The sequence below is a fragment of the Anastrepha obliqua genome, chromosome 4 (assembly GCF_027943255.1).
Source record: "Anastrepha obliqua isolate idAnaObli1 chromosome 4, idAnaObli1_1.0, whole genome shotgun sequence".
Classification (NCBI taxonomy): domain Eukaryota; kingdom Metazoa; phylum Arthropoda; class Insecta; order Diptera; family Tephritidae; genus Anastrepha; species Anastrepha obliqua.
In genome coordinates, this window is record NC_072895.1 from 43292559 (window position 1) to 43580916 (window position 288358).

The 288358-nt window shown below is 36.1% G+C and overlaps 2 protein-coding genes across 2 annotated transcripts; one reads left to right on the plus strand and one right to left on the minus strand.

Annotated features, from left to right (window-relative positions):
* Window positions 1-18617: 18617 nt before the first annotated feature.
* LOC129245286 (protein prickle) lies at window positions 18618-142079 on the minus strand. The gene is made up of 6 exons (XM_054883368.1): window positions 140779-142079; window positions 59625-60345; window positions 42228-42341; window positions 31505-31633; window positions 24754-24957; window positions 18618-21433 (listed from the first exon to the last, which is right to left on the minus strand). The coding sequence occupies exons 1-6, from the start codon at window positions 142077-142079 to the stop codon at window positions 19457-19459; spliced, it is 4446 nt and encodes a 1481-aa protein (XP_054739343.1). The 3' UTR covers window positions 18618-19456.
* A 94039-nt stretch (window positions 142080-236118) lies between these two features.
* LOC129245287 (uncharacterized) lies at window positions 236119-242644 on the plus strand. Its single transcript, XM_054883369.1, has 3 exons — window positions 236119-236265; window positions 239876-240043; window positions 242464-242644. Exons 1-3 carry the CDS (start codon window positions 236200-236202, stop codon window positions 242623-242625), a joined length of 396 nt encoding a protein of 131 aa, XP_054739344.1. The 5' UTR covers window positions 236119-236199; the 3' UTR covers window positions 242626-242644.
* The last annotated feature ends 45714 nt before the right edge of the window (window positions 242645-288358 follow it).

Here is a 288358-nt window from a genome sequence, read left to right on the forward strand (position 1 = left end):
TCGTCTTATTGTGTGTGGATAAGGCACAGTGTTTCGTTTATGCGAAAAATGCAATAAAAATTATTTCAAGGTTAAAGTTTTACTGTTATTTAGTCGATATTTTGAGTAAAGACAATGGAAGCAACATTTCAAAATTGAATTCTAATAACTTCTAATTGACTACAACTAATAAAATACAACCCTTGAAAGCAAGTATACTACCACAACATTTTGCTTACCCCTCTTTTTCTTTTTTTAATTTGCATTCAACTTTTATAAAAATATAATTCATTCTGCAAAAATATTCATGTAAATAAAAGTTTAATACTTTGTGGAAGATTTATAAAAGTTCGAAAAATTTTTATCGAAATTTCAAACTTTTTTCCATACATAGGGTTGTTCAATAGGTGCGTTTCAACTTTTTTCCGATAGGGAGGGCGAACGACGCAATATTTGTTATTTTTCGCTTGTCATTTGACTACTTCATTAGTATACATTTCATCATGGAACGCTACACACTTGAGCAACGATTGCAAATCGTGCAAATTTTTTATGAAAATAATCGTTCTGTTGCTGCTACTTTAAGAGCATTACGGCCATTTTACGGTCCATTTAACAAGCCGTCCCGTTTTGGAGTTATGTGAAGTCATTGGTCTACAGTAACAAGCCGGCGACGATTTGTGAGCTCAGAGCCAATATTGAACGGGAAATTGCTGGAATTTCGGCCGATTTATGCAAAAGAGTGCTCGAAAATTGGATTCAACGATTGGACTTCGTAAAACGTGCACGCGGTGGTCATGCAAAAGAAATCGAATTTCATACTTAAATGTATATGTTCAAACTCGATAATAAAAAAAAAATTAGTTAAAAAAGTCAAACCGTTTGTGTTTTATTCAAAAAAAATCAAAAGTTGAAGCGCTCTTACTGAAAAACCCTTTATAAACGTCTACAGTCACTCATTGAAAATAAACGCCTGATTCCCATTCAACAATTTGGCTTCAGAAAACATCATTCAACGCTCGATCAAGCGCACAGGGTCGTAAGCACCATAGGAATTGCTATGGAAAAGGAAAAAATGCCTTTGGCTGTTTTCCTTGATGTATCGCAAGCTTTAGACAAAGTATAGCCCGAAGCTAAAGTCCATATGCTGCCAACACAATTCTGCGAGTTGATCTCGTCATATCTTAAGGATAGGTACTTTTGCGTAAAACACGAAAATGCATATTCGTCTCAAAAATATATAAACGCAGCCGTATCACAGGAAAACATTTGGGACTCTCGACTATATCTTCTGTATACCCACGACCTACCAACGATAAATCACCAAGTAAGGTCAATATTTGCGGATGACACTGTCATATAACACTATCAAAAACTATTAACCTTATTACCACAAAGGCTAAGAAATGGAGAATAAAACTAAACAGAAGAAAATCAGCACATAATGCGCTTTTCTCACGCCAATGAGAAGAGCTTAACTTGGAATTACATAAACTATATTAGCTCATTTGTAGGCGCTCAGGCTTATCAATCCGCAACAAATTACTTATTTACAAAGAAACACTAAGACCCTCTTTGGTCTTATGGTATACAATCTTGGCGGATACGCTAGTCAAAAGTACTTGCATACATCACCTCTATCCAAAGTCTGCAAAACAAAATCCTTCTTTTATCAGCTGTAAGCCCAGGCAGAAATCGATAGAATGCATGATTTTTAAATGTTTTGGTCCCTGTGTGTAGCTGTTTACTTTTTAAGTTCAATTTAACTTTAATTAATGGAGATCTGTGGTCGAAACACCACATCAGCGAATGTACCACTAGTCACTGAAAAGTGCCTATTTTGTACTACGATATTTGTGAACGAGTGCCGAACGTACTCGTTTGATCGAACTGTCATTCGAACACCGATACCCGCCTGTAAACAATTGAACTTAACCAAAGATGTAATAAATTTATTACAGGAAGAGTTTTGGTCCACTCAACCCCATCCAAAAAGATATCATGGTGGAGTATATATTGACTACATGTCAACAAAGACTGCGATTAGAAGCCCTTCACGACAATTTAGGGATATTAGTATCTGGAAGTTTGAATTTTAGTTTTAAGTATTCAATAAAGAATTCCTGATTTTATCAAGTGTTTTGGATTGGATTTTATTTATAATATTTTTGTATTCTTTAATATTTAAGTATTTATGATTGACGAATCATTTTTATGCGATAAAAAATGAAGAAAATATGAATGTGCAATAAGTATTGTCTTTTTATTTCACCTTGAGTATGTTACAAAGGCTTTCTAGTCTAGAAATTTGAAAAAAATGGAACATTTTTTTCCGAAATTCGATAGTTTAAGTATTCAAAAATATCTCCCTAAAAGTATTTTTGAAAATTCGAAGTTACAACTATTTTAGTGACGCGACAGCTAAACTGGTTTGAGCGGACGGCGAATTTCAAACGTGTTTTTCTCGAAACTACTTCTTTCGATACGGTCGGCACGATATCTCAAGTTCTAATCAACCGATTTGCTTGAAGTTTATCATGAATATTCTTTAAATATATCTCTATTGGACGACGCACGAAAAACTGGAAACTTCAATTTTTTAATATGTGTAAACAATTCGAGGTAATTTTAAAATTAGGGAAACATTTTTTTCTGCGTCATACGATAATGACATTCATATTAATTAAGAATTTGTCTTTTTTTTTCAAATGACCACAAGGGTAGATATCGTGACGACGAGGACACTGCCTTTTGTTTTCGCCTTCCACTTCAAAGACGCATAATTCCATGTAATTTTTTTTTTAATTCATTTTGAGTGTTCTTAATGTATAAATAAATAAATGATAAAAAAATGGATAGTAAAAATATCAATAGCTTTTTTTTATTCACCGTCAAAAAATGCTCGAAGTTCGGGCCTCTAGACTAGAATACCCCCTTAAAAAGTTTATGAATGAGCTGGAATAACTAACCATTTACATACCTACGCTGTGTTTGGGATTGCTTTTTTCTCTTAGCTACATTAGCACTATTTTCTCATCTCCATCACTTTTACTAGAACTCATTAAAAAAACAAAAGCGGATACATGGTTATAATTTATTTATTGCACAATAGTTTTGAAATGTCAAGTCATTGTGATCTAAACCTCCGAGCCAAAGCATTGAGGACCTTGAAAAATATTGTGAAATGAAAATAAGTTGAGATCCGTTTGCATTCGTTGGTTTCACTGCAATTCAGCTTATACGATTGACCCATGATGCCTTTCGTATGGTTGTTGATCGCTGCACGTATGATTCAACACCTGCTTTGCTGCTTACGTTTCCGTAGTTTCCGTTTGTCAATCGAGCTACTCACTGGTAGTGTTGTATAGTAGTTGTACCCTATGATCTAAAAGTTCCGAGAATGTTTAAATAAAACAAAACAGAGCTAAATTTCAGGCAAATTTATTTAATCTCCTTCAAAATATCATCCGTGTGAAGGAACACATATGTGCCAACATTTAACGCAGTCCCCCATGCACCGCTACTATGCCGACGAAGAATGGCCTTTAGCTCCTTCGTCGCATTCTCTTTGAACTCCTCTATCGATTGAAACCTCGACTTCAAGTCATTTAGTATACAAATAGTATGCCCACATGCGAGTTGTACTAAACTTTAAATTTCCTGTTTACTATCTAGTTATTCTTGCCTAAATGCTACACGATTTCTACAATTCTCTTAAATGAAACACTGTGCGCCTGCAAGTATGCTACGCTTTCTCAAAGCAGCACTAACGACCAGCAAGGCATTCGTTTTACGATTATTTGAGGTTATTATTGTGGCTGGTGAGGCTGATGCTACGCTTTTGTTCATAGAATATTGTATACAATGTAGCTGGTAGCGGGCAGGTCAAACTAAAGGGTCTAAGGCGATTCATGCTATTGTATGTACATATGTACTTATATATACATATGCATGTATCTATGTGTATAGTAAAAATAAATAGTAATAGTTCATCTAAGGTTTATATGCATAAGTACGCCCGTTGGTAGCAGAGATAGCAGATAGTTTTATTGTGTAAATGAATACGTGATAAAATCCCACACGCCCGGAAGCTTACCCAAAGGCATATTCACTAAAGTGTTTATGTGAAAATGCAGGAAAACTAACGAAAAGCATTCGCTCTAAGCAAATTTACTTTAATTGACTTACATATTTATGTTGAGGGCCTTATGAAGCATATAAATTTCTGTTGATTTTTATATATATTCCATTTATAAAAACTGAGGTCACTGAATTATATCAGCTACCCATTAAATGCGCCCCATGTTCGTCCATAAGGAAGATGATGAATATTCTTTGCTTTGCTGCTCTTCTAATAGTGTGCTAATACTTTTTATTACACTTTCCAAGCGCCAAAATGCTATGCCCTACACTTGGCCATTAATTTCCATAAGCAGCGTTCTTGCGGCCTTTTGCTAATTGAATTTTGCCACACTTGCAACCCATTAATCAATACAAAATAATTTCCCACATCTTACTTCCTAAGCTATAACGTTAATGTTGCTGCATGCCACACTGATGAGAGTACAAACCCCCCATACATACATATGTGGATGTACTAAATGCCAGTGAGGAGCAACAAAAACGTTCAATGTGCCCCATAGCAACCATCAATCGCTAACCACGAACTCTGCTTTTGTAACTCCTGTTGCTAGTCAGTAGAGCAGCGCTGCAGCTCATTATTAGTTTTGATGTAATATAATATATGTTCCAATGTTGTTGTTGTTGCTTTTAATATTATTGTTTCGTCTGCGGCATCGCCTAAAATAATATCTAATAATAATTTTTCACGCCTCGGCTTACTCGTTTCCAACACACGTGATTGCTGTAGATAACTAAGTGTTACCCTTAGACTGCTTTCTCTGTCATAATTACGCATTGGAGTTCAAATGCATGCTGCGTACACAACCTTTATAAATAATAGTATATATATAAATATATCTATATATATATATATATATATGTTTGTTTTAACTGTTCATGTGCGCTGACCAAAAATTAATTAAATGCTTTCGTTTTTCTTTTATTTTTATGTGTTTGTTGGCCATTTTCCTGTAATTTATGTCTGTTCGCTTTTGGCTGAACTTTCCATATGAGTGTTTGTTTGTTTAAGCGGAAGGCACAGTTGGATAAATTGGTGTGCCCATATATATGAGTACGTTAGTGCCTTCATATTTGTACTGCAGTATGTGTGACATTTACCTATTTTGTTAGTCACCTGCCGCAGCATAAATTGAGCTCATTTGTATGTACTTTTTTGAATTTATGATATTTAAAATTGTAATGATAAGCAAAATGAAATTATTGGAAATTTTCCGCAGTGCAACAAAATCTTGGAGGTAAAAAAATTAGTTATAAATTTACGATGCACGCATCTTTATGTCTGCTGTGGTATAAAAAGTGGTATTCGTGAAGTAAAAAGTTCTGAGCATTTTCCGCCAGTTGTTTTTAGGCAGCCTTATAAATGCGTTAAAAACTATGTCACTCGGACCTATTTGCAGGTCTTGATACTTTATTTATTCTTTATATTTAATTTTAATTTTTTTTTTTGCAAATATAGGTCAGTCTCCTATAAAAACCCTATAAATCCAAGTTTGAATCTTTGTCCAAATTTTATAAAAATTCCAAACATTTTCATGAAAATTGCACACTTTTTAAATTTTTAGCAAAATTTGGAACATGCGTATTTATACCTCATTTAAGCGTTAGTATAAAAAATATGTAAGTTTGAAGTAGTCGGATATTTCCTTCATAGATAGGTAGGTGAAATGATTGAAGTACCAGTCTGACACCCCCCCAAGTAACATTAAAGCCCCGTTTTGAAACCATTATGAGATCTCCAACAGGCTGATATCTGCAGCCAGCCAGATCTGTTGATGTAATGGGGAAGATTGGTGGGATACCAGTTACCTTAATCATCTAGCTGCCAAACTCGGATATTTACAGAGAAAATACTCAATAGTATCATTCTCTGAAAGGTCCCCACAACTTCTCCAATGGGTATTAAATGGTAAACCCAACTCACGCAGTAATGTGAGTGCCTATAGCACAATGACTGCCAATCGGCCAGTAAGCACAGGTACAAGTTTGGAAATTGAATGGCGTGGAGTCCACTGGAGTCCTCTGTCTGTTGTACTTCGGCCAAAGGGTTTCGAAATAGCACATGAACGAATGGAGCTCCATCTCGTCAGCGCTTTCCTGAGAAATAAGTTGTGCAATTCACCTTTAACAACAGTTAAGAGATCTCTGAGACCAATTCAGTCGACCCCTTTCTGTCAAACTCATCAGAAATTTTATTTCCCTCTATGTTCCTATGTTGTGGAGCTCAGATGAGAGAAATGTTACGAGTACCTGCGCACCCAAGCGATTTAATCTCATTCTTACTAGAGTTGGCCAGTTTGGATCTGCCTCATGGTGCCTTCAGAGCCTTGATCGCCGCTTGGCTTTCGGAAAAATCTTTACATCTCCATCGCTCCTACGTTCTCTAAGCATTTTGCGTGACTGCCGTACACCTGCCTGAAATACTCTAGCAGTTTTCGGCAGTTATAAGAAAATATATAAATTAGCTGATTCTGTTGAATATTTTTTTAAATTTTTACAAAGTTTAAAACTAGAATTTATATGGTTTTTGTTGGAGAACGAATAATACGTTTTCAAAAAATTTATTAAAATTAAATTAAAACAAACAAATTATAAAAACTTACCCATATGCTATTGTGTTTTAATGCACTGTTTACATTGGCGTATACAATGCGACGATTTAAAGTTGACATTATGATTTAAAAACTATTGTTTGACAGTTTTGTGTTTTAAAAAGCTAGTTTTTTAGCGGTATAAAATAAAGGTAAAAAAAATTCCGATAAAGCCTTCAGTAGAAAAAAGTCGGGGCAGGCTGTTTATGAACCCAATATGAAAGCTATCATAAAGGGTGTTTTTTTAGAGGTTAGGTTTTTAAGATGAAATAAAACTTATATAATTTAATGTTATGGCCAAGAATTTAGCTTTATTATAAAGATAAGGGTTTGCCATTATGTTTTAAAAATGATTTCGGGCAAGTGGCCGCCGCGGCTGGCTCGAATAAATTCCAGCCGAGAGGCCCAATTTTCGACCACTTTTTGCAGCAATTGGGGCCGTATGATCTTGGAGGCCACGCCACAGGTCCACGGCGCGAGATAATGCGCTCACCAAAAGTTTCCTTCAATAAATCGATTGTTGCGTTGGCTGTATGGCATGTAGCGCCGTCTTGTTGGAACCAAAGGTCGTCCACATCAACATCGTCCAATTCAGGCACGAAAAAGTCATTAATCATGGCTCTATAGCGCTCTCCATTGACTGTAACATTATGGCCGGCTTCATTTTTAAAGAAATATGGACCAATGATTCCCTCTGCCCATAGAGCACACCAAACAGTGACTTTTTGAGGATGTAACGGCGTCTCAGCAATGGCTTGTGGATTATGTTCACTCCAAATGCGACAATTTTGCTTATTGACATACCCATTTAACCAAAAGTGAGCTTCATCGCTGAACAAAATTTTCTTGTGAAAATCGGGATCGGTGGCCATCTCGTTTTGGGCCCATTCAGCGACGTGCGACGCGCTTGATGGTCGTTCGGCTTCAATTCTTGCACGAGTTGGATTTTGTAAGCCCGCAAACCAAGATCCTTCCGCAAAATCTTCCATAAAGTGGATGGGCACATCTCCAATTGCTGCGCGCGATGGCGGATGGACTCATTCGGGTCTTCTTCGATACTCTGCTCCACAGCAGCAATAGCGTCTTCGGTGCGCACTGTACGACATCTCTGAGGATGCGTATTATCCACTAGAGCAAACGTAGTGCGAAACCGATCCATGGTTAATCGAATTAGTGACTCTGATGGACGATTATGTCGACCGAATATTGCACGCAGCGCGCGATGCGTCGCGCGAACCGAACCATTATTTTCGTAATCAATTTGCACGATTTGCCAACGTTGTTCAGGTGTAAGCCTATTCATTATGAAATGGCAAACCAAACTGAGCATAAATCAAGTGACAGCTGTCAAAAAGACCATCTACGAAAAAAGTAGTGCCAACTTGAAAACCTAACCTCTAAAAAAACACCCTTTATATTTGCTTTCGTTAATATGGATGTTAGATGTCGCACGAAAATGTCGATACAACGAAAAGATCGCAATGCGTTAGTTGGAGATACTCGATACAGAAAAGAGCCCACCCAACGAGCTAACAAGCAGTTCCATTAAATTTAGATTCAAAAACTTACTCTTAGGCTTAACTTTACTTCTTGGTATTCCGTAATTCGAACCATGTGTATACAAAAAAACTAACAAGTTTCACAAAAACACTTTAAAGTCGAGCAAATATAGGAACTCCGCCTAGAGCAACGGACGCTAAAATATTCACAAATTCGTCGAATTAAATCCGATCGACATGACATTTTGAGACATTAATTTTTTGTATTTTTATCATTTGCTTCTACAAAATATTATACCTGATGTTAGACTAGACGTACTTTAATGTAGAAAGAGATGAAATGAGAGTGATATTGAAGAACCAATGCCCTCAAGATCATTTGGAAGAAATATACTTAGCATTTAAAACAATTGACTAACAAAAAATGATAATTACGATAAATACGATTAACTGAATATCATAGATTTTGCGAGATTTGTTGATGTTTGTTGATGTTTGACGGTTAAGCCGACTTTGGACAGATTTCTCTGCGCGTCAATAATCTGCTCATGCGACTTCTGCTAGCGCTTTGTATTGTCTCATAAATATTATCGATATCAGGTCCCGATGAATATCTGCGTTAGATATTTAAGCTACAGGAGTGTTTTATACCGGACTCGTTGTAGTATACCTAGAATAATTTGAAAAAAAGTGATAAAATGTAAAAACAAGTTTAAAAACCTTAACTCGCCTCCCTTTAAGTTTTAGCAACCAATTATACACTTAACTTCACCATTTCAAATAACCTCATTTTTATCCAAAGTAATTTCTAGCAAACTTTTGTTCTACAAAATCTATTGCGGGTCCAACATTTTTCTGCTTACATCATTCATTAACATAAACTCACTCAAACATATTAAATTCGACTAACACGGTAATTAATTTTCAAGCGTATAAAGCAGCTAGTCAAGCCCAAGCAACAACAACCTGTCAACCACTAGTAGCTAATTAATGCAAAAGCAGGTGCCTAAAACCACCAATGATGCCAATAGCCAGACGCACACACTCAAACACGTAAAAATAGCTGCAAATAAATGCAAGTTCACTACGCCGATGGCCTCCGAGGATGAATAATCACACAGAGTGACTAAATAATACAGACTTCAGAGTACTCGAACTTGTTATAGCTATTAAGCCACTCGATTCTGGCTCCTCCAAAGCAGAAGAGCTACTTTGAAGCGGTGCTTTGTTAATAACTACAACAGGTAAAAAGTTAGGCATGTGTATTTGTGGGCAGTTGTGTGCTGTATTTAATTCACCAGGGCAACAAAGTTGTACAGCACTTGGACAACCACAGCCGCACTTCACTGCACTTCACTTAGGGACATATTATCGATCTAATGGTTGTGTAATTATAGCTCCGGTAAATGGGCAACATTAAATCATATCATTGGAAAGTGGGAGATTAGCATGATTGCAACATGCACACGTAAATACATGCCTGCACTTATACATACACACGAATACAATGAGTTGGCAACGAAGAAGAAAAGTGGGTAGTAAATGAATTGTGGCTACTGATAAAGGCTGAGGCTCGGCTGACGATGGCAAAGATAGTGAAATGCCCCTCAACATGCTGCTGGCGATGTCAAAAGTAGGGGAAAATGAGAGGAATTCAAGACCGAACGAAAGTTAAGATGGATCGTAATGATAAAATCGAGACAGTGATGAAATTGCTTTCGGTTGGTTGAGGTTGAACAAGTTGCGGCTGATGATGTTGGTGCTGCTTGACTTTTGTTGCCCACAGCTGGTATTTTGCATATTTCAAACATTGAACAAACATTGAACAGGCTTGCGCTGCAAATAGATGAAAAATAACAATACGCACAATAATAAAAACAACAATGAAAGCATTGCAACTACACGACATAGAAAATATCTGCAAGCAACAGTGAGTAGTGAGGCATGTTGATGTTGTTTATTGCATTCCGGTGCCACAAACCAACATAAAACACATGACAGGGAAAGGTGAATGCTGCTGCTGCTGCGATAACATGTCTGGCACTGATAAGCTACAACAGCAATAACAATGGAATACAACAAAAGCGTTAGCAAAAACAGCAATCAGGTAGAGGGAGAACAACAATGACAACAATTGAACAAAACGTGGGTTATTTGTATGTTTGTATGTGTATTTATAAGGATATGTGTTAGGGGCTGGAGTGCGGGTACGTTTGTATTGCATCCTAGTGCAACGGCACTCACAAAAGCGAATAGATTACATTTTCCAGATTGCATTGGCATTTTGAATGGAATTAAAATTAAAATCGAAAATGAAATTGCAATTGCAATTGAAATGGAAATGGAAATTGAAAATAGTAATATAGTTGTAATTTCACGCAGACATTGTAGAATAATTTTTTTTCTGGTTCTTTTAATTCTTGCAATGCAAATATTAGAGCAGGATTCTTTTTTTGCTGTCTGATGAAAAAATAAAGATTTGCCTTATTTACAGGCGAGCTATGCAGCTAAATAAGCAGGACTTTTTAAGAAAACAAGCACTTGTTTAGAATCCAACGGGGTCCGGCACTCGAAGTGTAACCAACTTCAGACCGCTCGATCAGCTGATGCCCGTGCATGTATGTTACTAGGCTAAATGAGAGTCCAGAGTATTGTTTACAAGCACGCGGAAGCATTTTGCCGAGAGTATTCGCGAAAAAACGGCGGCCGCCGTAGCCGAATCGGTTGGTGCGTGATTACCATTCGCAATTTACAGAGACAACGTCGGTTCGAATCTCGGTGAAACACCAAAATTAAGAAAACGATTTTTCTAATAGCGGTTGCCCCTCGGCAGGCAATGGCAAGCCTCCGAGTGTATTTCTGCCATGAAAAAGCTCCTCGTAAAAAATATCTGCCTTTCGGAGTCGGCTTGAAACTGTAGGCATCAAGACGCGCATCACAAATAGGAGGAGGAGCTCGGCCAAACACCCAAAAAGGGTGTACGCGCCAATTATATATAAAGGGTGGTTAAATTTCAAGGACCGATGTTGAATGTGAACCACACCTAAGCGTCAACGACACCGTTGGACTTGTTTCTTTGGGGTTATTTGAAAGAAAAGGTGTACGGCGATAAGCCAGCAACAATTCAAGAGCTAAAGGATGCGATAATTCGGCACATTAACGGCATAGAACCTCAATTATGCCTCAGCGTCATCGAAAATTTGGACCATCGGATGGAGGTGTGCCGCCGAGACCACGGCATCCATTTGGTCGATACTTTGTTCTATACATAATTGAGCCATACCAATATTATCATAATAAAGAAAAATTACAATAATTTCCTAAAAAAACTTGTATTTTATTTAAAATCAACGCCGGCCCTTAAAACTTAACCCCCTTTATATGCAATAGCGAAAAAAGAAAATCAGTAATGGATTTCAAACGTAATTTTGTGATTGCAATGTATTTGGCTCGAAAATCACCACCAGCGATTGTTCGTGAGTTCGAGCACCTTAGAGTAAATAAAGTTTTTGTTTATCGCACCATGACTCATTACAATGATAGTCGTAGCATCGCGAAACGTCATGGAGGTGGTCATCAAAAGATTGCAACGTCACGTGAAATGGTTCAAAAGTGAAGAAGCGACTTGAGCGAAATCCCTCACGAAGTGTCAATCAAACGGCGAAAGAACTGAAAATATCTGATCGTAGCATCCGTCGCATACTAAAAAATTATCTCAGATTTGTAACGTGGCTATTTATAAAATATGTCTCGATACCACAACAGATCAAAGTTCAAATAAAGACCAACAGATCAAAATAAAGCTCCAGACATTATTGATTTCTTCTTTGCCAGAAAAATTGGTAAAATACGTATATGAAAGATCAGATCTGAATTCAGATCATTCCCCCGTTCATTTAAAGCTAAGAGAAGACAGTGTATAAAACAACAAGCGATTACCTTACCCATCAAGTTTACTGACTGTGAGTTCTTCAAATACATCCAATGACATTGATTCAGGAGTAGTTTTGCTTACCCAATAAATTCTAAATGCCGCATGGCATATCAAAACAGTTCAAAGAGCAAAATAAGTTGTACCTTCTGCTCAAATATGAACGAGACGTTATCAATAAAACGGTCCGCGGATGACATATGGCAAAAATAAATTTTTTGTTTTTTGGTAGGACTGTTATAAGCTTACATGGCAAATTTCAGCGTGATATGTCACATAGTTTGTTTTCTGTGCTACTGTAAACAAGTCAAGCTCGAGTGTGTTCTTCGAATTTAACGATGGAAATTCAAGTTGAACAAAGAATTTGTTTGAAATTTTGTTACTCCAACATATTTGAGTAGAAGGTACTTTGTTACCCGGACAAAACCTTTTCACTTAAAACCGAAACGAAAAGGAAGAATGGCATGAAAACCGGCAACCAGCACTGCAAACATTACATAATAAAATAACGTAACATTTACGCGAAGAAATTAGGAAACTAAAAATTAATCTTTCAATCACTTTAACACTTGCTTTAACACTTAACTAACAACGGAAAAAAGCATTGATTATTCTTTGTTGAAATCTACTAAATATTTAAATAGACCAACTATAAAACTAAAACCCTCCAAATAAAAAGAACAATGGATTGTGGACCAAAAGCGACACTGAAAAAGCGGAAGCTTTTGCTGAGTATTTGGAAAAAACCGTTAAGCCTTATGAAGAGGATCAGGTACCACTGCTCTCTAGCATACATCAAGTTGAAAATCAGTTCTGTTTAGCTTCGCTGGGAAAGATTAAGCATGAAATAAGTCTTCCAAATTCCAAAACTAACACCTGGCTTCCACAAACAACCTTAATTAAGCTAACACGGCTTATAAGCGCATGCCTCAAGTTAAAATATGTGTCAGTACAGTGGAAAGTTTCAGAAGTAGTAATAACAGCAAAATCTGGCTACCTAAAACACCTAAGTTACTCGAAAAAATAATTCTGCAGCAATTGCAGCCTTTTATTGAAAATAAACAGCTTGTGAGTGGTGAGTAGGAAACCACTTTAGATTTCGATCAAAGCACTCAACAATTGGGTAAGTGCGCAGAATCACAAGCGTAATAGAAGACGCAATCGAAGAGAAGAAAATATGCTCTTCCATATACATATCTAGATGTTGCTCAGGCTTTCGATAAGGTATGGCATGAAGTATTACAGGTACTCCATAAGCTAAAGATCTTGCTTGGAAAGGAATTTTTGGACTTTTAACTTCGTATCTAAACAATAGATACTTCAGGATCAAGCGCGATGGGACTTATTCAAGCCGTAAGCTAATAAATGACGTGTGATTTTCGCATTTGACCTTCCGGTCTGTAAAAATAGCATAACGGCTACTTTCGCTGACGATGAGTGAACCAAGAAAAAAAAACCACGTTTTCTGTCGAAAAAGGAAGCGATGCTTACGGTTTTTATGGATTATAACAGTATTGAGCACCACAAATTTTCCCAAGAATGTCAGCTAGCTAATAAGAACTCGTATTTGAGCGTTCTGAGATGTTTACGTGAAGGAATTCGATTTGATAGGAGAAAAACTCGAGGATTTTGCACCATGTCATCATTTTCTATGAATTGTGGACCAACAGCATAACGAAACCCATCCAGCAGCCACCGAATTAATTTTATGTGGCTCCTTGCAAATTTTTTTTCTGATTGCTCGAGTCAAAAAACTACTACGCCTTTTAACAGCCGAAAGGAAATGATGGAAAAATCGAAGATGGTCCTGATGACTATACCGAAAATAGAGCCCCAGAAATATTTCGAGAGCTGGATCAAACGCTGGCATAAGTGCGTTACAGTTGATGTGGAGTACTTTCAAGGCGATAATATCACTTTTGGGGAATAAGCATTTATTTAGAATTTTCTGAATATATTACGGGAATACGAATAAAATTACTTAAAAGAATGCGGTAAGAATGCGGTGCCCAGCAATTTTTCAGAATTTCGAAATTAGCCAGCTTACTGCACTGATAACATCTTTTATAGAGAATTAAAGAAAATTCGTAAAAAAATATGTAATATTTTCGAATTTTTAAAACTTAACGTTATAAACGGTGGGCGTTATTGGTGCTAGATTTTGCTCCCTTTCATTTGCAACTTACCGAAAGCCAAGGGTAACACATTTTTATATAGTCACTTCCAGATATCTAAATTTCTTGTCAAGTTATTGCGTGCATGGGCGAATGGACGGAGAGACAGTTATAGCTAACGCGATTCCTTATATCATTCTGAAAATTCGTTATTCATGCATTTATATGTACAGGATTGACCATAATCGACGGACCTACCTGGCAACCCTGTATCTTTTGACAGAGACGTCAGATCGCTTAATGACATACCGCGTTGGAAGCGTCAATCCAAACAGATTTTCACCATGGAACAGTACACGCCACGCGAACGCTCCCAAATTTTTGAAATTTACATTCAACAAAAGGAGTCAAAAGAAGAAGAACAAAATCAACATGTCCGATGAGGCTCATTTCTTATTGAATGGGACGGTAAACAATTGCCGTATTTACGTCACTGAAAATCCTCACGAAATTCGAGAGGTACCTCTTTACGACGAAAAAGTCACTGTTTGGTGCGGCGTTATTGCGAAAACGATTATTGGCCGTTTTTCTTCGAAAATGAAGATGGTCAAGCTGTCAATCAGGAGCATTATCGCGATATGATAACCACTTTTGTTATGCCAATTATTCGTCGAAAGCGTATGAGGCAATTCTGGTTTCAACAAGACGGCGCTCCACCACACACAGCTCGCACCACAATCGATTTTTTGAAGAAATTGTTTTCTCGTCGTTTGATGTCGAAAAATGGAGATTTTGACTGGCCACCTCGTTCGCCCGATTTAACGCCACCTGACTTCTTCTTGTAGGGATATTTAAAATCAAAGGTTTATATTATATTAATAAGCCGAAGACCATAGAAGAGCTCAAGAACAACATCCGTGAGGAATTAGCCGCTATTCCAGCCGAAATGTTAGTTAAAACTATGGAAAATGGTGCAAAACGGGCACAATACGCCATACAGGCTCAAGGCGGCCATTTGAGAGATATTATATTCAAAAAATGATGTCAACAAATCTACTTGAACCAAGTAAAATGATTATTATCGTCAACAAAAAAATTGTGTTTTTCTTTGATTTGAAAAAAAAAAACACATGGGTCCGTCGAATATGGGCAACCCAGTGTTTATATAGCATTGGTATAAATAGCACGCGCACTCAACCCCTTTATTATAATCGTAAAATTTATTTTCTCCTTCTTTTGCTGCTTGCGCTTTTATGTTTTATTACATGTCATTTCCGCTTCCTGTATCCGGTTTGGCAGCCTACAACAGCAGCAATACAATCGAACGGATACCCCTATTACATGCCAACTGTAAGCTGAAGTCTGGCGCTTATCGCCCACATGTACATCATGGCGTACTGCAAATAAAGCTTACCTACATAGTAGAAAAAGCCGATCAACCAACCAAGCATTTAACCAGAAATGCAACCAACAATTGCACCTAGCACAAGCCAACAACATTAAAGTCATAAAAACGATGTCGACGTGCGTGTGTGAGTGATGAGCCAACGCAGCTGCCAGCCCCAAATGACCAGCCACTACCCACTAGCAGCAGCATCGGCATCATCAGATAAAACACAATTTATATGCGTCCTTTCCGCTGTACTCCTACTACAGATTATAGTGATTTTAGTATGCCCACTTACGTACATACACACATGCGCTTGCGTCGGCCTATAAGTATATGTGTGCCTTATCATTTTCCGGCCAGCATAGTTCGCAATTGCGTGTGAATTTGTGCTTGTGCACCAGCTTGGATAGTCATTACAGTCAAATGCAGCTATGCTCATCCCATTTGTATGTATGCAAATGTGCATATGCATGTGAATTTGTGTTTGTGTTCATGGAAATTTTACCATTTGCCAACCACATTGACGGTGGTGTTATTGGCTCTTTTTAATTGTGTGCCAAATTACAACACGCATTTTGGGTAATTGAATGCCATTTCACTTGGTTGATGTTGTGGTGATTTTCGAATATCCATTTTGAATAATTCACATTTAAATATTCCAGGAAGAAAAACATATATTATATGTTTCTAGTATTCGAAATATGATCTAATAATTTTCGTCCATTTCTTAGATAATTGGCTCAGGACGCTGGCTTTTTAAATTTTTTTATATTTTTTCTTGTCTTTGAGACGTCGTTTTTAAATATAGTTTTAATAGACCTTTAATTTACTTACTGACTCTGGCGATTACAAAAAATACGTCTTTGCCACACTGCGTGTGAGGAGCTTGTAATTTGATATTTGTATCGATAAGTTTGGTATTTTTTAGAACAAACTTACATAAAGGGTTTTTCAATAGGTGCGCTTCAACTTTTTTCCGATAGGGAGGGCGAACGACGCAATATTTTTTATTTTTCGCTTGTCATTTGTAAACTTCATTAGTATACATTTCATCATGGAACGCTACACACTTGAGCAACGATTGCAAATCGTGCAATTTTTTTATGAAAATAATCGTTCTGTTGCTGCTACTTTAAGAGCATTACGGTCATTTTACGGTCCATTTAACAAGCCGTCCCGTTTTGGGGTTATGTGAAGTCATTGGTCTACAGTAACAAGCCGGCGACGATTTGTGAGCTCAGAGCCAATATTGAACGCGAAATTGCTGGAATTTCGGCCGATTTATGCAAAAGAGTGGTCGAAAATTGGGTTCAACGATTGGACTTCGTAAAACGTGCACGCGGTGGTCATGCAAAAGAAATCGAATTTCATACTTGAATGTATATGTTCAAACTCGATAACAAAAAAAAAAAAATAGTTAAAAAAGTCAAACCGTTTGTGTTTTATTCAAAAAAGTTCAAAAGTTGAAGCGCTCTTACTGAAAAACCCTATATTTCAGTAGGCAACTTCAAGTGCCGCACTTTCCTAGAATACCATTTTCCCTACAATCGATTTACATTGCACGAAGTTATAGCCATTTTTCGTCGTACACACACTTTTCATGTCGATTCATATCAGCAAGGAATTCACTATGAAGTTGGTTGTTTTTGAATGCAATGTGCAGAGAGAGTGAGCTGTTAGGAGACAATGTTAGCATTAGCATTAATATTTTCTGCTGTTAGCGACATGCAGTGCTGCAGCAAATACTGTAACATAACAGAGAAATGCACAATGGGAGCAATGTTGTTAACAGAGAATAAGTAAAATCGTTATTTGGTGGCAATAACTTAGCTCTTACCTCTTTTCATTTGTGAATAAGACGCTATTTAATTGATGTTTTACTTGGATTTAATTTTAGTTTATACTTCTTCATTACATATTTAGTATACTTATTACTAAGCCTTGAATAAAATCATTTACAAAATACAAGTTCAGTTGGTGTGCCTACGTTTTAATGTATAAATTTAGTCATATCATTTGAACATGAATAAATAGTAATTCACTTTTTTTTTAATTTTCTGTTTACATATGTATGTATGTATGTATGTACATATTTAAGTGTATAATGTTACTTAATATTACTTATATATGCATGTATGTAGTTCAAATATATTTGTTTATCAAAAATATGTCAGCTGCGTCGATGTTCCATTTTTATAGCAAAATATTTATCGATACATTTTTCAAATATTTTTCAAGTATATAAATAAAAATTCTTATACAAGTTCGTAAATAACTATAATTTTATGTTGTACTTACTATTTTAATTTAATGTGCAGTATTTTAAAACTTAATTGCTATAGGTGAGGTTTCCAAACAATGCCAGAACCGTCAAGTTGAACTTTAATGTATTGCTTTAAATCGTATTTTTTATTGTTTTTTACTTATGCACTTATTTTTTTAACTACCTGCATTTTTTATAAGTAACTCTTTCTATGCTGCAATGGGATATGACTAATTCGAAAACTTCTTACAATAATCTGTATTTTGTATGGAAGATTTAGAGATACACGTAAATATATACAAAGCTGTACTTGAACTTTTTAACGAGTTTGTATCATAGAATGTTATAAGTTAATTTTCTTTACCGACATTAATAAAAATGTTTTTTATGTACACTCATATTAATATATGTAGAAGAACAGGCAGGCAGGCGGGCGGGCAATAAGTTACATATTATAATTTATAAACATATATTATAATTTTCTATATTGGTATAACCGTTATTTGGCTGCATATACAGTCGCCGTAGCTAAATGGATTTGTGCGCATTTAACAATCGGTAGGGGCCTGGTTTGAGGTCAACTGTGGGCATGAAAGATCAAAATAATAGAAACGGTTTTTTAATAAATAGTGATTGCCCATCAGCATTTGATTCGATTTCTTTATTGCGCTCATTTGGGTTCCCGGTCATAGGGACATAGCCCATGCTGGGCTGATGAGCTGGCTAGACAGAGGACCCCGGAGACGGCTTTATCGCAACATGAGAGGATTTGAGTTCCCTTGAGAACCTGTAGTCTGCTACGGGAAAGATGGGCTTCGCGTCAACTCAGCGACGGCGACCAAACGTGCAAAGTCGCGAGATCCTTCTGGACATGGGTAGATCGAGGACGCTTGAGAGAACTTTTGAGAGTCCTTTCTGCAGAAGCTGTCCGGAGGACGTGATGGAATCATCTCAGCACCTTCTTCTCCGTTTACAACGAAAATGCAAGTCAGGCCGCTGAAATTGTGAATTGTGATTATGGTGCCGTTCAGGCATTTTTGATGTTAAAGAAAATGTCAATAAAATCACAGAAATAATCGAAGTTGACTTGCATGTTAATAGTCGTAGCATAGCCAAGAAGCTAAAGATTGACCATAAAACAGTTTTAGGCCATTTGCCCAAAAATTTCCCCAAAATTATATTATTCACATACAAATTTCTAATTTGAAAATTAAAATTTTTTAACTAATTTAAGTTCAAAAGGCTTTTTATAAATAAGCCATAACTCAATTGTATTTCATATTAGATTTACAAACGCTTTGTTACGCACCATCGCCGTGCTGCTGCTTGCCTGCCAGCTATAGTATTAAATTTTAATGTATGTTGCCTCTTTTTTTCAAATTCATTTTACTTTTGAATTTTGTTGTACTTCTTTGTTGAATGCCGTCTTGTAGCTTTAGCTGCCGCATTTTGCCAGCGGCTCTTACCGCCCATTTTCACTTTTCGTTCGACAGATGACATTTAATGACTTCTCAAACCGCTCAAGTTGATTCGATGACGCACTATCGCATCACGAAATGATGCAGTTCTTGTCCTTATCACTCATATCCGTCGGTTTACGCTTGCGATCGTAAGCGAGCGCATCGTTGGGAACATAACTCACACGCACACCGCCATAGTGACGCCGCTGCGGCAATTGGTACATCATCATGTAGTCCTCAGAGGAGGATGAAGATGATGAACAGGTGGAGCAAACGCTTGAAGCATCATCCGATTCATCATCGCCACAACGCGTGGCATGCGCTGTTGCGGACGCGCTGCTACCAACTTGGGAGACCGAAGCGCTTTGCAACACGGAGGGTGGTCCCTGATAAGAAGAAGAGAGCGGTTGCGCGGTCACGTAAGTATCAGCACGCGTTGTTGAATGTGTACGATAGCCGCTGTTGCGATGTCCTGATGATTTGCGCCGACGCCTCCGTCGCGATGAGTGTCCGCTGCTTCCGGAAGAGCGTTCGGCACTGGCGCTCTCTTTATGTCTACTTCCATCTCCGCCGCCACCGCCACCGCTGCTGCCGCTACCTGTGCCCGCACCATTTCCTGAGTAGCTGCGCGAGCGCGGCAGCGTTTCCGCTGGTATGCCTTCGAAGCGTACACCTTTTTTCTTCACCTCACCGCCGCCTGTTGCACCGCTCATTGGTGATGAGGAAGATGCGCCGCTGAGTATGGATACAGGATGAGCGGGCGCTTGTCCAGAGTTCATGGACTGCGGTGAGGTAATTGAACGTTCACCACCCGAAGCGGTGGGTGAACCCATCAATTCGGGCGGCAGCGCAGTAGAGGCCACTGACAAGTTAGGTGTGGGTAGCTCACCGATGTCAGAGGGCAGCGGTGAAGTGATCGCGTCACTGTAATCGTGTGCAAATTGCTGCGAGGAGGTATGCGCGCCCGCATGTGGTACCTGCATGGGTTGTCGCCCTGTGAGTTCAGGCATGCTCGAGGTCATGGAGCTCTCCATTTTAGAAACACGCTGGATATGGCGCGGCAGGTTGTAAGTGTGCGCACCAGTATGCGGCGGTTTGGCAGGCCAAGCGGCATCCAAGTTCAGCGACATCTCATTGAAGTTGTAAGCCGCTTCAGATTTGAGTTCCATTGGCTTGGGCATTAGATGCGTGTATTCAGAAGGTGAGATCAGCGGTGATAGATTTTGTGAAGACGTAGATGGCGCGCCGCCCGAAAAGTCTGTAAAGTCGCCAGTACCGTGACTACCGCTTGCACGCTCCATATCCTTGACCACACCACCATCCGAGTCTGAGGTTGGGTAGCTCTGTTTAGTTGCCTCCATAAGCGTCATATCGACTGTGCCACTCATCATTGTAGCTGCGCTCATGCCAGCTGGCATACACTCCAGACCACCCATCTCAATTCCCCTGCCAGCACCACTTCCATCACCACCATCCACCCCGGCAATGCCGGCATCGCCACCGCTACCACCACCACCAACTATACCTGCCGCTATCTGCTGACTCTGCAACTGATACATTGCCTGATTAAAACTTTGCTGGTGCTGTTGCTGCTGTATTGGCGACATTGGCGGCGAACTCGATGCGTGACTGCTGGGTATGCGTGTCTGCGGGCGCACGCGTTGCGTTGGCGGTGTCGGTGTGGTGTACATGCCAGTGCCTGAACTGTCCGATGGTGTAGGCGGTTCACCTTTGCTGCATGCAATCGAACAGTAAATGGAACCACGCCGCGGTAGGAAGGCGCGTCCCAAAAGCGAACAACGACAAGTATTGCAGGAGAAACACTCGTCCGTCGCGTGCCAGTGCTGGCCATCATGACTCATTTGACCCTGATCCACACCGATAGATTCGCCGCAATAGTCACAGTACTCGGCGAACATGGCATCGAAGCAAAGCAGGCAATAGGGCTTGCCTTCGCGCATTATATACCGCTGGCCACCGAGCTGCTTCTCACACTCCTGACAGGCGAAGTGGTTCATATGCCAGGCACGTCCTTCCGCCTCGGTGCATTCATCAGCAAGGATTATCTGCAAAGAAAGGAAAATGCAAAAAAAAGTAGTAAATAAGTTTAAAAGTTGAAAAGTGAGCGCTAAGTAGACGTAAAGACGACGTTAAGTCAGACGCTAAGGAAAAGTGAAAGCGATAGAAGGGAAGCAGGTTGTGTGCGGTTCGAAAACTTTAGCTGCAAGTTTTATTAGAAATGCTCGCTACATCGCGCGGTAGTAGCGAAGCCGCAAGCGAAATTCTGTAAAGGCGCTCGAAAGTATGCATTTAGAGTATAGCAGAGTGGTTAGTTAAAAATTAGCGAAGGTGTTGGCTGTTGATTGTTCTTGGTCATGTTTTCGGTTCACACGCTCTGGATAAGTTTCTGAAAGTTTTACATCTCATGGTTTTACATTTGAAATGGAAATGGAATTTTAAAAGAAGCTCTAAATGAAATTAGTTTAAATGGGAATATTGATGGAAAGTAAGAAAAGTCGTTTTTACTTACTTCGAATATATTTATTACTAAAAAGATAAAATAATTTGATTTAAGATGGATGTAAAGATAGTAGAAAATTGTGAAAATAAATTTTACTTATTTAATACGATTTCTTTTCCAAAGTGTGAGTTATAAGTACTCCCATTTGGCAAAAGATTACTAAAAACAAAGCAACAAAGAAATCTCGCTCCGTAATGCTGCAAAAAATAATATCCAAAAAATATTCCTCCGTAAATGCTGCAAAAAATATCATCGTTCTGGATTAATTTACACTACTAGTGATCATTTCATACCACCTTGGTATAAATAATTTTACTTGTTTCTGTTATCGGAACAAAGTATCGAGTACTGAATAAATATTTGCTCATAATAAATAGGGAGGCACACAAAGAGCCAGCCGAATGTGTATTCAAAGAGCGACAATTCTAAATTATGGTTTTATTTATAAGTACTAAACATTTTCTTGATTACATTCCATTTGTGGAACAACATCAAGACGCACACCACAAATAGGAGGAGGAGCTCGGCTAAAAACCCAAAAAGAAGTAGGAGCCAATTATATATATAATTGACTTGTAGGTATTGTACTGATCACTTTTGTACTCACACGCATATGAAATTTAATCTCAGAGGTACTGCATTTGAGTTTTGCAAGAAAGTAGGTTTGCATAGATCAGAACAGACCAAGTAAGAATTGGGTTCATATAAGTTAGGGCAGCTATGACTAAAGTCAATACTCGCACATGCAATTTTTGCGAATGTGTTAGGTACTCTTAATACCTTATACAAGGCGGTTCAAAATTAATCATCCAATTTCTATTTTGAATAACTTTTTTACTAAATAGACAAAAAAAATATTTTGAGGGATAAAAATTTCTATTTTGACTTTCTCCATATCTATTTTGACCCGCCTCATTGCTGGTCTGTTCGTATAAATCTTCCGATCGGGTAGTATTGGATATGGGAATAAGTTTCCGCCCTTAGGGGGTATCGCTACTGATATTGTTTTTGTGTTCGCTCTAGTAATATACTGGTGATTCGAAGGTGTATGTGTGTGTCACAGTAGTTGACATTTGTTTGAAGCGTAAATATCTTTTTTTATCTGATCGCAAACAAGTCTACATACGTCCCGAAAAAACAGCATTTACGGGAAGTTCTACTTCATTATTACCTTTTAAAGAAAAGTGCAGCTGAAACGTGTCGTATATTGATCAATATTTACGGTAGTCACGCTCCATCAAATACAACTTGTAAAGAGTGGTTTCGACGCTTCCGAAGTGCCAATTTCGACGTGAGTGATAAAGATTGCGAAGAGGCACTGAAAAATTCGAAGATACTCAACAGCAATAATTATTGGATGAAGACGATATCGAACCATTGATGATATGTCTAAAGAGTTGGATGTTGACAGATCAACCGTCGAGAGACATTTGCACGCGATGGGAATGGTCCACAAAGCAGATAACACACAACAATTGAAGGAGAGAGATATCGAGAGACGTTTGGTAACGTGTGAGATGTTTCTTGAACGGCAGAAAAGGAATGATTTTCTGCATCGCATCGTCACTGGCGATGAAAAATGGATCTATTATGATAATCTTAAGCGTCAAAAAAGTTGGAGCCTGCCAGGTGAGCGAGGTTCATCGACAGCGAAAAAAAAATTCATGCTTCAAAGGTTATGTTGTGCATCTGGTGGGATCAGAATAGTGCCATCTATTATGAACTCCTTAACCCATGTGAAACCATCACCGGCGATCGTTACCGACTGCACCTAATGCGTTTGAACCGAGTTTTTAAAGAAAAGTGGCCGAAATGGGACGGTAAACATGACAAACTGATTTTGCTGCATGACAACGCATGGCCACACGTTGCTAAATAGGTCCAGAAATGTTTAGAGGGACTGAATTGGGAAATCTTGGACCACCCGCCGTATTCCCCAGACATTGCACCTTCAGATTACTATCTGTTCCGATCAATGCAGTCAGCCCTTATTGGGGAACTATTCGCTTCTTACGACAGCATCGCAAACGTGACTTAATGAATGGATTAAGTCAAAAGAACTTGAATTATTCGTCAGAGGAATCCGTATGCTGCCTGAAAGATGAAGTAATGTTGTAGCTTCCAATGGGACATACTTCCCATAATATGATGTATTATTTATATAATTCGTAACATTGGCAAAGAAAGGACGGAAACTAATTCTCATACCCAGTACATTTATAACAAATTTTGCTTGCAAGCTTACGAGCTGCAGGTATGCGCAAGAGGATATTCAGGTAAATTTTTTTATACAAAAAATTGTTTTGCTGCATACGAGTATCTAGCACTAAATGAATAGGAATTAAACTGCAACTTTATATGATATAATGGGAAAATTTGGTTGAATCCTTCAGACCCAGGTTGGCATACGGTGTTAGAATATAAGCGATCAGCCTTAGAATTTAGCCGGAGAGTAGAAGAAATTACCCTACATATCTTTCTATTAATTTTGAAACTCAAAAAAAGTTAGCAATTATCATTGAACCGAGAATATTGCTTCAATTTTGTACAATATTGGTCTGGATGCTTTGTTAAAACGTCAGCCCTATTTGTTCATAGTCGCACCTCGTATGACATTGTTTTGGGTTACCTTGTCTTTGTCACATACAGACATACACAATGTCTTTTGCCACCAAACGTTTAAAAGTCTCATATTTAATTCAATTTTCGTTACTAATAGCGTCCATTCATTTATATAAAATAACGGTTTTTATATTAAATTTTTTTGAGTTAAAAATCATGATTAACACTTTCTCCATGCCCTATCTTTCGTAGTTGCAGTTTAGTCATAGTGAGCATTGAAATATACTCGTATCATCAACTCACCTCATCACAGGCGGAACAACGTGGCTTCAGTGTCTCTGCATGGTGACGTCCGCAGTACAGTCGGCCATCGCGATGAAAGTAAATGAGATCGACTAGCAGCTCATGGCAGATGCAGCAAATGAAGCAACCCGGATGCCACGAAGCGTTTGGACCCAGACGTGTAGCAAACACAGCTATATCCCCGGTGGAAATCAATTCGTCACACTGAAATTGAATTGGTGGGAGAAAGAAAATTAAATAAAAAATATTGAATTAAATCGTAAATACAATGCTTTAAAATCTATAGCAACATTTGACAAGTTGTGACAATTTATTTATTTTCTATTTAATTGAAATCATTTTAGTAATTCATTCTCTCACAAAAACCATATAAATTTAAGTTTGAATTTCATTAAAGTGTAAATTAAAAGCAAAAGCAATAAATTTCACAAATATTTCAGTTCAGTTTTATATCCAGAATTTTTAGAAAAATTTCTAGTATGCAGTTTTATAGCCCCTTGAAATTTGGTGTAACAAAAAGTAGGTATGAAGTGGCTTAAAAATCGCGCTGCTTTTTGACAATGTTTTTTTTTTTTGCTGACGCTTTGAGGTGTTTTCGTACATACAGGGTTTGATTGAAAAGTAATGAGCCTTGCCGCGCGGATCGGCTGGTGGGGGAAAATGATCGTTGGACCTTCCCCTTCCACTAGAAACCGGTCCCAATTCGCTGGCAATAGTGGTGCAGTGAATATCGCTCCGCGCGTGAAAGCTGTTTTAAAAGTGTATTAGGATTTTGCAGCGGCGAAAATGCAGCGATCGTTCGAGCAACGTTACTCGATCAAATTTTGCGTAAAGCTAAACAGTTTGTACCTCCAGGAAGCACTGTAAACGCGGCATTTTACAAAGAAGTGGTCCTTCGGCTGAAAAACCGCGTCGCCCGGGTTCGGCCCGACCTCGTCAACAATTGGACCCTTCATCACGACTATGCGCCGGCGCATACCGCTTTCCTCTGCACCTCTGCACTGGCCAAGATGGGGGTTCCGGTGCTTCCCCACCCTCCATACAGTCCAGACCTGTCCCCTCTGGACTTCTTCTTGTTCCCGCGCCTGAAAAGAAAGCTGAAGGGGAGCCGTTTCGACTCCATCGAGGCGATCCAAAAAACTGTGACAGCCGAATTGAACGCGATTCCGGCGGATGAGTTTAAAAAATGTTTCCTGCAGTGGAATCCCGCTTCAAGCGGTGTATTGACGCTCAAGGGTCCCATTTTGAAGAATATTAGTTTTATAAGCCAAAAGGTTTAATAAAACTGCTTAAAAAAAATAAGGCTGATTACTTTTCAATCAAACCCTGTATAAAAAAAGTTTGGAGCACTCATTCAATGCACAGACCGCCGTAAAAAAATATAAATCCAACATCAACCCGATTACTGAGGTAAAATTCAGCGGGATATAAAACTGCATACCCAAACAATTTTTAAAAATTCTAATAACAATATGTTAAATTTTGTTGAAAATTAGTTGAAAGCTTGAAACTTGGTTTTGGAAGAAAATTAACTATCCTTTCATAAAAAATACTAAAATTATTGTAATACAAATCAAATTAAGTAATTGAAAAACAAATAAATTTTGAAAACTTGTCAATAAATCCATATGTTTCAGTTATTTAATGCGATGTAGAATGCAATCAAATGGATGTAGAAAATATGCCTATGGATGTAGGAACGTAATCAATTTCAAAAGCTGTCCATTACTTTCACAGTATTCGAAACTATTATTAAAGAAAAATTATACATAGTAACAAAATATTTAATTTCTTCCAACCAGCATGGTTTTGTAACAGGTAGGTCCACTGTTTTCGACCGGGCTGTTTCCAGTGAATATTGTATTGAATCATTTTCGTATGCACTTCAAGTTGATTGCATCTACACTGATTTGGCGTTCACTCGATTTTCCATTTATATTTAAAATCTTATCTAAGTGAAAGGAGTTGTCTTGTTGCAATTGAGCATAAATCTTATACCTTTTTTATTGCCACTATTATTCGTCTTATTTATAAATGATATTAGCAGGTGTTTTTTATTTGCCAGGTACTTATTACATGCAGATTATTTAAAAATGTTTGCCTCAAAACGAAATTCAGGGGATATGCTTAAGCTCCAGGCTCAAGTTGCTTAGTCTCAATCTCTGGACATTCTACAAACGTCGTATTGTATCACTAATAATATCCTCCAAACTGTGGAGATCTTGGAGTAATTTTTGACTCTAATTTTCCATTCTCAAGTCATATCGGGGAAAATTGTAAAGCATATGCCCTACAGAGCAAATATTTTATCTTAGGAGCATTCTCAGCGCTGCTATAAAGCTCAACTTAACTTCCCAAAGACATCGAAAATTGCAGAAATCATTGTGATCCCAAAAACAAAGAAAGTCTGCTGCCGCCAATATCAAAAATATTTGAAAAGCTACTCTTTGTTCGCATAGAGTCTATCGCAACAAAAAAAATGTAATTCCTCAACATCAGTTCGGATTTAGACGAAAACATTCAACAATCCAACAGATGCAAAGAATCATTCACAAAATTAATAAAGACTTGAACAATAAACAAGCATTCGTGGCTGTATATCTCAACGTAGCTACAGCCTTTCACAAAGTATGGCAAGCTGGATTACTGTATAAACTCCAATCTTGGTTGCCAAGATAGAGATTTTATGCTAAATATAACGACGCATGTTCATAAATTGAACCTATGAACGCAGGAATTCCCCCAAGGCAGGACCCACTCTGTATCTCATCTACACCGCTGATTTACCGGAACCGTCTTCAGAAAACAGTACGATTGCGACGTTTGCAGATGACACTGTACTAATGGCATCACAAAGAGACCCGAATATAGCACAAATTTATAAAACGACCTAAACAAAACACTGTATTGGTTCAGAAAATGGAATATAGAAATTAATGGCGACAAAACAATTCAAGTCAATTGCACGAACAGAAAGATAACCATAGACTCATTAAAGATTCGAAACTCCAACGCGAATACTGATACGAAAGCTAAATACTTAGGCATTACAACTGACTCTAAACAAAACTGCAGGGACCATATAATAAAAAAAAATGAAATAAAAATCGTCTTCAGCAACTGTACTGGCTGATAGAACCTCAGTCAAGGTTCTCGCTGCAAAACAAAACTTTAATCTACAATACGACAACTGCATCAATTTGGAGGAAAAACACCAGCAGACCTCCTGTAATGTAATACTAAGAAATATACTTATGTACTATAGTTATCTAAATTAACATAGTAAATATTTTACAAATGAATTACATATTCCTAAATGATCCTGCTGAGCAAAGGCCTTGCAGTTTCACTTAACTATCCAATATCTATAAAACAAATTACTTATTGTTCATATTGACAGGTGTAATATTTTTTGGAAGCAACAAAAAGAGGAGTCATATCAATTATATTATCTCAAAATCATATCGATCTTGGGCTTTGTTGGATGTAATTGTTCAAACTTCTCGGATCCGTATACGATGAAACTACTATTTACCGCGTTTGTTCTATCTAGACTGGAATATGCTTCCTTTATTTGTGACCTTATCACCAATTTGCTATCAAAAGTATGGAAGAAGTGCAAAAAATGCACTAAGATCTCTAAAATGTTCGGTTCCATATCACTCTTATAGCTCCCGCATGTTATTAATTGGATTAGTCACTTGAGTGCAGAAGGCCGTATCTATTGCTTTCTTTTGTGTTTAATTTTATTCAAGCTGAGGTTGATTGTGCGTTTCTTTTGCAACGCATTAACTTTCTTATTCCGGTGAGAACTTTACGAAGATCTTACCCTTTTTATCTCAAGATATACAAAACGCACCTATGCTCGGACTCCGCGGGAATTCAATGAGATCCCGAATACCACATCGTTAGATTACACAAAAGATATAAATCAGTTATTTTCTTTGTTGCTCCATTTAATTCACTAGTATAGTCGTATTCTTTTTAATCAAGTTGCATTTTAGTTTTAGCTTGTTTTATTAGTTATTTTATTACTGTATTGTTTATATTAGCACTAAATCAATAGTCAGTAAGAACCTTTGAGCTTTTCAACAAAATGAAACAATAAATATATATAAAAAAAAAACCACAATTTCCTTAGCCTCTTGTTCGACACTCACTGTGGACATAAAGCATTAAATAAACAAAAGAGTTTTCAAGCAGTGGTCGCCTCTCGAAGGGCAATGCAAGCCTCCGCATGTATTTCCGCAAATGCCATCAACAAAATATCTTAGAATATTTTTCTTAACGATATATTTCACTTTCTTCATTAAATATGTCTGCAGAATTGCTTACTCGTAATTAGGCTTTAAGTTACACAACACTTATTTGACAAAACCTTAACTTGCACTTTTAGAACAGCAAAGGCAATACAAATCACTTTAAGCCATACTTATGTAATTGTGTTTATACAACACCAAAGAATTTTTACTTTACAATAACTACGAAACTTCGTATGCACATCGGTATTTATTTACCATACTTGTAAGTGCCATTGAGTTAAGTTTCTTGTTTACTTAGTGTGGCTTTAGCACATTTTGTCGCCTGCTAAGTGACAGTGACAAGGCATTGCATCGTTGTCCTGTGTCAATGCCAATGTCAGTGACAGTGACAGCCAAATTGACAGTTGTTGGAGATACTGCATACATACATTTACTATTTGTTACGTGCACTGATGCACAAACATTTGCGCTAATACGTAAATATGTATGCACGCAAACATCGCGTGCGTTGCCTAATTGAATTTGGCTAATTGAGTTTGAGACGAAGATGTTAATGGCAAATGCAATACCTACATATGAATGCACATATGTGAATACCTAAGTTTTCATTTGCATACGCACTTCAAAACTATTGAAGTTCATAAGAGGTCTTCTACAATATCTGAATAATGCTACCTTATCGCTCCATTAGTAAATGTTTCTAAATTTTTATTTCAGCGCTTGCGAGCTCATCTTCAGTCAGCCTCCACAGAATTCAATAATGTATATAGTCTGATAAGCTCTACAGTTTCTTAAATGGAATCAAACTCCAGTGAACGATACGAATTCATGGTGACTGATACTTGGCAGGCAAGCTACTAAGAGCTAGGCTACTGCAGAGTTATAAGCTGTAAAATGTTAACATAATTGAAATAATTTGGAATTTGAAATTCCGTTTAGATTGTACACACACTTTTGGCAAAAAAAAAAAAAAAATAGTTGTGCTTGTATATCCTCAGTTTTTGAAGAAGTACGACTTTACTGCAAGTTGCACGAAATGGTGCATTTTTCGAAGTAGTGCTGAGTAACCGTGGCTATCATCGAAAATTGGTTTTATCATCGGGTACTGTGATTGTGTAGTACAGTGTAGTATTGACGGTGTAGTACAATAATCTTCGTGCTCAATGCACAACTAATTCGATTACACTAGTTTACAGCAAAACAAAAGAACCCAAAGATGATCCAATTCCTATATAAAATCGGCCACTGAGTCCGAAAATTTTATTTATTTTTTCTGCCATTTAGCTTTCGAGACATCGGCAAATAACGATATTGGATTAAAAAAAAGGGGTTCCGTTAACTGATAGAAACAGATTACATATCAAATTAAAGGTAATTCAATTTTCTATCTTTCGTCCGCACCTAATTTGACAATAAAATTAAACATTTCCAAGATACGATAAATTTTCGATTTATATTGTAGGAAATAGGTATATACGAAAATCAATTTCTCATTTTTGTTTACTCATTCTACAACCAACATATCTGGAGAAAAAATTGAGATATTAATAAAAAAAGTTCAAATAAATTAAAAACATTATTCGTATTAGAATAGAAGTAGTCATTTTTGCTCATTCAGGGTAACACATACAATTTTCTACTGAAAATATATAGGGTAATACATTTTACATTCGGCCACCGTAGCGGAATGCAATCTATTGCGTGACTGCCACTCGTTAGTGTTTGGGTTCGAAGTCCGCAGATGAAACACCAAATGATACAAACGGTGTTTTCTAAAGCGGTCGCCCCACGGCAACCAATGGCAAATATTCGAGTGCATTTCTGCCGTGAAAATGCCCCTCATAGAAAACCATCTGCCATTCGCAGGTCCCTCTGTCTGTGGGTCCATTTGTGAAAAAACATAAAGACCCTCACCACAAATAGGAGGAGGAGCTCACCCAAACACCCAAAAAGGAGTAGGCGCAAATTATATATATATGTAGATATATATATATAACATTTTAATTACACAGTTCCACACTATTAACATTTAAAAACATTTCTTTTTTGAGCTCCTAGGAATTGGATGGTAAATCTGTGTTATCAATAGACGCCATTTACGGTTTAAGGCCTAGAACTTTTTGCTCATTCTTTGGTGAATGACAAAGAAAAACATTTCAAATCTACTCTAACTTCTCTCTTAAGAAACACTTAAGAAATACTTAATGTGTAATAAATGAAGTGAAGAATATGCCTCTCTTCCACATACATCCAAACCAAATTTTACATATATCCAACGAATTCAATTAACTTTGTTCCAGTTCTTATAGTCGTTTTCAAAGCAATTTCTACTCCGAACTCAACTTGACATAAGCAAAAGCAAATAGCCACTAAAAACACTTCAGCCGTATGTTGAGAGGCCATACTGCGTGGTAACTTAACTAAACTTAAGCAGAGTACGCTTGTATGTAAAATATTTTTAAGTGAATTTGATGAAAAGTAATACTTACACCGTCACACGGACGCGCACTCATCAACTGTCTGACATTGCCACGTCCGAGCGCGTCACGTTTGCGTTGTGTGGAGAATAGGCGAAGTTCCTTGCGTTCCTCATCCGTCAATGAGTGACAGTAACGAACCTGTGAATAAGAAAAATAAGAAGAAAAAAACAAAAATCAATGATATTGTGGTGATGGAGAGTAATGTATGTATGTATATATTTATTATATGTATATATATATGCATGTAACACATCCACATGTGTGTATATACGATTAGGTAAGTGGCGACTTAAATAATTTGTGGTCGGTAGTCAAGTATTTATTTGAAAATTTAAAATTCTTTGCCTGTACGTGTGTAAATTGAAAATTGTTTCTGAGAAACGGTCGCTACTGCACAGAGCAACGCCTCCTTTTGTTTTTTGTAGAACTCAAAAGCAGCTGTTGATGGTCAATCAAGAGATGCTCAACAGCGATATAGAAGTTTCCGTGCGTTTGCATGTATGAGTAGATATGTGTAACTGGTGTGATGTGAGCACACTTTGATTACACTGTGTAACAAAAACTGCGGTTTTTAATGTTTACTTATTAATTACTTTTTTTTGGGGTCAAAGTCAACGAAATCACAAGAATTTAGCATCTAAGATACAAACAAAAATTCAACAAAATATTCAAAATATTCAACAAATACCGAAATATTTTTATTTTTGGAACATGTTAACCATCTACCTCGTCTATATATGGGTTGGTTTGCCTTTTTAAGGAAAATATAAGAAATCAAGCACATACGACATGTATATAATGGCTTGCAATATATGTAGTTGAAAATATTATATTTGTGATACATTTTGCCAATACGACTCGTGACAAAATGATAGTATAGTAGCTCAATATTTTGACCAATTTTGCAAATTTCGCTGTTCCTTGAGATATGCGCAATTTCTTCGTATAAAAAAACAAGTTCGCGCATTACTTAACCCTTAGAGTACGGACATAAAGGACGGAGTGGAGTAACTTTTGTCCCCCAAACTAAAAGCTTAACTCATAATCATAAATAAATGAATAATAGAATGCCACTAATAAGATTTTATACAGGATTTTAAAAAATACTCGACCACCTAAAGGGGAAAAAAGAAAGAAATTATTTACGAAGTTATTAAAGAAAAACTAATCTTGGGGGACCTAAAGTCCCCTTCTCCGTACTCTCAGGGTTAAATGGAGAAAATACGCAACACCACCACACCCTCAAGAAAAAATATTACAAAAAATTAAGGAGACTTTTTAATAACTTCAAACTTGCACTTTATCGTGTTAAAATTCAATAAGCTATAAAATAAAACTAAAAAAAAAATTAGAAAAAATATAAAAAAAATATTTCTACTTAAAAACCATGTAATTGAGATGAAAAGCTTACAGATTTTTTTTCTAATTTGTATATAAAGTGTGAAAGTTGGATTTGTTTCGTTTTTTTAGGCAGTGAGGTGTACTTTAAAAAAAAAAACTATGAATATCCAGAGAACAAATAAAAATAGTTGATAAAATAATGAAAAAATAATGAAAAAATAATTGATGAAAATATTGATGGTATCTGCAAAGTCGAGCACTCGTTATGTGGAATAAGAGTAAAAAACCGCCAGCCAACAAAAAAAAATGACAAAAATCAACGCGATGTTTAAGCCGCTTGAAACTTGCACTTTTTATATTATTTTTCAGTGGGTTATAAAACTGCATAAAAACAAAAAAATTATCTGGATTTTGTAGAATAAAGCACTTTATTTTCATAAAAAATTGATAAACATTAATTGCAAACAAATCAGTGTTCCAAATTTTTCAATAAGACCTAGTGCTGTATTTACATCGAGTGTATACCTATAATAGGGGAAGGAGCTCTCCGAGCCGTTTGAAACCAAACAAGGTTTCAGACAGGGTAATTCGCTGTCGTGTGATTTCTTTAACCTGCTGTTGGAGAGGATCGTACGCGCCGCAGAACTTAACCGCTCAGGCACATGTTTTTATAAGAGCGTAGAATTTGTGGCGTCTGCCGATGATATTGTAGTACCGAAACGAAGTACCTCCTGTCATCAAACAAACATTCGGCGCACTCGCATATCGGCACCCACGTCACTGTTGACAGTTATAATTTCGAGGTTGTAAAAGACTTCGTTTATTTAGAAACCAGAATTAAAATCGTTAACAATGTCAGCCATAAAATTCAACGAAGAATGTCTCTTGCCAACAAGTGCTACTTTGGATTAAGTAGGCAACTGAGCAGTGAAGTCCTCTCTCGACGAACAAAACTAACACTCTACAAGACTCTCATCATGTCCGTCCTAACGTATGGCGCAGAAGCGTGGGCGATGACAACATCCGATGAAGCGATGCTTGGAGTGTTTGAGAGAAAGATTCTGCAGACGATTTTTAGACCTTTGCACGTTGACAACGATGTTGCTCTATGAGTTTTACGACGACATAGGCATAGCAGCGAATAAAGATACAGCGGTTACATTGGCTGGGCCATATCGTCGGAATTGATACAAAGGTACCAGCTGATGGTAGCAGAGGAAGAGGAAGACTTCCTCTGCGTTGGAAAGTTTAGGTGAAGAAGCACTTGGCTTCACTTTGTGTGCCCAAGTGGCGCTGGTTGGTACGGGAGAGAAACGACTGACGCGCTTTATTAAACTCGGACAAAATCACGTAAGCGGTTATCGCGCCAATTAAGCAGAAGAAGTATATCAATCATGATTTTAAGGGTCAAATTTACACTACTTTGGAGTTATTGCCAAAATGCTTCACAAAAGATGTTCCTAATTTCAAATGAATATCAGTTTTAGAAACCTACTTATATTTATTTACTTAAAATGGAATACTTTACTGAAATAAGTGTACGTAATCTGAACTTAACAATAAAGTTTCAAGTAATTAAGTTTATTTTACATACATCTTATCTGCTTACTTACTTCCTATACTCTTCTCCTAGTGAAGAATTGGGCCTGTTACACACCTCAAGTTCTACTCAATTTTATCATATATAGATATTATACTTGGATTCCTAAAAATGTTTATAGTTTTTGGGGTAATGAGAAATTCCTTTGCGATGGCGCCGGGGAACATACCTATGAAACCTGCCAAAAGGAGGATAGGTAAACTTTTTTTTTTTTAAATAATAGACAAATTAAATGCCTAAACAACTTTGAAAGATTTAGAAATAACATTTAAGTCATCAACATGAACTAAATACTTTTTGGACACGCAAAAATTCGAGATCAAATTTTTTGTATGTATAAAAAAGTTTAACAGAAAGCGCCAAAATTTAATAAATACCTAAAATCTTCTATAAAAAAATGAGCTGCGGGGCTAAAGCATGCTACAAACATGTTCTGTGGAAAATTTCAAATTTCATATTTATATATTTGTGTCTAATGTTGTGTCAAAAAATTATAAAATAAAATTAAAAGCATCAATCTGAGCTAAATGTAATGTTTTGGCACATAAAATATAATTTTAGCAGCAATCTTTTCGTAAAATATGTTACCACATTCTTGTCTCCCATAGAAATTCGTTCAGACCTTTTATTTGGCAAATATACGTAAAACTGCGTGTTAAAAAGGAACTTTGAGGACTGAAAAGTTCCACAAATATATGTATTCTCTGGAAAATTTCATTAGTGGCCTTATCTCAAAGAAACTACATTCTGTCAAGAAGTGCCGGGAATTGTTCAAACGCAATATAATTGTTTAATCATCAAAATTTCAAAATAGGCTCCATTCGAAACAATACATACATACATATATGCCAACGATTAGTCCAGTCATCAACGTTCCTTCTAGGCGCGTTTGAAGAGATCTTCTTCAGCTCGTTCAGCGAAGTCTCCTTAATGGCCTCTATTGACTCAAAGCGGCGTCCGCGGAGTGGCAATTTAAGTTTTGTGAAAAGAAAAAAGTCACAGGGGGCTAAGTCCGTGAATACGGTGGTTGTTCGATGAGTCGAATTTTTGGTCAAAAAAGTGTTCACAATATGACACTTGTGAGACGGTATGTTGTCATGGTGCAAGATCTATGAGTTTTCTTTCTCTCTCAACCGTCACATAACTTTCAAATAATATTCTTTATAATTATAGACAAATGCTTTGTTCGATATTTTTATCCATAGTGAAAATCGCAGAGCACATCTGTGGTTGACTGATACAATTAAATGCCAAAAACAAGCTAATTGAGAGATCATGCTCAAACTCCGCGACACTATAGAGGCCAGCTGTACCAACATTCCCGCGAAAAAAAAGTTTAGACATTTGTGTAACGCGCGCTTTTTAATTGAACAATTCCCGATATTTTTTCGACAGAATATACATGCGATTAAAAAAAAATCTGCAAAAAATTAAAACAAATTGGTATTTGTATTTGGTTTTTGAGGTATTATACGAAATTTTATATATTTCTATTGTATTCTTCGCCGTTGCAACCTAGTATTCGTATGCTTTGTTTTTTCCAAAATGGCCAAAACATTCCCATATATGAATCAGATGGCGGCTTAATATGCTCTAAAGTGATTATATTCGAAGTTTTTCTCACAAATTTATTGGGAAAATTTTATAACTCAGATATATGGTTATTGTGAATTCGAAAAATGTTCGCCTAAAAAATTCATTAAAATCAGAGTATGGCAGAGTCCCTTTGCACGTTCCCACGACAGACGGTTCTACGTTGCCGGAACGACCGAGATTAATATCCGGCCAGGTACTGTCACTCCAACAGAATGCTTATGCCCCAACAAGAACAAGATACCCTTTGGTATATTTTTTGGGTGGAGCTTTGTTATTTTGAAAAAGTTGGCTTTTGTTGTCCAATGTTATTACGCATAGCAGTGTGAAGCTCATACCACGGCTCGTCTGTGGCAAATCATTCGTGTGGCATGTGAAGCATGCAACTTAGCTGACGTGCTCTCGAATAATGACAACCATTTTCGCGTAACGCGGTGGTGTGGAGCAGCAGAAGCAGCAATACCAGTAGTCTGTTGTTCCATTGAGTAGTGGTCTGTCAGTTTGTACATCTAACTGACTAACTGCGGTTCGATCCACCTTCTGCTTGTTTACTGTATGCAAATTCCATGCAAACACGCATTTTGCTGGAAGGCTTCAGCCGGGGCGTGGGGAAAAGGCAGCTGCAGGCACATAAGGGAAACAGGCCGGTTTGTCAGATCATTGATGATGACCAAGTGTGGACACATGCCACGCTCCTAATGCACATAAATGCGTGCATATACATTTATGTTTATATGTATAAGTGTGTACACATATATGTACATATGTATATGTATATCTATTTTAGCTTCCAGTTGGCTACTCGATTCTTGTCAATTATAATATTTTCGCTCTATGTGGGTTCTTCTCGCATCACGCTGCTGTTGTTTTTGTTTTCTGATGTTTGCCCGCGCGAATGTCATGGTAGGTATGTAGCTTGTACTACATGCACTCATACAATCATATGTATGCAAATATTCAAACATTTTGTGCATTTCGCCAGTTATCCAAATTGTCAATTCGGCCGCAATGTCATTTCTATCTCAGCATCTCTGCCTTTCTCATGTAAATGCTGTTGGTTTCTTTGTTTCCTTATTGGTCTGGCTATGCGTTTCAATGCCCTACAGCTACAAAGGTGTAACTGCTTTTTTTATGTAATCCGGGCGGTGCGTTAATGCATATCGAATGGGCGTAAAGGCGTGGTGTAGGTGATTAATGGAAGTCGCCTTATGTGATAGTTGCACACTTTTTTTAGCAAATTTTGTGATGAACTATAAAAACGAGGTACACGAATACCTTTGAAAAGACATTTCCCGACTTTGACGAAGTAAGCAGTTTAAAAAGTTTTAATAGCGCGATTCAAAAAAAAAAAAAAATTGGAAATTTGTCAATCCTTTTTGCATAAGCAGAATTTTTAAAAATCAACCTAAGTTACTTAAAACATGCACTTTATGTTACCAAAATTCAATGGAATATATAACCCGAATGTGCGCATCCGAAAATTTTCTGAAAATTCTAATCAAAAAGTGTGAAACTTTGATAACCATTATTTTTCCAAAATTTGCTCAAACTTTTAAACTCGCTTTTCGTAGGAAAATGAGCCCTATTTTTATAAAAAATTATTAAAATTAAATACAAAAGAACCAAATTGTCAAAACTTGTTAATAAGGCCCGGTTCTATTGTTATGAAAAGCACTGTGCATAAAATTTAAAGGCACAGTTTTAGGATTATGAGGATTTTAAAAGCATTTTTGGCGCATATATTTAGAAATTAATGGCAGATTTGTTTCTTCAAAGCATTTTTTGAGTTGTTCTGTTATAGTTTACTTATTTTTGTTTCCGTCTTCAGATGTAGATTTTAGCTACCTCACATAAACGACGATAAGAATTAAAAATAACTAAAATTAAAAAACAGAATCTAACTTAACAAAAATGTTTGTCATTGAACTATTTTTACATTTATTTTCATTTTCTTCAACTTCTTTTCTCGCAAATTTATTGTAGCTCATTAAAATTTCGCTTCTAACCAACTCCCGCTGGTTTTCATGCATTCGTCGAGGCATTTGCATGCATATGTGAATGTGCGCACATACACATGCATACATATGTTACTCAGTTAACCAGCTATGTCACTACCAATCAGCATATCTATCAGATATTTTCATATGAATGGTTCAAAGAGTTTTCGGGATGAACTTGCTAGCAACTCGAACACAGTGGGAAGTGCGTGAAAACTCGTTAGTCGCAAATGGCGATACCCCAACTTCATAGTTGCATTCAACGGTACAAATATCTAGAATTCAGTTGAATTCAACAGTACACCACATGCTGATCCCGCAAGCTAGGGAGGACCAGTTCACCTAGACAGTAAAGAATTGGGGAAATTTTTAACGTTAACAACTTACTGAGACTTGAAGTTGTCTAATAACATAAAAATCGGGTTAGCATACTTAGCAAAAACAAAAAAAAAATAAATTGCGTGGAGCCGAACGCCAGAATTGCGTTGCGTGAGAGTTTCAAAAGGAATGCAAATTATGCAAAACTTGTAATTGATTGGCTATTTATGGCTGGAGTGAAGTAAAGTGCGTGGGTGAAGACTCTGTGCCAAATATGTTGTTCTTGTAAAAGATATGTATTCGTGAAGGCTACCAAAAAATTGGTAAACATTTCTTAACTCTTCAAAACCCATGTACCTTGGCAGTACACTACTTCTGCACAGCTTTCATCTATATTGCTCTTCGCTAAATTGAAGTCTTTTCGGATTCAATCTATTGGTTAAATCAGATGTAAAAGTTGTCATTTAAACAAACAACACTCACATAGTAAGTGTTTCTGTGTAAAATCTGCATATAAAGGGTCGTCAGATTGGAGGTACTTTTTCCAATAGGATTTTTTGACAGATCACGCGTGACTACTATTACTAAATACATTATTTTTTTAGGGTTTATTCACATTTTATCATGTTAAGACTTAAAACAACGCCTCAAAAAAGTTTACAAGTCGTACAATTGTATTACGAAAATGGACGCTCTCTGAAAAGTGTTCAGCGCGGGCTCAGGCCAACTTATAGTGTTCAGCGATAAGGCCCATTTTTGGCTTAACACTAAACCTACCGCGGCGGTCAAATGACCCATTTTAAACTTTTTGTCACAAGTTCTTATAAATAACATTATTAAATTGCCTTCACGACTTTTATTAAAAAATATATCAAATGTGTTTTTCAAGATTTACTTCTCTCTTGCTAATTGTTTTACCGAGAAATATAAGTAATCTTAGTAATATATATAAATATAACATTTTCTGTGGAAGGAATAGAAATACATGGGTAGGTTTATTCCAACAGTAAATATGTGATGAGCTCATACAATAAATCCTAATAATCCAATTGCTATTATTGCATAAATTATTCCTAAAGAACCAAATGTTTCCTTTTTACCTGATTCTTGACTAATAATATGAGAAATTATTCCAAATCCAGGTAAAATTAGAATATAAACTTCTGGGTGACCAGAAAATCAAAATAAATGTTGATATAAAATTGGGTCTCCTCCTCCAGCAGGGTCAAAAAAGGATGTATTTAAGTTTCGATCTGTTAACAATATTGTAATTGCACCAGCTAGTACTGGTAGGTTTAGTGTTAATGGCTATATCAATAAGCAAAATGCGGCATTTGGACTGAAAAGCAACCCGAGGCCATCGAAGAATAGTCATTACATCCATTGCAAACAACAGTTCGGTGCAGTCTATGAGCTGGAGGAATCATCGGCCTACATTTCTTCAAAGACGAGACTGGCGCCAATGTAACAATGAATGGCAAACGCTATCGCGCCATGATAAACGATTTTTTAAAGACGCAAATTGAAGCCCGTGACTCCACAATATTTAATTCCAACAAGATGGCGCTAACTGACATACAACCAGTGAAACAATGGATTTACTACGTCAGCGTTCCGGTGAGAAATTTATCTATAGTCACGGACCAGTGAATTGACCACCAAGATCTTGTGATTGGCTATTATACTCGTAGTACACCTTTGAACTTTATTTGTGGGGTTGTGCAAAGTTTAAATGCTATGTGGATAAATCAGCTTCGATTGAAGCATTGGAAGCCAACATTACTAAAGTTATTCACGAGATATCGACCTAAGTCCTCCAGCGAGTCTTTCAAAATTGGTGTTTATGGATGGCCGATGGCGCCATTGCGGCTAACATATGAAAGGGATTATGTTTAAAAATAATAAAATAAATTTCATGAATAGGTCTATACAAAAATGGTAAAGATTGCCTAATCAATTTGAATTTTCGTTGTTTTATTTCAATTTAAAGTGCGATAACCTTAAGCTGATCACCCTTTATATACACATTTATTTTCATATGTTTGTATGTATTCCGTCAGTTTCTGTTTTCAAGGTGTAGAAAAAACCAAAACTAGCGAAACCAGAATTAAAACGCTTTGGAATGTAGAGTGACGAAAAGTACACTCAAACAATGCCCCTAAGCGCGCTTCATGGACGTGGCATCGTGTAATGACTACAGCCACTGAAGGAGTACATTACTGCGTCTAATCGGACCGAGAGTCAATGGCGGTTGTTTGAGTTCAATAACTATAAAATTCAGTACCCAAATTTCTCTATAATTCAGATTAAGAAGTTTAAAATTTTTATGAAAATTTGTTGAATGTTTCTAATTTTTGTATTAAGTTTGAAACTGTGGGCAAAAAGTAAGGTGAATTTATTTGTCAAACTTCGCGGGATTAAAATTTCGCTCTAGTTAATTTTTTCATGAGTTGGCAGCACTGTTAATAACATCTGGGCCAACTTTCATGTGAATGTCATTATCAGTAATATATTTACGCTTGTGTTTACCAAACGACCAAGAGTGCATTTTTCGATTTTTACAATGTCTTATTTGATTGAGCAGAGAAGTGCCATCAAATTTTGTTTGCGGAATGAAATTTCGGCTGCGGAAACGTTTAGCATGTTGCAGAAGGCATTTGGTGATTCGACCATGTCGCAGAAAAATGTTTATAAGTGGTACAAAGACTTCAAAGAGGGTCGAGAACGTGTTGATGACTTGGAGCCCTCCGGACGACCATCGACGTCAACAGATGACCAACACGTCAATAAAGTGAAGGAGTTAGTGCTCAAAAATCGTCGGTTGACTGTTAAAGACCTTACTGATATGATCGGAATATCAGAAGGATCTGTGAAAAGCATTTTGAAAGACCATTTGGGCCTACGAAAAGTCAAATCTCGTTTGGTATCGAAAACTCTCAATTTCTTGGAAAAAAGTCGTCGCGTTGATGTGTGTGAAACAATGCTTTCAGACTATCAGGACAAGCTCAAATGCATCATTACGGGAGATGAGACTTGGATTTATGCTTACGACCCTGAAACAACCGACCAATCAAGCGAATATCGTGCTAAAGGCGAGGCCAGACCGAAAAGAGCACGTCAAAGTCGTTCAAAAATAAAGGTCATGATGACAGTTTTTTTCGATTTTCGTGGTGTGGTGCACTATGAATTCCTTCCACCTGGCCAAACTGTTAATAAGGAATATTATTTGAGCGTTATGCTTCGTTTCGTCGTTATGAAGCAATTCGTCTAAAAAGACCAGAATTATGGGCCAACAACTCTTGGTTTTTGCATCACGATAATGCACCGTCTCACACTGCACTCGTTCTTCGTGACCATTTCGCCGAAAATTCCACGCATATCGTTCCGCAACCACCGTATTCGCCTGATTTGGCTCCGTGTAACTTCTGGTTATTCCCAAAACTCAAGAGACCACTCCGGGGAACGCGTTTCGAGTCGATTGAGGAGATAAAAGCTGAATGGAAGAAGGTGCTGATGGCTATAGCGGAAATGGACTATTTGGCATGTTTCGGGGATTGGAAAAATCGTTGGCATAAGTGTACTTCATCGAAAGGCGATTATTTTGAAGGGGATGAAATTGATTTACAAGAATAAATAAAGATTTTTCATCTTACAACCAAATTCACCTTACTTTTTGCCCACAGAGTATATGGTATTAGTTAATCCAAGAGTTATATTTAAAAAAAATAAACAAGGAAAAATTGCTAGAACGATGTTATAGTTTATTTGCGCACTATAGCTCAAAATTCACCAAAAAAGCATTAAATCGTGCCTAGTTGATTGCCCTGCAGGGTATGATTAAATAAACGTATGTGTATGTGTGTATGTGTGCATTGTTTCTTACCTCATTATCGTGTGGCGGAAGTTGATGCAGCAATTGTCGCACTCGATACTGTTCACCCGGACTATTCACGTATGGCACTTTGTCATCGGGTATTTGTGAGAAATACAAGCGAACCTGCAAAAAAGAGAGGAAATAAATACGTTATAAACGTAATTATGATATCCAAAGGGAGGATAAGGTTACCAAACCGCACATACAGTAGGGAATTAATCGATTCTGTGAATGAGTATAGCTTTTGTTTGTATACATATAATATTAGGGGTTACTTGAAACAGTCTGAAGAATAAAAATAACTGCGAAGGGATTTTAAATATATCAGCTTCAAGATTTAATTTTTCATGTAAAAATCTTAACAGCTTAGCTGTTTGCATAGAATAGAGGTATACTAAATTGAGATATACTACTAACAGGTAAACCCAATGAAATATTTATCTACTAGCAGCTGCATCTTCTTATTTTTGGAATTAATACTTGCTAATAAAATTTAACTACCATGCGTAGGCAACAAAAAACTCTAGGCAACGCCAGTTGCCTTAGAACAACAAGACACACTAAAAATTGGAAGAGGAGCTCGGCTAAACACCCAACAAAGGATGTAGGCGCAAATCAATATAAATACTGACACACGAAAACTGCAAATAAGTCAATTTCGATTTCCTACGGTTCAAATTTTATTTGATATATTGTGTCGGGGAATAAGTTCATAGCGTTTTTATATTTTTCTTTATTTTACAGCGATTCGTTTGCTGTTTTGAGGCTTAGATATGGAATACCCAGGAGGCAAAAATCAACATTTTCGACACATCCTCTTGCTTGCCTTTCATCGAGGTCAAAAAGCTGCCGAAGTATCTCGGGACATTTGCGGGAGAAGGTGCCATAGGCGAGTCTACAGCACGGAAATGGTTTGCAAAGTTCAAAAATGGCGACTTTGACGTAAAACGATTATCAATCACCTTCATTCAATGGGTTTTACCAAAAAATTGCGAGCCTGAGTGCATCACGAGCTCAACGACAAAAACGAAGCAAGTCGCCTTCAAATTGCTTTTCAGCATCTCACCCGTCATCGAGCAACACTCCGTCATAAACGGCGCTTTGTGTACCGAAACGTCACGGAAAATGAGAAATAGTTCCTTAGCATCAATGTGAAACAAAGAAAGGAGTGGGTGGCTCCAGGAGATACGCTAAAGCCGAGAGTCAAGCCGGATCTTCATCCAATATGTATTTGGTGCGGCTGGAAGGGTATGATGCACTGGGAAATGTTCGAAAAGAATGCCACGGTCAACAAAGAGCTCTGCATTACCCAGCTACACCACATAAAGGAGGCTATTCGACTGAAAATACCTGATCGACATGGTCGAACCACACTCTTTTACGATAACGCCAGGACCCATGTTGCACAAGTCGTCAAAGCCGCACTCCAAGAGCTCGAATGGAAGGCCCTTTAGTATCCGCCGTGTACGCCCCTTGCACCGACCGATTACCATCTCTTCCGCTCCTTGTCAAACCAAATGAAAGGCGTTAGCATCGATAACAAAGAGGTCCTTAAAAATTGGCTCAACAACTTCTTTGACACCAGACCAGGCAATTTTTAGCGGAACGGCATCAAATAATTGGTCGAAAGGTGAGAAGAGATCGAAAACAGCAACAGCGAATATGTAATTGATGAACTTATTGATATAATTAAAGTTTTATGTTTAAATAAAAGTCTTCGGTAAAAACGATACGAGCTTATTCCCTACCTCATATTACAATTTATTGGCCGTAAACAATATCGAGAGGAGGGTTACCATTTTCAGGGAAGCACATTTAGGCTCTTTTTTCAACTGTTAAATATTTCGAAATGCTAGCACATTACTTTCAGCAAGTGTTTTTCTATTTTGAGGACCTCTCCTTTTGTATTTAATTTTTGCCTAACATCAACCAGTAAAATATTGACAATAGGAGTCATTTTTGATGTTAAGTCAACTTTTACTAGTCATATTAGTTATGCAATTTCGAAATCTGATGCTATATTATAATTTGTAAGGCGCAACAGTACAGAATTTACAAGTTCTTATACTCTTAAATTGCTCTATCCGTCATTTGTTTATTCTAAAGGGGAATATGCATCCTTTATCTGGATACCTTGGTTTTCATTGGCTACATTCGCCATAGCCTCATATTATTCCAGATTACCACTTTGAAATCTTTGCAGTCTCGGCGATTTATTTTGTCTTTATCTTTTGTGTTTAATATTCAGTCTGTTGTGGATTTCCCCTCCCTTCTGGAGCGAATCTCTTTTAATACCCCATCTAGAACGCTGTGTAGTTTAGATTTTTTCCATATTGGCTTCATAAGAACTCTGTTTGCTAGGAATGCACCCGTTGTGAAAGCTCTGATCGAATTCAATACTATCATATTTAAAAATCTATTACAATTGACTTTGCTTCTTCTAAATTCTCTTTCATCAAACTTTTTAATAATGCCTATAAATAATTTGATTTAGTATGTCTTTTTGCTATTTTTTTCTTATGCATTAAGATTTTTATTATGTTTTTTGTTTTTGCTGGCTAATGTTTGGTTCAATAAGAATAATAAGAATTCGCCATTTTTGGAGATGAGCCGCTGAGTCTTGAGTAAACTCAACGTCTGCTACGCCGTCGGGTTGGAATCAATAATCCTCCAATAATGGCTGAAAAAAAATCGGTGATGATGTACTGATATCGGTCACCGTTGGTGGTTACGGTACGGCCTTCGTCATTCTCACACTTGACAAACGACCACGGGCGTGAAACACCAAATGATAGAAAATGTTGTTTGTAATAGCGGAGACTCCTCGACACACAACAGGAGACTGTGATTAGTTACATATTGCTTGTTGGTAACTTATGTATCTTTAAAGTAGCATAGTAAGTACATACTCCCCCAACCAGTATTTGAAAGTCATCTGACTCAAATTATCAAAACGTCCATCTTTCACGTTCATTGCCCCAAAAATATGCTCTATAAGATCCTGCTTTAAGCTGTATGTCAGTACGTTTTCCATATCGTTTTGGTTATGGACATAACAAGCAAGTGCTTATAAACCCTTTTGAAAACGAAATGTTTTTCCTACAAACTTTACTGTTGCTAAATATTTATAGAGTTAGCAACCCAGTGTCTTGCTAAGGGAGCCGAATTGTCAAGAGGGAATGAGAAAGCTGCTTACTGAGCACCCCTTTTATTATTGAATCATGATTAACCTCCACATTTCTACACCTTGTACGGTTCCATAATTAAAATTGTACCGCACAGACGTTAGACGCTAAAAAGCTATAAAGGAAGCAAGTCGAGAAACAAAGTTCTCATTTGGAAAGTACAAATGGAATACTCTGTACACGTAAAGATGACTCCAAAAAGATAGACTGTATAAAATTCTAGTTCTAATTAAATTTAAAAAAAAATATTTATTAAAAAAATATTGACTATTTTCTCCAGGCTTCAAAGTTTTGACATTGATAAAAATATCGTTTCCTATTTAAAATAAAGGGTTGTTAAACTTCAAGAGCTGATGTTGAATGTGAACTACACCTAAACGTCAAGTTTTTTTCTGCATTTCATTTGCTATTTTTCAATTTCAGACTAACTCAATTTGAACCATGGAAAGACACAAAATTGAGCAATGCGTTAATGTTATACAGGCTTATTATGAAAATATTATGAATCGGAAAAATTGTGCAAAAGTTTGAGCAAACCGGGTCTGTAGGAGATGTTAAAACACCAGTGCATGCTCGTACAGCTCGTACTGCAGAAAATATTGCTGCTGTTCGCGATAGTGTGGTTGAAGAGCCGTCCACCTCAACTCATCGTCGAGCCCAACAATTGCACCTCTCACGCTCGTCGTTGATGAACATTATGCATAAAGACTAGCATTTACACGCTTACAAGGTGCAATTGACTCAAGAACTAAAGCCTCTTGACCATTTCAAGCATCGTCAATGGTCAGAATGGTGGCAGGAAATGGCAAGAGTGAATGACCAATTTTTGAAGAAAATCATCTTCAGTGATGACACACATTTTCACCTCAGTGGATTTGTCAATAAACAGAATTGCCGCATTTGGGCGAATGATAATCCAAGAGTGATTGCCGAAAAACCCATGCACCCACAAAAAGTGACTGTTTGGTGCGGTTTTTGGGCCGGCGGTATCATTGGGCCGTATTTTTTCAAAAATGAGGCCGGTCAGGCAGTTACTGTGAATAGTGTTCGCTATCGTGAAATGAACGAACTTTTTGTGGCCCGAATTGGAAGATATGGGACGATATATGGTTTCAACAGGACGGTGCCACTTGTCACACAACTATTGAAACAATGGCTCTTTTGCGCGAAAAATTTGATGGCCGAATAATCTGACGTCGCGGCGATGTCAATTGGCCGCCAAGATCATGTGATTCTTTCTATGGGGTTATTTGAAAGAAAAGGTGTACGTCGATAAGCCAGCAACAATTCAAGAGCTAAAGGATGAGATAATTCGGTATATTAACGGCATAGAACCTCAATATGCCTCAGCGTCATCGAAAATTTGGACTATCGGATGGAGGTGTGCTGCCGAGGCCGCGGCAGCCATTTGGCCAATATTTTGTCCCATTCGTAATTGCGCCATACCAGTATTAACATAATAAAGAGAAATGACAATAATTTCCTAAAAAAAATTGTATTTCATTCAAAATCAATACCGGCCCTTGGAACTTAAATACCCTTTACATTTGGAACTTAAGGTGATTTACAGCACCACTAAATATCAACCGGTTTCAAAAATATCTATCGCTTAAAACAGAATAAATATAAGTTATCTTACGTGACATAAAGTTTGTAAATGAAATCGAAGAGTTTTAGTGTACAATAATTACTCTAGACTTAAATACAACTTAACAATTTGGATTATTTGTTTAGTATTAAATTAAATATAAAAAATATTTTGAGTGATGACCTTCACGGAAATAGTGCAGCTGCCTAGTTCAACAGGTGTCAAATATGATTGACGTACCACGCCATGTGCCAAAATTTCCAATAGGGGATTAATTGTTATTTAAATGATTACTCCAGCCTTAAGAAACTTAGAGAGCTGTTGACTTTGGACTCTTAGAACTCTGTTAGCCTAAGTTAGTCTAAGACATAGTTTTACATAATTTAAGCCCATTTACCAGACCGACTCCACATATTCCTGGTTAGCCCAAGCTTCAGTTAGTGTAAAAAGATTAAGAGCTGTAGGTTTAAGATTCCTAAGCTATGTATTTTACGTAAGCTGAGAGCAGCGACAGAATCATGTTTCAAGATCATTTTTTTAAACATTTTGGAATAAAATTCAAAAGCAAAGAAATAAGTAAAACAAAACGTTGTAAATATGGGCGATGAAACATATCACTGATTCAATTGACTTGACGTGCTGACCCCCTCCTTAAGTTTTTCAGTGAGAAAATCGTGCTACTGTATGATTGAATTCTTTTTAATTCAATAATCCTGGCTTGACTGCTTAAAGTCATTTTGTAAAGTTACTTGCTTCAGGATAATTATGAACTATATATTAACCTTAAATGTGTAGTTTTTAAGGTTGTATACGTAATTCGATTTGACAGTTAAATCAAGCTCATCTTTAAGTTCTTACATAACTTAAGTTAAGTCTAGTTAGAAATTTTATACATTTTTCGCAATTGCATAGTAGTAAAAGTAGAAAAAAATAATTCTGCCATCTAAAAAAGTATCAAAGAGCGTATCAAATTAAAAAACAAAAATATTGTATTTTTTGAACTTATGCTCCCACACCGCTATTCATTGTCCATTAGGTGAGTGTGTCAACTTTTTGCTCATAAGTTCAGCACTTGCCGATTGTTACATTCACAGCACTGCAGGCGCAGCACGATTTCCAAAACAATCACCACTAACCAACTGAATTCGGCCTCTTTCACAGCAGTACACCATCGCATGCAAACGCGGCGATCACCATCATCAACCACAGCATCGGAGAACAGATGCACATCGAAAGCTCATCAAAACACACTCAATGGACAATAAATGAACGCCAGGAAAAGTGACCATAAATGCTTATCAAACTGTGAATACGCCACGATGAGTAAGTGCAAAAATCGCACCAATCGCATCGATCGGCTCAAAGCGCCGCGCATCTCAGCGGGTTGGCGCATGATTTGCTGCTTTCTTTGCCATCTTAACACATACGATGACGAAGACTTGCAGCTGGTCGTTGACATTGCTCAGCATAAATTTATATTTTATGCCATTTTAATAGCGCCACAGTTGAAATCGGCTGAAATGGTTTTTATGCCACTACAATTCCAAGTGTTCTGCTGGCCTAACAGGCAAGTGGCTGGTCACAAGCAAATGCTTGGCGGTCGATCCGATTGATATTGAAATCGATAAAATTAAAGCAGGATATTGTTGGCGTTTATTGGCAATTGCAGGGAATATTTAAGAACCGTAGGGAGGAGTGCACAATGCAATGGAAGGATGTGCTTTGCAGGGCAAACGGTTGGCGTGCATAATGCAGCTAAAGAAAATGCTAGGAGGTAAACTGTCATCAGCCACATTACCATCTCAACTCCATCAGCAACGCCAACGCCACTGCTACTATTACCAACACCATCACCGTTGCCGTTGCTGTCACACACAGTTCTTTACACTTAGGCCAAATGTGCTTTTATGTGGCACAAAACAATTGGAAATGAAGTGAGACTTTCAATAGGAATATAAAAGGTGCTATTTATGATGGTCGTTCGATTGCACGTGTTCGTCGATTTATGCAAGCATGGTAGTATTCTTATATAAATTGGTATACGTTTGTTTGCTTGGCTAATATGCATATATGTAGGCAAAGCAGTTCAAAGGCAATCAACACAGTTTAATAACTATAAAAAATAGCAGAATCGTTGATATCAGCGCTAAGTGAGTCAATGTGAGAGACAAGCTTGGTGGTCATTAAATTGGTATAGTTAAGAAATGGAATTGTAAGTTAAATGACAATCAAAGCGTTCCAATGAGTGTCCAATGAATCAGCAGTTTAATTTATGGTTTTCAATATAAAAAGCTGCAAATATTTTAAATCTTAAGCTTATTTCTAATTTATGTAATCTCGAGTGTAAATCAACACTTTAAGTCAAATGGACATTTATGGTATGAAGATGATAGCAATAAGGAGTAATTATTGCAATAATTTTAAATCTCTACATACATAGATTTTGCTCAATAATTTTTCTTTTCCAAGTTAGTAGTATAGATTCAAGCAATAAGGTGAAATTCGCAGGATCCTGTCGGCCAGGTATCTCTGCGAAAATTTATGCTTCATTGAGAGATGAGGATAGGAGTAAATGTAAATAAGTACAATGGTTGACCAGAGTTTTCTGTTTTTGTGTGGGGACTGACTCGGTCTAGTACTTAATAACATCAAAAGCACGATCATACGAGAGAGTTTAAGGAACAAGGCTACAGTCAAAAACTTGAAAAACAAAAATTAATGTCAATCCCTTAAAAAAAGGTGTCCATCTATACCTTAAAAATGGCGTGCTCCAAGTATTATGATGAGAGATGTGTACATGCTTTTATTTTGAATTTAGGTGTAGCTTTTTTCACACTGATGCTTACTGTAAAGAAAATTTTAAGCGCCATTTTGTCAGTGATTAAATTGCTTTTAGTTTGTCATTTAATTTACCTCGGCCATACTTTGACTGTGAAAATTGAAGCTGCCACTGTGGTAGCAAAGCAATACCACAAAAAAAACAAAGCTGCTGTTGCTTTGCTGCGATGATTGTTACAACACGAAAGCATAGCGACAGCGTTTTAGAAAAAGCCAAGGCTATTGCTTCCGTATTTACTACCATTTCCTTTTTGTCGTTATAACTGCTAATGTCTCGCCTTAGGAAGATGCCCCGAGGTGTTGCTGATGCTGTTGACCGTCGTACAGATAGTACACCTCGTAGCTTTTAAAAGGTTCCAAAGTTCCAAGTAATGTATGGAATTTTTTGTAGAATTTTGCTGTGCTGTCGGTTTTTCGCAACTAAAGCCACAGAGTTTTTATACGAGTAAAAATGTTAAGCTGTCCTGCATCTGATCTGTTTGTAATGGTGCAGTTAAAGTTACGGGAAAGCTAAACGAAGAACTTATTTCTGCTGTGCTGTAATTTCAACTACTGCAACAGCAAAGATTCCTTTCAAAGCACAGCCACAGCATATTATTTAGCGCTATTATTGTTAGATTTGCAGTTTTTCAAACTCTGTTTTTCCACGAAACTACTTTTTTTTCATAACTTCAACAATTATGTTGTGTGTAAAAGTGCAGATGGACGTTTCCGATATATTTCTTACAAGAATACTCCCCCAATAACCCTTCCGTCCAACTTCGAGCCATCCGTGAACATGTTTGCCATGCCTTGCTGCCAAATGTTGCACCCCGCCCACTCATCTCTTGAGGGAAGATGAGTAGAAGAAGGTATGCTCGGACTTAGCGTAGGTGTACAGTGATCCAGCACCATGGGAATGAACTCATAACTTTTAAGGATGCTAGAGTGTCCGTAACTCAAGTCTAACCTATGGCCCGAAGACCTTAGTCTGATTGCGACGCGTGCAGTGGTAGTTTTTCCTACAGTGTCCACGTGTGCCACATTCAGCATAGCGTTAAGCGCTAGAGTAGGAGTGGTGCGAAGCGCCCCACTGATTCCAATGAGGGCAGACCTTTGTACTCTCTCCAGCTTCTTAACTGATACCATCCTTTGTAGCGAGTTCCACCAGACAAGGACTCCGTATAGCAAGATTGGTTTTATAATCGTGTTATAAAGCCAAACAGTGACTTTAGGCGAGAGGCCCCATCTATCTGGGTAGTATAATTTCCGACAATCGAGGTACTGAAAGTGACGTATACAACCGTATAAACAAAGCGAAGGTTCACAAAGGAGAGGACGACCCAGAAGTCATGGATAAGAACGGCACCTGCTGAATGTCAACAAATTGGTAGCCGGCCTTATATCCGAAGAATTACACAAAATCGTGATAAATGGATTGCGTTAGTATCCGCCCTATGTTCCGACAATAAATTGTGACGTTACACTTTTTTGAATTCAATTTATTGCCAAGGAAATAAAACAAAAAACAAATCAATTTAAAGCTCCTTATGGGCTTTAGTTTTTTTAACTGGTTTCGAGATGAAAGTGATTTTTTTAATAAAATTTATTTTTTTCGAATACCAAACTAAAATTTATTGATAATACCAGATTATTTACTTTTAATTGTGAACTAGGGTAGTTATTTCGCCATTTTATTTCCCTAAATTATGATAAAATGTATTAAATTAAACAACGCAAGTCGAGGGATAAATGCTATTCAAAAATATATTGTCCACCGATGGGTTGGTGCGTGACTACCATTCGGAACTCAGGGAGAACGGAGAAGCCCTTCGGCAGGCAATGGCAAACCTCCGAGTGTATTTCTGCCATGAAAAAGCTCCTCATAAAAAATATCTGAAAATATCTGCCGTTTGGAGTCGGCTTGAAACTGTAGGTCCGTCCCTCCATTTATGGAACAACATCAATACCGCACACCACAAATAGGAAGAGGAGCTCGTCCAAACACCTAAAAAAAACGATGTACACGCCAATTATATATATATACTAATTTCGATATCTTGATGACTAAGAATCTAACCCTCAACGTAGGAACTATTCAATAATAGTCGTGTTCGATAACACAAAACTTTGTAATAGTTATTCCTAGTTTTTGCAAGTAGGCATTCGTTAACGCCAAAAAATTATACATCACTCAAAAATTCAGAGAGCAAAGTGACGGTGCGATGCAGGAGAATGAGCACTTGCTAGAGAAATTTTTTCCAGCAAAAATTATCCATCACGAAAACATATGATCTGTAAGCATGGTAAAAAGATTTTTTAAATCTATCATCCTTGATCTGTAAGTATGACATATGATTGAATGTTTTGTAAAAAAAAAAATTATATTTTGTGAAATTTAGTATTTTGCGCATTTGTGTTGTTGCGCCGATTTGAAATTTGCAGTTTATAGGCAAATAGGATAAAAAACCAAAACACTATACAATAAACAAACTCAGCTTATACGTTTTCGTCTACCAGTTTTTTAAAGAGATGGATAATTTTCCGTTCGTTATATTTTTATACTTCTCTTCTCTTTGTGAGAGAATTTTCGCTTATGCACTATATTTGGATTGATGTCTGGCCACGGCTAAGTTTGTTTTGGAACACAACTCATATGACATATCCACAAGCATAGAATACTAACAGTCGTTAAAGGTTTTGTGCACCAGTACCCGAAAAAACGTTTTAGAGTGCTAATGAAAAATTTCATACGTATAAATGAGTAATTGTTATGGCAAGCACTTTTTTTAGAGCAACGTAATGAATTCTATCACACATCTGTGTATGCGACAAACAATTAAAGCTGAGCACATTCAAAATTCGTACCCACATTGCAGGCGCACTGGCGAGTGCATAAATAAGAGGCCCACAGGATTTAAATGAAATCCCCGCAAGCTGAACGACGGCACAGGCGATGCTTTCAACTAATGAAAAGAGCGCAGCAGAGGGGTATAAAACACACACACAGTCGAAGTGATATATTTCCAAAAGCGAGCATTTGTGGTGCCAGAAACGACCAACAGAGTATTGCACGTAAGTTGAACTGAGCCACAGGAAGTGTTTTGGAGAAAATAGAAAAAATGAGAGCAGATGCGATGGCTTGCGCTGAATAACAGCAAAACAATAGTGAGAGCGAAAAAAAAGCAAAAAAAAAAGTAGTAGGTATTCCATAAATTTAAGCTTTATAAAATAAGAAGAGTAGAGCAATTGTTGTTTTCAAAGGAACGCATTATCCATGCGATGAATATTTGTTATATGTACGAGATGTGTTCAAAAAGTATCGCGAATTTTGAATTTTCGCAGGTTACGTATATTCGAATTTCGATTGTTTTGTGGCGATATGTAGGTACTCATGTCTCTCACTCATGTCGACGAGTCCGGCCATTTTGAATGTTCAGTTAATTGCTGCTTTGCTTGCTTGTGTTTCGGCTCGTCTTCGAATGTTTACCTATTCAAAAAGATGGATCAAAGAACCTGTATCAAATTTTGTGTGAAAAACGAAATTAAGTGCGCAGATGCATTCCGAATGTTGACTGTGTCATACGGAGAAGCTACTTTGGACCAAAGCAAGGTTTATCGGTGGTACAAAATATTCTCAGAAAGCCGAGAAGATGTGAACGACGAAAAGCGTGCCGGACGCTCGAGCACTTCAACAACAGACGAACAAATTGATGAAGTGAAGAAAAGGGTATTGGCCAATCGTCGAATCACCGGTAGAGAAGCTGCTGAGGACCACGAAATATCGATTGGCTCATGCCATTCGATTTTTCAACGATTTGAGCATGACACGAGTAGCCGCAAAATCCGTACCAAAACTGCTCAATTTCGACCAAAAGCAGCATCGCATGAACATTGCTAATGAGATGTTGGACTCTGTCCGCGACGATCCAAATTTACTCCAGAGGGTCATAACTGGTGACGAATGGTAGGTTTATGATTATAACGTGCAAACCAAAGCCCAATCATCTCAATGGAAGCTGACGCACGAACCAAGACCGAAAAGAGCGCACCAAGTTCGGTCGAATGTAAAAGTTTTGCTCACCGTTTTCCTCGATTGCACGGGAGTTGTGCATCATGAGTTCTTGCCACATGGTAAAACGGTCAATACGAACCGTGTACGTTATGCGCAATTTGCACAAAGCAATCCGCCAAAACGCCCGGATTTGTGGAAGAACAGTAATTGGCTCTTGCAACACGATAACGCCCCTGCTCACACATCGTTGCTTGTGCGCGATGGTTTGGCCAAAAACAACACACTAATACTGCCACAGCTACCGTATTCCCCCGATCTTTCCCCCTGTGACTGTTTCTTGTTCCCGAAACTGAAGAGGCCCATGAAAGGACGACGCTACGCTACGATTGACGGGGTAAAGACGGCATCGAATGAGGATCTGAACAAGATAAAAAAAAAAATGACTTCTTGAAGTGCTTCGAAGATTGAAAAAACGTTGGCACAAATGCATAATATCTCATGGGGATTACTTTGAATGGGACAAATTAGATATTAATGAATAAGTAAATAATTTTTGAAAAAACACAAAATTCGCGATACTTTTTGAACACACCTCGTATGCATGTGCCTATGTATGGGCGGCACCACTGATATGCTTTCATAGCGCTTTCAGTATTCAACTACCATCAGCTTCCGTATATCACTTTGATGGACAAGCTCAGCAAAATGAAGAGGAAAATCAAATGCGCTGTGCCACAAACAATACTTTATTTATTTAAAAGCCAAAAGCACACTGCTCTTTCTTGAGTTTTAACACGAGGCCACTGTATAAATTTGTATGCTCCCATTGTGATCGCAATGGCGCTGACCGTGCCTGGCTCGGTGACTGTTAGATGCTTCAAAGCAAAACAAAGCAAAGACAGCCGTGCAAAGCAAGTGAAAATAAAAGCGAAATAAATTGAGTGAAAAATGATAAGAAAAAGTATTGTAAAAAAATGTTTTTGAACCAAAAAACAGAAAAACAATAATGAAAACACGTCTGAGCCAGAGGAGAAGAGCGGTGATATTAACACATACATAAGCCTTAATAAAACACACATATCGACAGATATACGCACTCACATACATAAGTAGATATATATGTAGATATGCATGCATGCAGGCGCAAGATTGCAAAAAATTTATATACTTTGTAGCAGCAGCAGCAGCAGCAGCGCGGCAACGGATATCTTACGGTAATAATTTATGTGTTGGACACAGCAGCAGTCGGTAGCTTCTGTCACGTACGGATAAGGCGCAACTGCCGCAGCATGTGTGCATATGTATGTGTGATGATAGTGTAGCAGCAAAAGGTTTTTATTTATTTTCTTTGTTCATTACAAATTTTTGTTTTTATTTTTAAATTCCATATAGAAATTTTTTTCGTGGTGCCACCGCTTTGGCAATAAATGAATGGCCGACATAATTGATAAAGTCGAAAGGATTTCGTGTGGCGCGTTGGCCAATGGTGTGGCGTTTGGTCATTTTTTAACGCATTAAACACGTTGTAAAAAGTCAATTGGTGGCATTTGAATGTCGCACAGTTGGTGCAATCCGAAAGTCAGGAAGTTGGAAAGTCTATGAATTGGCCGGTGTAATAAAATAGCACTACATAGCCACTTTATTACACACAAACACACACTTAACTACACACACATATATGTTTACAAATGCATAGCTGTATTTCATAGCATACCATACATTTTTTAATTTCTATTTTTATTGCCACTTCAATCAATGCAACAAATTGAAGCAGTTTTTATTTCGCTTCTTTTATTGCTTCGGAGTTGGTTAGTTTGTTGTTTGCTTCTTTTTTATGTTTTGCTTTTTTGCTTTAGTCAAGCAATAACTCTTATTTATCAAAACTGCACTTGACATATTTATGACCCCAACCGCATCAACCACATAAACTACTTTGGTGCATAAAATGTATATTGTTGCTATGCCTACACTTGCAGAAAAGCCACTAGAATTATCACAAAAAATATCCGAATTCCCTTTTCATTTTCATCTGCTTGGTATAGGATCGCAAGGAATTACTATTTCTAAAATACACATTTTTTTATCTTAATTTAAAAAGTTTTTATTTTACATATTTTTTTACATTTGAGGGTTTCAACATGTGAGGTACTTATCTTAGAGGAAATCGTAAGATCACCGAATGAAATATGGCGTAATGAAACTACCTGCAGAATAGCTCGGTGATTGTGACCGACTCTCAATGCTAAACGCACAGAATCTCCAAAAGCCAAAATAAGCAATAAGCAGTCTTAGAACACCGATTCCAGTTAGAACGGGGCACTGTCTAAGAGAGAGGCGCGCTTCTGCAGAAGCTGTCTAGATGAGGAAGAAGAAGTGACCATATCGCACTTTCTGTGCCATTGTCCTGATCTATCCAATCGTAGATTTACTATTTTAGGTACACAAGTTTTGGATGCATTGGAAGATTTCAGTTCTACAGTCATCATGGCTTTCTAAAATTTTTTAAAAGCACACATTGGTTTTAGGAAAGATAAGGACAAATTCTCTAAGCGGCAAAACAATGGGCTATGAGCCTGAGTGTATCCCACAGGACAACCGCTTCAACCTAACCTAACTAACTTCATTCAGTACATAAAATATATTTACTTTTTTGCTAAAAATAGTAATAATAGAAGATGTAATTTTGTGTATAAAAATTATACAAAACATTGAATTACTTTTCCTAGTACTAAAACGTAACCACTTTTAATGATTTTTTTTTCATATACATCCCGCTGCAAAATTATAATTACACCACAATTTTTTTCTTATAAGAATATAGTTCATACTACAACAGAAACTAAGTAAAGTTTCAAACTTCGTAAAGAATTTAATCACTTTTTTCAAAATCTCATTAAATTCAAAATCTCTTTAACTTGAATTTTTTTAACTTTTCAGAGTATGCCGTTTTATAGGCCATTAAATTTTAGTATAACAAAGCGCATGTCTGAAATGCCTACAATACACCGTTGATTTTTGACAATTTTTTTTTTCGCAACCGCAGCTAGTATTTGTATTGAAAAAGTCCTAGGAAAGAATCCATATATACCCCGCGAGGAAATGATAGCACATCAGAATTTTGACCAGTCTTGATTATGCACCTTCGTTTTTTAGTTTTATTTTTGTAATATATAAAGGTGCCATTCTCCAGTAAAATCCATATAAATCCAGTTTTAAAATTTTATATAAAAATTAAAAAAAAAAAATCCACAAGCTTTTCTTTAAATTAGAACTTCTAGAAATAATTTTGGCATGAAGTGGTGCAGATTTTTAAATTCTAATAAAGCACCAGTTTGAAGTTGCTGTAAAATCCCGTTTACTTTTTATAATTTTTTTTCTTCAAAGGGTTGTGCATTTTCTCTATATATCGAGTTTTTTTAAGCTGCATGAGAACTATCGATATCGTTAGCTATGGTTTGATAGCTGAGTATGTCAAACTGTGTTGACATTTCTGTTCAGTAAGGTTTGTCAAGTAATCGACAGAACAAAGCTTCCATATTGTGGAAATTTACCTTGAAAAAAATAATTCTGTTCGCTAAGTTCATAGAGCACTGGCGGCATGGCCGGTGCCTATTTTTTTCGAAATGAATGGCGACCACTGTCCAGCCAAGCTTACTGAATTTTTGTTTCCCAAAAATTAATCAGCTAAACATTGACGACATTTGGTTTCAACAACACTTTGTTATTCTAAAATTTTATAAGCTAAGACTACATACCAAAAAGTATTCTTGCCATTCTGAATGACATTCAGGCAGTACTTGTGGCCCTATCGTCGTGTGAGCTCAAATCCTCACTGGTACTTGAGTGAATCAATTAGCTTAATCCAATAGGACCGCTTAATTGCATTCGGCTCATTTGGGTCCCAGGACACAGGGGTATAACTGGGAACGAAATAGCGGACACATTGGTGAGAGAGGCTGCCGCTTCACCTTGAATAGCACTAGAGCCCTTCTTTGTTTTGGGACAACACACCATCAAAGAGAAGCTCTGGAGTGAAAAGCTAGGGCTAAGGGAAGTTTGCTCGAATCTCGGTGAAACACCAAAATTAAGAAAAACATTTTTCTAATAGCGGTCGCCCCTCGGCAGGCAATGGCAAACCTCCGAGTGAATTTCTGCCATGAAAAAGTTCCTCATAAAAATATCTGCCGTTCGGAGTCGGCTTGAAACTGTAGGTCCCTCCATTTGTGGACGAACATTAAGACGCATAAATAGGAGGAGGAGCTCGGCCAAACACCTAAATATTATATATAATAAGTTTGCTGGAATCAAATTATGGGGCTGCACCATGCAAAATCCTTAATGGGTGGGTACAACCAAAAAGGTTTAAACAACTCATAACCCTCCCGAAGGATAATCTGAGAATGCTCACGGGCATTCTCACTGGCCACTGCAGACTGCGAAGTCATGTGCACATGATCCCAATCCCGGGAGACTCCAATGCACCTTCTCGTGGAATGCAGCGCTATAGCACGGAGAAGGTTGAAACATCTTGGCTAACTGCAATCAGAGGAAAGGCACATTCGCTCAATCCAACCCAGCTCTATCCTGAACTTAATAAGGGAACTGGGCTTGGCTGAAGTACTGTTATGATTAGAGGGCAAAAAATAACACGAGGTTGAAGTGCAAACCTCATAAAGAATCTAATCTAATCTAAAAACTTTTCTGAAAAGAAGTTTGAAACATAAATTTTAATGATTTTTGTTTTTTGTTACTTAAAAAAAATATCGAACATTAAATTGGTGAAAATATTGATGCGCTATCATTTGTAGCGGACTATATGTAAGAGCACAGTGCATTCGATTAAAGCAGCTACTCCACATTTTAGTTTGAAATTTCTCTCAGTGCCATGACAATCGGCTAGATATGGATTTCACCAGATTAAAGGTGACACAACTAGACATTCAATATAACAAAGTATCTCAACGGATTGTAGTCGAATGTCTGTACTAATGTATGCACGCATGTATCCGGCGCGATGCGTAAGAAATCTTTAGCAGTTGCCGTGCAGTAAAATGATAAACACCAAAGCGCTCTCAACTTACATGAGTACAAGTATATTTTTGAGTAACTGCTGTGCAGCTGGCAACGCATTGGATAGGCATACCACAAATCTTTATGATACCGAAGACACATAGCGACAGCAGTTAGGCATGTAAGGGAAGCCTACAAGGCTACTCCGATGAAGTCTTGCAGTTATCATCATGAAATGGATGCCGCGCAAAAAGATTTAGCGGGCTGTCGGTTGTTGGGTGTTGGTTGGTTATATTACACAATAGTACTGAGCGCTGCCGCACATTGTTGCTGTGAATGGTGTTGAAAGGTTGGCAAAGCGTGCGCGTTGGAACTTGATATGCCAGCGCAAGGCGTATATGAATCGCACTGGCAATGACGCTTTGTGTGTGGATATGAAGGCATAGTGAGTGACGCCCATATATTTATGCACTTACATATGTATGTGTGTATGCATGAATGCAGTTTATAGTTTATTGCCTTTCAATGCATTGCTATGTATGCGCTAGTAAATAACTCTCAACGTGTGTAATTGCATTCTTCCACTCATTGCTAATTCATACTGATTGCAATATCCTATCATATTCAAGTTTGCAATATCCGATCACATTAAGTTAATCAAAACAATCGTGGCATAATTTCACGCCTATCCACAGCACCTTTACTGCACTTTTGTACTTTCCAGCCACGCGCTTCTCGATTTCAACCTCAACAAATTCTAGAAAATGTAAACTTTTTTTTGTATTGCTCACCTGATCTGGCCTTAGACCGGGCGGCACCCAAGTATATTCTTCCAGCGCGCAACCGCTGTCATCGTCTGAATGGGAATGCCGCTGCATGTCGAGCTGCTGGTGGCCAACAAGCGCGAAAGGCGGGTGCGCAGACGAAGGATGATGTAGCAGCGAAGGCGGTGAGGGAGATGAAATCGCTGGCGACAGTTGGTGGGGCACATGTTGTTGTTGATGCTGCTGCTGCTGGTGCATTCCGTGCGGTGGATGTTGGTGTTTCAGCGATGAGGTCGAGTATTTGGACGATGAAGAGTGTGCCGAATGCGCTGGCGAATACTGTTGTGGTGCGTGATGCGCCAGCATGCCGACTGAAGGTGAGCCATGCGGCGGCGCTGGTGGCGGTAGTTGATGATGTGGTGGCAAATATTGTTGATGCAATTGATGGTGATGGGATGGTGGTAGTGGCGGTTGTTGTTGTTGTGATATCGGTGGCGGCGGGTGATGGAATTGACGTTGCAGTGGTAGCGGTGACGTTGGCAAACCTGTGGCATTGGGGCTGTATAAAGCGCTAGCAGACGAGCTGCTGGGCAAGCCGCTGGTTGCACCTGGCCCGCTAATACCTAAACTGCCACTACCACCAACCGACACTGCTGCTGCGGCTGCTGCGCTGGGCGAAAAATGACGCGGTAGTGTTGGTATTTTTTGCAAATACGAAACTTGTGTCAACGGCGTGCGGCTGATGGGCCTGCAAAAAGAAAAAAGGAAATGAGAAAACAATTATTAAAGGAATTTTAAAAATAGTTGAATTAAAAAATGGTTAAAAGAAAAAATTAATTGAACTTGTGACGGCATCAGTTGCTGCTGCAGCAGTGATTATTGGCGTGTCGTGGTAATCAATCTCTTTCCAATTTTATTTTCTACTAACTGTGCCTCTACCAGCCTTGTCTACATTTGTGTGTATGTGTGTCCTACTTTAGAGGAATTACAACCATTCCCGGTTGCCGCAATATGCAGCCAGCTGTGTGGCATGCAGCATAGCAAATTGAAAGTTAATTAAATTTTAAGTGGTTGAGCTCGCTCAAACCCGAAAGGTAAAGTTGAAAGTTTCAACGGCAATTAGGGCGCGCAACTACAGCCTACTGGGCCTGTTATTTGAGGAATTGCTGATAGACGAAATTGGCATTCGTTCGTAATTTATAATCAAAGAAATCGTATAGAATTGAGTGAAAATAGTTGCAATTGAATACATTTTTAAGCCATCAATATGATTCTGGGAGCTTCAAAAAAAAAACATAATAAAAATCAAAGGAAGAATGTATTTTGAATTCAGAGAGCGACACCTCCTATAGTTAATTAGGTTACTTTCCGTATGCATTCTGTGCAGCTGTTTGAGTTCTAATGTAATTTGCGGATTAAAATTCGATAGCATTTAGATAGATAATTTAGATCCGATAAAAATATTATTGCTTTCGTAAAACAATCACGCTAAATATGTTAAGACTAACTTTCCGTATATCCTTCTGATGTTATAAACTAAAACTCTTATTAAATATTAACACAGCCAGCCCGAAATAAATTTTACTAAAATGTGCACAAATATAAAAGTATAAAGTAACGTCCGGACCGAATGGAGCATTCGCTACTTGCTTCATCTTCAAAAATTTAGGATGCATCCACAATCGAATTATTAAGATTTTCCGATTGAGGCCGATTGCCAGGTGTCTTAAAATGTAAATAATTTTTTACAAAACATGAGGAATTTTTTGTTTAATCCATTTCTTTAATGCGATCTGTTTTTTAAACATTAAACAGTACTTTTACTTAAAGCTGTTTAATTCATTTAAAAAACATTTAAGGAATGTACCCAGTGGTGCAACCATTTACTAATCTTATGATAAATAATAGTATATGTTTCTGAGTATTATTCCTAGAGCCTTCCGTTTGATGCAAATATGGGTATTCCATATAAGTTTGGTGATGATTATATTTTTCAATTTAGTGTAAAAGTGTTTGCCTCTTTTGGCTTAACACGCCACTCTTTCAAGTTTCATTTTATTAAGGTGGCTTAGAATTTTGAAGAAATCGATTTTGTTTTTTTTGATATTTCGAAAGTATAGGCTTTTAAGAATACACTACCAAATTTTTGTAAAGATATTCCTAGTATTTTCGAACTACAGCCGTTTTAGCAGCAGATTCATCACGCGGGCACTCCCAAAACTTTAAACTCAATTATCTCAAAATTACTTTTTCCAGTCTGGTGTCTGTGTCTGTGTCAAAAAAAAACTATTCAACCGAATCGTCTGAGCTATTTATTGCTCATTGTAGGGGGGCCTTTTTTAAAATTATTAAAATAAAGCACATTTGTTTTTGTGTAGGTAAAAGAAGTTAAATAAAAAGCCTAAAAAAATTAAATATCGTTTTTCATTTTTTTCATTGTAAAAACAAAAATCCTGAAAATACCCTAAATTTTCGAGCTTTAGACCACCGGCCCACTTTAAGTCCTTTTCGGAGTCTTTGAGTGCGCAACGAATGGAATAAACTTCGGAGGCTGACCTTCCGCAATTTTCTTGCCTGCGGATATCAAAGCACTTTGTACCAATCTGAGGTGTGTCTGTCACACAGTTCAAACTTACCAAAAATGTGTTACTGAACTGAGCTACCCAATCACAAGAAGTGTGAACAGGCTATTACTAAAAATTCCGTATATCTGTAAACTCTGTGGTCGTACGATAATTTCATTTTTATCTTAAGTCGACGTAAGCTACTATGATATACGGCCACAGGCTATTAGCAGAGTTAGATGGAAAGGAGGCACAAAAGAATATGACTTGATTATTACCTTAGACGTTAAAATTGCCTTCAATTCGGCAAACTGCAAAACGAATTACTGGAGCTCTCCATGGTTTTTAAATTTCAACATACTTCAGAAAAATCATAAAGATAAAATGTTGATATTCAATACGAAGGAAGGCGTGAATGAATATAAAGTCATTGGAAGGGTGCTACAAGAAAATGTTCTAGGTCCCTGAATGTGCATAAATAAAATGAAATAAATAAATAATTGGCTACTATGTAGGCTGCTGCACTCACTTCTGTACAGTGAACCTATCAGGTCCGTGACACTGAATAAAACCTCATACCTACACGAAAAGGGATCCTTGCATCGGCTTTAAGTTATAAAATTATATAGCGCGTTCCGAATTTAATCAGAGGAAGCAGCATCAGGGAGGAAAACATCGTGACATTTTGGCGAGAGAAATGGCTAAATCATCAAAAAGTGTGGTAGTTGTAAAACAACGAAGTATATAGAATTTCTGCCACAGGTGGCAGAGTCGGTGGAGCAATTCACCTAGACTTATCACGTATCTTCTTTTGTACGAAGTTGGCTAAACCATCGACGTGGGGAAGTGGATTTTCGCCTTATCTAAATATTGACAGGGCATGAATGTTTTAAAGTTTACTTACATAAATTCGGACATTATTGAAGACGCAAAACATTGTTTTTTTAACCGTCCGCAGTTTAAACCCGAAATGGATTTGAGCACTAAGGGGGGAAAGGCACTTAATGTCTTGTGCCACCTTCCCTAGAACAAAAATCACACCAAAGCTTTATGCGCTCTTCAGCTAAAATTTACAGTTTTACAGAATATTTTTACTATTTTTATGCCGGTCATAAATAGTAAAATCTCGGCCACATATTTACAAAATTGAATTTTTTCCAAAATTTTTCAAAGGGTACTAAATCTCCGCAATGATATACTTATATGTATATACACAAATACTTGTAACAGAATTGCAACAATGTTTTTATAACAACACTTTTCTAGTCATTTTTGTCGATTTGCATTTTAACAGCCAGTTGGCAACACTGTTACAGTGTAAGTCGATTAACAGACGAAAAAATTGGCGATAACTATGAAGCGCTCCCAAAAGAGTGTGGAACAATATAAATTTCTATAAGCGTCAGTGACAAAAGCTAGCAAAAGGAAAATAAAGCAGAATGCGATGCAAAAATAAAATAACAGAAAAAACATGAATTTCGAAAAAAAACACTCGCAATAAAAAATGTAATAAATATCAAAAAACTTTGGCTTTGCTTCCTGCATTTTTATGAATTTTTTGTTGTCTTTGCAATACGCTTTTTTGCGTACTTTTGACAGCTGTCAATGCATGTTGGCGGATATTTTGGTGGGTTCATGACGCGTGTTCGCCGTTCGTCGACGCTGCATGCATCCAACGGCTCGTAAATGCGATATTTTTGTTTTGTTATCTACGGCTTGCAAATGCGCCACGGCAACATCCAGCCAAACGACAAAATTCACGTGAGTGCAAATTGCATATATTTATTTATACACACATAAGTATATGGTATTTTTGTTTTTACATTTTTTTTATTTTGGCGTAAACTATTTTCGTTGGTGCCAGTATTTTGTTCATTATTGCTATTGTTGTCATGTGTATGATACGTTTACCACAGGGGGTAGAGATGTTTTGCTACAACTGAAAGGCAAGCGGACAGCTGTGAGTGTGCAAACAATTCGAAATGATGTGAAAAAAATGCTCGTGCATACCCAGCAGGGAAATCTAAACTGGCGTTCTGGGGCAGAGGGAACTAAAACCTTTTTATTATTTTTTTTTCTTTATTTATTTATATAAAATCTCAATATAGTTTATCTTCTGTTTCTTCTGTTTGTCGTGGTGAGGGCCCGTTGCAAAGCTGGGTTATCAATTTCTTCATATATTTTCTCTGCTATTATTATTTTTGACTTTCACCAAAGGTATTGGGAATTAAAAAAATTATTTAAAATTAAACTGGCATTATTCACATATCTACAAGTAAAACGATTGGTTATATTTTTTTTAATCTGTGTTTAATTAATTGTTTGACTTATACGATGAATAGGAAAAAAGGACTCCGAGATTCTGGGTGAATCCTTTTTTGCCGAAAATGAAAGTGCACAGTCTGCAAAACTAAAACTATCAAAGATGCTGCCAATGTGAGTTTAAAAAGTCAAAAAATCCCAATTGCTACAGCCCAGTAGATACAAAATGGACGAGCTCTGCGAGAATAGACAAGTCACAATTTAATGGGTACCAGCGTACAAGGGAATAGAGGGAAATGAGAGAGTTAACGAGCTTGCTAAGACAGACACCGGCCTGCCTAAGATGAGTTGGTCCAATGTATATCCCTCTCTCTCAGTTTCGAAGAAGGAACTAGACGAGAAACGAACTCTGGAGCACAGTCTATATGGGAAGCCTCGACCTCTCACAGGATTGCTCAATAATGCTAAGAATTTGCAACACGAAAACAACAAACTTTATTTTATCACTCCCAAGGAAGGAAAGTAAAATATTGGTTGAAGTACTGACGGATCATTGTCTCACCTCATATCACGCAGCCAAAATGAGATTAGTTCAGAACGACGCGTGGAACTTACGCGAAGAAGAAAGGGGTACGTCCCTTGCTACTGTCCTGTTCTAAGCAGAACTCGGGATCTTCTCTGAAGGATATTGCTGACAAAAGTTTAAACCGTTTATTAAGGGGACAGATACCTGTAAAATTTCAATTTTTTTTTATTTTCATAAAATGTTAATATTATATAATCCTTTAAGAATACGTCAAAAAAATTTTGATCGTAAATTAAAGTATTTCTTATGTTATAGATCGTCAACCGTGACGACTCTATTCTTTGCGTTCGAGCGCTGGGAGAGGTATATAGTAGTTACGTTGTATTCAAACTTTAGACACGTTTTTCTCAGAACTATATTTTTCGAATTGTGGTACACGTTAACTCGAAAAGTTATTGACCGATCTCTCTGAAATTTTGCACACATCTTTTTTATGATATTACTTTCTATGTGAATTTACCAGTTCTCGAAAATTTCGAAGCAAAAATGGTAGGAAAATTCGCGCCAGAATTACTTTTTTTAAGCATTTTATTCCGCGATTTTTTTTTCATTTATTGTTAATTCATATAGAAATTACGACATTAATAACGAATTTTTGTATTCAGATCACTGACACCGATGCTACAATGCTCGCCGATTGAGAAGCCCCTGCTGCGACCTTCCTGAAAGAATTGAGTGTACATCCGTCATTTTAAATTATAAAATGTATATTATTTTAATGTGTAAATAAACTGTATGCCAATTTAAAAAAAATATATTGACTTTGATTTTAAATAGTTTTAATGAAAATCAGGGAAAATATGGGCGTTTACAGGTATCTGTCCCCTTAAAACTCGACAAGACATGTGTTACGAATCCCACAACACTGGTAACACTACGGTATCTTGTGGTCTGTGTGAGATCTATTCAGATTAGCCAAACATACCTAGCTTAACCTATAGCCCATTGCTACACAGGTCCTGCACATATTTCATTTCACTCAGCATATTTCATTACATGAATTGCCAACTTCATTCAATTTGCTGTCCCGATTGGCAATTTCATTGAAATTGACCTTTGAAATCATCAAAAATTTAGTGTAGAGACGTTAAGCTACGAAACTTGTGATATTGTTTGAGTGGTTTAAAAAAGGGAATATAGTATTTTGAATATTAATTTTAGTTATTTTCAAGAACTACAATAGTTCTTCGAACAACATTTATCTCAAAAGCTGTGAGGACATGTGTGCTGAACTGATCCAAGCACAAGCCAATTAAAATTGTGTATTGGACTATGGGAGTGCCTGGTCAGTAGTAAAAGACGATATCTGGCTCGAAGGACCAAAGCATCCAAAATACTTACATGCAAATATTTTTAAGGATTTTCTTATTATATTTTTTCTGATTGATTTATGTGCGTACGTAGGGACGATGGGTGCAGCGTAAAATTAATGGGAATGTAAAATAACAGTGATGCCCATCGATTCCTAAGATGCAAAGGTACCAAAAATCGATATATTATAACAATTATTCTGAGATTACACTATATTCAAACGAAATAGAATACCTAATTCATACAAAAAGATAAGGGTAAATACTAATTATAGCTTCACAGTATGACTCTAATAATTGAAGTTTTCAATTTACCGATAGCCATGTCAGCTAGTGTTTATCTATAGTGCGTTTAAATTTTAATTATAATAAAGTTAAAGAATAAAAATAAAGAACAGGCCTTTATTTTTAGGTTACGTTTAACCTATTTTTTTGAGAATGGTAACACAAATGACATGCCAAATGTGTTCATAATTTACTTAAAGGTTTGACATTTACGAAATTGGACGCTATACGCTTGAACAAAATTGGGAAATATTGAAAACCTATTTCCAAAGTGGTAAGTCTTCTTCTCATTTTCTGATTTTCACATCGGTGGCTACGTCAATAAGCAAAATTGTCGGATTTGGGGCTCAGAAAATCCACACGTTACTGTAGAGAAGCAAATGCATCCACAACGAGTCACTGTTTGGTGCGATTTTTGGTCTGGCGGTATTATCGGGCCATTTTTTTTCGGAAATAAGCGAGGAGCCGCGGTTACAGTAAATGGCGAGCATTACCGGGACATGCTCAACGAGTTGTTTCCAAAAATTGAAGAGGATGACATAGACGAAATTTTGTTTCGACAGGACGGTGCAACTTGTCACACTGCCAAAGTTACACCCGAACTTTTGGTTACCGTTTTTGAAAACCGAATAATTAGCCGAAATTCCGATATCAATTGGCCGCCTCGGAGCTGTGATTTAAGCCCGTTGGACTATTTTTTGTAGGGAGCCGTTAAGGACAAATGCTATGCGAACCATCCAGAGACGATTGATGTTTTAAAACACGAAATCGAAGTTGCCATTCATGAAATTGGAGCCCAAACAATCGAAAATGTGCTTAAAAATTGGGTTGATCGAATGGTCTACTGTAAAGCCAGTCGTGGCAGTCATTTGACCGATATTATTTTTCATTCATAAATGACAATGTTCAATCTTCAAAATAAAAAAAAAAAGTTTGGAAAAATATTGATTAGTTTTTTTTTATAGCCGATTCAAAAAACAAATTTTACCCTATATTTGTAACAGTTAGATAATTGGATAGATAATGAAATTCTTTTTGCAGGATAAGAGCGAGTGCTTCCATGTTCAACTTCGTGTGGTTAAAAAATCTAATCACTTAATTTTGAAATATGCTTTTAAACATAAATTGGCGCATTTTGAAAAAAATCGAAAATTACTTTGAGTAGAGGCTAAGGCACAACTGAAAATAATTGCCTACCATATAATCAAAAAATACTTATTTTTGTATTCGTACCTTAGAAAATTAACAAAAGGAGGATCACACTTCGGCCTTAAGGGGGTCCGATGGTCTAGAAATTTCAAAAAATCGATTTTTTGTTTTTTTGATATTCCGAAAGTATCTTAAGAATATACTGAGCAAATTTCATGCGGAAATTCCCATTATTATAGCTTCTACAGCCCATTAACTAGGCACAGAAAGGTTCGCGCGCTCCTGTACCTCAAACTTTAAACTTCATTTATGTCGAAACGACTTTTTTCGGCCTGGTGTTGTCAAAAAAAAACTTCAATTCAACCCAATCAAATTTAATTATGTTGCTCACAACACCAATGGCTATCGCTAGAATCAAATTATTATTTCAACTATCATATTTCGTATGAAAAACACCCGAATTTTAGAGTGTCAAATTCAAAACTGCGCCATTTTATGAAATTTTTTTTCACCCGGGATATAGCTACAGTCATACTGATTAATAATTTTGTTGGTTTTTGCCTTTCAGATAAATAGAAAAGCCAAATTGGACAACACCGTCCAGGTCCAATTTTTCGGGAGGTTCAACTTCTACGCCGTTTTTAAAATTACCAAAATTACAAAAAAAAAATCATTTTTGTATCTAAAATAAGTTAAATTAAGTTGTTAAGTTAAGTTAGTTAAGTTAAAGGCCTAAAAAATTTAAATATCGTTTTTCAGTTTTTTATTGTAAAAAAAACATTCCTGAAAGTACCCGAAATTTTCGAGCTCTAGATCACCGGGACCCCTTAACCTGTTAACCGGGGAATTAGCTATTGCTCAGCTCGTTTCAGAATTGGGACTTTTTCCTCGCAGCGATAAGTAATATCTAGGGGGAATATCGTTTTTAACTTATGGTTTCTATTTATTTTGATAAAATATTCTATAATTCAAATGTATTCAATATATATAACCACTTTAAGATTTAATAGATAAGAACAACGTAGAACGTAATGCGTTCAATATATAACGATTAATTTGCATGACGAAAAATTTCGTCATGCCCATTGCAGAAGGCTTTTATGTATGGCGAAATATTTCGTCATACCCAGTTAACAGGTTAAGATATGTTGTGCCCAAGCTTTAGTATCTTACGTGAGTGACAGTTTTGAGATTCAATGAAATTAATTTTATTTATTTGTTAGTGACCTTTACATTTTATACTCGGCTGTATTTGTTTCTAACTTTATTTTTGATCGACATCTCTGTGTATTTCTGTCAAGTCAGCACACATGTTTTGGATTTGAAGCAAAGTGTATTTAAAGGGAAATTTTGGTTTCTGTTTTATTATTTTCTGAATTTTTTTCACATTTTATATTCTCGTGCAAAAGTGCTTTTATTCCCCTCTAAAAAATTCAAACAAAAATTCTGTTTCAACTCTATTTGACAGTTTGATGTGTCAATATCCCAGGAGGCGTTTTGTTGACGTTGTCATTGCATTTGCGTTGTTATTGTTGTAGTTTCATTGGTTTTAGTGGCTTGTCGGCTGTTTTGTGTTCTGCGGTTGCCTGTCAATTAATTTTTTTCAACCAGTTGTTTGGAGTTGATAACATAGAATTTGCTCTTCAATATTTTTTTTGTCTTTTGCATTCGTTATTGTTATTGTTTTATGTAGTGGGTCAAAGGAATTAGAATTTAATTGGTTAGGCACAAGTGGTGCATGCTTTTTTAATGAATAAATTGGGCATTGTTTCTTTTTTATTTATGGTATTCTAATTGAATTCAAGAGCTCTAAAGGAATTTGTGATCAAAAGCGTTTGGTTTTAGTTTTTATTTGGTAAATGAGTTGTAGGGTTGCTGGTGGTTAAGCTGAAGTGGGGCAGGAAAATATATAATTTCTTTCCATTTTTTTGCAAACAGACAAGAGTAATAATAAAGATTCTCTTGATCCCATTTGTGATGTTGGCATTTGTTAGCGTCCTGTAATTAGTATGTACTTGCCCTAATAACTATTCATTCGAACTCCTCCGATTTATCTCTATATACCCTGTTGCAAACTTAGCCAATGCACAACTATTTTTAATAAAAATATAGTTCACACTACAACAAAAACCTTATAACACAAACCAAACTTTGTAAAAAGTTGTTCAAAATTGCTTAGAATCTCTTAAAAAAGTTCAACTTTTTAGCTAGAATTTTTAGAATAAATATTTCTGGGTATGCAGTTTTATAGACCATTGAATTTTAGTAAAACAGAATGCAAGCTTCAAGTGACTACAAAATACCGTTGATATGCCGACCTTTTTTGTTGACGGTGCCGTGCTTTTTTTTCATATGAAAAAAATTAGACTATGAATTGGCTTGAATTGCTATCCACAGAGCTATTTTTCTAAGTTTTTTTTTTCGTTCTTCTAAACAAGCAAAAGTTGCTTACTTCAATCTACAACGAGCACCATATTTTGGATTTCCTCAACGCTTATTGAATGACCCTCGTATCAAAACCAATTATAGTAGAAAAGAAATTCGTTACAATTTCACACAACAACACGATGCATTTGAGTACATATATACTTACAGGTACATATATACCAACACATTCATACATCACCATCCTCCTTACAGCTGACCAAAAGTGCACCAATTTTTAAGCTTAAATTCAGGTGGGCCCGAATTTGTGCACCATAATTTGTTACAGTAAGGAATTTTATTCGCATAACAATATTTCTATTATAAATTCACAATATCACAAGCGAATCTCTTTATATTATTTGTACGAGTAGGTAGACAAATTTGCGGTTCATTCCTGACCTCATTTTTTCCAGCTTTGGCTATCACACAGCATAACGTCTGGCACGCTAAAATATGCTAACAAAATTTCACACCATCAAACGAACACTAATACTTTGAAGGAGTTTAAAGGTAATTGAAAAAAATCGTATTTTCTCAAAAATTTTGCAACAAATATAATAAACGTGCATTTTGTGCAATCGCCAAATTTTTCACGCAAATGTGTCTCGCTGCAATTTGTTACTTCGCAGCTGAACTGGTCATTGAGATTTTTCCCAGCTTGCAGCTTTTTGTATGTATGTATGTATGTGTGACTGTTGGTCGTTTAATTTTCCTATGCTCGAGTTTGCAACTGACCATTACAATATTTGACTTGAGTGCACATGAATTTTACGGTAATTTCTTTTAAGCTGGAGTTTTTTCTACAATTTGCCCTGATTTTTTCTTTTCTTTTCGGCTGTGCTTTGTGTTTTATTTATGGTTTGGTTTTTGGTTAAAGTAAGAAAAAAATATACAGTTAACTGTTCTACAAATGCGCTGCGGCAAGATTAGTTTTTGTTTGACTAGATAATTTTTTTTTCTTTCTTGGGTGGCGTGCAGCAATTTGCTTTATGGTTCTTTTTTTGTAGTAATTGTTTGTTATATTGAGCTTTTGTATGCACTGTATTTCATATTTTCATAACTCTTCTAGTAGACAACTTTGCAATTTGCTTATTAAGCTGTAAAATTTCGAATTAGTCATGGAGATCATGAGGAAAAATTGAAATGCAATGTTAGAAGAAAATACATATACATACAGTGAAAACACATAGCACAAAGCACAATCATATTTTATCTTTTAACCAGCGGAAACTAAATGAATGATATGTCAATCATTAATGAGGCTAGGGAGCATTTTGTAAATACAAATTTGTAGTCATAACCTTTGTAACGGTTTTTACAAACAAAAGAAAGAGAAGTAGATATACAGTGAGTGCCATCAAAAAGTACATCTATTTTTGGCATTGCTGCAGTATTTATTTTTTACAACAAATCGGCTACATTAATAAAAAAAAAATTTATTGTAATTTTTTTAATTACAAAAAAATTTCATAAATGTTTATTAAAATATTTCAGAATTTTTAGGGAGTAAATTTTTAATTGCTCATTCAATTTTAGTATGGAATGAAATGGAATTGTGGATTACCAGAGTTCTCTCAAGCATTAGGCAATATCGCCTATTGCACTTAACTTCTATAGGGAGGATGTACGAGACAAGGAGAGACAGTTGCCAAAAAAGCAATACGTATATACTATGTATATAAGTATTGATATAATTGACTGATCCCCTTCTTATTTGTAGCTTGCGTCCATACACCGCGTGCGAAGTATGAGCTACTTGTGTCAAAATTATCCGTTATTCAAAACAAAACTTGTGCTTGGGCCACCCTGTAGGAAGATATCACAACATTTTAGAAATTTGAAAAATCTTGAATATAAATCGCTCGCACTCCAGTGCCCACATGTATGCACATATATAAAAAATTTCAGATGAATGAAGTCATAATTTTCTAATTTTTTTCGGATTCGATATCTGTAAATCGACTACAGGCAACCATTTGAGGTAATACATAGTAATTAAAAAACGTAAATATATGTATACTAGGCCGGGTCGATTTGTGGGGAGGCAAAAAAATCGCAATTGCTCTTTGAAAATCATATTCTAGGTATCAAAATAAGAAACTTTGCCGAAGGAACCATATCTCTAAAACGAATTCTGATGTCCCCCAATTTGGGTCGAACTTTTTAGTTTCTTTTCTATAACTCACTTAAATTAATTTTTTCATTTACATATGTTCTGACTAAATAAATTTCTTAAGAGAAAAAAATAGATATTATTATAAATAAATAAAAATAAAGAAAAAACATAGCCATTTAGTTGATTTTTTCATGTAAAGGCCAAAAATGGTGATATTTTTAAATTGGGGGATATCAGAATTCGTATTAGAGGCATGGTTCCTTCGGCAAAGTTACTTATTTTGATCCCTAGAATAGGATTTTCACAGAGCAATGAGCGATTTTTAAATCGACCCGCCCTAATGTATATATATCTTAACCGTTTTTTGTGACATAATGGAAATGCCAAAACTATAAAATAAAAGAAAACATATTTGACCCTAAATACTTAAGCAGCCATAAGCGGATATTCTGTTGTGATTTCTAAAAGATTAACAAAATGTTAGCGCTCCACTCATAGGTCATCTTTTGCATAACAAAAGAAGGGAGATACATTTTTGAAGAGACACACGAGCCCAGTGTTGACAATAAAGCAATAAAAATGTTGTAAAATGTGAAGAACCAACGAAAACCATGGCATGCACAGCTGAGTAAATCATAAAAGTTTAGAATTAAACTCGATGTTGATTTTATCGCTGCCAAGGAGATAGAAACTATAAAAATAAATGTAGTAAAGAGATAAATAGTTACAAATTCAGTTACAGACTAAAGAAATATGAATAAAAACATAAAAATAACAATAGCGGATAACTTTTTTGATATAACAGAAGCGATTTTTTTTTTTTTTCAAAATAGTTCACTTCCAATTCACACCAGTTGCGTTAAATAACTTTACCGCTAGGACTTATTGACTTTTTTTGGATAATTTATTTGCTTCTAGTTTTAATTTTACTAATTTTGTATGAAAATATAGTTTATTCTATTACAAAGGCCATATAAATGCCAAATAAATACCAAACAAAATTCTACCAAAATCTCATACTTTTTAATCAGACTTCTTGAAAAAATTTGGAGTATGCAATTCTATAGCTCAATGAATTTTTTAAATAAAAAGGTGAAAGTTTCGAGCAGCTAAAAAATTGCGTTGATTTTCGAAAAATTTTTGTTGCTGACGGTTTTGGGCTTTTTCTTCATACAGTGCACAGCATAAATCTTGATACCCTACTATTTCTAAGTATAATTTTAGGAAATTTCACATGCTATTTTAGATTTCGAAAAACTTCAGCGCAAAAGGTAATACAAAGATTCAAAAAGGAGAAAAAAAATCGAAAATAAGCAGAGTACGGCCTGCCCTAGAAAGCTAACTGAGAGAAAGGAACACCTTATCAAGAGAACAATAGAAAAAAATACTTTCGTAACTGCTCCGAATAAAGCTACGGTATTGCAAACATCTCTAAACACCATATTTAAAACTCCTTCAAGAGAACTTGTTACAATGCGCTGAAAAAATGGGATTGTCTGGTGGATTTTACTTTCACGATCCCAAACACACCGCGCACATAGTGAAGTTGTGACTAATACATAAAGTACCTCATTTGTTATCAACGCCTCCACAGAGCGCAGATATAAGCCCTATAGAGCATTTATGGGATCATTAGCAAAAACGATGAAGGAAAAGCCACACAACTTCTAAAAATCAACTTAAAAGCTTGCTCCAAGTCGATTGGCAAAATATAAATTCGGATTATAGAAACAATTTGATTCACTCAATGCCTGACAGACTAAGGGGTTATTCTATTACGATCCTACTTAATATTAAACGTAATTTTTTTGAAATTGTTACTAAACTTTTTCATACACACAATCTTTATTCCAAGAGTATCAACACTTTTGCTGTACGAATTTTCAGATTTTCTATGGTTTTTCCCCTCTTATTTGATAACGAGATTGTTTATATTTTATATTTTCTTATATTTCACAAGAGAACAATTGGATTTATTTAACTTTTAATAAAATATGAAAGTTCTCAAAAGCTTTCGTGATATTTTTTTTAAAACATCTTCGAATTGGTAGGGTATCAAGACTTCTGTTGCACGCTGTATATTGAGCACTCTGACGCTGGCAACCTAGCAAAAGAGAATATAGTTTAGATAAGGCTCTGCTAGATACACTTCTCAAGACAATAAAAGGGAGAGCAAAATATTTACAAAGTTTTACAGGAACTAATATCTGGCCTCCATACTTCATGCACAAAAGACTCAGAGGACTTTGGAGCTGTCTCAATACTTGCGCTGAGAACTCTGTGCTTCTTGGAAAAGTTGAGAAGGGCAGTAGCGAAAATATTGGCTAGATTGACTACTAAAAATATAAACAACAAATTTATATTTGTTTTTCGTTGAAACAAAGATAAAATTTTGAGTATTTTCTCTGCTTTCTGCTTGATTTCCGGGTTTTTGAGAATGAATTGAGGATTAAACACCTAATGTCCCTCGGATACATCAACAAATGAGGGATGTTTGCAGAGAGTTCATCGTATTATAACTCAAGCCATACTTATTTTCCTCCTGAATTTTGCCTAAGAGATTTGGTACTCATTAATGATCTCTCGGCCTACTCATTGTGAGGACTTCAAACCTGGTGGCTAAATAGCCGATGATTCACTGCCCATTCGTCTTTCTGTGAGAAGAGCTAGGCTTCTTTTTTCAAAACTTCAGCAAGTTCTTTGCACTTCGTTCATCAAGTGAACTCGATACTCGATACTCGCCTACTGTTAGCAGCTATTATAGTTTTTCTTTGAGTGAGGAAAAGAGAAATCTCAGGGAAACTTGAGTGTTTGTACCAGATCTATGGAATCATGCCTCAGATTTTTTTCGGCGCAGCATTACACCTTCAATATTCATTGTTAGGGCACATCGTTAGAACATTACTTTTTAAAAGTCCATTTACATTGGAAGGTATCTTGCAGAAAAAATATTCAGCTAAATATCAAAAAATATTTAAATGCTTTGGTTGAGCTTAGTTTTTTTCGCACTCTTCGAATTTTGCTAAGAACTTCTATTAATATTAAAGAGCTAAAATAACTTTTGCAATTGCATGAAAGATAAAGTACGGATCAAAGTTTCAAGATAGGTATATTTTTCTCTATAATATTCCAAACCATAACACATCTAGAGGCAATACTTCACTGAAATTGAGTAAATCTATGGTAGTTATTATAGTTTTTGGAGTGCTTAAAAATATATATGAAGATTATTATAACAAGCGCGCATTCACTCATCAAACGCAGCGGTGCTTTGAACTGACATTTCTGGCGATAATTTTTATTTACTTGTGGCTTTCTCAAGTTTTTTAATAGTTTTTTTTTTTTCCAGGAAAGTTGAAAAAGGCGACCAACAAATTTTTCAACTTTGCATAGTGAAATCTGCTCTAAATGGCAATTGTTTAATGTACCGTAACCTATTTTGATGATTTGGCTGCCCGTTCACTAAATTCATGAGGCTTGGTCTATGCTCTTACATTGTATTTTTAAGTAATACTTCAACCCAAACATTAGCGTACACTTTGAGTGGATTTTAACGAGCAATCACACATCCAAACAAAGACACTTTACTAGGCTGACATTTCTCACATTAGTCAAGTACAAAATGCCACATTTCCGTTTAAAGTTTTGACAATGACGTAGAAAATGTTTAAGCGCTAAGAAAAAGTGCAAATCATTTTGAGAAACCAAAAATTAAGCAACAAAATATTTAAGCTTTTATCTTTTAAAATGACAGACACTTCAAAAGAGCGGAAATATTGAGGCACTTTAAAAGAAAAAGTGGCATTAAGCGATAGATAGACAGATAATGGGATTATCAAATAGAGATTTTCGTATGTGTCGATGTTCACAATAATAGCAGCGCGGCTTAGACAAAGTTTTATTTTTTATAAAAGTATTATTATTTTTTTTACGAAAATTAGTTTGTACTACAACAAAAGCCAAATAATTCAGAATTTTAAACTCTTAAAAAATTCTAAAAATTTTCATCAATATATTAAATGTTTAACCCATTAAATTCTGATGTAACATCTATCGAGAAAATCATATATTTTTTTACTCCAAATTAATATTGTATCATGATACCATAATAAAATGATAATCAAAAAATGATAAGATAAACAAAATGTATGATATACCGAAGGGTCTAAGTCGAATAATGAAAAAAATTACGCAGCCGTATTTGTGCTTAGAAGCCAAAAAAATTTGAAAATGGACTAATATCCAACAAGGCTGCAAGTTTAACTATTAAAATAATTGCTCCTGAATGCATGAAAGAAAAATGGCCCTGAAACATTTCTGCAAAACTGCTGTTGTGCTTGCACAGAAGATATTCCCGATATGAGAAATTTCTTATTTTTTTTGTAAGTCGGGCAGTCATAACTGAATAGCATTCGGATGTGCACAAGTTTAAAACCTCGGTCACGAAACACCAAATTATAGAAGCGATCGCTCATCAGTAGACAATGATAGACAAACAGCAAGACGCACATAACAAATAGGGGGAGGAGCTCGCAAAATATCCAAACAGGATGTAAGTGCCTCTGCATATTGTACGCCTAAGCATAGCATTTTGTCATACTAAGGTAAGACAATTTTCAAGTGGGAGAGCGATTGAGTAAATATTATATTTTATACTATGCATATTTTCCAGAATATGCCTGTATGTTGAATTTTTTTATGATGAATTATAAAATCAAACAGCTTCACCAAGCCTCAGTGAATTTTCGTAGCTTATGGCTCGCTGAAAACATAGGTGAAAGTAGTTTATTCTCATATATACTGGTAAAAAAAATAATATGCTTTTCTTAGAGGTTAGGTTTTCAAGTTGGCACTACTTTTTTCGTAGATGGTCTTTTTGACAGCTGTCACTTGATTTATGCTCAGTTTGGTTTGCCATTTCATAATGAATAGACTTACACCTGAACAACGTTTGCAAATCGTGCAAATTTATTACGAAAATAATGGTTCGGTTCGCGCGACGCATCGAAGAAAATTTTGTTCAGCGATGAAGCTCACTTTTGGTTGAATGGGTATGTCAATAAGCAAAATTGTCGCATTTGGAGTGAACATAATCCACAAGCCATTGCTGAGACGCCGTTAGATCCTCAAAAAAGCACTGTTTGGTGTGCTCTATGGGCAGAGGGAATCATTGGTCGATATTTCTTTAAAAATGAAGCCGGCCATAATGTTACAGTCAATGGAGAGCGCTATAGAGCCATGATTAATGACTTTTCGTACCTGAATTGGACGATGTTGATGTGGACGACCTTTGGTTCCAACAAGACGGCGCTACATGCCATACAGCCAACGCAACAATCGGTTTATTGAAGGAAACTTTTGGTGAGCGCATTATCTCGCGACGTGGACCTGTGGCGTGGCCTCCAAGATCGTGCGATATAACACCGCTGGACTATTTCTTGTGAGGCTATGTGAAGTCGCTTGTCTACGCAGATAAGCCCGAGACGATTGACGTCTTGGAAGAGAATATTCGGCGCGTTATTGCTGACATACGGCCCCAATTGCTGCAAAAAGTGGTCGAAAATTGGGCCTCTCGGCTGGAATTTATTCGAGCCAGCCGCGGCGGCCACTTGCCCGAAATCATTTTTAAAACATAATGGCAAACCCTTATCTTTATAATAAAGCTAAATTCTTGGCCATAACATTAAATTATATACGTTTTATTTCATCTTAAAAACCTAACCTCTAAAAAAACACCCTTTACTAGTAATTTAAAACTCTTCTATTTCCACTAACACAATTTCCAAACTTGTAGCTGAGCTTACCGGTCACTGATAGTCTGTATTCACGCAAAAAATCAGGGTTTATCATTTAATTCCCATTGCAGAAGCCGTGCGGGCCTTTCAGAGATGGTGACTGTTGAGCACTTTCTCCAACTTAATTTCATCAATCTTCTCCATTACATTAACAGCTCTGGCTGGCTGTAGATATATGCTTGTTAGAGGTCTTATCGGAATGGCATACAAATATTTTTCACTTAATAAATTTATTGGGTAAGTATTTATATTATTCAACTTTTAAAAAATTGGGTTTTCGACCCTAAGTCTAACTTTTGTAGATCAATTCAAAATTAGGAGTATTAACTAAGCCCTTCGTTCGAACCTGAGAAAAAGTATTGTATATTCATAATGTTTTTTTTTTTTTTTGAACAGTGTAGTTGTAATTTGACTTATACCCGACGCGCTAGAGTAAAAAAGACGAACCGTCATGAGTTTGTATGACTGAATTGATATTCAATAAAAAAAATTGTTTGTTTGGTCTTGATGAAACTATAACACTATTATGTTTGGCCGCATATGCGGAGATTCAAAAAGGGTGTGCGCAAGAGATCAGTTGATTCCATTAGAAAAAAAATCTATCTTTCGGTCCTTATACATACATATTTTTCACCTTACAAAGAGTCTGGACATTTGTTTGTTTACCTATGGTCTACACATAGACAGGTGACCATCGAGTCAGCTCAATGACCGAAACATTCGCATTGAAAACATTCACTTACACGTTTACAAAATTCTTCTCGCTACCAAATGAGGAGGCCAACGAAGATGCATTTTGGCTAACAATGACGAAAATTTCATAATTAGAGGCCTTTCTAAGCGGCCACTATCCGATGGGAGTCTATGGAGTGAGACTTAACCTTCATACTATAGGTGCGATTATCCTTTACAGTGGCTGTATGGATCTTAATGAAGAGAAATTGTTTTAGCGTCTACTTCTCAGCGCGCTGCTTTAGCGAGGATAAGTTTCAGACTTATTATATCTTATTTTTTGCGAGCAACTGGGTAGCTGTCATTTGTGGTTAATAGCTGATTGACTTGATTCATCCATATTTCCTAATAACCATAGTTTGAATATGATCTTTCCGCCTTTTCCCTGTATTACGTATTTTCAATAGTTCCACAATGGACCACATTTTTACTTTATTTAAGGCATCTAACTTAGCTAGTTAACTAATATGCTAGATTATGGTTAGCTTATTTCTTATTTTTATTTAAAATAGCTCCGTTTTAGTCCTTATCCAGCTGGTAGTGTTCTTGTCACAACTGAAATATTCTCGTTACTTCCAAATTCCATTCTACGGTTGTACACAGTTGTACACAGTTGTTTGCTGCTGGAATGCCAAAATCTATATAAGTATATAAATGTATTTGTTAATGATTGGCAGTAGCGCCGCGAAGCACCTGTCCTCTCGTAGTGGTGCTAGTAGCTGTTGGTTAACTCGTTGGAGAAGCGAACAAACCGCAACATATCTGTAGTGCCAAAAATATATCTGCCTGTATCTAATTTGCCTTGCTACCGCCAGTCGCAGACATGCATGTGCATTTATTATTGTTGTTTTACGTTGGTTATAAAGTTTTTTGTTGCCCTTGCATAGTCATCGGCATCACTTTGTAGGCGACAGGTGGCTCATAAAATGATGTCTCGGAATTTCACCTCCGAGACTTGTTTTGTTTTGACGACACCATTGTTTGTTGTTTACCATATGCATATAGTTGTTGTTGCATTCATTACATAGTATTTTTTAAACCCTTCCTACTACAAGTAGCAAATATACTTAAGTTTATATGACAATACGAGTACGAGTATATGATCTCACATTTTCCTTTAGCACTATTCCTTAAGTACAGTATTGGCCAAAACTTGAGTACCGTTTTCGGATATAATTTTTTTATATATTGAATGGTTTCATGGAAACGCTGCTATAGAACTAAATTTTCGACCAGCCATACGCGGCCGTTAAAACTTTTTACTGTTGAATATTTCGAAATTGCTTTGAATTTAAATTGTTCACCGATTTTACTACTTTTCTTTTGATAGCTTTCACATTGTAAATGCAAAAATATTTATTTTATTATGAAAAAATACACAAATCAAGCATAAATACTATTGAGTCTGATTTAATGAGCTTGGAAGTTTAAAATATCTCATCCACATTATAGGACTGCAGCACCCTGTAGTATAAATAATTGGAAGACAGCAGAATTTACTTTGTAATCCAGACCCTACGATTTTACATTTGCATTATAGTCAGAATATTTAACGTGGTAGTGCAAGCGGTAACAGAGGAAGAGCTCCACTCCGTTGAAGGAACTTGACTACGTTTGTCTTCACTAGGCATTTCTAATTGGCGTCGGATAGCAGATGAAAGAAACGACTAGCGCCCTTTCGTGAACTCGGCCAAAATCATTTATGTGGTTACTGTGCCAATAAAGAAGAAGAATATTTATTAATGCAGCTTTTTTGTGTACACCTTTTTGTTTTGCTATTCATTAAACAAGGAGGGAACTACAATAAAACTGGAGAGAACTACATATAGTTGGCCTTGCGAAAAACATGGTTGGTTTTGTCTTTGTTTGGCTATGGCCAATTAACTGGTAAACGTCAAAATCATATCTTCTTCTTCGCTTATTTGGGAAAATTCCTGCTTAAAACTATATATTATATTTGGATAATTTTCGGATGTCCACCATTCGTGCCAACTCTTCGGTGGCCGCCCGGGTAATAGTGTGGGTTTTTGTGCCTTTCTTCGCCATAAGCGCTATGCGTTCGGTCGGTATTCTGCAAACATGGTTTCTGCATATTTTTTTTCTTTCCTCTTATCCTCCAGATATAACCCCTGTTACATAACAAATCTCTCTAATTTCGTCATTTGATTTTCTGTCGTTGGTTTTTCATCATTTGGTTTTGTTATTGAAGTGCTTGTTCTCTTTTATGGAAATGTCTGCTCTTGTTTCCTCCGCTTACATTAGAATCGGTCTCTTGCTTTCAATGTTTATGCATTCGTTTTTTTTTCCTATAATGTCGGTCTTAGGCAGCCAGATAGTGTTGATGATTTGTTTACCGCAGTCTTCATTTATTTCCTTAGATGCTTACTGCTGGTAATTTGTGAACCCAAGTATGAGAGCTCCATGACTTGTTCTATTGCCTTATTACCTTGGCCTTTGCCACCGACAGCTGCTGTTTATTCTCTGTTAGTTGTCCTTTAACTTTAATCGCTCTTTTATTGTTGCTTTTTAATTCGCATATTGCAACCAAGATATTATTTGGAGTTATTTTCTTATTCAGTTGCCGTAGCACATCATTTAATCGCAACCTGGTCAAATGCTTTTGTGAGATCGACAAAGCATAAGTAAGCGGGTTTACTTAACTCTAAGGAGTTTTCTGTAATTTGTCTCAACATAAAGATGGCATGCACCATCGTGCTGTTTTTCCTGCATGCTTCCTGTTCCTCTGCAATATCTTGCTACGAAATTTGATTTGCAATGATTTTTGTGATAGTTTTGAGTAGGCTCACGGAATCGTATGTAATGTGATTTAGCGGATTCGAAGAAAATGTTCTCGTTTCAGTTTGAATAAGAATGAGCCCCGCGGGCAATAAATACAATTTTTCGAAACACAATTTACAGTTTGCGAAAAGCTATAGCAACTCAATATTCTGAATAGTTAGACTACTTTTCTTTTTATTTTTTATTAATTTTTTGTACAAATATAGTTCAATTTACTATCACATAAGTCAAACACAAGTCACTAAGGCAACCTTTTTAACCACCAAAAAGAAAAAAAAACTTGTGTGCGCGGTTTTATAGTTCAGTAAATTTGTGTATTATAATGTTCCAGATTTAAGTGGCTCAAAATTGTGGTTTATTAAATTTTCCGCCTTACGGTATAGCGCATTTTCTGCATGTACTAAAAAAATTCGCGTATGAGAAACGCCGTTGGGGTAAAAATTAACTGAATTCTGTAGCAATTTGCGTTTTATTATACCAAAATTTAATAAGCTAAAAAAATGCATACAAACGATTTTTCTAGAAATTGTAATAAAAAAATGTAGAATTGTGACGAAAAGTTTGCGCGATTTTTTAAATTTTTGTATGAAGTTCGAAACTTGCATTTTTTCGTTTTGGTTAGGCAATGAGAAAAAATGGGCAAAAACTGATCAAAATTTTGGGTTATATATATATTATTGGCGCGCTCACCCTTTTTGGGTATTTTGGCCGAGCTCCTCCTCTATTTGTGGCGCGCGTCTTAATGTTGTTCCACCAATGGTTTCAAGCGGCAGATATTTTTTTTATGAGGAGCTTTTTCATGGCAGAATTACACTCGGTGGTTTGCGATTGTCTGCCGAGGGCCGACCGCTATTAGAAAAGACTTTTTCTTCATTTTGATCTTTCACCGAGACTCGAACCTTCGTTCTCTTTTGATTCCGAATGACAGTCACGCACGAACCCATTCGGCATTTCGCAAGCTGTATATCATAAAGCAAAAACAAGAAACCTAAGGAAGTTAATAACTTTTTGCATGTAACTTTAACTGTAAGTGCATGTTCCATCTTATTTTTGCTATTATCTGCATTATTGTTATTGTATGTATTTTAGTTACTCAATTTTTTCCGTTCATTATTCTTTGCACAATTATTACTTCAATTCTAAAGGGTCCTTCAAAAGACGCGTCTAGATGTTGTTTTAAAATAAAACATGTAAAAACTTAGATGCTTTCGGGTTTGAATATTTTTATTCAAAATACGAGTAAAATAAAATTATTAGAGAAAAATGAAATCACTTAAATTTTCACCATGAGCACGTCTACAGGTGAGTTCGGCCAAACGGTCGATTCCGGAATGTCTAATTATTGCAAGGGTCGAAATATCGATGTTGAAGGCTGTGCTACAACGGCAATATTTTCAACAGAACCTCCAGGTTTTGGTCAGCCAGTCATTTTTTTGTCCTCGACAGAACTATTTTTTTTTTTATTTTTTCACCCACCTTTAAGTTGCTTAAGTCGACCCATTCAAACGATTATTTACACCAAGCAATTTACGAGTTTTGCAATATATTGCTCTTAAAGATTGACTATTTTCGTAATAAGTTTCATCAATGTTAACGCGTTGTTCTATCGTGTAAAATTGTTGATCTGTCTTTTTGACACTTGTCAAATATGACTTAAAGCGCAGGTACCGTCTAGGAATTATTCACTTCTGACATGTAGGCGTCCCTTTGAAAGACCCTTTATAGCCTGAGGCGGTGGCATCTGCTACGGCAATTCACAATACAAGTTTCGTCACTTCGTTCTGTGTTTGTGCAAAAGAGTGTATACAGAGTACGCCCCAGGCCCTAAGCACACGCTATTCGCATAGACACGAGAGTCCACAGGTCGTATGTGCAACTTAATTTTTTATTGTTTTACGACTTGTATGTGCCGCATAAAGGGTAGAAATGTGTTACTTCTGTTGTACACTCTCACACTTCGCTGAATCAGTATAAACATAAATAGGTGTACATACAACTAAGTACATTGGGAGGACGCTGACTTTGACACGAACGTTGTAAACGATTTTTGACTGCACGATGGAAATGAATAAACACACTGCGTTGAGCTATTGGAATAACGAGAAATATACATGTAAGCAACAAAAAAAAAAAAAAATATATACGATAACGTAAAATTAAGAAAAAAAGTATTATAAAATTCCAGCACACGCCCACGTAACATTGTCTGGCTCCATTCACGCTTTTTTTTACTTCTTTTCTTTACCAAGTAACTGTCTTCACTTATTGTTCCTCGATTTATTCAGCCTGCCCGCATTGATGGCAGTTACAGTTGTTGATTGTATACTCAAATTTTTTTTTTTTTGTGTTATTTGCTGTCTGGTATGCCAATTTAATCAGTTATTAGTGGGTGTGCTTCACAATTTGGTTGACGCTTTTATATACATATGTATAAGTTTAATAATATATGAAATAATAGTGTAATGCAAAGGCTTCCAAATCGAAATATGAAAATATACACATCGGAAGGGTACTGCATTAAAAATATTGAAGGTTTAGCAGGAACAAAGTGTATGAAAAAAATGTCAAAATTGCCATTCGGCATACTTATTACCCCATTTTTTTATTTTTAAATTCTTTAACCCTCGCATGTCTATAACAAATATTTCATTTTCATCTTCAAACAAAAAGTGAAACAAAAATTTCGCAAAAATCGTATAACAGTGCTAAAACATCTTTGAACATCGAAATCGGGATGAATGCAGTTCCTAGTGGTGCTTTTTAAAGAAAAAGGTGGACCGAAGCTTGTAGTAAAACCTTCAAAAACTCTTCAAACCTTTGGCATTTTATTTTAAGAACAAAGATTTTATATACATTGATCAAATAGATTCACTCCATGGGTTCGAATATTTGGCAGGCTTCATCATTGCAAACCTCATTTAAAAGGCGTAATTTCAAATGAAGCTACAATAACTTGGGTCGATCAATTGGACAGAATTGTTTAAAAAACCAAATCAGAAGTACTATTTTTATCAGAAATTATATCTCTAGAATTATTAGATAAATAATGACTTACAAAAAGTCTTTGAAATTTAAGTGAAAATCTGTTTGCGAAAACCCAAAATATACCTTTAAGGGAGATAATAGAAAAAATAAAGTTTTCTAAATCTAGAACTAATTTTCGCAGTAAGTTTTTGAACAAAAGATTTAAATCCCAGCAGATATTGATGTTGTTCCACAAAAGGAGCGACCTACAGTTTCAAGTCGACTCCAAATGGCAGATATTTTTTTTATGAAAAGCTTTTTCATGGCAGAAATACACTCGGAGGCTTACCATGGCCTGCCGAGGGGCGACCGCTATTAGAAAAAACTTTTCTTTCTTTGGTCTTTCACCGAGATTCGAACCTACGTTCTCTCTGAATTCTGAATGGTAGTCACGCACCAACCCATTCGACTACGGCGGCCGCAGAAAATTAGTCCTGAATAAAAATAATTCATAATTCAAAAAAAAAGGTTATATGAATGAGTGGGTTTCATTTATGCGATGATCAAATATGGGTTGAGGTAATGTAAATAAGCATTTGACAAATCAGCTTTCACCTAATAAGTTTGCCGTCATTCAAAACCCACAACTTTCAATAAACCAAAGATGGAGCTGGGTTATACCTTTTTTCGACCGCATCCGACCAAGTTATCTTGTCCTTCTTCTCGCTTTAGCAGCACATTCGTGAAGACGATGTGTTGGGGATTGCGGTGATTAGTCGCAAAAGAATGGGGTCAGTAGAACACATACCAAGCCTATGCAGATGGCTCTGAAATATGCAGTGACTTACAAGTAACCCCGTAAGCATTCTCAGTTTGTCCTTAGTGGAAGTTTTGAGTGGCCTGAATCTGTTTTGATTATACCCCGCAGTAAAGACTTTGTCTGGCCTGGACTCATAGTTTGGCGCCAGCTTATGGATCGTTATCTGAGGTCGTCGCTTCTAAACACTTCCTTGATGGTATGGTGCCATCTTCAGCCAATGCATTCACTCCTTCGTTCCTAAGTAGAACCCTTTAACTAAAACCCATATAAGCCGAATGTGATTGTGCATTCTTCAAATTCTTAGTAGTTTCTCGATGCACTCAAAGACTTATGAGGACTTCACCTCAAAGAATGACAACGCCATGAAAGTCGCCTAGCTGGCATTTAGAATGGTAATTTGCTCGTTCCAGAGATTTCTATCTAAGTTAATCTCTACACATAGATAGATGGCATATACTTTCGCCTGAAAGATGCTAGGATGTTGGCCGCCTTATTTTAGGGTCATATAATCCAGCTTATATGCCTCCAAGTGTTTTCGGGACATCTCTATCCCATTTTTTTTCGAAAACAGCAGCTTACTTCATCGTCCAGCTTGATACTGAATTTCTTCTCAAATTTAATAACCTTAGTGACACCATCCATGGTTAACTGGCAAAATGGAAGCTGCAGGCTCAATGATTCCATGTTCTTGGATGAGATCACTTTTTCTTTACCAAAACTTTAAGTAGTCATGACTTACACGTCAACAACCTAATACGGTTCTTAAACCGCACAGACTGGATATAATCTTGCTGTAAATTACTGTTAAACAAATTGGTAACAAGGATGTGGCAACAAAATGGTGCGGAAGCGCTAGTTGGATTCTGGATGACCAACCAACCCACCATATTCAACAGAATGCTATTACCTGGTTGCCTGAATAACTATGTAAAGCAATGTCAACTCGCTGTAGAGAAGATGTGCTCCCGTGATGCGTACACATGCTAAGCGCTGGTGCTAAGTCAATGCTGCCTGTACTGTCAAAAAGGCGGTCTTCGATACCCACGCGACCGCTTCATATTTTCTCATTGCTCTAATTATCATGGTATACATGCATGTCAGGACTTTCCTGCTAAATGTTTGCATACCATGAGAGCTCCTATTACTTTGGACTTGGTTTCGTTAGCGTACCTTTCCCAGTTAAGCTCCACTTCTATGAAATGACTAAAGTTCTTATCTTCACTGACCATTCCAATAGAAACCACGCCCATATTGATTTCTTTCATTATTGCTAGGACTTTTCTTTTGGTGAAGGGAATGATTGCGGGTTTGGACGGGTTTATATACAGCTCACCCTAGTACACTATCTCTTCGTCAGGTTTAAAGCTTTTTGCATTGTTTGTATGAGTACTTTCTTACTTCCAGAGATACGCGACTGCTGTTTATTGTCAGTATGTGCGGCAAGTCATCAACGACTAGGTGCCTTAGCAGGGATGACACGAGCGAATGGATTACGGGAAGTGAACTTTGGATTTCACTTCAGTAACCAAAATATTTATGAAACCTCATTTAGCTTTTTTAGTTGCATAATTTTTTAAAACTTAAATTTTTCTCATCTAAGCTAGTGGCTAGTAGCTGGTAGTTGATTAACTAAATCTCTCCTTTCCCAGGCATAAATCGAACCCTACCAAATACCTTCACTTGTTATCATTTTACAAGAATGTTGCGCAATTAATGTTGGCGGATGTTTTCGCATACCAAGGAAAGGCTGTATTACACACACATAGATTATAGGAGCAGCTTGCATGATAGCAGAAAGAACAGAGAGAAATACTCCTCGTCTTCAGGCGTATATATGTACTTATGTGTATGTAGAATTCCGAATGTGGATAGCGACATTGTAACACAATTGTAACATTTGCTGCAATAATTAACTCAGTCAGCATGGCTCTTCATCTGCACATTCTAACACACACACTCATATATTTAAGTAAGAAAGCAGTAAACGCATATTTATGTACTCCTGCGCTAGTAACCTAACATTACTTTACCGTTGCGGCAGCGCGCTTAATAATGCCACAAAATTTCTGGGGTCTGCGCCATCTGTACTGGGTGTGTGGGTTAGTGAAACAATTTGTAACGGATGACGAGTTCACAAAGCACAAGTGCCCGGCCATTTATGTTGATGTGTGTTTCTATGTATAGAATAACTTAGTGAGGATCAGTAACTGCTCTTATTGCTATTCGTTGTTGTCTTGCTGCATGCAGCTCTCAGCTTTCAGCGTTCAGCAACATTTCATACAGATACACAACAAGCGCAGAATATTTGCATGTATTTTTCAAAAGTATGAATAAGTATGAATTCACATGTACACCTGTGTTTAAAATAGTACGAGCGCGACGAACTACCAAGCTTTAACAATTCTTGTTTTGTACTACAACAAAGCATATGCCACTAAAAGCTCTAAGCTATGTAAAAAATTCACACAAATTTCACAAATTTTAAAGAAATTGTCATGAAAAGTTTCTACTTTTTATTCAGAATGCAGTTTAATAGCCCATTGAATTATAGTAGAACAAAGTGTAAATATGACGTGGTCAAAAAATCGCGGTTATTAAAAAAAAAAAAAAATTCAGTTTGAAAAAGCGTTGAGAGTTTTCTTTTACATAAAACACATGTTCAGATGCCTTTTATATGGCAAAAAATTCGCAACACCTCATCGAAAAAAAAAATGAAAAATCAAAGAGTATTTTAAGCCACTGCAAACTTGTACTCTTTTACACATACTAATATAAATAGGCTAATATTTAAATGGGCTGCATATCGAGAACTTTTCTAAAATTTTCAATAAAAAATTTGAAATTTGTATGTAATTTTTTTGTTTTTTTTTTTTAATTTGTTAAATTTTTGCGAATTTTGTACTTCACTTGGAGCTTTCAGTAATATCTCTTTTTATTATACTCTACTTTTATAAAAACTCAAAAAAATATCAGGCGCGCAACTAAGTTCCCGCTGTTTGTAAATAGATGCCGCCAGCAGTGTGTGCTAGTCGATTCTAACATAACCTAAACGTCATAAACCAAGCCTAGACATAAGGCGAACAAACTGCTTCGACACATTAATGATTTTATTTTGGTATCATATACTAAAATGAGACGTATTGAGAGCTACAAAAAGTGTATGGAGATGCTGCTTTAAGTGAAACAACGTGCAGAGATTGGTTGCGTCGCTTCAAAGATGGTGATTTTAATGTTGACGACCGTTCGCGTGAAGGAAGGCCAAAAACGTTCGGAGACGCTGAATTGGAGGCATTGCTCAATGAGGATCCATGTCAAACACAAGAAGAGCTTGCTTCAGTATTAAGAGTTACCCGCCAATCCACTTCCAAGCGATTGCATGCTTCGGGAATGGTTCAGAAACAGGGGACTTGGGTTCCTGATGACCCCATCGCATCGTGACGGGTGATGAAAAATGGATTCATTACTGCAATCCAAAGAAAAGAAAGTAATGGGGACTGACTGATCATCCTTCTACGTCGTCGCCTCGGCCGAGTATTCACGCAGCGAAGGTTCTGCTATATATTTGGTGGAAGCAAGTAGGTTTTATTTATTATGAACTATTAAAACCAAGCAAAACCATCACTGGGGATCGGTAACGACTTCAATTGATGCGATTTAGCCGAGCACTACGCGAGAAGCGGCCGCAATACGCGGAGTGGCATGAAAAACTGATTCTACAGCATCACGTTGCCAAACCCGTTAAAGCCTACTTGGAAACACTGAAATGGGAAATCCTACCCCACCCGCCATATTCTCCAGATATTGCGCCGTCCGATTATCACAATCACGTCACGATCGATGGCACATGGTCTAGCTGACCAGCAGTTCCATTCATATGAAGATATAAAAAAATGGCTTGATCTGTGGATAGGCTTAAAAGATCAACAGTTTTACCACGACGGTATACGAGATCTAACAGAAAGATGGGAAGAAGTAGTAGCCAGTGATGGGCAACACTTTCAATGATTCACTTGTAACGATTTTTTCAGAAACAAGTTGTATTTTCAGCAAAACAACTGCGAGAACTTAGTTGCCTAATATATAAACACAAAAACAGGATTACTATTATAAAATTATTATTACTATAATATAAATACTATTATAAACGTATAACTATTATTTTGCACACAGATGTATGTTTGTATGTATTTATGCAAGAGTATCGTGAGAAGAATGCGAATTAAAAGCAATTTCAACAATTTGCCTAGAATTTACGTATTCACACCTGCGCCATCGATGCGCGCTCGCCACTTGTTGCTGCGCGTCATGGTCATGTGCGGCTTGACTCTTTCGTTTGTTTGTTGAACGCGCGGCGCGTGAGTGTTCCGGCAAGTGCACTTGTTCCAAAGCCCACACAAATATTTTCATAACATACACAAATACGTGTACACCTTTTAAAAAATACATATAGATGCATACATACAAATATACCTATGAGTATATGCAGACTGCTAGTGGATAAATTGCTGCTCACTTCATTTCGATGCTGGGGCGGTGTGTCTTTCTTAGCGTGTTTGGCTCTGAAGCTCTGACCAAGCATAATATTTACCTTTATTGCTTACTACTTCTTTCTACGTTATAAAACTAAAGCGGATTTGCTGGCCATATTTAGATTTTCGTTATTTATTTTATGATACACTTAACACTGAACACAAAAGTATATTTACATAACCCAGCCAGCCAAATAAGCTTGAAAATTTTGTGAAATTTTAATTTTCATAAATAAGCTGAAACCAGAACTATTTTGTTTTCTGCCTTTCTGCGTGGAGGTTCAATACAAAAAAACTGCTATTTTCTGTATCAATATAAAATGAGAAACAGCTGAATTTTCAAGCGTTTAAGATAGAATAAATTATTGAAAAAAAGTCGAATAAAATATTTGCTCTATAGCTTTACGTTTCTACCTACGGTTCTCTAAGGAGGAGTTAATAAATCGAAAAATCATTTTTAAAACCTTTATGTAGTCCACGCAATATATAGGGTTGTTCAATAGGTGCGCTTCAACTTATCTCCGATAAGGAGGGCGAACGACGCAATATTTTTTATTTTTCGCTTGTCATTTGTAAACTTCATTAGTATACATTTTATCATGGAACGCTACACACTTGAGCAACGATTACAAATCGTGCAAATTTTTTATGAAAATAATCGTTCTGTTGCTGTTACTTTAAGAGCACTACGGCCATTTTACGGTCCATTTAACAAGCCGTCCCGTTTTGGGGTTATGTGAAGTCATTGGCCTACAGTAACAAGCCGGCGACGATTTGTGAGCTCAGAGCCAATATTGAACGCGAAATTGCTGGAATTTCGGCCGATTTATGCAAAAGAGTGGTCGAAAATTGGGTTCAACGACTGGACTTCGTAAAACGTGCACGCGGTGGTCATGCAAAAGAAATCGAATTTCATACTTAGATGTATATGTTCAAACTCAGCTTTGTACAGCTCAGTGAAATGACTTTGAATCACTTTTCTGCTTCATATGCCTGTTTTAATGATCCTTCTTCCATACAAAACCATGTTTAATTTTATACAAATATTATTATATCTTTCATACAAAAATAAATATAATTTTCAGCGTTATCTACAAATTAATTTTTGGCTCTAGAAGGAATCTACTTTCCTAAGCATAAGACTTCTACAACAAAAGATATAGGCCTTCTAGACACATCTTCGTAGTTAGGCAGGATGAAATTAAATAGATAAATAGATATATGAATGAGGTTTGCACTTTGACCTTTTGGTCTTTTGTGCCTTCTACTCATAACAGTAGCCTTCTACTCCGTAGCCCCATAGTTTGGTGCCAGCAAACCTCCCTTCGTCTTAGCTATTCACTCCTGAGCTTCTCTTTGATGGTGTGTTATCCAACTCGGGTTTTAACTAAATACGGCTACTATTTCAAATGAGTTCAAGTTGTACCTTAACTTTCAGCTCACTTTTTTAATGAAATGACGTCTTCTATTCGCCATTACTCTACTCGTTATGTTTGAGTTCTACTCACTTTACAAAAAATTTGCCTGTGAAAGCAAGAACAGATTTATATAGCACGATTCACCGCTTGCGAGTATAGTTATACGTCATAAAACTGGTATATCTCACTATTTCCAATTCTTCTAACTCCCTTTCAGGAGAGTTAGAGGCATTGTTCCTTCGGCAAAGTTTCTTATTTTAATCCCTAGAATACGATTTTCACAGAACAATGAGCGATTTTTAAATCGACTCGCCCTAATATATATATATATGTATATATATAAATATATAGGGTCTATGAATAAGTTCGTGCGGTTTTTTTCGAAATTTGAATTTCGGATCATTCCCATGGCTTTTAAACGTTTGGAAATGATTGATTGATCAACTCCCAAAGTTTTTGCAACCTCTTCTTGCGTTTGAGCCGGATCTTGATCGAGCAATTCCTCCAATTCGGTATCCATGAACTTTGGCGGCGCGGCCAAAATCACCACTTTTAAAGCGTGCAAACCACTTCTGGCACGTTCGCTCAGCTAGAGCATGCTCACCATAAACTTCCACCAAGATACGATGACTTTCGGCTGCTTTTTTCTTCATATTAAAGAATTCCCCGCAAAAACACATTATTTGGCACGAAATTCGACATTTTCAAGTGTGGTAAAAATATTGTTGTTTACGCTTCAAATAAAAAACTTATACTGACGTTTGTGCCTTACGACAGTAGCTCTCCAATGAATGTTTGGAAATGTGGATCGATGGAATAATAATCAAGTTACGCCATCTGTTGTAAAACCGCACGAACTTATCCATAGACCATTATATATATATATTCCTATTTGTGTTATTCCTATTCATAATCATCCTCAAAATCATATTTATATTTATATTTGTACTCCTACGAGTATTCACATCTATATTCATATTCACACTCACATTTATACATACATATTTTATTCACATCTATATGCATATTCATATTCATATTCCCTTTCATATCCCTATTAATATTCTTATTCATAGTCATACTTCACATTCATAATCATATTCATATTCATATTCATATTCATATTCATATTCATATTCATATTCATATTCATATTCATATTCATATTCATATTCATATTCATATTCATATTCATATTCATATTCATATTCATATTCATATTCATATTCATATTCATATTCATATTCACATTCATATTCATATTCATATTCCTGTTCATATCCCCATTTATATTCTTATTCATACTCGTATTCATATTCATATTCATATTCACTTTTACATTCATACTCCTATTCCTATTTATATTTATATTCATATTCGTATTCCCATTGATTTTCATATTTGCATTTGCACTCGTCATCGTATCTGGCAGCAAAAAGCGTTTAAAAGTTTTATTTTTATTCGTTGGCCGATTTAAATTTGCTCAGTTTGGACAGATAAAATGCCTGATATTAAAAAAAATGAAGGAAGACTTGAAGAAAGTGTTGCAATCACCAAACGACAACTTAAACGAATAAAAAAAAATAATTTTGGAAAAAATAATTATTCATAAAAGTTGTTCTGAAAAATTTGATGCCCTAAATTAAAAAACAAATCCTTAATTGACTGCTCTGGGAACCGACATAAATAGCAGTTGGTTGTTTCTGCTATTATTTTCGTCCTCTTAACAACTCTTTAGCCGATTTAAGCTAAGTTGAAAGCACTAGTGTGAGAAAAACAGTCTGGTAACGAAACAAACAAAAAAACAGAAACAGAGCAGAATGTAGTCAAGCAATAATATTCTGCCTGTCCTTTCTGTAACTTAAGGTAAAAATAAAAAATAAAGCAAACAAAAAGAAAAAAAAAATTTTAATAGTATGGACATTAACTATGCCTCATTGATTTTATTTCTATTTTTACAAGTAGGAACTATTTCAAAAACTCAAAATATTGACAGTTTAAGTTTAAGTTTCCCCCAAATTCATCTACGGTGAATCCGTTTACCACTACCAGGTACAAATTTAGTTTTGCCTTGCATTGTATGTCACAAAACCAACACTTTTCTTTCGGGCCAAGGTTCGGATGCCGTTTACGTGCGAGCAAATAGTCACCGTGTGGTTGGGCAAATAATAAGCTGCTCATTTCATATAGGAAACAAATTACAACAACAATAACTAATCAATGCTCTCTAGTCCACAAGCAGTGCTTGTGTAAGTCATTTGCATGCGCACACTTTTTCTAATACCACATGCCACTTGCCACAACCAACAGCCAACATTTCCTGTTATTTCAAACAAATGCCAGCAATTTTCCACAGTTTTGTTTACATGTTTACGCGCTGTCATCAGTTGATAATTGACCTATGTGGACGTTGATAGGAACTCCTCACACATATACATATACAGTATAATACTTTAAACTGCAAACTAATGTTTGACAAGTAGAGAAGTTGAAGTATTAGCACTGAATGACCGACTCCATTTACATACACATATGCTTATACAAGGTGGCGCAAAATTAATCACACAATTTTGTTTTTGTGTAATTTTTTTTACTAAATAAAAACAAGAATGTTTTCGAGTGTTAGAAATCTTCATTTTGACCTTAACGCCCTCTATTGCTACACCGTCGCTGTTTAGTTCACAAGTGCTTGATTGTATGATGGACGCACCCCGCCATTTGCAAAAATTATACATTTTCTGATAGAATGATTAATTTTGTGCCACCTTGTATGCATAAACGCATTCAAGTTTGTTAGTGTTAGAAGTAACAAAGTGCTGCTTATCTTAACTTCAATGTTGCAGCAACAACAGCAAATGCTTGGCGATTATTGTTGTTATTAAATAATGTGCTAAACAAGATTTGTTGTTGTTAACTTTTTTTTTATTTTGATCGCGTTGCCTCTGAAGACATTAATTAACCTACACATAAGCGTTGGCATTCAATTCACTAATAATTGTTCTAATTAATTTAATTTTTTTTTTGCTTTCCTGTTCTTCTCAGTCTCCTTGTAAATCAATTAATGATTTCGTTATAATATTTATTATGGTGAAAAATTGTTAGTTCAGCGTGCTCGCTCTTGACGCGCATTTACTGTTCTCCAAAGTTTGAGCGTATAAAGGAGTGCGAGGCATATTCGAAGAAATCGAGCGATATTTCCGCGCCTCAAGCTACCGTAACGACAGAATGGAGGAGCGGTGTTGCGATGTTAATTGAAAAATCGCTAGGCCGACGGATTTGCATGCCAGCGTTTATGTATGTGTGCGTGTGTGTGTACACATGCTCCAAAATTAGATACTAGAATAATATGTTTTAAGCTGTTCGCTGCCTCTAACTGCCTACAAATTGCCTCCAGAAGTGGCGCAGCAGCACTCTGAATCATGAAACTTGTTTGTATTTTGGATGTCTAATTGATGTGCTAAGTGGCCGTTAGTCGAGACAGCACGTAAATAAAAGAACTAAGACTATGGGCTGACTTGCAGACAAGCGGCCTAGCGAAGTGATGAGACAAGTTAAAAACTCAGAATTAATTTTTATTTATTCTACGAAGTAGATGTTTTTCTAGATTTGGATATGTAATTTTGATTAATCTAATTGCGTATTTTCTGAACTGACGTTTAGATGCTCAGCAGGAAATCAATGTTGATTGATTATCGTTTTTTGATTGAGATAATTTTAACTTGTTTTTCGGCTTTTACTTCTTCGATTTGGGCTTCTTACTAAAAATATTAAAGCTTATTAATTACCATATTTATAAATTTTATGATAATAAGTTTAAGAATTGAATGTACAAGTAGTTAAGCTTGATGTGTATACCTTTTGAGTAGCGCTGATTAAAGTCACAAAATAGCGTTTTTACATCTGCAGCTTTATGAATAAGAATAGAAAATAATGAGTTTTTTTAGTGCAAATGGTAAAAGGTATCTTCTATTTTTTCGCTTAATTTTCTTGTTTTTGTAGCCTTATTATAGGACATAATAACATTAATAGTAGATTTTTTTACAAGATCAAAGCCACTGAATTAATATTTTCTAATTGCTAAAGCATTGAGTAACTAATATAAATAATACTAGATTTAATGAGGTCTAATGAGGAGATGTGGTGATCTCAAAAACAATAATATTTCCCGCTTTGACTATTGCTATTTTTTTAATTTCGTAAAATTAAAAGATGTGTCGGTTTCAAAAATATCATATCATTAATTTACTATTTAGTTTTGTTTAGAACATTTTTTCCTGGCTGCTTCTCACCTAAGCAGAGTATACTCGCTTAAAACAGAGTAAAAATTGTGTACTGAAAAATTAAACAGTTATCGCGTGTTTCTACTTTAGAAAATAATAATTGTTTTTAATAAAAAAAAAAATAAAATTACTTAAAAAAATGTCATAAAAAGATCAGTGATAAAGTTCTATAAAAAAGTATGTAAAATCTAAGAACCAATTTTTTTAACAAGTATCAGCATTTTTGGAAATATTCAACTGGTTCAATAAATAAATTTGTATGATCACAGTCTTTGGCAGATCATTTAACTCGATCATTAGTCAGCCCTTTCTAATTGGTAACTCTCATTGCGCTTAGATTATTTAAGACAGAATCCAGCCACCTTTTTCAGAGACCGCGAAATGCTTCTGCTTCTTTTTCCCATCGGTGTTCTGTGACACGCTATGCTAGTAGCTCAATTTTTTGGCATTCTGTTTATATGACCCAGCCATCTTATATATCTTATATAGGTATATCCTGCATTTTCTCTTTCCATAAGTATATCGAGCTCTTCGTTATACTCCATGCAGAGTGAATCATATATTTTTCCTGATATTTTCTTTTCGAAAGTTGATATTTGTGTTATATCTGATGCTTTAAGGGTCCATACCTCACAATTGCACGTAAGGATTGGCCACAATTTATGCATGCCAAGTTTCTGGACTCTTGTTAACAGTCGCTATTTAAAGAGTTTCAGATGTAGATGAAATGCTTTGTTCGCAGATGTATTGTTATTGCTGTTGATGATTATGCCTAGATATTTGATTTGATCCACCCACTGAACGCGTTCGTTCTCGATAAGTAAGGAATTTCTCGGCATCGGATTCTTTACATATACTTAAATAGTTTTCTCTATGTTTATGAGGACCCCGACATCTAGCCCTTGGTTTTTTATTTTTTTTTTTTGTATGCTTTCTTAAGTTCAGTTTTACTTTGTGCTATAAGGGCAAAGTCGTTAGCAAACGCTAATCCCAAAGCCAACCAAGTCCAGCATTGGTTTTCCGGTCCACAGTTTCCTTCGGACAAAAATTCACTAGCACATCTCCTGATATAACCAATTTATTTACAGAGTTCTTTATACTGTTGTGCACATTTTTCTTTCGTTCCGAACTTAAATACGCTATAGGTATTTATTTGAGCACCTCATCACAAATTTTCCATGGGAAGAATGGAGCGTATTCAGAAAATCTTCCAGAAATATGCCAGTAGTTTGCTTACATTTTCAGCCCCTTTTATATATATACAGTAGGTTCTGTTTTTATGCGGTAGATACGTTCCGCAAGAAACAGCATAAAAAAAACAGCATAAAAAAAGCTACTAGTTCTATAGTACAACTATAGATACGTTTCAAATGCTAAAACCGCATAAATCTGAAATAATGTAATAAAATCGCATAAAAAAGGGCACTAGTCCCATATTATAACTATAGATGCGTTCCATAGACCGCATGAATCTGAAATAATTAAATAAAATCGCATAAACAAAATATTTGATTTTTGAAAATTATATCTTTATTTAAGAAACGTCAGAATCGAAAAATAAATTTAAGTCAGAAATAGAATCAGACAATACCCACATGTTGCGCGTTCGTTTAGGATTTGGCGTAAAATCACTTTCGGCACTTTAAGAAATGTACACGTCTGATCTAGATAGTTATGCAGGCGGTTCCATACTTGTAGGGTTAGCATTTCTGATGTAATCTGTGATGAGTTTTTGCTTAGCTGGTTTAGAATCTTGTTTATATGTACAATTCCCGATAGGTCGACATGCATTTTGTAATTTAAAAAAAAAGCCGCACTATTTCAAAACCGCAAAAAAAAGCCGCATAAAAACAGAACCTACTGTATATATATAATTGGCGCGTATACCCGTTTTGGGTGTTTGACCGAGCTCCTCCTTAGTGGTGTGCATTTTGATGTTTTTCCACAAATGGAGGGACCTATAGCTCTCTGTGAATTCCGAATGGTAGTCACGCACCAACCCATTCGGCTAAGGCGGCCGCCAGACTCTTTTACTTCTACATATTTCATACAAACAGCAATAATTTTCAAAAAATACGAAGTAGGCAAACTTACATAAGGATATGCGGTACATCAGTAAATACCGAAAATACAAATCGTTAATATCACTTTTGTTGTATAAAATCAGATTGTGTGACATTTATTTACTCTTCGCTTCCCATTCTTAATCGCTCTGTTATTTGTGTAGAGGCCCATGAAGAAGGAGTAAGTTTACGCAGTTATCTTGCAATAGTAATATTTAAACGGTACGAAGCGCAAAAAACTCAGAATACAATTGGGTTTTCATCTAATAATAAAAAACTATCCCAAAACGATTGAACCCATTCTCAGATATTACAGTCTTGTTCGCTCATTTAAGGCATGATATTGAAATTTGTGGAATGGATTCAACTAAAATTTCGTCTCAACATAGATACTCTAGACCATTAAGCTATAGAAAAATATAGGCTATCGACTTTACTCTCTCTCTCTCTCTCTCTCTCTTAGTCTTTGCTGCACAGTCTTTGGTGGACCATAGCTTCATCAACAATCCTTCTTCTATTCAGTCTCTCTCTTGCTTCATTTCTCCAGTAACGAACGTTCATCGCTTTTAAGTCTGCTTCGACGTCATAAAGCCATCTCTTTCTTGGTCGGCCTCTATTTGTTCCTCCTATTGGACGCAAAGTAAACATCCGTTTTTGGGTGGACATTCTTATGATGTGGCCAATCCATCTAAGCCGCTGCCCTTTAATAAAACGTGTTACATTTTTACCACCAATAAGGTTTTCAATTTCGTTGTTGTAACGGATTTGATATGTGCCGTTTTCAAGCCGAATAGGACCCTACCTTTTTCTCGTTATGGTTCTTTCATAGACTTACTGCCTACTTGGGCAATAAACCTTGGCCGTTTTAATAGGGATAGATTAATATTATTTTGGCGATATTTTGACGATTATTATTTTGTAGTATTGTTAATCTGTATTAGCTTAAACTTTGCAACTATAAAACTGCATACTCAGAAAAATTTTTTAAATCCTGGTTGAAAAAGTGCATTGCTTTGATTGAATTTTAAAAAAAATTTTATAGTTTAGAGCTTTGCGTTATATGAACTAAATTTTTGTAAAAGAAAAAGTATAGTTAAACATTTTAACAACGAGTTTATATAAGAAGAAATCGCACGGGTGATTATTAATAGTGATTAGGGCAAGTCTAACTATGCGCTAAAATTGCCAAGCGGTGATTTTGGATAGGTTAGATTTTATTATTGTTTACATTTCCGATTAACTTCATATTTTTTAAATCTAAAATTTTATTGAATCGACATCAAAGTCTTTTCCACATGGCTACATAGTGTTGAAAATGCTGAAGAATCGAATTGAGTTTCAAAGCAATGAAAATAATAAAAGACTTAAGCAGCGAACCCGATATTGAAAGCAATACAAACTTGTTAATTTTCACAAAAACTTACTACAACGACTACTGTTAGGAAAGCACTATTAGTTTGCTGTAAATATACTTTGTATTTATGATTTAAAGTTCACAAACAACAATAACACCAGCAATAACCCAAACTATTATGCCTGAGAATATAATATACTAAAAAGAATGTAAGAAATAAACGCGAAGTATTTGAATTGATTAATTGCTTGCAAGCGCAACGAGGCTGCAAATTAAGGCCACTCGGGCACATTTTTCATTTCTTTCATTAAAAACAAAAAGGCGGTTAAAAACGAAATAAGACAACAAAAAACGAAATAGAGTGTGCAGTTGAGCTGAGGGAAAGAAAAAAAAATACTGAGTAACAAGAGTGAATAAAAATCTAAGTAATTTCTGGCAGCAACACGAGCGCAGAAAATAACAAATAAGATGTAAAAATAAAAACAAAGTAGTATAAAATATATCAAAAAGTACTCAGAGCCATCAAGAAGAAGAAAATAAACAAACAATGCGGAAAATTATAATGCAACACTGCGTTTGCTTTCGAAAAATCAATTAACAGCTGCAACATTTCAGTTTTACGGTGCCAGCAACCGATAACTGGTGTAACAAGTATATATTGTACTTTTGTATGCAACAAAGTAGAGCTGAGCTTGTTTGAGGCAAACATGTTGCGTTGCTTGTTGATCAGCAACCTAAGGCAACCCGCTGTGGAGGCGCAGAAACAGCGACCAAACCAGGTGACTGCTAAAGGTAGAGGCAGCACAAAGGAAAAGTATTGACAACCATATCAAATAAAGGCAAAATAAAACACTTTAAAAGACAAACAGGACAAAAAGGCACGCACCCCAACCATAGCATCATAAAATATATGAGAAAAAAAGTAACAAACAAGACTAACAAAAATCAATTAAAAAGGATATCAACAATAGAAGTTACTTCTCATAACCAGTTTTACATCCTGCAATAAGTATAATGTTGCTCTAAAAAAGGAATAAAATTGTACAACGAATTTGAATAGCAAAATTGTTGCTGTCGTCTACTCATTTGGGCTTCTTAAATGTTTATGCTTCATAAAGTGGCCAACAAACAAGTTCCCTTCATGATTAACAATTTGATTGCAAGCAATAAATTTTACATCATTACAAGTATTCATATCTTTTGTTGGTTTCCAAATGCCACAACGACTTGCTAATATTGACAGTAAAAGCTATTTGTAGAAGAACTGCACAATCATTGCCTCCACACATTGATGGTGAGGCAACATACGTAAACATTGTTTATTGCTATACCTGCTGTCAGTGGCAGCAATAGCAGCAACAACAACACATCACTTATACAAGTCAACCAATGTCAGTTGTATGGCTTTTGAAATGACATTAGGGGGCCTTCACATATTTTGTATATGTTTTTGGTTGGCTTTGACAATGATTTGTCTTTAACCTATGAGTTTGGTTGTTGCAAAAGATGTCAAACAAAACAATAAAAAAGCTAAGATTGCAGAAAATATTTGAAGTTTTATTAGAATGGTGATTTTATCAAGGGGAAAAAAAATATCATGGGAACATAATACAAATATGTCAATAGAGTTCGAAAAATATGCGACTGTTTACTAAAAAATCTTGTAGACAAAATTTTTTTTTAAATCTACGCAACAAAAATATGAAATACCATACTGTCGCATTCTCTAAGCTACAAAGCTAAAATGTATAAGCACACCCGTATTGCGACGAATGAAGCCTAGAACCGAAGCCGACTCCGAACGTCAGATATTTTTATGAGGAGCTTTTTCATGGCAGAAATACACTCGGAGGTTTGCCATTGCCTACCGAGGGGCGACCGCTATTAGAAAAATGTTTTTTTTTTATTAATTTTGCCTTCACCGAGATTCGAACCTACGTTCTCTCTGTGAATTCCGGTAATCACGCACCAATCCATTCGGCTACGGCGACCGCCGTACTGATGCAGTTTTATAGTGCATTCAATTATAACATAACAAAGGGTAAGTCCAAAGTGGCTCGAAATTTTTCCGGATTTTTTACATTTTTTTCGTATACATTCACGACACCATCAGGCGAGAAATTTTCAAAATTTGGAAACACTTTTAACTTGTACTTTACTAAAGGGTTTTTCAATAAGGGCGGGTAGATGTTGAAATGGAATAAAACAAGCTGTGTGTGAGTTATTGACAAAATTATTTTTTTATTTGAAAGGCGCATATATGCCATTAAGTGTGGAATATGATATCATTCAAATGCCCGCCTCGGCTTCTTACGGTGGAACGGATCCGAGTGGTCCAATTTTCAATGACTCTTCCGCATAGATCCGGCTGAATTTGAGCGATGGCCTGTGTTATGTTCACCTTTAGAGCGTCGGTCGATTGTGGTTTATTTGCATAGACCTGAGACTTCAAGAAACCCCACAGGAAAAAATCTAGCGGGGTCAAATCGCATGACCTTGGTGGCCAATTCACATCACCCCTGCGAGAGATACTCATAACCTTACCCTGAAATCGTTCATGCAGAATGTCAAACGTGGCGTTTGCTGTGTGGCACGTAGCGCCGTCCTGCTGGAACCACATGTCGTCTAGGTCCATATGGTTCAATATGGGCCATAAGAAATTGGTTGTCATCGTTGTGTAGCGCTCGCTGTTGACGGTGACCGCCTCACCAACGTCGCTTTCAAAAAAGTACGGACCAATGACGCCGCTGGCCCAAAATCCACACCAAACGGTAACTTTTTGAGGATGCATTATCACCTGGTGAACCTTGTGTGGATTGGTGTCGTCCCATATACGGCAATTTTGTTTGTTAACATAGCCATTCATCCAAAAATGTGCCTCGTCACTAAAGATGATTTTTCGCCCAAAACTGGGGTTCTCTTCCAAACGATTCGAAGCCCAGTCAGCGAACAAACGGCGATGTCTATGGTCATCAACTTTGAGCTCCTGGGTCAGTTGGATCTTGTACGGGTGTAGGCCCAAGTCCCGACGCAAAATTCGCCAAGTTGAAGTCTGCGAAAGGCCAGGTTCTTGTGCACGCCGAGAAATAGACTTCCTCGGGTTCTACTGTACACTTTCACGGACCGCGGCAATGTTCTCGGCTGATCTTGCGTTCCTTGAACGCACGGGTGTTTACTGATTGTTTCCTGACCCGGTCGTCTCAAATTTGGCCACCAAACGTTGAAGAGTCGACTTTGAAGGGCCACCACGTCTACCGAAAAATGGGCGCAATGCCCCCAACGTTTGCGTTAATGAACACTCATTTTGATAATAAAGTTTTATCATTTGAACGTGCTGTTCAATCGTGTAACTTGCCATGATGATTTGGCATAAACAACTGAATAATAAACAAATGATTTAACAGATGTCGCCAAAACAAAATGGCTGCCACAGGGCGCCAAAATCGACCAGCGCCAATTGAAAAACCCTTTAGTTAAAATTTAACTGGCTACTAAACTACGTACCCAGATCTTTCAATTCTGATTGAAAAAATTTAAATTTTCATAAAAATTCCTCGAGACTCTTATAAATTTATAAATTTTTGTAAATTTTGTACAAAGCGACGAAGCTGCAGAACCAGATTTTTCAATTCTTATTGAAAAAGTTGAAATTTTCATAAAAGTTTCTCGAATTTTTATACATTTTGTTCAAAGATACCAAAGTATGTACCCAAAATTTTCAATTCTAATTAAAAAGCGCTAAATTTTGATGAAAATTTGCCGTTGAAAATTTCTAAAAAAATAGTTCTTTATGATTTTCGTTGTATAATGACCGATATTTTATAAAAAAATAATTAGAAATAAAAAAAAAATAAGTACAGGCCAAGTTTGTAAATATGTAGTGGTTTTATAATTTTCATCGGTAAATACTCCAAACGCAATGTGTCTTTAATGGCCGACTCGTGGAATTTTCGGTGACACCTTGGCATAGTGCAAGCTCAATTTCAACAATAGTGCGCCGGATTTTTAGTTTAGGAACTACTTCTGGATTATTGCCAGACACCTCGTTTTTCAAAAACCCTCAAGAAAGAATCCATGCGGCGTCAAAACTTCTTCGACTTCTTCCTCTTCATTTAATATTAGATCTATTTATTTATATAGAAATTTCTCTTAAAATTAGAAATTCATATATAATATACAACTTTTCCAATTATACTAAAAATCTCACAATATAAAATTCGATACATATAAAATTCAGCTTTTTTGCGACTTACACGTCCAATACTTATATCATCGTTTAGCGTGGTCTTCCAGGTAGTCCACTGGCGATTAGTTTACTATCCATTGAGATTCTTACATAAGAAATGTTTCGAGCGTCTCTGCAAAATTCGTTCAATTCCAGGATTTTTAATTAAAGGATTTTTACAATTTCATTTGTGATTTAAATTTCCGAACTAATTAGTTAGTAAAAATTTTTCATGAATTTTTGAATATGGTACTAAATTCTTTCATTTCATTTAATTTTTTGAATAGCACAGACTTCTTATACCTTCTGAGGATTCTGAGTACATGCCTGTTACAGCAGTTAGAGAATTTATTTTAATAAACCTTGAGTCATACGGCTTGAACTAGTCACGATTCGATGCTCTCTACTTTCATTGCTAGTTTTTTTTTGCGAATAGGAAACTTAAGTAGTTAGTATAGAGAGAGACCTAAGTTTGGGGTAGGTCAATTTTGCCATTGTTTTACACTAAGAGAGACACATATGCGCCATTGACCGCTTCTAGCTTCTCCAAATGCAACGGAATGAGAGAAACTAAAAGGAATACGGGATAGCTGCCGTTGTATTTGAATGCAAATTCTCCAAGGCGAAAGTTAGCATGTACACAGTTCATGGGTTTTGCGGAATTCATGCTGCGATAACAGTGGCGCGCATGCGTGCCCAACAAAATCAATATGCAAAGCCACCCTTAAAGAGTCAAGTTCACAATGAGAAATAAATAAATGAAAGGAAAGCTACTAAAAGGGCATCACAAAGTTCAGAGTATTCAAAATTAGAAAGTAGTAATTTCGTTTAAGAAAAGTTTGAAAATAAAAACTTCAGGCAACAACAAGTTCTGCAATTACACGTTCATCGATCCTCAGTCTAATGTCTGCTTTCATTTATTGCATAAAAGAGTGCAAATGTGCAAGAGAAGCAGGGAAAAGTGAAACATGTGCAGAAAAAATGCACCATGGAAGAAAGGAGAATATCGAATCCAAGAAGCGTAGGGTGAATAATCACAAAAGTGCTACCAATAGCCTACAAAAACTTACCAAACATGCGTCTACGCAATACATTCCACGCTTCTTGCGTTGTTTTTTTACATTTATGTACACTTTTTTGTGTTCCTACTTATTGAGCAAGCCTTACTTCGCAAGTTGCTAACGCCTTAGGTGAGTACGGAAAAGAGCTTAAAAAAATAAAAATTAAAAGAGCAGTGCAGAAGAATTGACCACGAACCGCAAGCGCTTGATTTTTTTTTTTTTGTAGCAACATTCATATGCATGTTTTTTCTCTTTGACTTGTTGCACGCCATCATCAGCTTAATTTGTCGTCATTGGTTGCTTGCGGCATAGCCAACCTCTGTTGCTTCTGTGCAACTACTCATTAGCATATGAATTGCAGACTCGCATCAAGCCTAAGGAAATGCACACAAAAATGCATAAAGCAAAAATGATAAGCTTGTGCGGGTTATTGAAATATGCGCGTAACTTCAGCAAATGAAGAAACTGAGAAGCAAAGATGGCACCGTTCTAGTGACGAGTTTAGAGGAATAAGTGCATATAGAAGCGGTTGCGTAAAAAGGCCATAAAATGATTGCAAGTATTGTGTGTTAGTGGTAGCGCGTAGCAGAGCAAATACACAAGTGCTCCAGTCTTATGCAGTGCTAACGAATGATTTAAGGGGTTACGCCACTCTAGCTACTGTAAAAAAGCAGTGTTTTAAGGATTTTTTTTACATTGAAAGAAAGGTGCTAGGAAAAAACTTTTTAAGTATATTATTAAGCATGTATTTAAGTGTAATTATAAATATTTTTATTGAAAAATATTACAAAATGGCGCCTTTGGAGTGAATCTCTGAACGCGCCCTGCGAAAAAGGCACTTCACGGCAAGCAGTACAACTGACGTAAATGTCCACCTAAACCAAATTAAAAAAATTCTTCTCAATCGACGTGAGTATAGCTGTAGAAATACGTACGGGATTTTAGAAATATTGAAATTTGTGTATTTTGCAGATGTTTGAAGTCAAAAGTAGAATTTTTCGTCTAAAATGGAACCGTTAATTGTTTATAAAAATTTTTCTAATTAATTAATAAAAAAATCCGTACGTATTTCAGTGCGGAATAATGTTCTAAAGATCCTTGTACAATTACAAGTTAAAATATTAAAAATTGTTTGAGTTATGCTGCTTGCCGTTTTGAAAAATCACGTTTTGAGATAAACACGGTTTAAATTTGAATAGTCGGTTCAGAGACGTCAGAGGCGCTCGCGCAAAAGTGCGAAATATTAGAGATAAACATTTTTTTCACGCATAGGACTTTTTGTTTTATATTCTAAAGAGTTTAAAGCATCTTTTAAGCAAAAAAAAAAAATTTCGATATTTTGAAAATCCTAGAGTGGCCTAACCCCTTAAGGCATGAACTTGGGTGCCCAGATTCCGTACGACTTCCTAGGGTATGATTAAAGATCTGGCATTTAGTGTTGCTTGTCAATTTGTTTATTTCTAGCCACAGCATTTAATTCTTTCTTTACTTTTCACTGATTTTCAGTTGCATTTCGCGCATGATCAGTTAGCCCATGCAAAATTTTAATAACCACTTAAAAGAGTCCATTTAAAATTAAAAATAATACAAAACCAAAAAAAAAAAAAAAATATTATTATGCATGAGCAAAGCTAACAGAATCATAACAAGCAAGCACATTTATAATTGCTTTTGGCATAATGACGGCATTTAAGCACTTCCGCTTTGTTTCGCTCACTAATTTACTGCAGCGCAAACGCAGTTCACGTTTTACGTTGCAGCGAGTCTCTGCTTGCCTCAAGGGCCTTCGGCATGCCACATGCTGTGCGCTTCGCAATTGAGTTTTTAACTTGCATGCTAGTATATATGTATATCCAGTGTTCGATATTTCATGTGTTTTTTTTTTTGATGTCGTTTTATTCCTTTATATTTTGCCTTGTCGCTAATGACTATTGGCGGAAAAAATATCTAGTAGTTATTTAATAGCCGCGGGCATTTAGCATAGTATTTATAGCAAGTTCAATTAAAAGTGGAGGTCAGGTATGAATATCTCTATCCACAAATATACTTGAATATCGATATGGAAAAGATGTTCCAGCTGTATTAGAAAGATATTTCTATATGTTATTTATTATTTTAATAAGAACTAAATAATAGAAGTCGTTGCACGTGACACACCTACGTAATAACAAAACGTATGTTTTTGCCCTTTGTGCCCGTAATGAAGAAATTATTAAAGTATGTAAGAATATTGGTATGCACTGACATACTGTAGAGAGTGCTCTTCTAGTAATACCCTCTTTCCATGATGAAGAAGGAAACTGCCATGGAAGCATTGAAACTTAATAATATTTCTGAAAATGGAAATTCAGAAATCGAAATTGCATTGAAATTCATGAGCAATTCTGTTATACAAATGCGGGGTACAATATAATAATTTCTACAAGTCTATAGGCGCCCGACAACAAGATAACCCATACTCATTGAACCTGACTCGGAAATCTGGTACACAGATAGGTCATCGTTTGCAAATCGCAGGACCGGTGCGGCTGTTTTTGGGCTAAGACTTAAAGTATGGAAACCCATCCTGTAGGCTTTCAAACGGAGATCCATGACATAGAAACTTGTGGCAGAGAATAACTTCGAAGAGATACAACTTCGAAGTGAACTGCTAGGCAGACTCTCACATAATAACCTCTCTACTCGTTCAGAAATACTTAAATCTCCTTACTACCATTTTGTTGTGCTGGATATCAGGACATGAATGTAACGATGGCCAGGAACAGGTGGAATGCATAATGGAATTAGGCACTACTTCTAACTTCCGTACACAAGAACCCCTTTTGCAGACTTACCAAATCCCATATAAAGGAAATTGTTAACAATTGGGATAACAAGGAGTTCATTCGACATTGGATGGGAAGCATAGGGCTGAGACAGGCTTAAGAATTTATACTTCCTTCTAAAAACTCATCAAGTAGACTTCTCAACTTGGATGGAGAGTACTTACGAACTATCACTGAATACTACACGGTGCACTATAGTCTTTGTCATCACTTCAGCAAATTAGAATTAGTAGAAGTAAGTATCTACCAATTTTGTGAACTGTGAATATGCAGCTCTCGTAAGATGATGATTACCACTCCTAGGCGGTGCGATTCGAAATCCGCTGGAGCTATCGGTAGAACCCAGTTATAGGGTTGCAGTCAAATACAGGGTGGGCCAAATAAGACCTACTAATGACTAAAGACCACTGCCTAGCAGTATGCGCAGTTGCTCCATTTTGTTGAAACCTCAAATTAGGATACTGCTCCGCCATTGGCCGAAAAAAGTTTTCAATCAATGTTCTGTAAGAAGCTCCTGAAATCGATTCCGGCATTTCATCCTCATTTTCGAAGAAATATGGACCAATAACTCTAGTGGCCATAACACCACACCAAACAGTACATTTAGATGGGTGCAACTGATGTTGGTGTGTTGCCCTTGGATTTTCAGAGCCCCACAATCAGTTTTGTTTGTTGACATAACCATTTAAATGGAAATGCGCTTCATCCGACATCAAAACATTATTTAAAAAATCAATTTGTGTGGCTAATTGTGTAAAACGAATAGCGTATTGTAGTCATTGTTGGTGGTTCCATAATAAATTTCCAACAATTCAATTATAACCTACAAAAAGAGAAAAATAAATATGTCAAAAAATAAAAAAGTTATTTGTGCTTAATATTAGTAGGTCTTATTTGGCCCACCCTGTACAATAGGCTGCATTAGAGGTCGTAGTGATTATGGTTCAATAATAATGATATCGGATGTTTTTATAGCTGCATGGGAACTTTCGATTTTGATAACTGTGATTTGACAGCTGAGAATGGCAAAATGTGCTGACATATCTGTCCAGTTAGGTTTAGCAAGTCATTTAAGGGGACAAATACCTGTAAACAAAATTTTTTTTTTCATAAAATGTTAATATAATCCTTTAAGCATATGTAAAAAAATTTTTAGAACGTAAACTTAATTTATTTCTTATATTATAGATCGTCAACCGTGACGACCCTATTCTTTGCGTTCGAGCGCTGGGAGAGGTATAGCTACGTTGTATTCAAACTTTGGACGCGTTTTTCTCAAAACCATATTTTGCGAATTGGCGTACACGTTACACATCTTTTTTATGGTATTACTTTCTATGTGAATTTACAAGTTTTCGACAATTTTTCGAAAAAATAATTTTTTCGAATCAAAAATAATAGGAAAATTCGCCCCAAAATTCATTTTTTTAAGCATTTTATTCCGCGATTTTTTTCCATTTGTTTTTAATTCATATAAAAATTATTACATTAATAAACAAATAAAATTTAGGTTTTTGTATTCAGGTCACTGACGCCGATGCTGCAATGCCGCCGATTGAGACCCCGCTGCGACCTTCCTGGAAGAATTAAGTGTACATCCGCCATTTTAAATGATTAAAATAAAAAAAAAATTGTACATTATTTCAATGTATAAATAAACTGTATGGCAATTTTGAAAAAAAATATATTGACTTTTTTATTTTAAATAATTTTAATGAAAATCAGGGAAAATATGGCTGTTTACAGGTTGTGTCCCCTCAACGCCAGAACAACGCTTTGAAATTTACTTTGAAAATAAATCATTTAAAGTTCTCAAGCTCTTAAAAAACAATCGATATCAGTATCAGAATAAATTCAGACATTTGAAATAACAATTGAGGATATGAGTTTAGTCTGAAACTAAATGAAAATCAAGGCACGAATGGGCTGATTAATTGACAACCTGCAGAATTGTGAGTCACTCGATGGGATCTGAAAAAATTATGGTTTCAAGTTCAACCGCTAAATGGTAGGTGAATATTAAAAAGAAATCCACAAGTACAACTAGCACATTACAGGAGTCTTTGTAAGAGCATTCCTTATCGAACTGTTTGGAAATATTTCCCAAAAACGTGGGATAATTCGTGAGCGCAACATATTGAAAACATGTAGAAGACACATGATGCGGAATGCCAGTAGAGAATTTTCCTATTTGTCTTGCTTTTCTTTCTTGCAAGAGAATAGACAAGTTACATTTTCTATTCTTCGAAAATCTTTTAAGACTCGTTAAGAAATTTTTCGGATGCGAATTTTATTCTTCTTCCTTATTTGCATGTTATTATTATTATCCTACGATAAGTGTATTATTGCTCCCATTCCCACGTCTTCCTTCGGATTTCCCTTCCAGGATATGTAATAGCAATTTGTACCTTTCGTTCCCGTCTTTCTTCGTTTCACCGTCATAAGAAGCTGCCTATTTCGGTTTATTTGGCGAAAAAATTCACTGCTGGAAACGTGGTCAGTTCATGAAATTTCAAGCATACGTCTGTATATCCACATTTTAAAGGCTTCTGCCCCGTTCATATCTGCTATTTTAAGGGTACATACATACAAGAGTACTGATCATGCAGAGCATTGCATGTTCACTTCATGGCTGCAAAGTATTTTTACTTTGCGATTTCTACTTCTGTGTTAATTTCCGCGATGCAGTCCCTTATCTCATTAAACCGACATCCATGGTATCTAAATTAGGAAACTCTTTCTTCTACTTCACCTTGTATTGATAAAGTAAAATTAGTATGAATATTTTTTCTGCATGCAACCGTGAATTTGGTTTTGGTGACACTAATCTTAGGTTAGGTTAGGTTATAGTGATAGTCGGTCCGTACGACCAACTCACTTAGACCTTACAGGTAACACAACCACTGTGCGACACGGGAACCTTGTTTATTTATGTTCATGAAACCATTTTGAGGCTCTTATAAGGCGCAGGATTCACCTAATCCCCATGCCAGACAGTTCTGTAAGAGAATTGAAAAAATGTTTACCTAGACAACCTGCTCTGATTTTAGCTAAGGCTGGACAATTGCAAAGAAAGTGCTCAACTTTTTCTTCCTTTCCTCATCTCTATAACTTCTACAATTTTCATGGGGGAAAACTCCTAGTCTCAAGGAATGCCTGCTAAATAGCCAATGACCGGTGACACAAGCCACAATCTTCGAGATATTATCTCTTGAGAGGCTAAGCAATTCCTTTGAATTTTTCTCGTTTATCGACCATAGAAGCTTAGCTGTTACGCATGTATCTTCATCTCTCCATGACCTATTGGCGTCTTGGATATTGTTGTTTTTGATGGATTATTCACCTGTAGAACCTTCGGATATATCTCAATAGGAAAGTGGAGTTCAGCTTGCGCAGACTAATGACTCCGTACTTTAATTGGGAGGGAAGGTTTCGTACTACAATTAAAGAGGAGGGATGGCACAAAGGCATGAAGTCTGGCCATAGGACTTTTCACATCTATAAAGATGGGGATTTACTGTTCAAAACTAGGGATAAGGTAGGCTAGCAAGCTGCCAGACCACAGCAGCATTTTCCACGTGGAAGTTTTTGCTGTGGGGAAAGCCGCGGAGCTAACCTACACAAGAGCAAGAAAGAACTCAACAATGAATATATACGTGGACAGTCAAGCAGCAATAAAAGCAATAAGCTCATATTGTATTACGTCCAAAAATGTTCAACGGAGCAGGGAGGCCATAGAAAGGCTAGCCGCAAAAAGTAGGTTGCATATCTATTGGGTAGCTGATCACAAAGGCATTATGGGAAACGAAATATTTAGTAGATAGATGAGATAGCAAGCAGTGATGTTAGACTACCGTTTGAACAAGAGAACTACACACCAAAACCGCTAAATACTATATACAACGAAATGAACGACTACATGAAAAAACTAGTGGAAGCTAGGTGGACTAATTTGACCACATGCAAAACAGCAAAAGTTATGTGTAGAACTAACAACAAAAAACTGACTCAATTCGTACTTACGCTATCGCGAAAGGAATGCAGAACTATCATAGGTATGCTAACAGGTCATAATCTATTGGCTGGACATGCGTACTAGATAGGGAGTGCTAACACGGACAAATGAGGAAATGCAGAGAGGATGTTGAGGAAACTTTAGAACACCTTCTGTGCGTTTCTCCGGCATTATTAAAAACGCGTTTAAAAAGCCTGGGAGGCCCATTGTTTGAGGGTCTGGAGGACGTCTCAAAAGCGGATCTCACAGCTCTGCTTAAATTCGCCAAAAGCACTGACATCCTACATGATGTCTACTTTCGGTATTCATAGAGGTCGGTCTCCATCTTATATCGCTAGGGACCAAAAAGTTTATGCGTGGCTTATTGCCAACCAGGCTAACCTAACCTAACCTTACTCCTAGCCATAGGTATCCCAATGACACTTTTGTTACTGAGCAGTTGTAGCGCAGTACCTTTCCTACCTAGCTCATCGGCTTAACAGTTTCCCTCAATATCCCTGTGCCCCGAAACCCAAGTAAGGCTGACCTTGAATACGACGCTAATATCACTTAAGGCTGCCAGGCATATTTGTGTAACCTTTAATCTTAGTATTGCCTCATTCATTGATTTATTGGTAGGCCAGAGATATCATTGTTGCATGATGAATTGTGTAATGTTCTGTTGTCATGGAATAAGTTATATATTATATGGAATTAAAAGAGATGTATATGGTTTTTGTTGTATAATGAGATATGCTTTTTTAAAAAAAAATAATAGGCACTGAATAAATAAAAGTAAAATAGCCAGAACTGGTGAAAATATTGTAAACCTATTTCATTTTCCCTGAGTGTAAGTGTATAAAAGATCATTAGAATTATTAATTAATATAATATTTACGCCTGTTTTTTAAACAATTTACGGTTAAAAGAAGATTTCAAAATTTTCAAGTCCATAATTTTGGATTTTTTTCGGATTTCAATCATCGTAGTTCAAGTATCATGTCTAACCATTACTAGAACATTTTTTTTTGTTTCAGTTTATGCAAACCTTTCATAGCACGTCAACTGTTTTTGAATAGGGCTAACTCTAGGCAATCATACCAGCCAGATGTGTCATTAAAAAATTTTTGTTTTCAAATGGTGTTTTATGCCAATATTCAGGTGTAAAAAGACTAAATTAATAAAATAAAATTTTATATGATCAAATTAAAAAAATTAAAAAAGTGAACATTTTGATACTAACCACTTATGATTTGAACTTCACGCCTCTATACTTTCTTTCCCCATTGGAGAATATCTCATTCAAATTTTGGCATTCACTACTTGATGCTGCATATGTAAAACAAATGAAGGTACCCAGAGCAATGTGTCACTTCCGAACAGCAGAAGATTTTTTCAAAAGTTTTTTCATGACAGAAATACACTCAGTTCATTTATTTTCCCTGCCGAGGGCGTCGCTATTTGAAGCATTTATTTTTTCGTTTTTCCAAGTCAAACTCAATAAATTGAAAATGGAAGTAGGGACTTACATTCGCTGTTATCGGCATTTGTGATTAATAATTGGAGAAAGTGTTATTTGCTTTTTGTTAAAAAAAAGATTAATAAATAATTATACCTAATAAAAAAAATTCATCATGTTAGCAATGAAGTTACTTTGAACTATTACACTGTCTCTCTCTCGGATTTCCCGCCTCTGCTCATCACTCTCTATGCTTTATGAAATCTTTTGAAGTTTCACCAAATTACCAGTGGCTAACAACTGGAATTCATAACAAATCATTGCGCAGAAAATAATTGCCAAATGCGCACTCAGGTTTTAAGCAAAACATTGGAGATGATAAATTCATAGTCCAAGCAAAGTGAAAAACTCATGAAAAATAGCAGACATAAAATACAAAAATATGCACTTCAAAATTTTAACAGAAATCCACCAGCGTTGCAAACCGGCTGCTGTGCAACTGCAGCAATGCAGAAAAAATCTCGGTAGTTTCGACTGTTTATCGCAAATTGAAAATCTCTCATGATTGCCAATGCCAATGTGATCGGCGCCAACATCGCTTGGCATCATAGCTGCTGTTGTGGATATGGCGTCGACATGGCACGCTGATTTTCATCGCATTTACTTTGAGCAAATAATAGGCATTACAACGTTTTGTTAGCTAAGGCAGTGAGTCAGCGTTAAATTGCCTGGTTTCGCTTTTAAAAGGAACACAGATCGATTTGCGCACAAAATACTTCTGATCGTACAGAAAAAATGAAATCGCGAAAAAATTATTTATTTAGCGCTTCCAACCTTGCCAACCGAGGCGTATTAGTAACGTTTTGTTTTCATGATATCTGCAATTTAATGGCGCGCATAAAGCTCATGAAATATTTACTCATTAATTAACCAAGAAACTGCGTAAAAGTGCAATTCAAAGCAGTGAAATGTGTTGCAACTGTAAGTTATTATTAATTGCCCGACTCGGCGCTCTTGCATTTGATTTTTACTTCTGCTTGTTGGCTGATAGAAAGTGCGCATTCCTAGGCCATTAAAAATCTTAATGAATGAAATAAATTTAGCATTTTAAATGCATCGTTTTCTTCTTTTATTTTATAAAATATTACCATAAGATTTCTTTAATATTTAACACTTCACAACCTCATTGTTGCTATTATTTTTGAGCGCGTACTTAGACGAACCGCTTTAATGAGCTGCAATTGCCGCTGTTGCTCAAGAGCAAACATGCAAGAGCATAGATGAAATTAACGCGAAAAAGTTTTGTTATATTCCAGCTATTAAAATGGTAGTTAGCTAATTAAGTTGTTAGTCTTAATTATCTTAAGTTTCTTGCCTCATCGCTTTGCAAATTTATTGACAGTAATCAACTCATTTGCTTTTGCCTGTGCTTCTTAAAGCTTATTAAAAACATTTAAAAGTGTTCAGTATTAAGCATAAATTTTAGACCGCACACAGTATAGCTTTAATACAAGTACTGAATGAGAGTGTGTAGTGCTTAGCATGCACAAGATCGACTTCTGTGCCTTGAGTATTTTTAACTTAACTACCTTGGATCTGTATTGTGGGTCATACAGTAGCGACCAAGATGTTTCATTTTTTTAATATTTACAATATTTTTCGAATTCAATTTTTTTTTTCTTATAATGTTGATTCTTTAACCAAGATCATATAAATCAGACTTTCAAACTTTATATAAATTTTAATTTAAATTTTGATCTGAGTCCTTAGCAAATTCTTGAGTACACAGTAAAATGGCTCATGAAATTTGACTAAAATCAGTGCAAGTTTTAAGCGGCTTTTCAGCCACCCTGTAATTGTTTATAAAATGATTTGTAAATTATTCCAAGTAAAAACGAATGATAGTATTTTTGTCATCAGTTTGGAATTTCCTTTTTTTATAAGTAACTTCTACGTATTGTTCAAGCTTTAAGAGAAAATTGTGAGCAAACAACAAGTAAATGGACATTTGTCGCACAATGATATAGCAAAAACTTTAATTTGTCCGAAAAGTACGGTAACTTATGTGTTACAAAAAATTAATGAAACCCCGTCGGTGAAAGGAAGGCATGACAGAGGAAAAAAAATGATATGCGTCGTTATATAAATATAACTTTTAACGATTTCCGTCCGACCAATATTTTGCGTGGCCATTCTTTACACGTAAAACCGCTTGCAAAAAAAATTTAAAATAATCAACTCCAGTTTTTGAACCTCTTGAAACTTCCACTTTATTGGACTATAAAACTGTACACTCCAAATTTTTCAAAAAACTTTGACTAGAAAAACAAAATTTATATGCAAATTAAATTTTTTTTTTTTACGTGAGAATAATACACAATATTATATTTAAAAAAAGTGGCAAAAAGATTTAACTCGAAAAATATTGTAACTATTGAAAGAAAGTCGTCTTGCACTGAGTTATGCACGTCAATGTAGCTGGTCAGATAATTAGTAGTTCGTTACAGAGGTTGTCAGCACCGGATGGGAGATGAATTCTGCTGATAACACTGGATCTTTTCGGACCTATTTAAGAAAAGAGATTTTAAACTTTTTAAATTTATCAATAATTAATTAACTTTGTTTATATTAGATTCTTTCTTTTCTTTTAAATACTTTCTACTACTATTCACTACTATTCTACTATTCATAGAAACTTTAACTTCATCCCGACGGCGACTGATCAGTGGTGAGGGTGTCCGATTCGCACATTTTCCATGCATAGTCCTTCAAGGAAGGAGTGCGTGGTTTGCAAAGCTCGGAGACAGGGCCTGATAATGATAAACTTTTTCGCGGATGGCTCAAAGTTGGGCGGAAGGGTTCGAGGAGGAGTATTTTGCGAAAAGCTATTGCTGGTGAGCTCGAAATTAATCGGGAAATTCCAGACTTCTCTTTTGACCGCATCTCAATACGTCAATCCTAGCCTCATTTTGGATCACAGGGTCACATTTCGGAAAACTGTTAGGTAGATGAGCTAGTTAGAGAGCGGATCCTCGAGATATTTTTCTCGCAAAATTAAAATATTGGCTTTGAGCGACTGCGACTTACTATTGGAAACATGGGCTTTGCGTCAACTCAGCAAGTGCTGAGTTACTTCACAAACCTGCAAACAGGTTATTCTGGTCACCCAGAAATTGAAGGTCCTCGAGTCAAATTCTAAGACTAAGAAAACCGTAGCTCTGGAATCGCATGGGTATTCTTTACGAACATTATCTGTTAGGTATCCGTTGCGTTAACACTTGGTATTGCTTCTAGTTCTTTCTGCAGCAACGGTCTGCCTGACATGGAATTATTTCGGTATCTCTTCTTCAGCTGTCCTGTTCTTGCAGGGCTCGAATCGAGACATTTCGGTTTTCACTTTTTTGCCACACTGCGTATATAGCAGGATTAGATTCACACACTTGATGAACTTCATCTATACTTCGAAATGGTTGGAACAATTGTAAGTATTCATCACCACCTCTTCCTATGCTTTCTTTCCTGCCTTTAACGTCTTTAATTTTGTCTTTTCGTCCAAGTAGGCTCTCGCATGGAAAGCCATATAACCCATCTAATTTTTAAGTAATTAACAAATTTCGCTAGCATATTTATAAGTACACACAATTGAGTTGTCCAGCCGTGTCAGCAAATTGGCAAATTGATTTCCTTTAATTACAGCGGATACTGTAAATAAATTACAATACTTGTTACTACAATACATAAAACCATTTACGTTGACAACACTTTTTTCTTGTAAGTGCGCGTGCGCTAATTAAAACAACAAATAGAATTTGTAAGTGCAGCTGATATCTATTACAAGTACATGCGCACACATAGCTCGATGAATATTGAAGGAAAAGGGCTTGAAGCCAAATGCAAGCGTATGGCTATGTTGACTTCATTTTGTTCTTGTTTTTTGGTAATGGGTATGTCGTAACTGCAAGCCTACGCTGAAAAATCGCATAACTCAGCACGAACAAATGTTTTATGTTGAGTTGCCTTGAGCAGCAAGAAAGGGTGTGTCCGCGAGGCAATAAAGTCTGCATGCGAATTCATAGACGAACTGAAGCAAATGTGTGCATCATTCCTCTTTTACTTAAGCATGTGGGTATGCGTATACGATCCTTAATTGCGCTGGCTTTGCATTTAAAAACAGTAGAAAAAAAACCAAGTTTATTTGAAGTGGGTCTTTGCAACTTACAAAAACAATAAGTTGAACATTTGGGCAGCACGGCGATGTGACTAAATGTCTAAGGGCGCCACGTTTTTATTGAGGAGGCAAATTTTTATATTTTTTTCCTTATTATGTTGCTTCAGTTTATACTCTGCCTGCAAGGTTTTGTAAATTTATAGCAGATGTTTTTGTGGCTGCAGCGAGTTTTGTTAGAGTATTGAAGAAGAGAATGAAGTTACTTATGCAAAGCAATTTGCTCCTAATATCTAGATGCGTTAGCGTATTTCTGTACACATTAAAGTTAGTAAAGTAAGCAAAGCAGTAATTTTATGTTTTTCCTCAGTGGTTTTGCGCCTTCATATGCGAAGAAAAATAGTGAAACAAGTAAAAAAATAATAAAGACTTTACTCGGCCTCTACAAGCATTCCAATGTGATACGCCTGGGTAGATAGGGCGCACAGAGCTGACAAACTCGACCGGCTTTTGATATCTCTGAAAGACACATGCGCACATGCATGTAAGTTGCTACCCAGCAGGCAAATCCACTAGTATCAAACTAGCGCGCCAGTTAGTGAACTGAAACTAATTCGCATTTATTCTGTTTTTTACAAATAAGCAACTGGTGAATTTTACTAAGTCGATGCTCTAGGAAAGTCTAATTATCGGCCACTGCATGCTTTTTTTTGTAATTCTTAACTACAACTTTTCCAATAACACTCAAGCGAGCCTCAAATTTATATTTCAGAATAATTAAATACCAAGTGCGTTTAATAGCTAAGTATACCTTAGGGACTTATTGACAAATTTTGATTGATTACACAAAAAAACAAAATCGCACTTTTTGTCTGATGAATGCCTTTTGATACTTGATGTTTACTAATTTGACAACGCTGATTCTAAATATACCCTCATTTTTTTTGTAACAGCTCTTGTTTACGAGTTATAGCTATCACAAAAAAATCACTATATTTCAGTGTTAATTGACGAATATTTAAACAAATATTAAGTTTTCTTAATATTATTTGTTATGGCATCGTCAAGACGAGTTTGTATAAATGACCGGAATAGTTTTTTTTTTATTTGCGGAGAGTATATGTTTCAAGAAAACCGTTTGAATGTGACATCGTTCGTAAATGAGGCGTACAAAAATTACTTCGGTCACCCAATGGAAATGAAAAATAAGCCTTGGATTCCACAAAAGGTATGCAAAACGTTCGTTGAGTTTCTACGTTTGTGGACGAATAAGAAAAGGAATAAATTTAGATACGAAACTGCTATGATCTGTAATTTTTGTATGGTAAAAATAACTGGCATTAACCGAAAAAATCGAGGCAAATAGGAATATCCTTCCATACGATCGGCACATAGACGTGTTTTGAGCCCTACGATGTCATCTGAACCTCAACCTGGTGCTTCACAGAAAGAACCTTTACATTTTGAGGCAAAAACAGACAATAGCGATAGTGACTTTGATTGTGACCTGAGAACACCAAAACCATTTAATCAAGATGATTTAAACGATCTCATTAGAGATCTGGGACTGTCAAAGACTGGTTCAGAAATTTTGGCGTCTAGATTAAAAGAAAGAAACTTAGTCACAAAAGAAACTAAAATTTCTTACTATCGCAGAAGAGAACAAACTTTCCTTGAATATTTTGTTGAACAAGATGACTTTGTATTTTGTAAAAATGTACCTGGTTTAATGGCTACAATGGGATTACAAAATTACGTTTCTGGCGTTTATTTATAGATTCTTCAAAACGGAGTTTAAAATGTGTTCTCTTACACAATGGGAACAAATTGTGCTCATTGCCTATTGCACATTCTACTAAAGTGAAAGAAGAATATACAACTATTGCTCTGGTTTTAGACAAAATTAAATATGCGGAACACAATTGGGTCATATGTGTCGATTTAAAAATGGTAAACTTTCTTTTAGGCCAACAAGGTGGTTACACAAAGTTTCCCTGTTTTCTTTGCTTATGGGATAGTAGAGCTAAAAATCAACATTGGATTAAAAAAGATTGGCCTGCTCGGGAAGCGTTAGTACCAGGACAACAGAACGTGATAAACCCACCTTTAGTATCAAGGGATCGTATAACTTTACCTCCGTTACATATAAAACTGGGGCTTATAAAACAATTTGTTAAAGCTCTTGACAAAAATGGAAATTGTTTTCTTTTTCTGTCTAAAAAGTTTCCAAAATTGAGTGCAGAAAAGATAAAAGCGGGTATTTTTGACGGGCCACAGATAAGGTCGTTAATAAAAGACTCAAATTTCATAGACACTATGACAGTGATTGAGAAAATGGCATGGAATGAGTTTGTTTGGCTTGTTCAACATTTCTTAGGAAATAAGAAAAGTTCTGACTATTCTCAGCACGTCGAACAACTAATATGAGCATTAAGTTACACTTTCTTCACAACCATCTGGACTATTTTCCAGCCAATCTTGGGGATCTCAGCGAAGAACAGGGCGAGCGATTCCACCAGGACCTTCGTACGATGGAGGAACGCTATCAAGGTTACTGGAACACACATATGATGGCCGACTATTGTTGGAGCATTAACAACAGTTCTATGCCTTCAACTTCAGCAAGGAAATCATATAAAAGACAATTTTTTTAAACTTAAGAAGGCAATAAAATAAAATAATCTTTAAATCTAGTGTTTTATTACAAAAAGTCAAATGTGTCATATAGAGTCACATAGAGCTGATACAGGAATTTCAGTTACAGATTTGAAATTGTCATTAAAAATTGGACTAAAAACATGTATCATAACCCAATCATCAGAAATGCTGTTGTGCAGTGTTATTTATTCTTATTTAATTTAAAATTTTTTTTACGAAAATATTGTTCATCCTCACACAAAAACATTTAAGCCCAGTTTTGTAACTTTGTGTAAACTAAAACAAGAAATATAAAATAAATAATTAAAAAAAAAAAAGTTTTTAATCTTCATTAAAACTTCAAAATTTTGAATCAAAATGTTTCGATAAATTTTGAGTATGAAGTTCTTTAGCTCACTGAATTTTGGTATAATAAACTGTTAGCTTGAAGCAAACGGAAGCTTGAAGTCATAACGGGGCACTGAATAATAGTTAGACACGCCCAAAGGACGGGTGTGCAAACACATGACTTCTGTAGAAGTTGTCTAGATGAGGACGAGGAAGAGACAATCTCGCACGTACTGTGCCACTGCCCTGCTCTATCCAGACGCAGGTTTACTATTCTGGGTAGACAATTTTTTAATGAGTTAGAAGACCTCAGTTCCATAGAAATCAGAGATATTTTAAAATTTTTGAAAAACACAAGGTTTTAGGAGAGATAGGGACAAGCTCGCCACGCGGCATCACAATGGGCTATGAGCCTGAGTGTGTCCCACGGGACAACGGCTTCAACCTAACTTAACCTAACCTAACCTAGCTTGAAGCTGCTGAAAATTTGATGTGAGCCATTTTTTTACTGACAGTCTTGGGTGTCTTTTAATTAAAAAAGAAAATGAATTTACTTATTTTTTAATATTTTTGTTTTAGTTTGTACAAAATTTTCTTTAAAGATTTTGATTAAAAAGTTAGAAATTTGAATAAAACTTGTTCGACCTTTTATAAATACAAAATTTGTATCGACAAAGTTTGAAACTTTGATTTATATGATATTGGTTGCATTTCATAAAAAAATATACAAAAATTAAAAGAATACAAAAAAAGTAGTCGAAACTTGGTAAAATGTTCTGGTGTTATCGTTTTTTGGCAGGCTGCGCATTGTCTTCATACTTACAACCAAAGAGGGATATGTTTTTTTTACAAAGAGAAAATGAGCAACACCTCCATCGATAAAAATTATTAAAAATCAGCGAGAGTTTTGACCTACATGAAACTTGCACTTTATTGTACTAAAATCTAATGTGCTATAAAACTGCATATCAGAAATTTTTCGAAAAACTCTGATTAAAAATTTTGGTGAAAATTTCTAGAATTTTCATAATTTTTCTACAAAGTTCGAAAAGTGGATTTACATGGTACTACTTGCACAATGCGATAAACTTTTCTATAGAAAAATAATAAAGAATAAATGAACAATAGAAAAATAGCACAAACGGGCCAACAGATGCTGGCTTAATAAGTAGAGCCCAACATATGTTACCTGTAAATGTTAAATTTCACTTCGAAAGCCCTTAAATATACTTAGAAATGCATCCGAATGACTTCTTCTTCATCTTTATTGTAGGACTAGGTCCTGTTTTTTTTCAAGGGCAAAACTCCTATATGTTATTGTTTGTTGAAATAAAAATATAATTATGCCATTATTCGGATCGGGATCCAGACGTACAACACTCGTGCCAATGCCTTGCTCGTCTTCCTAGGCGTCGCGGTGTTTTAAATTGAGCTTTCATCACCATCTTTGTTAACAGATTCTCTCCCATTCTCTTTACATGATGGTCCAATATTTTTATTCTCTTGCGGCTCTATTTTACTTCGCCAGTTATTTTGCACATCTCTCGTCACTTCTCGTTTCGTTTAAGATCACGCCTTGTGCAGCGAGCTGTTGCTCGACGTTGGATTTCGACGGTGGATATTATTCGGTCTGTTTTAATTGTATCCGAGATTCAGTTCCGTATGTCATAAATGGTCTTACGGATGTCTTATACATAAATGCGAAGTTTGCCCTTGATGCTTATTTACTTGTTTTTCCATGTAATATCGTTAAAACTCCCGGACACTCGCACTTTAATGATATTTTTTGAAGATGTTATTTTTGCGCCCAGCTAATTAAATTCTATGACCTGCTCAATGCTTTTACCATATACGGCTGACGTGCATTTTAATGGGTTCTTTGAAAGTGCTAACGATTTCATCTTTGATGTGGATATTTCCATGTTGTATTTTTTGTTGTGCGGCCGCCGTAACCGAATGAGTTGGTGCGTGATTACCATTCGGAATTCACAGAGAGAACGTTGGTTCGAATCTAGGTGAAACACCAAAATTATGAAAACCATTTTTCTTAATAGCGGTCGTCCCTCGGCAGGCAATTGCAAACCACCGAGTGAATTTCCGCCACGAAAGCTCCTCATTAAAAACCGTTTGCCGTTCGGAGTCGGCTTAAATATTATATATTATATAATTAGCGCTTACACAATTTTTGGGTATTTAGTCAAGTTCTTCCTCTTATTTATGATGTGCATCTTGATGTTATTTCGTAAATGGAGGAAGCTGTCGTTTTAACCCGGCTTCGAAGGGCGAAGATTTTTCAAAAGAATATAAGAAACGTTGAAGATCATCCTCGGAATTCGCCATGAGTACTGCATCGTCCGCATAACATAAACATAGACGTATTACACGTCATTAACATCACTAATGATTTCATCCATTATGATACTGAATAGTATTGGGCTTAACACTAAACCTACCATGGACGGGTCAAATGACCCATTTTAAACTTTTTGTCAGAAGTTCTTAGAAATAACATTATTAAATCGTCGTTTGCCTTCACGACTTTTATTAAAAAATACATCGAATGTATTTTTCAAGATTTACTCTTCTCTTGCTAATTGTTTTACCGAGAAATATATGTGATCTTAATACAATAATATATATAATATTTTAAAGACGGGTCATTTGACCCACATTGGTAGGAATAGGAATACATAAAATATCGGTAGGTTTAGTGTTAAGCTTTGTCGTATGTCTGAATGTGTAAAGTGTATTTTAGGAAAGGTGGCAGTCGCCTTAAAAGAGTTCAAAAGGTACAAAAGATATTTAACTTTAAAATATTTGAACTCAATTTGTATTTCTTTTGTGTCAAAATGAAGTACCTTTAATATCTTGAATATATTGAAGTATATTTCACGCTTGCTGAAATACATTTATGGTTTTTTAAGAAACATTTTTCTTAAGCATATTCGATGTTTTGTAAAATACACGCCTTTTGAAGTACTATTAGAAAATGTTTGGTATTGGTCTAAAAATTACAACCCTTTAAAGACAAATTAGTTTGTTTAAAACGCATAATTTATTTGAAATTAAAATAAATATTAGCATTCAATTCGTTACATACAAAATACCTTAAATCTACAGTTGTAGATTAGCATGAAATCCCACAATAAAATTCGACAAATGCAATTTTATTTACTCTGCATTCCTTTTCCATGACGTACTAACTTAGTTTTATAGAATATTTTCAGCCTGACCAAAGCTAACAACTTACTGCATGCGAAAACTTCTAACCTAATTAGCGACGAAGTGGTTCACAATTGGCGAAATTGTACTAGTTCTGAGTGGGAAATTTGGTTCACTAGTCCAGATTTTGCCAGCAGTGCCTAACCAATTATGCATACGCACATACATACATAGATTTGTGCATGTGCGCACACTTCTTACGCTTCGCTCATGTCATTTCGAATTTATAGTGAAGTACATTTTTTCGGTCCTCAACTTTGCTCAGCTGAGCTCAACTCTAAGCGTCTCTTGCTGCTATCTGCCCTCTGTCTTCCATTTGTTGCCGTTTGTGCTCGCAAGAACAACATACGCGCTTGTAATGCTAATTATCAAAGCGGCCTTCCCTTTTGTGTGCTATTTTTTCTACTACGCCTGCTTAACATGGGCAATTTTACGAGCTAAATAGCAGCAGAAGAAAAGAAATGCGCCTGAAGTCAACAACGTTTTGCTAATACCTGTCGAAGGTTTCAGAAACACATATTGCCCATAGCTTTAGGAATTTTAATTATTTTCTCTATTTTTGTAGGCTTTCAATTCGATGCTCTTTTGTTCGTGTGGTCGAGTGCGTACATTTGTGTATGTGTTTGTAAATCCATTATCTTCATATCTTTCTTTTCTGTGTTTAACTACATAAGCTGCTGTCATTTTGACAGTTACCAAAAATTTTATGTTTTAACATTTCTATGCATTAATATAAATATAACGGGAAATTATATATGTATGCTTACTCACATACTCAAGTATGCATGCATAATCGGGTATTTGCCGCAAAAGAATTTGAAAAGAGGCAGAAAGCGTAAAGAAAAATATTATATTCAATTAAAATAAGAAAGCATAGTGACCACAAATTTAAGAAGTCAAACTACTTAGACTAAAAAACAAAAGAACTCAAACTAAAAAAAAAAATTTTTATTGAAAATGAATGAAGAAAATACATACACAAGCTTGTGTGGTAATTTTAGTAAAATCGTAGCAGGTCGTTTGAGCAGATAGACAAAATTGAGTGTCGTAAACCAAAGGGTTTTAAGAGGTTTTTTGCATAAAAATGTTAAAAACTTCTCTAACTCTGATTAGCCACGTGCATCGGCTTGTAGATCTTTTTAAGAACTAACTAACTAGTCCCTCTAGTGAGACATTTTGCAAATTTCCAAAGTCTTCGAAAAAATAATAGCCAAGATATTTGGCACCGCTTTCTTGAAGTGCAGCACATTCACAGAGGATGTACTGTACCGATTCAATTTTTTTTTCATCTTCAGAACTCCTGCAGTAGTCACGATGAGGTACACCAATTCTACTGACTAAGGTTCCAATAGTGAATTGAGCCGTTATAACACCTGTGAGGACGTTGGTAGTTGAACTGCTGAGTCCAGCAGACGTTTTGTCCTTTTAAGATTCAGTGTTGGACAGAACGTTTTGGAGACCCTGCAGTTAGTAGTCAGAGACCACCTGCTATTGATCACCGCGGTTGCGCTCAAGTCGCAATGTATAGTTGTATAGTTCGCTTAGAGCAATGCTTATGTCCTCTACAACTTGCTGAAGCTTAGAGCCCTTCCCTTGCACACTCATCCGCTCTTTCATTTTCCTTCACTCCAGAGTGACCGGGGACCCAACAAAGTGGTGGGGTGTGGTTGGACAAGCGAGAGCGGTCTTCATTCTTTACAACATCTTGAATGTATGTGACAGTGCCTTGATTGCTGCTTGCCTGTCATCAAAAATTGTAAGGAAATCTTAATTTCCGGTAATGTGTTGCATGATCGGTCTTCACTCGACTTGTTACCCATTGTGCTTAAAATGGAAGAAGTGCGCTGCTTTGCAGTTGTCTGTGCTTCATTATATAGCGAATGCTCGAAATATTTTTATAATAAAAATAATCATTACAATGAGAAACAAAAAAAAAACCAGTTGGCAAAAATCAGTGAGATTTTTTAAGCTATTTTAAATAAATAAATATTTGTTACTGTGACAACATAATTCAAACATGCACTAGACAGATTTTTCTTAACTAATATAGTAAACCAACTGGTCCTAATAAAGCCATAGGCACTCAAACAGCAATGTGTGATTCATATAATCATAACAAACCGCAAGTATTTAGAATCTGTCCAAGTGCACTCACCAACTCCAGCTAAGCTGCCTTGCTTCTACTTAATAGCAGTGAAATCGCTTTACGCTAAGCTATGCTTTTTATTTTATTTCAAATTTGTTTGCTGCTATCTTTTTAATATAACCACATACATTCCAATGCTTCGCTTTGTGCATTTGTCTACTAAGAAAGAAAAACGAAAAGAAAATTTGTATCTGCTTTGCATGCCAGGCTGTCAGTCTCCACCGCGCAGCTTAAGCGCTCAGCTTTTTGTCTGTGCGCAAGCATCAATTTAAGTTTCTTGTCAGCGTTTTTGTTACCCAGGTGACAAATAATTGATATTTGAGTGACATTTGCGCGAGTTTGTGATGATAGTCAATGGCTGCGGCATAATGCTTGTGACTTAAGACTTTTTTTGTTCACCTATTACCTAATTTAGTACGTGGCAATAGGAGTTCAAATGCAAATGAAAATTCGAATGTTATTAAGGAAAATTATACAGAGCCATACATAAGTAATAAATTCCATTTCAACATTTCATAGCGTTTTTAAATTTTGAGGGGAATTAAAAATGTGTTCATATACAAAGTGGCGCAAAATTAATCACCCTATGAGAAGTTGAATAATTTGAGTAAATCATATTTGACTCTTGTGAAGAGACAGTTGCGGTATACAAACAGACAAGCAATGGAACGCGTAAAGGTCAAAATAAAGGTTTCTATTACTGATTTTGTATTTAGTAAAATAGTTATTCAAAAACCAAATGGATGATTAATTTTGCGCCACATTTTGCTACTATTTATTTATTCTCATTAAATTTTTTTAATTTTCTTATAAAAAAAATAGTTTATGCTACAATAAAACTTATGTAACTAAAAGTTCCAAATTTTGTATAAAATATAAAAAAACTAAAAAAATTTCATAAAAATTTCATTTTTTAAAATAAAAAAAAAATTCTGGGTATACAGTTTTATTCCCCTTTAAATTTTGCCATAATAAAGCGCTAAAAACTCGCGTTGTTTTTTTATCATCTTTTTATTGGCGGTGTTATGCAGTCCATATAATGAATGCTCTAAGGTTTTCATATATGAGGAAAATGCAAAAGAGCGTCAGAAAAATAAGTTTAAAAATTAACGTGATTTGCTAGGCCTTAAAAACGTGCACAGTACTATATCAAAACTCAATGAGCTACAAAAACTGCAAAACAAAACCATTTATTCTAAAAATTCGGATTAAAAACTTTGAAATTTTGGTGAAAATTTATAAAATTTTCATTATTTTCATTACGTTTAATTTTTCTATAAAATTTTCAATTTTTGTTAGACAATAAGTTACTCTTTTTTAAAAAAATAATCAGTATTAAAGAATAAATAAGCAAATAGTAAAACCTGGTTAAAATGTATAAAAGGCACCCATTACACATTTTTTTTCTTTTGCGCAAAATAAATATCTTAGTTACAAACTTTCCGAATTTTCGTGAATGCATTTAATGCTAATTCATTACTTAATCGGCAAAATAAACTATAAAGCTATTCAACAAAGTATTCGACATAAAAACAGGTTGATGGCAGTTAAAGCGGGTGAAGTGGTGAAAAACAAATATAGTATTACTTTATTTTTACTCGTGGTTTTGCGTATTGAGAATTGCCTTCAAGACTCAAAGGTTCATTTCTTGCCTAACTTGAAATTTCGCAATCGAGCGAACTAAATTTAAAGAAATACTGAAAACGGTGCAAAAAAATGTGAGTAGCAAAAATAATCAGCATTAAAAAAGCACTGCAATTATTTGGTTTGATTTGAGATATGAAAGCATAATTATGAATAATAGCAGCTGTCGTTTTAAGGCAGACACAAAGCAAAAAACTTCAAATGAAAAGCGGACTGCCGAGACAAAACTTTAATGAACTGTTATAAGTTGCAAATTATGTGTGGGTTTTCTTGTTTCCAGAAATGCGTGCGTATCAAAGAGAAACTAATTCGTACGCAGAATATCGCATTGAATTTGTGTACTCATATATGAGACAAATTTTGTTATAGGTAGTTCATAGTAATTTGGCCGAAGTGGTACAGGAAATATAAATATCCTATGGAGCGAAAAAATTAACTAGGAAGTTTATAGAAAAATCCCACAAGTGATTCATTCCGATTCCTCGGTTTTAATTATAGGTTTTTAAATTTTTTGAGTATGAATTTGAGTATGAATACTGACGTTACGAAAAAATTCCGTTAATTTTTATAATTTTTGCCTTTGACACAGAGACGTTGCTTTAGAATTTCTAGTTCAAAACTATGGAATTGTGATGAAAAGTCCGCGAAGCTTTTCAAATTTTTGCACAAAGTTTGAAACGTGGACTTATAGTAGTTTTTTTAAACAATGCACTATATTAAAAAAAACAAACAATGGTAGACATTAATGAACAAAAACAGTAAATAGTTAAAACTGGTAAACATTTTCATGTTCTATCATTTGCCGCGGTTGTTAAACCTGAAAAATAGTTTTTTAAGAAAAATGTCCTTTACAAACCAAAAATCTCCTTCCATGCCAAAAAATAGTTATTATAGGGTATTTAAATGTTAAAAATCACTCATAACTTGCAAATTTCTATTTAATCCACAATTTCATTTTTCTTTTAAAAAAAACCGACTTTTCTGAACGAGTGTAGTTCATTCGGTTAAGCGAAAACAGGCGAGACCACAATTAAAAGAAATTACGATTTTTTATACTGAAAACAGCTACTCTGCACCGCATGGCGAATAGATCTATAAAAGGAGCATTCGTTGGATAATCATTTAATTAAAGCGAAAATAATACTCTAAAAGAATCCAGAAAAACCGTCGTATTGCCATAATAGCAAGGCATTGATTATGAATGAAAGAATCAGAACTGCATTGAGGTATTATAGTAGATCGTAATGATTATTTGTATCGAAATATATAGTTTCCAGTCTACTATGATACTTTTATTATTGATCGTACGTAGTACTGAGAATATACAATAAATTGAGACGAATAATTTAATTAATTATTAAACTTAATTAACTTTCTTCCATCCATTTTGTCGGAAAAGTGCCTGTCTAAATAAAAATATGTTTGCTAGCGAATAATTCATGATAGTTTGGGATTCAGAAAGAGAGCCATCATTAATGCCATGCCGAATTATTACTGGTGCATCTGCTGTTGCCGAATGGGTTCGTGACTATTTGGATGTGCATAGATTCGAATATCCGTGCATGAATACCAAATAATAAAAAGTTTGTTCTAATAGCCGTCGTCCCTTGGCAGGCAATGGCGAACCTGCAGGTCATGAGAAAGCCCCTCTTAACAAAACATTTGCCGTTCGAAGTCGACTTAAAATTGTAGGTCCCCATTTTTGGAACAACATCAAGACGCGCACCACTAATAGGAGGAGGAGCTCGGCCAAACACCTAACAGAATTATTATTTATTTTATTTGTATCACTTTCTTTCACACATTTATTTGTTTGGTGGGCGTGTCTGAAGCCTGATCTCTACCAAATTTCACATTTCTGCTTTTTGAGATAATCTAAAGCGATGTACGAAATTTCATTAAAAGCGCAGGACTTTTACTTTTTCTGCCCACTAGAGTAGAGGGTGTGACAGTTGCCTAATTTTTACCATATTTCAGATTTCTCCCTTCGACGTCAAATGAAGGACTTATAACAAATTATCGCAAAACCGGAACACGTTAACAATTTTTGGCCGCAACTTATTTGAGATCCCGCCGCTGTTAAGCCCTGTCATATATAAAAAATTTCAACGCCGATAAAATATTTATTTCAAAGTGAAGAATCTGTTAAAAAATTGCTTTCCTTTTTTCTGCATTGATTTTTTCTATTTATTTGGAAAACTTATTTATTTGTATGCGCTGCATAGATTTTATAATTTTCCGCATCAAAACTAGTTACGATTCTGCACGCATGAGAATGCCACCAGATTCGAATCAAAGCATTTTACTGCATACCAGTTACGATTTAAAAGCCAAGAACTTGTGAAAATTATTTTATTATTATTCGTCTGACCGCTTCAAGGCAGACATAATTGCCACAATCACGCGCTGAAGAATACTTGCCTATCGCCGGTTGAATATCTAGATGATCATACGTTAGCACTAAATTACTTATGACGATTGTCTGCAGGCTGACTGCGCTTATCATAAAACAATCATTAACAAGAACATGAAACTCATAAAAAATTACTGCTATGGATACATTCGTTAGGAAGCCATCAAATGGCATAAGTAGATAAAGTGAACTGCTGAATAATTGTACAATAAACATGTTGCAAGGCAAGCAATTGTACGGAGCTCTAGGCAGCATTAGAAAATTTAACATTCTTCTGCGGTGTTTGTACTTTTCTGCTTCTCTTGGTCTCTACTATTCTCAACATTTTTAATATAAGTATACTTTTCCATCTACATTTACTTGCTTATGCTCGTATTCTCTAAGTTGTTGGGGTAGTGTGCTCGCGGCGCTGAAGTGTGGGTGTGCGGTATTTGCATTTCTGAGAAATTGAAAGTAATAAAAAAGTCTATTGTATAATTTTAATTGTTGTCTGTAATTTTAATACGGCAGAAGTACAGTTATTTATACTAAACGAATTGTGCTTTTTGCAGAAGTCTTATTTAAAATTCCTAAGCAGTACATGTATATATGTGTATGTGCATATTTTTTTAATACTTTTATGAGCTGTTAAATGCACGTTCAAGTTGCTCGCTTAAGTCTTTTGTGTGCAGCGTATTTACTTACAGATGTAAGTACATTTTTAAAAGTCCACAATGTAGCTGCTTGTGAATTCTACTAGGAAGTGTAACTTGCGACATAAATTCATATTTACTTTCCTAACTTGTTCGCCTCAGCACACAAAAACAAATTTATTTCCTTTATGGCTTTATTTAAAGCTTCTGTTTTCATGCTTTTTTGTGTTTTTTTTTTGTTTTCATTTTGTAGGAAATCTGTTTGTAAACTTTTGCATATATAAACGTAAATGAAAAATGAAAGGTTGTCTGGAATAATTTCTAAGTAGGAGTGCAATCATAACTCAGCTTATGCCATACTCGTAAAGTGCCTATAACTTAATATGAATTCAGTTCAATAAGCTCTCCGTTGAGTCGCTGTGCTATTCTGGCATTATTTTGCCCTTATATGGTTGAAGCGCTATTGTTTAATACACAGCCTGGATGACTTTCAAATGCACGCATTTTGCATTAATTTAAATGACATTACTGCAGTGCAGTAGGAAATGCTGATTGTCATACAGCGGCGCTGATATAAATATGACACGAGCATGGCAATTGAGAATGAGTTCAAACGGAGTTGCTTCGAGCCTTCTTTTTGTTTGTTTATGGAGTAAGGGAATAACTTTAACAGTATGTGCGACTATTTCTTTGTTGCAGCATAAATGGCCAATGGAGAATGGAGTGCTTTGGAACTACATTTCGTAGCTATATCTACTACTCATAATAGTACAAAAATCCTGCTATGACGATGGGGTAAAAAAAATATGCTTAAATGGGAAAGTGTTGGTTAACTAGTCCCTAAACTAGCGTAGAATAACTATGACTTTTAGTGCCCTATTCGCACTACTGCCACTAAAGTGTCTTTTGACTAATTATTTTCGAATTTTCAACCACTTGCCAAAAGTACTTACTACCTATTCAATTGTTTTTAAGGTTAGTACTGCCTAGAAGTACTCGAAAATCGAGTTTTACAAATTTCCAAAAAAATGGAAAATAAAAAGAAAAATCCATTAATTTTGAAGAGAAAAAATCCATCTTAATTTATGTATAACCAGAAAATCTGGAATGAGGTACGCAGTTTCATAGTCCATTCGGTATAGTAGTAGTATAGTATAGTATAATAAAGTGCAAATATGAAATGGCTCAAAACTCTCGATGATTTTTAAAAAAATTCTCAACACCTTGAGTGGAAAAAATTATCAATAATCAACGAAAATTTTGAGCGACTTCCAACTTGCACTTCGTTTAAAAACTTGTACTAAAATTTAATACACTATAAAACTGCGTATGCAAATTTTTTCTTAAGAGTTTAAGTCAATTTTAATTTGTAAAATTTTACGAAATTTTTTTCGAACTTTCATAAATCTCTTACAAAATATGGAACAAACTATTATGGTATCTATTATACAATACAATAAAATATATTAAAAAAAAAAAATAATAATTTTAATTAAAAAATAAATAAATGCATAGTCAAAGCTTGAATGCGCGTGGTCAGAAAACTGGGGTAGTAATTTCTTGAACTCGGGATGAGGCTTTGAATTTCGTGTATTATAAATTTTGTCTCCATTTTCATACAAAAGTAAAAGAAGTTCCATCGATTTGCACTACATTTCCCGCCATTTTTTTTTACTCATACAACCATAAAATAATCAGAACATTCACCCCGCTCCAATGCTGTCAAACGCAAACGATTTGCGCTCAAAATTTACATTTTTGCACATTATGCAAAATCATGTGCGAACAGCGAATACCAAATGCAACTTAAGCTTGCGCAATATCAGAAACGATGGCCGGAAAGATGAGTCGATAGGCCATTTCAGCGCACATTTTTGTGAATTATGCTCGAGCACAAAGTAAAGGAAATGCCAGTATTAGAGTAAACACAAATAAAATGAGAAGCTTTGCATTTGCTGCAGAGGAAGAAGCAAATTTAAGGACTCTGCAGTGCAAGTGGGTATGCACTTAAAATTCAAATAATACGAGGACAACTACTGAAAGGGAAAAATAAAATAAAAAATCAAAACTTTACCAACAAATACCGATAAAATAAAGCAATGAGTTATCGCATTACTCGCCACAAAATGCGGAGGCTACCTTCTGATTGAGTTGAAAAAGCTGACATGCTGAGGTGTGCGCAAGAGCAACACCCGGTTGCGGTATATATTGGTTGCACAGTGTTGTGCAAAATGTAAGGAAATAATTTTTTTTTGCAGAACAGAAAAAGTCATTTAATATTTGAGAACTGTATTTATTCTTTTTTTCTGCTTTTCACAGTTTATTTTTGTTTTGTTTTTTTTTTTTAATTTTTATATTATTATTATTATTATATTTTTTATTTTTTAATCACTGTTGCGTGCTTATCACAATTTTTATACATTACTTGGAAAAATAGTTTGAGGTCTTACTTACGAAAATGCAGCTATTTTTGGGTAACTACTAAATGTCCCAGAAACTTACCTAGAAAGAAAGGAAACGCAAAAAGTTAATTAAATTTTTTATGAAAGGTGGAAAAATATTTTAAAGCACAAAGCAATTAAAAAATATAAACAAAGTCAAATATTTGGCGCAATAAGGTATAAAATTACATTTTTACATTTAAAATTTGAAGAAAAAATATGTTTGTATAATTGCTAAGCAAACAGATTTATTTAATTATTGTCGATTTTAAAAAATCGGAAGTCCCGAAGTATCTATAATATTTTAAAGGTAGAAAAAATTGTCACAAGTCATGCAATTTTTCAATCTTCCACTTTATTGCACTTAAACTGAACGGGGTATAAAATGCCATGCGAGAAGTGTTCGAAAAACTATGTTAATAAATTTATAATTTTCATTTTCGTTTCCATTTTTTTAATTTTCTAATTTTGTGAATTTCATAAAAAAGTTTGGAACTTTCCTTTGCAAGATTTTTTGTTAACAATACACAAGGTTTTTAAAAATTAATTAAAAATTTAGCCTGAAAAATATTGCAAATATTGTAAAAATGTAAAGTGACTTAATTATGTGAGCACAAGTGTGTACACATATTCTCATTTTGATACAGATAGTGCGTAATTAAAAATTATTTTTATATTTCTTTTCATAACACCCTAATTAAAATTTCAGATTCCGGACACTGTGCTGTTCAAGCCAACGAACGGCTGATGAATTGGCAAACTCTGGTTGAAGCGAGCGTTTAATTAGAGCGAAGCCCAATTGCAGCGGGAATAGCCGGGTACAGTAAATAAAGCGCACGAGAGCTGTTGGTGCGGCACCTACAAAACAAGCAATTGTGTCCTGGAAAAGCTTGGCAGGGTGGTAGCAAAATCTGTTCTGAAATGGAGAAGAAATGAGCTGAGGGTCGTCTTAAAACTACTCGTAATTACGGAACACTATTCAAGGGGATAACCTCTAGCCACCATAAACATCATCAACAATCCATTGTGCACCTCTTGTTCGGAAGTTTAGTTCAGAGGATTCTCTCAGTCGCTGTTCGGTTTTCGTCAGATTTCGTGGTACATTATTGGGCCGGATGTATTGGGGTACATTCTCTTTCCTTCGCAAACTGCAAAGATTCTTCAAAAAATTCTGGGACGTGTGCAGAGAAACGATTAATAGCCACCCTACCTGTGTTTCTATATCCCCTCTTTAGGCCTTAAGTATACAGTGCAACATTGAGTGAGTGCTTAGAAAACTTCCGACCATAAATAATTCCATGCCAACCTGCTATGGGAAAGAAGCTGCTAAAATCGGTTGCAACGCACTCACTGGGCTGTTTAGAAGCTTGCAAGCGATACTTCAATTACAGCCCCGCAGCAATTCACAACGGGTCGCTTTTGAATGCCTGATAGTCTCGAAAAGCTCGAGCTTAAACACGGTTTTAGCGTTAAATAAATAAAAAAATTAGCTGTGATTTAAACCGCCCTTCAATTGCCTTGGAAACTTATGATATATCTCTTTCTTGCATACATTAAAAAGTAACTAAAACTTTGTACAAGACTGCAAGTTTATATATATGCTTGTATGTCTGTGTGTTCGTACTCATATTTCTTCGCTTAGCGCTGCTGCCTGATGGCTGTCAATGAACAAAAGCCCAAAATGAAGAAATAGTTTTGCAAAATATCAAAAAAAAAAATTCTCAGTACTCGCACATTGAGGTGAAAAAATGCATCTAAATCACTTAGCCGTCTTGCAAAAAAATAGTGCTACAAGAATTGGCAAAGTGTGCGATCAGTTACGAAATCGGGTAACATGAGCTTCGCATGCGTAACAATACAATGGAACAACAAAAACAATAAAAATCAAAGCAAAGACCACGTTCGGCAGGATGTGGCCATTGCGGACCCATTATGCTTGGCTGCGCGCAAAAGCGCATACGCAACAATTGCCGACCAAGCGCGATCGGTTACTGTTTGTTTCTTCCTGCTTACCCGTCGTACTGCGTGTCTTTTGTGTGTAAACAAAAGAAAGTTTCAATTTCAACTCAACTGACAGTGGAGTGGCACATAAGCATACATATACACATACACATAAACACACGCACGCATTCACATACGCATGCGTATTTACAGAAGAATGCGTGCACTATGTGCTGCCTTTGGCGTTCGTGTGGGCCCTGTCCATTGGGCGACCTATGCCTCTGAACACAGCCGCTTGTCTTGTTCGCTGTCCATTCGCTTCGTTGCCTGCTTGACTGCTGCCCGTTTTTGTTTCATTCGCTTTTGTTTACTTTGTACACAGTTTGCAGTTTCAATTTTGCCACCGATACCCAACGCCGCTGTTGCCACTGCCACTGCCCCTGGTTCTTTCTCATCCAACTCATCCAATGTGTACATTGACTTTTGTTACCTTTCAACCTCTTACGTCTCCAGTGCCGTGTTGCATGGCGGTCGCTTTTGCCCTGAAGGGTAATCAATCATTATTTTTCCTTGTTTTCGTTTTTTGCAAGTTTTTTTTGCACTTTGCGGTTTCTGACTACTGTTGTTGTACTTCCCGAATACTCATCTTTCTCAAGCACTGAGTCAATTTGAAACTTGCGACTTTCATCACCTCACTTCTCATCTTCATTTGGCTAATTTAGTAAATGTGGTCGCCATTCAGCAGCGGCCGTTCATCATTCACTCCCATTCGTACGTTGGTTTATTGATTGTCTGATTCGTCGTTATTCGTTGGCTCGCATTATTGTTTTATTTGTTGTTTGGTTGCGCGCATTATGTTGGTTTGCGTTGTGTTGAGTAATTTAAATTGACAATGCGTCGCGTGAAATTACTTTTGACAAATAAGTGCGATTTTTGAAATTCATGAGATTGGCTATGGACATTGAGCAATTTTTTTGTGGTTCAGTTTAAGTGTTGCTCGTTCTTTTAGAATAAAAACAAGAACATATCGTACGATCGTAGGGCAAGAAGAAGTAAATTAAGTTGTTGGCACGTCAAGGAACGAAACTGCTCATGTTTATTCAGTTAAGCAGGGGTACCTTTTGTATAGAAACATTTCGAATACGTACAAAAAAGTACCAGGAACTGATCAAATGAACACAGAGTCATAGTCATATAAAACATAGACCAGCGTTAAAACACATTTTAGTTAAAACCAAATTAGGATTTGAACACAGATTTTAAAATTTTGTCACCCATAGATATGTATGTTAAAACGAGTTTCTTGCCGAAATGAAAACGAAAAGATCTAGTCATATAAAAGCAATACATTTACTCCGCAATATAAAGAAATAATAATAATTATTATTTGGCGCTTAAGCCCTTTGCTGGACGTTTGGCGAGTTCTTCTTCCTCCTATGCTCTATGCCACCTCCGAACAGAAGATCGTTTTTATGAGGAGATTTTTCATGCCCGTAAAGAACTCGGAGGTTTGCCTGCCGGGGGGCGACCGCTTTTAGAAAAAGCTTTTTCTCTCATTTTGTGTTTCATGCCCAGAGTTTCAAACCAGAGCACTACCGAATGATAGTCACGCAACAACCTTTTCATCCGCGACCGCTGTAAGTATTGTACTTTTATTAGTTCATCCTGTGTTCGCTGATTTTTATTTACGTTTAGAAATGAAGAAGCAAAAAGCAACAAAGAACAAACTTAGAACCTTAAATTAGCAAAAAAAAAATAGTGTTCTCATCATTTTAAAGTTAAAACTCTGTTTTTCTGATAAAATGCATTTTAAGTTCACGAAGGCAGAGCTAGTAGAGTTATGGCATTATGGGGTAGAGGGTACAGGTAACACCTTATCCCATAAGCAGTCGGACCTCATTTGCACACAGTCGCTGAAAGGACCTGGTTCTCACCCAAAGCCTAACTCTCCGCCGTTGGCTCCATGCCTCACTTTCTCTAAAACCATGTCAACTCATGTACTAAACCTGGCGGAGAGTATCTAATCTTAGCTACCAGAACTTATTTATGTTCTTGGATAAGACAAAGAAATTTCGCGATTGATGGATCAGGGTTGTGGAACACGGATGCACCAAGAGGCGAACAGTATAACCTTCATAAACCGCGACAACTCTCAATTCTGAAGACGTTTTGGCAAACTTAAAATGGAGCTTATTATAAGCACAGTTTTAATCGTTAAAACCGGTTTTTTAACTTCTCTATGACTGACCATAAATTTGTTACTGACTCAAATCTTCTCTATCGCCTTTAAAGAATGTAGATTATAATCATGGATAGTTTGAAAAAAATTAAATGAATAAATTTCTAAGGCGGGTTTTCCCAGTTACCGGAAAGGTCGTCTTTGCTACTTGAGAACAGTTTTTGAGTCATTTCTGATTAATTTGATTATATGTCATGGTGTTCAAAACAAAGCCGTTTGTGACATACTTTTGAACTAAAAACAGAAAAAAATCGGAGCCTTGAACTAACATTTAAAAACAAATGGATCCTCGGGACATTGGATTTAAAGGACTATTAAAAAATTGTATATCCATTTGTTTTTAAATGTTAGTTCAAGGCTCCGAGTTTTTTCTGTTTTTAGTTCAAAAGTATGTCACAAAGTAAAAATCGTCGATAAGATTTTAACCAAGTACAGAAAGTTACACATTAATGGCGGCTTGATACAGTCTTGAATTTACAATTTCTCACTAAGTGACTTTCCCTAATTCACGTAATTGAAAAATATTTTGTTTTTATGGTAACTATTCTACAAATTATTTTAAATTTATTTATTTCAAACTATTCTTTTTTAGTCTCCTTAAGTACCGGAGGTGCCTTTCCCGATAACACTGCACAACTAATATGGCTGTATAAGTAAAGTGGCCGCATGCAGTGCTAGAAAAAAGTAATAATAATTCGATCCACTAATGAAAGAAGTACTCGTTATGTGTCAGAGACGCTTAAATTTAATTAAATTAAATTAATATTAGGGGTATGCGGTTGAAAAATACCATTTTTAATAATTTATTTAGCCGAATCTGCATTTTCCTAATATGAGTTTTAGCCCAATTACTCCAGATAAGACTTCCATACGAAATTGTGGATTGAAATATAACTTTTGCAATTATAACTTTGTTCCTATTAATAAGTTCAATTTTCCTGTTTATTAACAGATTTAGGGCTATGTATATAGGGCCATATTGAACTTGATGATTATGCAATCTCAGGCCAGGCAATTTCCGAAAAGTAGTTTTGCGTCAAGTGCGATCTTCAGATATTGAACCCTTTGGGGTCGGAGTCGCTCGACGGGCGAGTGTCGCTGAGGACGAGAGGTATTGTAGTGCGCAGTAAAGAAAATAAATACGTTGAACGTTATAAAAACTAAGAGTTTATTTAGCACAAGAAAAATGTTTCATAAAATCAAAAAATAATTATAAACAAACTGCTATCACTGCTAATGTTGAAATGCCTGGGTGGCTTCCTTATTGCACGGATTTCACTTTCACTTGACGAGGTAATGTCGTCGTCTTCCGTCTTATCAGTATGAAAGTAATATTCGTTAGCACTGTCAGTATCTAACGTATCAGCTCTAGATCGCTTAGCCTTCGTGCGTAGGATAAAATATATAAAAAGCCTGCTGGTTCCTCTGGCATTGACACTGAGAGACTGAATCGAAGAACTTCGTTCTAACTCTACCATCGTCTCGCATCGTAAGGTTACATTATAAGGAAGATAGGATTTCATCGTTTATAGCCGCTAATGTCTTTGAATGAAAACGTTACTCTTTTACTATACCTATGCGTGTCTTATCGCTCAGAACGACAGACGTCGCGAGGCTTGCAGCTACGAACTAATTTGGGCGGATATATGCCGACACGCGTCCGAAACGGTAAAACGGCTTGGGCGGCTATATGCCGACACTCGTCCCCAAAGGGTTAATATTGGTGAATAGCTGCTCCCCATTATTGCTCCTTCTCCCTTCTTCTTCTGAATACTGTGGTCATGTAACACGTGTGTTTGCTTGTCGCTTGACCCTCATTTACTGATCATTTACTGATATATGACGCAAATTGAATATTCCTGATACAGACTTTTGAATTTTTCAGTTATTTTGAACTGAAACGTTTTTTGGATATACAGTAGTTGCTGATATAGGGAAATCATTCGTATTCCATATGACCTATATCGAAATCGATAGTAAAAGTATTGGTCGCTAAGAATACTAAAAAAGGGACAAAAATGGATAAAAATCGTGTTGTAATCGTAAAAAAATCCATTAATTGTAAAAAGAAATCCATAACTTTCTTGGTATATGGCTGTAGTGATCGATATTTCCTAAAGTATCACTCAAGCAATATAAAGTTTATGTTCGTTGTCAAGGTGACATTTCATACTAAACATTTGTTTTGCTGTTTTTTATCAGTCCATTCAATTGCGAGTTACAGGGTGTTAATAATGGACGTCAAAAAGGAGAAAATTACGTGCAATTTTGATTTCGTGGATTCCGTGCTGGCATTTTTGATATTAAAGAAAATGAGAATAATGTCGAAAATTTCTATAAAATCACAGAAATAATCTAAGTTGACTGGCATGCTAGTAGTCGTAGCATCGCCCAGAGCTACAAAATAGTTTTAAACTATTCGTGCAAAAATTTTACGCGAATATAATGGACTTCTTTTTTCTCAAACTAATATTTAATAAACTAACCAACAAACCACATATTTTCCGAGTCGCACTTTATAATATTTAAATTAGTTTAAAAAAATGCAACTTTATAATATTATATGGCTCTAAATTTCGTTATTCATAGATTACAGTACTTTGAGCAAGACAGACAGGAAGCACAGACATTTGATATTCAAATGATTTATTCTGCTTACAGATTATATTTCTCCAAAAGATATGAGAGCTTGGATGCAAATTAGGTATATAATAGATATCAAAATAGGAGCAGTCCGCTAATTGCGAACCTTTGACTGTTTATTTATTTTTTTATTTAATTTTTTGTTTGTTATTAATTTTTTTTATAAAAATATAGTCTATACTACAACAAAAATCATATAACTTAAAGTTTCATATCTTGTAAAAATTTGAAATTCAAAAAATTTTCATTAAAATTTGAAATTCACAAAATTTTCATTAAAATTTCAAATTTAAAATTTAAATTAAATTTAATCAGAATCTTTAGAAAAATTATGAGTAGCATTGTTATAAATCCAAGTTTCTAGCTTTTTGGAGAATTTTTCGGAAAATTTCGAGTATGCAGTTTTTTTAGCACATTAAATTTTGTTATTACAAAGAGTAAGCTTTAAGCACCTCTAAAACCGAGTTCACTTTTGAAATTATGCTTTTTTGGCAGCAGTTTTGCGCATTTTCTCGTTATAAAAAAAATTCGAGCATTCGGTGTACTCGTATACTTGGAGATTTGCCTTTGCCCAACGAGTGGCGACCGTTATTGGAAAAAACCTTTTCTATCACTAGCTGTTTCATGCCCATGGTTGGGTTTGAGCACGTGCGCTACCATGAAGTGGTCATGCACAAGCGCTTCCGGCTACGGTGACCACTCTTCTAATAGCTTGAAATTTTTTAAAAATTTATTAGTCAAATTGAAAACTAGAAATACTAGGGCTGGCAACCAAACCTCCGATTATACTTCCTGATTAAATCACTTATGTAAGTAAATCGACAGCTACTCTCTCGGTGAGATTTAAGGCGACCGACCTAGATAAGTGTATTTGTAGTGGCAAGTAGGGTGTCAGTCCTAAGCTTTGATATGGACAAATTGGATTCACACACAAAATTGAGAAACGATAAGTGCCTCCAATAGAGGTCAAATCGACCCTGTTAATGCCAAACCCTAGACGATATTGGATGCTTTCTTTCATATAAAAAAAATGTCAGGCATTCGTTACATGGAGAAAATTCACGACCGCTGACAAAAAAAACAAAATATTATCAAAAATCAATGCGACTTTATTAAAATATAACAAAATTCAATGTGCTAAAAAACTGCACACTCTAAATTTTTCGGAAAATGCTGATTAGAAAATATGAAATTTTGATGAAAATTTGTAGTTTTTATAAAATTCGCACAAAGCTGAACTCTTGGATTTATATGGTTTTTTTAGGAAAATGAACTATATTTACAAAAAAAAAAAGTTAAAATTAAATAAAAAACAAATAATTGTCAAAACGTGTTAATAAACCCTTATGCTTTAATTTATTAACACCCTGTATATTTCTAAAAGACATACTTCTCGCATATAAAAACAAAATTCATTTCAGAAAAGGTTTGGTACAACTTATCAAGTGGCATCACAGGCCAGTGAAGAAGTTCGTTTTAAGCTGATAAAGAATGTGTGGTGCGTCAAATCACTCTTATCATCAAGGGGAAAATTCTTAATATTTCAAATCTGCATTACAAAATATGTCGTATACTTCTAGAGCAGCATATTTTAAAGAATGGGCGCTCTTTGGTGATCGTTCTCAAAGCTTTTACTTACTTGCCAAATTAAATATTTGCATAAAACGAAAATATCTTAACCACTAAAACTTACTCTTCACTCCCTCTTTGCTGCAGATGAGCTGCCAAATTCATATCTCGCTCACAGGTGGCGCTCTTCTGTAACGGCGCTGGACGTGACGCTGACGTGGTGTCACCCTCCGCTTCCGTAAAGGTAAAGCTAATATCAGTCGGCACATCCTTAAACGGTTTCATGCTACGTGGCAAACTGCGATTGCGCATATTCAGTTTTAGAAATTGTAAGTCGTTCTCGTTTAGCTGGAGTTCATGTGACGCACCACTATTCTCCGTGCCATCATTTACTAAGCCATTAAAAGTTTCATAATTACTTTGCTTCTTCTTCTTAGGTGGTAACGCTGGCTTCGGCTCGTCCGCCTCGTATTGCATAGAGCCACACTGCTCTGGCGTTGAGGGCGCCGTCGGCAAATGTTGCCCAAAATCCACTTGTGCGCCATTCTGCACATCCATCTCCAACTTTTCTTGCTCCAAATAGGAACTATAATATTTGGATATATCTTCCATAGTATTGGTTGCATATTGCTTGTCGCGCACCACCAAATCACCCAAGTGATCGGCGTCGATGCCGAAAAGAAAGGGATCATCCAAAACAGTGACTCTGGCATTACCTTTGGTCGCTTCGCTGGCGTGTAGGTCGTTTGCTTGTTGTGCGTTTTTATGCCGCTCCTTCGACGATTTTCCGCCCGCTGCCGACTCACCCACTTTACTCACATGACCACGTAGAGAGCGTAACAACTTTTTGCCGCGATTTGTTGCAGACATCGACGAAGTGGTTGACGACCCGGCCGCTGAAGTGGTGTTCGTTTGATATTTGGAGGGAAAGAGTGGCACTGGAGGCGCTTGTTCGTCACCTTCTTTACTTTTTTGCTTCTTCTTTTTCTTCACCAACAGTTTGTCCACCTCGGGATTATGGTTTTTACTCATATCGGCGCCATTGATCGCATCTGCTAACGCGGCTCTTGTTGTTGTTGCGTTGGCATCTGCTTCGTCTAATTGCGTTTCGATAAAATCGCCTGCCACTATATCGTAGTCAGCGGTCTGCATGCTGCCACTACAACCGCTGTCCTTGCCACTGTTCGTCTCATTTTCGTTGTCGTTGTCGTTGTTGTGGTCGTTGTCCATTTGGAAGCCTGTGGTAACAGCGCCGCCAGTAGAGAGAGCCAGACGTTGCGCAGCCGCTTTGCTGTAAACTTGACGGTAGTATTTCTGTTGGTCACCGTATAAAAAGCAGACGCGCCACCATTGTTTGCAGGCCAGCAAATTGGCGGTGCGCGGCACCACCGGCACCGGTTCAATTGATGATGACATGTTCTCCATGTTGCTGTGACTGACTATTAGGGCGATGAGGGTATGTATGTATGTATGTGCAAAAGTATGTGTGTGAGTACTTGTTAAAGTTGTTGCTGCTACTATTATTTCTTGCTTGTTATTGTTATTGCTGATGTTATTTGTTGCAGTAGCAACTTCGGTGTGTTGCAAGTATATCGTATCAGCAATTACTGTTGCATACTTTTTTATATGCAATTTTTTGTTGCTCTTCTCGAAGTTCAACTTTTGGTTTAATGTTACTGTTGTTATTGTTGCATACAGTTTTTTATCAGCTACTTTACTTTATTTTAAGGTACACAAAATAATTGAACTCCACTTTGTTTTTATTGTACTTTTTTGTAGGTCGCCTTTCTGCTGTCTTGAATTCTGCAGAGTCTTGGTTTTTGGTGTAATTATTTCATTATATTTATGGGCCTTTGTCCTTGTGCTCCTGTTTATTAACACTGCATTGATTGTGTTTTCCGTTTTTTGTGGTTGTCACTATTTATTATAGAGCCTAAATAAATTATGGTGTGGTTAAAATTTTAGTATGGAAAAAAATGTAAGCTACCGCGCTTTGTTATCACATTTTCTCTTGCCACAAAAACATTTGCCTCACTTCACCAACGATGAAAATCAATTCGTTGCCGTCTGCTAGATAATTAATTTAGTTCATAAGTAAAGCGGATTACTTGTAAGTAATATAATAGAGCAGAGTCTAAATCAAAACGTTTTTTATAACTTTTTTCTAAATGAACGTCGAAATTTCTATCCCAGAAAGTAAAGTAATGGTTTTATATGAAAAAATAGGACTAAAGGAAATTTGTTTCCAAGTAAAGCCGTGTCGTTTGAGATGGAAAATATAAGATTAAGACCTTTAGTTGTAAATCGTTTGTATGTAAACTACAATTAAAGAAAGTTACAGTATGTACAATGAAACGCAAGATATGGTAAATTACGCCAGGGGTACACATTAACCTTTTTTTCCTTGTTCACTCCTCTCGGTGGCATAGGGCCTTGACAAGACTCAGTCTTGCGTTGTATTCGTTAATTTATTTTGATTTCTGACAGGGTAGATGATTAGCCTACCGCTACCAGTCCTAAATAGTGGGAATGCCCACCTGTCGTTGCTTAGAAACAACACCTTCGCCTTCTTACTGCTTGGAGCGCTATCTGTGTTTCACATTTTTCTGCCAGAAGGATCGCACAGATGGTTGAGGACTTCGCTAAATTTGGCATGTCTGCGCTATTACCGCGGTTGCCCGCTTCCTCTTGCTGGCGCCACTGATGCAATGTTTTGTTTTATTTTTTGTGTTTTTTTTTGTTTTTGTTTTTGCTTGTGCAGCTAGTGCACTCCTTTATTTGTGGAGTAAAACTATCACCGTAAGAAACAAACTCAATTATTTGTTCAAGTCTGTGCTTTCATACGGTATTGATATTTTGTGCACACACTCGTATTTAAGTGTTTTCTTAATCATTTTCTAGCTGTTCAGTTTCGTCAAAAAAAACATTTTAATTATCGGTTGGCTAGAAAATAATAGGGGTTTCTCGCGCTGATTGATTTGTTGTCAGAGAAAACCAATGGCAACGTTTCAGCGGAGCACACATAATTGGAAATTCGTAGCAAGTAAACATTTTTATCAAGGAAACTCAGTAGTAAAGTCCTCTCTCAACGAACAAAAATGACCCTGTATAATGCTCTTATCAAGCCCGTCCTCACGTATGGCGCAGATGCGTAGACAGTGGCAATATCTGATGAAGCGTCGTTTGGAGTATTTGAGAGAAAGATTTTGCGGAAGATTTTTGAACCTTTGCTCGTTGGCGAAGGCGAATATGGCAGACGATGGAATGATGAGCTGTATGAGCTTTACGACGACATAAACATAACGCAGCGAATAAAGATCCAGCGGCTACGTTGGCAGGGTCATGTCGTCCGAATGGATACAAACGCTCTGGCTCTGAAAGTATTCGATGCGGCACCAGCTGGTGGTAGCAGAGGAAGAGGAAGTCCTCCTCTGCGTTGGAAAGATCAGGTGGAGAAGGACTTGGCTTCACTTGGTGTGTCCAATTGGCGCCGGTTAGCACGAGAAAGAAACGATTGGCGCGCTTTGTTAAACTCGGCCAAAAATTGAGTAAGTAATTATAGCGCCAATTAAGAAGAAGAGAAATTTTTTTATCAGAAATGGAAAAAATATTGTAAAATAGGCATTTGGAGTAATTTAAAAGTTTACACTCCAATTACACTCACGTTTAAAAAGATAAGTTGGCACAGATTACTTCACTTCCCATTCCTTTTTTTATAAGTAATCTTATACTATGCAAAAAAAAATAAATAAAAAAAATAATTCGCGCGTACACTTCTGTTAGGTGTTTGGCCGAGCTCCTTCTCCTATTTGTGGTGTGCGTCTTGATGTTGTTCCACAAATGGAGGGACCTACAGTCTCAAGCCGACTCCGAACGGGAGACATTTTTATGAGGAGCTTTTTCATGGCAAGAATGAACTCGGAGGTTTGACATTGCCTGCCGAGGGGCAACCGCCCTTTATTAATTTGATTTCACCGAGATTCGAACCAACGTTCTCTCTGTGATTCCGAATGGTAAGCACGCACCAACCCATTCGGCTACGGCGACCTTTTTTCCTTTAGCTCCTTTATTTTATAAAAAAATTTTAAAAATATTTTTTATTTAAAATATTCAAAAAAATTAAAAAATAAAATATTTAAAAAATTTAACAAAATAATTTTTTTATTACTATTTTGAACAAAAAATTAAATTTTACGCAAAAAAATAATAAACAAATAACAAAACAAAAACGAACAAAATAACAACAAAAACAGTAAGCATAAATTACAAAACAAAAAATATAATAAATACAATATTGAAAAAACAATAAAATTGTTTCCTTTCTACGAAGTATATTTTATCCCAAACAATTACAAAAAACACAAATCAAAACAATTTATAAAAATACTAAAACGAACCCAACAATATTTTTAACGCTGAATAAACCAAACAAATTATTAAAATTATTTTTTATTTGTTTCCCTTGTGCGCCGAAATTGTTCTCTTATTCGTTATATCCATATTTTCACTGTAGTTATATTTATAGTCACATTCTGATGCCAAAAAGATGCATCTGAGTCAATGAAGTCATCCAAGTGTTTTGTTCATCGTCGGAATTATTTCTAAAAGTATGTTTGTTTTTTTACTCAAGTCTGCAAATAAACTTATTTTTAAAAACATTGCCGACAATGTACAAACCACTTGGATGACTTGATCTGAAATCGCTCCTCAAAAAAATTAGCTCTCAGAAACACTAACTGCCATTTGGTGGTACGTTTCCCTACATAATAGGGAAATATTAATAACCGCCACTTCTAATTGAATAAACAGGTCTCAACTTGTCATCCGATTTTTTATTACATTCATATGTTATCAATTTCGAGCTTCGACTTCAAATGGCTTTCAATTATGGAATAATGCTCGCTGCATCTTTTTAGCATCAGACTGTAACTATTTAAAAATATAACTACAGTGAAAATACGGATATAACGAATAAGAGAACAATTTAGGCGTGCAGTTATAGTAGTAAGTTAAAGTACACTTAGGCTGTTAATTTAATTTTAAGTTGAAAGCAAGTTTTATATTTTTTCCGGCATGCTAATGTAAGCAGCTTTTAACCAAAACTAGCAAATACCTGACTCTGTCACTACGTTAAAGTATGGTATATACGAGAAAGGAGAGGGCAACACAGTTCCTTTTATTGAAAAATGTTAAGAGTACTACTAAAAAATTGATAAATTTGATTAACGAAAAAAACAATGCTTCAATCGGTTGAGCCATTTTGGCATAACTGGTTTTGCCAAATAACTGTTTTGGTCTTATCTACCAAAAGTCACCTTGCGTTTATATTTGTAGAGCTGTGTGGATTTAGAATTTTAATATTTAAGATTGTTGGAGGTTGTATTCAAAAGTCCAATAAAATTGAATATTGGTGTGAAATAACACTAATTTCACTAAATAATAAGCATACCACATTCCACTACATTAACCTGAAAAATACATGAAATCAAAGTAAATTTTCTAGCACTTCAGCTAAATTCTTTCATATGCTTTTTTTTAATTTTATTGATGATTTTTCCTTCCGGACGGGGTTTTCACCTTGAATATTATTTTTAGATTGAATCGATAATGATAATCGAGTTAATGATAAGCCAATCGCAAATGTGCTGTTAATGGAAAATGGCTAATAGCCTCTAACTTTTAATTGATGGCCAATATTTGGCGATAGCTTGGTCGAATGGCATGGCAAGTAACAATCGATACTTGCACTTTGTTTTTACTTCATTTTTTATGCGCATTTTTTTTGAAATTTTTAAGCTCACTATCAAAACACAATTTCAATTCAAGGCAACACAAGGCACGCAACGCGAAGTATCAGTGCCTGATATGAGTATACACCGGCTGGCTGGCAAAAGGTAAAAACTCAACTCAAGCAGGCATCATTGTCGATCCAGCCGATCAATTGATAGTGTCAGTGGATGGTGTGGTCTCAGCCGCCTGTAGATTACAAGTGGGTAATCAAAATATACACTTGATGGAATGCACGTACATGGGCTGATGATTCGATCGCCTATCAATGGCATTGTAATGGGGAAGAAGCTAGCATAGAAGAACTTAATAACAAAAAAAAACGCATAAACTGAAAAAATAATAAAAGACGTGCTATCTGTAATTGAACTTGGTAAGAACCGATTCTATTACACAATGACGGTGTTACTGGTGACCGCAGTGAGGCAGCCGCTATCTTCGTGCATCAATCTGCAAATGCATTAAGTTGCGCATGCGCGTTCTATGTACAGTCCAGGCTGCGTGACGCATCTAAAACGTAAGTTGAGTGCAAAGAGTGAAGACAAATAAAGCATAAGAATAATAAAAACTATCAGCAACAGTAAATAGTGAAAATAGTAAGATTAACAAGGTTTCCCGTGGTTGGTAGCAGGCATGTATTGCATAGCAACTTGTGTGTTGCAGCTGCTATTTATGCCAAGCAAAAGAGGGTAGCCTAATAATAATGAAGCACAGACAACGAGTGGCTGACTGCCTGACAGCCAGACTGCTAGACTGACTGATGGCCTGAGAGTTTGACTGACATGCCGAGTAAATGGTTGCAGCGGCATACAGATATAGCCGATGCAACATTGCGTTAGCAAATACGGAAGCATTGGCTTACTAAAACTTCATTGAGTAGCAAATGCTGCACTTCATTGAACTGGCTCATTTGACTGGGGTATCTATTATTCTACTAAATTTTTGCACAAACAAAGATTTGTTTATATTATTTGCATATATATATGGATGTATTTATGTGTGTATAGCGGAACACGAAAAGTGCAACCGCATGCTTAGATATGCATTAGCTTTATTTATTTTGCGAATGGCAGTAATTATGGCTCAGCTTTGTATCTACCAGATTTTATTATTTTGGTATTGAGGTCTGCTTACATTTAGCATTTAAGTAAAGTAAAGAACTATGTTGCGCAAATTTACAGTGAGCGCATAATCTATTGTTATTTGAAAGAACTAATTCAGTACAAATACACTTCGGATATATTGAACGGTATTTCGCGAGGAGTGCTTTGGAAAAAAGTGTAGTTATGGGTTGTAGTTGTAATTTCTATCTGATAAAGTAAACTGAAAGATAAGGGTTTCTGCTTCTATAAATTTAAGTGTACTTTTTCATGCCGTTACAACAGTAACGAAGCAGTAGTGAGTAAAATTCAGTGACCAAAAAAAATTTGCAAAATTTTTAGTTATTTTTCAAACCGCTGTATCTTAGTTAAAAATAGTTATACGAAAATTGTAAAAATGAAATATGAAGCTCTAGGTTACTAGTTTTATGATCTTTCAATCTTTCATTCAAATCAATGGGTATGATAGAATCCTGAGAAGTCGCGTGAGAAAAACAAAGGGCGTGTAGCGTAGTACAAATAACGGAAGTGAAACTTTCAAGGCGGATAAAGAAAGAGGGAGTGCCCCGAGAGAGGATGAGAGAGAGAGAAAGAATATATATCTAAATAAATTCACAACATTTGCAGAGAATACAAATAGACAAAATTTACAAAAAACCAAGAAGGGTCGACCGGTGTAGGTAAACGCCGGACACAAACCGTGGCAACAACGCGCACTACTCCGAGCGTGTATCGCCCGAACAAACGCAGCGTTTCCAGGACCGCAGCAGCGGCACAAATTATCTCAAGGCAATACCAATAAATCCGACGCCGGAATCGATAGCAGTTTACAGTATGCACAAGCACTAGCCAGGAACGGAAATAAGCACCAAAAAGTAGGAACCAAAAAAAAAACCCCAAAAAATTGGGGCCAAGGAAATATAACGCCACCAAGGAAATATAACGTAGGCATCAAGGAAATATAATGCCAAAAAGTAGGCACCAAAAATATATTTCCTACAAGTTTACATCAACAAACAAGCGCCAAAAAGGAGGCAGTGTTATTTCTCACTAGAAATTAGCAACCACAAAGAAAAACTCAGGAAAAATAGTCTCAAGTGTATCTAAGATATATATATATATATAAGGTATAGCTCTCTCTCTCTCCTTTTCCTCTACGTTGTATCTTTTTTCTCTCTCGCGGAACGAAAATGCCCAAAACGTTGCATGGCTTGGAAATTTTACTCTCCATTCTCGCTCGTCCATCGACGCCAAAGAAGTTTCACTTCAAAAATTGACCAGTTTTTTTGGTTTCTTTGTTTCCAACTAAATCACTACATGAAGCGGATACTAAAAAGTGGTTTCAAGAATTTAAAATATTCTCTTTAAGCACTAGCCAGTTTTCGAAAAGAGATTTCATTTTTGACATAAATTTGGGGAAAACAGGAAGAAAGCGCTTTTGAAAGTTTTTTTCGGAAAAAAAAGCACTTAAATACAAATATTGAAAAGTAAATAATAAAAAAATTAATATTAAGTGTTGCTTTTGCAGCCCAATATACCCGGAAAAATCCTACGAAATTTTAACGAAATTTAATTTTTGTGTCGAATTTTTGAAAAAATTAAAGATTCTCGCTTTCTCTAAAACACTCACAAGGACTATCAAAATGAAAACAATATTTTTGAAGCCTTCTTTGCAATTTTATTGCTTTAACAGTGATCAAACTTATGGAAAAAGAAAAACGTTTTTCTTCCCAAATTAGAAACCAAAAATAACTGCACTGTCTGCGGCTTAAATCAATTTTAAGAAGACGATTCTTAAATAAAATTAAATTAAATTTTTCTAAATTTTAAAGTTGCACAGAGGAATATCATTCCCTTTAACAAAGTTTTTAAATGATTGGCTAAACCTCAACTAATTTCCATAATATATTTGAGCTTTATCTCTACATTTATAAAACAACAACTTTTGAGTAATTTTTTGTGCATCTGTGATGCAGCATAACCCCACGTTCCACGGCGTGAAATCCACTAATTTCCACATAAACCACAAAAATTTTACAAAACCAAATTATTATTTTCAACTTTGTAAGTTTGTGGATGTGGGAAAGTGAGGTTGCGTATGTGTGTGTGTATAAGCTGTATTTAATGCGAGAACGTTTCAGGCATTTTATACATAGCCAGCAAGGCTTGTTTCAGTGCGCGCCCACAATAAAAACAACAACATTAACTACAGTAAAAGTGCAGCGACAACAAAACATTTATGCTAAGTTAATAATTTTGCAAACACCACAGCATAACAAAGCGTACGCATTTACTACTAAGCCATTCCGCAAAATAATCGGTAAGTGTGGTGATGGTGGTGGCTTAACGTCCTGCTGCCACCAAACCATTTACGCTACCATTCCACCTTTCACAATACTGCGGGCGAAATGCATAAAAGCGCACACACATATGTATGTATGTTTATGGATTTGTAACACATACATATGTACACATGGTATACCTACACTCGCAAGCTAACACTTGAATGTATGGCTCGAACTAAAGTGTGAGCTGCTGCAATTGTTTGCTACTGTTAAATTACTGTTAATCTTTGTATGCATAGGTGTGTACATTGGGAATGTACATTTTTTTCATTTTAACAATCCCAGTTGTCTCGGGATCCCGTTAATGATTTTCATGATTTCGGGAATGAGTAATTCATTACTTTAAAAGAACTTAATTTGACAAAATTGCACCAATATTGGGTTTTAAAAATACTTTTTTATTTAAAATGTCATGCTCCAACCTCTTGATTTCGCTCCGGATTGGTTTTATTGGTCAATACGTCGTAAGGCAAGGTTGTCCCCTGTCGCCCCTTCTCTTTGCCATCGTCCTTAATAATGTCATGAGCCAACTGACCCTGTACAAAAAAGGCATCGTATGGAGTTTCACCAGACATCTTGAGGACCTGGACTTCGCCGATTACATCTGCCTCCTCTCTCACAAACTCTCTGACATGCAAGCGGAGGCAGACAAACTAGTCGCGCAGGCACGTACTGTCGGACTGGAGGTCAACATCGCCAAGACCAAGGGTATGAGAGTTAACCACAATAACGCAAGGCAGATATTGGTAGACGGATGCCTGGTGGAATTCGGTGAAAGCTTCTGCTACCTGAGCTGCATCATCACGGCAGAACAAAGCTAGGGCGGCATTCCGGCGAGTGCTTACAGTATGGGGGAGTTCGCAAATCTCCATACACGCTAAACTACGAATATTCGGCTCATGCGTAAAGTCAGTATTGTTTTACGGAAGCCAAACATAGCTGGTCTCTAAAACCATCACACAGAGGCTACAATCCTTCATTAACAAATGCCTCCGTATCATCTGCAGAATATTCTGGCGAAACACCATCAGTAACGACGCACTGTGGAGATTAACGAACAAGGAACCCATCCTTAGGCAAATCAAACGCAGAAAGTGGCTATGGTTAGGTCACACATTGATAAAACCACCAGATAGCATCACGAGATTGGTACTGGACTGGAACCCGCAAGGCAGCAGAGGTCGCGGTCGATGCTCGCGAACTAGCAGATGCTGAGACGTCAGCACGGTGCAAAAACAACAGCACAGAACCGTGTACGATGAAAGAGTCTTGTCGAGGCCTCCCCCGAAAGAAGTGAGCAAGGAAAAAAAAAAACGTCAGCTTCCAGATTCCTCCTCCAGTTCAGTGCTGGTATACTTCTACGACGGCTACCTTGAGGGTTCCAGTCGATTACGCTGCGGGTGATGGCGGTTTAATCTCTTCTTAACACGTGCGTGTTCAAAGTTGACCACCTTTGGCATGAAAAACAGGACTAGGTTTGGAACACGTAACGTGTCGCCGTAGCCGAATGGGTTGCTGAGTGACTACCATTCGGAATTCACAGAGAGAACGTAGGTTCGAATCTCGGTGAAACACTAAAATTAAGAAAAACATTTTTTAATAGCGGTCGCCCTTCGGCAGGCAATGTCAAACCTCCGATTGTATTTCTGCCATGAAAAAGCTCCTCTTAAAAATATCTGCCGTTCGGCATAAAAGTTAAAGTAATTTTTTTTTAACGCAAAAAAAAAAATTCTGCGATCATTTCCTATGCTTCCGAAGACATTATAAGCCCCGAAAATTCCGAAAAATCGGGACTTAAAAAATACAAAAATCCCGAGATTGGCTTTCCTAGTCAAGAATGCTGCCTACAATCATTACGAGAAGCTACCCTGCAAGAATTTCCGACTGCAAAGCAACTGTTGAGTTGATATACGGAAGTCTCGGGAAGTACATATTAATTTTGTACGATTCAGTCCTTTTACGATATACCTAATTCCGAACTACACAAATTTTTAACAGATCAATGACAGACGCAAGAAATGAAGTTAGAGTCTAGAGAGACGGCGGCGTGAATCGGGATTACTGGCGCAGTTAATTCTGATTAAAATTAAAGGGTGACAGATGATTGTTACGCAGATTATTGAGCAGCTAATTTGTGTATTGGATAGTTTTGTCAGTAAAAGATCGATCGCACACAACAAATACCGGTATTAATTGCCCCAATACTAAGAAATAATTATGTGTTAAAAAAAAATTGTAACTGTAATTTCCCGAACTGCTCCGAAATATCAAAACAATCAATGCAATCTCGAATGTGTTAGTGCTAGCATTTCATCCAGCCTTTCTTGTTCTTCTTTTTGAAGGTTTCATTATAGCTATTAACTCTAATATTTCGGAAATTTTGCCATCGAAAATTCCCTAATCCGCTTAAATTATGAGAATTAAGTCTAGTTGTTAATCCGCATTAGTTGCACTTAATTTCTGAGATATTTCTGTCTATCTTATAAGATGACAATAACATATTCTGCAAAACGATTTTTTTTTAATTTTTCTATAGAACTGGTTTCCGATATGTTGGTGTGCGCTGAAAATGACTCTTTCAAAAGTATCTATCTATAGCGTCATGATTATAAGAAAATTAGTTGGGGTGCTCTTCTTTTCTCAAAAATCTGAAATGCTATAAACCAGCACTTCTGTACTTAATCTAAAATGTAAATCTTATATTCTATTAACGACACCGACATATGTATATATGTACAAAAAAGAAATTGAATAAGATGAGCCCTTAAGATTCACAGCTTACAATCTTATTACAAACTATTGGAGCTAAGCTCATAAAAATAACTGTTCGGGAGTTTTTGTGGCCGCTGATTACAAATCCAATAACAGTTTTCCAAAATTCAAAAATTCCGATTATGTGGTTTGCATTTTGGCGAAATCGTTCCGAACCAGAAACGTGATTCACTAGCACAAGTTTTGTCTGCAAGCCATACCTGCATCCCCTCACTGCCAGTAATGTAACTCACCTTACCACCAAATTGCCGCAGCAATACCCTTGGCTCTGAACTATAATGTCTTCATCAAAACACTTACTAGAGTAGTAGCCTTAGCAAACACATACATATATGTAGATGCATTCCTACATATATAGTTATCGTATTAGCAAGCATGCCATTGTATTACATTTGCCTTATTCTCTTGCAGCACAATCAGTTTCAGTTGCAGTCTATGGCCAGCCAGCAGCAGATTGCTGCTACTAAATTGTATTTGGAGTTGAGGCGTTGCCACTGCAATTAGTTGCCTTTGTTGTTACACCACTTGAAGCAATCAGTAGTGGTGGTTGCTTGCGAATTCTTTGCTGTTTATTAGCGATAGCAGTAAAGTGATATATTTTCTTCACAACGCTACGTCAAAATAATGAATCAGCAATATTATGAGATCGTGGCGAAATGGGGAGTGGAAAGGGGTAGTAAAAAAAAGAATAGATTTGCATTGAGTATATTGACTACGAAGAGCGGAATGGAGTGCATACTCTAATATGAATTTTGACACGTTTTCTAGTATCGCCTATCAATAGTATACCAGCACTTGTGACAAGAGACCTTCTCACATCAATTATAGGTAAAAAATGTTGATGTTTTTATGCCTGTTAAGTTTCAGTACTTAGCATTCTACCAACGGAGGCTGATGTCTCCAAAGGGACATGTCACGGGTCTTGTTATTTTAGAAGTTTAGATGGCTGGCCGCCTCATCTCCACTGGCGCAAGAAAGTATTATGCCACCGCTACGGATTCATCACACTCAACTTTTCAAGAATTTTTCTCAAATAGATCCAATTTAGAGCAGAAATATAGGAACTGTGGAGTTGTCTATGGTATGCAAATAAAAGTGATTCTACAATATTTACCAGCTTTTCAGCATAAGACAAAAGAACGCTGAACCAAGCCTCAGAGAGTATGTACACAGATTTCCCGCTGACAATATTGACAGTAAGTCAGTAACATATTTCGAAACGAAATAAATCGACTTGCGGTTGAACAACTTTGAGACTGGAGTCAATGTTGTGTCGCCCAATGTTGCATTATGGAAAGAAGCTAAAAATCACATTTTCTGACGAGACGTATTTTTAAGCCGGTGGCTATGCTAAAAAGTATTTAAGGATCGGAAAACTGCGCACTATCGTCGAGAAGCTAATGCATACTCAGGAAGTTATAGTTTGGTGTGAATTTCGGAGTGGTAGCATCATTGGCCCATTTTTCTTTCAAAATTCTACTGAAAACGCCATTTCGGTCAACGGTGAGTGATCTTTCGTTTTGGCAGGGTGGCGCGCAATGCCACACAGCCTATGCCATTATCGACTTTTCCGCGTCAAATCTCGGCGAAATTCCATTGGCCACCTTCGACGCCGTTATGGCTATATTTTTGGAATGACGTAAAGTACCGGTGTTATGCGAATGATTAAGGCGCTTGACGCGAATATCGAGCGATACATTCATGAGATGAGCAAGAGACCCTCTCGAAGACCTTAGAAAACTAAGTCAAGAAAAAGCGCTACTGCGAAGCCAGCCGAGGCAATCACATGAATGAATTTGAGTTCCACAAATAATGGGAATGTTTGCTCTTTTGAATAAACCAATAATATAAACAAAAAAGTAGGTCTTTTTCGGTGTTAATTTTCATGAATTTTCAAAAAGAAACCACTATTTGGACCATTCTCTATATACTTTCGGATAGCAAGAACGTGCCCCCAGCCTTGAAGGCATATGAAGTTACCTTCGAGCTGGGGAAGAACCACTTTTAACTATTAATAGACCAAAAACTGAGTATTCATAAAATGAGCCCTTGATTTCACTGGATTCATGAATAATAAAACGGCAAATGTCTTCACCACGAAAACATCAGTCCAAGGGCTTATAAGCTAAACTATTGTATTTGGATGAATAAGGATACCCCCGCACACTGAAAGAATATGAAGAATAACATACACGCCAAAGCTTTCCTGCCGGTAATACAAGAAAAAATATATAAAATCCGTTAAGGCAATGACAGCAAAACTTTCTGATACCCAATAGCAATCAGTAAGTGCATCAAAACGCTTATTAAATACTGTTCTACTTTTTCAATGAAATCGGAATAATAAATTGTTGAAGTTGTTGGAAATTTCGAAAATGATTGATTGCATAGCCTATGGCAGCCACTACAACGATTAACAGCGTATATCTCATGTCAAAAGTATACTGTGATATGTGTTGTACATACATATATAAGCCTCTACGCAAATGCTACGATGCCATTGCTATAGTAAATAAAAGTTACTGAAAAAATAAATGTTGCAAAATGTAACACTACTACAACAACATACCCACATTGCAATCACTGTGGTGCTATTTGAATATGCAATGCGTCAAATAACTATAGCACAGAGACTTCTTGACAAGTTTTAACGATCTATTTATTTCCTATTTAATTTAAATTTTTTTTCTTTCGAAAATATACACAGTTTTTTGCCACACACATAACTACGCACACCGAACTGCGAATTTTCAACGTATGCGTCAAATCCGTCCTGCTACACGGCTGTACAACTTGGACGGTCACCGCAATGATCACAAGGCGCCTTCAAAAGTTCATTAATCGCTGCTTGCGTCGCATAATTCGAATTTTCTTGGCTCGAATTATATCTCACACCGAATTAAGGGGGAAGGCAAATCAATCCGATGTGACGAAAATAATCTGCAGAAGGAAATGGCAATGGATGTGTAGCCGATCCTGAGAAAGAGTGACGACAACATCGCCAAACAAGCGCTGCGAAGGAAACCCTCTAACAGACAGGACGAAATGTAGGCAGACCACGAAGCACCTGGCGCCATTCAACGGAGGCAATATGATATCTCTGAATAAGACCTGGAATGAACTTAGAGCTCTTGCACAAAATCGTATTCGATGGCGAAGAGGATTTGTTGACGTCTTATGCTCAAACTAAGATCATCTAACACCTATATATATATGTAAATATACATATATTCTACTATAAAAACCATATAAATGCAAGTTTCAAACTTTGTGGAAAAAACTCGCTAAAAAATGCATTACAGCTCCACATTTTTTTATCAGAATTTCAGGAAAAAATTCAATATGCGCGTTTTATAAAAAAATTGCATTGAATTTTGATAATATATTTTTTCACACGTTGTTTGGTTGTTTTTCCCCCATATAAAAACATATTTATTGTAGAATTTATATGGAGAAAATGCACATACCGGTAGCAAAAACAAACACCAGTCAGTATGATTTTTGGGCTCCTTGAAAGTCGCACTTTCTTATACCAAAATTTCGTGGGTTATAAAATTACATAGTCGAATTTTTTTTTTAAGTTCTGACTTAAAAATTTATATTAAAATTTGCTAAATTTTTATTGCAATGTGCATAAAATTTTAGTCCCTCATTTATTTAGTTTTTATAGGAGAATTAATTATATTTATAGAGAAAATAAATGAAAATTAAAAAGTGTTTGAGACTTGTCAATAATTTTTAGTGCCATAGTTATTTCACGCATTGTATTTTGGAAAAGCGCCTAAGTTGCATGCAAATGCTGACAAACACAAATCAAAGCAAAAAACAAAAACAATTTCATAAATAGGGCAATAAATTGCATTGCCTTTGGCGCTAACTCAGCTGCCAAAAGTTGTTTGCAAACACATTTTTCTTCGGCCGATCACTTGGTGCCATGGAAGTGATTACCGTAGTAATTGCTTGTTTGTCTACTGGAAGTAACTGCACACATACAAACATACAATACAGTAGTTATGTATGGACATTAGTACAGTGTGCGTGAAGGTTTGTGTTGCAGTAGTTCCTTTGCGATGAAGAAGTCAACTGCATAATGCCGTTGTCTGATGTGTGGCGCATGGCAATCAGGATATTGCGAACAAATCGATCGGTCGCATGTCCGGCGATCATTAAACTGGGGTTTGCGTGCAAACAGTTGGCAACAGGTCGAAAAGCACAGATTGCAGCTGTTGCTACCACAGACATAACAAATACAATACATAAATAATTAATACAATAATTCGATTTGATATTTTCATATTATTTACGGTTGCGAAAAAAAATATTTCCTTTGAGGTGAGACTACGTCAAAATGTTAGCATACAATATTTTTATATTAGACATTTTCAAATCCGAAAGCACTTTTAATAAAAATTACAGTTATTACAGCTTCATATGCGCAGTTTAATACAATATTATTGGCATAATCATATTATTAAAAAGATATTAATTTTGTCTAAAAAACATTCAAAAATGTGCTTGTTTAATTCAGTTGGTTCAGACAGTTTTTGTTTTCAACTTTTAATGTGCTTATTATTTTCACCCAAAATTTCATCTTTCATAAAAAAAAGAAACTTATAGAGACTTTAATCGAATTTGGTTACTTTAGTAGCGGCAAGATTCTCTACCCACCATAGAATAATTGGCAAGTGAAGACGAAATATCTGCTACTATCCATTTTTCGATCATCCAAGGACACTAACATTTATATATATATATTGGCGCGTACACCCTTTTTGAGTGTTTGGCCGAGTTCCTCCTCCTATTTGTGGTGTACGTCTTAATGTTGTTCCACAAATGGAGGGACCTACAGTTTCAAGCCGACTCCGAACGGCAGATATTTTAATGAGGAGCTTTTTCATGGCAGAAATACACTCGGAGGTTTGCCATTGCCTGCCGAGGAGCGACCGCTATTAGAAAAATTCTTAATTATGGTGTTTCACCGAGATTCGAACCAACGTTCTCTCTGTGAATTCCGAATGGTAATCACGCACCAACCCATTCGGCTACGGCGGCCGCCAACACTAACATTTCGTCGTATAGAATAATAGAGATTTTAAGTCACTCTTAGGAAAGTAGATTAGGAAAATGTGACTAAATCCACCTCCGCTACCTTATAGCCACGAATTCCCCCTTACCAGTCGTTCTATTCAAAATGTAAGCGTTACCTCTGAATTTTGTCAAAAGTTTGTTTAAGTTTTACGACATTCTTAGCCGCCGAAGACTTCAAAAGATTATGGTTTAAAAGTTATTAAATGATTTAAGTAGACAGACAGGCTTTACTTTCTTTAAAAACTGAGCAAATGAGATTTGGAGCAGGGGGTTTAAAGTGAGATTCCGAGATGATGATCGGCTCCAGTGGCTGATACAGGTCCACCTTGATGACAGCATACGGATAGAGGTTGCTAAAGATACCTTGTGTACATTCGTTAAAGGTATGTACCCTTTCTATTTGATCAACAATTTCAGGTAGAGTCGTTCTCCCGGACTTGCCGTAGGGGTATTCGCACTGATACGTTGAGACGCAATTTGGATGGATTTGTTCACGGGTGAACGTCCAGAAATCTCTCCAAAAATTTGAGAGGAAAGGACGCTTACTGAACTAAAGTTTTTCGGTTTTATACGAGAAGACCTGTCTCCTTTATGGATGAAAACCGCTCTTGCTATGGTCCATACTCACGTTAAGTGGCAAAAATTGAGAAGGTCACAGCCCGCTTGCAATTCAGCGGGAAAGATATCATCTAGTTATTTGTTCGAATGCAAAGCCCTAATTGTCCACTTCAGTTTCTGCAGACTTATGATGTTCCCGCAAAAGATCCTGATCCCACGTTAAAAATATTTACGCCAAGGCCGAGAAAATCAGTATTAATTGGGAAGACTAACATTTCATTGAAAGTGGTTTGAAGATGAAATTTGGAGTAAGCGGATTTTTCGATGGTATTTTCCTTCAGCGTTTCTTCAATGTTTCTGCAGAAGTCTTTCCCAGATTCTTTTAGGCTCCTCCAACAACGTTTTTGAAGATTTTCAGTGTGTCTTTATAGACTTGCCAGAATCCAGTTTTTTTGCGAGATTGAACAACTTTCTAGTGTCCCTCCTCCTGGGTGGACTTTTGAGCGGACTTTACTACAGGATGTTACGAAATCAAAGTTACATTTTCGATGGCAAATTTTACCGCTTTATCAATTTTAGTCCATAAGTTAAGCTCACCGAGATAAACGGACTTTGTCTTAGAAGGATTCGGTTCATCAGTTGTTTATGACTGTATTAGCTTACCATGAGAAGTTTGTTTATGGAGTTGGGCTGAAAATGACGCTTTGAATTTTGGCCAGTCAGTCCTCCTCCTAGATGAATATAGTCTGAATGAAACATAGAGATGATCAGAGAAAGAAACCTGCCTAGAAGCATGCCAGTCATTGATACAATCTAAGAGCGTGCTCGCGACTAGCGTGAAATTCAGGGCATCCTTTCTACACAAGGTGAAAAAAATGGGCCTATTCCTATTGAATTCTTCAGTAGAGTAAACATTTTCATTATTTATTCCACACCATTTCATTTATGTTCCTAGCTTTTTTTCGCTTTTTTTGGATGATAAAATTAATATATTTACAATTGTTCTTGTGCTTATAGCTCCTAACAGTTTTCTAATTAATCTTCGATTCCTGAACAATGGAATAAATGCTCACATGGCGGTCCGCCTCATTTCCATGCTTTCCTGAACATTTTCGACAATTTTCCTACTAACGCTTTGCTGTTGCTTTCCATAAAACGCACACATTTTAGTGGCCGCTGTTCCAATTTTTCGTCTTGGTCATAATGCCACTGAAGTATGTATCCAATTTGCTCTGTTTTATCCATATTTTGTAATGTGGTAAAACGCAATCGATTTCACTTAACATTAAATAGCAGTCACAGTACGTTTTTGCAGTGTAATGCCACCTCTAAATCGCCGTATAGTATGACTCGTTGCAATGGATACAAAACATGAAGAATTTTTCACTTCACTTTACTTGAACGCTTATAAAATAGGGTATTTTTAAATAAATCCAAATTATGATTGTTTTTAAATCCTCATTTTTGCATGCCATTATTCCAAAGGGTTTGATTGAAAAGTAATGAGCCTTCTCGCGCGGAGCGTCTGCCAAGCGATCAACTGAATCGGCTGGTGGAGGAAAATGATCGTTTGACCTTCGCCTTCCACTAGAAACCGGTCCCAGTTCGCTGGCAACAGCAGTGCAGTCAACATCGCTCCGCGCGTGAAAGCTGTTTTAAAAGTGTGTTAGGATTTTGCAGTGGCGGAAATGCAGCGATCGTTGAAGCAACGTTACTCGATCAAATTTTGCGTAAAGCTAAACAAAACGAGTACCGAAACCAAAGGGATACTCAAGGAGGCTTACGGGGACCAATCTCTGGCCAGTGCCCAGGTAAAACGGTGGCCCAAGTCGTTCAAGGAAGATCGGGAGGACGTCGAAGACGAACACCGATCTGGAAGGCCTTCGACGACGCAAAACAGACGAAGATGTGAACCGGGGGGAAGATGGGGGTTCCGGTGCTTTCCCATCCTCCCTACAGGCCAGACCTGACCCCTCCGGACTTCTTCTTGTTCCCGCGCCTGAAAAGAAAGCTGAAGGGGAGGCGTTTCGACTCGATCGAGGCGATCCAAAAAACTGTGTCAGCCGAATTGAACGCGATTCCGGCGGATGAGTTTAAAAAATGTTTTCTGCAGTGGAAGGACCGCTACCAGCGGTGTATTGACGCTCAAGGGTCCTATTTTGAAGAATATTAGTTGTATAAGCCAACAGGTTTAATAAAACTGCTTAAAAAAATAAGGCTCATTACTTTTCAATCAAACCCTGTAATAGAACCTACTTATACGGAAAATCGCTGTCAAATCTTTTTCGGTCAATCGTGCTTAAATGACTTAAGTGAGCTCAGGTGTTTGCCAACGTTTTATATTCGCTATAATCTACTTTTATTGCAAATCAATGCTAAAATAAACCAATTAAAAAAGCATAATTTGGTTGTGCTTCAATTAGCTCTACCAAACTTCCGGCTGTACAATAGGTGGCTGAGATCTAAAGTATCACTTGCAGTGAAAATCAAATAAAGATATACATATAAAAATAGAAGTAGAGATCTGCTAGCTGTCATAGCAAAGTGACTATATCGTGTTTTAGATTCGGCATTAATAACTGCTACTACTCCAGCACAGAGTCCAATTGCTCGTGAACTCTAGCACGCGATCCGCATACACAATTATTTGCGGTGGTAGTTGCGGCTTCATTGAAGCTGTGCGCACACGAAAATACGTAGTTGGGTATAAAAAAAAGGAAAACTCGCATTAATATCACAGCCACATAAAATACAAATTAAAACTGGATTAGACATTTTCATATTTCAACGCAAGTAACGATCCAATCAAATGCATTCATTTTATATCTCAGCGCATGTCGCAGTTTATTACTAACTGTGGTAGGCATCTGGTTCACATGCACCAATTACCTACCAACTGACTTGTCTTTAATTAAGGAGCAATTACAAACTTGCATACAACGACAAACAAATTAAATAAAGAAACCACTGTGTCACTCAAGCCTTTCATTGCAGTTCGTAAAAAAATGAAGAAATTAAGTAGCAAACATCCGATTGTAAACATGTTTGGGTTGAGTCTAGATCAGTCACTTGCCTACTTAGCAGTATATGATGATCAGTATTGACAATCGACTTCCGGCGGAGATGAAATATCAAATAAGTATCTCACGTTCAAGTGTTGGTATGCGAGTGCACAGTTATGCTATGCTACAATTCATTTGCGCACTCATTCTAGTTAGCGACCATGATACGGCTTCAACCTACTTGCTCTCCCTAAACTCGTATTGTGCTTTTTCAGAACTCGAACTTATTGAGTACTGTGAGAAATATTGAGTATGCGATCGTAAGTGCTGAATCATGGACGTGTCTGTGCAAGCGGAAAATATCATGTAAATGCATGTTAACAAACAAACGGAGTGCGATTAAAAAGAGCAGGAAAATACAAACGTAATTATCGAAGATTGCTGATAGCAGAGCACAGTGACGTGAATGGCAAGCGGAAAAATAGAGGTGTTAGATGACTGACGCGATCGCTGGCAGTCGCTGCCAAAAACAAGATCACACACTGTTGCATTGAGACGATGAAATGTAGAAATTTATTTAGACAACTTACATTTGACATCAAGTAATCTTAGGCGGAGCAGTGAGTTACAAGTGGGTCAATGCTTTAGTTCGCATAATACAAACAAACTATAGAAGTGAAAATATATATGTATCGATACAAATACATACCTATTTCTCCCCCGGTTTTCCACCATTCGGTGTCAGTTCTAGTTGTTAAAACTCGGCGGCAAGTGATCAAATGCTTTGATTAAATATGGGGCAAGTTCAACAAACTGTCTGTGTGGATCATGCAATTATTACATCAAGATGGAATTGCAGATCAGTGGTCTTCTTGACAGTTTTGGGTTAAGTTTTATTTTATTGCCATGCCAACAGAGATGGAATGTCCGTTGTGCTTGGGACGTGGGTACAATAAAGTAGCAGATTTCGGCATAATACCACTAGGTAAATGAAAATATTTCAGTGCAACAGTCATAGTTCAAAACTATATTTTCCACAGTTAAAATATAAAATCCAAAAAAAAAAAAACTTTAGCAAAACTAGCTTTTAGTCTTCTTTAGGTCTTCTGTTTTATGGAACTCAATTTAACTATAAAATAACTCAAAACAAATTCACAGAAATTTTTTTTTAACTCTCCTGAACATTTCGAATTCTTCGAGTTGTGACTCTTTTGTAAGTAGTGTGCGATAGGTATACTAGTACAATATTTCAGAATGGGCAAGAAGCATCACATAGATTTTAGTACAACATAAGCTGAAAGCATTTACATACATTCTTTACAAAAGATGCTTTTGGAAACTCAAAAGTTCTCGCGGATAGTGTCCCGTGAAGACACCTGAGAAGTTTGAAAGAAGAGGTTTTGTCATCCTCAGAATATCTCTCGAACGCCTCCGATCCACACGTGGCCAGAAGGATTCCGCGTGCTTAAAAGTTTGTGTACCTGCTCAGCGTTCGCTGAGTCGACGCGAAGCCCATCGTTCCAGGAGTGTAGCACAGTTTGTCACGGGGATCCCGAGTGCTCTCCTTTCGCAGTGAAACTACCTCACAAGTCCCTTGCCTGGCCAGCTAGCCCGCTTCGTAATTTCCCGCAATGTCGCTATGACCAGGTACCCAGGTTAGACTAACGTCGAAGAATTCAGATGCAATTCAAGTGAAATCGGACATTCCCTGACTTCTTTCGAATGCACCTTAATTGAGCCCAGAGCTCTAATTGCCGCTTGGCTAACGGAGAAAATATCTACTTTCTTAACGATTATTACGCAGGTGAGTAGCCAATCAGCTGCTTCTTTGATTGCAGCTGCCTCTGCTTGGAACACGATCCGATAACCTGAATTTAAGTCTGATGGGGAGCTCTAGTCTAGTTCAGAAGAGTCTAGTCTCGTACACAAGTGTTAAATGAAATACCTGCCGGAGTAAGAAGCTGATCGATCAATGTTTACAGCTTGACAGTTGAAAAGCGCTTGATTTCAAAGTATAAAGTGCATTACCATATTTACATAAGTTGAAAGGGACTAAGTTCGAAAGTCGAAAATATATAAGTTTTGCCTACTTTCTTGTGTAATTTTAACAACAAGTATCAAATATGATTGCATTAACATGTCATTTGAAAAAATTATCCGATAGAGTAATTAGTTTTGCGCCACATTGTACAATATCTAAACAGAGTGCCAACCAAATCGGATCATTAATATGAATTTTGGGAATATCTCTTTAGTATCATATATGGTGCTTCCTTGGTGCCCACTCTTACGACCACTTGCTCTTGGCCAATGCATCCAATACATAAACATATACGTTTTTTTGGCCATTAGATAATGAAAGTCGCGGCAGGGCACTGCCTCATCGAAATTCACGTGATCAAATTAAACATTTAAGTTCTCCTTCAGCGTGCAAACAAAACGGAATCATGTCGGCATTCTCTTATAGGCCTCTCTGCTTTTCAAGAATAAGATTTAAAAAATTTGATTGTTCTAGCTTATTGTTTTTTCACTTACGCCTATGTTATTAGAAACTCAAAGCGGTTGAAATAACTTAACCATACATTTTTTTAGTGCCGCTACGAAGTTGACTTTTTAATTAGTTTATTTATTCGAGTTTTATTGATACGAAAAAGGGCTTAACTGCCTAAAGAGTGCAGAATCACGGACAATTTCACTAGCAGACACATTTTTATTCTTACTATGTAGTATAACTTGTCAAAATGAAATTCTTAATGTGTCCTGCGTCGGCTACTCCTTAACTTTTATTTATTTCAGCTACTCTTTTCCAATTTTTCTAATGGAAGCATTATGCGTATACATTTTATAAAAAAGTTCAATATTAAGTAGTATAAGCAGTGTCCAAACGTTTTGCTCACTCATCACTTATCTGCCTTCATTTCCACTTCTTTTTACACATTTTTTAAGTAACTAGTTTTAATACCACAAAATTTGTTACTGCCATAATCTTCACAGTTTTACGACGCATTTCTCTGCATACATACGTACATATTTATGTACAGCAAACACTAGCATCTAGCGGCACTTTATCTCGCTGTCAAACACTATCTAAGCCAACAAAATAAAAATCTTAACAAGTCAATCTGCTACCGCTGAGAGACCACTAGCCGTCCCGTTCGTCGAGTGGAAATGAAAACTGGCTATAACAACACTGCTGTGAACTGTGTACGACACTTGTCAGTTGTTACGTCTCTAATGCATGCATCCGCTTGGCTGCCTGATGCAGTATTGTGGTTCTTACTAGATTTTTGACCATCGTCTGCTAAGTTGGTGCGACACGATTGGCAATAAAGTATCATTTGAATGTAGTTGGTGGAAATGCGTGACACTCTGGTGGCGCGGCGAGTTGCTAATAGGTTTCTTTTTTTTAATTTCAATGTTGGAGAGAGACTATAAATTTGATTATTTATCTGTTGCATTCACATTCTAATGAAATTAGGTGCTTGTGTGTGTGTATGCGTGCGCGCTGGGTGATAACTGCTGCTGGAGTGGCGCATGAATGAATGAAATACATTTTTGTAGCAATATAAGTTTTTGTATTGTTGCTTAGTGTTAGATTTTTGAGAGACATTCTTGTACATAGCATGAATTTTAAGTTTCCATTGTGCTGAGTTTGTTACATCGATACAAGTTTTCGATAGCCTAGGCAGTAGTTGTATAGAAAAATTAATTCACTCATATCGGTTTACAAATATACAAAAAAACAAAATTAGGTGAATTTCACCGCCTATTTTTATGGAAATTCTGAATTCAAGAAAATTCCTTGGAGCGCCTGCCTTTAATTACTAGCTTTATGTCAAAGGTAGTCTCCTCATATCATCAAGTTTATTATTTCTTTCTAATAACACTTCAAATGTCTTTCACGTTTTCCCCTTCTGCCAGCTTAGAAACTTTTAATCTCACCTTGCGAATGCCTAACATTCTATAGGGCAGCATTGTCAGCAGCTGTGGCAGCTATTAAAATTTCATGCTGCATTTGTAATTCAAATGAACTACAATACGCTGCTTTTCTAATCTTACAGCTGAACCAACTTAACATACATGCATACATAAGTAGATGTATTCACATGAATAGCGGAATTAATAGTGAGTGCCGCGTGGTTGCAATAAGCAGATGATTATTTTTGTGTGAGAAAGAGCAGCGCATTCAATCAAACAACTGAGGCGAGGCAAATGCATAGATACTTGATAATTTCTTAGTTGTTGTTAACTCTATGAAAAGTGACAGATTTTCTGTGCGGACCGATTAAAAGTAGTGCAGCATAAATCAAGTTGAGATACAAAAGTATAAAGGAATATTTGAATAGTTATGGAAATTAGAAATGTAAGAAAAGTTATTATGATTACTATTGTTGTTAATACAAAACAGATGCATGTTAGATATTCTACGAATAATGATTCACAACAAGCCTCTATCTCTTTGTGTGAGTGTGCAGTTGGTCTCTGTGGCTGCCACTTCAACCTCATGATTCAACAATTCGCTGGTTCAAATTATTTATTTATAGCTCACATTATTAAATAAAGAGTATTTAATCAAAATTAAAATTTCAAAATTAAAATTTAGCTTTGGGCCTGTTTCCTTTTAAAAATTATATAAAAAACACCGTTCAATACCCTCCAAAAAATGTTCCACTATTAGAAAGTTTGAACCTTCCAGATAATTGTGGCACACAACTCCATTTAAATAGCCGACTTTACTGGTGGTAGTAGCTCATGCTGTCAACCAAACTTTGTACGACGTATTGTTTTTGAATATTTTTGCTAAATAAAAAACATTATTCTGTGTGGTAGGGTGATTTATTTTGCGCCATCTTGTTTAACATTTCTGCTGATGTGGTCCGTTTTTTAGCAATAGCGTGGGTAGTAATGTGGTTGGGCGCCTGCATGGTTTCTGGATTGTGCACATAACTAACAGCGATTCTTAAGAAGCTAAAAAAATGTTTTTTTTTGTTTGTTCAAGTGCTGCAAGATGCGCTTGTATCTTAAAATGATACTTCGGAAGGATTAAGGAGATAAAGAGTTCTCCTATTTTGTATCTAGTAGTCTGCAGCCGCACTCGAATCTACACGCCGGACTATAACACATTTCGATCGATTGACTTCATTACTGATTACTTGATTGATTTTCACAAATATATTTTGCATGGACGTGTTAATGGAACTTTTCGAGAGATTACACAGTTTTTTATAAAATATTTGTTTAAAAGAAATAAAGCCATTATTTTCTCGGTAGATGGCTGAAATGATCGATATCTCGCAAAGTATCAATCAAGCAATTGAAAGTTTATGCTCGTTGTCAAGGTGACATTTCACACTAAAAAAAATCCCTTGCTGTTTTTTGTTTGTTCCATTCAGTTGTGAGTTACAAGGTGTTAAGGGGTTATATACCTTGTGGTCCGGTGAAATTAGTGAAAGTTGGGTTTTTTTTAAAGATATGTAGCAATAATTTTATTGTATAAAAGTTTTTATTATTGGATATTACAATGTTTAAAGAAAAAAAAAGGCTTTGTTTGTGTAAAAATATTTAAAAATGGCGGAGTTATGGCGTTTTCCCCCAAGACCCTTTTTTTGGAAGAGGCTTGCGGTGGACGCGATTCAAGTCCACCAAGTCAACTGAAATCAAAAAATCGAAAAGATTTCATTAGTATAGGGTTATATCTTCTTAGTGAACGATCAATATATTAAATATTTTGATTTTTGTGAAAATAGGAACATGTTTTTAAAAAACTCCACTTCTACAGTCCTAAAATTGGCATTAAAAAATTCATATCTGCAAAATAAAAATTTATACATAAAAAGTTGATCGTTCACTAAGAGGCGACATCAATTACGAACAATTTAAAAAAAAAATTATAAAAATCGGTTGAATACTTTTTTTGCAATCGCGTCCACCGCAAAAGCATTTTTGGAAAAACACGTTTTTGAGATAATCGCGTTTAAAGTTTCAAGCGCCGCATGAGGCCGTACGCTCAGGACGTGACGACGCACAATTTAAAACGCTGTAACTTTCGATCTATTGCTCAGATCTCTATGAAATTTTTGGAAAATGTTCTCAAGGGATTGTACTTTACGATAAAGAAATAAAATTTATTTTGATTTTTTTGAAAAACACAAGGTATATAACCCCTTAACAATGGAAGTCCACAAAGAGAAAATTCGGAAACTGTGAATGGTGTTTATGGTGCAAATTTCTGCATATTTCTATAGCGGCTCATTTGCATAACACTGTGCAACAAATATCAACTGTTTTGTTACCCAGAAAAAAATTTCATAATCAAGTGAAACTACACACGTGTTCAAAATAATAGGAGCGCAACGAGTTACCAAGTTTTAATATAACTAAAAACTATATAACTCAAAACTCCAAACTTTGCACGAAATTCACAAAAATATAACAAATTAAAAAAAGCAACTAAAATTTCCCACTTTTTATTCAGAATTTGTAAAAAAACTTCTGGGTATGCAATTTTAAAGCATAGAAAGATTTGATATAATAAAATCTAAGTCTAAAGTAGCTCAACGATTGCATCGACTTTTGGCAATTTTTTTCTGCATACGACCTTGAGAATTTTCTTCCTTATTAAGCACATGCTCGGAAGTCTTTTGTATGGAAACATTCAGAGGTATTTTTAATGAAAAAATTCTGATAAATCAATTTATAAAAAAAAAAACTAAATACATAAAAGAAAATTAAAACTTAATAATTCAACGCTTTGCTATTATTTTGAACACATGTGCATATTTTATTTAGTAGTGCTGCATTCAATTTTTTGCATTTCCAATCACCATTAAATTTATTATTAAAAGTACATTCAAAGGACTAAATTTTCAGAAACACGGTATAAAATTCTTATACTCACTCTATACCATTAACATGGGTACCAAAGAAAAGAGGATATATCCCTATAAAATAAGGATTGCTTACTTCTCAGTGCATTTTCAAACATATTTATTGAACATTGTTTTTATTGAACAAGTTGATTCATACCAGAAGCTAATAATTTCCAAAGTCTTGCTTGTTTGTAAGTTTGCAAAAAACAAAAAATGTAGAAGAATCGACTACTTATAAACTGTACCATTTATACGGAAAAAATCGAAATAACCGCCACCAATTTTTTAAAATTTTTCTAAAACTTCAGCTTTAAAAAAGTAAAATTTAGATGAAGATTTCTCGAATTTTCGTACAAAGTTTGCAGATTTGACTTATTCAGTTTAAAATTGCTTAGAAATTAACAATATTTAGAAATAATAACAAAAAATTCTAAGTTGAAAAGCTTAACAAATTAAAAAAATCATCATGCATTTAGTTATGCTCGTGACTGTTCATACATCGTTGCTCGTTTATTATCTATTAATTAACCGAAATCATCAACTCAACCATAATCGCTCAATTAACAAATCAAACGATACTTATTTGTAACAGTTTTTGGTAACAACGATTTTGACAGTTAATTTCCGAAACATCAACATTCGATTGAAAATCGTGCGAAAGCAAATAATCAGTTACCAAATTGGCAAACATATTCATTTCTCGTACATGACTTGACTGCTGTTTGGCGCCCACAACTGGTGTCAACAACTGATTTATAGAAATTTAAATGGTTGACACTACAAATAAACTCTACTTACCGCTACTTATTTGGGTAAACGTAGTAAAGTGTATATTTATGAGCGCAAAACCTGAGCACAAATTTGTTGTTTGGTAATCAATGAAACTGTTGGTTAGTCATGCAACTAAAGCAGCGGCGCGGAGGTGTAAATGTGATTTAAATGCTTTGTTGCCTTATAAGTTTATGTTTTTGTTATTTTTAATTTATTTATATTTTCCCACTTTTTCCGTCCCTGCTGTTATAGTTGAGACGCTTGTCGGCATAAAAGGCATGCGTTTATGGTTGTTTTGATTTAAGCGCGCAGCTGCGTTTGGTTTTACTACCATTTTGCATTTATTTCTTTTTTTTTTTGTTTGCTTAGCAATCGCGAGTGTAATTGAGAATTGTGGTTTTCATTCGTAAACGCACACAACTAAAAGGTAATGTTGCAGTCAGCCTGCAGATAGTTCCAGCAAATAATCAAACAGACAATCAGCCCAACACTCAACTAATCATTCAGACAACCAACCAAGAAACCATTCAGTTTTCAGGCCAGCCAACCACTAGCAAAATGTAGAAAAATGTTGTGACTCAATTTGCGCTGCATAAATTTTCGTTGTGATTTAACTGGTTGCTGTTGCTGCGCACATGCGCCGACGCATTAAGAGTTGTGAAAGAAATAAAATAAAAATACATATAAGCAACAATAAAAGAAACCACTGGAGCGGAAAATTACTTATGCCAGTTAGAATCGCAGGGTAGTGTTAGGGAAATTTATGTTTGACATAAACAAGACAGTTACTCTTTTATGAGCGTGATAAAATGTTAGCACAAAAGCCAACTGCAGGCAATCATAAAATGGAAAAAGTAGGAAAAGCTGCTACGATTTATGCAAAAGTTTACTGTAAAAACCACAATGTATTTGCAGTGAGTATATTTACATAAAATTTAGGCTGAGGCACATAATTATTGCAAGGAATTATTGCAAGAGATATCACACGGGCAAACAGTAGTAATCATTGAGTAATTACAAGTAGTGCTGTGAAGCTGAGCTCGGGCAGCCACAGCTCTTCTTATATGCAAATATATGTAATTAAAGAAATTAAGGAATAACAGTGGATACTGACGAGGAATGTAGAGGGTGCTTGTGATTGGCAAAAGAACTATTAGATTGGTGGTTTTGGATTCGATTTTAGTTTTATCTGTCTTTGTCTTTATCTTTATCTTTATCTTTATCTTTATCTTTATCTTTATCTTTATCTTTATCTTTATCTTTATCTTTATCTTTATCTTTACCCTTACCTTTATCTTTATCTTTATCTTTATCTTTATCTTGATCTTGATCTTGATCTTGATTTTGATCTTGATCTTGATCTTGATTTTGATCTTGATCTTGATCTTGATCTTGATCTTGATCTTGATCTTGATCTTGATCTTGATCTTGATCTTGATCTTGATCTTGATCTTGATCTTGATCTTGATCTTGATCTTGATCTTGATCTTGATCTTGATCTTGATCTTGATCTTGATCTTGATCTTGATCTTGATCTTGATCTTGATCTTGATCTTGATCTTGATCTTGATCTTGATCTTGATCTTGATCTTGATCTTGATCTTGATCTTGATCTTGATCTTGATCTTGATCTTGATCTTGATCTTGATCTTGATCTTGATCTTGATCTTGATCTTGATCTTGATCTTGATCTTGATCTTGATCTTGATCTTGATCTTTATCTTTACCTTCATTGATTCTCTCTTTTCTTTTTCTCTAAAACGCCCGACTTTTAAGTAATTGCAGCGATTGGCAAACATCGGAGAATTGCTCTGTAATCAAAATAGTCCAATAGAGAGCTACAAAATTCTCGGTAACCGAATTCTGCCCACTCTCATTTTGAATGTGTTGCTTTTTGTCGCATAACGCCAGCACAGACTCAGTTTTTTCGTAAACAAAACGATGCCATGACCCCGGTGACGTCAGACAATCAGCTGATTCTTTCAAATTCACTGAGAGCAGGTTAACGGTCTGACCTTGGCTACACCTTCTGAATTCTTTTCACCTTAAATACACTATGGCCCGTTGGACCGTTATGTTCCTGAGCGTTAAAAAATGTTTACAGTGTATTCAAAATGATAATAATAATAAGTTTTTAGAGTCCGTGAAAGTTTAAAATGTTCCACAAAAAGATTTTCCAGGAAATTTCAGTGAGCTCGTTTTTAGACAATACACTGCCTTTGTATTTTATAATTTTCATTAAAAAAAAAGAATAAGTCACATTTGTCTTCTTTTTTTTTGGAGTCAAATTTGTCTTTTTTTGACGCACAGTGTTATCTATTAAGCAGAGTTTACTTTACGTAAATAACGTATACTGTTATTAAAATATCTCAGTCAAATGTTTTTCTTCATTGCAATTTGTTATTAACATTTTTTTACGAATAGCAAAGTCGATCCTAACAGTCATAAGAATGCGGCTACCAGAGGCTTCGTAAGCTCGATGGTGCCTTTGTTCCCGCTATGTAAAAGATCTTCTCGGTCGCTGAATACTTTACTTCTATTTCTGTGATACCCACTATCAAATTTTCCCAAATCTTTTTCCTACTTTAAGTTAATAAAGTAATTAGTATGCAAACTTAACCTATATTAGAACCGATTCTTTTAGAAAATGTTAGCTGCTGACATTTTTTTCTTTTATTTGAGCTCTCAGTGCTCACAATAAAAGTAAGCACTTATCATCAAATTAGCCATTAATAAACAACGCTTAAGCAAGCGCAAATTCCAAGCTCCAGCCTTTCGTGTATTATAATAATTTTTTCACACAAAAATATTATTTCGCTTCAACTGTCCTCCTTAAGCTTTTCACGCTTACTTAACTTTGAACAATGGGCGCTGAATACAATTCACATTGAAATTAGCTAACAGTTCTGTTATTAAATACATACCACAGCAACTAGCAGCAACAATTCCTACTACTGAGTTGCTCTCTTCGCTTTGTTAGTAATTTGCAAAACGCGCTGTTAATAAATCATAAAACAAATCGGACATATAAATGTTAAACACGCACACGCACACACATCCGTGCTCACCTGCAAAGTACAAATGTCAAATTAGTGTAAATGAGCTGCGCAGTTAAGCGTGTACACACATTCATATATGTATGCATGTGCTTGTAGATGCGCGACAAGGGTAAAGTGCAAAAGAAGAGGCATAGCAATAACCACGAAGCAGAGGGTAGCTTTCAAGAATATTTTAGTTTTAATTCGCAAGCCGCATTTATCTCATTTATCCAAAGTGGTGGGTCGGTCAGTCAGCCAGTCAGTCAGGCAGTTGTGCTGCTGTCACAGCGGTCAATGTCATTCACACAACAGAATTCGGGGCGCGCTTGCAAAAGGGAACACAAAGACTTTTGGGCTCTTTTGTTCGACTCTTTTTGTTTTTTAGTTTTTGGTTTAGCTGTCACCTGTCACAATTTCATCTTAATTGGTTTACTGCCTCTGGGATAATAATTTTTTGTTTTTTATTTTGTTGCTTCGTCCGGGTTGTTGACTAACAGTGCGTTGTATGTAAATTAATTTGGTTGTTGCTTGAAAAACTCCTACTAGTTAATTAAAATGACGAAAGTCATATTAACTTAATTAGCTAAGCGCATAAAAATCACATATTTTTGAAGATTACTTCAGTCTAGTTGATTTTTCACACGGATATGCATAATGAGGCCACTTTTATGTGCAAGTAGTTTTGTCTTAATAAATGTGAGAAATTTTCCTAATTTTAGTACAAACTACCGTACTTGTTTTTTATTTGAAATAATTCAAGTCGCGCTGAGGATGATCTGGAGTATTGAGGTCGCACCGAAAATTTTAATTTCTATGTGTAATAATTTTTTTTTGTGATAAGCCCATCACTTTTAATCGTCCCCTTATTGCACGCAAAATTCTAATTGTTTACAAAACAAAAACAACAAAAGCAACGTACAGGTATTAGCCATTTGATGTTTTGTTTGGTAAGATCTTAAAAAGTGTTTTCTCAACATTATGTTTTTTTTTGTATTATGACACTATTGTAGCACATACGCGATATATTATGATTCGACTGATTTCACATACTTTTATAAAAGAGTTTCCAAATATTCTTCAAAGTCCTAAGCGTTTCAATTCATACGTATTTTCAAATCTGGCGTAAAAGCTTCAGTTTGGAAGAAGCGTATAAACACCACCTGATTCTCAAGACGAATAATGAGTTGCGACTGTTCGTTAAGCTGGCGTTGCTTTCCAGTACTGGCATACTTATACATACACGCACTGCGTTAAATAACTATAGCACTGGCACTTATTAAAAGGTTGTGGCAATTAATTAGTCTCATACCTAATTTTACTTAACTTCCAAGCCAGGATCCTCGGCTTCGCAGCCTGCATGACGAAATAACACGCAATGACTTTACCTCGACTCAAATGAAGCAAAACGCAAACGAAAGAAATAAGTAGAAATTATTAACTGGACACTATGCGCCACACATTCGGCAATTAGTCAAGCTTTAACATTCAAAATAATAATACTTAAATACATAATTTTTTTAGGTTAATTTAGTTCATATCCTATAAAAATCATATAAACAAAAGTTTCAAGTTTAAAAAAGAAACAAAAAATCCACAAATTTTCATCGAAATTTGTACTCTTTTGATAAGAAGCTTTAGAAAAATTTAAAGTATGCAGTTTTATAGCCCTTTGAACTTTGGGAAAATAAAATGCGAGTTCCGCGTTGTTTTCTCACATTTTTTTTGCTGGCGGTCCTTTGCATTTTCTCCATATAATGAGTGTTCGATAACTTTTCATACGGAAGAACATATTTTTTATCAGTTTGGTGTGTTTTGCCAATAGTGTGTCAATAAGAGTCGCCCAGCGTAGCCGTAGCATGAGAAGGTTGACATTCTGGTTGTTGGGTGACTACTATTCGTGCGTACAGTCGAGTCTCCGTGTATGAAACAGCAAAATGGAAACTTTTTTCTAATAGTGGTCGCCCAATACCGACAAAGACAAGCCTCTGAGTGCATTTCTGTAAAGAAAAAGCTCCTGATAAAACACCATCTGCCGTTCGAAGTCGGATTAAAACGGTAGGTCCCACCGCTTGGGTATTGCATAAGGCAGTCTAACCGATTATGTAATCATTTAGATATATTATATTCTCTAACTTACTTTTTGAATTGCGACTAATGTATCTCACAGTATTGTTTACCATATATTATATTTAAGATTTAGTATTAGTAATCTATCTGAGTTGTACTTTAATTGATGAAAGAATGAATAAATAAACATCAAGACGCATGCTTCAAATGGGAGGAGGAGCTCGGCCAAACAGCCAGAAAGGGTGTACGCGCCAATTATTGATTTTATTTATATGTACAATTTGCGCGTACACCCTTTATTGGATGTTTGGCCAAACTCCACCTCCGATTTGCGGTGTGCCTCTTGATGGTTTTCCATATTTTTCATTATAATCGCGAAATTTTTCGCATTAAATAAATTGTAAAAATTTTTAAATATGTGGTGCCTTTGTAATAATTTCAAGCATAACTAGACGCAGTGCTTTATGCGTTTTATAGTTAGATGTGAAAAATGTACAAAAACCTAAAAGAAATTTGAGTTTAATAACAATCGCATCTCAAATATCGTAATTATAGTAATTAATAGGTGTACTAAGCGCTGTTAACCCCATTTCTATATTAGTATGTGTCTGTAGCCTCCCTTTTATGTAAAATCAGTTGTCTACAAAATTTAAGCATTCCAAACATAGTTTCCTAAATGCTATAATTCACCATTAACATTTTGTTTTTTCAGTCATCGACTGACACTTAAAGCGTACGGTTGTGCTCAGCAGTGGTATCGGTCTTTTTCTTTTGCGTTATATTCGTGAGTGTTTTTTCTTTTCTAGCGACTTTTCTTTTCTTTTGGTAAGAAAATCTTATTATAAGTGCTTTCTGTGGTGGTAAAAAAATTAAATGTCCCTCCAGGGACCTCCTCTTGGAGATAACAGGTTCGCCCTGTTATCAACAAGCCCAAAACCAAAGAGAAAAAAAGCGCAAACAATCACCAAAGAAATATTCCCTTCTCTCCCTTTAATTAAAAAGGACAACCCAAAATACCTTGTGGCTAGCGCAATAAACACAAATAAACAACTAAATAAATATTCATGTTTTGCCGTACACAAGGCTTTAAAGAATATCTCAACGGAGAAAATAGAAATTTCAAGTCTCAGAGACGGCAGCCTTCTGCTGTTTGTTAAAAACGATCTAGTTGCAAAAAAATTTCTCGCCACAACTAAACTAATTGGAGTTTGCGATGTGAAAATCGAAATGCACAACAATCTTAATCACTCTAAGGGCACTATTTATGCGCCTTGTCTAAATGATGTTCCGGAAACAGAAATAGTGGAAAATTTAAGTGATCAAGGTGTTGTCTCAGCATACAAATTCCTTAAACGTTATGATGGCCAAACTGTTGCTAGTGGAGTCGTGTTGCTCACATTCGACTTGTATCAGCTCCCAGAAAAACTGGAAGTCTCATGGTACACTACCAAAGTCAGACCTTACTTCCCGAACCCGATGAGGTGTAAAAGTTGTCAAATCCTTGGACACACAACTAAACGTTGTAACAAAACCCCAGTATGCGACTCATGTGCACTTCCACCTCACACGCCAACTCCATGCTCACGTACTTTTTGCGCAAATTGCTCAGGCGATCATGCTGCCTCCAGTAAATCATGCCCAAAATTCATTCAAATGAAGCAAATAATTACAATAAAAACTGAAAAGAAATGCAGCATGCGCGAGGCTATTAGAATACATAAAATGCAAATACCCCCCACCCTTAATGAATCTTCACCCTCTTTCTCTAATGTAACCAAAAATACCTACAGTAATCCACAAAACAATATAAACACAACAAATACAACTAATCACCAAGCAGAACAAACCTCCAGAAACCCCAACAATTTAAATATCATCAAAACAAATAATACCACAAAAGGAAGTAACAAAAATACAATAAATACATCATTCAAGCCGGTATCACCTACTCCCACTGTTGACACTCTTCTACCCTCCACCAGCAATAATAACAATAGTAACCCACAAACCAAGCAAATATTTTCTACTACCAACAATGCTAACTCAGCAAACATAAACGCAAATGAATATAACGCGAATATCGATAGCACTGTTGACTGCGTACATAATAATTCAGTCGATTACTACAACACAAACCCAACTATTTTCTCCTTCCTTTCTCAACTTTCCCAGCTTCCCACCCACCCTCTTCCTCCTGTTATTACAGAAAGCCCACCCCAAAAAGAAGAATAGATGATACAAATAATACAATGGAATATTAATGGACTACTTAATAACTACATAGATTTAAATATACTAATTAATGAATTCAACCCGGCGATTGTCGCACTGCAAGAAACACATATTCCATCCAATAAAACAACATACGCACCTAATAAATATAATAGCTATTTCCACAATTTACCTCAAAATACCTTGTGTAAGCAAGGAATCGCTTTCTTTATAAAAAAATGCTTAAATCATAAAATAATCCCTATTTCATCTAACATATCCTGCCTAGCTATCGAGATTGATATAGGAAGAAAAATCACTTTAATTAATTTTTATATTCCTCCCTGCCAAAATTTTACTTACAAAGAGCTTACTGATATAATTACCAAATTTTCCACCCCAATTATAGTCCTAGGCGATTTCAATGCCTGGAGCCCATTGTGGGGCTCCGAGCATTCCAATAGAAGAGGAAATACTATTGAAGATTTAATTTTGACCCAAAATCTCATTGTCTTGAACGATGGCCTACCCACACACTTTTCCACACACCAAACCTTCACCCATCCTGATATCATTCTTGCATCCAGTTCTATAGCTCCCAACCTTTCTTCTCGTACATTGGACGAACTCCACAACAGCGACCATTTCCCGCTTATAACATCCTTTTCCATCCCTGATTGGTACGAAGTCAAGCCGATATCAAAATTTTTAACGGGAAAAGCTGACTGGAAAAAATTTCATTCCTTATCCATAACCCTAACAAACACTAAAGCGGTTTCAAAAAACATCAACGCAGAAGCTGCCAATATTAAAACAATAATTCGTTCGGCAGCCCACCTCTCAATACCACAAACAAACACAAGAAAATTTTCCGCCAAACTACCATACTGGTCTAACCTACTTACCATCTTAAGAAATAGCAAGCAAAAACTGTGGTCCAAATACAAGTACCACATGAACGATACCAACTTCGCTAATTATAAAAAAGCGAACGCTGTTTTCAGAAAAGAGCTTAAATCAGCTAAAAGGCATTCCTTGGAAAAACTCACAGCAAATATAAATCCCTCTTCAAGCCCTAAACAGATATGGTCAGATATTAGAATGCTGACAGGCAGCTCGCGTCGTTCTAACATACCATTTATTTATAATGAACAAGGGCCAATCTACGCTCCACCAGATATCGCTGAAGAATTTGCTAAATCCTGGTCGACCTACTCCCACGACTCCAATTTTCATTCCGCCTTCAACTCGCAAAAAAATCTAACCCTACCTGAAAATTACTCCAACCCATACCCTTCAATTGAAGCTTCGCTCATAGAATCCCGAATTTCTCAACATGAATTCGATTCCACGATCTCAAAAATGACAGGAAAGTCACCCGGCTTGGATAAAATATCCTATGAAATACTAAAAAACCTACCCAGCATCCTCAAAATCCGACTCCTGAATCTTTACAATGATATTTTCAATGCTGGAATCTTTCCTCAAGAATGGAAAACTGCTTTAATTGTCCCTATCCCTAAACCTAATAAACCCTCTACCCTCATTACGAACTTTAGACCTATCTCCTTACTCCCGTGCATGTCCAAAATCCTTGAGAAGATCATTTCCGTCCGAATTCTGTGGTTCGCTAAAGCAAAGGGACTTCTTAGTTCCAACCAATTTGGCTTCCAAAAAGGCATAGGAGTGACCGAGTCGCTTTTATACTTTGAACATTTCGCATCCTCGGCATTAGCGTCAGGTAATCACGTTTCCGTATTAAGTTTAGACTTCGAGAAAGCATTCGATAGAATTGGCATTCATGTTATCCTTAACCAACTCAAGCGCTGGAAAATCGGAAACAAAATATATAAATTCGTTAAATCCTTTTTAAGTAATCGCAAGTTTTCAGTCAGCGTTAATAATTGTAAATCACAGGCTCATAGACTCTTTAATGGTATACCACAAGGTTCACCTCTCTCAGTAACATTGTTCACAATAGCTTTCAATGAAATTAGTTCAATTATCGCCTCTAATGCCGAGGTGGAACATGTTATATATGCTGATGATGTTTTCATATTTTCTAAATCAAAAAACCTTAACGAAGTCACTTATACTTTCCTGAACATTTTAAGCAGTATAAGCAAATGGTCAGAAACATCAGGCGCTAACATCTCAGCAAATAAATGCGCTACTTTTCATATATGTAGAAAACGTAAATGTTGCTTCCCCAGTTTGTCCTTTTCCAATGTACTAATCCCACATTCTAACACACTAAGGATTTTAGGCTTAACATTCGACAAAAAACTTACATATAAAGAACATTGTAAAGCCATTAGAATAAGCTTATTTTTAAGGCTTAACATAATTAAGTTTTTATCATCTAAGCATTCCCACGTTCATCCACACACACTTGCTAACGTAACAAAAGCCTTACTGTTATCCAAAATCGATTTTGGACTTTGTATTTACGGTCACTGTGCCAAAGAAAATATCAAACTACTAAATGCTCCTTACCATGCGGCAGCTAGAAGGAGTATCCGCGCGTTTCCAACATCACCAACAAAAGCTGTTCTTGCAGAAGCAGGATTACCGGATATACCACACAGAGTCAACCGCAACACAATAATGCTCCTACCCAAGCTTCTTCACTGCAGAAATAAACTATTACTTGGACTAGTCAACTCAGCGAAGCAACAACATAAAAATACCCGCAAACCGTCCACCATACAACGTTGTGTTGAACTAATGCACAAACTGAATGTCACATCAGATGCGATTTTGCCACCAATCCCAGTTTTCCCACCAGGCTTGAATCCAAAAATTAGTTTTATCGCGGATTTGCTGAAATTCCCCAAAGAGTCTACCTCCTCTAATGAATACGTCCAACATTTCAATGAAATCGTTGCTCCTTTAAGAAACGAATGGGAGTTCGTTTATACTGATGGATCTAAAACAGACACCAGTACATCGTTTGCAGTCACAAACCAGCTTGGTGTCACAATTTCAGTCGGGGCTTTACCTTCCTACTGCTCAGTATTCACAGCGGAAGCAGCTGCATTGCTTGAAGCGGTAGTTTACACCTCCAACAAAGGCGGAAAATTCATTATTTGCAGCGATAGTAAATCCGTAATGGACGCTATATTGAACCACTCTAACGAAACTCCAATAATCACTGAAATCCGAAATAATATCACATTAAATAAAAATTCCATAAGGATCATGTGGGTTCCGGGTCATGCCGGAATACAAGGCAACGAATGCGCTGATACTAGAGCCAAAGAAGCTGCCCAAGAACCCCTTCACATCAGTGCACATTTTACTACCAAAGATATTCGAAAAATTGCACTAAAATCTCTTCAGGATGCATACAATAGCCAATGGTTTAATTATCAACACCACTACAAGAAGTTCAACCCTACTGGCATCAAGCCGATATATCCTACACACATGCCTTCCAAGAACCTCAAGATATTTACACGCCTTCGAATCGGTCACACTATAGCCACCCATGTTCACATACTAAACAGCACAGTCAAACCAGCCTGTCCTTTTTGCAACTCAGACGACTACACGACTTCACACCTCCTCGATACCTGCCCAGGATTGAAATGCACTAGAAATGCAATTCACCCTAACTTTGAACTTTCGAAGCTACTCCACAACACAGATGACAATAGCATTAATTTAATTTGTAAATTTATTAAACTAACTAAATTAAAACTTTAACTCTTTGCGAAAACTAGATATACATACATATATAAAATTATACTCCGGTCAAACTCACACTACCCACTAATCTTTTAAAACTCCCTCAACTCCTCTCTCCCATCCTCTTGTTTAGTTACTTACCTATATTATTACTCTAATTAAGATACCATAAGCCGAAGGCCCTGGCAGCCAGTGCTTATTTCGTAAGTGGAATAGTTATTAATAACTGTTACTCTTTTAAATAAATAAATAAATAAAATAAACATTTTGTTTTTAGTTATGCTAATAGAACAGTTTTCCTCTAGGCGCAAGTTCGTGCCTAAAGTCTTTTGTCCAGCTAGACGAATGCTGGGAGTGTTAATTGATTTCTTCCAGCTGCGTAACGGCATTTTGAACAACACTTGAGAAATGTGTTTACGTATAAAAGTATGCAGCAAACCACAAAACTGTTGTATTAATTTAAAAAAAAAAGTGTATATTGTGAAAATCTGGGACGCATTCATGCTCGTACATGCATGTACGCATTTACATATCATACTTATATTATATTACACATTTAGTAATAAATAATATGAATTTTCATTTGTTGACTGTCGCATATATTTCATCGGCTTTCGATTTCGAAACACATTTGTTATTGGCTTTATCCGCGTTAAGAGGTTTGGTTATCAGACAAAACTGGCCAGCTGAGTACACGAATTTTTGCTTGTTGGCTTTTGTTGATTTGTTTATACGAGTATTGTAAACAACTGTGTCTGTACATGAAAACTAAAATGCGCCATATTTACAGTAAGTAGTTATAGTAAAAGAGAAAATTGTTTTTAGATAAGTATGCAGAAATGCCCATAATTCAATAAAGGAGGAGCTTATGCGGAGTAAAAAATTCATCACATAAAACAATATCTAACAGTTGGAAGAAAACTTGTATTTACTTTTACTTACTGAAGCATAAGAAATTGAAATCTTTGAAGTCCAGTCCACGAATTTGGGATTTTTTGAGTTATGACGTTCTTTTCGCGAACGAGTGATATGCATGCGGAATTTTTCAAGTTATTAATTTTTATTTTGATCTTCGTTTAAATCTCGAAAATACCAACTGATTCTGGAAATATCCTACATATACTCTTGTGGTCACATAATTAAGTCACATCAGCTTTTTTGTGCGAATTTATTTTCGTTTATATGGTTATAAATCAAAATTCCAAACTTTGTACAAAATTTACAAACATTTAAAAAACTTCAAAATGGTTTCAGTTTTTTAAACAGAAAACTTTAAGAGCACGTAGTTTTATAGCCGATTCAATAAAACAAAATACGCATATAATGGTCTATCGATAAGTTCGTGCGGTTTTACAACAGATGGCGTAACTTGATTATTATTCCATCGATCCACATTTCCAAACATTCATTGGAGAGCTACTGTCGTAAGGCACAAACGTCAGTATAAGTTTTTTATTTGAACCGTAAACAACAATATTTTTACCACACTTGAAAATGTCGAGTTTCGTGCCAAATAATGTGTTTTTGCGGGGAATTTTTTAATATGAAGAAAAAAGCAGCCGAAAGTCATCGTATCTTGGTGGAAGTTTATGGTGAGCATGCTCTAGCTGAGCGAACGTGCCAGAAGTGGTTTCCACGCTTTAAAAGTGGTGATTTTGGCTTGGAAGACGAAGAACGCGGGGGTGCGCCGCCAAAGTTCATGCATACCGAATTGGAGGCATTGCTCGATCAAGATCCGGCTCAAACGCAAGAAGAGGTTGCAAAAACTTTGGGAGTTGATCAATCAACCATTTCCAAACGTTTAAAAGCCATGGGAATGATCCGAAAGGTAGGCCATTGGGTGCCGTATGAATTGAAGCCAAGAGACGTTGAACGCCGTTTTATGGCATGCGAACAACTGCTTCAACGGCACAAAAGAAAGGGTTTTTTGCATCGAATTGTGACTGGCGATGAAAAGTGGGTCCATTACGACAATCCAAAACGTCGGGCAACGTATGGATACCCTGGCCATGCTTCAACATCGACGTCGGCGCAGAATATTCATGGCCTGAAGGTTATGCTGTGTATCTGGTGGGATCAGCTGGGTGTTGTGTATTATGAGCTACTGAAACCGAATGAAACGATTACGGGGGATGTCTACCGACGACAATTGATGCGTTTGAGCCGAGCACTGCGAGAAAAACGGCCGCAATACGCCGATAGACACGACAAAGTTATTTTGCAACATGACAATGCTCGGCCACATGTTGCACAAGTGGTCAAAACATACTTAGAAACGCTCAAATGGGATGTCCTACCCCACCCGCCGTATAGTCCAGACCTTGCGCCATCCGATTACTATCTCTTCCGATCGATGCAACATGGCCTGGCTGACCAGCACTTCCGTAATTACGATGAAGTCAAAAAATGGATCGATTCGTGGATTGCGGCAAAACCGACCGAATTTTTCACAAAGGGAATCCGTGAATTGCCAGAAAGATGGGAAAAAGTAGTAGTAAGCGATGGACAATACTTTGAATATTAAATTTGTAACCATTTTACGTCAATAAAGTTTCAAATTTCGAAAAAAAACCGCACGAACTTAAACATAGTCCTATTACAAAATCAAACCAATAAAAAATTAGTGAAAAAAATTTAGCATGAAAATTATTCTAAAAATATCATATAATATATTTTTTAATTTTTCTCTGAAACTTGAAATTTGCAATGGAAAATTATAAAAGAAATATTGTTGAAGCACCATTTTGCATTAAATTCTGGAATTTGACTCGAAAAGTGAGCAGATTTGCGAAAACGGAGCCCAACATTCCCAAGAGAAATAGTTTATCTTCAACATTTCACTCAATCATTTCCCAGGTCGTATTTGCTCCTAAAATAATAAACTTTAGTGCTGGTCTTTTTGTTGTCCCATATCGTAATACAAACGGATGGAGCATCTTACTAGCATTGAGCACTATCACGGCTGCCATATAAATAACAGCTGGTATTTTTACTTCGCGCTTTTCTGCATTCTGTATTGCTTTCCTTATTTATATATTATTTCAAAGGCCGTTTCACTTTGCTGGTAATACCGCTCTTGATGGCTTTTCGACGAATGCTTTGAAAATTGTCACTCAATTTGCATAGGAATAAATGTAAATTTAAATTTAAAAATATTTGTTTAAAAATTAAGTAAACAAGTTTTAGAAATCGTTGTTAGTTAATTTATTTTTCTCTTCACAAACGTCTTAACAATGACATAAAGAAATAAAAAAATTGATAAAAATTTTGGCATATAATTCATTTAAATGTCTTCACAGACTTTTGAAAAATGACACCAAGAAATAAGAAAATCAGATAAATATTTTGGATTTTCATTTTTTTAATTTTGAGCAGTTTTCAATTTTTGGTCAGTATCAAAAATAAAAAAAATTTATATACATATGCATCGTCCTTCTCCTATTCGTGGTTTGGTTTGGCGTTTTGGTGATTTTTCATACATAGAGGAACGTCAGTTTTATGCCGCCGCCGAACGACAAATGTTTTTTTATAAAGAGTTTTTGCATTGAAGAAATACACCGGGAGGTTTGCTATTGCCATTAAATAATATCGGTCTGCAAATATTTTATACCAAATTTATCTAAAAGTCCATTTTTCCCCATTTACATTCAATGTTTAGTTTAAAACACAAAAAAAAAAAATTGTCTCATTTTTCTGGCCGCGCACAAATTTATGGGGTAGCATCAAGAAAAAGCAAAAATTTGTTTGAGCCATTCTGACATCCTAATGCACACTGATCATCTGCCCCGTCAAGTTCATTTGCAGTCCACAATGTCACTAAATAAAAGCATTAAAATGGCAAATAGAGAAAGAAAACATGTTTTTTTGATGTGACTCTATTAAATTAAATTATTTCATTTCATTTCTCTTCAATTATTTCAGCCAATGACAGAAAAGTCTTACAGATTACAAAAATACTTGGACAACTTATTTTAAAAATAAAACGATTCAAACATGGAATTAAATGCAGATCTTAATGATGAATTTCTAAGCTTCGTATGATTATATTTTCAGAATTCTGCATCTGTGTCAATTATAAGAACACGCACAAATTTTGTTTTTTTAGTTATTTTATTTGTTTTTTTTTTAATAAGGTTGTATTTGTAATACTTTTCAGTATTCAAGACTTTTCGGAATTAAAATTTCTAGTTCAATATGCCATAACCTTTACTTATTTTACAAAGCTTTTATCTCCTTTTATTTACAGTCTGTAAGAAAAATTAAATTTTATACAAAAAAACTCACTTGCTTTTCGGCACAACAAAATACCGCTATCTTATCAAATCTCTTTTCTTTTTAATCTTTTGTTTTTGCTTTTTTTCTATTTCGTTTTGTGAAAACTCTTTTGACTTGGTGACACAAATACATCAAAAATTCCCACCAACTGTTTATAAACAAAGGAAAAATTCTAAGATGATGATACGCGAATTTAATACATTTTTGCATGCAACATGGTGCAGCATAAGCAATACAACAACAAACAACACCAGAAAGTCATTCTGAAACACCAATAACATCACATAACAGTGGCATAAGCGGTTATTGACCCACAAACTCAAGCACAACTACCATTTGGCAGCCAGCTACTACGACGACGTTCGGTTTATGCACTGATAATGGTGCAGCGATTAACAGTTGAATCAGGCCCGAGTGAGATGCGTTGCTAAAGTGTGAAAAGCCATTTAACTCACCAATTAGCTGTTTAATGACTCGCTTAACATTCGATGATTGTTTGTGTCTGCATACTTTTTTGCTAACAAAAATTGAAAAAAAATAAATAAAAATTAAAGCAAGATGTAAGTGAGTTGCCGTGAAAGAATAGAGAGTGCAAGAATAGATTTTTCACAGCTAAAAAGAGGTACTGCTATATTTCCATTTCTTTTTTTTTATAAGCTTATTTAGCAACGATGCTAAAAAATATGCCATTAACACGTAGATTCACGCAGTTGCATGTTGAGGCATTTTACTCAGCCATGTTTTGCCATTTGCGTGCAATTGCATGCGGCGCGCATAACTCGTAAACGCTTGACCAATAAAGTAGTCAGAGAGATAAGATAATTAAAATGCAAATTTGTTGCATGCAAGTGCCGTGCATTAAATATATGAAAGCCTATAGCATCTACTTCCTTCATTGCTTCTGTTTACGAAATTATTTTTTTCACTTCTTCCTCAACCCTGAATATTTTTCTTGTTGCCCACTACCAATTAGTGGCAATTGCTTGCGTGGAATGTTGTTGATTAAAGGAATTCTTCTGCGCCACAAATGAAGCGCGCTTATATAAGTATAACAGGTTTATGTAGAAAAATGCAAAAACAAAAAACAAAACAAAAACCGAAGACTTAAGCGACAAACTCATCTGAATTAATTAAAATACACTTGCAACCAATAAAGCATCCAAGGAAAATATTTTCCTCATTCCATATACAGACGCGTTTACAAACAAATTGTTTAACATTCCAATGGCAGTTACCATTGGTGGGGTAGGTTTGTAGGAAATTTAGTTTGTCGCAAATATATGATTACACGCATACATACCATATATGTATACATACACCTGTGTTCGCAATAATAGCAGCGACAATTTACTTATTTTTTATTTAATATTTTTTTATAAAAATACAGTACAGGGCTACAAAAACCATAAAAACTAACTTTCAAAAAAATGTTCACCAAATTTCATACTTTCTAATCAGAATTTTTAGACAAATTATATGAATGCAGTTTTGTTATCCATTCATTTTTGGTATTGTGAAGGTTTAAAGTGGCTAAAAATTCACTCTGATTTTGGTAATTGTTTTTTGTTGAGGGTGTTATGCGTTTTCTTGCACATAAAGAATGCTGGCTATTTTTTATGCGGAGGAAAAGTACAACACCGTCAGAGAAAAAAATTATAAAAAATCAACGCGATTGTGGAGCGACTTCAAACGTGTACCTCAATAAGGTATAAAACTGCATACTTAAAGATTCTGAATAAAAAGTTTAAAATTTTAGGAGAATCGGTTGAATTTTTATAAATTTTGTACAAAATCAAGTTCAAGTTAGATGAATTTTGTTATAGTATAAACTACGTTTTTATAAAAAACTAAATAATAAAAAAGTCAGGCGGCCGCCGTAGCCGAATGGGTTGGTGCGTGATTACCATTCGGAATTCACAGAGAGAACGTTGGTTCGAATCTCGGTGAAAGCAAAATTAATAAAAACATTTTTCTAATAGCGGTCTCCCCTCGGCAGGCAATGGCAAACCTCCGAGTGTATTTCTGCCATGAAAAAGCTCCTCATAAAAATAGCTGCCGTTCGGAGTCGGCTTGAAACTGTAGGTCCCTCCATTTGTGGAACAAATTCAGCACGCACACCACAAATAGGAGGAGGAGCTCGGCCAAACACCTAACAGAAGTGTACGCGCCAATTATTTATTTTTGTTTTTAATAAAAAAAGTCAAAACTTTTCAATACTTCGCGCTGTTTTACTACGAACTCATGTGTATATTAGAGTGCCTCAACCGAAAAAGTTGTGGTTTCTTCACCGAAATTAAAAAGTTTATTATATTATATTTTAAGACTTCCGCCAAAATATTTTGGAAAACTATTAAGATTTACTTGAGCAGCGCTGATTTACAAATAACTACAAAAGTCCAATTTTTCCTACGTAGAATTAGTTTTTAAAGATATGTTTTCCAAGAAAACAACTCAGATGATAAGAGAGTTTACGCTCAAACATAAAAATGTTAAAATTTTTTTAACGAAATCAAAATAATGAGACTTTTGGACGTACTTTGAAATCGTTGCAACTCACATAAGCTTAATTGATTTTCGAAATCTAATACAATAAATTTCATACCACCGATGGAAAAATAGTACCATTTTTTTTTGGTAGAAGAGTGAAGTACCCTAATACTAGTTTGGCGAAAAAGAAATCCATTATTTTTGGAAAAAAAATTTTGCGAGTATCTTTTTAGGTCTGCGAACAGCCAGTAGTCACTGTGAGCCAAATTTGCGGAATAAGGTGGATATGGGAGCTATTTGAAGTACAATTTATGTTGTTTTGCCATAGTTTTGATTGACTTGCGACTGACCTGTTTTTGACCAACAGTGAACAAACGCGGAGCCCACTTTGAATAGAGCTTTCTCATAGTCAAATACTCATGCAATATAAAGTCAATACGTTCAATATAAAATCTTTAAGATGTTAGCAAACTCACGCAACTTCACTCTGTGATCATTCAAAACGATATTGTGGATTTTTTTGATGTTTTCTAATGTTAACGCCTCATTTGGACGTTCACCGCGTTGTGCATCATCGGTGCTCTACGACCACGTGGGAAGTCAGCGGGCCATCGTTTTATTATTGCCTCTGATGGAGCGGTGACCCCATAACACTTTTCAAGCCATTGCTTCGCTTGCGCGATATTTTTTCCCATAAAAAAGCAGTATAAAATTAAAACAGGAAATCATTTTTGATCCCATTGATTTCAAGTTAACAAAATTAGTATCACTCCAAGCACAATAACTCACGCACAAATGAATCACGAAATTTGAACAGCTGTCTTTCGAAGGTTAGTACTAATTATTATACCAAAATTAAATGGGCTATAAAACTGCATGCTGGAAAATTTCTCTCAAAATTCCGATTGGAAAGCGGAAAATTTGTTCATATTTTTTTAATTTTCAATAAGTTTGAAGATTAAATTTATATGGTTCCTGCAGGAGAACGAACTATAGTTTCATAAAAAAAATATTAAAATTACATATAAAAAACAAATCAATTTTCAAAGCTTGACAATAAGTTCTAGTGTTAAACGCAGTGTATATCCTTCAAAAACTCATGTTCAAAACTCTCATGAGTATAAAGATCTCACTGTAGAATCCATTGTGATACCAGTGATATGTATTTGGGGTCGAGTTAGCATTTTATATAATTCTTTATGCACGTCAGCAATATCTTTCAAGGATATGTGGTGAGACAGTGTCTCCTCAGAACCGCCCCACCCATATTTTGCAGTCTTTGATAAAATATGCAAATTGATAAAATAAAGTTTGTAGATTCCATTGTGTGTTCCCATATCGACAGCGTTTTCAGAGATAGTTCCTCATAAAGGAGAGTGATGGAGAGCTCATCGGCTCACTCATTTCCTTCTATTTCTTTGTGTCCTAGTATTCAGTAAATAGTTGCCTGATCATTTCCGCAGAGTTCATCCATTTTTGAACACATTCTGAACTAGTCCAAGAAGCCATAATTACTTTAATAGCCGCTTGGCTATCAATGAAAATGTTTGTCCGAGTTTTAAAAGGGGTTAATTGCAGAGTCAATTCAAGTGCTTTTGTTGCGGCATAGATATATAGCTTGAAATATATAATATTACAAAAAATTGGGGAGTCTGAAAGTCTTTTGCATCGAGGAAAAATCCTTAATTTTGTTATACATTATTGATAAGCAATTTACGCAAACCTTTTTATATAATATATTTTCACAGGTTGTCAGGGTGTCAGGGTGTATTTTTTTAATTCATATTCGGCACCTTTAAGCATAAATGCCGTCTTTTCCAATGAAGCTGTGGGCGTACAATTTTATTGGCAAAGTTATGGGAGTCAAATTATGCTGCACTTAAGAACAAGTAAGGCTTCTACGGTAAATATTTGCTTGTGCTTAAATTTCTGGTCCTCAAAGCTACTCAAATTTCAAAACCTTTCATGCACTCATGGGCTGCGTTAGATTAGTGCTCCAGCAATTAACTGGTATTTCCGTCAAAGAAATTCAAATAAAGTGGTAATAAAAGATGCCAATTAATGAAAGATATTCGAGAAAAAAGTATTTAATAAGTAGATATGTATGGCAAATGTATGGCATCAATTAGTCAAAAATAAATTCAACTTAGCTTGGAAGAAAAATTAACACAGAAAAGCTTATGAATAAGATTAAAAAATAGTAGCTAAAATTGTATGGCTTAAAATCGCATCGTGACGCTTGAATACTAACTTTTCTCGTTTTCCCAAAAGGTTACTGAGTATCTTCAGGGTAATGCAAAAATTATATTTTCACGGCAGGTTATTAAAAGCTGAAATATTACAAAGCAACAAGGCTGTTAAGGTTTGTGCGCTATTTAAATAAGGATGCATGAAAAACAAATAACGTTTAATCAGTAGTTGCAAGTATGCAAGTCCGCTGGCCACTGCATGGTGGCAATGATATATTTATGTATATGTTTTTATGCATACATAGCTTCGTCCACTGCCAGCGGCTATAAGTGAAAGAGGCACCGCACAGCCATTAAAAATGTATTACCGCTAAAAGTCACCACTGTTGTTGCTGCATTTCTCTTATGTATGAAAATAAGCTACATATATATGCAGTTGTACATATTTGACAGCTACGGTGTGAGATGTTGCAGCTATACTTTCGGTGCCGCTGTGCTTTGCGTTGCCTTTTCTAAAACCGCGTAATTAACCTGATTTTTCCACAAAGAAGAAAAAAACTCACATTGCCTGCAACAAAACGACTGCAAAAAACAACAACTGCAGTAGTCAATGGTCACTGTGTTACTTTACTTCACCATACTTGTAACTGGAAATTTAATTAAAAAATAGTAACAACAAATGGTAACAGCAAGAGTGACATGAATGGTAGCGTCAACTACGCTGCATCGCTTGAAGGCGACTTAATTGCAGCTGTCAGTCGATAGTCGCAATGGCGGGTGATGAATGCGACACAACTGATTGCTTTTTCTTGGACTTGTTGCTCCTATTGGTATTGGTCACTTGGTTGGCTGTTATTGATTTGTTGCTTTTGCGCTAAATAAGACTGTACGACAAAATATTTCGCACTCTCACTTGCGCCACTTGCAAGAAAGCCTATGAATATTTATAACTGTTTGGAATACTAAGATAATAACTTTGAAAATTTGTATAATTGAGATAAAATCAGTACTTAGGTAATAACTTTTAGCGAAAAATTGGGAAAATAATGCGAAAATGCATTCAAAAAAAAAGTAAAACTTGGCAGAGAAATTATTACAAAAAAAGTTCAATGTTTTTTTTTCTTTGAGAAATGCGCCACTATATCTGCGGTAATCCTAGAGTTTTATCCTTAAAATTGGTACTTTTTACTGCTTTTAGATTTTATATTATGCGATAAATAAGAATAACAAATGTCTTGGTTTTATTGTACTTTTCAGTTATTGAGTATCGATATAAGATATCGCGTTATATTTTTTGATCAAAAATTAAAATTTGTTTTTAGTTTTAAGTTTTTCATCAAAAATAATATTACTTTTCGGTCACTGTTTTTCATATTTATTTTTCAAGAAATTTTAAATAATCTTTTTGAAATAATTTTTTTTTTTTGGAAATCTGAAGTAATGATTATTTTGTGATTTTTTTTTTTTAACAGAAATAAAAAAAAAAATCTGTTTTTTCCCCTTTTTTATGTTTATTTTTTCAAAAATTTTTAAACATTTATTTTTTAAGATTTTTTTTTTTTGCGAAATGTGCTATTATTTTTGTGTTTACCAAAACTATAACTGTACATATATACTTTTTTATCATAATTTTACATACAATTGTCTGACATATTTTTGTTTTAACTTTAAAATAATTTTCAGTGGGGTAGTCGGCCACTTCAGGTAGGCGGCTACAATAGCCGAATGGGTTGGTGCGTGACTATCCATCCGGAAGTCTCGGAGGCACAAAACACCAATTTATAGAAAAGGTTTTTTTTTAATGGTGCTCACTCCTCGGCGGACAATGGCAAACTTCAGAGTGTACTTCTGCCATTAAAAAAGCACGTCATAAGAAACCATCTGCAAGCGAAATCGTCTTAGAAGTGTAGATGCTCGTCACAAATAGGAGGGAGAGTTTGTCCAAACAGCCAACAAGGAGTGTAAGCGCCAATTATATATATCAGGGGTAGAGCTGATGATTAGGTTTTTTGTGCTTCGGCTCAGGAATAATGATTGTCCTTATTATTATTATTATTATTATTATTATTTATTATTTTTTCACTTAATAGTAATGACTCCAACCCGATTTTTATTATCAGCATAAGACTCAAAATATTAAATAGCTATTATTTGAAATTTTGTGAGAGCATACCTTTTATCATGGGGTCTGGACATTGCCTTCATTTAGAGCCAGTTTTCAGTAGTGAACTTTTTTAAACTGAATTTGAGCCTGCAAAATGGTGCATTTGAATTTATCTTAACTGAAAAAGTAACACTTACAAAAGTAAACTGTAAGCCACCGAACACTAACACACAAAAAAAAGTGTTTTAAAATAACCAAATACTGGGGATAGCTGCTAGCGTCTTTTTGAAATTGCTTTTATATATTTTTCAATCATTTATGCTTTGAAACTTTCTACTAATTATGAAATTTTGCATGAGCAAATATCTGGCCTTATAGTAAGCCTTTCAATTCCTCTCGTTTGAGAGTTTCTGGCTCAAATTACACAATTGCCTTAATGATCTGAACTGGTTTTGAAATATCCTAAAAAGTCCACACAAGAAAGTTTAACGAACTCTACTTGAAGCTCCGAGGCACCCCCAAGACGACTGGCCGTCTTCACCGTAGTACAAAAGTATACATTTTTTGTAACTGACTGTGCGCCGTGGTCTATTAGTTTGTTGAAGCTGCCATGTTCCTACTTGTGTCAAAATGACCTTTTCAGTGACATTTTCAAGAAAGGATCTCAGCCACCACTTTCAAATTGAAATCAACTTCTTTCTGGTTAGGCATTGATTTCCTGAAAATTCCTAGATGTGGAAAGTTTGTTTGTTATCACAGCTATTGAGCTAAATAGACGTTTTGTCCGACATGATACTGAGTTTTTGTCATTCAGCCAATGATATATGTTACCTTCTTGCAGTGTTCTGGGCAACTGGCCCAATATTGTGTCGCTTTTTCCACATAAAAAAAAATGTTGAGCGTTCGTTATAAGGAAAGAAAGTACAAGCCCTATAGTAAAAAAAGTTCTGGAAAATCAAAAAGTTGTTAATTGCAATCAATAATATCCGAGCTGTTATTTAACAAAAAAAAGCCAACATTTTCAAAAATACATTGAGCTTTACTGAAACTCACAATTGAATGGAACAGCAACAAAATAATTTTTCTAGTGTGAAGTGTTGACAACGAGCATAAATTTTCAGTTGTTTGATCGATACTTTACGCAATATCGATCACTACTTCCATCTCCAGAAAAAATTTTATTTTTAGCTTATGATGCGCCCTTCCCAAGCAGTTCCTTGCGTTTAATTCTTTTTTAATTTATGTAGAGGACGACGGGTGTTTTTCTACAGCTGAAGGTAATGGATAGATTCCAAAACATTGCTTCAAGCTGTCATCCATCGTATCACCTGCTAAAGCAAAGGACCAACACCCAAGAAAATTCTAGATAGTAAACGTATCGTAAGCGAGCATACATATGTTCAAAAAATCAGGTTTAGCTGAATGCTGGAGTGCATCCAAAGATGCATTTTCGTCCTTAGGGATCCCATTAATATTGGTCCTAAGAATCACAAAATAATATTTTTGCCACAATAAGCGTCTGCTCATTTGGTCATATTACATAACATTACCTTTTCTCTCCCTTATTTCGTTCTCAATAATAGTAGTTGCAATAAAATAAACATATCTTTTATATGTTGAACATTTCGCTTCCTCTTTCAAATGACTCCCAATCAACATTGAAATCCAGTAATTTGATTTTTCCCCTCAATTATTTTAAAAATTTCTTCATGAAGAAATAGTAAAAAACTCTATTAGTTTAACTTTGTATAGGTATTTTTTTGTTATACCTATATGAACACAAATACCTATTCATAAAAATAGTCATCACTCCGCTCAGTCTACTTCACTTATTCGATGTACCTCTATCTGCACACATCAGCTTAAGCTACTGGAATTACCACCCGACGCACAAGCAACTAAAGCTTAAGCTTCGTTTAAGCGTTAAAACGTTGCAATTAAATGCGTTTTTAAGCGAGCGCATTTTGATCAACGTAAAATTAGTCAATTAAGCGATTGGCTTTGCTGAGCGATAAATTAAAAGGTAGAAAACCAGTTGACAAATTAAGTTTTTCAGATGAAAATTTTCGCAAAACAACTATGAAATATGAAAAAAAAACTTTTGACAGTACGTGTGGCGGCGTGAAAGTGAGCTGCAGCCAACTGAGTATCAGCAAAGCGCCACCAACGCGCGCGAATCGTGTTAGGTAAATGAATACATACAACTAATTTTACTTGTAATTTGTATTCGTGTACTGCTGACATGTGCGCGACGATTTGTAAACATGTTGTAGTGATTTTTCAATTTTTGGTAGCACGCAAACGAATTATTTTTTTTACTTCAATCAGATAGTCACTGAGTTCGCTTTAAACTTTTCAAGTGCTGGTTGGGCGTTTTTTGTTTATTTTGAATTTGTTTCATCAAATGGATTATGTGAACGTTATCTGAATTAGGCTTACCAGGTGTTCGTTTGTAAATTTAAACCGATTTTTGTGAGTTGTGTTTGAGTGACATAGAAATGTGCACTTTTATGCGTATAACTAAATATTTGTATACATTCACATTTTTTTTTTTTTGTTTTTATTTTTCTAAAATATTGAATAGTGCCCCATGAAAACAAATTTTAGGTCATGTGGCATTCAATACCTATAAATTAGCTGCATTTTCGCTACATACAAAAACGCATGACATCAGTCTGGCCTATTACTTGTTATGGTGATTGCATTTTTGAGCGTTATCTTTATTTCTTTAATGCAGCTTTTGTTGCAGATTTGCTTATTTTTCTTTTTGTTTCTTATTATTACTTTTCGCATTTCCAAATCAAAACATGTCACATAAGCCACATATCTGTTGAGTAGACTACTTAAAATTAAGAGCTTCCCACACCCATAAGCAACCAGACGGCAATGAGACAAAAGACTTAAGAAACAAACTTGGTGGGCGTATTTGCTAATAAATGAACAGATTGTAGGTGAAGTATTGAAAAGTACGTTTTTTATGTGATTTTTTTATGTTTACAAATGGTGCGTTCAAATTTATTGTTTAATGTAAAAAAATAAAAAAAGACATATATGTAGTTAGATCGATTCTGTATCATCCGAATCGCCTTTGGTGTAATTCCAAAAAATTGTAAAAAATAAAATTTTTAGAAATCAGGCTTTTACTGAATAAATGAGCTTTGCATTTTTTTTTTTCGTTTCGAAAATGATATCTGACGCTGGTGTCATAAATTAATCACCTAATTAAAAAGTTACGTCACCTTGTAGGTATTACACTGTATTAGTATAATATTTATAAATTTCTGTAGTTGGCTAAGTTACTTCTTTGACTGCTCGTTTATGCATATAAATAAGAGGCATTTAAAGTCGATAGGCCGATTAGAGCACATTTGCTGAGGTTTCTTATCCTACAGTAACCAAATTTTTGCTTCGTTACAATCAAAATTTAGTTTCGTTTTTTTTTCACTTATTTGCAGGATAATGCCTAAATATGAACAACAAAAAAGATCTGTTTTACATTACTTTCCCATCAATTGTTTCCACGCTTACCTTAACAAGGTATATAAAAGGTATCTTTAATTCTCTTCCAGATGAGATTCTTCAAAAGTCAAGTAAATATTATACTTGCCCTAACCACTATTAATTTGCAATTTATTACGTTGACAGTGCTAGGCTTATCTTTCCATGTAAAAAAACTCGAGCATGTTCTCTTTATGAATGGAAAAAATGCAGCACCCTAGCGAAAAAAATAAAAAAGTCAACGCTATTTTGTAGCCACTTATAATTTGCACTTTTTTGGACTAAAATACAATCAGCTATAAAACTTTTCACCCAGAAATGTTTCAAAAATTGTGGTTAAAAAGTTGAAAGTTCTGATGAAATTTGAAACAAATTTTAACGGCGCACATATGCAAAAAAATAAAACCTTAATTTATTTCGGATTATTCGTCAAAAATTACTGGGCTAGACTTAAAAAATTATCAAATAATTGTCTTAATTTTTCAAATATTCATCATCAGATGACCAGCTTTTGGCGCAACAGTCCGATATGATCATAGAGCAGAAATAGCCACATCTGGATTATTTTTAGTTTGAAGTCTTTCGGTTAATTCACTTTGATATTATTATTCGGTCGCCGTAGCCGAATGGGTTGGTGCGTGATCACCATTCGGAATTCAATGAGAGGTCGTTGGTTCGAATCTCGGTGAAAGCAAAATTAATAAAAATATTTTTCTAATAGCGGTCGCCCCTCGGCAGGCCATGGTAAGCCTCCGAGTGTATTTCTGCCATGAAAAAGCTCCTCATAAAAATATCTGCCGTTCGGAGTCGGCTTGAAACTGTAGGTCCCTCCATTTGTGGAACAACATCAAAACGCACACCACAAATTGGAGGAGGAGCTGGGCCAAACACCTAACAGAAGTGTACGCGCCAATAATTTATTTTTTTATTTATTTATCCTTTTATTACTTATATTTATTTTTATTACTTTATTAGTCAGTGTTCTTGAACGAAGAATTTTCTTTTGGACTCTTACATTTCTAAAGAAATCATCCGGCAGCCCAAGTGCATCTACTATGTATTCGGTAGTGCCGGTTGCGAATCACCAAATGAGAGAAAGTTTTTTCAGATATCGGTCGTATCTCAGTAGGCAATGGCAAACCTCCAAGGGTATTCCTGCCATGAAAACGTTCTCATTAAACACCATTTGCCGTTCGGAGGCGGCTTGAAACTATAGGTCCCTCCATTACTAGAACAATATGAAAACCCACACCACAAATCGCAGGAGGAGCTCGGCCGCACAATCAACAAAGATGTATGTTGAATATGTGCGAGGGTTCTTCACGGAGTCCGATATGCGGAGGTCATAAGCTTTTATCAGGTAATGATATTTCAATAATCTAATTGGGACATAACGCAGTGCGTCCTCTGATGTGCAGGTAGGAGCTCGGTCAAATACCAAACAAAACAGAAAGGTTTGAGCGCCACATATATTTATATATAAATATATATATACATTTTTACGAGTATAAAGGAGTCATATTTCATTCACTATATATTATATTATCACTATATCCACATAAAAATAAATTGAAAATAATTATTTATAAGATTTTAAACATTAAGTACAACCTTGAAATCATTAAAGCAACTCAGAGTTTATTTCGACCTAGAAATAAGCGCTGATTATATTTCAGTATCTATGTATTATATTATAAAAAATTTTATTACTACTTGTTTTGTGTGAGAGAAACTAAGGAAAAACTTGATTGCCAATTTTTAACGACTGAATATTATTTACACCTAAACTAGCAAATAAAAGCGAGTATACGCAGTATTCACAGAATAAGTTGCATACAAAATGATATGTACTGTACCATTACACATATATATATATATAAGTGCATATCTACCTATTTACCTGCAATTATTATCATTCAAAATCTTAGGCTTGCAAGCTCTTTCAAACCATTTGCAACCCATTGTAGAAATAGGAAGAAATAAGTTCTTAGGAGAAAGCGATTTTACTTTCAGTGAAACGAGGAGCGACCGCTATTATAAAAAACGTTTTCTTCATTTTGGTCTTTCACCGAAGTTCGAACCTACGTTCTCTCGCTGAAATCCGAATGGTAGCCATTCGTCTACGGCGCAGGATTTATTAGTACAGACAAAAAAGGAAAATATTAGATATAGCAAAGAGAACATTTCATGCTTTTAGAGCTATAAATAGCATTCGGTATGAATTGAACACGAGAAATTGGTTTCAAAATGTGTTTGAGACAAAAACTTTTGATAACTTTAAGGGCAAAAAATTACGTAAATCCAAGGAAAAACGTAAAATTCAAGGAAAAACAGAAAATCCTAGACCAAACTTCTTTTCGCCGCCATGGAGTTACAAAACCAGTATGTGCTTTTAAAAACTTTAATTTCTATAATTTAAAATTCTATTATACATTTCTAATTAATTTTAAATTTTAAATATATGAATTGATAGAAGACAGTTGAAATGAAACAAGATAAAATAATGTTACTAAATGGATTTCAACTGGTTAGTGGCGCAAGGTCAGAACAATTTTGTATGTGCCATTAAATTTATTAAAAAAATTCTTAAGAACGAAAACTTTATGAACGTCTACAAAAAATAAAATAATAGTATAATAGCTTTTAAGCAAAAACAATCAAATCGAAGTAAGATGAGAAATTATAATTTTGAAACCGATACAAAAATTGTCTTAAAGAAAGCTTTTAAGTTTTTCGTAATTTTTATATTAAATCTATAAAGCAAAAAATTAATTTTAATAAAACAAAAATTACAAAAACATGTATATAAAAAATGTCCCTAAATTACATTTTTTTTTTAACTTTTAAATAAGATTTATAAAACAAAAAAAATTAGAATACAAAAACAAAAACAAAATTTTTACATAAAAAACATTTCTTAAATTCAATTTTCAATTTTAAAATTAGCTTCTAAAATAAAAAAAATGTTAAAAAAAATTACATAAAGCTTCTTTTTATTTTTCCTACATTTTTCTTTCGTTTAGTAATTTTATTTTATAACATCTAATGCTCAATTTTTAAAACAAGCAAAAAGTTTTAACTAAAAGAACAAAAAAAAAATGTATACACTTAAAAACAAAAATTAAAAAAAATAAAAATTTTTTATAAACAACTTCAGTTATTGTAATTTTTTTTTTTTAATTTTAAAATTAAAGTTATCAAATAAAAAAGAAAAGAATTTAATTAAAAAAATGTTGGGATTCAAAAAAATTACAAAAAAAATGTATATTAAAAAAAATGTATTTTTATATATCTTTAAGTACATGCACAGAGAATTCCCTGTCAATCTGACCTATTTGGTAATATTCGACCAGTCAATATTTTCGGCCTAATTTCGAGTATTTGTGAAGACGTTGAGTTAATAATTTGTAGATATTTTGGAGTATGCGCAAAGTGCTTTTGTCACTTTTAGCACCTTTTTCAAAGCCGATCTAAATTTCGTGAAAACGGCTAAGCACTTTAGATTCAAATTTTTACACACACTTCAAAAATATATTTTTGCATTATTGTAGTTGTTTTCATACCAAAAAATTCTTTTTATAGTCCTCCACCCTGTTGAACATTAATATTTTGCTTATTTTTTCACTTAGAGACCAAATTTTAATTCGAAATTGTTACTGAAAACCATACTTCATTTATTCAAAAAATTGAGGTCGACATTTGCATCCAAATTCAATTGCTACTAGTTTGTTTGTGTTTTTGTTGATACATGTACATTGTTATCCTAATTCTAATGGCATTTCCAGCAGTGGGCAGTACAGTAATGAGTACACAGTCCCTTGATTTATCTCGAAGATCGGATACAGCCGCATTAAATACACAAATTTGTAAAAATACCTTTAAAACCTATAAGAATATTAATATATACACATTTTTACGTTAAAAAAATGTAAATGACTTTGAAGAAAAAATGCTTGCAGCAACTGTTTTTTCGTCCTACTGGTGGTGTTTTATCATTTAACAATTAACTACAGTCCAGCTCTTTAAGTTCCCATAGGGTGGGCATATGCGCATCTACCAAGAAATCAGGCAATAACCAAACTAACTATTGAAACAACATAAATGCCCAGCAATCACTTCACACACATTCCTACGCAGCTATTTAATGTCAAAGAATGAGCAGCGCGAATAAAATAACCAGCACACAAATTTTCAATTGTAAACACGTCAAGGCTCGTAGATGACGACACCCATTGCATTTTGATGCCAATAAAAAATCGAACAAACTATCATGGTAAATAAGAAGCAGACAACAACAAAAAATTAAAAGCCCATAAAAATTACAGAAATTGTGGGTATGCGTCGACAAACGGAATACCAAATGAAGGCATTTTGTGGCAGCGGCCTAGGGGTCGCACGCTAGTAAGCTACGCCTAAAGACAAGACAAAACAGCCGATTCAAGTCAAGTTAAACCCAGGCAAGTCAAGTCAAGCCAAGCGAAGCATTTCTATTTACAGCTGATATATGAATGTATGCATATTTTTATTTGATTTTATTTACTCTTTTTTTATTTTTATTTTTGGTATTCTCTATAATTTTACTTACAGGAATTTTCTTTGCATAATTTTTCATTCCTTTTATTGAGCTGCGTAAATAAAATTCAATTGAAGCAAATGTTTTGTGGCGCGCGCGATTAAAATCAACAAAAGGCTCGTTGCTGTTGGCGCGCTAACAGCGAATACTTAATAATGTGACAGCAATTCGCGGTAACTGTATGTATATGTATATGTGTATGTGTGAGTGTAGATATATACTTACTAAGTGTATGCTTATGTTTGTGTTTCTGTTGCACAACAACACTTTGGTACACGCACCTTTAACACTTTGCCAAAATGGGGAATGCTGCTGACACGCTGCAACAAACAACAAGAACAACAACAATAGTGCGTCCAACAAACAAGCTGCTGCTGCAGAATGTTGGATGTTTACGTTGCTGTTGTTGTGTTTCTTTATGTTGCGCCTTGCAATCACAATGTTTATGATGTTAGTGTTGTTGTTGCTCTGATCGGTTGTTATTACGCCTTTTATACGCTGGAATTGTTTTAATCCCTGGTTGATAATCCAAAATTGTTGTTGTAGAATTTCTTGCGGAGGTTTTAGTTATTGATGGCTTTGTGCCGATGAGATGGTAGAATTTTTTGCACCGTCTCACAGTATTTGCAGATTTTTATGGTCAACGTTTAGCATAAAAAAATTCCACACATTTAATTCTGTATTCGACTTTTTTTTACAAAAAATCATAAATCTTTTTTGTTTTTTTGTAGAACTATTCCTATTATTAAAACAAAAAATATAAATGTTGATAATTTTTATCTCGCGGTTTTTTACTCCAGCCGTTTTGCCGAATTATTTATTTTTTATGAATTTTTTATTTTAATTGAACTTTTATATTTTTTTATATTTTACTTGTTTTTAATAATTCAGTTACTCTATTGCCAGCCAATTGTCGGCAGTCATAAATCTAATTTTCAAAGACAATTTGAATTGACATTTATTCATGCATTTCTTTTTAAGGCTAAATTAATCTTTTCTCCTAATAAAATTGTTTCGAAAAACTGTTGTTAAGAAAAAAAAAATTTTCAGCCTTAGCAAAGAAGGTTTTCTACATATGTTATTACTTTTTAAACAATTTTTTTTATGCTTATACTTGGTTTTTTTTTCAAAAACACTTCCAATATTTCAAAACCCTGTTTTCAATAAATTTGTTAAAAAAAATTTTAGAAAATATTGAAATGAAAAATATTTCAAAAAGCAATATTTTCAAATAAAATCGCTTAAAAGGAAAACTTTTATTTATATTTATACTGAATTTTTTTCGAAAGCACTTAAAATTTTCGAAAACAAAAAATTTCAAGTAGAAATATCTTTACAAGTGCTCAACTCATTTTTCCTAAATGAAATTGTTTAAAAATGCCTTGAAAAATAACTGCAACTTTCAAAAAGATATTCAAATAGAAAAATCTACAGATCTATAAAAAAATTTAATAATTTCTCTCAACAGAAATTGCTTAAAGCTTAAGCATTTAAAAACCATTTCAATGCCCAATTATTGTAACCATTTTTATGAACTTTTTTGATGTATATAACTAAATTTTTTCAGAGGTACAAGAAATTTTAAAATAATTTTAAAAATCTAATTTTTTAAAGTTGTTTTCGTGTAAAAAACATTTATATTAATTTTTAAGAAACGTTCCTTTATTTACGCATGCTTGACGTAATAACGCATGCTTGGTGTAATACTTAAACCCAAGCTCCACTGGAAGTTGCACATAGAAAATCGAGTTAAGAAGGCCAATATAGCCTTCTACGCCTGTAAATCTATGTTCGCAAAAAATGGGGTCTGAAGCCAAGTGTCGTACTTTGGATGTACAACTTAGTGGTTCCGTCAACTTTGACACACGGTTGCCTAGTTTGGTGGGTAGCTCTTCAGAAGGGCTACAACACCCCTAAACTAGAGAGAGTGCAGAGAACTGCATGTGTGGACATCACTGGTGCTTGTAGAACATGTCCCACTGCTGCGCTCAACGGTATTCTGCACTTACTTCCTGTAGATCTGCAGGTTAAATCCATTGCTGCTCAGAGTGTTATTGGGTTGAAGGAGATTGGCCTTTAGAGACAACTTCCTGTAGGACATAGTAGCATCTTGAAGCAGATGTCCCCCTCCTTCTCAGTTCTTCGCACTGACCTCTCCATCCGCAAACTGTGTTTTGAGATGTGTGCTAGGGCTATCTTTCCGAGCAGGCAAGACTGGAAGGAGGGGAGAGCCGGCACGGATATAGGTACCTCTGTTTTCACTGACGGATTCAAGATAGAATCTGGAGTGGGAGCGGGGTTTACTCTAAATCTGCCAGCATTTAGGTCTCCTTTAAACTGCCGGAAACAAGCAGCGTTTTTCAAGCAGAGGTCTTCGCGATCATGCAAGCATGCTAAATGCTGTTAGGAGGGAGACATTAATATTTTTTCCGATAGTCAAGCTGCGATCAAGACCCTATCGTCGCCGTATTGCAGCTCTCTTCTGGTGTTTTCCTGTAAGGAGGAACTCAAACGTTTCGAGCGTACAGGAAACATTTCCCTTATCTGGGTTCCTGGGCACAGTAATATACATAGAGGGAAATGAAATTGCCGATGAGCTTGCCAGGAAAGGGTCGACAGAACCGGTTTCAGCTATCCCCTTCTCAGACATCGGTGTCCTCTTGACCGTTGTTAAAGGGAAACTACACAATTTCTTTCTAAAACAGCTCAAGAGCAGGTCTGTCTCATCGTGTGCTATTTCGAAAACCCTATGGCCCCAATACGGTAGAAACAGAACGCTTGAGGTGATGGGAAACCCCCGCCATTCAATTTCCAAACTTATTGCGGTGATCACTGGCCACTGGGTGATCGGCACTCACGCGGAGAAGCTTGGAATTCCGTACAACCCCTATTGCAGAAGCTGTGGAGATCCTGCAGAGAAAGAGACAGTGAAACACTTTCTCTGCAAATGTCCGGCTCTGGCGGCTAGGCGCTTGTGATTCCTTAGCGTGCCCTTTGGGGATGACTTGAAGAAATTCTAAAGTCTAGATCCGTTTTCTCTCCTCTACTACATCAAGCACTGGATGGTTATAGACGGGTTTTCTCTTCCCTAAATCTTTTCACAGGTAATGGTCCACATTATGGTATCAAAACGGCACGTAAAAGCTACTTAAAATGTACTTGGGGTACTCTTGCCATCTTACCTAACCTAACATCGAAAAAAAATTTATAAAAAAAATTTTAATCTTAAAAAGATACATAAAAAACTCTTTTGCACTTCACATTAAATGATGATGGCTGTTGTTAATACGCATCTATTAAATTATTGATCCGTCTTTTATTACTTATGCGATTATTTGTTGTTGGAGACATGCAGTTTTGCTCCTTGTTTTACATTTTTTCTTTTTTTCAAGTTAGCACACACATGTACGTGTTACCACCATTGTTGTTGTTTTGATTAGTGCTCCCACTTGTTTTGTTGTTGCTGTTGTCTTTAGACAGCATCTAACCGTTTTTCGCGCCAGAATTGATGTAGAATTAGCGGTATTTTCATGGTAAAACGCAGTGCATACCTCAATGCAAGCTGTTCTTGGATTTTTTTTTTTTTTTTAATTTTTTGTCGAGTGATAAATATGCGTAGATCACGGCAGATTCGAACGTTTGATGTTCGCAGGAAGATGAAGTTACATGGAAAGTTGTTTACACATATACGTTCAAGCCATTTGTTATGAAAGTTACTTCTCAAGTTTTAATATTTCTTAGTCATTTAAAAAAATTTAAGACTCGATATAGTTTACCTTTATTGCATGTTTTCAATAAGCCACAGTATTTCTTATTTATTCATAATTTGTTATTGGCTTTTTATATCGAAATATGAATGCAAATATTAAACGACTTGATAGTTATTTATATAAAGTGAAAATTCCTCGCAGAACTATATTAGAAGCAAACTAAATTATTATTTAAATTTTCCAAGCATACCTGTGTGTAGATGATTGTCATTTTACCGACATCTTAAAACTTTAGAGAAATAAAAGTTTAAAAATCGAAGCTTTTTCAATGCTAATCAAATAAATCAACCCATTTTAGGATGCAACGGTGGCCCTGCTTGTCATATTTCACATACTTCAATTGAATTTAAATCATCCAGAATTTAGCAATAGGGGTTAAGGGTCTTACAAAAGTAACGCCTAAACGTCTGTAATGAATAATTCCTAGACGATTCTTTTTTTATGTCATATGTGACATTTACAATTTTAACCATGGATACTTCCACAATAGAGCAATGCGTTAGAATTATTAAAACTTGTTATGAAAAGGTCGATCTTTAAGAACAACATATCGCAAAATTCATCTTTAGTGATGAAGCTTATTTTACACTGAATGGATTTGTTGCATCTGGGGTGAAGAAAAGCCTCGAGTAATTTCTGAAAAATCATTATGTTCACCCAAATATACTGTTTGATGTGGTTTTTGGACTGGAAGAATAATTCGCCAGCTTTTCTTCCGGTCAATGGACATCGCGGTAGATAACTAATTGAAGATTTTATGTGGCCTAAGCTTGAAGGAATACATACAGACGATCTTTATTTCCAACAGAATAGAGCCACAACTCACGAAATATGCGAAAACATTGCATTATTGCGATCTAAGTTTTCCGGTCAATTAATTTCACACAATGGTGACATAAACTAACCGCCAGGATTGTGCGATTTAACTCCATTAGACTAGTTTTTGTGGTATTTTTTGAAAAGTAAAGTTTATGTGAATAAGCCATTAATGATTCCACACCTGAAACACAACATTCGGGTCGAGATTGCTGGACTTAATGCGATAATGTGTGAGCGAGTTCTTGAAAATTTTAGTTCTCGTATGACGGCCTGCAGACGTGTCTTTTTTCACATATAATTGTTAGAGCCCTATTTTGAACAAAAATAGTGAAACCTGAAAGAACCTTAATTTGTATATGTTTTCTTATAACACAACAGTTAGGCATGTTTTTGAAAGCCCATTTAATTTTGTGTATTCATGAAACACTTGCTAAGCTGCTGTAAAAGAGGATTAATCGAATTGAGCGACAACCAGGGAGTCAATTGGAGTGTTCCATTTCATTTCAGTACGAATACTTGATTGAAAGGATGCCTGTAACCAAGTGAATTGAAATGTTGCCGAACATTATTCTCACTTGGCCTTGAGGTGGTGATGGTACACATTTCTTATTATATATATGTAGTACATATGTATGCAATCATTTAAGAACAAAAGTTGGAAAAAAGTTTTTTAATGCATGGAACTTTACTTTTTGCCCCTTAGATCCACTACGGATTAAGCTCTTTAAAAACACAGATTTTTTAGTCGGTTTTTTAATTTTTTTGCTATATCCTTGCTCTGTGTACTTATGTTAATATGTGCTCACATATTTAAGTACACATATAAGAGGCATACAATTTACTACAATATATTACACAGTTACAGAGGTTTTGTTTAATTAAATTTCAAATATAAATTGAAAATATTTAGTGTTTGTTACATTGTAGCACTGGCTTTTTAAAACAGTATTTCGACGTTTTCAAGATTTCTGAATGAAGTCATTAGCAACGAATATCCAGAGTATCCATGTAACCATTCTGTAGAGCCATTGGGAGTGGACTCATTCAACATATGGGTCAGAAATCAGCATATTATTTCTTAAAATCCAAACGTCGGACGTACCTCCCTGATTGCACATTTTTGGAGAATTATAAGTAGTTATTTTATAATATTGAAATTTCTATTTGGGTTTTTTAAATGCTGCCACAAACAATTGTTGACTTGATTTCACACATTCGATCAATCGAGCAATTTGAATCGAATCGATGTGACGTTATTATAATTGACAATTTTGCAGATTTCTTCCAAAAAGGAGCTACTGCTAGCGATTTCAACATAGCGACTATTAAACAATCATGAGATTACCTCAAGCTATTATGTGTTGCGCCTAGCACTTGTTAAAGCAAGTTGAATCTAAATATTACAATTTGCATATTTAGCACAACCGGAAGTAATCAGAGCCCAGTTACAGAAAGGTGGAAGGGTGCTGTGGCTTACCAACGGCGTTTCTAAAAGAATACTAACAATTTAGTACCTAAGCGATCTCATATCGTCATCAATTCTTCTAAAAATTGATCAATTTGTAGGCTAAGTATAATAAGGAGGAAGCTGAAAAAATTTTGATGTTGTTGAAAACTTTGGAATCTACAGCATTAAAGTGAAATATATTCATTTTTGGGTGGCCGTCGTAGTTTGTTTGTTTGTTAACAGGCCGTGGTAGTCGAATGCATTGGTGCGTGACTATCAGTCGGAAGAGCGTAGGTTCGAAACACGGGACAAGAACCACCAACTGACAGAAAAAATGTTTTCTAATAGCGGTCGCCGCTCGGCAGCCAATGACAAACCTTCGAATGTATTTCTGCATTGAAAAGGCTCCTAATTAAGAAACCATCTACCATTCAGAGGAGGAGGAGGAGTAGCTCGTCCAATTACGCCCCAATTATCTATTTTTTTTAATTTTGCTGTTTAAAGTGAAATCTCTTTAACTCCTTTTAACATTTTTCTTATTTTATTTATATTTTTTAGTATAAACGACACTTCGAAACAGACAATTGGTAAAGAAATAATATTTTTTGTAACTTTTTTTTTGAAGAAAAACAGATTTTTTTTTATTTTTGAAAAACTTGGATCACTTGACATGAAATTGCTCGTTAAAATAGAAATTTTTACTATGGAAAATTTTGGAAAATTTTAGTAAAGTATAAAACGATATTCAGGGTTTACACGCAGAAATTGGGGATTTCCCAGTCTATATTGCGGCTTAAGATCTTGGCTTTCATCGTTTTAAGGTCAAATTAAGCCTAGAAGTGAAGCCAGTTGGTTGTTGTTGCTATTGTAACAGCATAAAATGTTCCCCATAAATACTTAAGGGGCACTACTAAAATGCTGGTACTTGGCGGCACATAAATGTGGGTCGTTCCGGTAACTTTCGCGTCATCATTTGAAGCACCGAAGCGTCTTCGATTGTTATCTGCTAAATATGTATTAAGAATTTTATTATTTTATAGAAATTTATGTTTTAGAAAATTCTATAAATTTAGTATCTTTTTTATGAAATCTTAAACTTAAGCAAGAATTATTATTATGAAAGACATTTTTTTATCGCACAAGTATTCTCCCAAGAATATTGTTGTGCAACTTATTAATTCAGTGCTTCCCGCTTTTAGGGGTATTAACATACTTCTTATCAAGAATGTTACTTTTGGTCCAGAGGTGTAATAATGTTGAGGAAAGATTCCTAAAGAAATTTTACGATTAGTTTAGGCCAGGGAGCCACAAAATATTTGCCTACAAATTTTCTAGAATTTTTAATTTATACAGCTTGCCACACAGGCAGTGAGTGCTGCAAATTTCGTCCATTGAATTTTTTTAATATATTTTTGCCCGCTCGTTCACCAGACATCCACCTCTTCTTCTTCTATCCAGTGAAACACATTTCAAAACAAATTTACAAATATTTATTGTAACTTTTATTCAACTTTTTTCTGCGTTTTCTGCTTGTTTTTGTAAAAAAAGGTGAGCTGCTTTTATATGAAGGTAAACATTTGTTTTTGGTGTAATCCATTTTTTGTACATAATTGATTTTTTTTTTTTTTTTTTTTTTTTGAACATGAAACTTTTCGTGTACGGCCACTTTATCATTGAAATCATAATTGTGCTTTCTCACGCCAAAAATTTTGCAATTTCATGCCATTGAATTCAATTCAAGTCATTTTAGGCTTCTTAGTTTTTTTTTAATATTTTGCCTACGCACGATTCACTAACAAAACACTTAAAAATTTGACACGCACATTAATACATTTTTTTCTCAAGTTTCTGCAAATCGGCTGAACACAATTTTTTCAAAGAACACACACTTGCAACGCTCATACCCACCGCCTTTTGTTTTGTTGTTGTTATTATTATATTTGTTCGAAAACGATGCGATTCTTGACTAAAAAGTGATACTTCAGCAAACATTCAACTTTGAACGCAACGAAACCCTAAACATTAATACCGCAGAACCGCACGAGAGGTGTCTACCTTTAGCCGTAATGGGTAGAATCGTGTAACAACGCGTTAGCGACACAAAGCGACAGGTGTTACTGCACGCCGGCACGTTTTTACTCAAACTGAAGCAAGCTCGCTTCTAGCCGGTGAATGCGAGGCAAAGCAAAGGTGAGCGAAATAACGTGGAGCCGGCAATGATCTTGTTGTTTGAGCACTCACTCACACTTACTTATACGCTTTGCGATCTGACTCTCTCTCGCTCTCTTTGAATGCTATGTTTTTCTTCGCCTCACTTTTAAGTTAATAGCCAACTTTGGCGCTTTCTTGTGCCATTTCCGTTTCAGTTGCCATTGTATTCCTCTTTCTTTTTGTTTGCCAGTTTGAGCGCCTCGCACTGCTTACAACATGTTTGGACCATTTTCTGGCATCAAACCATAAGCTCGTGGGGATTTGGTACTACATTTAGCTCATCATTATTATCTGCTTAGTTTTCGGTGTGTTTTTTTTTAATCTTTTCGTATTTTCTACTCTGTTCGGCGTTTGTTTTTTGCCTTACCGACTATTTTGCTGTTTACATTTATTGCCTCTTGTAATTTGCTGGAAATTATGATTGAAAGCAATTTGTTATTTCGCCGCTTTGGCTTCAGTTGGCGGGTTCTTTTCTTTCGGCCCAGCGGACCATTAGTTAAAAATAGTTCGCAGCGCACATTTTCGCTATTTGGTTTTATGTAGGTATGCGTGTGTGTGTATGTGTGTATTGTGCGGTTGTAAGTGCTTTTTTGTTTTCGTTTTGCTTTGTCCCACTACGCGTGTTCCTACACTCTGTAATTAAGTAATTGCGTTTCGCCTTCTGCTGCTTTTCGCTCTTTAGGGTTACAGTAGTTGTCCATTTATTGTTTGGCTGCAGAATTTGCTGCCATTCTTGCGCCCCAATGATTTATTGATTAAGGTGTGCTCGAGATTTTACATTACGAAGTACTTTTTAGGTTTAGTTATTTTTTTAATTTTTTTTATTTGCTCTAAGACCTTTTGGGGTAAGTGTAGAATGCAATAAGGAGTTTTTAATGATTCGTAAGGATTGTAAGCGAGGCTGTGGTTAAAAAGTGCTAAAGTGTCGGAAGTCAAATGTTAATATTAATATTTTAATTTAAAAACCTCACAAATGTAAGTATTAATGTTTATATGCTAGTAATACCAAATGATTTTCAATGATGTAGCTTCAGTCAAATTACATAAAAACATGACGCTCTGATATTGTGTGAAAATAGATTAGTTATTAATTTTTAAGCATTATTTTTGTTTTCCTTATTCTTTTCATTTTCAGTCTCTCGTGGGACATAGCGCATCACCCCCACCATTTAGAGCGAATGTACTTTAATTCACTCCAGCTCTTTCCAATGCTTTCAGCTTCTCTTTCGATTGTTCCCCTTCAAGTTTACGCACGAGCACTCCCCTCCAGTGCCTTTCTCGGCAATGCATTTTTCGCCCTTGCGTAGAGTAGGGAATTGGTCTCCATTTTGACGTTTTATGAGCACTTCGACTGACTCCATATGTGCCTTTTATTGTGCTGTTTCTTCGCTCCATAAATGAAGGTCTGTCATGAATTTGTGTGATTAAGCTTTTTAATCTGATACTTTCTTTGACCTGATGTTGGAAAAGATCGTGCGAGCCGCAGAACTTAATCGCTGCATCAAACAGTCGGCGCTCTTGCCTATCGACACCCACGTCACTCGTGACAGTTATGGTTTCAAACATAATAATGTCGGCCTTGAAATCCAATGGAGAATCTCCCTACTCCTACCACTTTGGACTAAGCAGGCAATGGCGTAGTAAAGCCCTCTCTCGACGAACAAAATTAAGACTTTATAAGGCTCTCATCATGCGGAAGATTTTTGGACCTTTGCACGTTAGTAACGGTGCCTATCGTAGGCGATCGAACTATGAGCTGTATCAGCTTTACGACGACATAGACATAGTACAGCGAATAAAGATCCCGTGGCTTCCTTTCTGGGTCATGTCATCCGAATGGATACAAACGGATTCATTTTTGGATAGACTAAACTAAACCACTCATCAACAGGTTATGAATTCTAGTATCCTAACTCATTAAAAAATCAAACACTACTAACTAAAATATTAAATTTACTGAAGTGCTTAAAATATGAAATTCATTCAGTATTCCTTTTAAGCGGTCATTTGGAGTCATTTGCATAATGCTGATATTTAAAAAAACAGCGATGTATATATGGATGTATTTAGTATCGAATTGAAGCTTGCAATTCTTTACTGAAACGTAATGAAGGTGATTCATTTTTGAAGTTGAAGGTAACCTGCGATTAAAAGTGGAGAAAAACTACCGTGAAAGATTATGGACAAATAGTGTTGAGTCCCTCTAAACGATCGACGATCCTCAATCAACGGCGAAGAAGGTTTTGATGCGTGTTTGTTGGGATTGAAAAGAATCCTCTATTAGCTGATTTCATCGAACAACAATGGATCAGTTCGAAGCAGGCGATTAACCAGAAGTGGCCAGAATTGGCGAATAGAAATAATGCTGTGATTGATCAAGAAAATGCCAGATGGCATTTTAACGATATCACAGGAGCTGCAAAGATGGAAGATTTTATAGTTATACTAGTTCAGACTTGGTATAAAGCAATTTTTGAAAGTACGCAGCTGGCCTGAAGTATGGTTTGTGAACTGGTTAAGTGTTTTACCAATAAGTACGAAGACTTGTTCAATCACGGAACTATGAAAAGTCAATCTTGGAACTATGAAATTTCCTTCAAAATGGACAACAAGTATTGGAGAAAATGGCACATATTTGAAATAAATCAGATCATTTTAACTGTGTCAATTTTATCGTCGAAGTAAAATGAAACAAATGCTCAGAACTTTTTACTTGGCCTGCATTTTTCATGGAAATCATATATTACAATGGTCGAATTGAGCTCAGTGACTATGCGCGTAATCACAATTTTTACATATAGAGCTATACTACCCCACAACTAACACATTAGCTTCCGATCCACCGACATTCATGCCTTTTCGTTTCCCCTTGTGAACCCAGGGCAGTATCCTACACAACGCCCAAAACCGTCGTTCCACTCGGAAGTGCTCGAATAGTGCTTTCAGATAATGTAAATGAACCTGCTTTCGGAAAGAAGACATCATTTGTGAAATATTTGGCTCTCTCGCAAATGATTGTCTTTATGAAACACTCAAGAAGCCACTAATAATGTAGGAAGTTATTGTCTGCTTAAATTTTAGGTTGATTAAGCAACAGTCAGAATTCAGCGGGAGACTAACAGTTATACTCTAATAAAGCGCTCAGTGTTGCAATCTGATAGATTGCAAGCAAAGCTGCCTCAACCTACGCCCCAAATTTAGCTCGGGCTATAAATTTGGCCGAAATTACGAACTCCCAAAGATTCTTAAAAACTCCGACTCCAAACTCTTAGAAACTACACTGTCCTATGTACAGCAACACTGAGTCAACGCTTCCCCACACCCATTGTCTCAAGAATGGTCTAGACGAGATGAGAAATTTAGTTTCTAGGGTTCTCAATTGCCGCTGTGAGAGCAATGAGTAGACTACTGAGTAGTGTAATACCCTTCAAGCAGCAATCGGGGATCTATGGTAGGCTTACTGACGGTGCGCTCGGAATTAATACGGGTGTATCTGACTCTCTTTTCAGTCGCATCAGAATATTTATTTATCAAACTTCTATGAGTATCAATTGATTGGGACATAAAAGTGCAGCCTACAATACATTTCGATCTAATATTCCTAATGGTTTGCCATTGCCTGCCGAGGGGCGACCGCTGTTAGAAAAATGTTTTTCTCAATTTTGGTGTTTCATCGAGATTCGAACCTACGTTCTCTCGGTGAATTCCGAATGGTAGTCACGCACCAACCCATTCGGCTACGGCGCCCGCCGTAGTCCTTTAATTACATGGAGAAAATGCGCAACACCGTCAAACAACAAGGAGAATCTTAAACCACTGAAAGCGTGTACTTTATTCTACCAAAATTCAATTCGCATACTTAAATTTTTTTTTTTTAATTCTGTTTAAAAAGTTTAAAATTTTGATGACAATTTGTCACTCTTTTATAAAAATGTACCAAATTTGAAATTTTTATTTATGAAGGGTGGTTAAGTTTCAAGGACCAGTGTTGATTTTAAATAAAATACAATTTTTTTAGGAAATTATTATCATTTCTCTTTATTATGATAATATTGGTATGGCTCAATTACGTAATTAACAAATGACTGCCGCGGCCTCGGCGGCACACCTCCAGACCACCAAATGCAAATAGTTCCTTATCTAAAGTGTGAATATGTTTTAACGGCCGGTGTTGATTTTGAATAAAATCCAATTTTTTTAAGAAATTATTGTCATTTCTATTTATTATGATAATATTGGTATGGCTCAATTACGTAATTAACAAATGACTGCCGCGGCCTCGCCGGCACACCTCCATCCGATGGTCCAAGTTTTCGATGACGCTGAGGCATAATTGAGGTTCTATACCATTAATGTGCCGAATTATCTCATCCTTTAGCTCTGGAATTGTTTCTGGCTTATCGCCGAACACCTTTTCTTTCAAATAACCCCAAAGAAAGAAGTCCAACGGTGTCGTTGACATCGGCCCTTGAAATTTAACCACCCATGTAATATCTTTTGTGGAATGAATTACAGCTTTTATACAGAATTAATTAAAATAAAAAAATAAAAAGGAAAAGTGTCAAAGCTACTCTCTATCGCGATTCTACTATTTTGTCCGTATTTGTATATGTATAACTTAACATCAATATATTATTGTCGAATTGCTTATTGTTTTCACTTCCTTTTGAGTTTTCAATAAATACTAATTTTTTCATTGAAAACACAACCAAAACTGTTTTGCTCTACATTAATTTAAAACTCGCCAGAAAATAAAGGCCTAAAATAAATTTTTGTGTAGAATTTTAAATCGCAGAATATTAATCCAACGTTATTTTGTCTTGACCTAATTTTGAAAATATGGAAATATGCACCAAAGCAGTTTAGGTTATGCAGAATTTTTCCCCCTTTTTTTGAAGAATTTTTACCGAAAATAATATTGTAATGCACAATTTAGGACCACTCACCCTAACAGTCACTATTTGAATATATTATATGCCAGTCGACTTCGATTATTTCTGTGATTTTAATGACATTTTCGACGACGGGCCTGCCTGTGCGAGGTGCATCTCTAACATCGAAAATGCCTGAACGGAATCGGCGAAACCAAAATTGCACGTAGTTAGCTGTTGCAATATCGGCACCATGAACACCATTCAGAATTTCAGCGGCCTAGCTTGCATTTTCGCTTTTATCAAAGAAAAACTATAAAATGTACGAATTTTCTCTTTGCTGACCTCCATTGTTAACACCCTGTAACTCACAACTGAATAGAGTGAACAAAAAACAGCAAAAGTATTGTTTTTAGTGTGAAATGTGGCTTTGTCAATGAGCATAAACTTTAAATTTTTTGATCGATCACTACAGCCACCTGCTGAGAAAAAACTGGATTTATTTTTGCCCAAACTAATATATTCCCTTACCTTTTGTGGGCATAATGGTGCCAAAACAGCAGATGGTTTTTTACCTAACTCATAAATACTGCCGGCAAGCAGTTATTCCAAAGAATTCAGCAGACTAACACCATCTCATAGTTGAAAGAGATTAGCACAGTCTATTATTGCGACAAACTCAGTCAACCTCTGTGAGGACAGACTACATCGTTCCGACGGTAACATTCAATAGGAATTTTGCCACTCTCTTTCCTTCTAAGGAGGAATGGAATAAGGGATTCTCACTAAACAACTTCGACACTACAGTCTACAAAGACGGTTCTAAAATGGATTGTGGTGTTGGAGCTGGTATATATTCTCACAGACTTAAAATTGAAAAGACTGTGCGTCTCTCCAATGCGTGGAAGACACTACCAGGCGGAAGTACTTGCAATTGGGGATCCAGGCAATGGATTCAACTACAACAACTTCTATGGTGGTGGAACAAAGTAGGAATATCCTTTCCACCTTGAGAGAAAACCATAAAGTAACCTTAATTTGGGTCCCGAAACACCGGAACATAGAAGGTAACGAAAGATCCGATGAACTGGCAAGGGGAGGGTCTGCCAGGAATAACGTTCTTGCAGTACCGGCATTCACACCACTAGGTGCAGTCAAGAATGCAGTTTCCCTAAAATACGTCCGAATCGCGGATTGTAGATGGAGAGACCAGACGAAATGCAAAATCAGCAGAACGTTATGGCCCACCTACAACCTCAAACAATCGTCAACATTGATAAACATGAAACGACGGAACGCCTGGAGACTAACGGCAATCATAACTGGCTTTTGGTCTGTGGGAGAACAAGCACCCAAAATGGGCATCCCTCACAACACATACTGTCACAGTTGTAAACAACCGGAGAAAAAGGAAACAATCTTCCATTTCCTCTGTGAATTCCCTGCCCTAAGGAAGGACAGAATGTTAACCCTGGGCAAACCGCTGTTCGAGAGTTTCGAACAACTGTCTGGCTTAGATGTCAACAACCTGATAAGGTTCTTAAACCACACAGACTGGATATAGTTACGCCGTAAATAACTGGTAAACAAGTTGTTAACGAGGATGTAGCAAGAAAATGGTGCGGAAACGCTAGTTGGGTTATGGATGACTCACCACTCTAACCAACCAACCAACAACTAAGAAAGACGTATACAAAAACACTGCATAGCATCTAAGCGCACCCTGTGTACTTATGCAGTGGCAAGCATGATTTAGTGAGTGTATTTTTTTATATTTAATGTTCTTAAAATTTTTTTTTTTTTTTTGATAAATATTGTTCGTTTTTTAACGAAAATTGAAAGAAACAAACTTTATAGAAAATTGAGAAAAATTCAACAAAATTTAAAATTTTTCAATTTGAGTTTTTAAAAATTTTCGTGTATGAAGTTTTATAGCCCTTTGAGTTTTGGTATAGGAAAGTGTAGCAACGAAAGAATCGCGTTGATTTTAGAAAAAAATATTTGGTAGATCCGTCACCGTCCTGGACTTATTTGAAATTTGTTTTTGCACATTTTTTTACAATAAATTAATTTTCTGTTTTTTTTTTTATTTATAACAATCCAAGTGATTTTTAGCCGCTTAGAGTATGACGTATTTTATAATATTTTTTCAAATTTTTTTTCTAATCTGTTTTTAATAGGTTTTTTTTTGTTTGCTAAAATCACATGAGCCATGTTACTGCGTCTCCAAAAAAATTATTAAAAACTCGAATTAAAGGATTCAAAATTTAAATGAAAATTTGTTCAAGTTTTTTAAGTTTTGTATAAACTTTGAAAATTGGATTTCTATGGCTTTGGTTAAAGAATAAACAATATTAAAAAAAAGCGAAAAAATCCAAACTCGCATTGTAAACATAAAAAAATTATTTTATTATATCTATAAAACTGATCAGAATCGTTGATTATGAGACCATAAGCAAATGGAGCATGAGCGGATAATTTAGCATGCACTCGTATTCTTTTAATAGAGCTGAGCGGCTTTTATGTATTGATTCGCACAGATTTCATACATAAATATTTATTTTGCACTCTAACTTCAGCAAAAAAATAATGCTTTTGAATTTAAGTCTGAAGGTTTATAAAAAAAGCAGACAAACTATCGCAAGAAAAAGTAAACAAAATAAATAATAAATTAATGCTTATGAAAGTCTCTCTGAGGTGTTTTCCCACCGCTGCAGCGTGATCACACTAATGTGCAATTAATCATTTCTTTAGGCACACACACACACATACAACTCAACTTATACATTAGTGCCAATGCAAGTGCATCAGAGTTATGTCTATGCAAATTAGCCAACAACTGCCTGTCGGTCGCACATTTAAACTAAGTAAGATTTCTTCACATTTATCTACACTACGCGCTTAGCTTAGCTGTGGCAGTTCACAATGATAAACGCGGTCAAGAGGCAAATATGTAAAGCTTAGCATCAATGAGGGGAAAAAAGCGAAAGCAAAAACCCAACAAACAACAGACCCACAGACGACCATTCGTGTGACAGCTAGACGCATTAGCTGGCTGCACCTGCACCAACATATCCAGCCGAAAAAATAATAATAAGAACAACACGACAAGCTGTAGGAGCGCTAATCTGCAAAGCTGCTGATGCTATTACGAGTGGTGCATATGAGTAGATAGGTATGTATATGTAAATTTAGCTCACTGGCAATGTGACTGAAGTTCAAGGTCAGTTTGCAGGCACAGCTTTGGCTGCAAGGCTTGGCGGTTATTGCCGCGAATGTTTGATGGGGATGCGGCTAGCGATGTATTAGCGTACATACATAGATGTTGGTTGCTCATTGCAGATGTGTGACGATGTTGTTAGTTGGTAATTAAGACACTGCTGGTAATCACAAACTTTTTGCGCAAATTATAGTTCTTTTTTCTTTTTCGATAAAAAAAGTCCTTAATTTAAATTATTATGACTTACCACTCGTGTAATTTTTAAGTTTTACTTTTGAATATAAAATTATTTTTTCCAGCTTACCTGCAAAGAAAATGAGAAAAAATGCTAATTAGTAACTACATTCGTAAACATGTCTACAGGCACATACAAACATATGTATTACAACAAGAAAATATAAAAATGTATAATTGTAAATTTATTAGCTTAAGCATTGCATAAAAAATATAATGGAGTTTTTTGATCATAAAAGAAAAAGAAAAAAAAACACAATTTAACGACACTACAAAGGCTTTTCGTGAGACTGACTACAAAACAGGCACAAACTTTCCCATTTCGGCAATGGTAATGGAGGTGTAGAGCAGTGATGGTAATACCATGCCTTCTTATTCGTTAGAGTAGGGCCTCATGATTAGCGGGTTGGATTTATTACATCGATCTTCAACCATGCAATCGAAGAGCTTTTTTGAGGTTTCGGTGGGTCCGAGATTTAACAAGTTGCAAGTTTGCAAAGGGTTGTCATACTTATTACTCCAATAAAAAACAGAATGCATCTTTCTCTTGGGAATAAGCTTTCGCTTCCTTAATTTTATCAAATATTTAATTAATACTTTTTTTGGATTTCATTCCGGCGTTATTTTTAGGAGTTTCAGGCCCAGAACACGAAAACTAATAGGACTATGTTTAAGTTCGTGCGGTTTTTTTTCGAAATTTGAAACTTTATTGACGTAAAATGGTTACAAATTTAATATTCAAAGTATTGTCCATCGCTTACTACTACTTTTTCCCATCTTTCTGGCAATTCACGGATTCCCTTTGTGAAAAATTCGGTCGGTTTTGCCGCAATCCACGAATCGATCCATTTTTTGACTTCATCGTAATTACGGAAGTGCTGGTCAGCCAGGCCATGTTGCATCGATCGGAAGAGATAGTAATCGGATGGCGCAAGGTCTGGACTATACGGCGGGTGGGGTAGGACATCCCATTTGAGCGTTTCTAAGTATGTTTTGACCACTTGTGCAACATGTGGCCGAGCATTGTCATGTTGCAAAATAACTTTGTCGTGTCTATCGGCGTATTGCGGCCGTTTTTCTCGCAGTGCTCGGCTCAAACGCATCAATTGTCGTCGGTAGACATCCCCCGTAATCGTTTCATTCGGTTTCAGTAGCTCATAATACACAACACCCAGCTGGTCCCACCAGATACACAGCATAACCTTCAGGCCATGAATATTCTGTGCCGACGTCGATGTTGAAGCATGGCCAGGGTATCCATACGTTGCCCGACGTTTTGGATTGTCGTAATGGACCCACTTTTCATCGCCAGTCACAATTCGATGCAAAAAACCCTTTCTTTTGTGCCGTTGAAGCAGTTGTTCGCATGCCATAAAACGGCGTTCAACGTCTCTTGGCTTCAATTCATACGGCACCCAATGGCCTACCTTTCGGATCATTCCCATGGCTTTTAAACGTTTGGAAATGGTTGATTGATCAACTCCCAAAGTTTTTGCAACCTCTTCTTGCGTTTGAGCCGGATCTTGATCGAGCAATTCCTCCAATTCGGTATCCATGAACTTTGGCGGCGCACCCTCGCGTTCTTCGTCTTCCAAGCCAAAATCACCACTTTTAAAGCGTGCAAACCACTTCTGGCACGTTCGCTCAGCTAGAGCATGCTCACCATAAACTTCCACCAAGATACGATGACTTTCGGCTGCTTTTTTCTTCATATTCAAATAATGAAGAAGAATTCCCCGCAAAAACACATTATTTGGCACGAAATTCGACATTTTCAAGTGTGGTAAAAATATTGTTGTTTACGCTTCAAATAAAAAACTTATACTGACGTTTGTGCCTTACGACAGTAGCTCTCCAATGAATGTTTGGAAATGTGGATCGATGGAATAATAATCAAGTTACGCCATCTGTTGTAAAACCGCACGAACTTATCGATAGACCTATTATTATTCTAAGTAGGTAGGTGAAATGGTTGAAGTAAAGCACAATTTTGTTGTCCTTTTGAGACCTCCAACAAGCAGACATCTACAGCCAGCCACAGCTGTTGATTTAATGGAGAATATTGATCGGATTTAGGTTGGCGCACTCCCCAGGGACCCAGTAGCCTTAAACGTCTACCTACCAAACCCGGATATTTACAGAGAAAGGTCTCAATAGTCTTCTTCTCTGAATGGTCCCCACAGCTTCTGCCATGGCTTAAATGGTAAACGTGTATTCCGATTGTCCACTGACTGGAAGACACAAGTACGAGTTTGGAAGTTGAATGACGTTCAGTCCGCAGGACATTCTGAGTCCTCCGTCTATTATATGGTACTGGGGCCAAAGGGTTTTCCGAAATAGCACATGAAGAACTGGAGATGCATCTTTTCTTCGCTCTTCTAAGAAATAAGTTGTGCAATTCCTCTTTAAAAACAGTCAGGTCTCTGAGACCAATTCAGTCTCCAATTCATTTCCCCCTATGTTCCTATGTCCTGGAACCTAGATCGGAGGTATGTTATCTGCACACTCAACATTTTTGATCTCCTCCTTATAGGATTTGACTAGTTTGGATCTGCATCATGGCGTCATCAAAGTGTTGATCACAGCTTGACCATCCGAAAAAATTTTAATATCTCCCTCGCTCCCATGTTTCTTAAGCATTTTGCATGCCTGCAGGATCGCAAAGATTTTTGCCTGAAAAACAAGCACTTTTCGGGAATTTCTAGGAAATAGATAAATTGGCTTATTTACAGAAAACCCCTTCTTCGACCCGCGATTACATCTTGGAGATGATTACACTTCATTCTCCAAACAGTGGTCACAAAACGGACTCGAAGTAATGCCGATATCATAGCGTGGATACACGAGGCACATTGTTCTCGGAAGGAAACCTATAAAATTTGCGGTTTTATTAACACCAAAGGTTTCCTCGGGTGTCTCCGATCCATTCATGACAAGAAGAGGACTTCATGATATTGTAAACTTGTATACTTGCCCAGCGCTAGCTGAGAAGGCGTGAAGTTCACCTTTCCAGGAATAGTCGAGGGAACCCCAATCATCTCATTTTGCAGAAACTACATTGTGGCTAACTCTTCTTGGAGCATATTGCAGTGGTTTGGTAGCCTGGACTTAAGCTTGGTGGGAAGCTCCCCGCAGAATACTCCTCCACAAAAACGTTCGTTCAACTTCCTGCTATCTGTGAACAGTTTCATCAGGTCGTGCATCCAAATTCTGCACTCCGTCCACGCTTCCTTTGAGGAAACATGAACAGAAATTCTCCCATCGCCGCAGAGGGCATCATAAGGTTCATGGCGACGTAGCGTTTTTGAAAAGTTTTTAGTAGTCGACGAAAACCTAACGTGGCCCTAGCTCAAGGCAAAAGCGAACAATCGACAACATTAGCAATCTTTTGTTTCGGCACTATGCGCCTCTAATCTACGGGACAGCAACAAATAATAATAATAATTACTGATACTAATAAAAAATTAAAAATATTCACGAACATTTCCTTTTCTTTCCTATTAATCACAATAAGAAAGGTGTGGCTGGGTACAGTTAGTTTTTAAGAGGAGCTTATTAAAATATTAGGAAAAAAATGTATTGTAAAATTTTTCTTTTACAAAAATTGTAAGTTTACTACATTTTCTTACTTACTTACAGCAATACCCACCATCACCATCATCTAACACCCAAAAATCTACTACTAACTATTTCGAATCAATTTTCATTAGCCGCAAAAGTGCCGCAACTGCAATTTTAATTTATCAGAAAATCAATTTGGCTAATTGCGAACATTATGGGCTCGTTTACCGACACATTAGTTTCAACACAACCCAAAAGCACACACACAAACACATAAAGTACACCTTAGCATTGGATGCGTGCCACACATTAAATAAAGGGCACTGCAAAAGGCATGCCAACCAAATAAGCGAAAAGCCAAATGGCTGTCAGACAGTCGTTCAATCAAGCATGCCAAATGGCAGTCAGCCGCGCAGTCAACTATTTATTCAGTCATTCAATAGTGTCATCAAATCAATGCCAGCAAAATATAAAAGTCAAAATGGGCTAGAACTAGGCGAAAAAACCCCAAAACCAAAAGAAAAGAAAAATAGTTAAATGCATACCATCAAACAGTTGGAGAAAGGGAAACACTAAGCGCATATAGCAAAAAGTAGCAAAATTATAAGCAGCAGCAAGCGCCCAATGGCATTCGTGTTGCTAAAGCGATCTCATAAAATTTTATTTCCCTGCCAAAATGGACAATTTACCTACTTTTATGCTTATTTCTCCCCTTTTGGCTGGAAAATGGTATTGAAATGTGCCTAAATAAATGGTCGTTTGCTATTTAGCTGCGGAATTTTCACATTGACTTTCATTTTTCTCTTCTCAAGCATTAACTAGCCTTCCTTCAAAGGCAGGAAGAAGCGAGGAAAGAAGAAAGGTATTGTGAAGGCACAGGTGTGGTTGTTGGCATGAAATAGTTTTTAATGGTTTTATTTTAATAAGAATAAAAGTGGATTTTTAGTGAAAATAGTAATATTCGCCATCAATAACGGGAATATATAACTGGCTGACACACATTGACCGAAGGACAGACTGCTTTAGTAAGGATTATTGGAGAGTATTTTGGAGCAAAAACGAAAAAAGAATGAATTCAAGCATTGACTAAGGATACAGGTAGCTGGATGTAGCACCGTAGCCGAAATGCTTGGTGCGTGACTGCCATTCGGTAGTGTTTTCGTGATATGGAGTACTGGCAGGGGAAAAAATTTTCAAAAATCAACCAGAATTTTTGAAGCATTTCAACTTTCACTTTCTTATACTAAAATTTAATGGATTATAAAATAACAATTATAAAACTGCATACCCTGCACAGGCATCAGCTGTCTGTTAGTTGGCTAAATGACAGTCTAGATTATTGTTTACAAGCGCACGGAAGCATTTTGCCGAGAGTAAACGCGAAAAAATAAAATCAGTAATGGATTTCAAACGTAATATTGTTCGTGAGCTCGAGCACCTTGAAGTAAATAAAGTTTTTGCCTATCGCACCATTAGTTCTTACAATGATACTGGTAGCATCGCGAAACTTCATGGAGGTGATCATCAAAAGACTGCAACGTCACGCGAAATGGTTCGAAAAGTGAGGAAGCGACTTCAGCGAAATTCCCGACGAAGTGCCAATCAAATGGCGAAATAACTGAAAATATCTGACCATAGTATCTGCCGCATACTGGAAAATGATCTCAAAGTCAAGCCTTACAAGATCCAAAAGACGCATGATCTCACACGAAAGCCGTAACAAGTCAGACTTGAGAGAGCGAAGGAGCTACATACTTGGCTTGGCCGAAAGCGGTCAATTTCCGTATCCGAACATTGTGTTTTCCGACGAGAAAATTTTTCAAATTGAGCAATTCGCCAACTTCCAAAACGATAGGGTTTATTTCACCGCCAGTCCATAAGAGAATTTGAGTCATCGATTGGCCACCAGGAGGCAGCACCCGGCACAAATAATGGTTTGAGCCAATATAACCGCAGATGGGCCCTCTCTAAAAGTTTTCATCGAGCCTGGCGTCAGGGTATATGCGAAATATTATCGGCAAAGAATTCTAGAAGTTCCTTTGAAGCCGTGGGCAGATAAACAATTCGGTGGCAGACCATGGACATTTCAACCAGACTCGGCACAGTCTCACAAAGCTCGAGTGAACCAAGAATGAACCAACGTTCCGTACTTCATAACGTCCACACAATGACTCTCTAATTCACCAGACGCAAATCCGATGGATTTTCTCTCGAGGCGCTGAAAAAATCCATTGTTCGCGAGTGGGCCAAAATACCTGCAAGTCACATTCGGGCAGTTTGCGATGCGTTTCTGGACCGTTTCAAGGCCATAGTCAAGGCAAAAGGTGGTCATATCGAGCATAAGTAAATTGATTCTTAATTTTGTAATATTTCACACATTTTTACTTTGAATTGAATAAAAGTAATTTTCCAAACTAAATTTATGGCTTTTTTATTGGTTACACTTCGAGTGCCGGACCCTCAATAACCGTTTGCGTTGAGTGACTATGTTAAGTTATGTTAGGTTTAGGCGATTGTCCACTTTGGGACGCACTCAGACGCATAGCCCATTATGATGATATGCGGGGAGCTCGTCCTCATCTCTCCTTATCTCTCACAACTTTTAGAAGATCCCTGATTTCGACAGTACTGAGATCTTCCAACTCGTTGGAAAAATAAAAAAACAAATTCGAGTAACTAACAGATGATTGAAAGATTTTTTTTCAATCAAATCAAAAGGATTTCAACAAAAACAGGCATAAAGAAAAAAAATTTAAAATTAAAGTGTGTATCAATGTGAAACCAATGCTTAATTGGAATTTAGCAAAAACAGTATATTTAAATTTTATGTTTTTAATACGCAAGTGCTCATGATCCGGAGGCCCTCATGCATTACTATAATATAATGATAGGAGAAGACTGCCAAAGGGAATTTTATTCATGCGTGTTTTACCTACTATTGTGTGTTTTTAACCAATTTCCTAAAAATATAGTTTGTTATATTTGTATATATGTACATATGTATGTAAATTGTATACTTGCAAGCAAAGTTATTACATTTCAGTGTAAATTCAAATTGCATCTTAGAGTAATATATTCAATTGAATAAGAAACAAAAGCATCACAAACAAATGTATTTTAAAACACCGACAGAAACCACGCATTCACAATCTCATATAAATTCCAACTGAAATGGTTTTAAAAACGTTATTGCCAGCCAACAATGCCTGCTGTTAATAGTTTGCTTCTTGTTGATGTAAAATAACATTGCCGCTCTGCTATTTACCATCTCAGGTCATTGCATATGCGCAGGCGCAATTTGTAACAGTGACTGCTAATAACATTGAGTCGCTTTTTCACACTAGCCATTGTCTACAAATTGTAGTAGATTAAGTTGGAGAAATGATTTGCCAGTGTGGTTTGAAACTTTACTATAGTTGTGAGGAAATGCAATCACAATAGAGTGCCAATCGTTTTAAGGTAAGTGATCGATAAACGGTTTAGCGTTTGTGCTGAATTGGTAATATAAAAGGAGGCGCAAAATATATCATCACTTTTGTTTTTAAAAAACTTTTTTACTAAAAAAACAAATGTGTTTAAGTGATGGAAATCTTTATTTTGATTTTTAGCGCTCCATTACTTGTCTCTTTTTATACTGCAGCTGTCTACTTCACAAGTGTCAAATATCATTGACGTACGACGCTAGTTGTTAAAGTTATAAATCTTCTGGTAAATTGATTAACCTCGTAGAAATATGGTTGATAAAATTAATAATTGTATCATTAGTTTGGATACAGTATAACATTGTATCCAAAGTAATGATACAAGATAAAAAATCCGACCCCTTCAGAATTAAAACTGGAGTAAGACAAGGGGATACGCTCTCATCAACAATCTTCAACCTTATGCTGCTGTGCCATGGATGAAGTAAGTGACGCAAAAAGCACTGGACATATTTTAAACAGAACTACCCAATTATTCGCATACGCAGATGACATAGCAATTGTCAGCAAAAATATCCACGCCCTAACCAAAACCTTCGCTGATATTGAAATTGCTGCTAGTAAAATTGGTCTTAAAATCAACGAAGATGAGACGAAATATATGATGATGTCCAGACAAAATAAATCAACATCAGGCAAACTGAAAAATGGCGATTTTTCTTTTGAAATCGTTGAATCCTTTACCTATTTAGGCTTCGAACTGAGTGGAGACAATTCAATGAGCCTCACCATCGATGAGAAAATTTTAGCAGCGAACAGATCGTATGCGTCGTTAAGCAAACTCTTCAATTCAAAACTACTAAACAGACAATGCAAATTGACTCTGTATAAAACAATCATTAGACCAGTATTATGCTATGCAGCTGAATCGTGGACGCTAATTGAAGCAGATAAAGCAAAACTGCAAGCCTTCGAACGAAAAGTACTCAAAGGAATTTTCGGAGCAATCAAAGATCACGACGAGTGGCGGATAAGATGGAACGACGCGCTAGATCAACTGATAAAGGGCGAAAATGTTATACGTTTCATCAAAGCGCAGCGGTTAAGATGGCTGGGTCACATTACAAGAATGGACGGTACGAGGGCGCAGAAGAAAATCGTAGAAGCTAGAGCGTTCAACACTAGAGCAAGAGGAAGGCCGAGAACAAGATGGACCGACGAACTAGAGGACGACATCAAGAAACTTAGGATAACGAACTGGAAAAAAGTCGCAGGCGTTCGAGACGTATGGAGGTCCCACGTGTAGCAGGCCAAAGCTCACAAAGAGCTGTAGAGCCAAAAAAGGATGTTATATATTATATATAGGATTGAAAGTGCTTTATAACAAAAACTGCTTTTCACTGATGAGAAATTGTTTGCCGCTGTACAGTGTATTCTCTCTCAAGCATACACCTAAAGACCTGGAAAATGTGTCTTCTTAGAAAAGGTGCCCGCTTATGAGAAAAGTGTAAAAGGGATCTTTAATCTCAGTTTTATTTCCAAAGCAGCGCATATGCACATACATATATGCTTAGAATATATATATATAATTGGCGCGTACACTTCTGTAAGGTGTTTGGCCGAGCTCCTCCTCCTATTTGTGATGTGCGTCTTGATGTTGTTCCACAAATGGAGGGACCTGCAGTTTCAAGTCGACTACGAACGGCATATATGTTTATGAGGAGCTTTTTCATGGCAGAAATACACTCGGAGGTTTGCCATTGCCTGCCGAGGGGCGACCGCTATTACAAACATGTTTTTATTAATTTTGGTTTCCCCGAGATTCGAACCAACGTTCTCTCTGTGAATTCCGAATGGTAATCACGCACCAACCCATTCGGCTACGGCAGCCGCATAAGAATATTTGAGGAAATAAACAGAATTTTTATTAATACTATAAGGTTGGCCAAAAAGTCTTGCGGTATTTCCGCAAGCTTGTCTTTGCAAGCGCGTAGTTCTAGTTGTATTCGTCGCATCGGTTCACGCTAGAGCTTTTTGGAAAGCTGTTTTCACGTGCTAACACGTGTTTGATTAATTGTTGTTTGCTTTTAGTCGTTCGTGAGTTATAGCGTCGCAAACATGGAGCAAAATAAAGAGAAAATACGGCATATTTTACAGTACTACTACGATAAAGGCAAAAATGCATCTCATGCTGCCAATAAAATTTGTGCAGTTTATGGACCCGATACAGTTTCCATTTCCATCGCACAACGATGGTTTCAACGTTTTCGTTCTGGTGCAGAGGTGATCGAAGATGCGCCACGGTCCGGAAGGCCTGTCGTCAAAAATTGCGATAAAATCGCTGAATTGATCGAAAGAGACCGGCATAGTAGCAGCCGTAGCATCGGCCAAGAGCTGGGCATGAGTCATCAAACCGTTATAAACCATTTGAAGAAGCTCGATGTATGGGTGCCACACGACTTGATGCAAAAAAACATTTTTGCCCGTATGGATGCATGCGAATCGCTTCTGAATCGCAACAAAATCGACCCGTTTTTGAAGCGGATGGTGACTGGCGATGAAAAGTGGGTCACTTACGACAACGTGAAGCGCAAACGGTCGTGGTCGAAAAGCGGTGAAGCTGCCCAGACGGTGGCCAAGCCTGGATTGACGGCCAGGAAGGTTCTTCTGTGTGTTTGGTGTGATTGGCAAGGAATCATCCACTATAAGCTGCTCCCCTATGGCCAAACGCTCAATTCGGACCTGTCCTGCCAACAACTGGACCGCTTGAATGCAGCACTCATGCAGAAGCGGCCATCTTTGAATTGTCTTCCATCAGGACAACGCCAAGCCACACACATCTTTGGTGACTCGCCAGAAGCTCCGGGAGCTCGGATGGGAGGTTCTTTTGCATCCACCGTATAGTCCGGATCTCGCACCAAGTGATTACCACCTATTTCTGTCCATGGCGAACGAGCTTGGTAGTCGGAAGTTGTCCACAAGAGAGTCCTGTGAAAATTGGCTCTCCGAGTTTTTTGACAATAGGAAAGCGAGCTTCTATAAGAGGGGCATTATGAAGTTGGCATCTCGTTGGGAACTCGTCATCGAACAAAACGGCGCATATTTGACTTAAAACGCATTATTATAACCAATTTTATGAACAATTGAAAATTCAATAAAAATACCGCAGGACTTTTTTGACAACCTTATATATTGTGAAATACGAGAAATGTAAAAAACCAATTTTACAAACGAATAGCTATTCAAATGGAAAGCCGATAGCCTTAGTTGAACGTGAGTTATAATATTTTTTAATTAATTTATCATAAATAAATATTGATAATAAAAATTTAAATAGGTTTTAGAAAAGTCAGAAAATTTAGCTTGCAAGGTTTTGCTTTAATTTCAATATCTTGGAGGTGTATTTCAAGTTCATTAAGCAATTCAATTCAAAGAAAAAACTTAGTTTTTACTTATAGCTAAATAAGTATCTTTATAGGAAGTCAATTTGTTCAGTCTCATTTTCTAGTTAATCTTCAGCAGCATTGGCCAGCGATTCCTGAGAAACAATTGACATTTCACCATTTATATTTTCTGCAACTGCATCAATTATGAAAACTTGATTGATTATTTAAACTAAGGCAGCTTTCGATGTCACCTCTGATTTGGTTCTGAACTAGATTAATAACGTTCGAGAACTGAGCAACTGCTGATCTTCCTCTGCGGTTCAACCGCTATCATCATCAGGCATGCCTGTTTTCCCGAATCAACTTTCCTGGAACAATTTTGCACTGCCTGTGGACTCTATGGGAGCAACCCACGCTTTGTGTATGAAATAAAGAACATCTAAAAAATTTATTGATAATGACACCTTCAAGGTAGAGTTTGTAAGCTGTCTGCTTATGAGCGAACTAAAATGCTTCTGGTGGGGGGAAAAACTATGGGCATCCAATTATGGGAAGGTTGAAGAAGCAAGATAGTGAGAAATTAAAAAAAAACCCTATTGATGTTTGTAGTACGCTTAAAAAAGTGTCAGCTAATGGGAGCTGTCCACTTACGAGAGGGACCCGTTGAGCGCGCGTACACTGTGTATTATCATACAAGCTTACAAATTAACATAATGCTGTTTTCCATAGCGTGACAGAATGTGGTTTTACCGACCTCTCTTAGAAGAAAAAAGTATATTAGAATGAAGAAGACTGTATGTTCCAGCTGGAGTCTACTGAAGAACCTGCAAATCTGTAATAAAGTAAAGTTTTCGAACCGTATCCCAGTGACAGTAGATCTGAATCCAATTGATTTGAGCATTCCACAGTTCTGGAGACCAACGCCTGTGCTAAAACCACTTTTTCAAGGCTTAGAGTCTTTGACGCAGTTGCTGAGCCGGTATTTTCCTTGATGACACATATTTGCTTGGCCCAACTTTCGTTTACTTTTTCACTTAAATCTGGATGGCTTTCGTTAGGTTCAGTTGATTTTGAGCTAACCAATGGTTTGCGTTTGACGCATTGGAAGTTATTTAAAGGCTTTAAATGGAACCGCTTCATAACCGTTACTTAAGATAACTTCAAATGGTTGGCGCGAACTATATAACTTCCAAATTAACTCCACAAGCAGTTGTTTATCATAATCGATCAGCAGGATGATTAGAATGGAACTCTAATTCTGAAAATAAAATTTCTTCACTTTCACGCGTTTTGAACGTCATAATATTTGATGGTCATTTCCTATATATCATTGAACAATTCACTATAAATTTGGCAGATATTACTTTAGTACGATTGACGCTGTGAGTCAAAAAAATTTCGAGCACCTTTATTAAGATAACCATTTTGAAGATTAACTAGACGTCTTAGTACTATAACAAATTCCAATAATCCACTTTAATTCAATCATAATTGACTTATAAGCTCCGAGTCCATGCAAATATAATCAAATACAAGAAAGCTAACCCCAATTAGCAACACCGAGCCAGTCACGGAGGCGGAAAATGCAGCAGAATAAATGGGAAGACTTGATTACAAATATAGAAGTTTTGAAACGTTGCCTGAGTTGTGTAAAAAAGAGACAAGAACATCCAATAGAAGAAGAAAAAAATGAGCATATTAAAAGGGGGAAAATATCGTTAAAAGGAGGAACACCGATGCAAAGCGGCTAGAAAGGCTCCAGTACGCCCTATACACAATTTTTAATTAAACAGAACGCAATGATTGCAAAATGACAACAATAGCAAAAAAGTATAAACGGCATACTGACAACAATAAAAATAAGCACATGCGTGCAAACAACAACAAAAGTTCGCTTATTCCACTTTTTATTTTTTGTTCTTCATTTTTATAACTTCAACTGGGGGTTGGTTTTTAAGACTTTCTCATCAAGAGCAATAATGGCGATGGTGATGGTGATGCTGATGGTGAGGTTGCTGCTGATGACGGTGACACTGTGCAGTGGTGGTGTGATTGGTATTGGGAATTGCATGGTTGGTTGTTTGGTGTTGATGATGATGATGATGATGATGATGATGTGTGTAAATGTTTATGAAAATGGTGTTGGTGTTGGTGTTGATGTTGCCGCTGACGAAGATCGTCAGTGGGTTGGACGCTCAGGGTGGTGTAAAGGATGCGGTGATGGTATCAGCCGTTTTAGTAACATTTTAATAAATAAAGAATAGAGGGAAAGAATTATGCTTTTGTAGAGTTGCCCGGGAGGTGTGAGATCCAAGTGTTATGGGGGGTTGTGCTGTGATTAAAACATAAATATCTTTGTATGTACTCTGGAAATGTATGATGGGGTTAGCAGGCTAAACAAATATGCACTTATGGTTGTATGTCTTTATCGCAAATATCAACATAAATTTCTAAATTTTTTATAAAAGCTATCCTACACAAATGCACAGCGCAAGTAAACCCTTCGTTGAAAGTGGTTCTCTTGCTTGCGAGTGTCCTTATTAAGAGTTACGGTTTCTTTGTGTTTAACCCCTTTTCAATTGAAATTATTTGATATTTATGTTAGCGTGGACGATTTACGAGAATTTTTAAATTTTTTATATTTATTTTCAATTCAAGAATTATGTCGAGAGTTCAAGTCCCTTCCCATATTTTTCCAATTATTTTAATTTGATTGACGTCTGCTGCTCGGCGCATAATTCAAATTTCACTTTTAGTCATTTGGTTCTTTCTAACTAAAAATATCACGAAAGTCTGCCCTGTGTTAAATTTCAAGAAAACCTGATCTGGAATACTCCAAGGACTAGCGCTTATAACTGCTTTTTCTTCAAGCAACTGTTTGTTTAGCGATAAAAGGTGCTGCGGCCTCTTAACCAACAGAGTTATTCGCCCATGTCGTGATATAATTTATTTTCTTTTCAAGAGTTGAAAATTTTCTAAGGGAATCTCATGCGATAACTCCGAGTCACTTCTGTGGTACCTCTTTGGATATTCATAAGATAGAATCATATTAGCATTTGCTCTTCAGCAACCCAATTTTGGTTTATTAACAATTAACACATCGAACGCCGGAGCAGCTATCAGATTTGGATATAAGTTGTACTCATATGCGGAATTTTTATTGCTGGCCGTCAACATTTCTTCACCCTAATCGCATCGCTCAGATACCACTTTTTCGAATTATTTTTTTTTTTGTTCGAAAGAGTAAACCGTTCAGATTAACTGTAGTTTATAACTCCATTCAAATACCAGCCTTGGCTTTTGTTGCCTACTGACGCTATAAAAATCCGACTAATCAATCACATAACCTCAGAGAGATGAAAATGCGCCTCATTCGAAAGAATAATTTTTTGAAAAAAATCGTCCTCACTTTTCAGCAATTCAAATTAAGGTTCTGGGATCCATAGACTCACAACCGGCAGCAGCAGCAATATTCTCGATTGAGCGATCGGACGAACTGACACAAAAAATCTGTCACTTTTTTGAGCACAACCAAACACCTGTCAGTATCAAAATGAACAGAAAATGACCCTCTCTTTGAGAACATAAAATTATAAAATCAATGAACAAAGAATAGGTTTGTGAAGGACTTGCTTGATCAAATTCACGGCATGTACAAATAACTGTCTCGAGATGTTGGTAAACGAGAACGTAGATGTTGCGCATTTTCTCTACTTTTTTATACGAGAAAAATGCGAAACATCCTTAGGGAAAAAATGTTCAAAAATCAATAAAAGTTTTAAGCGACTTCAAACTTGCACTTTGTTACACATATTAAAATTTAATGTAAAAAGTTGATTAAAAATGTTGATAAAATTTTTATTTATTTTTATAAATCTTGTATAAAGTTATTATTATGCTCTTCATTATAGAATTAACCATATTTTCATAAAAAAATAATTTTAACAAAAAAATAAATAAATAAATAGTCAAAACTCTTCAATATGTAGTGCCTTATAGTAGTTTCGGTTGGTGTTTATGAGGGCTTGACGTTCTACGTTGTTTATAAAAATTGTCCGGTTTCGTAGTCCATTTCCTAAAATTCTAGTTTATAGGGTTAAACCAAAATTAAATTAAAATTAAATAAAATTTTGAAAAATAATATTTGTTGCAAAATTACCATAGTAAGTATTGTCTTTAGCCAAAAACGCGGGTAACATTTTGAAAATTTAATTCATGTATCCTCTAATGCAAATGTCAACATAAAATATGGGTGCGAATGACCAGACCAGTTTTTCCGTTTCGGAGTCTTTTAATACATTTTTTTGTGGTTGGTTAGTAGTAGACTAAAATAAATTTTAGTAGGTTTTGTTAATTCAACCAATACTAAATTTCTTTTGGGTAGTATTAAATTTAATTAAAATCCTTCAATTTTTCGGGAGGGTCATTCAGCGCCATTTTTTAAGTTATTAAAATTAAAAAAAAAAAATTATTTTTTCATTTTTATATGTAAAAGAAGTTAAATAAAAAGCCTAAAAAATGTAAATATCGTCTTTAATTTTTTTTATTAAAAAAAATCCTGAAAATACCCTAAATTTTCGAGCTCTAGACTACCGGGATCCCTTAAGAGTTCACATATAAATAGCTTTGAGTCCAATCTGACCATTATCAACAGATAACAACCACAATAAAAAAATTTAGAATTGTTTAAGGTTAAGTAAATTTCACCTTGCAACTTATGTGAAGTCATAATCTTCATAAGTCTATTCTTTTTACGATTTGTGGGACTTGAACGCCACTAAAAGCCCCTTAAGCCCAACGGTTCATCTCAACAGGGATATCGATTTGGTAATTGTATCTGGAGGCCGTCGTGAGCAATAAACTCAATCGTCAATTACATTCATTTGCTGTTCGTCTTGCTGCATTTTATCAATTCGACCGTTGTTCTCGGTGTTGTGTTCGGGTAGCGACCTTCGCCTCCAATCATTGTTGCGTAGTTCCACGATAATTCGGATAATTCGCGTCGCAAAAACTTGCACGGCACTCCTCTTTTCATCCGACTCAAGCATTTGTGGGACTAGAATATTGGGCGTTAAAAACACACCACTTTTGTTTGCTAGGTTGTCGCGTTCTTAGCGAGCCTGCTGCAATAAAGGGTCCTATGTTCGTCAGTCTCCTTCGCGTCCAAGCATTCTGTGTAATAAGGATTACCAGCCAAGTTTAAGTGATGCAGATGTTTTTGGAAACAGCCATGACCGCTTGAAAGCTGTGTCAGCAAAAAATCAACATATCCGTGTTTTCAACAGATCCACTCGTTCAACCTATGCGCCCACCAGCCTTTTGCTGACTGGTCCCAGTTTGATTACTGTTCAGAATATTCTGCTTGTTTGAGTTCCTCTGTCGGCTTGGGACCTTGCGAACAGTACAATCTCTTCTGTTCATTTCCCCGGATGGTCATCGGCATTTCGATTGCTATGACGCAGATTCGCTCTCTCAAGTCTGACTTGTTGTTGTTCCTTTGGTGTGAAATCATGCGCCTTTTGGATCTTGTAAGGTTTGACTTTGGGATAATTTTTCAGTATGCGGTGGATGCTATGGTCAGATATTTTCAGTTCTTTCGCCATTTGATTGGCAGTTCGTCGGGGATTTCGCTCAAGCCTAATATTCTGTTTTCAACGAGCTATAAAATATTAAAATACACTGAGGCTGGGCGAAGAATTTTGATAATTTTATTTCATCGTAACGAAATCCAGCCTATGAAAACCTGGCTTTTCAACCCTTGAAAATTGAAAATTCAAATATGCTTTTTTTTTACTTGACTATGTATTTAGTGTAGGGTATGACTCGAGGAAAGTATATTTTCACTGTGACCCAATGTATTCGGTGAGGAACTAAGTTCGCGCTGTATGTCAATAGATGCCGCCAGCAGTGTGTGCTAGTCGATTCTAACATAACCTGAACGTCATAAACCAAGCCTAGACATAAGGTGAACAAACTGCTTCGACACATTAATGATTTTATTTTGGTATCATATACTAAAATGAGACGCATTGAGAGCTACAAAAAGTTTATGGAGATGCTGCTTTAAGTGAAACAACGTGCCGAGATTGGTTCCGTCGCTTCAAAGACGGTGATTTAATTGTTGACCACCGTCCGCGTGAACGAAGGCCAAAAACCTTCGAAGACGCTGAATTGGAGGCATTGCTCAATGAGGAGCAGTATTAGGAGTCACCCCGCAACCCACTTCCAAGCGATTGCATGCTTTGGGAATGGTTCAGAAACAGGGGACTTAGGTTCCTTATGAGTTAAAACCAAGGGATTTTGAACGTCGTTTTTTCGCCTGTGAACAACTGCTCTAGCGGGAAAAAGGAAAAGCTTTTCTTAATCGCATCGTGATGGGTGATGAAAAATGGATTCATTACAGCAATCCAAACAAAAGAAAGTCATGGGGACTGCCTGATCATGCTTCTACGTCGTCTCCTCGTCCGAATATTCACGCCGCGAAGGATATGCTATGCATTTGGTTGTTCCAAGTTGGTGTTATTTACTACATATGAACTGTTAAAACCAAGCAAAACCATCACTGGGGATCGGTATCGACTTCAATTGATGCGATTCAGCTGAGCATTGCGCGAGAAGCGGCTGCAATACGCAGATAGGCAGGAAAAAGTGATTCTACAGCATGACAACGCTCGGCCTCACGTTGCCAAACCCGTTAAAGCCAACTTGGAAACACTGAAATGGGAAATCCTACCCCACCCGCCATATTCTCCAAATATTGCGCCGTCCAATTATCACCTGTTTCGATCGATGGCACATGGTCTAGCTGACCAGGAGTTCCATTCATATGAAGACATCAAAAAATGGCTTGATCCGTGGATAACCTCAAAAGATCAACATATTTACCACGACGGTATACGAGATCTACCAGAACGATGGGAAAAAGTAATAGCCAGCGATGGGCAATACTTTCAATGATTCACTTTCAGAATTTTTTTTCAGAATTAAGTTGTATTTTCATCAAAAAATCGGCGAGAACTTAGTTATGCATCTAATAACAATTTTCTTCTTTATTCCATAAATGGAAATATACGCACACAGAAGAAGATCAGATAGCGCCTTTTAGGCTGGCTTAGGTCATATCTAGCTAGTAGACACGTGCAGGTCAAAGTGGATGGTCACCTATCCAATGAATATGCGGCTAACTCTGGTGTTCCGCAAGGTTCTCACCTCGGTCCGATTCGTTTCAGCATAATCGTCAATGATATTGGTAACGACTTCAACTCGGAATACCTACTCTTTGCGGACGATCTTAAAGTTTATCGATCTATCACTAGTGTGCTGGATAGTCATCTACTACAACAGGACGTCGATAATCTCTCTGACTGGTGCACAAGGAACGAACCGGATCTCAACTTTAAAAAGTGTGCTGTGATGTCCTTCTCGAGATCGCGCACTCCCTTACCTCCAGGGTACACACTCAATGGTGATAGAATAAGGAAGGTGGATGACATCAAAGACCTCGGTGTCACGATTGACACCAAACTAACTTTCCACAAGCACATAGACGGAATAACTCAGAGAGCTTTTAAGATACTCGGATTTATAACTAGGAATAGTAAGGTCTTCAAGAACCCCTACTGATTTGTCTTTTCAAAACTCTAGTTCTTCCAATACTGGAGTACGGATCCATAATCTGGTCTCCATACACTGAAGCAGGCATTACTAGAATTGAAAGAGTGCAGCGTAAGCTCTGCAAGACCTTAGCCTTCCGGCATTCATCATCAACCGTTTCAGCTACAGAAGATATATACATTCGGTACAACATCAACAGTCTGCGGACTCGCCGTCGCATAACTGATCTGGCTTTCTTCTATAACGTGGTAAATGGTATTATTGATGCCGCGGAAGTACGCAGCTCCTTCGAGCTTGCCCCGGCTGGTTTCACTCTTAGAAAAAGTCGTCTACTGAAAACAGTCGCTATCTACAAAAGCTAAGTCTATCACGGCCCGTGCAATAGAATAGCCATCAGCATCAACTCACTTCATGGTGTTCTCGATTTCTATGGTGGAACCTACGATACTTTTCTGTGAAATGCCATAAATATCATCCTATAGTAATACCCTGATTTTTCCCAAGAACCTTCTGTCCCATAATCTTTATCATTGTATTTTATATTTGTATGTAATATAAATAATTTATGCCGAGATCGCCTCTCCACAGTTTGTGTATATGAAAATATAGATATATTTTTTAGATTTTATTTGAATTTAATACCAAGCATTCGAAATAATTTTTTTCCAAAATTACTGTACCTAATTTTTCAATAGACTATTTTAAGCTAAACAAAACTTTTTTAAATAAAACACAAATATTTTCGATTGGTCATATCCCACACAGCAGGCACACAATTCTCACACCAAGCATTAATTCTACAAATAATAACAACACCAACAAACAATAGCAATTATTATATCAGAGTTTAGTAAATATACGAATAATGGAAAAAATAAATAAATAAAGTTGCTAACTAACTATAAAGTCATTAAAAATTCATTAGGCGTGTGGAAAGAGATCAACGAGGTTGCAGAGAAAATAAATGGAAAATCATTGTAAAATTCGCCACCAACCCTGGTGATTTTTAGCCAGTTGCTTTAATTCTCTACGAAATCAACACAATTGTAAATTTTTTGTACATGAATTCGGGAAAATGATTTGCAAAACTTTTCCACATTCTATGCGGTTTTGGCTGTATTTTTTATTGTCCTTACTGTTGTCGATGGCTTATGGAGTGAGTTTGTGTTGAGATTAAAAGTGAACAGCAAATAAAAATAAAATATTTGTGGTGAATGTTAAAACTGTCATGAGGAACATTTTCGGACATGCATACATACAGTTAGTTGCAGCGAAAATCATACTCTTCAACATGTTTGTCATTTTTGACAAAATAAAAAAATACTGCAAAGCCCTTGTTTTTTTGATGATTGTTTCTATTAGTTGGTTGTGTATAACCATATGAAATAAACAGTACCAATAGAAAAAAAATCAAATATTAACGCGACTTTTGAGAAAATTCAAATTTGCTCTTATTAAACCATAATTCGATATAAATGGGATAAAATTGTATTTGTCTAAAAATTTTAAATTGTGATAAAATTTTTTTTTTTTTAATTTTCGACAAGGTTAGTTGACTTACGTGTTTTTATTGTAATATACACTAAATTTTTACAAAAAAAAAGTAATAATAATAAAAAATTAATGAATATTCAAAAGTTTGTAATATGAGCCGCTACTACATATGTATAAACAGGTGTATACTTTATAAATTGTCCTTAAGGGGACAGATACCTGTAAACGGCCATATTTTCCCTGATTTTCATTAAAATTATTTAAAATGAAGAAGTTAAAAAATTTTGTTTCAAAATTGGCAAACAGTTTATTTATTCTTTAAAATAATATAAAAATTATTTTTTTTATTTTATCCGTTTAAAATGTGGGCTTCTCAATCGAAGGGCATTGTAGCATCGGCGTCAGTGACCTGAATACAAAAAACCAAAAAGTTGTTTGTTTATTAATGTCATAATTCTATATGAATTAAGAATAAATGAAAAAACAATTCGCGGAATAAAGTGCTTCAAAAAAAAATGAATTTTGGGGCGAATTTTCCTACTATTTTTGCTTCGAAAAAATTATTTTTTCGAAAAATTATCGAAATTGTAAATTCACATTTCAGGGAGATCGGTCAATAAATTTTCGATTTCGAGTTCATCAATAGAGTCGTCACGGTTGACGACCTGTAATATAAGAAATACTTAAATTTACGTTCTAAAAATTTTTTGACATTTTCTTAAAGAATTATATTAACATTTTATAAAAACAAACATTTTTTTTTCGAAACTTTACAGGTATCCGCCCCTTAATGACATTTGGGTGCGCTATTTTTTCTGTTTTCTTTATTGAGTTGATATACTTGGTAATAAAAAAAAATACCAAACAAAAATTAACTAGAATAATATTTTTTCATCACATATTTAAGTGAATAATATTTCCTTTGACACACTGTAGTGATGTATAATAAAGCAAAAACTCAAGTTTTTTTTTAATTTACGAATAGGAACGCGCGTATTGCAAGTTTTCGAATTTGATTTGTCACTCCTATGATAGGTCGAGAGTAGTTTTCAAGTCCTGCCAGATAAAACCAATGCGTGGTGAAGACAGTTACATGAAGGTGCATGCACAGCTGAAGGTGGTGGCACGGGAAGTAAATGTAAGTAGTAAACAATCATCTGCCAACAAAGGAGATTTGAGCGAAACAGAAAGAATTTTGTGTGAAGAAAAAGTAACAATTTGTAATGTAGGCGCAAAGAAAAATCTTTGAAAAATATTATTTTTTTGTGCAAGTAACTTCATTTCAAATTATTGTGAAAACAAAAAAAAAAAAAAATTGGGGGCGCAACTTGAAAAATTCCGCTTTTTTGAAAATTAATGGATATACAAGAAGGGACCAAATTAATCATCCGATTTTGTTTTTGAATAAATTTTTTTACTAAATAAAAAAGAAAAACGCTTTTGCGTGATATTTATATTATATATTGATATTTACGCCGTTCATTGCTGGTACATATGTTTGTAAACCACAGCTGTCTAGTTCACCAGTTTCAAATATGATTGGCGTAGACACCATTTGCAAAAATTAGAAATCCTTTGATAGAGTGATTAATTTTGCGTCACTCTGTATAGTCCGCGATATGCAGTGACGGACCAAACATATTGAACTGAGTATCTAAATTCACTTAACATGGAAAAATTTAAATACAGTTTAGGAAATGATATGACGCAGTGACGAAATTCACGAAACGAACGATATCTGTACGAGCTGTGCGAAAACCATATCAAACTCACTATGAATGATTACAGAAGGCTATGAAAAATGCAGCTATTTATTGCCAGCTGTATAAACATAAATAATTTTACCTATTTGTGTGCGTTTTTTGAAAAAAAGTTTTGTCATTTTTAGTCATACCATACATTTGTGCTCAAAAAATACTAAATACGGATATCTCATTATGCGATTGAATTTAGTCAAAATGGCAAAGAAAAAACGTTCAAGTGATTTTGAAATATTAGTAATGCGTAATTACAAAAGTGGTTTACCACACAAATACATTGGTAAAAATTTTTGCTTACCCAATCAACAGCAAATTTAATTTCAAACAAATTTACAAAGTCCGCAACCGTTAAAACATTGCAATGCAGGAGACGATTACGCCGTACCACACTATGAGAATACACTACAATAGTAAATTATATGGATATCAGCAGTGAGCATATTTAAGTCCCTTAACTTAGTAGTAAGCAGTTCAACATCATCTTGGCTGGCCAGCATAGCATTGGAAAACTATCTTGTTTTCTGATCGAAGCTTAACTTGAAAAACTTGGAAGGATTGAGAAGAGTGCCCCGACCAAAAATAAACGGTTCGATCCTCGCTACTGTCATGGGACTGAAAAATATGAAAGAGGCATGGAACATAATGGTATGGGGCTGCTTTTCCAAGTACGGTACTGGACTTTTTCATCGAATCAATGGCATAATGGAAAATGTGATGCTTCCCTACACAGAATAGAATACTTTCAAGCGAATAAACGGGAAGGACTTTAATGACGATAAGAACAAGTAGTTGGAGGTAGCAAAAAATGCTTAAAGTGTCATTTCGAACAACATAATCGAAAATCTAATTGATTCCGTGCCAAAAAGATACAGTATTGTTTTACTTCAAAATAAAGGATATGCCATTAAGTATTGATGCTTATATTCAAGTTCAATATGTTTTGTTATATAGTTTTTTAATTTTGGGTTTCAAAGTGCAGAGATTGAATAAATGTATATTTTCGTTTATGAATTTATACAGCTGTACTTTTACTGAGTACTAGCCAGAGTCTCTGAAAGTATTCGATGTGGTACCAACTAGTGGTAGCAGAGGAAGAGGAAGACCTCCTCTGTGCTGGAAAGATCAGGTGGAGAAGGAGTTGGCTGCACTTGGTGTGTCCAACTGGCGCTGGTTAGCACGAGAAAAAAACACCTGGTGCGCTTTATTAAACGCCAAAATGGCGTTAGCGGGTACCGTGCCAATTAAGAAGAAGACAAAGACTTTTACTGACTTAATAATTCCTTAGAGCTGAATTTAGTAATATATTCAAAAAGCTACTGACTAGGTATCAGTTTTATATGTTTTGTCCGACATTTTATATTAACATCTCAACATTTTGACTAGTTTTGACTACCCGTTTTTTTTTTGAATATTCATTATATTTGCTTTGGAGTTAGCTAAAAGATATTTATCTAATAAAAACCATATATACACATTCAAGCGTCAAATCTTATAAAGAATGTAAGCACTTTACAAACTTTTCATCACAATTCCACAATTTTTATTTAGAGTTTCTAGAAAAATGTGTGGTATGCGGTTTTATAGCTTAATAAATTTTAGCTTCCATAAAGTTTAAGTTTAAATAAATAAATAATTGGCGCGTACACTTCTGTTAGGTGTTTGGCCGAGCTCCTCCTCCTATTTGTGGTGTGCGTCTTAATGTTGTTCCACAAATGGAGGGACCTACAGTTTCAAGCCGACTCCGAACGGCAGATATTTTTATGAGGAGCTTTTTCATGGCAGAAATATACTCGGAGGTTTGCCATTGCCTGCCGAGGGGCGACCGCTATTAGAAAAAATGTTTTTATTATTTATGTTTGCTTTCACCGAGATTCGAACCAACGACCTCTCTGTGAATTCCGAATGGTAATCACGCACCAACCCATTCGGCTACGCCGTAGTTTAAAGTAGCTAAAAAATCTTGTTGACTTTTTACATTTTTGCGCATTTTCTTCCTATAAAAAAACATTCGTGCATTTGTTCAAAAATTTGTAAGCTCTATATTTGTTTAAACCAACACAGCCTATTATCTATTAGAAGTAGCTGAAACCAGGTGCTACAAGAACTGGTGATAAGTACCAACTCAAACTGATTCGACTGAGCCGAACGATTACATAAAAACATGAGGCAAGATCATTGTACAGATCCATAAGTATCATAAAATTACTCTCAACTGGTCGTCAAAAAATGCCCACAACTGAGATCACCTGATCGCACTATTTTCTGTACAATGGTTGCAAAACAATGCATAGAAAATCGTGTTAAGGAGTCTAAAAAACGTCGTATCAATTTAGATATAATATTTCTCAATAAAAATTCATTATTATAGCTAAGAAATATTATATATTAAAAATATTTGTTATTGTGAATTTTCCAAGTCAAAGATATTATTTTGTATTTTTTTTCGACATTCTACTGTCTTTAATTCGACCATAAAAATTCTATTTTGGCGTATCGACCCTGCCAATACGTTCAAGTAAAAAGAGCAAGCACTCACGCCATCACACATTTAGGTGCCTGTTAATAAAATAGAAAGCATAAGAATGTTTTTACTTGTAATTTGTACAATGGATAAGGTCGCGTGATATTCAATTATTTATGTCCGGTCACATGTTGCAAATGTTGGCAATGTATATTTTAGAACACATACCCGCGGTATTCTCCAAATATGGAGACAGGATTTGGCTGGTAACTACTTGCGTTCTTTTAAATAAATTAAGAATTGTAGCTGTAAAAATTGTAATTGTCACAGAGATTGGCTAAATGTTGGGAAGGCCTATCCACAGTCCATATTTAAAATAAATGAGCTGCATAGAATTCTTTTTAATAAAAGCTCAAAACTAGAAAAAGACAAAAATTTTATGTTGTGCCCCCAATGCATATACATAAAATTTTTTAATGGCAAACATATACATATACATATGTAAGTGGGAATATTTTATTTTTAAGGTTACCATACGTCTATTTAAACGTGCAAATGGTTGGAAACCTTTTCTGTATAATGTCAATTTTGATGCCTGTAAGTTCTTGAAAAATCCCAAATCGAATCCAGTTGCCGAATTTTTCTATAACGTAATGAAGGAGTACAGCAACACGAATCATACATGTCCCTACGATGTAAGTCAAATTAAAATAAGTCATTTACTTTTAGAAAACATATAGTAAATATTTCTTAATTAAAAAGTTATTATTAATAAAGTGACATATATTGGGTAGTCGAAAAAGTCTTTTCGTATGACTAATCAAACTTCAACTCATTTTTTTTAATATTTATAATGAACTTTATTAAACCAAATATGTACCATTTTGGTCGACCACCTTTTGCCAATTTTCTTCTAGAGACATTATTCCATCAGTGTAAAACTTTTGTGGTTGCTCGGCGAAAGACTACGACAAGTAATTTTCACAGGCTTCTCTTGAAGCCAACTTTACTCCATTAAGGCAGTTCTGCATTGACCGAAACAAATGGTAGTCCGATGGTGCAAGGTTAGGACTATATGGTGGATGCATCAAAACTTCCCAGCCAAGCTCTCCCAGTTTTTGCCGAGTCATCAAAGATGTGTGTGGCCTTGCGTTGTCCTGATGGAAGACGACGCCCTTTCTGCTGATCAGTTCTGGCCGTTTTTTTTCGATTGCTTGCTTCAATCTCATCAGTTGTTAACAGTAAAGTGTAGAATCAATCGTTCGAGCAGGCTGGAGCAGCTCATAGTGGATGATTCCTTTCCAATCCCACCAAACACACAGCATAACCTTTCGAGGCGTCAATCCTGGCTTTGCGACCATTTGTTGAGCTTCACCGCCCTTGCACCATGATCTTTTTCGCACATTATTGTCGTATTTGATCCACTTTTCGTCTCCTGTTACCATTCGCTTCAGAAATGGTTCGATTTCATTTCGTTTCAGCAAAGAATCGCAGATGTTAATTCGGTCCGTTAAATTTTTCACAGACAATTCATGTGGTACCCAAACATCGAGCTTCTTTTTGTAACCAGCCTTTTTTAAATGGTTCAAAACCGTTTTATGATGAATGTTTAGTGCCTTGGCGATGTTATGGCAGCTTATGTGACGGTCCTGGTCAATCTTTTCCATAATTTCATCGACTTTTTCAACGATAGGTCGACCGGAGCGAGGTGCATCTTTCACATCGAAATTTCCAGAACGGAAGCGAGCGAACCATTGTTGTGCTACACGAACTGATACAGCATCGTCTCCGTAAACTTCACAAATTTCATTGGTGGCTTGCGTGGCATTCTTCCCTTTTTTATACAAAAATTTCAAAATATAGCGAATTTCTTCATTATTTTCACTCATTTTTGAACAGCTATAACTTTTTTTCAACTTCTCCGAATTTAATTTTTTTTTGGTTAAATGAAGCTTAAAATGTCACCTTTCTAATACCATATGATATGACACAATGTGATTGGTAGTACTGGAGATAGATGACTCCAACGACATCTATTGACAAAATACGAAAAGACTTTTTCGACTACCCAATATAAGGAGGCGCAAAATTAATCACCCTATCGGAAGATTTAAATTTTAATATGTCAATCAATATCGGTAATTTCAAAATAAAGATTTCCATCACTCAAAATCATTTTTTTATTTAGTAAAAAATAAGTATTAAAGAATAGTAAATAATAAAGTACAATAGTATTAAAAAAATAATTAATACAAAATGGATGACTAATTTTACGTCACCTTGTACATGCATATAAGTACAAGATGCCCCAATAAGACCACCATAAAAACGATGCGTTTCTTTCAAATACTCTGATGCTTTTACTGTAATAAAAAGGGTATGCATTGAGGTAATGTATGAAACATTTACGGCAAAGGCAGCCTGCATGTTTTCGTCAATTGTGTGCGAAAACTCGACTTTAGTGCAGAACTTTTTTTGAAGTGATTGGTATACACTTGTTTTAAGAAAAAAAAACAAAGAAAAATTGGTATCTCCGGCACACGTTTTCTCTTCAGTTGAATCATTTTGTTATATGTGGTACAAGTGGTTAAAAAAATTAATTTTTACTAAAATTATGCCTGCTTTATGCTTTAGAAATGCATTCTTTCAGCTACAAAATAAAATACAAAGGCAGCTTCTCGCACCAATAGAACCGAAATTATTAAATTTTTAATGAGCTAACAATCGAAATTCCGTAAAATTCCCAAATTTTGAACACCTACTTTTTCCAAAACACCTCAAATAAGTACCTCTAGTTTTTCGATATACATATTTATGTGTAGAGTTCATAAAAATGCTTAAGCCAAGTAAAAAAAGTGACGGTAATTTTTTGTACAAATCTGTCCGATTTGGCATTTTCTCACAGTTGTCACAAAAGCATTTCTTCCTTCGCGTTGCGATACATAACAGCTACCAAATAACAACGTTGTTCGATCGACACAAGAAAAAGAGTCCAATTAGGTGGTCTTAATGGGACACTCATTCGATCCCATCTGCAATATTTGTAATACATTTTTCTTTTTAATTTTTAAGTCAGTTTTTTTTTTTTAATTATTATCATTTAATTCTTCTTCAGCACGATTTAATTTTGGATAAATTTCGCCTCAGCCAAAACTTGGTGAAGTTACCCTTCCCGATTGGAGAATATGCTGTGGATACAGTTTGGTATGGAAACGGTGAGTTATGGGCCCGTATAAATGGCTCCTGCAAAAGTGCATGGAACGCATATGCCAACTAAAATTCGAGAAATCGTTAAATATTCAGCAAAATAATGTAAAAGATATTAAATTTAATTTAATTTTTTAAATGTAGGATATGCGTCTAATATAACCAAATGGATTATTTCTTCGTTTTGGTTTTTTGTTTTAGTTCAAGATAATAATATTTGCAGCTTGAAGTGTAGAAATTCGTGCAAAAAATTGACTTAAAATTAATTAAATACTAATAGGTGTTTTTTCCATAAAAAAAATTGGAAGCATTCATTTTATGGAGAAAATGCTCAAGACAGACATCAAAAATAAAATTCAAAAAATAAACCCGACGAGTTTGCACTTTCTTATATAATACCTAAATTCAATGGGTCATAAAAGTGCATACTCGATTTTTCTAATTAAAGTGTGAGAAATTTTGTTGAAAGTTTTGAGATTTTTTTTTAGCTTACACAAAGCTTCAACCTTGTATTTATAGAGTTTTCGTTGGAGAATGAACTATATTTTCATAAAAAATTAAATAAAAAAACAAATACATTTGCAAAATTTGTCAATAAGTATAGCACAAGGACAAGTTGAAGAGTTATATTCTCGATATTAATTCCACAGAGTACTATAGTATGTACCTATATATTTATTCAAGTCCAAGATTACGGTGTTTGACGTATAATGCGACAGACTTTAACTAAGTGACAATGGGAGGAGTATTTTTCATTCACAAATGCCACACTGAATTTGGACATCTTCTTTGGATGCGTTTATTCACAGATTGTTGGATATGGATAACAGATAGCCGTATTTCATTTTTAATTATACAAGTTTTCTATGGAGGTCACAAATCCAGAAAAACCATAATTCTAGCTGGGTCTTTAAGATTTTGCTCAAGAAACGGTTAGGAAGGCGAACACCTTTTGTAAAGAGTTTAAGTCTATTTTTTTGCATAGCTCGTTTTATCATAAGGCATGACAGCGATCTGGGAGCACAACAAGTTTTCCCTCGCAAATCTTACAATTTTGTAGAAAGTCGCGTAAAGACCTAATTCTTAAGGCTTACCACGTCAAACACGAACTTTGAAAGTTTGTCATATATCGATATTTCTATTTGAATAGCAAAAGGTTATCTTCACTGAGTTAAAGCCAGACAGGTCCAGGTCGGCGGAGTATGTTTCTCTATTCTGTGTTAAGACTGCAGACAGCTCGTCCAAAACAGCCTCAAATTTGTTTTGGCTTATATATACTATCCACCCGTAAAAAAACTCCACTCAACCCTTGTGACTATAAATCTTGGCATTTAATTTTTTAAATTGAATTTGAACTCATTTTCAATAAAAAAAGGTCGTTCTTTAAAAAAATCATATAATTAAAAGTTCCAAATTTTGAAATATGAATCAGATTTTCATAAAAATGTCCACCTCTTTAAGCAGAATTTTTAGGATAATTTCAAGTATGGCGTTTTAGAGCTAATTCAATTTTAGTACAATAAAGTGGAATTTTGAAGTGCCTGAAAAATAATTTTGACTTCTAATAATATTTTTTATTGAATGTATTGTGCATTTTCATCCACATAAAACACATTTTTTATATAGGGAAAAAGTTCTACGCCGTAAGCAAAGAAAAACTGTCCAAAATTAACGGAATTTTTAATGATCATAATGTCAAAACTGATCCAAAAAATGCATATCTAAAGTGTTTTTAAAAACTTTGAAGAATAAAAATGGGAATTTTTATAAAATTTAATGAATTTTCAAAATTTTGTGTTTGACTGCGATCGTCCAACGCTTTGTGGTCTACTTCTTGATGTTTTTCCACCAATGGAAGAACCCATATTTTTATGCCGCCTCCGAATGACCCAGGAACTTCCATGAATCGTACTTTGTTTAAAATTAGTTAAAATTACATGTAAAAAAATCAAGGTAAAAAATTATAATCAGAAGTTTGGCTACACAAGTCACTGCAGAATATATTTTATTTTGAATCACGTCTGAGCGACGGGAAATATTTCTGAAAAATACGTGTCACAAACCACCAGAATGGCCAAAAGAAAACTACTTTTTTGAAATTCCGATTAAAAAGATAATCAAGTCGTCTTGAGTTCTTGTAACGTAACCACCAAATATTGAAGAGCTAGAGCTTTGAACCATGGACCACTGTACTCCTTGGCTTAAATTGTTGAAGGACTGCAAATGCACATGAAGGGAAGAAAGTAAGATACTTTATGACATAGACAAAGCCGCATTTGACTTTTGACTATCTCTAGGAAGTTGGAGCTTCTCCACAACCTTCAATGTATATATGGCTTGCAAATTCTGTTATGATGGCTGCCTACATATTCATACCCTTGAACGCATATATCAAAAGGGCTTGCCTAGAGTCAACCATTCAACAACATTTCGTGCATCAAAGTGGTAAATTAAATTATTTGATTTACATAATCAGGCACTTGCGGAGTACTCAGCGCGAATACACCGCGCTTCTGTTTTATCAGAGGCTTCTTTAGTCAAAATTTCTTTCATTTCGTCGTAGCTAATATGGCGACGCACTTTTTGCTCGTAGTTACTACCAACATTCAAAGTTGTTGTCATATCGTTTCATTTGGCGTTAATTTGCCAAAGCCGTAGTTGTTATAACCAGCAAAACAAAAAATGCGAGCGGTGAGTGGAGCATTTATAGCTACGCATAAACTGTATGAAAATGCGTGTGTATGTAGATGTAAGTACACACATATACTAATATGTATGCATTTCTATCGATATTTAGATATTTAGTGCGTGGGCTGTTTGATTTTTCTGTTGTTGGCCATAGTGTGACAAGTCATCGTAATTTCATCAAAGGCAACATTGCCCCCGCTGGGTAATGAATGTTGTTGATGGCTTATTTGTGTAATATTTTGTGGTTTTTGGAAGTGGTTTTCCTTTTGTCGATTGCTTTGGCACGAAAGTTATTTCTTTGTTTTCTTTGATGTTGTGTTGACGTGTTTGTGTCAAACAATTCAAAAATGTTGCTAATTTGCATTGAATGAAATATGAAAAATAACTTATTTTAGTAAGAAGTTGTATTGCTACAAAATCCAAAGGTAAATCCATATTTATGGTAATTTTATACTATACTATTGAAATATTATATAAGGTCAATATTAATTAGCTAGAAACAATAAATTTTGTTAAAAAAATGTTCTTTTTTAAGTGCAGTTTTTCTATTTTGTTCGGAGAGAGACGTGCTTGATTATTTGAGCAGAGTTTCTGTATGGTAACGCGGTGAAGCATTCTTCTCGGACTACGTTCTAAAGTGATAAAAGGTGAGTGATCTCATTGTCGTCAATTAAAAAAAAAAAATTTACGGAAAAAAAATGTTCAAAAAATATTTAAGAGTTTGAAGTTTATTCAATGTTGAAAATGATAATATAGAGTTTTTAAAGTGAAAAACCCTAAATTAGGTTAGGTAAGGTTGTCGCGATTGTCCACCATGGGGCAGAAGCAGGCTCATAGCCCATTCTGATGCCTCGTGAGAAACTTGTCTTTAAAAACTTTAAAACTTAAAAAAAAAAAAATATTAGAAGGTCACTGATTTACACAGTACTGAGATATGCCAACTCAGGAGCAGGACCGTATCATAAAATATGCAAATGCAAATATGTAATCGCTCCTTTCCCTTCCTCATTTAGAGAGCTTCTGCAGAATTCATGTGGCTGCATCTTCTGATGTTTACGTTAAGCATTGATAGTTGGCCACAATTGCTGAGCGATTCTGCAGATGAGTTTGCTACGCCATCTTTTAATCGCAGCTCATAGAATTTTCTCAAAAATGAGTAGCTTACAAATCTGTAATCTATATTATCTGTGTACTCATCAGTCAATTTGGTGCCACGTCTCGCTAGTTCATCGGCCCAGCAGCACCCTTCGATGCCGTAATGGCCAGGAACTTAGGTTCTCTTGGGGTGAAATGTCTTAGCCATCTCGTTTATAGATGTGCCACATTTTACCTACCTTAGAGATTGTCGACTGTGAATACATAGATTTCATCTCCAGGTATAGCACTACACGGTATCATAATACTGACCCTAGCGACCCCTGTCGTGCGAATGGATACAAACGGTCCGGCCTTGAAAGTATTCGATGCAGTACCAGCTGGTGGTAGCAGAGGAAGAGGATGACCTCCTCTGCGTTGGAAAAATCTGGTGGAGAAGGACTTGACTTCACTTGGTGTGTCCAATTGGCGCCGGTTAGCACGAGAAAGAAACGTGCTTTGCTAAACTCGGCCTAAATCGCGTAAGCGGTTATCGCTGCAATTAAGAAGAAGAAGAAGTAGTGACTCTAGCACACTGTACGCTGCTATTATTGTCATAAAATACACAGGTACTTTTTAATATTTTTATACTTTTTTTTAATTCTTTAAACCTTTTATTCAAGAAAAAAAAATTTTTTTTTGTTGAACATTTTTGAAAATAACTTCGGTACTAACCAAAATTAGAGTTCGATATCCTAGCAGAAGATGACGGTCGAACCAGATAGAGAGCAAGGCAAGAGAAAGTCCAGGCAGTTGTTGATTGGCATCGGTGGCGTACGGTTGAGTCGCTAGTTTAAAGTTTGAAGTGCGCCGATGGTGAGTTTAATACCTACTATTCTTCTTTTAATACTCAATAAATTTACATTAATTACACCGCGTTACACACATTCTATCCTATGAACCAAATATACTTTTTCGGAAAGCGGATAAAAAATAAAAATACACGTGTGTCGGCGATTTTCATGTACACATCAGAATTTTTGTTTGTATTTTATAACTTTAAACGAGCAATTCTTGTATGCATATCTGTATAGCCACACGATCTCAGGATTAGCTTAACGGATTTGAATGAAATTGGGCACACAGATAGTGTATCACATTTCTAGACTTTTCACCTAGGTGTTTCCACTGACAATGTTTCACAGGGTTGCCACCTGTTCGAAATTAAAAAAAAAAAAATTTCATGAGGTATGCAGATGTGGGTATCAAAAGAAAGGTATTTCACTCCGCATTACAATATAGATATAAAACCCCGAATTTTTTATTAATTTTATTATATTAAAAGTAAAAATTGTTACATTAAAAATTTTAATGCTTTTAAAGAAACTTAGGCCTTTTATTTTTGCGTTTGTAAGCATTTACGTCGATCACGAGCGGCTGTTATTTTAAAATCAGCCGCCACTATATTCCACTGCTTAAAGAGTGATGCAAAGAGTTCGGCTGTTCTCTTTGACAAATTTCCTTCTCGTACAAGGTCATTGAAGTCGGCTTGCATTACTAAATGCGGCACTGCAGTCCCAAGTTCACCGGGTATTGGTACAAATTCCGATACTTCTGGTTCCCCGCATCTCGCATTCGATGCAAGAAATGTTGATAGCATTGTTGGTGCTACTGTTGGTTCTCCATCCCTTAATTCGGGAACATCGTCAAAAATCTCCATTGAATCCGCTATATACCTATTCTTCTGGTGAGTACAGAACCGCTGGAATAACCGATTCTACATTAGCGTAGCGAATTTTGTTGCGGCGAAAGTATTGGTACCCTTTAGTTTGAGTGAAAGTTATGCAAAAGCAGCACAGTTCACTGCAGTGCTCCGTACGTGGTAGCCAAATTGTTGGTACAGAGTACTTTATTGTTGACCTTCCATCAGTAAACTTGCATAAATTTCTATAGCAATAGTCGCACACGACTTCCGGAGTATACCACAAGTAAGGAACATAAGCAGTCTTTAATATTTTCTGAAACGAATTAACCACTGTTTTCGTAATATTTTTAAAAATTTTACTTGGTGCGAATAAGCCACAAACGTAACAAAAGTTATTTCGATTCGGGCACTGCATTTTTCGTAAGATGAAATACCTATTAAGAAAGACGTCTTCGCGCAACAGAACTTAAAACAATTGTCAAAGTATACGTCTCCTAGTAGCGCAACTGTCACATGATCGGAACTTCCGGAACTGTAACAAACACACAAACGGCACAGAGTGTGTTGTATGAAACAATAAATTAAAAGTTAATAAGTTGTTTAAAAATTTGGAGTCCCTTCAAGTTATGCCGAAAATTTAGAAAAAATTTTTTTTTTTAGAAAAAAAAAATTGAAGAAAATCTGAGAATTGATACATTTTTTTTTTTTAATTTTACAAAATAAAAACATTTCCATGAGTCTGCCTGCAGAAATTCAGCGCGATTGGATCACGGAAAAAGGGGTTAAAAATTGATCCAAAGTTTATCACACAGGCCGACATCGAGCTCTATATTTTATACATAAAAAAAAAAAAATCTGGCGTGTACATGAAAATCGCCGATACACGTGTATTTTTATTTTTTCTCCCCTTTCCGAAAAAGTATATTTGGTTCATAGGACAGAAAAAAAGTTCGTTTTTGTAACGCAGTGTTATTAAACCATTGAAGTCCCGAGTTTTATTATTTCGGAGATTCTCACATATTTAACAATTGAAAAAGTGTGTACTCAATGTTAATTTTTTCGGTTACATTTTTTTACATCACAGTCCTTTAAAACAGAGCAAGCAGTCAGTCTTATTTAATACACTTTGGCACTACACCCTTAATATAGGTCTATGGATAAGTTCGTGCGGTTTTACAACAGATGGCGTAACTTGATTATTATTCCATCGATCCACATTTCCAAACATTCATTGGAGAGCTACTGTCGTAAGGCACAAACGTCAGTATAAGTTTTTTATTTGAAGCGTAAACAACAATATTTTTACCACACTTGAAAATGTCGAATTTCGTGCCAAATAATGTGTTTTTGCGGGGAATTCTTTAATATGAAGAAAAAAGCAGCCGAAAGTCATCGTATCTTGGTGGAAGTTTATGGTGAGCATGCTCTAGCTGAGCGAACGTGCCAGAAGTGGTTTGCACGCTTTAAAAGTGGTGATTTTGGCCGCGCCGCCAAAGTTCATGGATACCGAATTGGAGGAATTGCTCGATCAAGATCTGGCTCAAACGCAATAAGAGGTTGCAAAAACTTTGGGAGTTGATCAATCAACCATTTCCAAACGTTTAAAAGCCATGGGAATGATCCGAAATTCAAATTTCGAAAAAAACCGCACGAACTTATTCATAGACCTATTATTATTTTTATATTATCACAATCCAGCACCCGTTACTATATTTTCTTGTCCTCTATATCGCCAACTTTCATAGGCCTCAACGTTAATCTGGCACATACACACAAAAACAACTAAAATTTCATTTTGACATATCAACTTTTTAGTTACTTTATAAACTTGTAGCTGGTCAATAAAATGGCATTGAATATTTTGACATGATTTCCAAGAATCAACTGTAACATACAAATGCAACAACTAATGAAAATCAACACAAAAAATACCAATCAAAAGCAATTTTACCAAAAACTTATCAAAGCAACATGTTGCCAGCAGCAGCCAACACTAGCGCAGCTCACATACATAAATATGTACTTGCATAGGCATTTTTATATGGTCATATAGTAGCACATTTTATTGTGCCTTTTCCATTGCAGGCGAACTGCATCGCATTGCCACAAGTGCAAAATTTGTTGGCAAAAATTAATTAAACGAAATTGCAGCAACGTGCTGTCATTTTATGTATGCACTTACAAGCATACATTTGCACCTATCTATGCACATGCGGGCATATATACTTGTATGCATAAAAGAGCATATTGAATTATACGTGTGAGTGCATTTATGAGTAACGGCAATTTCGGTAGTTGCAATCAGTGCTATTTGGCTTGCAATTTAGCGCTTAGCATTTAATTAGTATCAGCTTTTTGCGCAACAAGTGGATTTCTGAAGTAGCCAAGTGGCAGCGCATTGCATATATGTATGTATAAGTGCATGCACAGATATAAGATTTATTTACATCAGTTATTTGCTGTTTACAACATTTTTGCTGTCCAAGCATCAACTTTTGTTTACCAAATTTAGTGTATGCATCAACACTTTTGTATGTACATATGTAAGTGCAAGTGTAATTAAAAAATCTCAGCGATATTAACTGTTGATAGCGTAATCTGCAATTTTATGTTGGCATCGAGATGCCAGTCATTTTAGATATCCAACACAATACACACATGCCTATATACATGCATATGCATTGATGGCGGTGTTGTGGTATGTAAAAGTAGTTATTTCTGCAGGCAAGTCATAAATCCTAAAAGGAATCAGTGAAGCCAACATCATGTATGTATGTACAAATACCCAGTAGGAATCGCCTTCTCTAGCCGAGTTGAAAACAATCACCTATGTAAGTTCACAATAATAGCAGCGCGAAAATTTGCATTCTTTTCAATTCAATTGTTCATTCTCCTACAAAAAGAAAGTTTACAGCTCTGTGGAAAGTTAAAAAAATTCAATAAAACTTCGTCAAAATTTAAAATTTAATCAGTTAGGTTAGGTTAGTGAAATCTCCGTGAAAGCACCAAAATGAAAAACAAGTTTCTTCTAATAGCGGTCATCCCTCGGCAGGCAATGGCAAACCTCCAAGTGTATTTCTGCCATGAAAAAGCTCCTGTTCAGCGACGAAGCTCATTTTTGGATCAGTGGGTACGTAAATAAGCAGAATTGTCGATTTTGGAGTGAAGATCAGCCAGAAGAATTGCAACAGCTAGCAATGTATCCAGAAAAGGTCACAGTTTGGCGCGGTTTATGGGCTGGAGGTATCATTGGAGCGTACTTCTTCAAAGATGCTGCGAATCGTAACGTAACTGTGAATGTGAATGAGCGCTACCGTGAAATGATATCCAACTTTTTTTGCCCAAAATGCAAAAGCTGGATTTGCATGACATGTGGCTTCAGCAAGACGGGTCCACATGCAACACAGCAGGCGTAACAATGGACTTGTTGAGAGGTGAATTCGGTGAATATTTTATTTCACGTTCGGGACCTGTCAATTGACCACCCAGATCGTGCGATATAACGCATTTAGATTATTTTTTGTGGGGCTATGTTAAAGCTCATGTCTATTCAGACAAGCCTGCTTCAATTAAAGCATAGGAAGACAACATTAAAGCATTTATGTGTGAGATACCAGCCGAAACATTGGAAATAGTATGCCAAAATTGGACTAAGCGGATGGATTATTTGAAGCGCAGTCACGGTCAACATTTGTATTAAATAATCTTCAAGCATTAAATTATATGGACTGTACTATCGATTTAAATAAAAGTTGCATGCATTTGTCTGAATTTTACGTGTGTTTTTTTGAAAAACTTTCCTATAGCTCTTAAGAAATCACCTTTTATATACAAATATATACCCTATGATCTGAAAGTAGCGGGAATGTTTGAATAAAACAAAACAGAGTTAAATTTCGGGCAAATTTACTTTATCTCCTTCAAAATATGACCCGTCTGAAGCAACACACATTTGCCAACATTTAACCCAGTCCTCCATGCACCTCTGGTAAGCCGACGAAGGCTTGGCCTTCAGCTCCTTCGTCGATTTCTCTTTGATCACCTCTATCGACTGAAATATCCTTCCACGTAGTGGTAACTTCAACTTGGGAAACAAAAAGAAGTCGCAAGGGACCGCATACGGTGCTTGCACGATAGTATTTACTTGGTGTTTGGTCAAATAATCTTGCACAATGTGGGCTCGGTGCGATGGCGCGTTATCATAATGCAAAATCCAAACATTGTTTTCCCACATTTCCGGCCGGCCAGGCAGACACTAATGATGCGATGGCGCTGAAAAGTGACAGATGTGTGTCTTACAGTCCTACCAACATAAGAAAAAAAATATGGACCGGTTCTCACATGCGTGGTTCGTTTAAATTAACCATTTCCGGTGCTTTGTGATCATAGGTTATATCGCAGGGTTAGGCATTTTGCACTAGCACTAATTTTTTAGTGGTAGTTGAAATAAAGGTTTCATTATCACTAAATCGGGTTTTTGCACTAATTATATACCTGTATAGGTTAGGTGGGGTTGAACTGGTTGATTTGGAGTCACGCATATACCGGTTCGGTCCGCTGTGATACCAGATAGAGTTCGTTTGTATGTGTTTCGAAATAGTCTACCATAGGCACCATGGACCTGTTTCTATTGCGAATTTAAGGAAACCTTTCCAAACTACTGCTGAGATATCTTTCAATCCAGCAAAGTGTAGTGCCCCAGATATTTTAAGCGTGTTTTGAACGACGCAGGACATCCGCAAAGGGGATGCTCTACAGTTTCCCTTGATCGCAACTCTCTACATTTCCTCGCTGTCAAAGATTTCTATCTTACGAGCATACGCTGCTACTGGGCTATGTAGTGTCAGCACGTCTATCACAGTTCTACAATATCTTCCTGTTAGTGATAGTATAAATCGAGTAAGACTGTGATCGTCTTGTGAGGGCATACTCTCCCATATTGTTCTGAATTTTATGATCATTTTGTCGTCTAGTTTATTGTATAGTATTCGTACTGACTTAAGTATTTCTTTCTAGAAGGATAGAGAGACCCCGTTTTTCGCTATATCGTCTACCATCTCATTCCCTACAATGATTTTAATGGACTAGAACCCTTTATAAATGTTACAAACAAATATACAATTCGCAGCAAACCTTTTTGCTGCACCTCTGCTCCGAAAAACGATCTTGGACCCAATACCAAACGATGTAATTTCTTTAATGGTTGCCTGAAAGTTAACCTTTCTAATTGCAAAAAGCTCAGCCTGGAATACACTTCAGTGATCTGGAAGCATATACGACTTCCTTAGGTCTAACTCTGGACATTATATCCCAGCGCCTACTCTACTAGTAATTTTAAAACCGTCCTTCTTTACACACCGGACCCATATTGTTCATATTGACTACATGGTTGGGTGTATTGAGCTATGCCTATAGGTCCTTTAGGGTTCTTAGTCTTGCTGCAGGTTCCGCGGCAAGACTTTCTGCAAAAAGATCTATCGGTGGTAGGTCAAGTTTGTATTCGAGTTTGAGCTTATTTATTTATTTACATATTTATCATTAGTAAAAAAAAATTAATAAAATTATTATTCTACTTAAAAGGCCATAGCTACCAAGGCTTTTAGCTGTAGTCATTCACTTCGTTCAACTTTCCTTACATACCTGGCCATATGTCTGCGTGCAAGCCATGCAATATTTTTTTTTTTCTGAAAATTAAGTTGGAAATAAATCACATTTTTTATATACATATGTACGAGTATGTATACGCAATACCTTATACGCAGAGAAAAGAATTCGTAAATAGCTTAAAATGCTTCAAAACGCAACTGCCATACGCTCTTTCCCCCTCCCCTCTACTCATACTACAGCACGCAGTTGTCAATTATGATTTTTATTACCGTCAATCAAAAACGTAGCACTTGCGCTCAAGCAATTCACTTCCAGACTTGAGCAATTTCAAATCGCAAACTTAAAAATGCATGTAGTTGCATTCATACAAAGTATCTTGCAGTCGTGTGGCAAAACTGCAAGTGACAGTTGCAATTGGATGCGAAAAAATGCGCAAAAATTGGCAAATCGTGATACCAATGCGTGTAAAACGTGGTAAAGAGCATCCTAAAAATTGGACGCGTTGAAAAATAGCAAAACGAAAAAGGCAAAAATGCAAATACTAAAAATGCAGAAAACGATGAAAAAAATAAAATTATCAGAAATAAAATCATGACAGTTGACAAGCACGGCAACAAAGTATAATAGAAAAAAACGTAGTTTGTGTATAAAAAATATAAAATGAAATAAAAGGATAAAAATAACAACCAAAGTAGTGCATCAAGCGGAAAAGCAACACACAAAAAAACAGGATGAGAAGCGTTTTTCAGGCTCAGGTGCAACAAAGTTTGTGCTCGAATTTGAATTGTTTTCGCACTCAACTGAATATGACAGCATACTGCTGTGTTTGGAAATGTTATGTGTGTTTTTTATTGTTGTTTCTATTCTTGTTTGTTCTTTTTTTTTTGTTTTTGCTGCTAAAGAGTCTGGAAAAGAGGTTTTAAGTGTCGGTAGGATTGGAAAAGAAAACGGCGCTACATGCGGCCGAAGTGGGTAGTTTAAAATACTTAGATCAAAAAACATAAATTTTCAAAGTGGAGTTTTAAGTCCACTGAATTATTGGAAATGTACCACGATAAAAAAAGAAGATCTCTAAGAAATCAACACTTTATTAGACCGACGGCTTGAGAGGAAGACTTGTACTGGAATTGTTTAAGAAATATAATTATTTGTATTCATTCGGATCACAGGACCTACCATCTAAATTATGGATTTCTTTGAACAAATATCATGCAGGCCATTTTTCTATTCTGTTCAATCTATTTAGCATAAAAGCAAAAATATTGATAAATCATCCAAAAAACATTTATGTATAATATTTCAATCAATAAAATTCCCGTCTTCTCGGATATTGCCACAACACACAACGGGCATGACGAACCTATAGAGTTAAAAAAATAAAAAAAAAAAAAAATAATTGGCGCGTACACTTCTGTTAGGTGCTTGGCCGAGCTCCCTCCTCCTGTTTGTGGTGTGCGTGTTGATGTTGTTCCACAAATGGACCTATAGAGTTTGCTTTCTCTTTTTATCGAGACTGGAGAAGTTTATATTATTTTTATCGCCACCCCTTCTTTGTAATTACTTCCAAATTATAACTATCAACAGTGCGTAAAATTACATGATCTCTACAGTCACTAGTCATGCTTAGATGATAGGCTAGGTTAGGTTAAACCGGCTGGAATTAAGCTACGCATAGACCTTTTGATCTCTAGCGATACCAAATGAAGACTTACCTTTATTTAGATTTAAAGTAGACATCACGTAGGATGTCAACGCTTTTAGCGTTTTTGAAATATCCTCCAGACCCTCAAACTGTGCGACTCCCAGGCATTTCTAGCGCATTTTTTATAATGCCGGGCATGCTTAGATGATAAGTCGAAATACATTTTGTAAGCAGCAACATTTAATAAGTGTGTCCGCCGTATGAGTGGGTGCGTGACTACCGTTCGATATTGCCTGGATTGAAAGCACCAAAATAATAAAATATATTTTCTAATAGCGGTTGCTCTTCGGTAGGCAATCCCAACCCCCAAGAGTATTTCTGCCATGAAAGAGCTCCTTATAAAAAACCATTTGCCGTACGGAGGCAGCGTAAAATTGTATAAATATAGTAGTCCCTTTCGTGTTTTGATCAACATTAAAACCCACATCACAAATCGGAGGAGGAGGCCGGCCACATAATCAACGAAGGATTTACGTGGAATAGGTGCGGCAGTTCTTCACGGAGTCCGATATGCTCAGGACATTAGCTTTTGTCAGGTAATGGTATTTCATTATTATAATTGGGGCATAATGCATTGCAACCTCTGATGTGGAAGCATATAATTAGAGACTTCTGATGAATTTGAGTAACTCCTAAGGCTTTTTGTTCTACAACACCTATGGATTTAGGATCACACCTCCTAGGTATACGAGTCTTTGCCTTGCAAGTACTGCACATTCGAGGTGAATATGCTTAGGGGTTTCATCATCTAGTTTGTAAATTCTAATTACTCTAATAATTCTAGTTTCCTGAAATGCTAATGAAGACTCCAATCTCCCGAAATTTTTAAGTACTTTCTAGGCAGAAGTGTTTGCTTTTGCCTTTTGGAGATTAGCTACTCACAACATTATTTTTTAAGATAATTGAGCAGCCACTTTCATTCAAATCGATGCTGGGCAAGCATTTGCAACTGGCTGTCGTTGGACCCCATCATTGAAATAACTCCGAAAACGAGAATGCAGACTAGTTGAAAAGGTTATTTTCTTTCTCTAGATTTTAAGAAGTCCTTGAAATTCAACATAGAATCTCTCTCGTCAACAAGTGCTACTTTGGAGTAAGTAGGCCCTTTAAGTAGGTCCAATATCTGATGAAGCGTGCCTTGGAGTGTTGGAAAAAAATATTCTGCGGAAGGTTTTTTTTTCAGTGCTATCAGAACAATGGGAACCTAATGGGAAAATGGAACCTAAAACGGACGTGGCTTATTAAAATGAAGATACTGTGAAACAAACTGGACGAAGTTGCATTGCACCCCGTCAGTTGTTGCGTCTTCCAACTTTGATCTCACTAGAAAATTATAAAGTGTTTTCCTGGTATAAGGATCCTTGAAGTCTCGCTCATAACGTCGCAGAGAGTCTAAGTTGGAATAAGACTTACGAATAATGGAACTACTTTGATAAGTAAAGCAGAGCCCTGAGTAAAAACAACACCTAGATCCGAGATTAACTTTAATTTTGGGCAGAAAGACGAATATTGGAAGTGGTATAAGTAGATTTAGAACTTTAGCGAAGGTCATATGGAAACATTTACTTACTACATATTAAGCGGCAATTTGTTTCTAATATTGCATTCGGCTAAATTGTTTAAATCGCTTTTTTCTCACAACGAAATATTCTAAATGCAGGTAATTCGGCTAAAAAATTTTAAATCATATGTAAAAGCTGTAGGGATAAAACAGAACAGTAGATAATTGAGAAAATTTTGTGTAGATGTACTAAGTAGGAGTAATTACTAAGGAGCTGAGTTTTTCACCCCGATTTAATCTCACTTAACCTTGAAATTTTGTTACCACGGCGAATTTGTATTTATTATCTGGGTGAAAACTGTATGTGTACACTTTCTTCCATGTTCGCAGTTGTCTCACAAGCATAAGGGAACTGATTTAGGATTATGATTTATTCTTCATTGAAAATGGTTTTTGTTTTTCAAAAAAAGTTTAGTGGTCACTGCAGTAGTTGCACCACTGTGATACTGTTGTTAAAAGAGAGAATTGATATAAAAGAGTATACGAGTATAGTGAAGTACACAGGCGCCTCATACCATATATATTTTAATAAATATACGATGGTTGAGTTAGGTTGGTTTAATTAAGGTTTAGGGCTGCTGCTATTAAAAGGCAGATCGGAATGTTTTTTTTCCGTTCCTAAAAACTGTTCAAAGAAGTGGTTCCCCACGCAAAAAAAACAACGTATTCTTCGAAATACTGAGCATTCGCGCAAGAAGCGCTGCATATATTTTACCCGTTCCTTATCTTTCCAGCACCGAAAGGAATTGAATGTAGGTAGGACCCAAACCTGGCGGCCATACGGTTTGTATAGTGGCCCCTAGGTGTTCCCATAAGAAGGAGTGTAAGTTGTATTTGATGGGCATACGATCAATTTTGTTGCTTAAAATTGTAAATTAAATAAAATTTGTGTACCACACACCGGCTGTAGCGCAAAGTAACCCATTTTTTGTATTCATATTATTCCACCTTCAACTCGCATTCTTCTAAGATTGTCGCATAACATCCTGAGAAATGTTTTCGTTGGTAGGGAAGTTTTGCATTTTTAAGAAAATAGTAAAAACATCCTTTTCCCTTCTTTTATTTGCGTGAATTTTTGAATAGCAAATGTTGAATTGGAAATTGTAAGAGGCTGCTATGGGACCATAGAATGAGGTGAAGACACTTGGACTGTATGTGAGTGACAAAAAATGCAACATAAAACACAAAAACAATATCACACGCAACTATAAATGTAGCCAAGACAACAAATACTGGCGGCAACAACAACACCTTGTATGTAGGATGTCTTAAAAGACAATGTTGTTGCTGAACGCATTTGACAGTCACCCGTCGCACTTGACAAGCATGTTGACAACTCTTATGCGCCGACATATTGGCGAGAGTGCAGGTGAGCCTGCGTGTGGGTTGGTGTGCTTGTGTATGTGTTGGTAATGCACGCACACCTATTGCTGCAATAAATAATGAATGCGCGCATCAAAGGCGCTCATGGCGCGATCCAAGTGCCTTGTTGCGTTGCAAATGCATATTTATGTGCAACTAGGTTTTTATACACATTATTTTTATATTCTTAGATATAGGGGACCAATAGAAGTTCGCTTAGTTGATGAATTTCGTAGTTTTATTTTTTTTATGTAAAGGTATTTTTGTTGTATCGCTTCAAGAAACAAATCGTTTAGGATCGATATGATCGATTTTGAGAGATGTTCTTTTGGTCAAGTATAGCACAGGGACCTATTGACAATTTTGGGCAAGTAGGTTAAAGGGCTTATAAGCCTTTTGGCATGACGGAGCTCTTGTGTGACTTCCCAGTGTTTAGTTCTTTAAGTATTCTCCCAACTATTTATCCTGCATTAAGTTTCTGGCCAGTTGATAACACAGTTTGCTTCTGGACCACGAAAACCTGCTGCCGACCCCTTTCTAGAGAGTTCATCAGAAAATTCCTTCCTTTATATGCCACATTAGCCCAGAACCCAGCAAAGCACAATTTTATTTGCTGCACCGAGTTAGTTTAGGTTCTTGAGGTATTTGTACACCAGTTTCGATTCCACAGAATCAGTTATATCAGTTATACTTTCAGTCTGAAAGACGTTGGATATTTGTCCATTGGTTCACAGATTTTCGTGTATGTACGATAGATACGCGCACAGACTATATATAGTATTTGTTTTAGTGACTCCGTCTGTGAAAAATTCGAAACTTCTGAAGTCGACCAAAGGTCCTCCCAGGTTCCATATATCACATAGTCTGTTAATGAACAGATTATATTCTCATGCAGTATCTCGATTATGATACTTGTATGACCAAAGTCTGGAAGATCTTTCCCTAATAAGATTTGCATTTTTACTGGACTTCTGGCTGCCCATTTTTGAGGAAAAAATGCAGTGGGGACAGTCCTACTAGCGGTTCATGGCATCAGTTATTGCCAAGTAGGCTTATCTTTGACTTTGGCTCTCGGCCACCAAACAAGAGAGGCTTAGGTGATGATCGATCTATCATCGTGAACCAGTGAACCACTCTGGAGTCTAGACACCATCTCCTGCCTTCGACAATACTCAATGTCTAAATATGATTTGCATGAGCTGAAGATAGCCAAAATGTTAATTATTCAATATCCAAAGTTAGTTATACATCAGATGAGTGATCTTTTCGAAACTCTGATTCGGTTGGTATCTGGCTCGAGGCCCACTGTGGATATGAGTCATATAAGAACCAATAAGTCTTACTTTTCATTTTCAAATCGTTCAACATCACTGCTGGAATATAAATTCAAAGACACAGAACGACCTGGTCCAGCATAAAAGTTCGGATAGACAGATATGGATGCATTTATCAGTGACGGCTTGCATCAAATGCAAAGAGGGTTTCCAGAATCATTGGGGATAACACAGTAAGCAATTTCCGTCTCTTAGATATTGTGGTTCATACAAAATAAGTAGAACTGAATGCCAAACGAGTTGAAGCTTTGTGTCATCGAACGACGATTTTGCGAGTCAGAAGCGCTAAACAGAAAAAACTGGATGCATCTACAGTTGTGACATGAAGTGCAAAATTACCGCATTAGGACAAAGTGAAATAGAGTGTAGAGCAGAAATAGAGTGATAAGAAGAGTGGTAAAGTCCCATCTCAATGAACAAAACTAACACTTTATAAGTCTCTTATCATGCCCGTCCTCTCATATGGACGATGACAACTTCCGGAACAGTGACCTATATGAGCTTTACGACGACATAGACAAAGTGCAGCGAATAAAGATCCAGCCGTTTCGTTGACTGGATCATGTCGTCCGAATGGATCTAAACGCTCCGGCTCTGAAAGTATCGATGCGATACCAGCTGGTGTTAGCAGAGAAAGAGGAAGACCTCCTCTGCGTTAGAAAGATCAGATGTGGACCAGGAGTTGGCTTCACTTGGTGTGTCCAACACGCGCCGGTTAGCACGAGAAAGAAATGACTGGTGCGGTTTGTTAAACTCGGCCAAAATCGCATAAAAGCTAATAGCGCCAATTAGGAGGAACAGAAGTATTGAAAAAACTGTTTCGGTAAGATTTCTGTCGTTTAAATTTAATTCTGAGCTTTGTTGTATTAAGAGACTTATAAAGGATGATCAGATTAAAGGTACTTTTTCCAATAGGGGTTTTTTGACAGATCAAGCGTGACTACTGAACCTCTAAAAACATGAAATGTTTATTGACATTTCGTCATGGAAAAACTTACGCCTTGACTATGTCAATAAGTGAAATTGCCATATTTGGACTGAAGAGCAACCCGAAGCCATTCAAGAGCATCCATTACATCCACTGCAGACAACAGTTTGAAGCGACTTATGAGCTAGAGGAATCATGTGCCCATATTTCGAATGGATTTATTGCGTCATCGTTTCAGTGAGCAATTTATCTCTCGTCTCGGCCCAAAGAATTGGCCACCAAAAATAATGAAGGTTGCCCAATCAATTTGAATTTTCGTTGTTTTATTTCAATTTAAAATCCGTTATCTATAAACTGATCACACTTTAGTAACATTTTATGACAAATATAATATTTTTCTGGTACATTTTAACCCGTTACTTCTCTCCGTTATGAGTATTTCTTAAGCTTTCTTAGGAAACCTTCAAAAAATGCCCATTTATTGACGAGATAGAGAGGTAAAATATTCCACAAAAATGTTCCGAATACAGTCTTCCTGACGAGCCTAAGTATATCCTCCCCTCCTTTAGTCTTCCCTCTATCAGAATTAGTTTCAATGTTATATGTGGCTCCTGAAGGCTACATTTACTTGGGCTTTGTACTAATCTAACAACTAATAACTAATAACATCTCCGAAAATCTATTTAGCAAAAGTGATATGCCTCCCGATTATCCGATGAGTTCAAGCCACCTCGACTAAACTCGTTAAAGAACTGGAAACTTGAGAAGGTACAGTGAGTCACACGCATTGTTGCATGCAAACACACGCAGTTTACATCTCTTTCATCGGTGGCCCCACATGCATGTTGAAATTTCCCATTCGAAGCGTTGACTGCACCATTTGTATGCAACAAAAGCGTTGATAACAAAAACGGAAATCGCAAAATGTGCAGCAACAAAAAAACGAAGATAATAATAAGATAAAAAATAAAGTAGACGAGAATGTCATCAAGAAAAAAGCAACAAAAAAGCAAGAATAATACCAATGACAAACACTTGCACTGCTGTAACTTTTTGTGTTGTTGCATGCCACTTTGCAACATGCTGTTTAGCACACACGCAGTGGCAACACATGCACGTATACAAGTTTATTTTTACAAAGAAGTGCATAAATGAATATGTATGCATGTATGTATGTATATGTGTACGTATGTATGGGAGTATATATATGTATATGTATGTACTTATACATATACAGAGAAGTATGGATATGCTTAGCATTAACCCTTTCCATGACTTTTGTTTTTAATCAGCTAGCCGCATATCCGTCCTAATCAAGCTGCAACATTATCCTGCCGACTATAACGTTATGTACATATGTTGCAACAAGTATTGCACTACATGATGTATTGTCCGACGGCAGCAATAGTAGCAGCAACCACATTTGGTCATTCATTAAGTCTGGTTTGTTGCAACAAAAGTGAATTCATTACGCGCTCATATATGGTTTCGCATTGTATATACATACATATGTATGTGTGTAATTACAGCCGAAGCATAAAACACACATTGACAATAACTACAAAAGCAAAAACAGCAACAACAACAAAAGCATGACAAACAAAGCACGACATCCAAGCCGCTCTTCAACTAAGTAATTATTTATTAAGTTTCCACACTTTTTCCAAGTCAGCGGCTTTCCATAGAATTACCTAACAAACACACACACGCACACTACTACATATAAAAATTCTTTTTAGCGCAGTCTCACCACTACATTGAGAACATTCAATTGCTCGTTTACTGGCAATTCATCGCAATTGCAATTGCTAACGGCTCTGCGCAGAATAACCCCAAATGCTGATTTATTGTTGTACTCTTTTCTTTTTTTCTCTTTCAAGCAGTTCAGGCGTTTAATTTTCTCGTCTTGCAATTTTCCAAATATGTTGGAAAATTAACCGCATTTAATGAGTGGAAATTCTCTGATCTAATTTGAGGTTGGACGTAAAAATATGGAAGTCATTTCAAATTCAACTACCATTCAAGTTAATCAAAAAGTGTTTTGCAATAAAATTTGCTCGCCAAATGTGTGGAGTAAAGCATACATAATGCATTTAGTTGAGCAATGATTTGGCATTTTTTATTTTATTTTTTAAACTCATCAATTGTTCACATATTGCTTGTGCTTTGTGCTCTAATAAAAAACAACCGCTGTTAGAGAGAGGTGCTCGTTGCATAGATAAGTGACGAGATTCAAGCTGCGCTTCAGGGTGAGCTGTGAGTGCAGAAGCTCCTTTTGCTTGGATGGCCAACAAAGCCCTCCATAAAATATTTCCATGAATTGCAGAAGCGTGCAGGAAGCGGTTGAAATTATGTTTTACGAGGTGTGGCCATCAATCAATTTCAAATCAGATTTTTAAAACTTAAAATTGCAGAGATTCGTATTAAAATTGTACCACTTTAAATTCTAGCGGTCTGATAAATTTCACAATTGACATACACTTTGTACATTTTACATTGTGTTTTGATTATTCGACAGTTTTGCCTACTTTCCTGTTTTCTTTTTATTGTAATTTTCAATAATATTTAAAACAATATAGTTTATTTGACAACATAAAAAAATAATTTGAGCTTACATCCTATTTGGGTGTTGCCGGAGTTCCTCCTCCTATTTGTGGCGTGCGTCTTGATGTTGTTCCACAAATGGAGGGACCTACAATTTCAAGCCGATTCCGAACGGCAGATATTATTTATAAGAGCTTTTCCATGGCAGAAAAACATTCGGAGGTTTGCCATTGCTTGACGGGGGGCGACCGCTATTAAAACAAACATTTTCTATTGCTTGATGTTCATGCACGCAGATTCGAACCTACGCACTCCCGCATGGTAGTCACGCACCAAGTCATTTGGTTATGGCGGCTGTTATTTGACCACAAGTATCATATAAATCAAAGTGTCAAGCTTTCTACAAAGCTTTCAAAAAGATTTTTAAATCAAAGTGTCAAGCTTTTTATAAGATTTACGACAAATACGAGAAATTTTCAACAAAATTTGAAACTTATTGGTCAGAATTGAGAGAAAAAAGGTGAAGTATACCGTTTTATAGCCTTTTGAATTTTTCTACAATATAATAATTTTTCCCTGACGATGTTGCGCATTTACTCCACTTAACAAATGTACATTTTTTTATACACGGAAAACGCGGAACACCGTCAAGGAAAAAAATTATAAAAACCAAAGGGATTTGTTTTTATATATAAAATTTGTTAATATATTGGGAGGTTGAATTAGTTTTAAAGGTGACACACAGATGGCGCTATTTATCACTTTATCGCGTTGGCAATACTGAATATATATTCATGACAAAGCCTCATCCCTAGGCTTTGTTTATCAGTATCTGTCATTTCGCTGAAGTATAAACAACGCAGTGTTTTCGTGCTCCGAGTATGTCAACTTTCGTGCCGTCGAAACGCAATTTGCGGGAAGCTTTGCTTTTCTGCTTCAATTTGAAAAAAAATACAGCCCAAGCCCGTGAATTGCTGCAGGAGACCTACCCAGACCATACTCCGTCGATTTCAACATGTGAGTACTGGTTTCGACGATTCAAAAGTGGTGATTTTCACACCGAAGACAAGGAGCGTCTTGGCCAGCCCAAAAAGTTCGAGGACGCGGAATTGGGCGAATTGGTAAACGAGGACTCGTGCCAAACCCAAGAAGAGCTTGCTGAATCATTGGGCGTTGATAAATCAACCGTTTGCAAGCGTCTAAAAGCGATGGGAATGATCCAAAAGCAAGGACATTGGGTCCCGTACGAGTTGAAACTGCGCGACGTCGAACGGCGATTTTTTACGTGCGAATTGCTAATCGAGCGACAAAATCGGAAGGGTTTTTTGCATCGGGTGGTGACTGGCGACGAAAAATGGATCCACTACGATAACCCAAAACTCAAAAAATCATGGGGTTTGCCCGGCCACGCATCAACGTCGACGGCCAAGCAGAATATTCACGGCAAGAAAATCATGCTCTGCATTTGGTGGGATCAGGTCGGCGTCGTATATTTTGAGCTGCTCCAACCGGGCGAAACAATCACGGGCGATCGTTACCGACTGCAATTGATGCGTTTAAGCCGGGCATTGAAAGAAAAACGGCCGGAAACGGTAAAAAGGCACGACAAGGTTATTTTGCAACATGACAACGCTCGGCCGCATGTTGCTCAACCTGTCAAAAAATACCTTGGAACGCTTGGCTGGGAAGTGTTACCCCACCCGCCTTATAGTCCAGACATAGCTCCCTCCGATTATCATTTGTTCCGGCATATGAGTCTCGATTTGGCGGACCAGCTGTTCTCCTCGTACGAGGCTACCAAAATATGGGTTGAGTCATGGATAGCCAAGCAGCGGCCAGAATTTTGGAGAAACGGCGTCCGGAAATTGCCCGAAAGATGGGCGAAAGTTGTAGCTAGCGATGGCCAATACTTCGAATAAAATATTTTGTCCCGTTTTTTCACAATAAAGCCCCAAATCTTCGAAAAAACCTTTAAAACTAATTCAACCTCCCAATACAATATAAAACTTTATACCCAAAATTTTATTTTTAATATTGATTAAAAAGTTTGAAATTTTAATGAAAATTTGTCGAACTTTTATAAATCTTACACAAAGCTCAAAACGTCAATTTTCATGAAATTTTTGTGGAATTCTCTAGATTTGAATAAAAAATTAATGAAAACTAAAAAAAGGAAAAGAAAAGTAGTCAAAACAGGCAACTGTTGTGGTATAGGTTTTTCGAGAACTGTATTTACTTATTATCATCGTCAATGCACACCCCTTCACTAGCCATAGAATGCTCAGTACTAATCTTACAGTGTTCGAAGCAGTGCTGGAGTTCTGCTTATGTTTGCTCCTTCAGAATGTGTACCGTTTACTCTTTAATAGCTCCACCTGACTCAAAACTTATTATATTATATATAATATAGAATTGTTCTTAGAAAACAAATTGCAGTCACATGGTTAAACCAGTGTGGTCATATGGCATACAGCTCTGGGGCTGCACCAGTGAAAGCAACAAAAACATCATTCAACGATTCCAAAATAAAGTATTACGCGACATCGTTAGAGCGCCGTGGTACATTCGTAATTGCAATCTACATAAGGATCTTAATATAGACACCATTACGGATATCATAAAAAAATTCGCAAATAAACATAAAGAGAGACTTCGGCAGCACATCAATGATGAAGCAGCCAAACCGCATGATCTCTTTTCATAAAATTTTATCTTTACTTGAGATGTTTTAATTTAATTAAATATATCTAAAATGAATTGCTTATTAGTTTTGTTAACTAGATTGCAATAGTAATAAAATAAAAAAAGAACATGGTGAAACTTTCGGCGAGTGGTCTAAGACTATTTGACTAAAATGCGCTTGACAGTCAATGGGGAATGATCCCATTTGCTTTGGTGTAGAATGCATGACTTAGCCTTTAACAATGCGCATAGTTCTTTTCTTATTATTTTACGGAGTTTCACCTTCATGTTTTTGTTGGTAGTAATGTTGACTAAAAGGTTGAATTGCAAGAACACACATGTTCGATTTTTCAAAATTCCATGTGAAATTTCCCAAAATTGTTTTATTACACTGAACTTTTTTCTGGCGATATTACCATCGGAAATTTTTTACTAGCTTTCATCATTATTAATAATAGCATTAAATGTGAAATACTAAAAAATCATGTTGAAAAGTGGATATGAATAAACTTAGTGATTTTTTAAGGTTTGTATGGACTTTTTCGTATTACACCGCAAAAGCGAACTTTAAAAGGTAAAAAAATAATAAAACTGATATAATAACTTCAAGTTTTGTAACAAACCAACGAAATGATACGAAATTAAAAAAAAATCATCGAAAAATATCAAAAAATCTCTTGGCTAGAATTATCATAAAAATGCAGGGGATGCAGTTTTGTAAGTCCATTCTATGAGTATTTTACCATAATATCGTGCCAGTTTCTAGTAGCTTATTTTTTTATTTTTTTGTGTTTTGGCGGCGAGGAATAAAGCATTTTCTGTCCCATAACGAAGCTCTAAAATTTTTATATGGAGAAAATGTACAGGACAGATCCCTGTACAAAAAGATTGCCAAAAATCAGCACAACTCTCGAACCACTTCGAATTTGCACTTTATGAGGATCGTTTGAAAAATTCTTGCAAAGTCAGAGAGATGGCACTATTGACGCGTATCGAGATTATGTTTAGTTAGTAGCATACCATATCTTGGAAGAGCACACACCAAGTTTCAGCCAGATCGGTATATTGCTTTGTGTTTGGCATTCGTTTGAATCTAGAAAGTCGGGTAATTTTCAAAACATTGACCAAAAAAAATTTCGTGTGATGAGTAAATATTAATTTAATTTCATAAATAATAGCGTTTCAAATCCAACTTGTCTTCCTCACTTGGCTCCCTTGGATCTCTCCGACTACTATTTGTTCCTCAATTTGAAGAAATGGCTGGCGAGAAAAAAGTTTTATTCAAACGAAAAGATGAGGCAGAAACGAATAGCTATTTTGCAGACTTGAACAAATCCCTTTATTCGGAAGAGATCAACAAACTAGAACTGGTGTTGGGCGAAGTATATACATAAGTCAAAAAATAAAAAAGCCTTACCCCAAAAACTTGTGTGGTTTCTATTTTTGCACGGAATTTTCAAACGACCCTCGTATTGTGCCAAATTTAGTAGGCTATAAAAATGCATATCCGAAGCTGCTCTGAAATCTTGATCAAACTTCGATTAAAATTTGTTGTATTTTTTTAGATTTTTAAAAGTTTGAAACTTTAAGTTATAAAAGTTATAAAAAAGTTATAAAAAAAAATAAATAAATAGTATAAACTTTGCATAACGACGCGCTGCTGTTAATATGAACACAGGTGTATGTTTTTGAGAAGTTGAAATAGGCAAGTCTACTTTCAATGCCCAGAGTTTTGTTAAGATCTTAACTTACTGCTAGTATATTAAAATCCATCTGGTATATTCTGGAAATCCTTGCCACTTACCTAAAAATAAAAGAAAACACATGTTAATTAGTTACAAAATAATTTAAGAAGGTACATAAATAATTTAAGTAAAAAATGTATGCAGCAAATTAGTTTTTGCTGCACATTTCGCTTGCAGTTAAAACAAAAACGTATTATTAATTGATTCGGAAAAAGCTTTTACACAAATTTATTTATCATTATAAAGTTTTTTTACGGAATTATTTTTCATATTCCTTTAGCAACTCCACATTTGACACATTATAGAATTTTCATATGTATATCAGTGCATGAGTTGTAATAAAAAGAATTTAAATAACGACATGAACTCTATCTCTTGGGTACAAGCTCGTGAGCCGAGCAACATCTAACTTTCGCAACATTTGGTGTTGCTCTTCATTTCAGCAACAATGTTTCAATAGAAGCGAACATACGGAAAATATTGCAAGCAAATATATAGAAAAATTTAGAACATTTAGCCAAATGTCAAATCGAATTGTTTGTGTATTGCATGCAAAATAGAGATTGAATAAATTTCAAAAATTACCAATTAATTGACTTATGGTTTTCTTAGCCGGTAAGGTATCGTTTTTAAACAGCTGAATACAAGTGTAGAAAATAAAACATTATAACTATTTTCGCTAGAGTTGCGTGCAATCAAAATATTCAAGAAATCCGTGATATTTTGGTGGCATTAAGCGCATTGGGGGATTATTGCAATGAAACGGAAATTTTTACAAAAAAAAAATAATATACTATAAATGGAAAAATTGTATTTGTATTTGTATTCAGCTTCTGCTCCAAAGCGCAATTGTTTTTTCAGCAATGTTTTTTTGCTGATTGCTGACTGATTGAAAATGAATCTTCACAATTAAAGAAGGTGAGGCGGCAGCTGTAGTCAAGTGAGTTGGTGGATGAATACAATTCCGTAGGTATCGGATTCGGAACTCTACTGTGGGCATGAAACACCTAATGAAAGAAAAAATGTTTCTAATAGCGGTAACCCCTCGAAGAACAGAGCCAAAATTCCGGGTGAATTTCTGCAATGTTAAATATATATACTATATATAATTGGCGCGTACACCCTTTTTGGGTGTTTGGCCGAGCTCCTCCTCTTATTTGTGGTGTGCGTCTTGATGTTGTTCCACAAATGGAGGGACCTACAGTTTCAAACCGACTCCGAACGGCAGATATTTTTTATGATGAGCTTTTTCATGGCAGTAAATACTCGGAGGTTTGCCATTGCCTGCCGAGCGGCGACCGCTATTACAAAAATGTTTTTCTTAATTTTGGTGTTTCACCGAGACTCGAACCGACGTTCTCTCTGTGAATTCTGAATGGTAGTCACGCACCAACCCATTCGGCTGCGACGGCTGCAATGTAAAAGCTCCTGATAAAAACCAACTGTTGTTCCAGGACAGCATATAACTGTGGGTATTTTCATTTATAGAACACCGACAAAACGTACACCACAAATGGAGGAACTTGGCAAAAACACCAAATAAAGGAAGTACGCGCCAATTATATATGTATATATAGAACAAGGTGGATGTGTAAAAGTTTTGGGACGTTGACCGACAGGAAAAGCGCACAAGAATTTATTAATAAATTCGACGGACTGAAATATTTAATACCGGCGCCAAGTTTTCTATCCTTCCATGCTGCTAATGATACGAAGACCACAAACTTCCAATAACTGATAGCAGAATTGATGACAAAGTATGACTAGCAATAGTGGGACAGAACTACAAAGTGGAACAAAAGCCAATACTACCACCTGAGCTATTGGTATGGAGGTAAACGAAGACAAGAGGAAGTAATCACCATTATCAATTAAACAGTCAGTAAACTCACTTCTCCGCACCCACATACGAGTATACTGACTCTTGTCAGTTTTAATTTTGAAGTGGTTAAGTAGTCAGTTTAATTGGTATCCAGTATTAAGAGTGATTTCAACAGCTTTCAAATCCAATATAGAGTCTCGCTTGCCAATAAGTAAACAATTGAGGTATAACGTTCTTTCTCGACGACCGAAAAGCATAGCTCATAGCATAGCATAGTTCATTACCATACTTGTCCGCAGAAGTTTGGACTATATAGTATCAGATATGGCGGCTCTTGAAGTATGTAAGGGAAAAATTTTGCGAGCATCGCAGACCATGAATTGATATATTGTAAGAACTTTGTAGCAACATATACAAAGTCTACAAATAATAATCCAGGTATATAAAATTGAACCATTCAGTGGATGAAGAAAAGTCCTCTTTAAAAATAGAAATTAGATCTGAACTCAGTTGGTAGCCTCAGTATCCAGCGTAGCAACAGGAAGAAGAAAAACAGTGGCGTTTTTTAAACCTCACTTGAAAATCACTTAGAGTATTACTAAGCCAAGCAGAAATAAGAGAACGCAGGAGAAGTAATTTCTATTAGGTGTAGGTATTTATGGATCTGGAAAAGTCACCACTCTGCGCTAACTTAAAGCAGGGATCAATATTAATATTAAAAATACCGAATCTATCGAACTACACTTAAGATATGGTGGACAAAAGTAATAACAAACCAAAAGCTCTGAAGAAGATAAGAAGATAAAGTATGAATGGATGATAGGACACACTCTGTGAAAGCCTTACATTGAAATACCGTATACCGTCTTGACTTGAAACCCACAAGGAACGAGAAGAAGGGGGAGGGCTATTTGCAATGAATCTGGAAAATCGTTCAATGAACTGAGTTCTATGGCAAAAAATAGAAATGTTTGGAAAACTTTTTTGAATTCTTAAGAAGGTAAAGGAGTATGGAATAAATAGTACAGAAAAACGTTATGTTTTTTTTTTTGATTTTCTTTAATTTTTGTGATTCTTCAGAAAGAAACCACTATATGGATCATCCGGTGTAAGATTGTTCAGAAGTCGTAAGTTATAGCAGTACTGCAGCTTTTCCAATAATGCATACGGTAATGTTGCCGCAGCAAGTCCACCAACGAACTGGTTAGAGGGGGATCGAAAGCAGTTCTAATGCGACCGAAACTATTCTGCGGCCTTAACTGGTCGTCATGCAAAGGTACTGCGGGTAAAAGGTAAATTCATAAGTAAGTAAAATGCACCAAAAAGGTCTCTCTATTGAGACGAAATGCCGCGCAATTGTTCACGGTTGTATGTAAAAGCATAAAGCAACCGAGACATATCTAGATGTAATATATATGTACATATATGTATATACCAAATTAATCAGAGTGTTGACAGGAGTCGCTTTAGCCATATCTGCTCGTCCATGGGTACGATGGCTCGAGTAAAAGTTCATATATTTCAATAAATTTTGGTACAGGTAGGTTAGCAATGAAAGCCGGCGTAATAGGGCCAATAACCTTCCCCATGTCATAAGAAGTTAATTTTCAAAAAGTAAAAAAGAACCTAATAGTTTTGTTAAAAATTTCGTACAAATGTTGAACCCAAGAAAAGAAATACGACAGAAAGTTTTGTTAAAATGTTAAGTGCCACAGCTACGGTGGTCACCGTTGCCGATTGGGTTTGTGCATGACTACCGTTCAGGAGTGCATAGGTTCGTATCACCATACATGGATCAGCAAAATGATAGACAAATTTGTTTCTAATAGCGATCGCCCCTCGGCAGGCAATGGCAAGCCTCCGAGTGAATATCTGCTATGAAAAAGCTCGTCATAAAACCCATTTATCGTTCGTAGTCGGCTTAAAACTGTAGATCCCTCCATTGGTGGAACAACCTCAAGACGCACACCATAAAATAGGAGAAGGTCGGCCAAACACCAACAAAAATGTTTATTATTATTATTTATTATTTTATTATTTAATATTTTATCATTTTTTATGTGTATCTTTAGATCGGACTTAAATATTATTCAGATCGGATAAAACCTCGCCTACATTTAGTTTACATTAAAACAAAAGTTCAGTCTGTTCCTCTGTTACTACAAGCTGTAACTCGAGTTTTCTATGAATTTGTCTGATTCCAAAAATGAACAGCCAACCCAAATTAAATCTTACAAAAATATGCACGTACATTAAGGGCTCGATTCGTGCCAAATTTAGCTTTCCTTACTTCTGTGTTTGGTTTTTCCTCCTACACATCGCTTTCATTTTTTAATAAATAATTCATCTGTTTCTCACCTAACTTCCGCCGACTTGATGATCGCCTTCGGTGGTGCATCCCAGTAATTCGGTGCGGGTGGCACCCATTGTCTTAGTACCTGATAGTTGCCTTCCAGCAATTCCATACCCTCAATAACTTCCTCATCTGACTCATCGCCATTGTTGTTGTTATGACTATTGTTCGCTGCATTGCCAGTGGCTACATTCAAATTGTCATTCTGTTCATCCATATCGCACTCGCTATTTTGGATATGCGCGTTTATGATTTCGATTATTTTGGACAGTAAGTATCACAGCACGAAACACACAAACTACGATAACAACAAAACTTTTTAAAATTGTGACATTTGTTTGACAGGAATGACGCGGGTATAAAACGAAATCGAATGGTGAAGCACACATACACGTACACATAAACACATCAATGTGCAAGCACTTGAGAAAGCAAGTAAGCAGAAGAAAAAGAAGAAGAAGAAGAAGAAGAAGAAGCTTACTAACACAAAAGCACACGTAAACAAAGAAGCTGCGCTCTAGGCTATTAGAAGTGGCAACAACAGCCTTGTGTGGCACGTTTTACTTCATTATTTTCATAGATTTTTTTAACTAAGATTTTGCAACTTCTTCAAGCACTATCTCCTCCACTTTCACTGCACAGATTTGGTTTGATTAGAAATTATTATAAAACATTTTTCGAAATGTATACAAAATAACACATTCGTGAATAATCGAATACGTAAATGACGCACGCACGCACAATGTAGATTCTGCGAATCCTGTGAGTCCTGCTGCACACTCGCTTGCTCGCGCGCGTTTACAATTGAATTGTATCTAATCAGAGAAAATTTTCATGGCATTTGTTTTGCCTTCTCAACAGAGCAGCAAAGCAAAGGCAGGCAAAGCAAAATCAAAAGCAAAAGCAATGTAAACTTCACCGTTGATGCACTGCACACCTCACATGCAAACACACACACACACGTGCGCAGTCATAAGCGGCCGACTGCGAGAGGGTAAATTGCCGGTCGCGCTCTACTCTTGCAGGACACCTCAAACGAACGTGAACATGTTTATGACGCGACGTGTCTCACCGCCAGCCATCGCACCACCGCCAACCACCCAAAAGCAAGCGCCTGGCTAGGCAGGCGGCACGGCGCGCGTTCATTGTCCGTGGTTAGTCCTGGCGCCGAGTGTTGTGCATATTACGGCGTGCTGTTCCTTTGTTTGTGCTCAGTGTCCACGTTCTTTACTTGCAATTATATATATGGCATACATATGTATGGGTATATATGTATGTTAGTGTGAGTGGATGCGCATATGTATGTATATTTGTATATTTCCTAATGCATAAAATAAGGGTTCGAAATTTAATGTTTTTCCGTCTGATTTTTGGGGGTTCATTCACTGTTGCCATTGCGAACGTGTTTGTGATTGTTGTTATTTTTGCTGTACATCGTTCGCATATTGTAGAAATTATGTTGCTTTATTTTGCACACCGACACTGCCAGCGATAAACGCATTCTCGGGCGTCTCGGCAAGCACATTTGTTGTCCAAACGGCACAGTGGTCGCAGGTAAGCGCTTCTACAATTAAGTTATATTGAGGCCACCATTCGGCGTACCATTCGGAGTACGAGGGTTCGGAACTCCGTACATGCAACATCAAAATGATTGGAATGCTGTTTCTATCTAAGCTATGACAAACCTCCGAGTGCATTTCTGCCTTGAATACGCTCCTCATAAAAAACCATTTACCATTCGGAACTCGGCCTCCATTTACAGAGGAGCTCGGCCAAATACCTAACAGAAGTTATTTTTTATTTTTGTTTTATATTTAGTTTGGTAGCGGCAAACAATTTTGCCTTAAATGAAACCTTTAATTTTAAACACTCAATGTCAAGAATAATTATAAGGGAGTTCAAAAATATTAGACTAATTGCTAGAACTCTTACCGGCGCTTTTTCTCCATGGTATAGTTCTATGATCTCATTCATCTCGGGAATGTGACTAATATCATTAAATGCATTCTCAACCTTTCAACGTCGATTGAGAGAGGTTGTTATTGAAGCATTCTGAAACCGCCAATAAAAATTTTTTTGTCAAAAAAGAGTAACTTTTCTTGGTCAAATGGAGAAACTAAACTAGCTTTGAATCGATTACATACCTCAGGAAGTTGTAAAATGTTATCTTGACTGCTGAAAACGGATAATGCAAAAACGGAATAAATTTCGACAAGGAGAATGCCAAAGCGAAATTATTCTAACGCAGATTCCTTTATTATTATTTTATACTTTCTAATACCTTCACAAGCATAACTTGTTACAATGAGAGCTGTTCCATGTCAAGTGATCCGAGTTAAGTTGCCCTCAATTTTCCTCAAAAATTCATTAATATTATTTTTATATTATTTGGAAAAAATTTGACTAATTTGTAAAACATTTGTGGGGGAAAAATATTTTTTCGCCATTTTTGAAAAACACCCCGCTTAAATTTTTTTTTTAATTTTTACATAAACAACTGAGACTATGCTCAGTAATCCATTTAGTTTCAATAAATACCGAAAAATGCTAACTTTAGGAATTTGGTTTTCATGATACCAAAAAACGAAAAATAAATATGAATAAGAATTCCGTTTCGATTGTTTAAGTGGTTGCCGTTTTCTTTAATCGCTGGAGAAGCTGCCGCTGTGTCCCTTGCTGTTGAAGTTTTTCCAAAGCATACTTTCGCTTTCTTTTCAAATGGCTTTTATTACGCATTTGCTTGAAAATAGTCCTTCTTGAACTCGAAAGCGGGATCGCAACACTTAACCTGCTTTTCTGCGACCCAATGTAGATTGTTTTAAATATTTGTTAAGATTACAAGTACAGGGTGGCCCAAATAAGACGTACTAATGACTAAAGACTACTGCCTAGCAGTATGCGCAGTTGCCCCATCTTGTTGAAACCTCAAATTAGGATACTGCTCCGTCATTGGCCGCAAAAAGTTTTCAATCAATGTTCTGTAAGAAGCTCCTGAAATCTATTCCGGCGTTTCATCCTCATTTTCGAAGAAATATGGACCAATAACTCTAGTGGCCATAACACCGCACCAAACAGTACATTTAGATGGGTGCAACTGATGTTGGTGTGTTGCCCATGGATTTTCAGAGCCCCAGAATCTACAGTTTAAATGGAAATGCGCTTCATCCGACATCAAATATTATTTAAAAAATGAATTTGTGTGGCTAATTGTGTAAGAATAGAAAAACTCGAAAATTTTAACGCGTTTTGTTGTACTGTAGGGTTTATAATAAATTTCCAACAATTCAATTATAACAACAAAAACTACAAAAAGAAAAAAAGAAATATGTCAAAAAATAAAAAAGTTATTTGTGCTTAACATTAGTAGGTCTTATTTGGGCCACCCTGTATTGTAGAAACGACATTTTTTTTAAATAACTTTTTTGATAATCAACAAAACCGGAGAACGACCGAACAACGATTTTGAAGGTCGAACCGAACATTTGAAAGAATTTAATTAAATTTTCGCCAAAGTTCAGCTCTTTTTCGTCCGAACCAGAGCTGAAACCAAACAAAACTGAACTTTTGTGGCCGAAACCGAAGTTCGGTCGTTCTCTAAACAAGCCCACTTTTTTTGGAAATATTTACAATTAACATTAATGTGCAGCCCAAATAAATATTACAATCCATTATTAGAAGAGTCCACTGTGCATTATTCACATTTTGTTCAAGTGTCATTATACCCATATAAGAGTATCTTGCCGATTACGCTTACACATACAAGCAAACAGGATAATCGTGTAAAGTTTGTAAGCATTGCCTAGAATTGGATTGTTTTTTTTTATTTGCCATAAAATGTTAGCATTTATATGTAAATATATATGTATTTAAACCTACATAGACACATATCTATAGATTTTACTGTCTTCGTACGGTTGAGCGCGAGATTTAATTCACTCACTCAGTTCAAAGTGTTTATGCCACGAGGAGCGTAACATTTCACCCCTAAGCTGCTTCACGGTAATTTAACCACGTGCAGCAGAATCACTAGCATACAACCAAACGCACAACCATGGGAAGAATATCATCTACTATTTTCGTTCATATTGCTGTTTTTGTAGTTGTTGTAGTGCGTAAAACGACTTGTGCTTTGCATTTACAGTTGAATTTGAAGAGAGTGCGCTCCGGCATAACTACTATGTGAGTGAACTGTAAGTGTATGAGCACAGTTACATACTGTAGCCACTCTGTAGCCATAAAAATGCGACTGTGGAAAAGGTGTTGGTATGGTGGGATGCACTTGGAGTGCGGGTAGCGTCGTAGATGCCAATGCAATGGCATGACCGCACATATACGGGAGCGTTGCAAAAAGGGGGTGGTTGGACAACATTACAAGTAAGGCACAGAAAGTGGTGGTGGTGGTGCTGGTGGTAGGTGGAAAAAGGTGTTGCTGGCGGTGGTGAAGGTGGTGATTCGGTTAGAGCGGCTTGTTTGCTTGTGTTTTCGAATATACAGGCATACATATGTATATGCGTGCTCTTCAGCTTTTGTGATCGTTAAATTTTATGACTTTGAATAACTGACAGGGATCTGTACGCATAACTTCGACTTAACTACATTTTTGGCTGAAACCTGCACATTAATATTGGGGTTGAAATTGGACAAAGAATAAACATACGATTAAGTGCTACAAGAAGCATACAAAATGTTTCGATGAAGTTCGCAACATGTTGCTGTATAAGGGAAATAATAAGTTGATAAGGTAAATAATGAGTTTTATTGGTATAACAAGAACATTTTTTATAAGAATGTACATATTTCTTTGAAAAATATAGTAATAATAATAACAATAATAATTTTTATGCGAAATATTTTTTTTTAGCAAAATAAAATTAAGACAGTTTTTATATTACTTATTTATTTTAAAATTAAAATAATTTTTATTTGATATATTTATTTTAAAATCGAAATTGTTTTTACGTAATTTATTTGTTTTTTGATCATCTTTATTTATTATTTATTTTAAAGTTAAGATAATTTTCATTTTATTTACTTATTTTTAAATTTAGATAATTTTTATTTATTTTAAAATCGAGATTTTTTTATATAATTTATTTATTTTCTTATTTCTTGATAATCTTTATTTATTATTTATTTTAAAGTTAAGATAACTAAGATAAAGATAAGCGCAAATCTCGAACATGAATCTACGGTTAATTATTACAAATTTATAATCAAATACTTAGTACCATATAATCTATCTATTATTGCAAAAAAATGCGCTGTATGTAACTTAAATTTCATTTTGAACTTTGAAGTAACACCATAAATGCCAGCCTGTTGGAAAAATTAATTATTTCAGTGCACTCTATCCTTCTGAAGGCTAGCCTGCCTAGCACGCTTAAACAAGATTGTCCCCATAGCCATAGGTAGAATTGAGGCCAATAAATTCAGGGGCACTTGACTAGGAAGTCGACATGAATACAACTTTACCTACCATCTGCTGCTAGGAAATTTTTCTGGCAAAAAATGAGCTTTGGATTCACTTGAGGTCTACTAGGGTTTACATAGCCTGTACTTTGTTCAGATGAGTGTTTTCTTGCGTGTGGAAGAGGTTTCGAGCATTCATTATATGGAGCAAATAAACAAGATTACCAGTAAAAAATGTAAAGCCATTTAGAAATTCTTCTGCACATCTTCCACCATAATTGCAAAATACGTTATAAGACCGATTACTCGAAACTTTTCTAAAAATTCTGATAAAAAGGTTGAAATTTTACTAAATTTTTTTCATAATTTCCACAAAGTTTGAAACTTGAATTTCATAGTTTTTATAGAAGAGTTGAAAAGAATGAGATACATTTTCATAAAAAAAATTAAAATGAAATAAGGAACAAACATATTTTTAAAACTTGTTAATAAGTTTCTGTGCTATAGGTATTTAACGCAGTTTGGTTATAATAATAACGAAAAAACATAAAAAACGTATCAATTTTAATCTCTCATAATATTATGGTAATATATTTTAAAATGTTGATAAAACCTTCCTGCAACATTATGGTTTGCTTAGATAACTACAACAATAACATTACTGAAAACAAGAATGTTTTTCAAAAACCAAACAACCCCCAAAGCATTCATTCAACACTTTATCGCTACCGGCAAATGCTAACAACGCTTACGAGACCTTTGGGGGTACACAATGTGCAGCCAGCTACAATGACAGCAGTCGCAGCAAAAATGTCGTAGCGTCCTTCGAAGGTAAAGTGAAATTTGTTTGCCGATTAAATGGCGCCACATGGTGCTGACGCTTTGACTTTCTCTCCGCATTGTTTGCCTACAAACACACTCAAACTTTCCACACTCACTCTCAACGGACATTCTAGCCCACTCTGCATACCAACTACCAACAACAACGCCGGCAAGTTGTTAGAAATCACGTGGTTTGCACAGTACGTCAAACAAATTGCGCATTGCAATATTTTTGCAAATCAACCCTGTGGTTCAACGGCTGGCTGACGCGCTGGCTACCTGCTTGTTTCACAAACTCGCTAGAATGGCGCAGTTTGAATGGTTGTTGAACAGCTGAATGCCATCATCGGTTGGAAGCTGGATGTGAAGGACATCATCAACAACATTTGACAGGACATCCGTAAGTATTTCAGTGCTTGAATTTGCGTTAGACGCATTTAATGATTGCATCCAACCCACAAGACACTCCCCACTTCTCACTTTGTAATTGCACACATACTCGAGAGTCTCACGCTACTGCACTCGATTCCGATGTAAACGGAAATCTCGAGTGCTGTGCGAGAGTTCGGGTTGTTTGAATGCCCCCTTCATTTGGGGTTTATTTAAATTTTTTTGTTTTTGTTTTTATTGGTATGTTTTAATCGTTTTCGTATGTTAACATTAAATAAATTTCCATAGCCGATTGAGAGCGGAGCGAGTGGTTGTTGTGTACTTTTACTGTTCATTTGCATAAACAATCAGAGAGCAGCTGGGAGGGGAAACAGAGAAGGAGACGCAAATGTGTGGGTGTAAAAGGGCCGTACCCACCTTAATGAAGTTTTCATGGAAACGGTTAACGGAATTGGCTTGAATGATGTTACAAAGTAATTTGGAGCTTTGCAAATCTCACAGTCTGGCACTCCACAAGTAGCAGTAAAGCGCCGTTTTGATATTAGTCCTTCTGCGGAAGCGTAAAACTGTTAGACTCGGAGCGCTCTCAAATATTAAAACAAGAAACATAAAGAAGCGTTACTTCTGGTTATCGAGGTCTTCTAATTGTAGGCCAAGAAAACACTTTGTTTCAATGAAATCGAAACAGTGGGAGCGTGGTTTACATTTGATAATTTAAGCGTGAAGACGTAACGGTTTGAGCTTCTTTAAATATAGAACATATTTGTGGTATTTTGGGGTCTTTCATTTATAGATAGGTCTTCAAACTGCTACGATATCCATAACATAAGATCTTAAAAATCGGTGATCAGTACAACAGCCTGTTATTGTGTTTTCCTAGCAATAAAGTTTGAGTTAGGTGATTCACCTGTAAGCTTGCAAAAATACAAAAAAAGGAAGACCAATTAGCGTTCATATAGCGTCGTTTTTTCTTTTTCTTTTTATACGCTATTTTGACGGTGACAATCCTTTCCTGAATCGCTTCATTCTTGGACTGGATTTGGGAGCGGAAGCATCAGTGGGCCACTTTTTTTAAATACTGCAGGAAACCTGCACTTGTACGATCTTTTGTTTCGGCAGGAAGGCCAATCTTTTGCGCGGCCATATTCGGCAATCGTGTTATCAGCCGCCTCGGCTATGTGAATTGGCCACGAGGTAGCAGCGATTTGACGCCATTAAACTCTTTATTTTTGTACGGTGCCTTAGAGAACCAATATTATGGGAACAAAATATTAACGAGTCAAGCCTTTAGAGCGAATATAGGCAAGCCGTCCGTAAGATAGAGCCATAAACCGTCAGCAAGATCTTGGAAATCTGGGTTAAAAGGATCCGCTACAGCGAAACCAGCCGAGGCAGCCACATGAATGAACTCAACCTTCATAAATAATTGGTTTGGTTTCGCTATCGAATAAGCTAATAGTGCACTGAAAAAATTAATGTTAAAAATTTAAATAATAACTAAATATCGAGAAATATGTAATTTAGTTCAAGGGTGTCAGATAAATAGAAGAGCCAAAATGGACAACAGCATCCAGATCTCATTTTGGGAAGAGACAACTTCAGCGGAATTTTTTTTAATTTTAAATGTAAAAGAAGTTAAATAAAAAACCTAAAAAATTTGAATATCGTTTTTCATTTTTTATTGTAAAACAAAATTCCTGAAAATACCCTAAATTTTTAAGTTCTAAGCCACCGGGCCCCTTAATAGCTAAACTTGAGGATTTCAGCCTTCACTCTCCATTTCTTAAGTGGTCATACCTTAATAATACACACTTTGTCGTTCTACCTGATAATGCATCGTCTTATTCTTTTGCTGATTCGTCTGGTGTCCCTTAAGGTAGTGTCCGCTACAATTTATCCTCTCTATTAACAATATTTGCTCTTGTTTCCCAATGTGTAATTTTCTTCTACGTGTCGATGATCTCAAAATCTATTATGAAATTAAAAGTCCACAAGATTCATCCACTCTCCAGCGTGTGTTGATTAATTTATATAGTTGTTGTGTGCGTAATCATTTGTTCCTTAACATTGGTAAATGTCACTATATTTCGAAGCCGGAGCATTTTACTATTGTTCCAACTTGTTACTACATCTCAAACTTCGGGAGTCTACACACAAGCATATGCGGACGATGTTGCTTGTTTGGTAACAGGCCCTTCGCTTATGAACATCTGCAGGAAAGTGCAGAAAACTCTGGATCGGATTGACACTTGGTGCTGTGCGAACGGGCTATCGGCAAATCCCGCCAAGACTGGTATTGTCCTCTTTACCAGAAGGAGGAAGCTTGATGGACTCGTTATGCCAAAGCTAAAAGGAGTCACAATCCAGCTATCCAAGGAAATTAAATATCTTGGAGTAATCCTCGACAGTAAGCTCCTATGGAAATCACACGTTGAGACAAAGGCATCCAAAGCACTGACAGCTTTCTGGCAGTGCAAAGGTGTCTTTGAGAAAACGTGGGGTCTCTCTCCTAGCAAGGTCCTATGGATCTACACGGCTATGATAAGACCTATTATCACCTATGCATCAGTGGTCTGGATGAGTAGACTCTCTCTAGTGGGAGTCAGGAGGACCTTATCGAGACTACAACGCACTGTGGCCATCTGTTGCCATCTGTTGCACCGGAGCTTTTCCGACTACTTCAGGCCCGGCACTAGATGCTCTGATTGGTTTACCACCACTTGATGCTTTCATCTAAGGAGAGGCCTTGAATGCCATCTGCAGACTGAAACACAGTGGGAACTGGTACGGCCCTTGTCCGGCATTGGAACACAAAGAAGGCATGGACATCGATCCAACGATTCTCTCCATGCCCCTTAACTCCATGCCATCAAGAATCGTACTTGAAAAGAGATACAGTGTAGTGCTACCAGAGGCTCAGTTATGGGGAGACTCAGAAAATGAGCCCGGCAAACACTGTTTTCGCATTTTTACGGATGGCTCCAGGACCGAGCATGGCTCCGTCTCTGGGGTCTACGTGGAATCCAGCGGGACAAAACTGCACTTTGCTCTTGGAATGCATGCATCTGTGTTTCAAGCGAAGGTGTCTGCAGTTCAAGAAGCGATGAACTTTGTTGTGGAAAAACGATGGAGAGGCAGATCTATATGTGTCTGTCGTGCAGCTTGGCTTATGGCCTTAGACAGCCCTCCAACCACATAAGGGGTAGTGAAGTCCTGTAAACCCAGGCTGAACTATGTCGGTAGACATAATAGCCTGATGGTAACAAGGGTTCCGGGACACGTGGGTATTGCGGGTAACGAGACCTCTGACTCCTTAGCTAAGATGGGCTCTGAGGCCCGTTTTGCCACTCCCTTCTGCGGCCATTACGGCCACGCTTAGCAAATGTGTAACTACCACCCACAAGCGAGCTTGGCAGGCTGAGAGAGGCTGCAGATGGACAAAACTGATGTTACCTGTCATGTCCGATCAACTGTCGCAAACCCTTCTGTCATTAAGCAGAGGGGAGTGCAGACGGCTCGTTGGACTAATGACGAGCCACTTTGGGCAAAGCACATGGAAAGGTTCGGCATCTCAGCCAGTGTACTCTGCCCAGCTTGTGAAGAGGAGGATGAGACGGCGGACCACTTCCTGTGTGTCCGCCCCGTCTTCGCTCGAATCAGGTTTGAGGTCTTTGGCACTGATGTGTTAAGAAGCGACCATCTTGGCTCCTTGGCACCACAAGATCTACTCAGATTTCTTCGGAGATCGGGTAGATTTAAAGAAAATTAAAAGGGAATCCAAGTGTACTACAATGGACTCAATTAATGTCTGAGTGCTGCACTTGCTAGTTGTCCCGACAAAAACAAAAAAAAAAAACACAAACATCGCAAACTCGCCGCTAAAGACGATTAAAAAATCGGAGTGCTTACTTTGACTCCAAGCTCAACTTCAAATACTCTTTCTAAATCATGCGGAATGTCAGCCTTTATTGGTCGAAATAATTCTTCGTTTTCTGATCCCAATACTCTCAATCTGTTGTGCTCGTCGTTGGAACACGTGATATTCGTTTGGAGACCATTTCATGCAGTCTGTTCAGAAAGCTTTTTATGCGGTTTGCTTTGCACTCCAGGAAATTCGTTGATCCATCATTATCGTTGATTATTAATAACTCCAAGGTTTTTAGACTCTGGGCGTGTTTTGTTGTCGACGTATTTTGTCTTTGATATTTGTGCGGGCTCAATAGATTGTCTGAATCTGCTCAACAAAATTAATTTGAATGATCCCTCAAGCATTTTTCGTTGTAATGCATTGTTTTTTGTGTGCGTTGCTGAAACTGTTAATGCCGCTTTTATAAGGAATGCTAGCTCACTCAATTTAATGTATATTCTTCTTTCCTAGACTTTGATATCTCTGTACTCTAAGTTTACTTTTAAGAATTTACTTATAAGACTCTTGTCATAAGGTCTTTGTTTGTATCTCTCTATCTAATAGTCTACGAGTATACGCATCTTGTGTGTTGATTTTATTAAATTTTAACTAAATTTATATTTCTATTCCTCATTTCTAGCTTCCACACAGAAATGCAATAAACCAAGTATAATTGATAAGGCAAACGCTTATAAATTATTTTTCTTCTATAGAAATATAACTTAAAATTTCCGAAATCTTTAAAATACTCATTTCTTGTGCCAATTTGTAACATTTAATGCATCTTTAAGGTGTTTAAATCTATCTGTTACAGTTAAATCGGGAAAACCACCCTTTAAGATGAGAGAAACTGACACAAACTTATGCATATAACTAAAAAAACCACCCACTCACAATGCCAAACACATGTCAACGTACAAAACAAGAGAAAAAACCAAATCGACCCAAACAGCATAAAATAATTACGTAAAATTTCAGAACAATTTCCACCCTGCCAAATTTGGTGCAATTGTTTTATTTTTGTTTTTTGGGGTGCAAATCGAAGGCACAAAATTTCATTTGTAAAATTCACTAAGCAGCCGGAAAAGCACGGAAACCGCACAGTTTCCAAACAACCAGACACTCAAAAACAACAACAATTAAACAAGCAAACGTCCTTGCAATCTGCTGCTGCAAAACAACAACAAAAAAATGCAACTTGAGTGTGAGTCTTTTGCCACGACTATTTATTTGCTTTGGCATACAAAGCCACACTCGGCCTGTGCGTCTGCAAAGGACTGTTTTAACTTGATTTGTTGTATTTGTAAGATTTCCTAATTCTATTTTTGGCAAAATGTGTTGACGATATCCAAACTTGGGGTGTACCTTTGTATGTATCTCGTTTGTGCCGTTATCTCCGTGTTTTAGTGTATCTTTTTTTCTTGTTTTTGTGGCTTTGAAATGCCGTTTGAGAGGGTTGAAAATTCTTGTGAGTGGCATGCAAACGTGTACTTGGATGTGGGTGTGTGTGTGTGTGTTTATTACATTTTTGGCGTGTGCATTGTAATTTATTGGGTTTATTTTACTATTTCATTATTTTGGGGGAACAAGTAACTCGTCTGGCCCTAACGAGATATCGAGTTAATGTTAACTAACTAGTTGTATGAGTAGCAACAAATTTGATGTGTGTGTGTGTGGGTATTGCATTGAGTGTGAAAGTGCCAATAGGTGTGGGTGTAACAGGCATGCATTGCGAAACGAAAAGTTAAAAGTAGCGCGTCGTTCATTGAAAAGCAAGCAAGTGATGTCACCTAAGATTTACATTGTGACACTGATAGAGGATATTCTAATAGTTTATAATTCTTATTTTTGATGTAGTAGAAAAATTTATGCCCACACAATTTTTTTTAGTTTTCACCGAAGAAATCTAGAAAATACTTGAATAATTGGTACATAAGAAATACTGGTAAGCAATTGGAATATTTGAAAATAGCGGAACACAAAAAACTCATTGTGTGGCCGCCGTACTCGAATAATAATAAAACTACAAGGTGGCGCAAAATTAATCATCTTAACGAAAGATTTATAATTTTTGCAAATTTGTTTTTTTTGCGTCTTACGTCAATCATATTTTACACTTATAAATTAGACAGTTGCAGTCTACAAACAGACAAGTGAAAAGGTCAAAATAAGGAATTTCATCGCAAAATCATTTTTGTTTTTTTTTGTATTTAGTAAAAGAGTGATTTAAAAACAAAATTAATGATTAATTTTGCGCCACTTTTTATTTGATTGATCCCGCTCTCGAACTCTATTCTAAGCAAGAAAATATCAAAAGGAACACAAATTTCTTATTAAATCAGTTGCCCTTCAACAGACAATGCCACAGATTCGTGTGTAAGTCTGCCTTGAAAAAGCTTCTAATAAAAACTCGTGTGCTGCGACGAGAACGATTTTTAAGAGTTCAAGATACACGCCACAAATTGAATAAGAAGGTCGGCGTGTAATTTTATTACAAACAGTAACATACTCTTGTGGTCTCATTTGTTCTTTTTTATAATTTCCATTAATTTTTTATTGTTAATTAATTTTAGTTTATTACACAACAAATCTAATATAGGGTTTTCCAATAACAGGTGTTATTGGTGAATGGACTGCGCTATCGAGGTATGATTAACGACTTTTTTTGGCCGGAATTGGATGGTACTCTAGATCTGGACAGCGTTTATTTTCAACAAGACGGCGCTACGTGCCATACAAGCAACGAAACCATTGATATTTTACGGGAAAAGTTTCCGGACCGTGTTATCTCTCGAAGAGGTGATCACAATTGGCCACCGAGATCTTGTGATTTAACCCCTTGTGACTTTTTCTTTGGGGCCACGTGAAAGACCTCAAAGATGGAGTTCGTGAGGCTATCGAGGACATAGCGCAGCCACTTTGCAATTCGGTTATGGAAAATTTCATGATAAGGATATTGTCCTGTAAGCGTGGTCGTGGTGGGCATTTGACTGATGTTATTATCCACTATTAACGGCATACCTTCCTTTTTATAATGAAATAAACATCCGATCATTTATATTAAACAATAGCATTTTTAAGCATATGTAGGTAAGTCGAGGCTTCAAACCTCGTAAAAGATTTGTAAAAAATCGACTCCCGGAAAAATTTTGAAAATTTACAATTAGAATTAAAAAATAAATTTGAGTACACCATTTGCAGCCCATTAAATTTTAGTTAAGTGCAAGTTGTGCAAGAGGTGGTTTTTAATAATTTGTTCCCCTGAAATAAGAAAAAATTCACGCATTCCATGCTCACAAATTTTGAGGTTAAATAGCTTCTCTTAAAAGTCAATTTTTTTTTTAATTTAAGCTTTCTTTGAAATTTCTGTTTGAGAGAAAAATTACGAGCTGTATCGGACCCATTTTATTTATGTTGGATTTAAAAGGTGCTATAGAAAAGTGCAATATATATACACTTATTTTAACCACTGTTAATTCGTACCCTTACGATTTCTTCTCATATACACTCCGTTCCAAAACATACCGCTCTTTTTCATAAAACTATAGTTTATACTGCAACAAAAACCATATAACACAAAGTTGGAAACTTTGTACAAAATTTTTCAAAATTTCATCACACCTTTGAACTTTTTAACCATAATTTTAGAATTATTCTGGTTATGCAATTATATAGCTTACTGAATTTTGCTCTAACAAAGTGCAAGTTTCAAGTGACTTCAAAAAACCATTGATTTTTGACAAATTTTTCCCTTTGAGCTGTTACGCCTTTTCTTCCATACAAAGTAAATGCTCGAATTTTTTTATTATTTATGGAATAAAACGTGCCAGCGTCAAGAAAAAAGTGTATACTTAAAAAAGTATGAAAAAAGCTCCTAGTTATTTTTTTATTTGTTAAAAATTGTTAACAACCACGATTTTATACCTACTAAAGCAGGAGCTCATTCTCAGTTTATACTTATTTATTAAATTCTTGTTGTAGTATTCTACCAGATTGCGTGGAGAAGTGCGATAATATTAAGATGTGCAGAAAATACCGTTTTACCTACTTGATTATGATAAACTCGAAACTATTTGATATACAAAATTGATTTCAGAAAGAAGTCTTAAAACCTCACCTAAAGTTGTAAGAGTGACATCTCTGGATGTTATAATTGTTCAATACAATTCTGAATGTTATATTTCAACAGTCATAGCAGCTTGCTGTCCCTTAAGGGGGGAGCCTGCTTTAGAGGCTTCAAAAAATCGATTTTTTCGTGGATTTTTTTGGGAAGGAAAGAAATATTCGATTGAAACGAAACTTTCAGGTTTTATTGTTATATATTTCGACAGTCTTCTTAAATTTTTTCATTAAAATATATGTCATATTATGCCTGGTACAAGCATTTTGCCGAGGCGCCTCGAGTGTGCATGTGTCGTGCGGCGGGAAAGATTCAGGTCGCAATTTTCATCAGAAACCAAAAACCCAAAAAAAAAATTATTTTAGTATAGTATAGCTTCTAGTTAAACCAAGAAAATTAAACAAAAAGTGAGAAATTCAACAATTTTTCGCTAATTAAAAAAAAATCATTTTTTTGGAAAAACAAATTCACTTTAGATTGTTTAAAAAGTGGGGTAATCACAACTTTCTTAAGGTTTTTTAGGTTCAACTAGAAGATAATTTAATTCCGAGTACAATCAATGTTATCTCGTTTCGATAGGACGTTTAACTTTTTCCCTATCTTTCCCGCCAATTAGGAAAAATCGTAAAATAAAAAACCGAGAAATCGCACTTCGACCGATCCGGCCGCTCGTACACCTGCTCGACGCTTGCTCACAATTTCTTCTGTAACTCGTAAAATATTTTGAATTTGCTTCTGAAATTTTGAGGACACATTCTTGGATAGTTTGGCAAGACACTTATGCAAAAAACATCGATTTTTTGAAGCCTCTAAAGCAGGCTCCCCCCCTTAAAGCAATTTATGCCAACTAGCCAAGAGTGCCAAACCATTTTTTGTAAATTTTTCATGCTATTTTTTCCTTAATTCGCTAAATTTTCCTACAATACTTATCAACCCTTAGCAACATGTTGCTAAACAACCTGAGGTTGCACACAAGTAAGCAACCACCACCGCATAGATATAGAGCAGCTTTCTTCGTTCTTAACAGATGATTCAGCTCAATAGCATATTTATATACAAAATACGCCAACGCATGCATAAATGCATTGCTTTTATTAATTTATGCACACAATAGGAAAAGGTCTCTATAATCCGCCGCCGCCTTGCCTACACCGGCAATCTCTGACAAATTAAATAAAATCAAATCAAGCTGAAATTCAAGTCAATTTTGTAAATTTACATATTGCCTGGGAGCTGTGGCGGCATGCAACGATTCTCACACATAAACAAGTACTATACATACATGCATACATAAGAATAGCACAATCATAAAGTATCAATCACGCACTTTAGAGATTCATGACTGCATTGACGGCGAGGGTGAGTCACATGCGTGCCTAAATGTATGCTACGCAGAGTTGCCAAAGGATATTTTTAAGTGAAGAAACATCATAGAAAATGTTAAAATTTTTTTTTTTTCATTATCAAAAAAAAACAATAATTTTTTAACAAATACTTAGATTTATTTTTGCCTCAAAACCAAACATATTAATATGATACATATATATTTTCTTGAACTAAGCACACTTCAGTTTCAAGCTCTCACTGTCATTTCTCTTTGATCCTTTTACATCCACAACAATTTATATGCAGGCAAATACGCACCCAGCTTGGCATGCTTGCGCAAACATTACGACATCGCTCATGCCAGCTGTGATCCCAAAGGCTTAACAAACTGAGTGATAATACGTTTTTAGATTTCGTCAACCCTCTAAGCTGCTGCCTGCCCGCCTGCCACCGAATTTGTGAGCTACACCCATAAATATTAAATAGGCAATGCTGTCATTGTTTTGTGTTTCTGTAATTGCTCTTCATGTTGTTATTGGAATTGTAAATTTACCGTTTCTTCTTCTAACTACTACTTTTGCATTTGTATTTGTGTTTGCATTAGCTCTTTGCTGCCGGCTATTGGTAAGTTATTTTTAATAATCTTAGCGATTTGTTTGTGTTTTTGTGATGGTGGGAGAAGGTGTAAGTACGACCATAGGCTTAGGGTTTGTTTTTTCTCG

Bases quoted from the DNA above. Each gene is read 5' to 3' on its own strand.
- LOC129245287 (XM_054883369.1), top strand. From the start codon at position 236,200: ATGCGTGGTGAAGACAGTTACATGAAGGTGCATGCACAGCTGAAGGTG. The intron at 236,266-239,875 runs GTAAGTAGTAAA...TTTATTTTTAAG, and splicing joins TGGTGGCACGGGAAGTAAAT to GTTACCATACGTCTATTTAA. The intron at 240,044-242,463 runs GTAAGTCAAATT...ATTCTTCTTCAG, and splicing joins ATCATACATGTCCCTACGAT to CACGATTTAATTTTGGATAA.
- LOC129245286 (XM_054883368.1), bottom strand. From the start codon at position 142,079: ATGGAGAACATGTCATCATCAATTGAACCGGTGCCGGTGGTGCCGCGC. The intron at 60,346-140,778 runs GTAAGTTTTAGT...TTCTTTTTGCAG, and splicing joins CAGCAAAGAGGGAGTGAAGA to GCCCATCAGCCGCACGCCGT. The intron at 42,342-59,624 runs GTGAGCAATACA...TCTTTTTTGCAG, and splicing joins CCGGTCTAAGGCCAGATCAG to GTTCGCTTGTATTTCTCACA.